The sequence below is a fragment of the Poecilia mexicana genome, unplaced genomic scaffold (assembly GCF_051168715.1).
Source record: "Poecilia mexicana isolate PSO_F unplaced genomic scaffold, ASM5116871v1 scaffold_15, whole genome shotgun sequence".
NCBI lineage: Eukaryota > Metazoa > Chordata > Actinopteri > Cyprinodontiformes > Poeciliidae > Poecilia > Poecilia mexicana.
The window spans coordinates 2606804-2895161 of NW_028263384.1; the positions used below are offsets into that span (position 1 = coordinate 2606804).

The 288358-nt window shown below is 37.9% G+C and overlaps 1 protein-coding gene and 2 long non-coding RNA genes across 4 annotated transcripts; 2 read left to right on the plus strand and 1 right to left on the minus strand.

Moving 5' to 3' along the window:
• Nucleotides 1–11063: 11063 nt before the first annotated feature.
• On the minus strand, nt 11064–12958 carry LOC148155242 (uncharacterized). Its single transcript, XR_015765475.1, has 2 exons — nt 12002–12958; nt 11064–11362 (listed from the first exon to the last, which is right to left on the minus strand). It is a non-coding gene; the product is annotated as an uncharacterized LOC148155242 (long non-coding RNA).
• Nucleotides 12959–49722: 36764 nt separating this feature from the next.
• On the plus strand, nt 49723–180918 carry LOC106913453 (uncharacterized). Of its 2 annotated transcripts, XR_015765445.1 has the most exons (3): nt 49723–49865; nt 50507–50661; nt 180901–180918. It is a non-coding gene; the product is annotated as an uncharacterized LOC106913453 (long non-coding RNA). The 2 variants fall into 2 exon arrangements; XR_015765444.1 differs by lacking the exon at nt 180901–180918 and having other exon boundaries at nt 50507–50670.
• Nucleotides 180919–271411: 90493 nt separating this feature from the next.
• Nucleotides 271412–275098, plus strand: LOC148155243 (uncharacterized). The gene is made up of 4 exons (XM_088013196.1): nt 271412–271822; nt 273087–273170; nt 273758–273850; nt 274715–275098. The coding sequence occupies exons 1-4, from the start codon at nt 271688–271690 to the stop codon at nt 274823–274825; spliced, it is 423 nt and encodes a 140-aa protein (XP_087869322.1). The 5' UTR covers nt 271412–271687; the 3' UTR covers nt 274826–275098.
• The last annotated feature ends 13260 nt before the right edge of the window (nt 275099–288358 follow it).

Consider the following 288358-nt stretch of genomic DNA (forward strand, 5'->3'; position numbering starts at 1 on the left):
TATCTCATAGAACGTTAATGCAAAATGCAAAGATAGAATGCTAATCGATCACGAAATCCCTGCAAGAGGAGGGGCGACACCATCAAAGTGTAATAGTAAGGCATTTAGAATCCACTACAGTCATCAGAAACAAGCTCTCACTATAAATACATTTCATTTTAAGTCAGCAGGGTGGAGAGCAGGTGAGCAACATGATGAGGACTCAAAGAAAAAAAAAATATCTGTGCAAGCCAAAATTTAAGATTTAAATTCAAAGATTATTTTATAAAAACTCAATAACTCTACATGTGAAACCCCCCAAAAACTAATTGCATTATTAAACCCCTTAAGTCCCAGCACTAGCTTGTAATTACAGGTTAGAAGTATAGATTTTAAGTTAGATATTTACATGCAATGTATAAAAACAAACTTTTTCCTCACTGACTGACATGAAATCAGACCAAAATCTTCCTGTTTTTTTTTCTTAGTAAATTAGGATCGCCAACATTTTAATTAAAGTTTTTTCTGCTTCACTGCCAGAGACACAAAATAAAGGAGCAGAATCTCGTTATAAAGTGAAGTAGTATTTTTGTTATGACATTCAAAATGAGATATTAAAATACATTCCTCTGACAGATTACAACTTCTCACTCCTTCTAGATTACAAACATCCAACAAAGTACTGCCGTTCTGTTACGGCTTTTCTTGTTTAAACAACAACCTTTTTTTGGTTAATCTGTTAAAACCAGAAAGTTTGTAATTATAACAACATACTGCTGATGTTCCCCTATTAATGCCATAAAACAGAGACAGATAATTTTTTATACTATCTTCAAAACCAGAAATTACAATCATACTTAGAACACTTTAAACAGTTGATGTTGACGATTTGCTTTGTGATCTTCTGATGATCTGAATTTTGCTGTGATGGCATAGTTACTTTGAAAAAGTAACTTTAATCAGATTACTGATTATTCCTTGAAAAAGTAATTTAGTTACTTTATTGATTACGTGATGTGGAAAGTAACTGAGTTAAATTACAAATCACTTTATTAGTTACTTTCCGAAACTGCTAACAACCCTCCACCACGTCAAGATAAAAATGACATTGAGTTTTGCCAATACTTACGCAACTGCAAGTTATTTTATAATCATAAGATCAGCCATGTATCTCCACTTATAAAGCTGAACATAATCTTATAATAAGGGGAGATAGTTCAATGGTTGCAACAGTCCAACCCCCCCCCAAAAAAAAACAAAAAACAAAACATTTATTCATATTTTTGTTCTTGTGTGTTCCACTACTGTCTGGAAAACTCTGAAAAGGATTTTAGAGTCTCGCTGTTTGCAGTTTTCTGGAACAGCAAATATATTAACTTGACAAAGTCACAGCAGGACGAATGTGGGAAATGATGGACAGGGAGAGTCTGACTGAAACTACCTGGATGTCAGTCAAACTCTGGGGCTGATTATGAGTCTCTGCTTATTTCCAATCCCAAATATGCAACTTGAAGTTCAAAACGAGCTCAAAAAACCACAACCTGCGACTCATTAAATTTGCAAGCAACTTTAGAAAAGTCACTTACAAAAATCAGACTTGGCAACTCAGACAGAAACTCAAAGTTCCCGTTTTTCCAGGAACAAAATGAACGTCTCCCCCCTCCCTCCATTGCGTTTGTTTCTGTGGCGATGTGCCATCAGCTGCTGATAACTGTCACATAGAAACGACGGTCACTCCCCAAGATGCACAGAGGAAATTAAATTATATTAAAGTGACAAAAGTTGTAATGCAGTGATTTGGATAAGTAACTTTAATATGAAATTACTCATTACAGAAAAAAGTGGCTCGATTAGAATAAGGTGTTAGAGTAACTTGTCGCTGACATCACTGATCGGAGGATCCTGAAGGAAACATCTGTCTCTGATATCTGGGTACCTGGAAAACACAGCAGAACACACCAGCAATTCCACTTCCCAGCTGCTTTGGAAAAGACGACTTTCAAGGGGCCTAGTCCAAGCCTGCACTTAAGCCAATTTAATGTGTTAGAGTCTATGAATGCTCAAAAGTGCTCCAATGATTAATGGGACAGAACTCCTTCACATTCAACACCCCTAGTTATCACCAATGGTGCTATCCCCAGTTATTAGGTTTACTGAGCAATTACTTTTTCACACTGGGCCAGGTTCATCTGAATGACTTTCATCTTTTATTTATTTATTTTTTGATCATTAAAATATTTAAGCTAGACTATAAAAAGTAATACCAGAATAAATCTGGTATAATCTGGTAAAATCTCGGCATAGTGTTTGCAAAGAGGACATAGATATTGGTCGGGTGGATTTGGTGGAGACACACACCTGCCCTGCACAGGGTGATGGTCTGAGCATTTAAAAGGTGGATATGGTTGTCATTTTGTTGTTCTTCACTAAACAACTGCTGTCATTCATTTTCATCTCACCGTTCCTAGCAGATGGAGACTCTACATTATAGATGTTAAGAGCAGGCTCCTGTTTTACATGTTTTCCGTTGAAACCAGGATGTCACTTCGTAGCAGTCAGGTAATACAGAGTGTTAGCTGACATTAGTTTCCTAAAGGCACCAGCCGACATTAAATTCACAATAGAACGAGTCAGATTTCAAGAAGAATGCTAAACACCCACTATGGTGACCCAGGGGGATGAACTGACTGCTTTCCTTACTGCATAAAAAGTTTTTCTTTGTCACATCCATCAGGCCACATCACCTGGCTGACAGATGATATCAACCATGCTGCTAAAAAAACCTGAAAAAAAATCTTACAATTTGTCAGAATGTCTGCATAGCCTCCCCCAAACCAAGGTAGTTGATTTCAGCTGTTAGAGGCTCAATATGTGCAGGAGCAGGAACTTCACATAAACACAAAGCTCTATTGCGTCATAGACATGACTAAATTAAATTTAGCCTTTGCTTGAAGTTCAGTAGATTTCTAGACAGTGAACTCCTGACTATTGAAAGTTCTACTTCACATGCTACTGGCCAATGTTTGGACAGCAGCCAGTCCAGGAGCGTCGTCCATTTGCCTCAGCACTCATTGGTTTTACACCCAGAGCGAAAGACAAACCAGACTGTAGATGTTAGCTTCTTCAGAAGAGCTTAGATGGTTTCTACAAGATCTGGACAATGAATTAATAACAATATACATTACAATAAACATGTCACCAATTTTATACATACTGTACAACACGTTGGTGCAGTTAATAGCTGTTTTTAAAGTGCTCTATTACTAAATTGACATCAATATCAATAGATAAAACATTTGATAAAATTTTCAAGAATTTCACCAGTCCAAGTTTCCACTGTCTGTATTAAATTATATGGACAGTGTCTGTATAATTTGGTGTTCAAACACCAAGGTATATTTGTGTTTAAACAGTTAAAGTAGGCTGTTACAATCGTGGGTCTTCATGGTCTCTAAACCTTTTTATTACACCAAGTCTACTGCAACTTTTTACATTAATATGTTTATTGACAAAGATTAGAAAAAATAATGAAGTGTTGGTGTGAAGGATTACATTTGCTAGCTCTGCACTTTTTAATGATCACTAGTATCTTTAACTTTGAACTGAACAAAAATACTAAGCATCCACGGGGAGATTACGCAAATCCAAACAAACTATCCTCAGTCTGGACTCAATCCCGGGACCCTCTGGTACTAATAACTGCACCATCATAATTCTAACTAGTAGGCAAGCATATTCTTCTTATTGTATGACCTTAAACACCAATAAAGTCCTAATTCTAGTATTATCATGACTGTTATTTTGTCCAACAAACTCTTCTTTCTGAAATTTCTTTTCACACATTTCACACACTTAGTATTCCTAATGGAAAGGCACAGAAGGGGGAAAAACTATTCTCAAAGTTAAGAGATGAAAAGCTGATAATAGGTGAGAGTCTGTTGAAGGGTATGAAAGAGTTGCACAGTCTCTAATTAGCAGCACAGTCATTAATTAAAGACGAACAGAATTAGAACGCCCAGGGAGGAACGTGTCTGAGCAAAAGGTTAAATGTGAATCTTCTTCAAACCTACCAAGCGGAAGCTAAATATAGCCCTAGTGTGTGCACACACATGCACACGCACACACACACACACACACACACACCCATACACATGCACACACCTGTTTGTCAGTGAGTGTATCTGATCATAATAATATCAATTTAAATTTGATTATGATTTTATTTATGTTTAAGCTTTTTCAGAAAGCCAAAAACTGTTAAATTTGTATTAAAATGAGGAACTAAATTCAAATGTTCATTTCCATCAACATATTTAATGCAATACTTCAAAATGCGCTTGCACCAACATAAAAAATGTAAGAATGCTTCTGATGTAACTTTTCAGCACATTGTCAGGCTAAAGGTTGGATATATTTTATGGCTTTTTACCAGATTATTTGGCAAAATTTCTTAAAGCAATGATTACACATGATGTATGCATCAGTAGGAAACCTGACAGCATGCATTCATTATTTCTATTTTCTAAAATTAGCTATGAGGAAATTTGTCTTGTTGGATTTATTCAAGTAATGACCATCACCATCAATTAAAAGGCCTCTAGTTGGAGGAAATATTAAGTCAGGCAATGGAAGTTAACAATTGTCGCTTTTTATGTACTTTTTATCTTGAATGTCATAACAGACCACAGGCATGCTCTACACACACATGCTGCATGGAGTTTTTCTAATATACATTTGGCCAATCCAGAAAGACAGAAAAATGTCAAATGAAGACAGATTTCTGAAATGTCCACCTCTGTAACCTGGTTTTTGCAGCACTCTGCCTGTGGTGGTACAATATAGAAGACATTCTTCTCAACAACACGATTCCACTCACAGACAGTAAACATGTGATCCAAACAAAACAATGAGCCAAGCAGCGTTGTCATACATCAAAAGTAGCAGTAGGGCTTCCTGTAACTGCCGGTTGGGCCACTTTAATACAGTCCAACTCCACAGCAGTTTGGCTCTCAACAGTCTATTAAAGGAATATATGCCACAGTGCAACGGTCAGACTCTGACAGGTTAGTTCAATGTTCTTCACACTTTGGGCCATTTTCTCAGCAGAGGCTTCGCTTCAGAACAAGTGACCAAAAAAAAAAGGAAAAGGAAAGGAAACGGTTGAATAGAAGCGTTTTCCTGTTGTGAGTGGAGCTGTAAGTCAATTTACTCAGTGAGAATTTGTGTGAACAAGATTCCAACAAAATTCAAAATTATTTTTGGCTTAAATATTTTAGATTTTTTTAAATTTAGTCCCTTTTTTTTAACATTTTGACTTCACAAGTTATTTCTTAATTCAACATTGCCTAGCCTAGTTCAACACTGCTAGTTCTGTACCTTCATATCTGGAAGAAAATAATAATAATAATAATAATAATAATAATAATAATAATAATAATATGTACTATTATCAATACAAGCCAATAACAAAGTGAAAGGAGATATAAGGCTCATGAGTTTAATATCGTTTACTATACATAGATTTATAGCTCATTAAAACCTAAATATATTCTCGTTTAAATGAGAAAAGTCGTAGCAGTAAGATGGAAACACCTCATCAGATGTTTGATGTCATGTAGAAGAAACAGAGAGGGGACATTTTTTACAAGTTTTGTATCTTGTTATATTGTTATAGAGAGTTGCAAACAAAAAAAGAAAAGTAGCTGTGAAGGCTCCAACACTATGTTCAGCTAGCCACAAAAACTCTATCCCGTTTTACTAATAAAAAGTTTGGTAAATCTCAAACTACTTTCTGAAGAATCTGTGGTCAATGTAGAACAATCTTGTTCCATCCTGGTAAATCTATTTATTTTAGATTTTGAAATAGAGGTGAACAAATGCCAACCAGGAAGCTGCAAAGAAGATGCTAATGTTAACATCACCAGCGGCTAATGATTCACAATATTCTGACAGTGTTTACAAATTAAATGTATCGTAAACGTCACTCTGTGAGGGTTTTCTTTCCATTAAGTTTAGGCTTTTTCAACATTTTTAAGTCAGAATGTTCTGGCTAGCTCATGAAGTTGTCTTTATTTGTTCATTATGCTAACACATAGCAAGCCAGGAATGACTTTGTTACTTTAAAGTCAGACTCAACAGATTGTCAAGCTTTGGTGTGTTCACCGTTTACATCATTATACAAAGTCAGAGGCAAAGCAACAGGAAATTCTTCACATTGTCCAAAAACTATTGTGGTGTTTCAATATGGTGAAGTAATGTGCCATTCCTTATTCTTGCTCTGGCACTAGGGGTGTTATTCTAATTAATGATAATCATTTCAAACCTGACAGGATGGATCAAAAACTAGAAAGATTTCTTCACTTGCCAAGATTTCTTTTCTTTTTTTTTTTTTTTTTTTGGTTCAGTCCTAGAAATATTTATACTCTTTTCTAAGTTTGACATGTAACAATAAAAAACATTTTCTATGAGCAATGTATGAAAGACAAAAGCAGACAAAGCAAATATTCTTTGAGAAGATTTAAAAGCAGCCAGAGCAATCGCATCGTTTGATGTATCCAATGCAATTCAATATGTCTGCTGGGCTTTAATAGCAACTTTCTGCTTGGTTTGTTTAATCAGACCTGCAGAAAGCCAAATACATTTGGCAGTCCACACTTCAGAGGCAGCCTGAGATGATTACTTTTCAACTTTAATGACATTAAGTATCACCAACCCATATGCATTTCCATTTATTCGTTCCTCTTTTGATGGAACATTTAAAAAAAAAAGAAATGAAAATCCAGCTTTGTGCGGTGTCAGGGGACGTTTCTTCTGTCATTTACCAGACGTTGTGATTGAAATGAATCTGGGTTGCCATGTTTTTGCCTGGTAGGTTATGGGAAACAGGCAGAGTGTGATGCTATGTTGTTCCTGTGTAAAAGTTTTAAACCACCAATTATTTCTAAACACTATTCTGTTAAGAAGTCACGCTTTCTTGTAATCTTTTGAAGTGGACTGGATCCATAATTCTTTAAGCTTCCTAAAAACCGCACTGCTAAAGGGAACCCAGTTTGTTTTGTAAATCTCTTTTTTTTTGTCAAATGTGACCTGATCTTATGCTAAGCTGATTTAACACAAGAGTTTGGTCTGACCCAGTATACAGTTTCCAACCCTAATCACTGGTTAAACTATGGACACCTAAGGCACATTTAGTGGGGTCATTTATACACGCTGGGCTTCTGTTACAAATGTAGATAAACCTCAGTCTATATGAATTCAACACGTTGGAATGAAACAGGACATAATATGAAGTGTGATGCTCTGAGACCTCTGGTGGAATCAGCTGCACACTCATCCTCCAACCACTTCCTGCCATCTTTTTCATGGTTTTTGCCAGTAGTAACATCTGGTTGTTGATTATGTGACTCGTGTGATGTGAAAAAAAAATTTCCATTGCAGTTTTGCAAAATTCATTGGCAGTATCTTTTTCAATACTGCTGAAAAAACACTTCTTCCTTGCAGAAATTTTTTTTTTATCAAAAAACATGAAGTTTTTTGAAACTGCTGTGTTTCCATTAAGCAGATTGATTTTCATCATTCAATTTGTGCAATTCTACAGGTAATGGAAATGCAGCTCTGGATAGCCGTCCAGAATCTGATTTGAACTGGGTGGGTGGCAGACAGAGGGGCTCTCCCAGGGGGCCATTCAGGCAAGAATCACCATCAATTTCATCTCATGGAAAAGGATCAATAAAGTGTGATCAGATCATAAGGTTTAAAAACCTTTGTTGAAGATTGAGAAGATTCCCTTTAGTTTTTTCTCTAACCAAAAATATTGGGTCACAATTCTACTTTGTTTCATTTCATAGTTCCCAGTTTGAAGCAAAAACAATGGGTGTTTGTTCAACAGGTTAAGAACTATCCATAAAGGATAAACTGTATCTAAGAGTCAAAATCTATACACTTGAAAATCAGCAACGACCTGAAACCTGAGAGGTGAATCATTCCTCTGCTTTATGCAAGCTTTTCAGACAGCATCTCTTTAGAAATTCCCTTGTTGTTGCTAAAATTGTATTTTCTCTAAAGTATTTTTTCTTTGGTATTTTTAAAAAAGAGTCATCAAAATAAATGATTAAAAAATACATCTTTGTGATAAGCTGCTGGTAACAAAGCGCCTAAAGATCCAGTTTGATTCTTTGCAAAGTTTTGCGGGTTTTTTTTATGACCTGAATAATTCATGGGTCAGAGTGAAATCAATCCTAAAGATAAGTTCCTCTGACAATGTTTCAGACCAGAGGACACAACTGAAAATGAGTGAAGAGACAAGAAACTTTCAAAGAAACATTGAAAAACCTGGAGAAGTCTTGATCAAGATCCGTTTGACAGAAAAGTACAAAGAACAAAGGGATGCCTAAAGACTTTTTGTCTTTAAGCCATGAAGACTACAAGAACGCCAACAGCTCATGTCAAATAAACAAAGATGTTTACAGAACCTGAGATCTTACAGCGCAGTCATAGCTAACCTACATGTTCTTGATAAATAAATGATTGGTTGACAGATTCCCTCCACATTTCCATGCAAGGTGTTAGTGCTTTTTTAAATGAGTGCTTTATTCAGATATTGACATTTAAGAAAAAAAAAAACGTCTTATTCTCACCAAATGAACTCTGAAGTACTATTAGACTCTTGAATGAAGAAATAAATAAATAATAATAATAATAATAATAATAATAATGATAATGTCAAGAAGAAGGCATTTCCTTAGCAGGTAATTTAAAAGATGGTGAAGTTGGATCTTCTGCTGCTGAAGTTTACCTGGCTTCTGTTACCTGGTGCTTTTGAACCAGTCAGTCATTACACTGAAACTAATGTTGAGAAGTTTTATTTAGCTAAGCAACTAGAAATGGGCAGATTTTTGTCTCCACTGTTCCTGACCAGTCAGGAAAATTTAAGAATGTTACATTTTTCTCCCACTGGGATTGTCCATATCGGGTTATGTTGACATCAACAATGTTTTAGTCAAAAATATTAAGTAAAGATTTGAAGTTTTTTGTTTTAAGTGTCAGTAGGGTGACAAGACAGTAAAGATGAGAGCTGCAAGCAGAACTTTAAAAGGTAAGTGTTTTTATGGAGACATGCAAAGTTGTTCTTCAATACTTTGCAGTTTTGGTCTGTTATCAACCATACTGCATTTGGAAATGTTGGCAATCTTTAAGAAACTTTAGTTAGATGAAAGTCTACAGTCTCCAGACCTACAAAGGTTGATGTTTACAGCTAGTGACACTAATGGTGCAAATTGCTAATATAAGTGCTAAAGAAAGTTTCAGAGGTCAACTTTAAATCATTTTGTCTTTGATTCAAATTAGTTTCACAACAACTGCTCTCTGACAAATCAGATAATATTAAAGACAAATTTAAAATTCACAACTGGGTAAAAAGCAAATGGATGGTAGATTATACACACACACACACACACGCACACACACACACACACATATATACATATATATATATATATATATATATATATATATATATATATATATATATATATATATATATATGTATAAATATACACATATATATACAGAGAGAGAGAGATATGGAGTTTTGAAGACTGCTGAGTCCTTTGTGACGACTGAGGATCTGCATCTTCACATCCCAGACGACCATCTTCTCTTTCCATGGGATGAGGACGCAGACCTGCAGGAGGGTGTTGGGCTCCCAGCATGTGAAAGGTCTGACCTCGAGGAGGGAGTGTCAAGAAAAGCCTAGATCCCCATGCTGGAGATTTTAGTTTAATAGTAAAACTAAAAACCTAGAGGTTGGAGTCCTTGTCAAACGGTGTTTTTGACTAAAGTCCCAGAGGGTTAGAGCCCCAGTTAAACAACGTTTAACTGAAGTCCTAAAAGGGGTGCGGGTTTTAATGTTTTTATCTTTTTTAATCTTTTTCAAAATGTCTCTCTTTCTCATTGTTTATTCAATGTCACATGCTGTTTTTATTTTAATTATGCAAAGCACTTTGAAATGCCTTGCTGCTGAAATGTGCTATACAAATCAAATTTGATTGATTGATTGAATAGTATCAATAAATAAAGTTAGCTTTAAAATGAATTACACAGGTGACATCAAGACCCAACAGTAGAGTCAGACTGTAATAAAATTAATCTTGTTGTGTGTCTTGTTATTGTGTCCTGCAAACTTTGTTTTAATTCTACTTTTTTCTATTTAATCATAAAAAATCATAATCAGGCAGAAAGAGAGTCATGGAACAGTAACAACCCAGATAGCACAGAATGATTGAAACAACATTGAATCAATGTCAGCCAGAAACATTGAATCAACGTTGAACACTGACATTGAAACAACATTGAAAGTGGTCGGTGACTTGTATGTTGAATCAACGTTAGGGTTTCAACCATAACTGACATTATATCAATGTTGATTCAACCATCATCTGTATGTCAACTTGTATGCATATTTGTGTTGATAGTACATTGAATCAGTTATGAATCAATGTTGATTCTACATTATATCAATGTTGAGTCAACCATCATCTGAACATGGATCTGCATCCGGATTTCGGTTGATTCTACATTGAATCAATGTGGTTTCAACACTCATTTGACTGTGGATCTGCATGCATATTTGTGTTGATTCTACATTGAATAAGTTAGGAATCAATGGTGATTCAACCATCATCTGAACGTGGATCTGCATGCAGATTTGTGTTGATTCTACATTGAATCAATGTTGATTCAACACTCATTTGACTGTGGATCTGCATGCATATTTGTGTTGATTCTACATTGAATAAGTTAGGAATCAATGGTGATTCAACCATCATCTGAACGTGGATCTGCATGCAGATTTGTGTTGATTCTACATTGAATCAATGTTGATTCAACACTCATTTGACTGTGGATGTACATGCAGATTTGGGTTGTTTTTATATTGAATGAAAGCTAAGGATTTATGTACATTTTACGTCTGATAGGTCTACATCATAACATGCCACTAAAAGTTTCTTCACTGGTGTTAAACACTGTATTATTGGCAGATGATGGGTAGACTGTGTACAAAAGGTTAAAAATGACAACATGGGTTTGATATAACATTTTATTTAAGAAAAGAGGGACAGATCTTTAAACATATTTGATTCCTTTTTCACTGTCAAAACAACAGTCTGTTGTCCACAGAAGAACAGAGTCCATGAAGTTAAGCTTTGTACTGTATGAAGTAGGGAAACAGTACAAGTTGTGGTAACCCCAGTTTGACTCTGGTTGGTGTCACTTTGATTCCTTGTGATGTTTTCCTCTCGTTCTGGTGCGTAATGAAGCCACTTCTGGACAATTTTGCTGCAGTCCTCAAGAGTCAGCTTTCGGTCAAACTGCAGAGCAACAGCTGAAAAAAATAAAAGTGAGGAAGGTGCCAGTTAGAAATATGATAAACATTTGAAAAGTTCTGAAACACAATGAAAGATTAAACAGTGTACTGGTTACAGGTCTGAGAACAAATACAAACCATATAGTTCCCCATGTGCACTCACTGTTAAATTAATATCTTAATCTTTCATTAATATTTATCTTAATGTTTACATATACAACTGCATTTACCCATCAAGCTGCAGTATAGTGTAGGATTTATGATATTGATATTAAATCAATATTTAAAATAAAGGGCTGTTTATCAGAAAACCTAACAATAAAACTCAGGGAGGATCAGGTTTATTTAACACACCAGAGACAAATAAATCGAACAAAAGGTGATTTATAGTGTAGTTGGAAAAATTATAATTTATACAGAATAAACTTCGATCAAATAGCTGGTTCAATCTTCCATCAACTACAAATATTTCCAAATAAGTTGATTAAATTCCTTAAAAAGTGTCTATATGCTATTAAAGATCCCACACAAGTAACAATAGTCCAGTTCAATTTAACCAGTTACCAATCCAAGAATCAACAGACTAAATTAATCATTAGCAGGTTTAGTTCAGTGTTTCACCTGCCTTACATGTTAAGTGTTTCCCTTCTGCCTCACCTGGATTGAATCTGTGGATGATTAACAACCTTCTGCACTTCTTGATGGCTGCAGACGGTCATGTAATCATCCAACTCAGCTGTTCTGGTACAGAGGCTCATTTAAGCACGACCCTAAGCATATCATAATAAAAAGTTAAAAACAAGTGATTACTATCACAACAATTTAAAGCCCACCTGGACCAGCCAGCCTTACACTTCCTTGTCCACCACATGTTCTCCCAGACCAAACAATAGGCCCCGCCCTATTTTAAAAACTCAAATCCCACAAAATCTCGCAGGATTTCATACTTAGGCCTGGAGTGGTGGGTAGGATGAAAATAATACAAAAGGAGACATGACCTCAATTATTAAAAATATCCGTTTTGCCCCAAAATAACCAGGATTACTATGGGCACAAAACAATGCCCTTATTTTTCAATAAACACATTTAAGATCAAAGTAATATTGAAAAACTTACCATAAAAGTCCTCAGCGGAGAATTCAATTCAGAAGCCGGTAGCAAACAAGCCAGCAGCAAAGTGGCTGTTTGGTTGGGACAAACCACAAGTGTAAAATTGGGGAGGTGGACTGTACAACTCCTAGTACAGACTTGTAGATGTTTTTGTGTCAACACATTATGCACAGTCAGTAATAATATTTACAGACAAGTAAGAAAATGTACAGAAAGGAATCACAACCCACTGTTCTCAACATGTAGTGCTTAATTTGAAACATGATTAACCCCCACCTAGAAATAAAATGTTCTGACCCAGAGCTCAAGGAGGGGGAGGGAAGAAGGAATGAGAGGGGGTAAAGAGGAGAAGGTTGGGAGGAGCGGCTGGGTGGGGGAGGTTTGGGAGGAAGTAGGGGGAGATTAGGAGGTGATGAGGGATCCAACAAACTGCTCAGATTGCACACAACGGTAAATCAACATTGAATTATAGTTACATTGGTTACTCCAGCCAAGTAACCAATGTTGAAACTGTGTCATTGAGTCAATGTTGTTTTGTGGTTGAAATCTAATGAATGAAATGCTAATGTCTGATCAACGACTGATCAATGTTGAATCAATGTTGAATCAATGTCAGCTCTTTTGCCACACCCCTTCCCCTCCACTCCTCCTCATCAGAGCTCTGGGTCAGAGCATTTTATTAGTGAGTGGGGGGTATTACATTCTAAATTAACCTCTGTAAAGGATAGTGGGTGAAGATTCATTTCTGTACATTTTCTTTCTTTTTCATAAAAAAGTCCTACTGACCATTTGTGTGTGATATATTGACACAAAAACATCTACAACTTACTACAAGGAGTGGAGCAGTCCACCCCCACCATTTACATGAGTGGGATGTCCCAAACACACAGCCACTTTGCTGTTGGCTTGTTGGCAAAAGATGTTAATTCAATGTTGAATTGCCATCATGTGCAATCTGGGCAGGCGCAGAACTATGGGGGGGGGGGGGGGGGGGCTTAAATATCTGATTATAGACTGAGAAAGTCTACCGCCTGTTGAGAAAGGTCTATTTAATGTTAAAGTTACTTTCCCTCAATGGAATATATACTAGTCAGTCCCAGTGACCGTTTCACTCACGGTTTAGCCGATGTGTTTCCTGGGTAAAGATCAACCAAAAAACGCAGACCAACCTCCCCGCCCCTCGCTCAACAGTTTCTGGTAGCGCAGGCGATAAACATCAGGGGCCTGGTGATTCGTTAGGGGTCCGGTAATTAGCCCCGCCCCCTGGCCCAACGCTGACTTGTTCCGCTAGTGAATCTGGGTACAGAACGGAATCACAACTCAGTGTTGTCAACACATAGTTAAAACGTGATTAACCCTCACCTAAAAGGGGTTGTGCTGTGGTGGCGCAGGGGTTAAGCACAAACCACAATCAACACAGCTGTCACAGGTTCAATTCCTGACCTTGGCAACCTTTGCTGCATTACCCCCCTTCTCTCATTACCCACCTTCCTGTCAATTAACTATCAAATAAAGGCCACTAGCCAAAACAATCTTTTAAAATGTGAAAAATGAAAAACCCTCACTTAAAATTAACGTTGTTTCACCCGATTGAGGGGTAGATGGGCCCAGGTGGGGGGAAAGAGGTGTGTGTGTGTTTTTGGCGGGTGGAGGGAAGGGGGTTGGGCGTTTGAATGGCAGGCGGTGGTGAGGGGTGCAAAAAACACCTGAACACTTTGATTACTAGTTTTTCCCCAAACCTTATCCTCAAGGCAAACTGACCTGCATGCTTTCAGTTCAGCAAAACCTTGTTAATCAAATGTTAATTAATATCATGTGTGCTGAATTAGGGAAATGGCTAAAACTTGCAGGGCAGTGTGCCTGGTGCCGGTGCTGAAAAACACTGGATTCGATGTGGCATTTCAATCAATGAATGTTAATTGGCTAGAATTGAATGGTTGTTTGATGGTTGATCCAGCTTCTGTCGTTGACCTGAAACCATACATGCAGCCTTTGTGATCATAATTCAACATTAAATTAACATCGTGTGCTATCTGGGTAGTTCTTCCCCAAACCTTGACGTCAATCAAACTGACCTGCGTTTTTTCAGTTCAGCAAAACCCCGTTAATCAGACTTCAATTAATATCATGTGTGTTGAATTAGGGAAATGCCTAAAACTTGTAGGGCCTGGAGGACCAGTGCTGAAACACACTGGATTCGACGTTGGCATTTCATTTATTTGATGTCGACCACAAAACAACATTGATTCAATGACACAGTTTCAACATTAGTTAATTGGCTAGAATTGAATGGTTGTTTTATAGTTGATCCACCATCAGTTGTCGACCTCAACCAAACATGCAACCTTTGTGATGATAATTCAACATTGAATTAACATATTTTCCAACAAGCCAACAGCAAAGCAGCTGTGTGTTTGGGACATCCCACTCATGTAAACGGTGGGGGTGGACCCCTCCACTCCTTGTAGTAAGTTGTAGATGTTTTTGTGTCAATATCACACACACACACAGTCAGTGAGAATTGTTATGAACAAGTAAGAAAATGTACAGAAAGGAATCACCACCGACTATCCTCTGCAGTGGTTAATTTAAATGTGATAACCCCCGCTCAGTAATAAAATGCTCTGACCCAGAGCGCTGATGAGGAGGAGAGGAGGGGAAGGGGTGCGGCAATACATCTGACATTGATTCAATATTGATCAGATGTTGATCAGACATCAACATTTCAGTCATTAGATTTCAACCACAAAACAACATTGATTCAATGACACAGTTTCAACATTGGTTACTTGGCTAGAGGTGGATGGTTGTTTGATGGTTGATCCACCGTCATTTGTCGTCTTCAACCAAAAATCAACCATTAATCAGACTTCGGCATTTCAGTGATCAGATTTCAACCACAAAACAACGTTGATTCAATGTCACAGTTTCAACGGTTTGATTGGATGGTTGTTTGATGGTTGATCCACCGTCATTTGTCGACTTCAACCAAAAATCAACGATTCTAACTATTTTTCAACGTTGATTTAACATCATGTGCTATCTGGGAACAGGCTGTCTGACAAAAGAAGTAGTAAGTTTCCAGACTGCATATGTGTAAACATAGTTCAGACTACTCCTTATTTCAGAGCATTAAAGGGTTAAAGAATAAAATCAAAACATTTTGAGTAATTGAATAAGACCTAAAGTAAAACACTTAAATTAATATTGGTTTAATTATAAGAATACTTACACTTACTCTTACACTTATGGAAATACTTGCAAGTAAAACAATAACTGTAATTTTGGTATCAAATAATTACAATAATGGATTATTCTTGGTTTCTTTTCAGAACACCGTCTGTAACAACTCACATTATGATTATAAGAGTAACTAATAAATTCTGGTTATCATAAATGAATGCTGAATCAAAAAGAAACTTAAAAGGTTGTAAATGTGATTTTGACATTGAACTTGAGATTATGTAAAATGTGTAACTGTAATTAAAGATCACTGATGTTGTGTTGGAGGTCGATGGTAGGTGAAAGGATAGGGGAAAAGAGGAACCAACAGGAGAGCACAAAGGAGCAACGACTTATTTTGTAACAAACTGAACAACTTACATTTTCTAAAGAAAAGGTTGGACAGGCAACAGACGTAGGAGGTCTGTTGAGCAACCATCAGTCATAAGAACAGACATCATGTCTCCAAGACGGTGATGATATGAGATCATCTGTCCAAGCAGTCAGCTAATAAAACAAGCACAGCAACAGTGCTAGCCAATGCAAACACACCAAAAGGGTGGATAAACCCTATAAAAGGTGAGTGTAAAAGAGGAACCTTTGGTTGGATCCTACAGGCAGCTTTGAGCCAAGATCAAGATGGACAAAGAACTCTGCAGCTGAAGAAGAGCTGAGGCCACAGAGTCGATGACTGTTCTGCACTCGAGGACCAACCCGTCAGCCGTCAATATGTGGCTTCAAATTGCACTTCTCTCATCAGCTGGGTTCAGACCGCAAAGACAAAGACCAAGGCAAAGATGAAGATAAAGACAAAGGCAAAGACAAAGAATAAAGTCAAAGAACACCTCTACACCTCAACGGACCAGAAAGATCATGAGACGAGGAGAAGGGAGCTACAGACCCACAAGATAAGAAGCTGAGGACCGCTACGCACAAGAGGAAGTCACCCTAAGACCCGAGACCTGCTGCTCTAAGTCAGTACTCTTCATGCCAGCACTCAAGTCTTGTGTGACCTCACCATCAAAGCAGAGACGAAAGCTCATCAGACCTGCAGAGATCCCTGCCTTCGTCGATCAACCTCCTCCTCCTGCTACAACACCTTCATCATCAGGCCAGTTCTGGGGTTCAAAATGCCAAACTCCATCCGTCTCTCTCAAAGGTTCCCTTTTTTAGTTCTCAGTGTCAGCATTAGGGAAAGATAGCCTAGATGATTGATTTTACTTATTTGATTATTTCTGCTACTGAATTAAGCTGTACTGACCCTTGCAAAATTGCCTTACTGATAAAATAATTAGCATTAAGAAAATCTAAAAGATGTTGTGGACATTCAATTAATGAGTCACCTTAGAGTTCTTTGATGGTCATAACATAGTTATGAAGTTTGATTCTGGGGAGGAAAAAGTGGAAATTGTTTTATAGGTTGCTTTTAGCCCAAAACTAAAACAACATCCTTGGGACTCGCCCGAGTCACTAAAACCAACCTGGTTCAGTAACAAGTGCACATTGTAATAAAAAGAGAAGGAGCGACCGTTAACAGGTGTGCCTTGTGAAGCTAGTTGACTGTAGGCTGCTCAGTCTGGCTAATTCACGGGGGAAAGACGGGTGGGACATCTGGATGGAGGTCATCAGAAACCAGGTGAGTCTTTCTTGACGCCAGCTTAATCAGAGTTTACTTCAGGTCTGGGCAGGGTAAATCCCAGCAGGTTTAGGAAACTCAATTCACCCGTTAGACGGAGAGCTGGTAGCACATCTCCCCATCTCAGAAGGGGAAGTAGAAAAAAAAGGGGAGGGGGGTTGTGTAACAACAACATATATATCTTAAAACAGATGTGTTAAAAGCAACACATGTTGTGTCCTTATTGACACAACTAATATGTCGTTTTAACACAACTATTGTGTAATTGAAATCAACAAATGTGTTAAAATGTGTCATTTTGACACAATAGAATGTTGTGTTCACACTAACACATTGTGTGTTAAAATGAACACAAATGTGCATTAAAGGTAATAACATTTTTTGTGTTATTTTTTTAACATCTGTTCTAAGAGAGTACCATGCCACATTTTTTTTCCAAAAAAATATTTTTTTGTTGTGAGAAAAAAATGTAGTTGCTTTTTATTTAGTCAATTTACCTGCAATGTGCAGCAACACATGCACTATGAAGATTTTACTGACTCCAACATTTTTTGCCATCTTTTGAAAAGGATGTTAAACCACAGGAATGTTAGTCTGTTTTGGAAAAGTAACTTTTTAAAACTGTTCTTTTTTTCTTTTTTTTTTATTGTAAAATGACTCTTTTCTAAGTCACAGTCAGGCCTCTTCCTTAAAGCAATTTGTGCCATAGCCAAATGTTAATTTTGGAATTCACCATTGCAGCTTTTGCTAAGCACTTTTTTTCCCCACTGAATATTCCCCCGGTATATCCAAGTCACATAAGACCATCTTCACCAAGGTGTATTTTATTATGCCATTCTATTAAAAGACATCATTCATGTCTGATATCCATCTTGATAGAAACTGGAAATACCTTTATACAGAGATAACGTCCTAATAAGAACTTTTATCTCTTTTTCATGTACCCATCTATTTTTCCATTCCTTTGATATTTCTCCCTTATAAATATTAACACCTGATTACTTGGGCCACTTATCTCTATGCAAAGTAATTCCCTCTAGGTCTCTTTGATAAGGTATCAGATGGTTTGCCTTTTCTCCTAACAGATTCAAGTAATATCTCGCTATTATATCTAACTTTCGTGGTTCTTAAATCACCCAAACCACTTGTTATCTCTGCTTGTGACAAGAGACAAGTCTTTTAGGAGACTACAATCCATGCAGCGCCATTTCTTAGAAAATCAAAATCGAACCTGTCAGACGTATCTTGTCTTTCCAAAGTTTTAAAGTGGAAGTATTTTTTCCACTTTCCACAGAACAAAAAGGAAGCATCTTGGGAATAAAATGAAATGCTGATTACAAGCACAAAGAACTGAAGAACATTTAATTGAAAAAAACAGAGGAGTGAACGCCATTTTCTTTGAGAAGAGGACTGAAAATTTCTCTACCAATAATGGGAGATTTTTGGTAGAGAAATGTTTTGGCAGCTGTAAATATTCTGCATTTGTGCCATGACAAAAGGAAACCACTTATTAAATCTGTATTTAAAATGCTAAATTAAAGAGTAATATATATTGTTTCATTACAAACAATATGATAGAGTACAATGTGTTTAGGTTTATTGTGTGTCTTAATATAATGATGAGCTGAAAATGTCCATTAACTACAATGGCATTCAAAGCTATACACCTTAAAGTTAATTTTAACTCAGCATTGTCTTTTCACACAGCTGATGCAGCAGCATGTGTCAATAGATTATTAACAAGTGATTTTACAAGATCTACCATCAACAGTCAAACCATTAACTTGATGTAATTATTATGCATCTCATTCTAAACAATGCAGATGCTCTATCTGCACCAAGAAAGGTTTTGCTCACATCAGCATGTCTGGTGCTCCAACAAAAAAACAGTTTTTGAATAAATTTATATTTTCACAGACATTTATAAGCTATAGCATTAAATTTTAATCTCCAAGTGGCCAGGTGAGGAGATGAGATAGTATTGATATACAAACATGCTCTTTCAAAATGTTCCCCATTTTTTCATTTTTAGAAAAAGCATTTCAAATATGTTTCCTGACACAGAGTACCTTGGTTAAGTAGCTATACTCTATATATTTTAGATATTTTTCTTACACTAAAATCACATTCTCTGATTTATTTAATGGGGACTTTATGTTCTTTACTGCCACAAAGTAGAGCTTAGTGGTAAAGTAGAAGGAAAAGAGAAGTTTTATTGATAAATAATCTGAAACATGTCCCATGGATGTTGTCCAAGACCACTTCTGAACCAAGACACATTTCATCTGTTAAAAACACTTCCACTGTCAGGATTGGGGGTTTTCTGTGTGTTTCTTTGGTTTTCTGTGTTCTGTTGTGTCTCTGTATTGTCCCGTCTGCCCCGATTGTTCCCAGGTTCTCGTTCCATGATTACCCTCTGTGTATTTAATGCCACCTGTGTCTCTGTGTCTTTGTCGGATCCTTGTCAAACCTTGTGTAGCAGTGTCTAACATTGTCTAACAGTGTCACATCTAGTCTGCGCCTTCAGATGTTCCTTTGTGTTTCCAGTTGCTACCAGTTCGTGAGCTTTAGCCTTCTGCTCGACTGTGCTACCTGGTTTTGGAACTTTGTTATGGATTATTATCATTAAAGTCATGATTTTTCGTCACTCTACCTGGGTCTACAGCATCTCCCTCACCACCTCTCACCATAGCTCATGACATGCACATGAGTTTAGATTAATTCCAGAAAGGATGTTGGTGCCTAGTCTGAATGGGTAAAAAAAAAGAAGTTTGTTTTAAATCCAATTATTTGTGCACTGATTATCATTTAATTACAAAAAAGAGGCTTTTCTAAAACAAATTGTGTTTCTCTGAAGATTTCATCCTTTCAGTTTCTAGAGTCACAGTAAGCAAAAACAACAACAAAAAAAGAAAAAACAAAAAGAAGTTACACCATTATTTCTGACCCAAAGCCCTCAAGCTCAAGTCTAACTGGATTCAAAATTTCATAACAAGGAATAAAACTGATTTCATGGAGCACTTTAAAACAACCCACATGCTGCAAAGCAATTATTTTGGAGGTACAGCAGCAGTTTAGAGGGAAAATCAAAAGCCAAACAAAAAGTGATAAAAATCAACAATGTTATTTTAGCTAATGATAGCTATTAGCCAAAAAAAGAAGCATTAAATTAGGAATTGAAATCAGAAAAAGAAATATTACCAGTACTGTTGGTTATTATTTTAAGCAAGAAAAACCCTGAAGAGTTCCTCCCCACACAAAGGACAGGCCAGTATACAACCACGTGTTTTCTACAGGCAGTGTGGAGAAATTTGAGTTTAATCAAAACATACCGGTGGCAGAAAAATATTATTTCACAGTTATTGCAGTTCGACATAAACTGCTTCCTGACAGAGGAAAATATGTCCAAATCTTCATAGAAACAATTATTATCTTTATCCTTAACTGTCATATCTGACATCTATTATTCCCAATAATGACTTTTGTTAACTGCAGGACGGAAATATGAGAATGTGTAATCTCCATGTCTGTATTTAAAATATTCTCTGACACTGGACTGCTGGTAGTCACTTTGGTTACATAAGTTAATGTACAGATACTTCCACAGAGCCATTTTTTTTTACAATGCCTTATTAAACAAAATGTTATATAAAATTACTACTTTTCATTGAAGCTGTAATTCTTGAAATACCAAAAAGTTATATAACCAATGCAAAGCAAATGTTCCAATTTTAAAGAATACAAAAAATATAAGGATGAATCCATCTCACAGAGGAAACGTTTCACAGATTATTACCTGGATTAAAGACTCAATTAAGTTCTACTGCAGTTTCTGTACAGCGCTTACAAACAGCTCGTCATTTCTTCTCTGACACAAATGCTGCTACAGGACAGATTTAGGGTCTGGACACCACTCTAAAAGTAGGAAGTGGACTATAGCACAGGGCATTCTGGGTAAATACAACCATAACAAACATGTGTTTAGCACTAGCAAGAGAAATGGCTTGTGGTCATTTCCCAAAGATAAAAGAGAAATATTAGAACCAATAAACTTTCACCGCACTCCGTTTCTGTTTACAATTTGTAATGAACAAAGTTGTGTTCAGTGTCTTCTTCAGAGGTTTCTGTGTTGTTTCCTTCAGTGGTCCTTGGTGTAGCGCCACTACAGGCGAGGATGGGAACCACACCAGATGAAAATGTAGCAAAATATTACAAATATTGCTACATTTGTAATATGTAGTAACATTTACAAATTTTGCCAATCAAACATTGATTAGCATCAAAATGGTCGACTCTGGCATTCAAATGGACAACAACTCAAGGGATACTATTTTTTTTTTCTTCAAATTCAAAATAATTGTGTCAAAAGTAGACAGGGTGTCAAGTTTAAAGAAACCACATTAACCAATATATGTGGTTCATAGTAATGACATTTTGTTAATATCCCAGCCACTGATGCTGTGCATTTAAAACACATTTGGAAAATATCAAACAGTACAGGCTCCCCCCCCCCAACCACGATGTCACATAAAAAGCACAAATAGAAGCTCTGCAGCAATATTAGGACATGTGATTTGTATTCACATGAAGCTTGAAGTGATAACTTTATTTTTTGTTCTCTGTTACCCTCTTTGTGAACTCATACAAAACAGGGTTGCTTTCATGGACATGGTCGTGCTTGATAAAAGTGTCAAGTATATCCTCAGAAGGAAGAGGAAAGTCAAAGGTATTAAACAAGACAATCAGATGAGTTCAGCTGCAGGGCTTCTCCCCAGAAAATGAAGCCTAATGGCCTCACTGTGCTGCCTACAACATTAGAGTATGGCTTTCATTTTAAGCCTATAGATTACTACTTAATCCATATGCTAAAGTAATACCGTTTTTGTCATGGGTAATTACACTGTAAATGTAGGAAAATACAAAATAAACACTAGTACAATTTCTATAAAAACATAAACTTCTAAAAATATATAGAAAAAGTGGTTTACATAATATTCAGTACATACATTAAAGCTGCTAAGAAGATTTCTGTTTTGATTAGATTTTCATCACAAACTTGTGAACTCATTCTCTGATCAGCTGAGTTGGACTTTACCGTCTGCAGCTAAAGAGTAACTGGGATCACTTGAAGAAAACTTTAGCTGCTCTTTGGGATTGACCACTCTTTAAAGATGTTGAAACTTTAGAACTGGGTTGTAAAAATTGTAATCTAATGGTATAAAACAAAAACTCATGTGGGATTGAATCCTTTGAAAATTTAATTGGAAAAACCTCAAGCAGCTGCTGCATAACTTACAGAAATACAGCTATAATCAATAAAGGAACCAGCGAAACGTGTATTTCATCCATCCATCCATCCATCCATCCATCCATCCATCCATCCATCCATCCATCCATCCATCCATCCATCCATCCATCCATCCATCCATCCATCCATCCATCCATCCATCCATCCATCCATCATCTTTACATGCTTGTCTCTAGTGGGGGCATGAGGGGTGGAGGTGCCGATGTTCAGTGTTCACGCTGGACTAAATCTGTTTGGTTGATTTGCTAAAAGATAACAGAAATGGTGAAAGAAAAAAAATGTTTTCTTTTTTTTAGAGAACCACTAAACCTCTATTATCATAGTGAACAAAGCAACAATGACTACAGTAGGAGAAGACAACCTAAAAGAAATATTTTCATCCAATAGCTTTCGTTCTCATTGAACATTACATTATTGTTCTCAGAATGTTGCTGAAAATAAAGCAACTAAGACGGAGAAAGTTGTAAAAACACCCGAACCAAAAGTTACAATACTGAAAACCTGTTGTCAACAGCCGTGCATGCTGGGGAAGCTTTAAGCAAGAGGAAATAGGAAATAGTTACGGTATCACAAGAGAAAAGGTTTATGCAAGACATCCGCCGCAGCGCCGCGGGCCTGAAAAGCGTTGCGCTTTGTGTGACCCAAAAAGACCTGAGAAAGACGCCCTGTGCAGACATTCAACAAGAGAATACAGATGAGAGCAAAGATACTTCCCCTTCCATCAAAGGTTCTTTTGTTCAGCTATTCCCCAAGAGTCAGTGAAGACTCTGGGTGGTATTTTTAAACAAACTTGAGGAATAAAAGGAGACTTAAGGTACGACACAAATGGAGACATCTGGAAGTATTCGACATGTGGTTGATATGATTCTATTCAGTCTGAAATGTATTCCTCAAAACTAACCAGACACATCTACTATGTTTCTAATAACACAAGAACATTATTACCTCTTCATTGTATGCTATAGAACTATTGTCCATGGACTAGGACTGACACTATTCCTCAATTCTGCAGTTAGCTGATTACCTTAAAACTAAATCTAAAAGTTGTGCAGAGACTCTTTGGTTTTATGACTTCTGTAAAATATGAGATATCAACATCTGGGCCAAATCCTGGCTGATGGCTAGAGTGAAGATAACCGTTGCCATGGTGCGGTATTAGTGCCAAAACTGAGACTATTGTGCACCCAGGAGTGGCTACTTCATTGCCACAGGACGTTTTTTTTTTCCAAAGGTAGCTAGTTATAATGTGTGTTGACCATTTTTCTTGATAAAGTATGTGTCAAAACCACAGGTTGTGCATCCAAGAAATGCTAGTTGCTAGCGTCTCTGATGTTAGCACCAGCCTATCTGTGTTGAGGACAGCAGAGGTGTGACCAACCTAGGGTTGTTAGTCACTAGCCTCTCCACTGCTAATGCAATGCAATATTCTACTTTTCATTTGGTGGCGCTAGCTGTTCAGTTACTGCTGCTGGTCAGTCATTCAGATCAGTAGCTGGCATCAGAATAAATTGTCTCCTGGTACAAGGAAGTAGCCACTGTTGGGTGGGCAATAGTCTTAATTGTGACACTAATACCAGACTACACTGTTGTTAACTCAAGAAGACAATGGCTTCAACTGAATCTCACTCTCTTCAGCTCCAACCAGTCTGTTAATCAGATAAAGTGAATTCAAAAAGCGTCTTTTACAGCTTCACTTGTGCGGAAGCTAGAACTGAGGTTGTAAAGTGAAATAGACCTTAACATGTATACATTTTTCTATTACTTGAAGCTATGGTTGGGCTGTTGCATAGTAAACATTTTTCAGGCTTTTGCTCCGTGTGAGATAGAAAAACTTACTGTAGAGACATGTTGATACACCGCATGGTTTCAGAATGTGAACAAGTTGAGAAAGAGGGAAGGTTTAGTGGAATGTGCCCCTCTATTGTAAGCTGTGAGACAGGAGCAAAGGACGCTGGCTCTAGTATTAATTAGTCAGGTGAAATGAGTAGACTGCATCATTACATTGGCAATTAGAGCAGAATCTATTTCTCTGGCACGCCGGTGGCAAGCAAGCAGGATGAGGGGTTAGAAAAGCGACTAAGAAGCTGACTGAGCCACAAAGAGAAAGATTGAGAAAAGCTGCTGGGAGAGAGATTTGAAGAGAGAAAGAATGTTGTGGGGTTGAGAGTCATGAAAAGGATTTATTGCTAATCCCGGCAGTGATAGTCAGCTTCCATGATCCCCACCACACTGCAAGTCAATCACAGCGCAAACATTGAGATATGTTGATAGAATGCAGCACATTTCCTGGATCTGTCTTCCCTTTCAGTGCGCTGATGTCATCTTACCCTGGGTGATGGATGACTTAAACTGTTGTTGAAATGAGCAGATGCCTTTGGATGCAAAAACACATTGTAGTGTGCTGCAGTTCATTTTTCCCTCTGGTGTTCACATAAAAGACCAGCACAAGATTTGGAGAAATCAATTTTTTTTTTCCTCCTGCTACTGGAAAAGAACAAATTGCATCAAGAATACCAAAAGTAGGTCAACGTTCAGTTTCAGTGAGTTGAATCTCTCATTAAAGACCCGATGTTTTTATATTTTGGTTGATTTTGCTAACGTCTCATTCTTTTGAAAATTGGACTCCTGTTTAAAATTTCAAATGCTGTACGCTGAAGAAAATTATTGTTTTAAAGTCGCTCTTCCTGGTGTGCAGTGGACAGGTTACCAGTCCACCCCGGAGCACACAGGGAGATTCTAACAACGCAGCAGGAATAATAGATAACTGTGCAACTTTTTTGCACATTGTGGCTGCCTTGACATCGACAAACAGCCTGACATGTCCAGGTGATGTAGGAAGCTTCTGGCTTTCAGGGGGAAGATGCCTGAGTGTTGGAAAAAAAAAAAACAAACAAAAAAAAAAAACTGGTGGCTCTAAAATTGCACTGAAATGTGTTGCTGGCTCTAATGCAGCTCTTCTCCCAGAGGGATTCTGGATTTACAGGGAAGAAGCTGTGGGCCGTTGCCAGTGCTGGTCAGGCAGCGCAGCGATGGAGCTGATGGAGGCCAACTATGATGACTTTGGTTCTGTCACACCAAGGTCTTCACTCTAAGTCCAGTATAATGAGACTGTCAGAACAGTGTGAGCCATCGGAGATTCCCCCCTCCATCCCCCAGAAACCCACTTTCACAGTCAAGGATGAGTAGCTCTGTGTGTGTGTGTGTGTGTGTGTGCGTGCGTGCGTGCGTGCGTGCGTGCGTGCGTGCGTGCGTGCGTGCGTGTGGGTGTATATTTGCGTGCACCCGACAGACTTGTTTATAGTCGTTCTGGTGTTCAGAGCCACCCCAACTCAACCTGCTAGCTATCCAGGCTTCTCTTCTGTCTTTCATCTGGATGAAGTCTCATCATCCAAACATCAGGATGTAAAGAAAGCAGACATGAAACCAGACACCGCCATCTTTACACCAAAAGGCTTTCTGACCAAGGGAAGACTTAGTCTTTAAACTTAGACTAAAAACGTACAAATCTAGACAACCGTCATACATTTTGTAAAATAGCTGTACTATTATACACATATGCAATATTTACAACAATCAATTGAAATGGCCACAATGTTGAACAAGTATGTAAACTATATGGTGAGATATGAGCATTCTTTGAAAGACAAATATCACTTTCTTCTGCATTTTAAAGAAGCAAGAAAACAATACATGGTTTTCATAAGGAAAACTGATAGGTATCTACATTGGTATCATTCAATATTAGTCATTTTTTTACATATCGGTATTGGTCCAATAGTTAAAACTGGGCTTATATTGACAGATGTTTAGTTTTATCTTGTTGCCGTTTGTGTGTGTGTTTCAGTGCCGTGTGTTATTTGTTCAGTCATGTGATAAACATAGTGATGCAGTGCAGCATCATGGGGGTGTTTAACTAAAGCAGGAAAGTGATGTAGGCAGTGTAGCTTTGCATGGTGTTTAAAGTGTAGGAAAATATATAGAATATTGGTAAATATTGGTTATCAGCCATAACAGCATAATTAATATTGGATATTGATATTGGCACAAGTTTTCATATTGCATCCATGCTTTTAACATTAGGAACTAATGAACATATGACAAATATTTAAACCATGTTTTAATCTCAGCAGAATCTCATTTTGCTGTGTTACATCTGCAACTCTCATGGGTATGTCACCACTTTTACACATCTAAAGATGACATTTTTTGCCAATTCAGCTCAAACTCAGGCTGAATAAAAAGGATATGTGAAAATCAATTTTCAAATTTTGCTACAGATTTAATTGGATTTAGATCCTGACTTTGAGTAGATCAGAGTAAGATCAATCAATCAAATCAAATTTTATTTCTATAGCACATTTCAGCAGCAAGGCATTTCAAAGTGCTTTACATAATTAAAATAAAAACAGCATGTGAGAAAGAGATAAAAAAAAAAACATAATTAAAACGTCAACAGTGAGAAAGAGAAATAAAAAGCTGTAGAACTTTAGTTGAGACGCCGTCAACTGGGACTCCAACCCATTGTACTTTAGTCAAAACGCCGTTTGACAAGGACTCTAACCTCTCGGGCATTTTTTTTTTTTTTAGATAAAAAAAAGAAAGAGAAATGAAAAGAAATTAATAAAAACATTAAAAACACTGAAGACATAAAAAGTAAAGATAAAAACATTAAAACATCAAAGACATCAAAACCCACACTCTAACCCTAATTTAGCCATAAGCAACTTAAAACAGGTGGGTTTTAAGTTGAGATTTAAAGGCACTCAGTGTTTCAGCTGTTTTACAGTTTTCTGGAAGTTTGTTCCAAATTTGTGGTGCATAGAAACTGAATGCTGCTTCTCCTCGTTTGGTTCTGGTTCTGGGGATGCAGAGCAGAACCAGAACCAGAAGATCTGAGGGGTCTAGACGGTTGGTACAGCGATGCGATTAACCTTTGATCTGGAACATTCCTTTGTGGCTCTGGCTTCAGGCTTGGAGTAGAAGGTTATTTACTTATTTTTTGCTATCTTACTTTTAGAACATTGTAAAAACTCCAAGTCAGTCTCACAGCGAACTTGTTAGTCATTCAGATTAAGGTGTGTGTTCCCTGTTTGCTTTAAAACCTCTCCATGTGTTTTCTTCCAGAGCCTCCCTGATCCAGTGTTAACTGCTGTCATAAACAAGGAGCTGCCAGATGTCAGCCTCTGTCCACTGAGGAGTCCTGGTCAAGCTGTCAGTGGAATCCATGACCAGAGGAGCTGAAGATAAAACAACGTTCCACACAGCTGACTTTTTGATTAAGCTCGAGCTTATTTTCACCAATAGGAACACAGCTTGAGTTGTGTTTTTTTTTTTAACTAATGTAATGTTAAATGTAGTGTTTTTAATTTTGAACACTATTATCTCAAATGCTTGGGAGAGTCATGAAAATTGAAAAAACCTCCATCAGTTATGCTGCTCTTCTGCTGCAGAGTATTTTCCATGGGGTTAATATTCATGCCTGGACTGCAGCGGCTAAACTTGTGTTGGCAGAGAGAGAGGGAAGCTCCCAGAGTGCTGGAGGTCAAACTTTGAATCACTCTCCATGCTGAAACTTTTGACTGCACAGCATTCATGTTGACTGTTTTCTTTCTATGCGAAAAGTGACTAATTATTAATTTAAAATAGTTAAAGATATGTTTTAAAACAACCACACACAACATGGAAATCTGTTCAAATTTAGGGAAATGAGCTAAAAGTTTATCCCACTTTTTAGCTCAATTAACCTAATAAATCATGTCTTTGCAGTTCGTCATTTCTTTATGGGGGTCAGCAGTACAAAAGTCACAGAAAATGCTGTTCAAAAAGCTATTCAAAAACAGAAACACAACTGCTGTGGTGGCCACCATTAAAAATGATCAGAATTATTTACTGCCTGCTATACACCAAAAACCTGCCTGATATTTATGATATTTTCACTTCCCTGCTCTTTCTATCCAACCTTTAAAATCATGTTTGATAAAATCATCCATCTGTTGCCTACACCTCGGACCAATCACAGGACGACTCATGCTACATTCACACAGCAGGCAAATGAGACCAAATTGGACTTTTTCACGGCGGTCTGAGCCGCCCGATCCCAAGCTTTTGACACCACAAAACATCAGAATTTGTGGGGTCCATATGTGGAACTAAGTTGGATAGTTTGAAAAGCATATACAATCTGACAGTCATGTCAATGACTTTTAGGTCAGTGACATAAGACATGTTTCATAATTCTGCACCAAAAAAAGCCGGACGCGGCAAATCTGGATGTAAAGACTGGTTGAAATTATAATTCTGAAAAAGTTTGTCTTCCAAACTTGCAGTGAATTTTCCACAAAACACCAACATTATTAGCCTTGCTTTGTATTTTTATTAGCTTCCCTGGTCTGTTATGATCTTCTGTTCTTGTCATCATAAAGTATTTTTGAACTGAATTGAATTTATTTGGGTGGCTGGGCAGATTGACTTCTTTGATATATATTAAGATTATTCTACAGAAACGGGCAGGGACAAAATCCATTCTCCTGGAGTTGATTAATTTAACCTTTTAGTGTTAGCAGATTGATAATGATATTATTAAAGGATTAAAATCCTGATGGGTGGTTGTAATAGTTTTTTTTCTTTTCTTTTCTTGCTCTCTTTAAAACAAAGGTAAAACTCCTAAAGAGGCAGAATTATGTATTTTCTAGGCACACAGACCCATTTTATTTTAAAGTCAAGTAACTATGTTGGCTTTAAGAACGTTGTATATATCAAATGTGACATAAAAGAAATTTGACTTTGCAACTTAGCGTATTGAAATTGGACCTCTGTCTTTTTAAGAAGCTCCTGCTGTTTCTCAAACTCCGCCTTCAAGATGCCATCACAACATGGCTCCTCTATTAACCCTTTAACAATGCATTTCACTGAGACGCAGCTCCTATAATGAGCTCAGCAGAGGTGCACTTCCACTAGGTGTTTACTAAATGCTGCTAGCTAGTCTGAAGGAGCCGAGTGGGATAAACCTGCTCTGTAAGGCAGAAGCACTGAGGAGGAGTGTTATGGAAAAGATGGGCGCCACGGAAGATTAGAGGATTTATTAAATATACATGAAAGCATCAAGGAAACATTCCAGGTATGTTTTTGATGAGAGGATGACACTAAAACATGACTTTGAGTCAAAACATAAAACAAAGCTAATAACTGCCTATTTTACTAACACTGCCCTTTTAAAATGCCTTGCATTTCATGGAGCCAGATGGAATATCAATAGGCTATCTTTGCCAAAATTAACACGGTATCCTCTGGTATTACAGTGAAGACTTTGTCTTCATTTCAAAACTGTAAGAAGACTTGCATCTGAAGAGTCTCCACTTTGCTCACGTTCCCTGCAGCAAATCTAACTACTCTCTAAACACCACGTGTCTGACTTACATTGTTCAGTAAAATGACAACTTGGGCCTCATGGAAATACTCTTCAGTTTCACAGTTCTGTCATGGTTTTGGGAAGCTGCTGGGGACGCGTGCTGTCACTGTTTGTATTAATGTGACAGTTATTTCAGTGACAGCTCTGAATAGTCAGGGTGTGTAAGCAAAGGCAAAGGGGAACGCTTCATCTGTCGCTTAATATTTGCCAGATGCGACCGCATGCGAGCACGACCGTAGACAATAGAACAGTCTGCAGCCACGCTAAAAACAGTCGCTTTATGTGCGATGACAAGTTAAATAGACGACACTGACGTGCAGTTTTGCCAAAGAAGCCATTTTGCCGACATGTCGGTTTGTTAATGTAGTCTCCTAAAACCACACTGTTCTTTGGTGACAAGCAGAACAGCAGCCGCCCTTTGTTGTTCAGCTGCTGCTGCTGGTTTATGAAACATTCACAGCTATTTATGACCCTTCTGAAAAGCAAGTCATGGCTAATTTAGGGCAGAACGCCCAGCTCTCATTGATTGTAAATGTGTTATTGTCACACGCATGAAGAGATAATCTAATATAACCGTCTGGTTGGTGGAAGAATGCGAGTTGCGTGGTTGCTGGGTAAAGAATTCCAGCAGAGAAAATGAGCTTTTTCTGTCACACAGCGTCCAGACAGGTTGAATTAAAAAAGGTTGAGGGTTTTGTGTTGCTGCTGCTGCTATTAAGGCATGTAACCACACACACACAGTGCTCTGAGGTGACTTGGTGCTCCTTGTCTAGCAAATGGAGGGAACATCCTTGATTCTTGACAGGTAGATGGATGGGTGTGCATTTATATGTGTGCGTGTGTGTATGCATATGTGTGTGAGGAGGACAGAGACGGATGGATGAGAAAAAGATTATTGTGTGGAAAAAAAAGAACATTAAACAAGACCAATATTCATCCGTCTGGTTTTTCTAGAGTGACTGGCACAGATCAGAAGACTCAATGCTGGAGCTAATGAACTGGTCATCATCAGCCTCTTTCCAGACTGCCATCTGCTTGGCCACAGGAGATGCCAAGGACATGGCAAAGTGGTAAAGTGATGTCAATCCCAGGTTTTCTGTTTCGCTGGAGTCTCACATTCAACTCAGATAAAACAGAGAAGAGGTGAAGCAGATCTGAGGAGGACCAGGTTTTGCATCATCTGTCCACTAGACTGGGTTTGATTGAAGACCAAAGTTGCAACATTTGTTACATTTTTTACTTGTTCACTTTCACATTGCCCTGCATCGAACAAACCAAGGCCTTTGAGCAACCTGTTAAAGGTCGAAGTGCCGAAATCGGCTTTTGTTGACATCGACACGAAACGAACATTGCATCATTTTAGATTCACAGAGACGCCTGCCGAACTCAGCACCAAGCCCAGTCATAATTGATTAGTTAATAATCAATCAAATCTACAAAATTCCTCTCTTCATCCATATAAACATTTCTCAAAACTAATCATTTCTCCTGGAGATAGTTGGAGCGAAATACAAACATTGCTGTTGGAGCACACTTCTGCATGTAATACAGCAACAAACCTCTGTTTTATATTCAGGAGTTTGTCCACAAAATATTCACAAAATGAACAAATATGGAGTTGTGTCAGAAATGTTGATCAAATTTCAAATGTTAAGATTACATTTGTGCACAAACATTCCTTATTGAGTGGTGGTGGTAAAGGACTGTACAGTTGAACCTTGACATAAAAGCAAATCAACATCAGTTTTTTTTAAATACAAGCCATCACTTGGTCCATATATTTAGTGAAATCTGAGTTCAGAATCATGCTTCAGGACGACACTGCTTGTTGGGGCAAAGCGCAGCTTCAGCTGAGACTACGTCTTCTTTGTCCACACAAAGAAACAGATGCCTATTGAATTGAAGCAGGAGATAACAGAAAAACATGAACATGAGTTAAAGTACAATGGTGGCAATGGTGTTAGGAGTTCGTCCCACTGTTGGTGGGTTGCCAGTTCGATCCCCATTCTGACCACTTCTGTGGATGTGTCGTTATGCATTCAAACAGCATCAGAGTTTATGTCAACCAAACCAAAACCTAGGTTTTTAGGCTGACCGGAGTTCAGTTCTTTGGTCCGCATCAGAGTGCGATTAAGTAGATGAAACTGACTTTGTAGCCAAACAAACCAGAGTAGGATTAAACCAGACTAAACAGGGCCTGTGTGAATGCACCTTTATTGACATCTAACTGAAGTACTAAAAGGGTGCGGGTTTTAATGTTTTTATCTTTTTTAATCTTTTTCAAAATCTCTTTCTCTTTCTCACTGTTTTTTCAATGTCACATGCTGTTTTTATTTTAATTATGTGAAGCACTTTGAAATACCTTGCTGCTGAAATGTGCTATACAAATAAAATTTGATTGATTGATTGATCTTTCTCTGGCCAAAGCACTGGAGTAAGTGTTTCTCTTCACGCCATCACGCTCGGAGAATTTTAACTCAACAACTTTTGACTGACTTTGTGGGGATTCAAAAACTCAGATTGTGGAGGATTTCAACTGAAGAGCTGAATATTCAAATCAAAATCAAATCAAATTTTATTCGTATAGCACATTTCAGCAACAAGGCATTTCAAAGTGATTTACATCATTAAACACAAAAACACAGAGTCATGCAACATTGAATAAACAATCAAAAACATTAAATTTTCTGCCGAGTTGAATTTCTCCCCTTCAAATCAGCAGAGAAAAAAAAAAAAAAAACAGCGGGTGGGGACTCCAACCCGCACCCCTTTGATAAATTCTCTCTCCAACAAAGAAAACTGGATGGCACTATTCTTTTCAAACTAAAATTTATAATATAATCTGAAAAAAGAATCATGTCCTCTCCATTCTTTACCAAGTTCACCATTTGTCTGTTCGGTTTTGAAACAGGTTAAAAATGCAATGATTAGCATTCAATGCAGTATGCCGAAGCTTTGCAGTGGTAAGCGGCACGTTGACTGCAATCAGAGGCTTCATTATAAATTTTCACACCAATCTGTCTCTGCTGCCAGCTTCTTGAAGGTTAGAGCAGCATGACAGATGCAGATAAGGATCAATCCAAACATGCCTCACAGCCTCCCAAACACAATTATATTATTTGTCTTTCATCATTTATGTTTTTGTCCCTCTTAGCCTCTTTCTTTTAGCTTGTTTCTAAATGATGTGTCAATAAAGTAATTATTAATGTCCAAACCCAACAAAGACTTGGTTCCAGTGTTCCAGTTTCTGAAATCTAATGTAAAATGTCATTCAGAATATTTTAAACTTCATTTAATAAAATATGGAAGAGTCAAACCAAGACTGGTTTATTGTACAAGGATAAATTTGTTCTCCTCAGTCCATTTTATAATATTTAATGAAAGCTGTTAGTTAGCTTTAGATAAGTATCTAACTAAACAACCAGCTAGCCATTTATCTCACTAGCTGGAGAGCTAGATAGATCTAGCCATCTATCTAGCTCTCCAGCTAGATAGAGAGCTGAAGAAAACGTAAAATGTTTATTAATGTCTGTACTTTTTCTCTAGAGGGTAGTAATTAAATTATTTTTTGAGATGGCATAGAAAATCATAAAGCAGGTTATCACATGACAGTATTTTTAAAATGATGTTTTTTTTGTTTTGTTTTTTTTGCTGTATGCCAAGTGGACCTGATAAAAAGCCCCAAAAGCGGGTAGCAGACTATGGGGAATTCTGGGTAAATACAACCAAAACACGTTCTTGTGACAAGTGCTAGTGGGAGAAATGGATTGTCGTCTTTTACCAAAGACAAAAGAGAAATCCTACAACTACTGAAATCTGATGCTACACCATTTTTGTTTACAATTTGTGAAGAAGGAAGATGCACTCATGTCTTCTTCAGAGGTTTTCATGTCGTTTCATGTAGTTCTGAGTGCAGCGCCACCACAAGTGAGGAGGGGAAAAAGGTTTTTAAAGGGTTTGGTTGGTTTAAAACAGAGCAATGCAAAATGGAACTGCAGCAGATGAAAATTTAACAAATTATGGAATTTTGGTTCCCAATCAAGCTGAGACCATGTGGCCATAGCCCCAATTTATGATGTAACACAGTGTTACATTATCAACTGATGTAAAGAAATAAAATAAAATCAGTTTTGTTTAAATTTATTTTAACTCCGACATAATTGAATTTGAAATGACTTTGGGTAGTCAAATTTGGCATGATGTAGTAATCATGCACAAACAGTTACTTCCCTTAAATCAGGACTTAAAACATTTTTATTTAATGCAGCTTATGATCAAATTATCTTGACAAAAAGCATTTGAAACATGTTTCATCTATGCCTTTATTTTCTATATTTTATGTTTCTTTTAATGTTTTTATGAATCCGTCTTTTCTTTTTATGTCATGTACTGTACTTTGAATAGCCTTGTGTATGAATAATGCTAGTATGATGAAAATTTCTTTGACATGCCTAACTCAGTTTTTGACTCTTCTCAGTTGAGTTACAAAAATCTTATTTTTACAGCAAAGATGTTCAGTTTTTAGAAAAACCGCCAGTAAACGTTTACTTTTATAAAGACCAATCTTTTACCTTTAGACTTTTGAAGCAAAAACAGATTATGTGCCATGATCATCTCCATGGAAACTAAAACGAGGCCTTGCCCTGTTCTACTCTATGAATACAAGCTACAGTAGGTGTAAATGGCTGCATATTAGGGTGTGTGCAACATATTATCATCTCTCTCTGCACTCAACATTTGATGGCCCAAAAGAATCGATACCATACAAGTCTATTAAAGTTTCTGCTGTCGCTCCAGCCTGAAGACCCCCAGCTCTGGAAATTCTCCTGATCTCATTATGTCCTCACTCTGCAACCAGACATATTGTTTGCTTGAACTGTTATTGCTAAGCAGAGGTTATTTCTGTCTTAGAAAGCTCTTCCCAATTTGCTCACGGTGGATAGCTCACCACTACAAGCCCTATGATACGTTCCCCATGGAGATTTGCCAGAGTCTTTAGCATAATGAGAAAAAACTGATCAACACAGCCAATGTGGATGCTTCTGCAATTAGTAATGGATGTCAACAGGATTTCAAAACTGGGATAGGTGATTCCTTGAAACAAGGAATCAGTCAATCAATAGATTCTTCCTTTTTTGTTATTTTTCTTATTTTGCATCTGTTGGTGCATTTCTCTGTTTTGGTTTCTGTTGCTCTCCATGGTTAATGATCTGCCATGACCCTGGCGACCTTTAATTGAATAATAAATGAGTGGATCTGATTCCAGACTCGTCTGCAGCAGACTGCAGGAACGAACGGCACAAATGCATGATGCGAATTACAAGGTCATGTTTGAAAAGCTTTACAGTCAGACACGGACTGTCAAAGAATACAATGGAAATAAAATGCAGTTCACCCCCTAGAACACATGACTGCTCTTTAAAATGAATAAAAACAGCCAAAAGTGGTTTCTTAAAAGAAAAGTTTCAAAAAAGTGTGGAAAAGTTCTTTCCTCTCAAAGAGCAGAGAGAGAAAGAGGAAGTTCAAACCATCTCCTCCATCGATCATAATGGCCAAAGATTATATCTCAGACTCCAACGTCTCTCTGTGCCTCGACAGACAGAAATTTAAAGAGACAGACCCCCACATTCAAGGCATCAAATTATAAAGTCAAATTTCATTTAAGTCACATTAGACAGCATTTCTATAACAACTGAAGGCAACATAGTTACTTGACTGTGCCATAAAATTATACTATGTGATTGAAAAACACATAATACAGCCTGTTTAAAATATGTGAGATGGGTAGCTCTGCTCGTTCACTGCAGGAATATCAGTGCTTGAAGCCTGAAGATATTTTCAGTCTAAGTGGACTAGAACCAAAAAACCTCTGAGGCCTTCTCCTCAGATGAAGTCTCTCTATCACCATCACCTTGTGGAAGAGAGGATTGCTACAGTTTTAGCAGGGCGGCTGCCCGTTTCAGATCCTCCGCCCTCCAACACAGACATGTCAAATGTGCTTTGTAGGGATGCAGGAAAAACTACAGCAATGAAGGCTTCTGACCCTTAAGAAACTCCTTAAAATTCTGTCCATGAAAATCAAAACACAAAGGCAAATACTGGTAAATCCAGCAACTTTGAATAAACTCAGAAATTTTGAGAAGTCAAAAATGTTATTAAAAAAATCTAGGAAATCCGAGTTTCAAAAGTCAAAAATCTTTGACATTTCACACTCTGAAATTTCCAATTTCTTTCCCAGAAAATTTCTGAGATTTATGTAAAAAATTCTCAACGTTTTCTCACAAATATACAACTTTCGGAGTTCAGAAATGTTCAGAAAGCTTTTGGTAGAACTTATCTTTTTTTTTTATCTACAATGGCCCTAAAATCTCATTGTAATTTTGTAATCTTCTATTAGTAATGTTAATCAAGTGAAGAATCCCAAACTAAACAAATTGGCAAGAAAACAATGTTACAGCCATATGCAAATATCTCTGAAGTAACTACAACGGACACAGTTTTGTCAACAAAACACAAAAAAACATCCAAAGATTACATCACAAAACAACAGGAATTACCTAATTCAATGACAGGATTTGTGTGTGAAACAAAAAGCTTGGAATCCACAGCGAGAAAAGCATTATGCTCTGGGAAGCCACATACAAAGAGCCATTTCAGTGTGTACAGTGGTCCTGAGTGGGACAGTTTATACCACAACGCCATTCCTTTATTTTCCAGTAAGATGAGAACATTGCAATTAATCTCATTGTCTGGGGAGCCAAAATATTTCCAGAAACAACAATCCAACTTAGAATAAAAGGCAGAAAAAAAGAAAACAATCCAGAGATGGATTTTAAATGTGCAGCGGGTGGCGAAAATAACTGCAGTAAGCCTCACAGTGGGATGCAGGTACTTGTGGGAAGAAGCTGTTTTATCAGAGCTGGTCGGAGCCCACATTACAGCACTATAACCATGTTTCCACTCCCTGATCAACTTAATGGGCAGACTGGGTCTCCGGGCGATCTGCCATCCTCACACACTTCCACACATACGTGGTCACACATGCATGCACAGATAGACACATAGTGTGTACACATATAACTGAATTAAACAACTGGGAGCCAGTGATATTGCAGCCGTCCAGCCAAATAGATGAGGCGTGGGGGGATTTGATAAAACGAGAGAGCAGAGAGAGAGATGTTGTAAAGGGAAAAAAGAAAGCAAGTTTTGAGTCTGTGCGTGTGTGTGCATGCGTCCGTGTGTGCTTGTATGTGTGTGGTTTGGGCATCTGATGAGCCGCCAGAAGCCGGGATGGTTTGGCATGGATATAAAAGAGCAGAGCTAGCCATGGGGCACAACAGCATCGACACTAAATCCTCATACAAACAAGTAAACACACACACGCACACATACCGACGCGGTCATTTATGTACAAACAGTTCACACAGAGAGACAAGCTCAACACATCAGCCTGTAACTGCCAAGCTCTAGCGATCATTACACTTTAAGTGCTAACCGGTCAGTTTGTGCAAAGTGTGTGTGAACCTGTGATGGAGAAGTTTTACCAGAAGCTTGGAAAGCTAATTTGCTGATTATTACCTCTTTATGTGCTACAGCAAAGAGATTTTCTTTGAACCAATCTGGAAACAAAACATTTCTAAGCTTTTGTCTAAAACTGGTCAAGTTATACACTGATTAATCCCTTTAAAGGAAAACCTAGAGCACGTTTAGAACAAATAGCAAGTTCATTGCAGGACTGACAAAAGCACACATTCAAACCTAGGAGGGCTTTATGGATGCCAGCTATCTTAACATGCCTGGCTTTGGACTGCGGTAATGACTTAGATACCTGAGAGGGCAAAGGCCTGCATGGTGGGTAGGCATTGGGCCATGTTGATCCATTGCACATGACGTCAAGCTCTTTAGAAAGCGGCCCACTCCTCCATGACAAACATCAAAACGACATATGCTCTACGTCAACTCATGTAATGTGTGCCAGAGAAACAGATATTTGGTAGTCTAATATTTAGTTGACTTCACTGTAATAATGTTCATAGAGTTGTTGGGGTGCTTGACTGCACAAACATACAAAGATGCAAATCAAACTCGTCATTTTATAGTAGAACTTTGGATGAGGAAAGAGGGATGGTTAGCAGCCATCAACCATAAGGACTGGCAGGCTTCAGTGTAGGCATGGATTTACAGTGAAAACCTAAGGTAAGACCATCAACTTTCACATATTTCATAATTAAGATTAGCAAGAAGCAATCAAGAGTTATGGAGAAGGTTCATGTCTAACCATGGAGAGAATGCACCACCATCATGTGGTCTACCACGTATGAAAAAAACTGGTTTGCATCTAGATTTTAGTAAGCTTTTTAAAATCTGCTCCGGTGCAATGAGAGTGGAATAGATAATATGATTTCAGGCAAACTTGACCATTTGATCAAATCAACAGGAGAGAGAAGGTATGGGTTAGTTTCTAAGTTTGCTATTTCGTACATTTGTAAAAACCTGTCTCCAAGCCACTGCTAGGTCTGCCACTTCCACAGAGAAAATAGCTCAACTTGAAAAGCAGAAGACATGGATATACTGCAAAAATAACTTGGGAAAACAATCACAGTCACTACATTCAGTACTGCCACGGCCCACTTCTGATGTCCATTATGTTGCTGCAACGTGATTGAATGGCGTAGTTGCAAAGGGTCAGTCAACAGATTTAAGATCGCATCACATCTTTCTCCCTCAAACAGCCCTTTGGAGGAAAGCAGAAGCTGTGATGTGATTGGGAGTCGGTCAATTCAACTTATGGAGTGTTTGGTTGAAAGTAATTCTAAAAAAAAAAGAAAAATATGTATGTCTTTAGATTGTCTAAGGAGGCTGGGGCACCCGGAGAGAACCCACACATGCTCTGGGAGAACATGCTGTTTGCAATAATTTTCCTCTTATTTGTTTTGCCTCTTGCTTTTGGATGAACTGCAACTAACAAAATTTGCATTATGGGTATTTCACGAGGCTATTGTGACACAATCATCAGCACTAATTTATTTTGATGCTTAAAATCCGAGCTAATTGCAAGAAGTTCAGCAAAGTCATAAAAACAACATGAACTCAGGGTTTCTTCACTGCCTTGTGAAGCTACATACATGTCATACGTTCCTTTGATTTTAATTCTAGTCAGATTTCCAAATTAGTCATATTGCTACACACCAAAAAAGAGAGAAAAACACTCTTCATCTACCCTTTAAACAGATGTCTTTGTCATCTTTCGGTTTACTTGTCAAGGCCTTCAAAGTCTCACTGTCAGTCCTTTGTTTCCTCGCCTCACACCCGACAAAAAAGAGACCTGACATACTGTGCATTCACATTGAACTGGATCTAACAAATCATCATCAAGGTTACAGTACATTCAATGGCAGCAAGTGGCAAACCTCCAAGGCAATTCCTCCATTTATCCTCCCCTCAGTGTTTTCAGCTATTATGGCTTTTCAATTCACCAGTTTTTACCATCAAGTGAAGGGCCTTGAAATGCCAACTTCCCTTCTCCACGTTTCTTTCTTCCTACACAGCAGATGTTTTTGATTTATTTGTGCTTTTATTTAATTAATTCCAAAGCTTTATAATCTTGCTTCTCCTCAACTTTTTACTTTGCTGTTGAGATTTAATGAATTATTGGAAAAGTGCGTTTGTTATTCTTTTTATTTTCTGTTTTTATTTTACAGAATAGGGAAAGTAAATCCTCCTTTTATTTCTAGGGGTTTAATGTATAAATTATACTTATATGTTTGTTTTTTTTACATTCCCAATTCCCTTTAATAGTTTATTTGGACTACTCTGCATCAGGTCATATCCACGTCCTTCTTATAACCGATGATCCTTTACGTGAACAACATTTGTAACTTCTGGGCTACATTAACACGTCTCTCCCAGACTCAGATTCAAATAGGTAGGAATAAAAACTCCTACTCTTGAAATAAGATAGCATAATCATAACTTCACCTACAAATTTAAAAACTGTGGGAGGATGACCCAAGAAAATGTTCTTTGATCATACTAGCATATTTAGCTGCTTCATCAATTCTCCTCCAAGAGATGAATGAAGCTAAGAATATAATTTTATTTCCTATTTATATGTGGGTAAACATATCAAAACAACAAAATAAGTAATTTAGCTAAGCTGCAAATCAGTAACTTAAAAAAAAGGCTTGCTTAATTAGCTTCCATGTGCCTTTAACCTGCGCAGGCTTACTGAAAGTTACTAACACAATCACTCTAACTTGACAATTTTTCTTCTTCCTTTTAAAATTACTGGGTAGTTTGTTATATTGCTTCACCATGGCAATAAAAAGAAACAATTTCAGAGAAAGTGAATTTGCCAACAGGGGATCCACTCACTCTCAGACCCCACGGCTTTCCACCAAGCCGTATGTTTCTTTTCTTTTTTTTTTATCTCCATTGATTAGCTGAATTGATCCATTAGTTAATTGCTGCTAGCACCCACTGAGGAGCGCCTCAGTGGGTGCTATGCTAATTTCTGCTCTTATGAAATCTGGCTTTGGGCTAGAAAATACCAAAAGGGGCTTAAAGCCCTTTGACTTACACATGAAAAAGTCAGTTATGAAGCAAACATGTCCCCGTTTTAAGCTGCCGTTGTGGCACTTTAAGTAAAGCTCCTAGACATTCTTGCATCCCCTTCTTCACAGATGTCAAGTTTTTATGCTCTTTTGTTGTGGCACTTGTTTTGCTACACTGGGCCGCAGGAAACAGATTTATTACAATAACTACGATTGAGGAGGAAATTCTGCTCTGGGTAATGAGGAACATGTATTTAAATTTTCATCACTCTGACAACACACACAGAATATCAAAGAGGAGATTTTCTTTTGTTCTATTTTAGCTGTATTAACACTGAATATAAAAGACAAAAAACATTTTTTGATTTAAGCCACATTTATCAACCGTTTCACTAAATGTAAATCTAAATGTACTGGATTCATCAGAGCCAAGAGAAGCAAGTTATATCTGCCAAATGCTATTGTGATTAGAATAAGTTATAATTATTGAATCTTTAAATTATTGCATTTAAAGTTACCGTTATCAAAGGTTTGCCTTGTTTATATGTATATGTATTTAATTTTCATGTTTTTTTTTCTTACAATTACATGTGGGTGGGTTGCTCTAAAATATGAATATCAATACCAAGCTGGTGTCAGTATTGAACTGATACTACCACAGAAAGATTGATACATTAATTTTATATTCCCTCTGAAAATATTATTTTATTTTTGTATTTTTGCAGACTTTGTGTCTGCCTCAAAATAGATTTTGTTTTGATTTGCTCTTAAAATGGCTTTTTTTTGCACATTGTCTATTAAGGAAAAAATGCATCATGTGAATACAATGTTAAAGTATTAATTTTCCAGACACCTATAAAGTTTATACAAATTCTGTCCTAGGTTTGAACAAAATAATTCAAAGAAAAAAAAAACATAACCACATGACCAAGCAAATACCACACAGGTAATCCCCACCAGCTCCTGAAATAAAAACAGCCAGGAGACGGAAATAAATATTGTTAGAATCGCTCCAGTTTTATTTATCGGACCAATACAGATATATTTTAAAAATTACAAATAATGGTTGATAATGATGTTGATATCAATTCAGTGTGCATCCCACTGAAAAAACCCAGACGATTATGTCCTTTCTCTTGCCGTGTCTAAATAAGGAAAGAAATTAAGAGCATAGAAGTGTGTGTGTGTGTGCGTGTGTGTGTGCTTCGTAATCTCTTGTTAATCTCCTGAATACATGCAGAACACACCAACTCATGAGGATTTGGCCTCATTCACACCACAGTCCTGTTTCTGTTCTCGTCATCTAATGGTCACCATTTGTAATCTGCTCCACATGATCTCCTGCTTTCCTTTCCTTCAGTTACAATGACTTAAAATTTGACTTCAGTTTATTATTGTGATTCTGTGCAGACATATTTTTAAAACTGCACAAGAAGTTTGTCTTAAGATATTTTTGCATCCTTATCCATCAAAATTGTTGGTTCTTTTTCCCATAATACTCCAACAGTCTATTATTTTATTTAATCATGCTAATGATTCATAATTGTGTGACATAAAGCAGGTTATTGTTTTAATGCAACATAAATATTAATAATGATAACAGAAGAGTAAAGATCTGCAGTACTGTGGAGAAGGTCATCTTTAATGCATCTACAGGGCGTATGGATTGCCATTTTATTAAGGATCAAATTGATGCTTATTGACTCAAGTAGCTGTCCTGTCAGCTTCTATAATCACAACACTGTGCCTTTCTCAACGTTGACAACCTGAAAACATAAACACTTCATGTTTACACTGCCACTGATTTTCTAAATTTTCCACTCCGTTTAATAAGCGTGCCGTGGTGCAAAGGGACGGAGAACTCTTATTAGAATCACAAAAACATGAGACGTAAAATGCTGCTGTTGGTTCGTTTACTGCAGTGTTTGAATTATATCATTATAATTTTTGAGAACAGCTTTCTGAATAATTTTATATATGCTGATCATACACAAAAATAAAAAGAATGCAATTAATTGGAGCATAAATGTAAACATGTATACTCATAATATATTTTCTAAGGCTGTGTAGATCAGCCTATCACAGTCCTCACTTAGAAATGTACAAAGAAAGTGAATTTTGTTTAGTCTACATGTCCTATTGGACATGTAGACTAGCAATTCTAACTTTGCTTTGGTTTCTTTTACATTGATGCCTTGTTACATATGTTGTGAATTTCACCTTTCTTTTTGAACGGAGGAAAAGTTACCTCGTTATTATTCTGTCAAACAAACTGTTTGGTGGTTTGGGGGAAAATAACTATTTCAAATCACAAATCAAATAACCTGGAGAGATGCATTGAGAAATCAGAATCGGCTGATATTCAACATGACTGATCTTGAAGACGACTACAAAATAACAGTAGCTCAGACTTGTGACCCGTCCCATCAGCTGTTGCCAGCAGGTCAATAAAATGGGTAGAATGACATCAACAGACATATGGTTTTAAATAGGGATACTCTGATCAGGTTTTCTGCTGCCGATTCCGATACCGATCAACAGAGGCTGATCTCTGCCAATCACCTGGATTGACTGTTAATTTTTTGCTTTAGGTATAAATGCTACTATGTGATCTGACAATTAAAAAATTATCTGGCCTAATTTAGGCATAAAACATGCAAAATACTTGAAGGCATAATACAGCGGCCATTCAGTCAAAAGAACAACTGAAAAACCTGCAATCAGTAAAATAATATTTAACAGTAAGGTTCTCAGTACCATAAATTATACAAGAGTCAAATAAATCTGCCTATATCAAATAATGTCAAGCAAAAAAGGAAATATTCATTCAAAGTCAAACGCAGCCTGCATCAAAATAAACAATCCTTCCTGACAGCTTGGCTAGCTGAGTAATGATGGTTCTGATTGGTTGTTTCTGACCGAGCTGAGTAATTCTGCAGAACACAGGAGGAGGCAGAGGAGATCGATTATTTTTTCAGAGATTATCTGTCTTGTATTAGGACAGCGAAAGTTTTAATCTATATCTAAAATCTTTTCTTGTTTTAAGATACATGCTGCAGCTTTAAGCAGAGGTTCGGTGTGAGAGTTCACTGCAGGTGGAGCAGAAACGGCGCTACGTCTGTTAAATATTACTACCAGCAGCGCCAGGGGTGAAAGTAGTTTTAAATTCTTGGGGGTACTAGCTCTTGAATTGATACAAAATAAACTTGTATTTCCCTCAACCCACTGGCTGCAATGTTGACACCACAAGAAGCCATAAGGCATAAATTCTGAACTTCATGGCATGGAGTGCATCCCAGTTTTCCATGTCTGGTATATAACCATTAATTTTAGTTTTTAAACTGGTTCTATTGATCCTGTGTCCAGACAGAGGGATAATCAGTAGCCCAGCATCATGACCTGTTTGTTCTGAAGATCCTCCAGCTTCCACTTCTCTTCCTAACATGGCTCCTCCTCAGCCTGACTCTCACACTGACAGGAGGAACCTCAGAGCTCTGTTAGGTTAAAGCTCATCTTCTGAAGTTGGGATATTTTTCCTCCAACAGGATCCAGAGGAATCACCTCAAACCAGATGTTGGACTGGATTTTGTTTCACTGTCATTTGTGAATGTTAGAGCCTCATTTTCAACACTGGAGCTATAAAGGTTGAAAAAGGTTATTATTTTGGAGAAAGTATCATCAATATTTCCACTAAATAAGCAAAAAAATAGTTTAATAGAGGAAAAGCCTCTCAGACTCTGAGCTCAAAACAAGATGCCAGAGTAATAAAACTATTTCTTTAATTAGAAAATGTATTTAATTTCACATAATTATCGTGGTAGAAGCTATTTGTTTGTTAAATACTTAATGAAACATATTTACTGTGTTTGATGTTTGTTGTGAATGACGTATACTCACAGACTAACGAGATAATTAGTCCAAGTTTGTCGTTTGTTGAACATTCAGAAATTACAGGCTGTGATGAGCCACAGCAAAGGTAAACAAAGGTAAAACAACCTGAACAGGTGATCAACTCTAAACCACTTTTTTTTATTCTCTCTCTTTGTCGTTTAAGCACACCCCTTGCCCCGGAAACCGCTTGCGCTCCTTGAACTGAGCACAGATTACGTTAAAAACTTTCAGTCTGTTACAATATCAGGTTTTCAGGCTTGATATTTATTTTGCAATTATTAATAAGCCTCTCATGAACACAGCGGTGGTTGATCAGTTAATTTTAAACTCCTGCTCTGCTCGTTATTTTGGTAATGGAACCGAAACGCACAGAATTGCGCAACAACTTGTTAAACAATAATCACAGATTATTATTTTTGTTGGGCCATTAATTTGAACACTTTTTTATTTTTTTGTTGTCGTTACTGTTTTTCTTTAATAAAGTTCCGGACATATTGATAAGGAGTGAGAGGAGGACGTGCTGGTCTCAGCGTTCTGGCTGCGTACAGTTTGTCACCTACCGCTGAGATCGACTCAAAACCTTCTGCGATTGACGTGTTGCAGCCCTGCTCTAGCAAAGCAAAAAGAGTTCTTTCCCATATGAAATGGGGAAAAAAGCTATTTATTAACTGATTAAGTCGTGTTTTAGACTGTTCCTTTAAAAACTATTCAGTCACGGCTGATTAGTGGGTGCACAGTGAACCCATTGATTTTTTACAGTAGACAGCAGCTCCTGTCTTGCAGGTACTAAGTACCTAAGGTTGCCACTTTTCAGAAATAAATATAAGGGACGCCCACTGCGGCGCGTCGCCCTACTTTCATGTGGTGGAATGTCCGCTGAAGTGATAGGCATTATTTTATGGCGGTGTTTTTAGTTTTTAAAAAGTGAACCCATATTGCAATCGTTCATACATAGAGGCAGTGGTGGGAAGTAACGAAGTACAAATACTTCGTTACTGTACTTAAGTACAATTTTCGTGTATCTGTACTTTACTTAAGTAGATTTAATAATGGGTACTTTCTACTTTTACTCCACTACATTTTACAGTAAGTATCTGTACTTTCTACTTCACTACATTTCTACAAAACTGTCGCGTTACTCGTTACATCCAAGTCGCGTTGCGCTTTTTGTCCATTAGTGAAGTTCAGGTTCTTAAGGTGGCGCCGTAAAATCCAAGCAATAACGTGACTTAGTGTCTGTTGTCACCCATCGCCTCCACCTTTACTCGCACGCGGAGCTCCAGACATGCGCAGTGGTTTCCTCTGAGCGAGAAGATGTCTGTCTAATCGTCAGTTATATAATAGCGCTGCATAAATCATAAGATATGGCGACATGTAAACTCAGCAGCGCTTCGCTTTCACAGACGGTGGGGACTTCGTCCAACTTTTAGCGTCACTTCGAAGGAAAGCTTAAAGAAAGGTAAGATCTGTGGATGTGATGCTAGCAAAGCTAGCTGTACAGACATGTTGCATCTGCGATGAAAAAAAAGTTGTCACTCATGCGCTGAATTATTGTGTGGAGGTGTTGAATGAGGCGTCGCAAATATGGGACAACGCTGTGACCAAAGTCTGCATTGATATGACATTCAGGAATGATCTGATTCTTCTGGACGGATCTTTACTGATTAAATTTATTTCAGCTCTAAGTATTTAATATCTAGGTGTTTTATGGGAATGTGGATCTTTCAGATCAATTTGTGAAGCAATTTTGAAGGTAAAACTTAATTTTTCTGTGTCACGTAGCGCCGGGTGCTGGTCTTGACTTGGTCTTGGGTAGGTGGTCTTACTACAACTCTGCTACGTGGCTCCTCGGTTGCATGTCCTCCCCCATCCACCTTCTTTCCATCCCCTTTCATTTGGATGTCTTTCTAAATAAATGTCACTAATGAAGTTCATGCTATGTTAGGACAGGAGACAAGATGTTTCCATCGCTGAAATTATGATGGATAGAATCACATGAAGAATCACTAAGTCTAAACTATGTTACAGAGTAAACACAATAAAAACATGCTTTATCTGTGGCATTGTTCATTAAAATGGCACAATTCTAATGTATTAAAATTAAATGCAATCGGTTCACTTAATGATATTGTATTAGGGATTAGGTAATGCATTCAGCAAGTACTTTTACTTTTAATACTTAAGTATTTTTAAAAGCCAGTACTTTTTTACTTTTACTTAAGTACAAATGTTAATGTGGTAGTTTGACTTTTACTTGAGTATATTTTTATCTGTGTATTTGTACTTTTACTTAAGTAAATTTTTAAGTATTTTCTCCACCACTGCATAGAGGTTGGTTAGAGCAGTGGTCCCCAACCCCCGGTTCGTGGACCAATTGGTACCGGGCCACGCAAGAAATAATTAAATATTTCCGTTTTATGTATTATTTGAGTCTGGAGGACCTTTTATTTTGAAAATCCTTTAACCGGATTCTCTGTTACTTGTGCGCCAACACTGAGCCCACAAGCAGCAAAATGAGTAAGAAACAGATCAGATGTCTTTGGAAAGTTTCTTTGCAAAGGGGAAAAGGCCCAGAGAAGAGACAGGAGGATGGATTTATCCCGGACCGGTAGGTGAGTCAAACATTACAAGCCGCTCTGTGTAACATGCGGCGACCGGCTGCTAATGAGGCAATGAAGCTTCAAACTGCTTCACCACGTAGAGACCAAGCAGGCTGTGGATATAAGCAACACTTCGGGTGTCATTGTCTCCCATCACTCCCAGATGGGACCGTCTCGTTGCAGAGAAACAAGCTCAGGGCTCCCGTTAGTCGTCATCGTGAGTTAAAATTTTCACGAAAGTAAAATGCTTGTTTTTGTGGCGCATCTGTATCTTATTTTGAAGGGATCTGTAAACGTCACCATAGCGACCAGAGTCAGAGCGTTTGGGGAGTGGCCGAGAGGAGATGAGTAGAGCTTGTGAGTCTTAAGTCTGGTTTAGACGGCAAGATTTAAGAATTGTCGGCCGATTCTCCAAACTTCTGTGACCACAGAGCTGATAAAAGTAAAACAGGTTCGATCGGTTTGTGTGTCCAGCCACAAGGCAGGAGCAACACACCACACGAACCGATTCCAGTCACCAACATTGCGATTCCAGAAGAAAATCCACAAAACCCCCAACATACGGGAATTTAGAATGACCAAACACGGATGATGATGTAGAAGCAATAGTGATAGTTTGTGGAGTCATTTTAAAAGATACAAGTAGTAACAAAGAGTGCAGCAAATAGAGCAGCCGCTCTATTTGCTGCACTATGATTTGGAGGCGACTATGTTTTTTCATAGTTAACATTTTTAACTGAATAAACATAGTAATATATAATAATGACCTTTACATATAATAATAAACATTTCATCTCCGATGTCCACCAGACTCTCAGTTGCGCGATATGTCAGCTGCTTGGGATTCCCCTCTGTTCTTACGTCACCGCGCTTTCTGATTGGCTACCTGTCACATTCAGCATGGTTGTGTTCTCCTTCCCAGTCAGGGTAAACCCCACAGGCCAAGACAACCCAAATTGGGTATATTCAGGATTTAGCGGGAACACCAACATGCAGAAGCCTTATCTGACGGTTCACAGGTTGCAGATCCCTGGCAGATGGAAAGTGTGATCCTATCTCTTTACAGCAGGTAAAAGTGCAGCACTAGAATATTAAATTCAATGTTACAGTTAAATTGTGAAGGTTAAAAAAATCCACCACTGAGCATTAACAAAAGACATTTATTTAGCATAATTTCTTAGGTACCCCGTTGGCCCCCATCAAGAACCGGCCCTGGCCTGCAGGTCTGTGTCTGGTGCATTAATAATACATTAAATGACCACTGAAGACTGAATTCATAAAATATATCATTATTTCAAAATAAAGCATACATAAATCATTAACAAACCTTTTGAAGTAGGAAATATTGATGTCTATTTGTATGATTTGTTCTTTAAATGACCATTAATATTATTTTTGGCTGATATTATTATACATTAAATAAGCAAATAAACCCCAATAAAACAAAAACTTAATCGATAATAAAATGTTCTACCATATCAGCTCAGGAGAAGATTGAGGGATGAAGAGATGCTGCTTTCTGGTTCTTTAGGCTCCGACGGGTCTGTAGTTCCTCTCCTGATCCATTCTGTCTGGTATCACACTGCGTCACGATGGACACATTTTTAAAAAAATTGTCTTTATTCATCCTCACAAACATTATTCCCATTCACGTATGTATCTTCACGAGAGGTTTTGCTTCTAAGGACGGTTGAGTATCTGGTCAAGGACCTCGCCACGGCTGCGTAGTGTCCGTCTCTAGGCAACCGTGACAACAGTGTCGGTCCGTAGCGTTCTGGGGTCCTTTAGCGCCCACCACCATAATTTTGTTGATTTTAATATTTCCTGTGTTTTATTTTGGTCATTATTGTTATAATATGTGTGTGATAGGCATGTCTATCAGACATTATAGAAATATGAAACAAATCACGTCCCGTATCGGTTCAATACGGAACGCAACATTTAACAGTCAAATACGGGACGACTCCGTATTTTACAGGGCAGGTGGCAACCCTATGCGTACCCCCGCTAAATCTTTTAGGGGTACGCAGTACCCGACCATACCCACTTACTTTGACCCCTGAGCAGTGGCAAAAAGTGGGTATGCAGTGATTGCAACGCATAGGGGCGCAGCACCAGAGGGGGTGCCAAAACCCTGTCTGGAGGGTGCCGATTATGTTTTCCCATACACTTCAGCGCGCTCCTTCGTTCCTTCCTTCGAGGAGGGGGGAGGGGGGGACGGCGATTTATGTTTTCGCATCCACCTGAATAATGTGCAGTTGCGCCATTGCCCCTGAGCAGCGCATCGGTTCAACAACGAGAACAGAACCAGCGTCTTATGCCCCTTTTCCACCGGCTCTACTCGGCCGGCTCGGCTCGCTTCAAATGCGTTTCCACCAGCCCTTTTCAACGGGGCTGGCCCTGCTTTTTAGGGTCCTGCTTCAGAGCAGGGCCAGTCTGGCCGGCCCTGGTTTGGTAGATGACGCAAGCTTCGCTGCTGTTCACTGATTGGCTGAGAGCGTGGACAAGACGGAGCAGCGGAGAGAGAAGAAAAATGAAGGCGCGACGTTTGAAACTCGCTGCAACACGGAAGTGATGGAAGATACAAACAAGCCGTTAACTAAAAAAAGATGCCGGCTTTTTTCTTTGTTTGGATTTCAGTATTCAGCGGCATCTCGATGGAGCCGTGAGGAATGAGTCGTTTTTGTCAGTAGTGGAGCGAATGTACAGCCTCGTTAGCCTCTTCGGAGCGACGGAGCCCCACGGTGAACACCGACGCAGACGCAGCTGACGCCGCTGCTGCTCTCCAGCCAGGTGAGCAGTTTGTAGATATATCTGTCTGGTTTTACTACATTTAAGGTTGCATACATACAATCATGGAAGACATTTAAAACACAAAGTCTGCTGTATTTTTATTGCTCAAACACAACATGCGCATTTTCTGAAGACACTCGGTTGCACATTACAGTTATAAATAACTCAATATTGTACAGCATTTTACCTTCGCTTGTTTCTTATCTTTGCGTGAATCTACGTGCTTCGATTGTCTCTCATTTTGCTGTTGCATCTGAGTTTCCCCTGTTGCGAGATAATAAAACATATTATGTGACATCCTATTGTAAAATGGCTAGATATCAGTTCTCTTATCAAATTATGAATTAGTAATTGTAGAATGAACAATAAACCTGAAGAAAACGATAGTGGTATTTTATCCATGGCTGTATGCATGCATAGGTCTAAAACTTACAAGTAATTACATTTTGTCTTTAATTTACACTATTCCAGTTATTTATAATTCTGTATGGTTGGATGAGGAAAAAAAGTGTTTGCATGTATATATAAAGTAACATGTCTGTTTTAAATAATTCCTTATGTGTATGTAACTTCCACATTAGTAACTGTTATTTATCTACATTTATGTGCTATAAGCTATAACATCTAATTACTTTTCCCAGGGAGCAGAAGAAGAGCAACATGGCTGACATGATGGAGAACGATGAGGAGAACCATCAGAACAGGATCTCCTTCAGGAGGAAGCAGCTACCAGCAGATATGGCAGAGCTCCATGGAGAATTGAGACAAACAGAAAAATAAAAGTTGTTGTGTCTCAGTGAACAAAGTCTCTATTTCTGCTCACTCCACACATTATTATATATACTGTAGTTTATATGGCATCAAACTCCTAATACAATCCTCCCAAAATGTGAGGAGCTTTAGCCAGAGTGAAAATAACATTATATTACATAAATATTTCATTGAACTTAACATTGTAGATTACCAATGAAGCCATCCGAAACGGAATACGTTATTCAGCAAACCAAACATTTTGACATTATTATCAGGGTTTCTATTAACAAGAACCCTAAATACAAATCATGTTAGTTTCTAGTTTATACATCATCATTCTATCCACTCACTGTTTATCTGTCTTCCTGCAGAATCTTCAATGTAAGAAAGGGAGAAAATGTGTCCAAAACCTGTAACCTTAATTAGTGATAAATAAGACTGAGTTTAAACTTTAAATTCTTAGTGTCCAAAATGTGAAAACATGGAACTAGAACCAGTCAGATTGGAAGGAATGTGGTTTTATTTGTTCTCAGTATACTTTGGACATCAGGTGAATCATAATTAAACGTATTGAGAAGTTAAAAACAACAGACACATTTTTTTATCAGAAATGTTTCATCAGCATATTGAGCTCATGTGATTCCTGCTCCAGAAAGGTGAAGGTCTCTGGACATCCTGAAGGTAAACACCGACCAGCAGTCAGGAAGACACTGATGAGATCCTACAACCCAAAGGCTGCAGAAGAACCACGGTGGTCTGCGGCGGCAGTTTACCAACATGAAAACACATTGAAATATATTATGAATTAATTCTGATATTTGTAAGTTATTTGCAACACCCTGACTGACATTAGCTCATGTATATTCGGCACTATTACAAGTTTTATCGTAGTTTAATACAAAAATCATCGTTAGCTCACCTGAACCGTCTGAGCCACCTGCTTTCCTGCCACTGCAAGGCGGAGATCAGCTCCTCCTCACCACATCGCAGCTTTCCTCCCACTGTCACATTTTCTTGAAGTCTCAGAAAAATCGCAATCAGGCTATAAAAAAATAGCTCAGCTCTCTCTTCTTCTTTTGTATCAGAAAAATATCAACTCGCGTTAGGTCGCATGTAACGAAGCACAGCACGTAGCTCCTGGAGGCGGGGCGCTACACCCCCCCGCCACCAGGAGGCGGTACCCTGCAACAGAGCCAAGTGGGCCGGTGGAAACGCGGTCACTCCGAAACAGAGCCGAGCCGAGCCGGGTTGTTGAAGTAGAGCCGGTGGGAAAGGGGCATTACACCACTAGCTCGAAGTCTTAAATTATTTTTCAGGTTATTTGTTTAGCTTTCTGACCGTGATACTAATCCGGGTGAGTGTTGGTAGTTGTGCGCTGCTATCTGGCCGCTACGGATGTCCTATTTCCTGCGTTGAGCCTCGATGTAGCCAAACTCCGTCAAGTGCTTACTCAATGGGGCAATGTTTTGTAGGAGAAATACTGTACAGTTCATATTAATCTGTATAATCAATGTAGATACCTAACATAACATAGTGACCAACAAACATCTATACGATGCACAACACTATAAAGGTCATAAATGTGGGTACATGTACACATTTCAAGGACACAAAGATGTCGAGTACATATTGTATACAGTATATCTTAATCTGTGACACTGTAAGTATTTTGTAGGGAGGAAGGAATTAGCAAATAGAGTCCATGGATCATTAATAAGGAGATTAATTGATGTTTTTGTTCATTAATGAGGCGGGGACAATGAACTAGGCTGGAAACATCAGAGTGCCGTGGCATGAAACTGGATTAGTCCTGTCTCAGACACCAGGATGCCATTATTCTATGCATTAAGTCCGTTTTAACACTGAGGAAAAACAGAAAGGCTTAACAGTGAACATTGTGTGTCTCTGGCATTGTGGCATTATGTGAGTGTGGCTAAGTCTGATGTCCATGTATGGGTTGGATGTTTCTCCATAAGGAGACAGCAGCCAGAATACACAATATGCAGCCATGTGTTAAAGGTAAGAGAGTTTTTCCTGACCAGCCCATTGTTACTATTAGTTGGTCACTTCAATTAGTCATTCAAGCTTCAGTTACCTCTATGTTGTTCCAATTTGTTAAATCAACAAATTATTGCTTCCTTATAGGATAAATCTCCATATAAATCTTGACCTCATGAAGATAATTCTGAGTCCTATGCATTTCTGTCACTATTTTGTTTTCGTTTTCCTTTGTGTGTCTTCACTTTTGGCAACTATTGGCAGGTTCCTTTGCTGTTTTATTTTTACGTTTTCTTTTGTTCCCTTTATTCTGAATTTTGGAAATGAAAACAAATGTAACAGTGTGTATTTTATTCACACAGTTAACTCACACCCATTTGAAAATATCTGTCCTCAATATAAACTCTTAACCTCTCATTTCTGTTTTGTGAATTCAGAAGGACAATATATACGCACTGATTATACCTTCCCTGTCAAACTTGGCACCAGAATGATGTTAAACTCTTAAATCACCAGACGGACATTGCCCTATGTGTCAGGTTCTGGGTTTTTCTTTAAAGCAAAGTGTCTCTCCCCTTTGGCTCCCCGTTGGGGAGTGGCCTGGAGTGGAGCTGCACGCCTGAAGCTCATTGGATCATCAGCAAAGAGAGGATTTAAGGAGCTACCAGACCTCTCCTCTCCGCTGGATGATTATTCCTTCACGGTAGTCTCTAGCTCGCTAAGCCTTCTCCTGAGAAACGCTAGTATAATTGTGTCCTTCTTGAGAAAACCTCTGCCTGTTGTCTGCCTTCCTCACTCGTTCCCTGTCTTTCATTTCCAGGTATTAGCCGACTCCTATTGGCGAATTCGCCTGCAGCTCAGAACCTCACCGGCTGCTCCAGTCCACTGTTTGTTCCCCCCCATGAGACACTCACCTTGGAACTCCTAATTGGTCCACCCTGTTCCTTTCCCCCCCATTGGACAGCCTTCCAAGAAGATGTAAGCTGATTACTCCCGTTAACCCATCAAACTTTTTGTCCACCTCTGGCAAAATCATTGACCTGTCTCTCTGCTTCCAGGCGAAACTCGGACCTATTCCTATGGATCACCTGCAAGACATTTGTGATAGTTTTTTCTACTAATAAACAGTTAGTAGAAAAAACTATCTGTTTTTTAGTTTTTAGCCCGGAGACTAATGGGCAGAATCAGGCCCATTAGTCTCTGGGCCTGATTCTGCATGTGGGTTAGACCAGTGTTTTTCAACCTTTTTTGAGCCAAGGTACACTGTTTTAATTGAAAAAATCTCGAGGCACACCACAACCAAAAATGTAAACAAAGATACTCTGTAGCCGCCTATATTATATATATAGTCATTCTTATCAAAGTGTCTTGAATAGGAATCAAATAAACACAAAAATGTATTTTTATCACATTTTATATTTCTTATTTCAAATTGCACGTAACATGTCCACTTCAAAAATACACCTGAACAGGGCCACAACACTGTGGTCTTAAATTTAAAGAAGTTGTAGAAAACTTCAGTGTTTTACAAACTAATCCACAAGCATTCTTATAGCCGGAATACAGAAAATAATTCTTATTCTGAAAGAAGCAATAATATTTGGGAAAGATTTCACTGTTACAATATGAAGATTTGCATGTACAAAATGTCAATATCTGCATATTTTACCCATCTAGTGTGAAACCTGTGCATATTTGGATGAAAACAGCTGATTTCCTGGCAGAAATTAAAGAAAGACAAAGCTCTTCCTCAACAGCTCTCAGTCTCTCTCTGTTTTTAGTTTTTATAGTAGCCAGGCTTGAGAAGGATTGTAGCCCACACCGGGCTACAATCCGCATGGTTCAAAATTTAGGAAAAAAGTAGCAGCTTATAGTCCGGAAAATACGGTACCATAGGTGAAATTGAATAATTTCCACGGCACACCTGACGATCACTCACGGCACACTAGTGTGCCGCGGAACAGTGGTTGAAAAACACTGGGTTAGAAGCCTACCATCAATTATTACATTATGAGCCTTTTTGTTTGTCAGAGTAAGCTGCATCAGGCAGACTGCGGGTTGAGGATAATTGTCATGCATGGGTCTCTGCTGGTCTCTGCACCTACAGAAGACCTGGTGGCACTTCCTGCTGTCCTCCAGTTGTCCAGCGTTTCAAAGTTCCAGTGAGAGGATGAAGGACGTGAACACCCGGGTCACACTTGTAGCGTTTCACTTCCTGACTTCCGTCTCTAACCTCCATCTGACATGTTTCTCATCCTCTTTTTTTCCTTCCTTTCAGACATTTTTAGCTAAATAATTCAAAGCAGGGAACAAACTCTGGTCAGACAAGAGAAAGAAAAATCTTTTTTTCCCTTAAAAGAAAATGAATATTTAAACAGAGGAAACAAGGTGCATTACATTAGGTTTTCTTGGGTTTTTTTTCCAACCAAACTTATTGTTGAGGAAGAAAACGTTCCCTGCACAAACATTTTTTACCAATATATTTTTTTTCTATCAAATTTTCTTTAGATTCCATGAGTAATATTGTGTAGTACCTGCAGCAAACTTTTAAAATATGTCAAAGAATTTAATGTTATAGTTTACTGGATTTGGGCATATCGCTATATTTAAATGTAAAAATATAATGTGCATTTTATAAAACATCATTGATAGATGGGTAAATACTTGATATTTTAAGTATTTTGTGACTTATGTAATAATGAGTATATTTTTTGTCTACTTTTATGTGTATCATTTCAATATCATAAAGAAATTTGATTTTGTAATTTAAAACCTTAAAATCGGGCCTCTGTCTCTTTAAGAAACTCCTGCTCTTTCTGAAATTCTGTCTTCAGGAAGTCATCACCACATGGCTCTTCTATTAACTCTTTATCAGAGTTGTTACCAGCTACTGACAGCTCCTATTCTGGGCTAGTCTGAAGGAGTTGTGGATGAGAGTGGTTCTGAGGCTGAAGCTTGGAACCTGCAGGTCTGAGGAGGAGCTTTGTCCTCGAAGGCGGGGCTAGGTCCACCTGGGCATTTTGCCCAGCTGAATGGTTGCCATGGAGATTAAAGTATTTATCAAACATTCAGGAAGTAATCAAGGCAACATTCCTGGTATGCTTTTGATGAGGGAATAACATTATAACATGATGTAAAGTTGATTTTACATGGCACTGCCCCTTTAAGGCGTAAATGTCTTCATGTACGCCTTGTGTAGTACCTGTCATGCTAATTGCCACTGCTGACCTCTTGATATGGATACATACTTTTTGTTGTCTAAGATTTTGTTGGGTGTATATATAAACATCATCCATACTAAATAATACATATTTATTTATTTTGCAATATGACAGCAATAATTGCAAAATACTTCTGCAAATCTCCAGATATTGGTTGGATGTCCCTGAACATCCAGCCACAGCCCTTCTGCAAGCAAAGCACTGTCATTTAATTTCCTTGCAGGCTGGTTATGATGCCAGAGCTCTTCGGAGGTCAAATGTGTCTAAGATGGCATTTCACACACATCATCTGCAGTCAGAGTCTCATCAGTTAACTCTTATGAATATTCAGAGGTAATTTGCATCTTCTTTACATAAATACATCTCAACTGAATCCCCTCCCAGAACAATTTTACAAATCTTTCCAAACCATTATCAAGCCTCTCCACCCTGAATGTTCTGCTTCCTGGCAGTGACATCATCAGCACCCCTCAGCCCAAGGCTGCATGTCAATCCCTCACCCCTCCCCTTTATGTTGAAATTTTGGCGAGGTAGAGCTCTGCGCTAAATCTGGGGGATGCAATTCAAAAAAGCAAGAAGACGGCACAATAGAGATGAGGTGGTCTAATGTGCTTCCTATTAGGAGTTATGATGCATGACCCATTGCAACATTCACTGTCACATAAACGGACAATTTCACTGAACTCTAAAGTTGATTGGAGGATCAATGTAACATAACAGAAAATATGGCCCAACAAATAGCCAAATTTGTAGCCAGTAAAACACATGAATCGTCAGACCAAGCTTAACACACTGCATATCTTATCTGTGCTGAGCAAGAAAATACAGAAAAAGGCTGAGAGAAATAAATTGAATGTGCGACACTTTTGAATGAGTGGGGCAATTACTTGAATCTAAAGTCCAAAGCTACATTTGGGTATATATTCCTTCAATTTCTTGCTTTTGACTCAATTTAGATTTCATATTTCAGTTTCTGTGACTGTTGTGATCTAGGAAAAAAAAACATATTTAGCTCAACAGAGGTAAAAAATAAATAAATAAAATGTTTAGTTCATTTTGTGGTGTGGAGATTTGGTGTGTCCAATCTACCTCCCCAACACACAGCCTATGCACAAACTGGCTTTCATTACTGGTTTTAAAGGTAATATTACCAATATGCACATACTTAAAAACTATGTTGCTTCAAAGTAAAAAAATAAATAAAAAACACATCAATGACAATCCAGACATTGCTCTCTTCTTTCTAATCGTTTTGTCTATGTAATATACATTTTTGTTGGCTCTTAAGAACAGTATATTGAAGTGGCTCATGAATATTACAACAAAGCTTTAATTACACATTTTTAATCATTTTTGAGTCAGTAAGTAATTTATTTCATTAAAATGAAGATGAGAGTTAGGATTAAATATTTGTTCATTTCTTCTTGCTCCTTTTCAAACAGAATAGTGGTGAACAAATTATTTTGTTCTTGTAATGTTTGCACATGTTTTCTCTGTCTTCTTATTTTTAAAAACATGTTTGAAATAAATAAATCAAATCAATATGCTGTCAGTTCTATGCTTTTAACATTTTTGTAAGTTTTAGAAAATAAAATCCAATTAATTTCAAAATCTTAAAAAAAATATTAATTTTCACCACAATAAATAAAACATAACAAAAGTATAATAGTGACAAAAGAAAGTGACAACACATCATGCGAGAGTTAATTACTTTTACAGATGTCAAATTTTTACTAAAGAGGAACCCCAGCTGTGTAGTATCTTTAAAAGTCTAAAGAGTCTATGGTCTGCTTTTCTGTCAAAATACAAGACTTATTTCACTCTGATGATACAAGCAGAAAAATTATGTGAACAAAATGCAGTTCATGTGAACACTGACCACAAACACTAAAAAGAGCTGCACATGAGGTGGTTTAGGTTACAAATGCTGTTCGGTGCTACAATCAGAAATGACAACAACCTACATTTTTAAATATTTTTTTTCCAAAGAAAATGACGAATGAAACAGGTTTAACTTAGTTCAATGTTTTTATGTTAAACCTGAGCATGAATCAATTCATTTTTGCTGAAGCAGAACTATTAGTTGTTAATAGTGAGTCGGCATAACACTGATGGGCTCAGATCAGGAACAGCCCTAATGAAAGTATGTGCTGGAAAGAGATTGTTTAGGCAACACTTTCACAAATTATAGAAAAAGCTCTAAATGTTAACATAGGGGACTTAAGAATGAGGAAACCTTCTCTTCCATGTATAGTTTAAGCTGAATTTAGAGCCATGTCTAGTCTTGAGCTCATGTTAAGCAGAGGATTTAGCTCCAGTTTCCAATAAGAGATGTGACCTTGATTTAAGAAGTGTCAAACACAGCTGTGCTATGGCTACTCAAGCTGATCTGAGATTGGCCTGAACCAATCTGCCATGAAAGTCAATAGTAATGGGATGAAACATCGTCTGGGACTGAGCTGAAGGATTTTGGCGCTAATTATATCCTGTTAATTGGCTTATTAGGCTAAGGTGGACCCCTCCGTCCCCCCTCCATCCCCCCTCTTGCTTCTCGATGCTCTCCCCAGGGCCAGGACATGTCCATGAACCCTGGCTCTGCTTTCATCTCAGCCAATGTCAGGTACATCAGCTGAAATTTGATTTATTGATCTCTCACAAGCTATCTGAAGTTCTGTGTGTGGGGCTCAAAGCGATGGGTTTGGCGATGCTGGCAGGCTGGGGAGGTGGGGCTGATCAGAGAGGTCAGTGCTTATGTTAGTGTCACACTGGACATCTATCACAGCCTGCATTACTGCTGGTGCTCTGCTTTCTACAAAGTCTGAAGTCTGTATTCTGCTTAGATTAAGCAGAACTATTGTAATCAGGGAATCCATGCATCCTTAAAATGTAATAAACTGGTTTTAAATAGAAAGTTTAAATGTGTTAATCACATGTCTTCAATTTTGTCTCGACAGGACTATTTCATCTTGTATTTTCTATTTTCTCACTGCTAACATAACCTTGTTAGCTAACTCACCAAGTTTTTTGCATCTATCATGAGTGAGTGCAAATTTATTCCCAGCTGGATGGGTGAACTTTGTACATTTCTGTGGTGATGAAGGTTATAAATTCCATTCACAAATGTCTTCAAAAGTTGGTGAAAATTACAGAAATGGTCATCAAGCCTTTCTAGACGTTTAAACAAATTGACCTTTTTATTTTATTTTTACTTATTTTATCTTGTTTCTGTCATTGCTAAGCAACCTTCCTTTCATGTCAACCATTACATCATATCTGATTTAAGATTAAATATGACATGAGCCGAGGTTAGATTGTATCTTTGGATAACCTTGTACTAACATTGTGTCCCAAAGACACATTTTGTTCATTTTCCTTTGTTTATAAAGGTACTAGAGGTAAAACCAAACCAGTGATCAGTGAACTCGTAGTTTTGATGATTGGCCAGATGGCTGTGAGAGCAGAAAGCTAAAATGACTTCTGAACAAAACAATAACAGATGATTTACTTCTGAAGAGCATCAAAGTATCTCATTTATTATTTTTCTAGGATGAACTGACCATCTGGGGATGAAACTCAATGTGGTCTGATTATAATGATCTATTATTGTTATTCATATTCTTATATTTAAATACACATGCAGTAGGTCGGGCAAATGCTTTCCAAGGATTTGGCAAATTCTCCTAACGCAAATAATGATGACAATGTTTTACTGAACTATTGGTGAAGATCTTTGGGTTTTAACTAAGACTTTGTACTTGCTGTTACCTAAAGAAACTCATGTCAAAATACATGAAAGACCGGATATGCAAAACAAATCAATCTTAATGATTATGTGTTGTAATTATAGCCGCTCTTAATGTGGAAAAATAAATAAATAAAACAATAAAAGTGATGGTTCTACAACCAGGAAGAGAACACAAACACAAAACATTTGACTTTCTTTCTGTGTCAATACACTGCATGCTGTCTGAGAGTGAGAATAATTAGATTTTAAATGATCCGAGATAAGTTTGTGCATAACAAGTGGAAGTGGAGAAGATCCGTGGCAGAATAACAAATAAAAATGATTTATCAAATTTGTTAGTGAAGCGGAAATAAACCTAATATAGCGAGTTTAGAGGGTTTGGTTGACTGAGAAAGATACTGTGACACCAAGGCGACACATGAAATACTGCACTGATAAGATGCAGATGATGTCTTGTTCCCAGGGTGCCAATAAAAGAAGATTTGAATTTAAAAGCAGGATGAAGGGAAACAGATTGAGTCAGTCTAACTTAATTACTTTTTTTCTTTTTTAACCGAGGAAATATCATCTAAAATATATTGATGTGAGGACAAAAAGGATAAACACCGGCACATAGACACTCACAGACACTCAGGACTCGGCCAAACATAAAGACAGCGACAGAGAGGGCATAACAGACAAAGATCAAGTGTTTCATGAGCAGGTTGATAAAGTGCATATTAAATTAGCCTGAACTCTATCGATCGCTGCGCTGCACCAGAAACGGATGCCTTGCATATCAGATTCAATTATGCTCATATAATCAGCTTCAGTTCCTTACAAAGTACAAGGCAGATAGATGGAACGGCTGGAAATATGGAGGGGAAAAAAAACAGCAATGATTTCCATAGACTGAATGGAATGTTGCTACTTTTAGAGTCAGTAAAGTAAATCTTCATTGTGAAAATAAAAACTCTCTTCAGTGTGCTTCAAGGGAAATTACAGTATAATAAAGGGAACTTGTTCTTAGTCTATTGTGTAATATTTTCCTTCCTCTTTTTGCTCCTCGTAGTTTCCTACTGTGATCTCTATTCACCGCTCTGTCTGTCTTCCTCCTAAGCCTATTTCAACTTATTATTTATTCAGAAGTCATATTTATTTAAGAAGTTCACTGTGAGGAGGGATCAATGTCTTATTTACACATTTAAAAAGTCAGTGGTCTGAGCTGATATTAAGTGGCCTATAAAAGCTGTAGCCTCATAAATCCACTGTCGCTGACATTTGGCTGTTTAAAATATGCACCTCTAACAAACTACAAAAAATATTATTCCAGAAAATGTGTTTTATAAGTTGCATGGCTGCAATAAAGGTAAACGTAATTTGTCTGTCTTTAGTGAATTTAGTCCAGTATTTTTTCTGAACTCTGACCAGCTTTCCTTTCCCATTTGAAGAAAATGCAGCTTTGTGTTATTTCCAACAGTCACCATGTAGGATGGCTGAAACTGAAGCTTATGTGTTAACTTGAGTCATTTGGGTTATTATCTGAGCAGTCAAAGGCACTCATTGAGCAATGAAAGTTTATTCACAAATAGTTTATTTTTCATAATAACAACAAAGAATGAGCTCAGCTGTCACAGAAAAGTAACATCCCACCTGACGATACAGCAGAACACTGTGAAGTCCATATTATTAATCTCAGTATAAACTAACATTTTAGAAGATGAACACATTAAATAACACTTTTAAAATCTATGACAGGACTTTGTGTTGAACATAATCTTCATTTCTCCAACTTTATAGTCATAACTTTTTTGTAAGCTAGCATACAAATTAAGATCTGAATTAGCAGCATCCTAAATTCCTGTAGAGGAAATCTGCTGAGCTAAAGCTGTCAAGTCTGAAAAAAAGTGGACATTTGATTTCAGCTGGGTTATGTTTCTTTTCTCTAAAACTGTTGTTTTGCTAAACTGTTTCTGTGGCTTTTATGAAGGTTTGGGGTCTCTTTAAAAGGTGATACCTGTCAGTCACCACAAGGGGAGCTGTATCTTGAACAACCCTCGACTTCCCATTCTTAAAGCAATGGACGACGACTCCAACCCGCACCCTTTTAAATTTAGCCTTCTGTAGCACTTTAAATGATTATTGCTTTTAACAAGGATGAAGCAAAATTGACTTTTTCCACACACAAAGGCCAAAAGGTTCAGTTTCAGTGCTTTAAGACGTATTTGCATGGCCTGCTCCATTCTTGCTATTAGCTAACAACTAATGACTGGTGATGTAACCTTATGTGTCATTTTGCCATCCTGTTTTGGCCACTTGACTCATAAAATGATCAAAAATAACTCTGTGACTTATTTACTGAACTCATAAATTATATTTCATAACAGTAGACTGAGTAGATTAGAAAACCTTGAAATAAAATGTAAAACTCATAATTGGGATGAAGTGCTTTGTGTAAGACAGCACCATTTCATATCCTTCATATTTCTGATTACTGTAGCAAATTATAAGGCTAACCATAAGGTATGGGCATGATACCTTAAGAGCATGATTAAACTCATATCTGAAATTGTGTGTAGGACTCAGTGGATTTATGTGATAATTTTCCAAGCACAATAACAAACACATGAAAGTTGTGGCCCCAAAAGGCCAGATATCTGGAATGAAGTTGAAAACTGTAGTTAGAAAATGAAGTGTTTTATGGGAATGTCTGAATCTTTCCTTTCTTTTAAATAAAACAAAACTAATTTGCTGAAAGGAGCAGGAAAATATAAATAGTATTACACAATTCACATATTATACAATCTTTATCTTAACCTCTATCTTTTTTAAAGACAGGATGTTTTAAGCTGTAAGCTTTGCCTGTGCAGTTCTCCATCTCCTGTGCTGCTGAGCCGATCATAAATTTTCTGAATTACAGTCACACGAGTTTGCTGCTGTTATAAATTTGACCATCCCATTACTGAGGACATTGTACAATTACCAAACATCTCAAAATAGGCCAATTATTTAATAGCAAAGAAACTCCATGAGAAATTACCACTTCACATTTTAATGACCCTTTTTGTTTTTTCAAAGTTTGCATATTATTAAATCTGGTTTCCACTGGTGGGTTAATCAGTTTGGATGGAGTTTTTTTTAAATGGTGGCACCCCTTATTATCCACAGCTGTGAACTAATGTGTAATACAAGAAATGACACTTTCTTAATAAAAGCACAACATCTTGGTGATCTTGTACACAAACAAAGCAACATGCTGACGGAAAACAGATGTTTCCCCCCTCCTTTTTAAAATGCAGTTCTGAAAGACATCCAGGATTACTTGCAATGCAAACCTTGCAGGGTATTTTCCTGAAATACAACCTCTATTTGCCCATTTGTTGGTTCTTGATCTTGTTTCTGTGACAAAACATGACTGATTTGTGTTGATACATCTTCACTCTGTGTCACTTCTATCATCGTTAAACGCGCCAAGCAAAACATATCAGCAAAAAACAAACGGCGCACACATCTGTCCGTCTGCATTTGCATGCAGCTGATGCAGCGCATCAAGAAGAAAATATAATTCTGTCACTCAGTAATGAGCGTTGATGAACAAAATGGCTGAGTAACGCTGCCAAGACGCGTTGGTTGAAGTCTGAGTTCTAAATAATGGGAGGACAACTGCTAGCTAATGCTGATATTATGTTCACGCTTCTTTTTCTCTCTCTTCTTGCCCTCCAATCCTCTCTCTTGGCTCTGCAACGGAATTCAATTACTCTCATACTCCCATATAATCACTTTTCATCCCTAAGGCCTGACAGTTTCCCTGGTTTGATGGAAAAAAGCCTAATTACTCTCTGACCTTGACTCTCGTTTTCTCGATCACGCTCCTAATTTACAGGCGGTCTCTCTCCCTCTCGCCTCCATTCGGTGACACCTGTTCAGACGTGTGAACCCACCGGACATGCTGACGGCGCCGCCGATGCATTCCAGGCACACAAACATGTTCACCTACTTTTAGAGCGCAGACAAGAGAAGCCACCTCTTCTAACTCATTTTCATCATATTTGATTGGTCTTGAAGTCTTCCTTTCCTTTGATTTCACCCCTCACACATTTGTCTTTCATGGTCTCAGTTATGTAAGAGACTCATCTTTCTTTTCTACAGAGACCCAACTCTTAACCTCGCAGTGGTTTATCGTTCCTTAGTCCTATTGTTAAAAGATGATGGGGGGGAATCGTGTGGGAAAGAAAAGTTCAGAAAGAGCTGTCAATGGAGGTTTGATCCTTGGCTCACTTAAATTTCCGTTTGATGACAAACTAAAGGGAGAAAAGAAAAAGTGAAAGAAAGTGATTCACCATAAGTCCAAAAGTAAACATGGACATATGGAGCAAAAAATCCAAAGACATTTGTGTTTGATTTTTTTTTTTTTTTCACAATCGTGGTTTGCAATCAGTTGTAAAAATTCACCTTCAGGCTCCCCAACAGCCTGAAGAAAACTAAAGACTTGGTTCTTGTCTCCATGCAGGTGGTTCAAAATCCTGAAACAGCTGCCACAAGACAAGTGACATTAGCTGCATTTACCTTGATGAGCAATTTGACATGGGAAAAAAATGCTTAATAGAAACATCAATTGAAAAAAAAAATAAAATAAATAAAAGTTTTTACGTTGGGAGAAGATGGGGTTTCTGGCTGTATTGAAATTGGTTATTTTGCAAAACCGCAATAGAAACAATTTTTTTTGCATCACATAAGTCACCTGATGAACAACCGGATGTTTAAAATGTGGCACTGGCCTTATCCCAGAGATGTTTGTGCCACCCATGTAACTTAAGTTTGTTTATACTATCTATTTCTAATTAATTTTTTATTTATTTCATGATGCACTCAATTAATGACTTGATTATGCATTTCTTTATTTAACTGTGTCACTTTTAACCCTCCACAGTTTTTCTGTTTGGAAGTCTGTTTAATAAATTATTTTCTAAATCTACATTCCAAAACTTTCCTCTCATCTACATAGTGAACATCTTCTAATGTACAGCAAAAATTACAACAAAATTAGTGAGACAAAGTGTAGTAAGTAAATAGATCAGTGATGACTGTAACAGGAAGTGCTTTTATTTTGATATTTGCAGCTGGAAATGTCCTAGTAATGTTGCCACTAGCTTAAAAAGAAAAATGCAGAAAGTGAGTTAATTTTCTGTTATTTCCTAAATTACCAAGTCTTTTAACACAGTTTTCATTTGGTCATTGTTATGAAGCTAAAGCTAACATGAACAGATCGGCTAATAATCAAATGCATCCTTTCACAATAAAACATGACTGATCATTTAACACCTGCTAACGGGCCTTTTATGTGCATAAACATGCTTCCAGCTACAGCTGGTGAAGCAATAAACCAATCCTCACCCTCTGCCTCTGACCAACGAGGTGTAAATACCACTGCACAGCTAAATGCTGCTTTTAGACCAGTATTCAACATTTCCCACTTTGTTCTGTGTCTGCAAACACAAGGAATGTCTCAAAGAAGAATGGCTAAAAAACTAAACACTTTGAAAGTTAGGGGAAGTTTTTGCCTTGAAATCAAGAGTTTAATTACTGGAGGCATGAAATAAATACTAGAATCTGACTGCAGTCCTGATGCTACAAAACGTCTTCCCAGAGGGGACTGAGAAGAGTCCACAGTGAGGATAAGTGGGAACACAGATGATGTTCATGATGAATAGCAGAGTGGGAACATTTTCACTCCACTAAGTACTTGGGAGCTCCTTTGTGGGCACAAGTGAATTAAGCTGTAAAATGTGCAATAAAATCCATCATGTTAACACTTACATTTACATTTTGGGGAAAACAAAACACATGTAGATATTCTTCATATCTTAGTGACTTGGGTTTTCATTTCAACTTAAAAGTCTTTCAAAGATTCCAAAGTAATCAGAAATGCTAAGTCTTTTTTCTAAACTGTTGAGCTAACTGCCTAATGAACTAGCAAAGTGGATAATGTTCTTGATTATCGACTGTTACACATTGACTGGTACACAAAAAGACGCGCACACACTCAGACCTAAGGATCATTTAGAAACCAGTCAACATAACATGAATGTTCTTGGACGGTAGGAACTAAGGACCTACACATTACCGTCATCTAATGGTTGAGACTGGAAGGGTAACAAAGCTATCAACACCTGCAACAGTGCAGCTCCTGCCATATTTCCAATTTCACAAACAGAATACAGGATTTATTGACTCAAAATTGTTTTTTAAAGACCGTCCTTTCAGTGTAGAATTGTCCAGACTCCTTTAATAAGAACAGGAAGCTCCAAAAGAGGCTAGCTTGTTGGTTGCTAACAGTTAGCCAGTCATGTTTTCTCATAATGTTTACAGCGTGTTTGTTTCTAGAGTGCAAAGTACCCTAGAAAATGTTGAAATTATTAGCTTAATTATGGCCTAAAACTTAAATTAAATTTAGATCCATCCTTCAATCAATATATTCTGATTAGTACAAGATTTCTTTTAAAACATAACACCATCAGTTAAATTAAAATAACTCAGTCTGTAGATTTCCAGAACCATAGTTCTGGTTTGTGTGCAAATTCATATCTACAGGGTCAAACTGTTGGCCTCAGCCCCTCTGTGACCCACACTCTCCCAAAAAGAGGGTAATAAATGTCTTCTTGATACAAGGTTTCTCTCCATGTATAGATAAAGATCCTTTCTCACAAGTAGTTAAAATGGCCTGTGTCAGGACATAGGATGGGTTCGGTTGTAAATCATCTTCCAGGCCGCTAGAGGCACTTCCCTGATTTACATTTGCTAAGGAGGAAGGGACGCTCCCGAGGAAGAAAAGCTAGCCGCCTGAGCTAAGATAGCAGAAGGCTATATGTTTTTCTCCGGGCACTCGCTGGCAAGCGGCCTGCTCTGTGATGTCTGTTTTTTGTTCTACATGTCAGGTAACTGTTTGTTAATCATTTTGTCTTTTATACGATGCGTTGTGTGATTGTATTTGAGCTGCGATGTCTTGTTTGGCTCGTCTTTTTGTTGTTGTAAATGGCCTCAACTTTGCAGACGTGGATCTGAACCTGGTCGGTCAAAATACAGAACAAGCAAGAAGGTAAAATAATATTTTATTTCTTAACAAAACCCACCCAGTGTAGTGAATCCCCGGTGTTCTTAGGGCTTAGAAACTGCAACCGCCCACAGACAGCTGGGGTGAGACTTCCTCTAAAAACACTCAGAACAGCCAATTTTAATAGTTCAAAACAACAAATGTTACTTAACATGGCGCTAACGCAGAAGCTAACACCCACTGCTGCAGCATCATGGAAAAATGAATAGCACTCTTGGATTGGTTGCTGAGCAAATGCTAGCCAATAGCATGACAGTTAGCATTGGTCGGTATTTCAGCTTCCAAACTGTAGTCTCCTTTGAGTGTTTTAGATATGCTCTACAGATTAGGTTTTATTGAGAGTTATATTCCACAGAAAAAATAAGTGAACCTGCCAGTAAGTATTAAACCATGAATAGGCAAGAATCAAAAACTACTTCTGTCCTAATAGTTTAATAATAACCTGCAATACATGATATTATGTGTGAAGATAGACTGTTGTCACCTGTTGCACCGTGCGGACAAGGTGATGTGTGTATATCATTAATGCCTGTTGACACATTTTCTACACATACCAAGGATCATGATGGGAACACATTACCGTCATCTAGTGGTTGGAGTTATGGGCAATTATGCTGCACTTTGCAAATTTCTTCCTTAAAAACCTGGATTTCTAACCATTTCGGAAAATAATTCAAATAAACAATGTCTTAGATTCAGCTTGGCAGCAAAGTCACTACTAATGGTGGAAGAACTGAATACTAATATCCCACACTAAAATGATCAAGAGAAACATTCTGTTTGTGAAGTGTAACATTTTGAGATCTCATCACACAAGATCTTGGTCTACTATCTATAGTGATGTTACTCTAGTAAATCAAAACACCAATCCTTTATTTTTCAAAGCAAATAGTGTTAACAGATAGAAGAAAACTGACAATAAGAGTTGATGATGCTGTATTTTCAAACTGTCCTATAATTTAATAGGACCAGCACAGTTTTCTGGGAAATCACAGTGCTTATTTCCCAGAAAACATTTTTTATTCACACCGCTTTGATATTTAACTTGTTTTCTTGTGTTCTGATGCTATAAGTGGACCTAGTTGATGCCGATGGCTCAGTCCAACACTGTTGGTTCAGTTGCTGGGTAATAACAGCTTGAGAATGAAAAAATTCTGATTACATCTGATGAAAATACACTGCCAGTGTGTGCTCCACTTCCAGCAGACTGTGAGAGGCCCCGCAAATATCCGCCTGTATCACAATCTCTGGGGAAACTGAATAAAGGCAAAAAATAGTTTTCTGACTCAATCAGAGGAGAGTTACTCCCTGACGGACCCGCATTAATATTTCCATGCTGCGTAGAAGAGTCAGTTGGGCCTCTGATGCTGCTTCAGACATATTTGCATCAACTTGTGTAAACCTGATATGTGCTGTGTTTTTGCATAATTTTGCAGTGGTGCTATTAGCGATCAAGCTAACAGGCCAACTTTCTCTAAATAATGTCAGTTTGATTCCGATTACTTTAGCAGTTGGAACAGTATCCACAGTCTGATGCTAAGTATTATCTAGAGCACATGACCCGCTGTTGCAATGAGTGAGGAGCTGATTGAACTTAATATTTAATCAGCTGTAGGAACGGCTCTCTGACCTCATGTCGACCTCCAGAGGTCTCCCACAGACAGACACAACTTTGCTCTGGCTGTCTGCTGTTCTGCTCTAATGGAACCAGAACCAACCAACCCGTTCCTTACTCCATGTTGTACATGCTAGATTCCCCAACTCCAGTCCATTAGCTGGAGGCTTGCATGTGTACAAGATTTTTTTTTTTTAATTATTAAAACAGAACTTTTGAATTGAGCACATGTAGACTTGGCATTAGGTCTATATTTAAAGTAACTGTTTTCTTTGTGGATTCGCAGTCGGGGGTGGGGGGAGATATTTGGTGCATCACAGGGTTTTTTTTTTTGTTTGCTTTGGTTTTTTGTTTTTCCAAGATTTCCACTTCCAAAGAAAGTATACCTCAGCTGTGAGAGGCAGAATCTAGCTGAGTATTTCACGTCGTCATGCCACGACTCGTCTTCAGTGTTCTTACTGAGGGGAATCTGTTGATACCTGGCCCATCCATCCCCATTTCACCTGCATCCAAGATGCCATCTATGGCAAAAAAGTGCGGTTTAGGGATGATTCCTCCTTGGTGACAGATTTGCCTCCAATCACCTCAAAGCCAATGTGGCATGTCTGTCACCAACACCTGTTGGTGCGTCTTCCACACATACGCAGGACCTTATTGGAAGCACATTACTGCCATCTAGTGGTCAGAGTTATGCTCAGTTATGCTTAATTTTGATAAGTTGCACACTAAATATCTGAGTTTGTATCTGATGGATGTGAGATATTAAAACAACAATTTCTACTTAAATTAGAATTTGTTCACATAGTTTGGATACATTTAAGTAGTAAGTATGCAAACAGAGAGAAAGAAGCTGATTGCAGTAAAAGGGATGTGGATGAATCTAAATACGGTAAAAATTCAAGAGGAAAACCTGTTAGCCTCTCCTTCCAGCAGGATAACACTAAGACAGAGCTCCAATCCAATGGGTGGCATCAGAGTATATTCATGAGGTAGAATGGCCCAGTCAAAGTACAGATCTATATCTGGTAGATGAATTGTGACAAGACTTTTTTTTTTTTTAATCTATGTGTAGATGCTCTCTATCCAATTTTGTAAAGGACAATAACACCATATATGTAGGATTTTCTTATAGTTTTACACCAAAAAGCATATTTAAACATTTTTAATAGCATAGTCACAATCTTTTCCGTTTTTGTGCTAAGTAATTAGAAAACGATGTTATGGAGCGAAGTGGAGCCATTTTCAGTAACTACCCCGGGTCCCTGGAAACAAGCCTGGAAAATGTGACAACATAAACAGACGTTAGATTACTCTGTCCTGGAGGCAATTCTTTCAAAAAAGGTCCAACTTTCTGAGATAATTAGGCCATTTTTTAGCTTCAACTGGACCACAGATGCCAGCTCCGTTGGAACTGAGACACTGACTTCCAGACTGATTTAATCAATCTTTTTTTGTTCACAAGTTGTAAATATGTATTTACACCCTTATAGATTTCCTGTTTTACTAAAGCTAATTTTATCAGAAAATACCCTAGTTTTGAGAGGTAACTTATTCATGTAGAGCAATATTAAGCAGCGTTATTCCCTTAAAGGGGCAGTATTATGCATTTTCCAGGCATACAGTGCCTTTTTTTAGCACAATCAAGTAACTTTGTTAACTTCAGTTGTTATAAAAATGCTACATTCACCAAATATGACTTCAGAGAAATTTCATTTCCTGATTTGACACTTTGAAATTGGGCCTCTGTCTCTTAAAAAACTCCTGCTCTTTCTGAAACTCTGCTTTCAGGAAGTCACCACAACATGGCTCCTCTATTAACCCTTTAATAATGTTTTTACCAACTATTGAGAAGTAGCTCCTGTAAGGAACTCAGCAAATGAAATCTGGTGTTTGCTAATTGCTGCTGCCGCTAGTCTAGAGGAGCAAGGCGGAAAAGGCTGGATACTTCCCCTTTAACAACTGAAGTCAATTTGAAAATTTAATCTTGTAGTTATTTTCATAACTTTTGTCTCATACTAACATTTGTGTGATAAGTCTGATAAAAAAATTGTAAGGGAGGGTTAAATACTTTTTTTACCGTCCTGTCAAAATGTGCTTGTCTAAACTTATTGTTGTGCTCCCATCATTTCTGATCTAGTATAATAAAAGCCAAAAGTGGAGGTGTCGTAGTGGTATTCTGTTACTTTGCTAATCATAACATTATATGTTCACACTAGGAGCCGTTATCAGCGCGGCGGCCCTGCTGAGCTCTCTACTTGACGTGATCTGAGTTATCACACATATCAAAGTTAATTCCTCAGCGCGGCTCCGTCTACGCTGCTCATCGATCTGCTCTTTGTATCTCCATAAGCCAGCATGTGTTACACTAATAGAGGAAGTGTAAAGTTACTTTGTGACCTTAATAAAGCCTTCACTTTGCACTTTAGTCTGCAGTTGCCTTCAAATCAGGCGGCTTAGCTGCCAGTTGACATAAAAAATAATATCTCAGAGTGAGGTGAACAGATTTAAATCTCTCCCACACCCAGATCCATTACCCCCTCCCTATCCTGCTGAAAGGAAAAGAGAATACTCCTCTTTATTCATGTTTTTTGTGAATAAACATGATGTACATTGGATGTAGAATGTCGGTGAGTACGTGTATCAGATTGCAATTCGAGAAATCAATTCACAGTTATATTTAATTCTGAGCTTGAATTCTAACATGAATATGTAAACAATTGCACTGTAGCTTTGATTGGAGCTACAGTGAAAAGAATACCAAGAGATTATTTTTTTTGTAAAAAAAAAAAAAAAAAAAAAAAGGTGAAAATTGTTTATTATTTTATATTCAACTTGTAACTACACATTGCTTTGTGTTTGTGTATCACATAATATCCCAGAATATTATCTCAGATGATATAAATGAGGATTGTGATTTTAGCAGTTGTAGAGTCTCTATTTTCTTTGGCTAAAGACCATTAGCCATTTCTTCCTCTAGCTACAGACTAGTGAGTTTGTTTTGTTGAGTTTACCCAGAATTCCCTGCTCTACAGTCTCTGGTCCACTTGGCGTTCACTAGAACTGCACCAGAGTTCACTTCAACTGAATCGGTTTGTAGGAGACCTGAGTTTGTCCCTTTGGTTTGATGACAAACTGGACTTTCTAGGAAAATGAACTAGAGTTTAATTAAAGCAGAGCTGCTGTGATTCTCACCTCTCACTCTGAGACGTCTCATTAAACTCTCATTGGTTCTTTTTAGTTAAGAACTTTAAGTCCCAGTCAGTTTCTAACTAAACATGCCCCAGTAGCTGCCTCTGGCAGAAGAAAAGAAACTTCAATGTTTCAACCCTTTGTGACAAAACATAGCAAACCTGCACAGGGAGTGAAGTGAATATAAAACTCTTTTTGAGAAGTTTGCTGTGAAACCTTTACTTCTCACCTTCTGTGTGCGCTGCATTGAGAGGTGTGACACGAGATGTCACATAAAAATGCCAAGCCTCTTCTGTCTCAAGAGAGGGTAATGAGGTGCAAAGTGGAGCAGAGATGTGTGTGCAAAAAAAAGGTTGGAGGATTCCTCTAGAACTTCAGAAACAAAAGTGTTTTTCAAATGAAGAGTTTGGGAAATAGAAATTTTTTTTTCTCCCAATTTACTAGAAGGACCTCTACCTGCATAGGAGGGACTGTGACATAGGTCACCATATTTGACTAAAACCTGCTGCAGGGAACGACGGCTCAGTTCAGATGGACGGACGTTTTCATCCGAACTGCAGCAAAGCTTTAGTATTTAGTTTATGGAACATTGCAATTAGCAAATGGCACCTCTGGGTCCTTCAACAATGCAAAGGTAAAAGTTGTTTCTCTGGCACTCTCCTCCCCTAAAGTGCAACAAGGCGTTGAGATTGTATTCACAATTACCATTTTAGTAGGTCTTTGTTTTTGCAACACAAACAGGGTAAAGCGGCTCCCTTTGAGAATGAAAATTTGATGAAACATGTTTCCTTTCAGCTGCAAACTATTTACTTCAGTCTCTGTTCAGAAAAATCAGTAATGCACAGATCAGCAGGGGCATATCAGAGCAGCTAACAGTCTGCAGCGCTGATCCCAGGGGTTCACACAAGAAGCACAATCTGTTAGGAAACTGACTGGGAAAACTTTCATAAAAAAATGAATTTAGAGAGTGAATTTAGTGAAATATCCATGGGTATTCAGTTTAAGGACATATGCTGCATAAAAAGAATGAGCTGCTGTTTGTAAGGACATGCAGTCAAAAACTGATAATATTTTGTGTTATTTAGGCTGTGGAAACAGAGGAAAAAATAGGGGTTCATTTTTCAAAGTTATTTTCATCATGTTATCCACTCATTTAGAAATGTCAGTTTATATAGTTGGCAAACTGAATATATAGTTAAACGTTTAGCTACAAATATTTAGTTGGTAAGCTAAATACAATTACAAAGCTAAATATTTTGTTAGCTAAACGTAAACTAAATTCTTAGCTTACTAACTCAATGTTTACTTTCTAAAGTCTATATTTTACTTTCTTATTAAACCAATTAATAAATTTTATTTGCATAGCATATAAACATAGTAAAAAATCATAAAAGCATCATAGAATCACCAAGTGAAAAATCAATAAACATTTGTTGAGTGCCATCATCAAAATCATCAATACACATCAAATATGTTGATCAGTGTTTCATTTATTATGGTTCAAAAGCAACTCTAACCAGGTGGGTCTTAGTCCAGATTTAAAGGAACTCAGTGTTTCAGCTGTTTTTCTGTTTTCTGGATGTTTGTTCCAGATTTGTGATGCATAGGAGCTGAATGCTTCATAAATATTTAGTTTGGAGCCGAGTATTTAGATGGCTAACTATCTAAAAATGAATATAAAGGACTCCAAATCACTGTACACCACATTCAGTTATTCACACATTGATATGCTGCTGGTGGTGAGCAACACTCCAGCCACATCTGCCCTGGGGCGGTCTGCAATTGGCAACACTGGACCCTCTGACCTCCACCACAAAAATGATTTTAGTCACACACATTTGTCTCAAGCTTGGCTGTTTGTCCCAAGGCAGCCCAGTGTGTTCTCCTTCGCCTGGTATTTGTAGCAGAACAATAAGGTATTATTATCCAGCCTGGATAAATATGACAGAAATCCAGTTGTGACCTTGTATGTTTAAGCAGGGGCAGGACTTTATGTCTGCTGGATGCTGAAGCAAACAGTGGCAAAGATTGTTTTCAGTATGAATCTATCTTTATTCAACTGATTTTCGGCATAGTTGTGTATTCTGTTGGTATAACTCAACTAGTTATCTAGTGCAGTGATACACATTAAATACTCTGCAGGGAGCAAAAACCCCACAGTCATTTTGGAAGCAAACACTTTCTGTGACGTCTCTGGATGATGTAGCACATGAGGTTTCATCAATTTTTAAAGTAATATCTTATCTGTATCCTTAATTTCCAGGGTCTTCTGGAAATGAAGCATGAATGTAGTTCCTTACTTGTAGGTCATTTTTCATACAAATATGTTTATGGAACAATACATGTCTCAAGAAATTGACAGTAGATATGAAGAATAACGACCAATATGCACTTGGCAAGAACAGACAAATTCATTCTTTAACTCCAGGAGGCAAGAACAAGAACAAAGTTCTTTTGAGCAAAGACATTTTATACTTCACAAGAACTTAGGTGAAGAAGTTTTGGGAAACCCCTACAAGTCAGCATTTGTAATAATAGTTGCAAGGCACCGCTCAAGAAAAAGGTTCTCTCAAGACAATGTGTCAACAACTCCCAAACTGGGACTCCAAATACACCATTAAGTCATTTTGTTCTTCCATCCTGGGAGAGACAAAGACAGAATTCATTTCTCTGTTCTTGTGGAGCATGTTTAGGTCTTGAGGGTAGCTAGCGTTGGTCCACTGCTAATGGTGGTGAAACATGGGATGATGAAACTGAATGGCAACAAAAGTTTCAGTGTGATCTTTGTTGTGTTTGAAATCATCACATTCTGTTTTCAGCTTTTTACACAGAGTTTCAATAATGTTATGCATTTGGTCATCTTTCATGATTCAGATATGAAAATGTGGGTTTTAAATCAGACTATGAATCTGTTATAGTTGATCAGAGGAATGAGTCGTTTTTTAAAGGGCAGTTGAACAAAGTATGTAGTAGGCCATTTTGGTGGTGTCTTAAAGATTAATAAAAGATTCTTAACAAATGAAAAGAAATTGTGAAATCCTTTTGTGTAACCTACAGCAATCCAAACCTTCAAAGTTTCCTTTTTAATTGTTAATTCTGCGACACTGTTAGGAATCCAAATTCTATTCTGTAAAATTGTAACAATAGAAGCAGAAGTGATGCAGAAGCATTTTATCAGCAGAAGTTGATGTGTTGGTGCTAAAATTTTACCAGAAGTCTTTCAGCTAGCAGAGTCCGTTTTGCCAACAGTAGCTCATAGGGTGTACATATTGGAAAAAGTCAGAAAAAAAAAAAACATTAAACGGACATTAAAATGGAACTTTAAATTGAACCAATGAACTATTCCCATTCCAGATGCCAAAGGTAGACAGGAATGCTGAACATTTCAACTACACAGTCAGTTTGTGTCTAAAACAACCAAAACTCTCAGTTCCTCTCTAGATCTTTTGGAAATAAAAACAAATATTTTATAGCAGTTTATGTTTCAAAAATGTCTTTCAAAGTATTTCCAGTGGGCGTATACATAGGTACAGATGAAGCATTGATATGTCAAAAAAAGCAAGAATACATCTACCTTTAGGAAATATGGCAGCAATGTTAGCAACTTCTTTTTGCATCTGTTATGCAAATAGCATCAAATATTATATAAATATTATCATGCTATCTGCTGCATCCACCCGAAGGTGTGTTCAGTTTCTTGGGAATCTTCCTATTCTGCAAGCTGAAATTCTCCAGGTTTAAGACAAAATGGTCAAAATGAGCCAAACACTGACAAATTGAGCAATTTATTAACTTGTAAACATAAATATACATCAACCCTTAGAGGGGGCGTATTTTGAAAAATTTATTTTTTTTAAGCTTTACATCACGTGTCAAACTCAAGGCCTGTGGGCCAGATCTGGCCCGCCATAGCTTTTTATGTGGCCCTCTATATACTAGACCAAATACTAAGTGTGCTTATATATTATGTTATCACTCAAATCAATGTAGTTTTTATCTGTTTACTGTCAAATTATATCAGTCAGTCCCTCCAGTTTCTTGAGAATTATTTTGGAAATTCACGTAAAATCAACAAACCCCCCACTTTTTAGCGATAATACATAATTGGGAGTTTGTTGCAGATTTTCTCAAAAATTGTCAAAAACTTTCTCATTTGTACTAAACAGCTGTTCTCAGACTTAATTGATATCAGATTATGGTCCATGATCTATACAGCGAGTAATAAACAGTAGCATTTTACCATCATAAATAAGTGCAAATATTTCCAAATTAGTCCAACAAACACTTTGATTTTATTGCAAAAAAAAAAATTTTTTTTTTTTAAAAATCACAAAATCCTGGCGGGACTGAAAAGATATTCAATGATATTATTAAATTTTAAGAATCCAATGATATTTTAACAGTTGGTGAGCAGGTTTTATCAATGCATTCTGGCACAACCAGCCCTTCAAGAGCGTTCATGGTCTTAATTTGGCCCAAAGCAAAAATGAGTTTGGCACCCTGCTTTACATCATGTAATTCCATCATCAAAACCACCGCGAGTGTTATATTGATTTTCATGCATATTTGAAGAATCCTTAAAACTCCATGGCAACCGTTCACTGGATCTCCAACAAGGCAAGGCTCCTCAGAACCATGTTAATGGCTTAATGGAGCAACACTGAGATGATGTGCTGAAAAGCGAAGTGTCAGAAAGAGTAGAAGCTTCTTAAAGAGACAGAGGCCCAATTTCAAGGTGCTAAATTGCAAAGTCAAATTTCATATTCATTTTCATAAAAACTGAGCTGAAAACATTTTTATAACAAGCTGCCTGAAAATACATGCTGCTGCTCCTTTAACAATGTGTATTTTCTCTTCTAATGAAAACCAATGCTAGACTTCTGGAAAGTATTTAAACCAAGGCTTTTCTAAGTTTGGAATTGTTTACAATCTGAAAGTAGGACTTGGACTGTAGAAGAAAGATGACACGGGTTCAGTGTGGGAGTCTGATCTTGTGTTTACTTTGAACTTTGTGTGTGTATCCTGGGTTCAGTTTTTCTGTGGAAGACATGTTTTGCAGTGCTGTATTTCGGCTGGTCTGACTTCCATCGTCTCTTTGTGACATGCTGAAGTTAACGTGGAAGTTTGTCAGCCCCTGCCAGGATCACCCTCATTACCTCACATGTTTGATCCTCTTCTGCCTCCTAACCGACTCTGGGGACGCTTCCATCCCCCGCTCACATCCCAGAGGTGTGCAGCACACACACATCCCTCCTTCCACCATCATTTTTTGTTTTTTTTCCCTCCGCAGTAACAAGCTGACGAGCCAACAAAAACTGAGTCGTCAGCATGACATCTCCTGACAAGCTGTGCATTCAACCTACACTACGGCCAGCATGAACACAGCTTCACCCAGAAGTAGGGCTGTTGTAAACGAATATTTTAGTAATCGAGTAATCTATCGATTATTCTTACGATTAATCGAGTAATCGGATAAAAAAATTATAAAATGAAATATTGGTAAATCTGGCATAATACCGGTGTTACTATCAGATATCAATATCAGTCCAATTTTTCATATTTGAGCATCCCTAACAGTTACTTTTTTGTAGTTTAGAAAACTAACCTGTAACAATAATAGCTCACTTTCTAAGTTAACCAGAAGAAAAGTTATAGAAAAATCTGAAATTATATTGAATTTAATAACAAAGAGGCAGGCTCACAAATATGCTTATAAAAAATGTCTACAATCCAGCTTTTAGTTTATGTATTCATCTTCAGTGAGTTTAATAGATTAATTAAACTCACCTTGCCCCATACCTGTCACGCTTTGGGTTTGAAAATACGGGAAATGCCGCCTGGAGTGGGAGGAGAGGGCGAATGAACGAACATGGGGTGGAGGGGAGGAAATAGACCAGTGGACTGACGAACCGTTAGACCGGGGGACGAACACGGGGGGAAGCAATACGGGATATTTACGACACCTTCACTGGTCACACTCAGAAACTCATCTACCAGCCATGTACGATGCGCTCCGCCACCCGTTTCTTCAGACCGGGATATGAAATTTATTGTGCGGTTCGTCGGTAAAGCTACATTTACACGGTAAGCATCAGCTACTCAGCCGCCCGCCCTGTTCAGGCTATCCGCTCACCTCAGCGCTCTTCCCGCCGTTCGCTTTCAACCAGCAGCCCCGGAGGAGAAATGCTGCCGTACTCCAGGCATTCCCCCAGTCATTTTAAGGATGCTTATTGGTTCCCCAAAAACGATAAAAAGTCGGGCATTATCATCAATCAATAAAATCCCCACGGGCCAATCTTAAAGATTGGACTTTATGCCGCTGAGACTTAGCTTTTGTCAACAACTCAGAGGCGGAAGTGAGAGCTCCGCGCAACGCAAATGAAGTCCCGGCCGGAACACGGTGCGCTAACTAATAAAACATAAATTAACGAAGCTTCGAGGCAGGTAAATTTTCCTCGAGGAATTTTAGTAATCGAGGTACTCGAATCATTCGAGGAATCGTTTCAGCCCTACCCAGAAGCAAAGCATTGTGGGGCTTCCACCCTCATGTACTATCTGGTCATTTGGCCTGGCAGAAAACGATATGGAAATCAGTATCTGGATGTTTTATACATAAACACAAGTACTTACAGACTCATTTTCACACAATAAAGCTTCTCCCAGTGTAGTCTGTCTAATAAGATGTAATGCAGATATAATAGTCATATCGTAATAATGAGAACGTTTCTTGTTTTGACAAGTTTAACATCTCGTTATACTGAGAAACTTTCTGTTAAGTTTCTTGTTATAACAAGAAATGTTGTTCCTGAATGCTCTGTCAGTCAAACACTTATGCAACCAGCAATTTTATGTTTTTCAATTTTCAGTTTTGTCACCATGCAGGTGGAAAACCTTTTCTAAAATGATTCATTATGACCACGTTTTTGTCATAAGAACATAGCATTCATCGCTAAGTGATGAATGCTTACCTGTGTAGGTACGTAAACTCTACACAAGTTTTAACTTTGCATTTTAACCCTGACCTCATCAAGGTTCACTACAGTACATGAACTCCCACTGCAGACAGAGCGAGGTCCATAAAGGACCTGCTGTCCTACATCCTAGTTCTACATTTGGGTTTCCTGTGAAAGGAGTGTGTCGGCTAAACGTGTGAGCATGTTTGTTAAGCTGAAGGCTGCTAGTCAGAGAGAGGAAGAGACAGAGGCGTCTGGGCTGAGAGTGCTGCTGCAGGGGGGCTGAGCTCCCAGCCAGCAGCATTAGCATTAGCATTAGCAGCAGGCAGGCAGAGCTCAGTCCTGCTCCATACTGCAGGTGCAGCTCGTCCTCAGCTGTTCTGTGGTCTCTGCTCTCCCTCTGTCACTCCGTGTTCCTCTCCCCGTCTTTCTCCTTTTGTCAGCGATTCTGTATCTAAATGTACATTTTACCGTTTTAACTTCTCATGCAAAGGTTCAGCTGATTGAGTAAGACTCCCACAGGTAATTGTAGTATCTTTTGAGGGCGTAGAGAAAGTTTCAATGGAAAAACATCCGTTATGTTCTGTATTAACAGTTCTTTTTTTTTTGACACTTTTTTTCTGTCCTGCAGTCCCAAAAACCAGCGGTTTGAAGGGAAGATGATGGTTCATTTGCATACATTTGCATTCTATTAACACATCAAACCTGCTGACTTGAAAGGGATGCTTAATTAGGAACACCACCAAAATGATTGTACGTCTTGGTCCTCACTCCTTCCCCGGTCGTTTCCTCTCGCTCATCTCAACTGCAGAGTCGTGTTGCTGTGCAGATAAAACAACTCGTGCATATCTGTGCATCATTAAAGTGGATAATGTCATCATATTCTTCAAGCTTTGATGTGCTTAACTCTTCCCATAACGCCTTCTCCATTTTTACCTCCTACCTCTCTGTGCATCTTGGTGTAGAATTTACTTTTTTGTGCTTTTGTGTGTGAAATTTTGGAGGTTACCTACGAATTGTAGAGAAATGTTCTGTGTCACATCAGCCTGCTAAAGATGAGCTGAGTGGAATATTAATGTGCTCACATTTAGCTGCCCACTGGTTTATATCATTGATTTATGTAATAAATTACACCTCAGCTGTCGCTCACATCAGCGGCACAGCAGGAGGCAGAAATGATCTGCACTGCCTTTGGAGACAAAGAGTTTCATTCTTTGAAAAATCTCCTGCATAACAGCAGCAGATGGACAAAGAAAAATCCTTACATTTTAAAGGAAATTCATTAGATTCTGTAATGTGATTTACTTCAAAAATATATCAATAAAAGTATGGATATGATTGAACCTGTATGTGCTATGAACTGTGTAGTCCACTGTGCCAACTTAAACTGTGAAGTTTTGTGAATCTAAACAAAAAACAATATGAATCCTCGAAGTATTTGGATTGTGGAAAACGTACAAGTGCTGTTGGCTGATTGAAATTTGAAGGAAAATGTGAGAAAATTCAAACATAAGTGCAACAATTAAAATGTTTTAAGGTGCTACAAACAGAAACAATCAGTTTATGAGGCGAATTGTTCTTTATCAAATGTAATTTGTTGACTTCGACCGCAACATGACAGTCATTTCCTCTTTTATTTCATCTTTTCAAATGTTCCTGTCAGCCATTTGTATCAGTCATGTTTTGTCATTTTCTCTCAAAATCCCATTAAATTATTGATATATTATTAAATCTATATTACAATGACAGACAGCTGCTCAGACTTCAGTCAAAGGAGCTTCAAAAATGTATTCAGTGTATCATATTTTACAAATTAGCATGTTTGTCATTAAGAAATCACACACAAACGTACGCGTGCTGCCATTGTATGTTTGCAGAGGAGTATTAATTAGATACTCCATGCTGTTTGCCAAACTGTGTAAGCTAATGCAATTGCACAATTAAGCTTGTTCAATTTTGCTAATTAAAACTAACAGAGACATGATTACAAATCAATCAGGACTCTGGGAGTTGTTGAGCCTCCTACGGAAAGCAATGAGAAGTCAGCTTGACAGAACATTCACCGAGGACGGACACAAGTTGGCAAAAAGTTCATCCTAAAAAAAAAGTGAAGTTTTTCATTTTGGTTCAGATATTTCTGGGACTAGATTTGAGATGCACCATATTAGATTCATGAGAATCATATTCATGTCTGTTTTCATAAACTGAATAAAAGTTACAGAAATCACTAATTGTTTCAAATGATCTGTCATCTGTTTTCAATTATGTTCAGATATGATCCAAAGTGTGACTTCCAACTATAAATAATTAAATGACATTCAGAGTAACTAAAGAACTATAGAATAAGCCTTTTGTTAGCCACCGATAGATAATCTATAACTTTTTTTACATATCCTATAAAATGCACAAAAGGCTAAAAGTGATGATTGTTTTAGTTCCTGATTGTGGATTCAGGTTAATGAGTAATCCTAAACCAACTCCATGTTTATGAGCCGTCAGTCAGAGTGTTCACACAACCTGTAAAACTCAAAATTTCATGTGTAAAATGAATGCCTTAAAGTGGCTTAATTAATAAAAATATGCTTTAAATAGGTTCACCAGATCTTTAATATAAGGACTATTTACTTGTATATGTAGTTTTTTTTTTCTCGCAGGACTTTTCCGTTTGATTCATGTGTAGACATTACATCTTTGTTGTGCCCATGACTTGAGGCGCTAACCATCTGCTGATATTCCCTTCAAGCTAAGTATCTAGCTTTTTTGTGTCTAAGTGCAAAGTTAGTGGCAGTCAGTTGGACGACGCTCATTTTTGCCTCGCAGATATCCTGTTCAATGGTTCTTGGTGCAGCGCCAACACATGTGAGAGGGTGAACAGGTTTTTCAGAGGGTTTGGTTGGTTTTACACAGTGAAGTGAAAGTGAACCATAGCACCTGAAAATGGAACAAATGTTGCAATTTAGATCTTCAACTGAACCGAGTCTACTGGACTGTCAGGCATGAAAACAGATGTGTCTCTGGGTCAGTTCAGATCAACTGCTAAAGTACAAAATGGCAAAGGGGAAAAGCCTTGAACAGCTGACATCTTCCTTTAATCCTTAATAGCCTTTTCTTCATTTTTAAACACAGCACTAATGCTCAAAATGTCTTCCATACGTCTGAGTTTCCGATTTTCCATTCAGGAAGTGGTCTTCACCTAACACCTTCACTGAGCTGCCAAGAGATCAACAAGGCTTCATTGTGAGCTGAATCAGTGCACAGTGACAGGCTAATGTTCGACCACCACCACTAACATTCATCTCCTCCCAGCCTCCTCATCTAAAATAGAAGAACACTTTCATTGCTTGTTTACCGTTCTAAATTTGTCATGTCCGTCATCTGCTCTCCCCCATATTCTGCTTGGCATTCCTGGGCACGTTGAGTGCCCCGCATCTTTGAGAATTTGCTTGCGAATTCTAGTCTCCATGTGCATCTCCTTATCTGTTTAATTTTCTCCCTCTCTGAACGCATGCCGCAGCATTCGCCTTGTTTATTACTGTCAGGAAGACAACTGCCCGACTCCCATCGGTGTGCCATTATTATTATACCACAGATGGTGATGGGGGTTTAGAGAATTCAGCAAGGCCACAGAAAACTGAAGGAGGACATGCTAAAGAGGAAAAAGGCAATTTGAAAGAGAGAGAATGGGTGATTAAAAGATGTTATGAAGAACAAGCTAATGTTAAGGGTAGAGCATTTTTTTATTTACACACTTGGTGTTCTGTTTTTTTGACACTCAAACCCTGGAGGCAATTCTATCGAAGGGCCTATATTCTGTCAAGGTAAATAAACAATCCTCCACACAACGCGGTGACCCTCTGTATGCCGGCTGGAATATCAGGATCTCCGGGGATGACACTCCATTTTGGCGAGTGGTTGCTTGCATTTTCAGGAATGCCCTGAGCAGGGACTTCAGAACATCGGGGAGGAACCCCAGACACTGTGATTAAAGTTTCATGAAATGGAAGTGTGGTCTGGAGCCAACAAGCGCTCAACTGGAATTTTGAATCCCAAAATATACAGTAAAAAGTAGGTCCAGCCTCAAAAAACTGGGATTTCAGCCAAGAACACACTCACTGGGACATGAAAAGTAGATAAAGTGAGAATGCTTAATATATTTGAATCTGTTGTTGATGTGCAGCTTGATTCAGAGAGGAAAGAGGAGCTCCTTACCAGACATAAAGTCTCCAGAAATAATGATGCAGTACATCCAAACATGCTTCAATAAAACATTCACATGGCGTTTGAAGATACTTGTTTGCTAAATGTGTCCAAAGCTGTACTCACACATCTTCCTACTTCTGAAACCAAAAGCAATCTGATAAAATAGCTCTATAGCACAAACAAAACCTCTGTGCTGATATTTAAATAAGGTATTATACATGTATTTATTTGTGAACTTTCCCAGATTTCTGTGAATTACATCCAAAGCATGACGTCACGTTCTGAATGCTGTTTGCATCATGCAGGTTTCCATACAAAAAATAATCAACTGAGAGGAAGTGGAAATGATGGCACAGGAGAGGAAAGAGGACAAAAGTAACCTGAACTACTGGCTTCACACAAACAAAATTATACTACACATCATTCATTCTGTCTTCCAGTGAGGTGTGTCTGATATTTTTCACCAAAGATCTACATTTTATTTCAAATCACATATTTTCTATTTTCTTTTGTGGAACATTATAACCAAACACCCTTTTTGATTTGAACTGGTCAAGTTAAAAAGTTGGAAACTTGAACAGGAGTTTATTTTTCCGTTGGATAATATTCCACATAAGTCCACAGATCTTAGAGAGCTTTTCTTGGAGGGACATCTCATAATTTTCCATCTGGTTACTTTTTTGAACTCAATAAATGCATTTAGAGTGTTTTCACAACAGACTCACTCCAGTCCGTTTGTCTAGAAAGTCCGGTTTGTTTGTGGAGGTGTGAATATTTAATCAAACTCTGATACAGACCATAAAACAAACTGTGGTCTGCCTGCAAACCTCTGTCTCATATGTGAACACCAAATGGACAAGAGGCCACTCCAAAAACAGGAAATTGACTATGCTGCAGGGAATTCTGGGTCAATACAATCAAAAAGAGTTTAATGGTAGAGAGTGAAATCTTTTATCTTTTACCAAAGATAAAAGTGAAATCCTACAACTGTTAAAATCTGATCTCACTCTATTGTTGTTTACAAGAAAGTTGTGCTTTCTTTCTAAGGAAACAACTTCCTTGGAAAGAAGGAAGTTGTGCTGAGTTTTTTTTTTTTGGTGTCATTTCCTTCAGTGTTTCTTGGTGCAGCACCCCCACAGGCGAGGAGGGGAAAAGGTTTTTCAAAGGGTTTGGTTGGTTTGACTCAGTGAACCGCAGCAGCTAAAATGAAACAAATGTTGCATCTTTGATCCACAGTTGAACTAAATCATCTGAACTATCAAGTGGGAAAACATTGTTTGTGCAAGTCAAAAACCTGACGAAATGGATCAGAAATATACGGAGCCCTCCAGGGGACATGGGGAATTTTTTTGCTTTTGCGTTCCCTTGCAAAACTTTTGCGTTCCCTCGCAATAATCTACTGATCAGTTCATGCGGCATACTTGATACTGTAAGCCTTTTTTACAGTGGCCGCCGTACTTTCTGCTTTAATACAAGCTTATAAGGTTTTTCCATGGACTATTGAATTATTATCGTGGGGTAATAAGTCATCTGATTGTGTCTCTATTGTGTTTGTGTCTGAATGGTTTAAAGGGCTGCTTTCTGTGCCGTTCCATCTTAGCCTTAACAGACATAAACATGCAGTAAATAAATCGATTTTCAATCAGTTTTTTGCACCAAGGAGTTAATAATAATAAACACGTTTTATTATTATAAAACACAGCAAACTAATGGTGGTAGTCGGCCGCACTGGATTAACTCGGGGAATCTCATTTGTCCGTGTATCAATCAACTCCTAACCTCTTCTTTGTTCTGTCACAATTATCGATTTATTTAATTTTTATTATCATGCTCCAAACTTTGTGAGGACTGACCACCCAGCTCACCCGCTTCCTCACACACACACAGCCAGCAGCGTCACCTTCCCATTCATACTTCATGACAGTCACTCCCACATCGACACGCCCACCACCAGGTGTCAAAGCCGCTGCTCCTGTCATATCAATAATTACTTATTTCATTCATATTGCTCTTATAGAGCCTCAGTGAAAACGTGTTTATTATTATTAACGCTTTGGTGCAAAAAACTGATTGAAAATCGATTTATTTACTGCATGTTTATGTCTGTTAAGGCTAAGATGGAACGGCACAGAAAGCAGCCCTTTAAACCATTCAGACTATGAACACAATAGAGACACAATCAGATGACTTATTACCCCGCGATAATAATTCAATAGTCCATGGAAAAACCTTATAAGCTTGTATTAAAGCAGAAAGTACGGCGGCCACTGTAAAAAAGGCTTACAGTATTTATTATGCCGCATGAACTGATCAGTAGATTATTGCGAGGGAACGCAAAAGAAAAAAAATTCCCCATGTCCCCTGGGGGGCTCCGTAGAAATAATATCTGAAACGTATAAAAAAAAAAAAAAAACATTTTTGTTCACCTGCACATTGTACAGTTGTTGGGGTTGTCTGCCATGTAATAATGTATGGAAAACAAAAATAGATTTTCTATCTTTAATCTCTATCTTTGTGTTGTGTTTGTGGTTGATGCAATGCTAATGTAGGTTCTAACTGCTCAAATTTACTGAATTTAATTTCTATTTCCATGTAGAGTCATAATCAATAAATTAGAATATATGTTCCCACACAGTCTGTCAGATTAAAAGTACCTTTTGAAAAATATCAACCTTTGAGCAGGCATTAATCATACTTATTATATATCTGTATTATTTTTTATTTAATCTGATGTCATGTAAGTGGAAAATCATCAATATTAAAGGCTTGGAAACGTCAGTCTGTGTGTAATTAATCTGTATAATGCGTTTCCCTTACTGAACCAAGTTACTGAGATAAATAAACTTTACTGTAATATACCAAATTATTGAAAGGATGTGTATTTAGTGAATTCAACTTTGAGAAAAAAGTGAATGAAAAACACACCTGGCATTCATATAACACACTGAAGAAATGGTTTTGATTCTTGTGTAGTTTGTAAATAAAAATAGAGGCAGTTAAAGTTAAAAGAAATAATGCATTTTCAAATTCTTTTGTTCAGGATTATTTTAATACATGCATTGTCATGGCTGGATAGAAATATTACATAAATACTTCCCGTTAAGTAGCATGCCAGTGCACATGCTGTATGTCACAGGTAATGAAATGTGTTCTGCTGTAGTGAGGTCCGATCCATCTGAAAACTCATGAATTAAGATGAGGCTGAATATTACTGGAGAAAAAAAGACTTTTTGTTTCAAATGCACATTTTCAGACAAACACTGTCATGTTGGATTTGTGAGTTATTAATCTCAGACTCGAAAGCTGGTTAAATTGTATTATTCCTGGTAATCTCTTTGTTTTCTCTGCTGAAATGGGCCTCCATCTTCTGCTGTCATGGCGATAAACATGTTGCATCTGTGAAATATTACGACTGACACTATAAGACAATAGATGGAAGCTAATAAATGAGAAAGACGAGATGAATAAAAAACTCTTCTAGAACCTAAATATCCCTTCCTCATACAGAATATCAATGCAAACCAGTATGCTAGCTAAATTAGCCTCATAGCTGTTTCCTTCTTTCCAAATTTTCATCCCATCTTGCAAGGGACTCCCAAATCAATTCAGAAAAATATTTTTGAAATCTGGGAAGATGTGAGAGACAGATCTGCAGACCTGCAGGAGAAATTCAATATTTCCTCTAGGAAAGACTTTCAACAGGGAAAAGGTCAGTCAGATGACCTGCAGCTCAGTTTGGGGAAAACAAACCTGCCTCCAAGCTGGGCTGCATTCCTTGGTAAGTTTTATATCCATTTCCTTCTTGCTGTGAGTATCTGTGAAGGACTCTCACCTTATCAGCGGGGACGTTACAAAGATTTGTTTCCACACCCTGCCCATTACCTCCATTTGCCAGGAAATACTGTCACATGATCTGTTTAGGCAGAGGAGGTTCAGCTACAGAGACCGCGACAAAACACTGCTGCGTCATTCAGGGGAGAGGGACTAAACATGATCTGGACTGAAATCACTTCTATTCCATTTGTAAGGACAGAATGAATAAACAATAAAACAAAAGCAAAAGTGGAGCCTAAACGTATATGAATGAGGCAGTCTCTTTGAACCAACAGGAAGTACCCAAAGGCTACAAAAAATATGATGGAAGGTAAAATTCCTGCTCAGCCTGTATGAAGATCTACTAACAAAAAAAAGTTAGCTGCACTAACCCTAAAGCACAATCATACACATTAGTTCTGCTAACGTTGTATCAACACGGTATTTAGCACAAACTAGTGCTAAAGCACTAACTTCAATTCAACTTATATCTGCTTTTGAAACACTACAATCCTCAAGCACTAATTTAATTCCGACATAATTTACATGTCAAACATGTGTTTAACAGAAAGTTTACAAAACATCCAAGTAACTTAGCACTTTTGATTTCATAGAAAAATTACATTATGGGAAGCAAAGTGTGCTAAATGTAAAATTAGCTCTGCTTCTAGCACATTAGCGAGAATGTGCCCACCGCTGTCACTGCCACAACAGAAGTTCTAACTAATTCCACACTTTCTAAACATGCACAACACTTCCTTTAAGTTCCACTTTAGTTCTATCGCTCTCTATATATGTCAGTTAGATTAAAAGGAATTAAAGCAAAACACATTTGGATATTTTGTTGGCAGAATTGCTTCCTCACTAACAATAACCAGGGCTGTGTTAGATGTTTAATGAATATGCAGTTAAATATGGATGATAAAAATAGAATATTGACTGAGAATTGGTGCCTGATGGACGTTGAATTAAATTCTGAATTAAATTCTGGTTGGACCGCTCTGTTCCTTGGCCCTTTGGTTCAAAATGGAGATGAAAACAATCAAGATGTTGTGGATTGTTGTTCAGAAAAATCCAGCTTATGAAATAAAAAAAAGGGAAAGTAGAATTGTACAGGTATATAATGTGTGGGAGATATTTAAGTTATAATTACATAAGGCAGTAATCACGCACTCACAAAAACAATTCTCTGTAGGAAAAATGTGCTGAGCAGGAAAGTAATTAATTTTAGCCTCATACTTTTTAACTGAATTTCTTGGCCTTTTGCCATCTTTAAAAAAAAAAAAAAAGTATTATCTTAGCACACTGACTAATTTCCTGGTTAGCTGAGCACTAATGATTGAACGCCTGACTGTGCTGCTTGAAGCGGTGTGTGGAGGACTTGTGTAAAAGCACAAGCCCTCCGTATGATTCACATACACACACGCACATGCACACATGCACCCACACACACCCCTCCCGCCCCCCACACATCTCCTCAAATACGTTTGCAACCACTCTGCCGGCTTTACAAACACAGCCGTCGCACACCGTCGGCGCTAAACGGCGCTCGGGGGGACGATCTGCGCTCATTTTACAACCGGCTGGGACCGCTGCCTGATGCTCGACTTATCGCACTTTAGAAAAGAATCATTGCGCAAAGGATCAAGTTTCATCTCTCAAATAAAAAGAAAAAAGATTAATTCTGTGACAAATAAGGACACAAACCAGCACAATTTATCCCCATTACACGTCCGAGCTGAGTGGCGCTTTACGGCCTGATTTGTCTCAATTTGTTTCAAACACAAAATGAATGAGATTATGTATTGATCCTGTGCCTGCAGTGAAATTTGTCATTAAATGGTTGATGGAGACAAATTACAATCTGACAGCATAACTTCAAATATATTTTCTTGTTTTCATTTTTTTTATAATGTAGTCATTTAAAACCCAAACTTCAGTTTAGGGGGAGCCAAACGTGCCACAAATTGACAAACACATTCAAAGTTATCTCATTAATGAAATGTGTCATAAACTGATTAAAATTGTGAAAAAAGAAAAAGACAAACAATTTTCAAATATACAAATAACTCATCCATCAATCCGCCAGCCATCTCTGGCAGTCATCAGATGGGGTGAACCCTAGTCAGGCCGCCGGTTCATCACAAAACACACACACACAGAAATGTCAGACAAGCCATGCACACACACAGTTTAGAGAAACCCAGTTTTTATTAGTATTATTTATTTTATTTTCCAGAACCACACATATTTATTTGATTCTTTATAATGTGTTGCAATATTTTCAGCTCCTGCAACACATCCTGAATTTTCTTTGTCAGTCTTATTCTGTAAAGTCAGGGGGCGGGACTAACACTGCTGCTGTCCTGATGATTGGTCTGAAATGGATGAATCAGAGGCAAACGTAGGTTTTTATCTTAAATCAATATTGAAATACATTTATAAACTCTTTAGTTTACAACTACTGAAGTAATTGTTTTTCTAAAGGGTTTATTAATTAAACTCCTTAGTTGGGTTTATAAATTAAACTAAGGAGTTTAACATAAACCCTTTAGAAGAACAATTACTTCAGATATTAATTTTAAGGGTTTGAACTAAAATTGAAGAAGAACTGTATATAAGTCTGCAAAGAGATGGAACTTGATCAATTCCTTGTGGTTGTTTATATAAAGAGTGAAGAGCGAGAGTCTTAAATTGGAGCGGTAATCAACTACTTTGATTCTCGGTCTTTATAAGAAAGCCGGTGAGATACAATGGGTTTTCCAGATTTGTGTCGAAAGCTTTTGAGAAATCAAGAAAATCTACCAGTGATGTCAAAGGGACATCATAAGCAGACTTAATGAGAACTTCATTATTCTAAAGGCAGAGGTTGATATTTTAACTTAGTAGTTCTGCAATAAAACTTGCAGTCAGTGCGAAAACGATGGGATCTAACTGATGATGATATGGAGTTTTGTTGTATGTAATGACTTTCAGATTTGGTGGATCCCCATTATATTATACTTATGACCTAAGCAAAGTACACAGTATAAAATCATCTATTTTTATTATTGTATGACACAAGCTCCTATCCAGATTCCCCAAAGGTAAAGCCCACATTTCTCCTACCTCACTTTCTGAGAACGCTCATTGACACGGGATTCAGTTGCAATCAGTCCTGCCGTATTTTTCTCTCCTTTCTAACTCGGCACACATTAACATTCACAGACTGTGTGATCAAGGCCATGGCCGTGTACGTCTAAAACCTCTGCTTTAACAGCAAGAGTTGTCCTCAGATTACGCTGTCATGGCAACAGATGTGAGCAGGAGAGAAGGGCAGCGATCTCCATCTGTCCACACACTGAACTTCTAGTTATGTTGTTCGGTACAGCTTCAGTATTTCTCACTTCTGCCTTTTTCCACTTCCCTCCAAACAACTTGATGATCCAAGTATTTGCTTCCCCTCAATACAACAGGCTAATATGAAATTGTTGGCTCTGCACTTTAACCTGCAATGTAGCAGAAGAAGTTTACTTCTGCTGCCTATAGAGATCCAGGACTGGGTTTAAAAGTATTATTTGTCCACATTCACCTTCAACACACCTTCCTAGAAACAAGCTTCAAGGGAAAACGAGAGGAAATGCCCTGGAAGCAGGAGGTTTAAAAATCCTTACCACACTTTTTACATCTATCTATTTGCAAAAGCCGTAAGACACAAATTTATCATTTGGTTACTGTATGCCCACGAGCGTAGAACATGTGCCAGCAATGATTTATGACTGTATGGTATCTAAGAGCCTAAAGTTGCCCAAACTTGCAATTTAAAAATAAAGCTGGGACTCATTTCTGAATACTTACTGGTCTGCAATAAACTACTGAACCTCGTTATAAAATCCATCCAACAAAGCATACATTATTTTCTTTAATAGTAATCAGTTTTATTGTGATTTCAGTTGAAACTAGATGTTTATATTCACAATATAAAAAGACTCACTGTGTGACATTAAGCCTTTTTCTGTTTTAGGTTGGTTAAGATTACCACATTTTTTAAATATTTGATAAAACCCAGAATAAATACTAATAATTGTCTCCATAATTGTATGACTTTGGTCACGGAATAGTTTGTTCAAGAGAACTGGCGCGGTTTGAATTCATACGTGAACCTGAAACAGTCTGGAGGCTGCTCCAAAAGCAGACCACACGCAGGGTATTCTGGGTAAACAACATCTGTATTTACCCATGTGCTACTCGTATTTAGCGCATGTCTAGCGCTAGCACAAGAAATGACTTATTGTCTTTTGTCAAAGATAAAAGAGGAATCCTACAACCCCTAAACTCTGACACCACTCCATTTCTAGTTACATTTCATGAAGAAGGAAGGAAGTTCTTCAGAGGTTTTTGTGTCGTTTCCTGCCCTGGTTCTTGGTGCAGCGCCACCACAGGCGAGGGAACAGGTTTTGCATAAGATTTGGTTTGTTTGACAGTGCAGTGTGAAAGTGAACCACACCAATTGAAAATGTAGTAAACTTTGTAATTTTGGTGCATGAAAACACCCTCAGACTCAACAGTTCAATAGTTGTTTTTCAGACCAGAGGATACGTATTTTCCCACAGATTCAAATCTTTGTCCTTAGGTGCATTTACTTTCTGAATTATTGCTTCTTATTCACAGAGCAGCCTTTCAGTCCATGTAGGTACATGACTAGGTTTACTGCAAATGAGACTTTAACCAACACATTTTGGACCAAAACGCATGCATTCTTGAAACACAGAACAATTACTGAGCCTGACTTGTGTAGGTACATAACTCTTTTCTGTGGTTTTTTATGAGATTTACTTCAGACTTTTCAGTAATGTCACTCCAAAAGTGTGTTTGAAATGTAGACTTAAAATACAGCCACAGTTGTGGTTAGCACCAATGTTGTGTGAATGAATATGAAAGAAGACAAAAGCGCCATGGAATCATCATTTATCAAAACTAAAATATTTTTGGGACTCCACCTGGCCTAAAAACAACAACAACAACAACAACAACAACAACAACAACAACAACAACAAAAAAGGTTCTGTGTTTTTACACAGCAAATGCAAACATCCTATTTCAAATGTATGTGAATGGATATACGATACTTCTTATATTCATACATCATCTTATTGGTGCACCTTCACAATGTTCAGTATTCAGCTATGTTTTAGTTCTACATGCATACAGCACTAAACTTCTTCAGAACAGCCCCAGATGTTAAGCCACAACCATAAGGAGGGAAAAACTTGTCTTTAAAAACAGGTCGCCTGGAAGTCCTGAGGTTAGATTTTGGGAAGATGATGTTCTGGGACTTAATTAGTAAAAGGTCCCACATTTGAACGGGCTGAGTGCCCATGAGCTCTCCTCTCAAATCTGGGGCAGCGAAGCACACACACACACACACACACACACACACACACACACACACACACACACACACACGCACCACACACACGCACACACACACACACACACACACACACACACACACACACGCACACACACACACACACACACACTTAAATACACACATGGAGCACAATGGTAACAGCTATGAATAAATAAACACACACAGACACAGATGGAAGATGATGTAGAAAATAACAGCAAAATCCCAGACCAGTACTAGAAATAGTCAACTTGAAGCTCTATAGAAGCTTCATATCCTCAGAAAGTTTGACTGATGATGACTATTGACTGCCTCTTTGTTGGAGGACTGTCATTAATGGCAGAAGAGTAGCTGCAAATATGTGTTTGACTTAATGGCTATAAATATGTGCTTTTTGCTTCAATGGACAATACAGAAAGCACTCCAAGAAAAAAGTGTCCACAATAATTTGTCAAATTGTGAGCATGGGCAAATCAACAAAGAACATTTAGAAACAATACTTGCATTACATTTATCTAGTCACAATGTTGTATGGAAGCAGCAAAAGAATTTTAAATAAGTGTAAAAGAGAAATTTCAACATTTTGACAGGTGAGAGGTCTATAGTTACAATTTAAAAAATATGATTCTGGATTATTTTATTTAATAAAGCATAAGAATCATTTCCATTGAGGTCTGTGGTTATTCACACAACAGCCTGTAGTAGGTTGTTGTCATCAATCAGTTATTTGTTCAGTGTTACTTTTGGATCAGGTTGATTTGAAGTTTAGGGCTAAACATTTTGATACCTCCGGTTTTTAAATAAAAATCAGTTTTTGTATTAAAATCAAACATGCAGCGATATCTGTGATATTCTGAGTCAGAAGGGTGTTACAACACTGATGCTGCTAACTATGAATTTGAAAGAAGTAGACACTTAGGATGAATAAATCTGTATCTAGGCTAAAGAACCTTCTTAAATTGCTTTTGTCATTAGCTTATTTAGCTAACTGTACTCTGGTGAGGTTTTATTACAGAAAACAAGGGATGTGAAAAATGGGACTTCATCTTGTTCATTTGTTTTAATAGTAAGTCTGTTAGGACAAACATTAAGCTAACTGCTAAACTGCTAAAGTTAAATAACATGGTGGTTTGTTGTAATGTTAAAGAAAATATGGACTCTTTAAAAACTGAGACCTGAAACTTGTTCAATCACAGTACGTACCTAATAGTAAGACACTTGTAAAGCACTAGTAAAACACCTTGTTGTTTAAATACTATAGTATTTAAATACTATAGTGATACTGGTATCACTCATTTGTTTGCCAACTCATTTATAAGTTTACTAGGTTTCCAGCTAGAAACCTAAAATGTTTCATGGAAGTGAAGATGCTAAGAGTTAACTAATGAATGAAATTGACTACTCAACAAAAAGACACTTATTTTGACATGTTTATACAAACTTCCTAATCAAAGTCTTATTTTTGTTGAGATAGAAAATTCAGAGGCACTTTGCTAAGCTCAGGAATGATAATGTAGAGTCAAAAATGATGAAGGTCTGACAAACAATACTTGTCATGCATTGTAAAAACTGATGAAAATATTCCTCCTGTGTTCATTAACCCTTTCATAATAAAAGTGGATAACCCAAGCAATATTTTTTCCCAAAGCTACCCAAGTAGGCGTGGGCCAGTTAATGCTTCCACGGTATGCTAGGTTTTTCACCATTTCTGGTCCAAATTCACAAAAGTGTTTGATAAACTAAAGGAATGTATTTAGTTAAATATAAATGTTGATACTCGTAAACAGTGCTGCCATCTTGCCGGGTCCCTCTTGAAAAGAGATTGTAGATCTCAACAAGGTTGTTTTTTATCTGCCTAATTAAACTTTATAATTATTATTATTAATGTTACCATAGGCTAGCCCTTTCCCCTTAGAAAGATCAATTCAGTAAGTCTTCATTATTTCCTGGGGCAAAAATAAAGTGTTGAAGTTGAAGCTGACGTGTCCTGGAAAGTCTATATTTTTTTAGGTAACTGTAAAAAAAAATCTCGCTGACATTTTTGATTTTTCTGTAAGAGTAAGAATATAATTGGTTTTAAGTAAAAAAAAAATGATTATGCTATGAATATTTGTTGTAATTTTAGGGTAAATTCCATGATTCTTAGATTGTGGTACTTTACTAAAGCTTTTGTGTTTAGATACAATACTGACCTTAGCAGAAGTAAGAGTAAGATTCACTGAAACTCCACAAGGAAGCAACTTTCAGGGAAACTAATGAAAAGGCAATAGCTCTCTAAATTACCATCCGCCTCCCCAAAATTGTGGCAAAGACAAACAGAAGTGTAGAGTAATCAGTATGTGAACCTTAAAAGAACAGAGGCTTTAAATTAGGCGGTCACTTACTTGCAGTGCTTGTGGGGGCCGCTGAGTGTCTCGATGACAAAGCATTCTCCACCATTGAGGCAGTAGGCCAAGTCCTTCTCATGGCAGGGTTTGAAATGCTCTGAGTGAAGCGGAGGCACAGTTGGGGATGCTGCAACGACACAGAGTCCATGGCATCAGTTACAACCAGACCTGAAACAGCGAGTGATGGATGGTGAAGGATCATAATCCACTGCAAAAATGAAAGCAAATCTGTTTTCTAGCTACACGCCACTTGAGACTACATAAGAGTAAGTCACACAACACACCAAACACTTCTGATAAGAGCTAGTAACGGGCCATTGTTTGTTTAGACCCTCTAACAATGCCATCAAAAGATGGATGGAGGACGATTAATAGTCTGTCCTTCTGTGATTAATACTCAGTGGTCACAGTAACGTTTTTGACTCGACTTTTTGCTGTGATTTATCACGATATGCACGGGTGAGCTTGGATAGCCCAGACTTCTGAAAGCATCGCCACACGTTAATGGATGGTTTTATCATTTAAATGAATAAATGAGGAACCAGTTGCTTGAGAAGGAATCAACAAAAACACCCAGAAATTCTGTTTGTTCAACACCACTGGCATTTTAGTGCTATTTGAGGATAACTGGGTTTACAAAAATAAATAAATAAAAATCAAGAAAAAAAAGTCCAGGCAGCCATCTATCAGCAGCGTTTCAAATCCTGAGATTCAGTTGGTCAAGACATAACGTGAGGAGAAATCTGATTTACACCCCAGATGATGTTGTCATTAATCCTAGACCAGACTGCTGAGTGTTTCCTTTGTGCTTGCAAATGAAAAATGAGTCAACTAAGGGCCCTCATTAGCTGAATCCCAGAGTATTTTTCTCTTTTTTCTGCCTTTCTTTTTCAAAGTAGCTTGATGGGCAGTTATGATCCAGAACATTAAGCTTCAGTGATTAAAATCAGGATGCAGTTACTTCCTCCAGTGTAGTGATTACAGTATGAGGTCGGTCTTTAATGGTGTGTGGAAGATACATCAGAATGAGCTGCAGCTTTTGCAATCAAGAAACGAATAGAATTATAAGCAAGTGTTCGGTGGCGGGGGAGAGGTAAAGGGAAGAAGCTGAGTTATTTCAGGATGGGATTCAAATCCCTTAATAAGCACCGTGAGGAATGCTTATGGTCCACTAGTGGCTGGTGCTTACTGGGAATGTTCCACTACGGTTCTGTAATTAGCTGGTGATGAACTGGATCTGAGGTGAAGGTTAGGCCGGGCAGAGAGACCGGCTAAGAGGGTAGCAAATGCTTTCATTAGCTGGAAGCATCAACAAGTTGCAGATAAAGAGAACATTATTTTAATCAAAGTAATAAAGCATAAAGTTACTGTTAATCACACTTCAGTGTGAAAAAAGTATTCACCCTTACAGATTTCGTTAGATCATTCAAGCACGTCTTAAAGGAGCGGCATTATGTCTCATTTCATAGAACAATCAAGTATCTATGTTACCTTCAGTTGTTATAACAAAGCTATCAAGTATGAATTAAAACAAATTTAACTTTGTGAATTACAGCCTTGATATTAGGCTTCTGTCTCTTTAAAAACTCCTGCTGTTTCTGAAATTCCACCTTCAGGAAGTCATCATAACATGGCTCCTCTATTAACCTTTTATTGTTTTTACCAGCGCTGCTCTGACATATATCTCCTATAATGAGCTCAGTGATTCCACCAGGTGTTTGCTAATTGCTGCTGGCTAGTCTGAAGGAGCTGGTTGTTGGAGGACTGCTCTGTGAGGCTGAAGCTCAGAAGCTTGGAAACTGCAGCTCTGAGGAGGAGCTGCACCTTGAAGGCGGGGCTAGGTTCACCCAGGCGTTTTGCACAGCTGACTGGTTGCCATGGAGATTATAGGATTTCTCAAACATGCATGAAAGAATCAAGACAAAACTCCAGGTATGTTTTTGCTGGGGGAATGACATAACATGTAAAGCTAAAAAAAGTAAAAAAATTTTAGCTGCCCCTTTAATATCAACAAAGATCACCAGAATTTCTGTTCCACATGATTCTTTTGTCTTCTGCTATTGATCAATACTGTTGATTCTAGTCTCAGTTTCCAGTTGTTGGCTGACAACTGGAAACCACACCTCCCTGGTGTGGTCTTCTGTTGCCTCAAACCTAAACATGTTGAGGTTTCAGAGATGTTATTGTGCATATCTAGTCTGTAATTAGCCGTTATCTGAACAACCAGCTTGTCCATTATCCTCACAATATCCAAACGAGTGTCCCTCTCACCGCCGGCGAGGTTCTTAACTCTTCCACTTTAATACCTTTTTCTACATTCAGATGCTCATTTTGAACATCTGCATGTCGTCTTCACCAATCACACCGAGTCGCTGCCATGTGGTCGGCTGAGTCGCTATCTTCTGTTAAGCAATTGAACAGGTGTATCTAATAAGGCACACAGTGAGTGTATTTTTCAATAGGATCTCATTACAGACACGCTTAGTCATTGTGGGTTTTCCTTCATTTTCATGCTTAGCAGGATCATAATTTCAGTCTAGTTTACTGCTTGTTGTAAGAAGAGGTTAGCATCAGTCACATCACAAAATCCTTCCAATATGTTTGAATGATTTTATGTATCTGTGTTTTAACAAACATTTCTTGGTCTTAAAAACAGAATTAAGTGAGATCTCTCAGCATGTAGTTCTCCTGCATACTCTGGTGTACTGTACTCTATGAGCCACATGGATCCTGTTCACAACAGTTGAGATTTCATAGCCAAGCTACCGATAGCCTACAATTATGACAATTTCCTTCATTTCCAGATGGATGCTAACATGCATTCTCTAAGCTAGTATAGATGGATGGATTTGCTGTCAATAATCAACATAGTTATGGAGTTACATTCTGGAACGGGCATATGAATATGAAATTGTTGTATAAAGACTAATTAATGCTTAATGCTCCCTTTCCCAAAAGTAAGTTGCTAAAGAAATTCCTGCATTTTAAACACCCCACAATATCTGAATAGACTATTATTTAATAACCTTTGTTGTTCATGTTGAGAGATGAAAAATGTCCTTAGTAGTAAACGGGACCAGGATTCATACCAAAGACCTGTTTGGTGTAAACCAGCAGTGCTACCCACTGCTACGCTGTGCAGCAGGGTTTAATCCATTGCAGTTTTTTTTCTGTCTGAGCAATGTTGTTGGTTTATCTCACTACGCGCCGTTTGGATACTGTCACTAGTGAACAAGTTTTCAGAATAATTCACGTTTCCAAAATGTGTATGTTAGCAGTCAGCAGATACTCTGCTGCCCTGTCGCTGTTCCTGCCTCATTACTGCCTCCTGCACAGAACTCTTTCACTATCATGAAGTAAATATTTTCACTTTTACACCTCCACTTGCCTTGATTCTCCACAAATCTTCCTATTCTCTGTGAAGCGCTGCTGTAAGAACTGCGTCTGATGCAGGGATGTTATATCTCCTCTCCACAACTGAACGCTGTCTAATTAGTGAGTGAACATCAGAATGAAGACCTGACACAGTAAGCTTAGCTTGAGGACATACAAGAGCTTCAGTTCAGCTTGGTTTTTCTTCTAGCTGATGCATAATTTGACTTTACTATAGTTTTTTAGACAGTAAAGTACATTTTAATGAGTTTCTAAGTACTCTTATTATTTTTTTTACATTGAGAGGCTGCTGTCAGACACACCATATGGAACTTCACAGCAGGAGGCATATAATCTCCCATTAAAAGGTTAGGTGTTTACTTCTTCATAACTAAGTGTTTTAATCTAACAAAAAAAAAAGGAAAAAAAAAACAAAAAACAGAAATGTGACAGAATTATTTCTGTTGGTGACCAAAATTCAGCCAAACCCAGACCAAGGTTTGTAGGTGGACCAGGGTTCATTATTCATCCACACCTCCTCAAGCGAACTGGACTTTTAGGCTCCTGGACTGGAGTTGGATTAAAGAGACTAAACAGGGTTGGTGTGAATGCTTTGGTTGTAATATGAAGTTGTGTGTTTGTATGCTGAACTGATGAGGACACTGGTTCTACCCTGTTTTTATTCATCATGTAAAAATAATGATATTTAAGGATGGTCACCAATGTATTTCATAAAGAAACTTTTGGTTTCTGTAGCTTGTGTTGTTTTTACAAGGAGCACACAGATTTTGTGAACAGTAGGAATTTGAATACATAACCCTGATGCATACATAACTTGGACAGCTTGTTAGAGTTGAGAATTGCAAAAGTATATATTTTATGTCAGAAAAGTAATATTTCAGAGCCTTGAAAGCAGTGGCAAGAGGAGTTATCCTTGAAGGAAGATTGACAGACAGGGAAAACTATGGCTAAAATTCTGTGTACCCTTGGTAGCTTTATATTTAAAACATGGGCGTAGGTTTGGGTAGGGACGGTAGGGACATGTCCCGACCAATATTCACGGGATATGAAAAAGTCCCGACCAATTTTTGCCATATTGGCTCAAAGAACGTGGATCTACGATCTTTGATTAGCAGCAACAGGCGGTGCGCGGAACGGAAGCTTCTTAGTTTGACATTTATTATGAGCCTCCGAGACCGTGTCGGAACGGTGCTGTCGGGGGGGGGGGAGTCAGTTGAATCGTCGGACGTTCTTTGATTAGCTGCAAAAGGCGGCGGCTAGCTGGGCACACGCGTCTCCTTCTGAGTCTCGAGACCATGTCGCCACCAAAAAAGAAAAGGACAGACATTAGAAGTTATTTCGCTACGTCGGCTGTAAGTACAGTGAGTGGACCCATAAGTTAGATATCTATCACGCAACGCATTTGTTGTAAAGTCCGGTGTTTAGTAAGGTCAGCACTGAATGTGAGGTAGAATAGGTCTGTTAATTATGTAATATTTTTTCTTTTTTATTTTATTATTGATTTCTTCTTATCTGCAATTGTGTTTGCTGTATCCAGAGGATATTTCTTTTGATCTTACTTGTAACGTTTGCTGAATTTTGTAAAGGAAAAAGTAAAGTGTTCTTGAACTGATCTGCTGAGTATGACTGTATCTGGTTGTATACACAAGATGTATGATATGGTTATGGTTGGGGGGAGGGGGTTATTAAGCCAATGTGGTTTCCCCCCCTTCTCAAAAATGTTCGGTGCTCTTGGGCTTTTCACTGTGCTGCGGGGGGGGGGGGGGGGGGGGGTCAAGGTCCCCACCAAAACTTAGACCGAACCTACGCCCTTGATTTAAAATGATTAGAAATGTTATTACACCCATCAAATCAATTTTATAATCACTTAATCGCTTTTTGCGTGTTTTTAATCACTAGTCACTTTATCACCATCTTTTTTGTAAAACATTAATCTTTAGCTTCCTCCACAAATTCTCTATCAGATTAAACCAAGAGTTCTGACGCAGACGCAGTCAATACTACGTAAGTCAGAAGAAGCATATTGTCAAAAATGAAAACATTAATTACAATTATTCAGACTTCAGGCAGACTTAGATTTGTTGAGGAGCAAACTATCAGTTGAGACAAAGAAACTGAACAGACGTGTTTATATTTCTGTAACAGATACATTAATTCACTCAAACTGCATCAATTCACACGTTAAGATCCAACCGCATAACATTTTCATAGCATTACTACAGCGCTCTATGAGCCTAATCCCCCACATGGCCTTGGCTAATTTTCTGATCAATAAATTGCTGACCTCTGGCAAAAGATATTTTTTTAATAAGACAAATTCCAACAAGGTGTCTATTAAGCTTTTAACAAAAATAAAAAAGAAAGATCAATATGATCTGTTTGATGAATGAAAACCTCACAGCAGCAGTGTTCATTTTCAATAATGATGTTTATTGAATCTATATTAAATTTTTTAAATGGAAGATGTCAGCTGTGAAAATGTTCATCAGCACTGAGTTCTCACCAAGTCATAATTTGATCTTCCTACTCCCAGTTTTAGCTCTTTAGGTATTTTAGTTGCTAATTCAGCATTTTGCTTCCACTTCTAACATTTCAATCCAAGTTTTTTGAAACTTGTTTTTATAATTTTTTTAAACCTTCATAAACATGTTGCAGTGTGATGTCATGAATGCGAGATCAAGTCTGGGTTCTTTAGGTTCAGAGTTGCTGGAGGTCTTCTAACCACCAGCAAAAAGGTCGTCAAGGTTTTCTTTTTTTTTTTACCAAATTCACTGTTCATAAAATACCAGAAGTGAATTCTATAGCTAACACCCAATGTTTTGTTCATAATGTGAATGCTTTCGCTTTTTAGTACAAAGAATTAAAAAGACAACTCAATAGATTCAGATTCTTCTTTTTTTAAATGACAAAGTTTATATGCTCAGTATTACAAAGTAGAATATAATTTTTCCAACCACATCATTTAACAGAAGCCTATTGAGCAAAACATGGAGTATATTTTAAATGAGTAATTTCTTCTTCATCTCCAACATGTTTGCTCATTTATAAAATCCCCACTTGACCCTTAACCCAGATCACAGTTCAGCTGTAAGCAGCAGGTCACGAAGTTACCAAGACAACATCTGCAAGACAACATGTAGGCCTGTCGTAATAAATCAATTAATCGCACAATAAATTAAAACAAGCAAGATTAATTGTTTTTCTCTTTTCTCTCTTTCTACCAAACACTGGATGATAAAAGTCTTCAGTCTGGTGCTTTGGTCTTTTTACAGAGACTTCATAATTCATTTGATTTGTCGTTTCTACTGTTTTACTTATTTTGGATATTTAAAATGTCTTCCAGTTCCAGTGTTAAATGTAGAATTGAAGGTTTATTGATCTTTGCAAATGTTTTATTGCATCATTATAACATTATAATTATTCCATCATTTGAAAATGATGTCAAAACAACAGTATTGTTTATTGCAATAACTTCTGGGACAATTTATTGTCCAGTAAGATCTGTTATTGTGACCGAGATAACATGCAACGCGTCGAACACATCGTTTAGTTCTGCTGCGTGCGCCATTTCTGGAAGTCCATGACTCATCAAAAAGAGAAAAACTTTAAACAAACCTTTTACGGCATCTGTCCTCAGTCTGTAGCACCAACAGAATATATTAAATCACAAAGGTTTTGTTCATGCTTCAGCTGGCTTGTGCCTTTTTTGCAGTCGTTGTGAAAGCTGACACAAGAACCATTTGTCATCTTCTCGCTCTCCCCTCCTGTTTTTTGACAGAGTTGTAGGTTGTTTAGCTTAACACTTGTCACTTGTCATCTCAGATGTACGCACTAAGAGACTTGTGTCATTTTAAGGAACGCAGCAGTCAACTGAAAAGAAAAGGGGGAAAAAAAAGATAATTTCAGTGGGTTGAAAATGTCACTGCAAGTTTGACAACAGTGCCGGCAGAAGGCAGGTGTCAATCACTGCAGGAGAAAACAGTCCAATTTTCTCCACTGAGTTTGGGACGGAGAATCAATAAACCACAGGATGGATGGTTCTCCACTTCAGACTCTTCTCTTTCCACCAAGTGAGAAAATGCAGAAGTAATTTAGCTTGTTTTAATCTCGGCATCATGCATTCCATGATGGTTTTAGAGAAAATAGCTGTAGATGTTTATGCGGGAGTTCGCAATTTATTGAGAGAAACAAAATAAATAAATAAATAAAAATAAATTTATCAATGTGGAATAAATGAGTTAAGGAGATTCCCGGAGAGCTGCTTGTGGCTCCAACCAGCTACGTCTTGCAGTATTATTGGCAGATTACACTTCTTTGGAAAATGTTAAAATATTTTTTTTTTCTGTTTTCCTGAAAAAGTCTGCGTCTATAGAGTTTCTGGAAATTCAATCAGACATGCAACACAAGACAGAGACGATGTCAGCAATGTTAACGATGACAGCAGAAAAAATGGTGCAAGGCTAAGGAAGTGAAAGGACAAAGACCGACAAGATTTTGTTAAATGCAGCTCTTGTCTGTTTACCAAAAAGTGTAGGTCACAAAGGTTCTTTAGCCTCCATTCCAGGTTAAATGGAGACAAAGTAAAGAAAATAAAATGGGCCATTAATCGCTGAATATTCACTCCATAGGCTGTAGAAAATTAGGAAGCGTTTAATTGCCAGAGGTGGGAAAGACAACTAGGAGCAATCTGGTTGTAATCCAAAAGTTTCCCGTTATAACAAGATGTTAAACTCGCTTGTTAAAACCAGAAAGTTTCTCATTTTAACAAGATACAAAACTTGTGAAAAGAGAATGTTTATCCATTATAACGAGATAAAGAACTCACTGAAACGAGGAGCATTTTGTTATTGTCAGGATTGATGTGGTTGTGGTGAGGAGAGGACGCTGAGACCCAGGTTGTGATTAAGATGAAGGATTTAATGGTGAAGAAGCTCAAACAGTCCAAAAACAGGCGGCACGGCACAGAAGTTAGCGCGCAGCTAAATACCGGTAGCACTGACAACAAAGACTGACACGATGAGCTAATGCCAGCACAGGACTTCACAGTTCAACTCTCCGGGCAGACTAACAAAGACGACATGGACGCACGTTACATAAACTTCGACAAGGACCGAAGAACACAGACAACAGGTGAGACTAAATGCACACGGGGTAATCAAGGGAATGAGACACACCTGGGAGACAATCAACGGGGAGGACAGACAAAGACTCAGAGGGAAACAGAATCACAGAAAAAGTCAAAACTAAACACAGAAACACGGATCATGACAATTATAATGAGATGCAGAACTTGCTAAGAGAAAGGTTCTTGTTATAACAAAATACAAAACTCATTTAAAACAATAAGTTTCCTATTAAGAGATGTAAAACTCATTCAATTGAGAAACCTGTTTTCAATTCATAAAACTTTATTGTTTAAATAAGATCATAATTGCTTTTAATTTACATAAATCACGCAACAGCAAAACACTTATCCTTAATTCCTTTCCTGGCTCTGGAAGTTAAACAATTTGTTTATAAAGATGCACCACAAACTGATTCACTATTTCAAATCACTTTGCTAAGTAAATCTAAATTTGACGTCAACCTTCTATATGCAAGTCCAGATCCCTTTAAGTGAAAACGCCTGTATGAATGAACAGCAGCTGACGTAGAAGTCTGTCATTTGATTTATTTTCATCAGTTGAAGCAGGAGTTTCTCCAGGAGACGTTGCCGTCTCTAGGATACGGCTGTATTTTATTTGCAGTTCAGATACCTTGTTTAGAAAAACCTGTAGAGGAGAAACTTCCACACCTTCTGCACCCAGTTTATTTCCCACATGTTAGCCTGAGGCCTTTGAGTGAAGATTAATGCTATGTTGAATAACTGCACCATACAAACTATACAAGACTTGTGGGAGAGGTTTTTTTTTATGTCACTTCATTATATTGAGCCATAGCACACTTTGTATAAAAAAAAGCGTCTCCTAAACTATGTTCCTCAGGAGTCCTCTCACAGAGTTTTAATAAATTATTGTTTAAATATGCTTAGTACAGTTGCCTCCTGAGCAGGTAGGGATTTTGTAGCCTAGACAAATTAGAAAAGGAAACTAAGCTTCTTTTTTGTTGCTTTTGCAGCAGTCTTTTCTGAATTAATTACCCTAACTAGGTCAGTTCAGAAATATGTGCTTAAGCACTTATCAACTCATGTTATTGGCTAACACCACTATTCTATCCCAGAACATGGCAACCATCCATAGAATGTGTTGTGTTTCTTTATTTGAGGCATCTGGATGGCATTTCCAGATTTGAACCAGGTTTTCCACATCTACCACATCCTCTCTCCTCCATTACTTTATATCTGCTTATTATGTACTTTCATCTTGTTTCCACTACCTCTCATTATTTTCATGCGCACCAACTCACAGATGTGTTGGGGAGTAGATGGCTGTAATAGCGTCCTTCACGGATGACAGTCTTCCAGAGCGGCAGACGGATGGCCTGCCAAGCCAGCAGACATGCTAATTCAGAGTGAAGGTTTCTAAAAAGTCTCCTTCCTGAGTGAAATTCATCCAAGACCCACAGATGTAGGATGTAAATCAATAGGAGCCATGATTGTTGTGACTTTTTTACACTTATATGTTGTTCAGTATATTTTGCATGATAAGTGACTGATATGTTAAGCATAATTTAAATGATGATTATTATTAATTGTATTGAACATGATTGTATATAATTACAAAGGTGAAGTGGATATATATATATTTAAGTGCAAGACATGATTTATTTGAATAGAGGAAGTCTTTTATTTTGAAGAATGTTTAACAGGATCTGGTTGTTTTGTCACTATCTTGCTTTTATTGATTTTTGGTTGCTAGGTTACGAACAGCTGTTGACTTATCAGCTGTTGCCGTTTCTCTCTTCAATAAAAACTGAACAGAAAGGTTCAGTAAAAGACACAGGAGCTCCGTCTTGTTTGAAGAAGCTTTACTCCGTAACAATGATGATTTCTTTGGTAAAGAATAAGTCTTTATACCAGCATTGTAGTCGTAATACCTGGTAGTGAGCAGTGGTGATGTGCTACATCCAGTTAAACCTGTAAACTCAAGATGAAAAAGAGAACATAGAATAAATTGTTGTTCCAAGGCATCACCTTTAACTGGTGGCATTTCTATCCAGCGTGGGGCTCTTCACCTAGAGGGATCTGTGCCATTCTACATGAACTCTATCAGGACGGGATAAAGTAGACCACTGTCTATGAAGCAGATGGTCTTACATGTTACCCACCATCCATCCATCCACATCCGTTGGACTATGACAGGAAGCCAGAGTGTCCAGAGTGAATTGTAACCATGAAAACTCCATGAAGACATACCCCAGGTTGGGATTCAGGCCACAGTTTATGGGCATAAATTCATTGTAAATAAACCATCTACATACGTCTGCTCTAACATTTAAACCAGACGCTTTCTGTGCCAATTAGTTTTTAATCAGTGTATTGAACTTGAAAATGTACAAAGTCATTTTAAAACTTCTGAATTGGCAAGTTATAATTTTAATATACATGAATTTTAGCTTCTTTCATTGTTTAAACAAAAAAATCCAGCTGTGGAAAGGTATTTAGACTTCAGCTTCAGTTGCGATATATAGTCTATATGGCCTTTAAAACTTTAAAAATCATTAAATGTTCAAGATTTACTGCATATAAAAGGTGACTAAATAATTAAATGCTCGATCTGGTGCTTTATTCATAGCTCACAGCGCAAACCATCCGACATGGAACAACGGGCCCATTTACAATCCAAAAGACGTCTAAAGAAACTTCCAAAAGTCAAATTCTTCTCAGAGAAGTTACTTCTAAGTTTTACATTGCAATAAATGATGAGCTACACACCGGATGCCTGCGAGAGAAAAAAAAAAAGCACTGCAGTCATGGAGGAAAGAAATTCTAGTTTGGAAATGGTTCAATAAATATTTCTCTCAGCCTGAAAAAACTTTGGCCTTGATTAATTCTGAAGGAAGCATAAAACCCTTTCCCTCTGAGCGCTCCCTCAGCACCAGTCTCTTCATGTTTGATATGCCTAAGGTGGGCCTAAGGTGTTCTGCGTTTTGTTGGACAAGATGAGACATAAAAATGAACAAGTGATTTAGGGCTGAAACGATTCCTCGAATGATTCGAGTACCTCGATTACTAAAATTCCTCGAGGAAAATTTACCTGCCTCGAAGCTTCGTTAATTTATGTTTTAATAGTTAGCGCACCGTGTTCCGGCCGGGACTTCATTTGCGTTGCGCGGAGCTCTCACTTCCGCCTCTGAGTTGTTGACAAAAGCTAAGTCTCAGCGGCATAAAGTCCAATCTTCAAGATTGGCCCGTGGGGATTTTATGGATTGATGATAATGCCCGACTTTTTATCGTTTTTGGGGAACCAATAAGCATCCTTAAAATGACTGGGGGGATGCCTGGAGTACGGCAGCATTTCTCCTCCGGGGCTGCTGGTTGAAAGCGAACGGCGGGAAGAGCGCTGAGGTGAGCGGGTAGACTGAACAGGGCGGGCGGCTGAGTAGCTGATGCTTACCGTGTACATGTAGCTTTACCGACGAACCGCACAATAAATTTCATATCCCGGTCTGAAGAAACGGGTGGCGGAGCGCATCGTACATGGCTGGTAGATGAGTTTCTGAGTGTGACCAGTGAAGGTGTCGTAAATATCCCGTATTGCTTCCCCCCGTGTTCGTCCCCCGGTCTAACGGTTCGTCAGTCCGCTGGTCTATTTCCTCCCCTCCACCCCATGTTCGTTCATTCGCCCTCTCCTCCCACTCCAGGCGGCATTTCCCATATTTTCAAACCCAAAGCGTGACAGGTTAGGTGGCAAGGTGAGTTTAATTAATCTATTAAACTCACTGAAGATGAATACATAAACTAAAAGCTGGATTGTAGACATTTTTTATAAGCATATTTGTGAGCCTGCCTCTTTGTTATTAAATTCAATATAATTTCAGATTTTTCTATAACTTTTCTTCTGGTTAACTTAGAAAGTGAGCTATTATTGTTACAGGTTAGTTTTCTAAACTACAAAAAAGCAACTGTTAGGGATGCTCAAATATGAAAAATTGGACTGATATTGATATCTGATAGTAACACCGGTATTATGCCAGATTTACCAATATTTCATTTTATAATTTTTTTTTATCCGATTACTCGATTAATCGTAAGAATAATCGATAGATTACTCGATTACTAAAATATTCGTTTACAACAGCCCTAAAGTGATTATTGTTGGAACATTACTAAGCAAACAGCATGGCCTTCTGGAACATGCTAGAAAATGTGGACAAACATTTAAATCTATAGCATCTTTAGTTCCTAAATCAGAATTTTCTCCATCTTTATATTTTCACAGAATTTTCTGAGCTTTGCTGGAAAATGAAAACAAACTTTTACACTTCTGTTTGGACAGCAATGGCAATCTATAAAGTCTATTAATGTCACAGATAATCTGATACAAATATCATAGATTAAAAGATTTATTACGCTATTGCTGCTTTTTGAAATTTTCCCTGTGCAAAATCATCACTCATAAAATGTAAAATAGCATAGAGGAGAGAAAGAGCTCAAAACTGTTGAAAACTTAGTCAATAGTTTCCAAAGCAAGCTGAAGTTACAGGCAATACACAAAATTCAAGAATCAATACAAATCCTATTTTTCTATGAAGAAAGTAGGAAAGTCTCTAACTGCAGGGCAAGTTATTTCAAAAATGTTTCTACTAAAATCCTGAAGCTTTCAGGTGGACTCAGTCATTTCTGCTCTTGTATCGTTACTCTGATGCACTCAGGCAGGACTCACTTTCTCTCCCAACAACTCAGCCATTAGCGAGGCACCGTTGGGTAAAACAAAAGTCGTCTCAGTACCGATCTATTTTACTCACAAGCATGTTTGCATGACAGTACAGCAGCAGGCAGTGTTATTCAGAGACACTGTCACACCACTCAATTTCTATAAGTTGGTGAACAAGTAGTATCTTGTTTCTTTGGAACAAATGGTGGTTAAATGAATGATATACAATCTATCATTCATCTAGCTCACACACTGATAAAAAAAAAAAAAGAGTATTTGTTGCACCAGAACATTATGGGTCAACATTCTGTCCACATATGTCAGATGACATTTTGGACATATAGAGGACAAAAAAACTAAAATTCATGGTAAAACAAAGGGTTTTCTTACATAAAGACGCCATCATGGTCTGTACTACAACTATTTGATTTATCAACTGTGTGGCGTTAAAGCCAACCTGTTTTACCCTGAAAACAAACCCCAAGGAAAAACAGGTTTCAGATATTTTTGATTGGTGAGGAGTGGTCTGTCATCTTTCACAGATCTCATTTTTAAGGAGAGGCAGAGCTCTCGCTCTATCCTTCTCTGTGTTTACCACAAATGTCCACTTAATAATTTGGCATTCCAGTTAGCCAGATCTGTTTGCCTAGAAAACAATCCGTTTCCCTTTGTATGTCCATGCAGCCCAGTGGCGCCGACTGCCCAGCAGCCTGGCTGCTATGGAAAGCTTCCCAGGCCAAATATATGTGTGTTGTATATGTCTATGTATACGTCTGTAAATGTTGTTTGCATATGCAAACAACACGTACAATATGTGAAGTTTAACCATCAAATTCATGTTTAATTAAAGCGTAAACTATGTGTCAACAATGTGTAAAATATGTCTTTTTGTTAAGACGCAAACAGAATCTGTTTGTGTTCCTTTCAGGCAGTTTTACTTACAAAAGGTTTGAGTCACGTCTAGGTCACATTTTGCAGGACAATAAATTGTTCCAGAAGTTATTGTGATAAACAATAATATTATTGGTTTGAGACTACTTTCAAGTGATATAACAGTAATGGCATAATTATGCAAGAACACATTCCCAAAGAGCAATAAACTTTACGTTCTAATTAACTTTTAACACTGGAACTGGGAGACATTTTAATTATTCAAAATAAATATGCAAAACATCAAATAAAATGGAAGCTAAGGTCTCTGTAAACAAAATTATCCTTAAAAAAAAGGACTAGTGAGACCATAGCACTGGACTAAACACTTTTTCATCAGTTTTTGGGTAGAAAGAGAGAGAAAAGAGAAAGACAACAAATCACGTAAATGAATCTGGCTCCCAGTTTAAACATTTTTTATGGAAGTACCTTCTGGATCTGAACAGACCTTGGTTGTGGCCAGAGAGCTTCAAGCGATGCTGCAGTGCATGTTGCCTTTTTTGTCTTGTTATAACAAAGTGGTTTAAAAACAGGGGGGAAAAAGCAGATTTACCATGCGAACCATCCACATGGACTGAATATACGGCGGTCGATTGTGCAGTTATATTTGATTTGTTGTCATGAAGGATGGTGCAGCGCCTCCTTTATGAACAGGGAAAGAATTTGAAACCCCAAAGGGCCTTTTCTTTTTTTGTACGCTGTTTATTGTATTATACAAGCTTTTATCACTGCTGCAAGTTAGATACTTCTGGGTCACTTCACTCAGTTTGGAGCCTCAATAATCAAAAACGACTTTTCAAACACACCCCAGGCATTTCCAGCAAACAATCCTCCAATAAATACAAGGTCAAGAAACACATATTTCTTCTCTGCTGGTCTTTCTCCTTTTCATCCCATCCAGCCCAATCTTTGTCCTCCCACTTAATACCCCGGCATCTTCTTTTATGTGCATCTGCCCATCTGAGGTCCACCATTTCAACAGCAGGGTCACCAGCAATTTCCTTCTTTGAAAACAAGGGTGTCTCTTTGCTTTTTTCTTAGCCGAAAAGGAATAATGATAAAAATAAAAACTATGTGTGTTTACAACCAGGCTCTTCTTAAAGGATAAGCATTTATGATATGGACCACCACAGAGAACACCTGATCAGTTTGGATTAAGTCCAAAGGGAGGACAGTTATGGCTGGAAAAACAACCTATGTTAGAAATACTCAAAACAATACATTGTACATCTCACAGTAAGACAGGGATGTTTGATTCATGCCTGAAAAACAAAAAAAAAAACTGATTTAAGTAAATCTGTGACCGTAAAGCTCTCTCTCTTGAAACGCTGACTAAACAGATGTAATTCAGTAACATAAATTCATAAAAACAATAATGCCAAATCTATAGTGGACTCTGAAATTTACCAGTCTTGGGAGCCTTGTCACACATTATTTACCAAATGTCTGACAATTTGGTAAATAAGTATCCAGTCTTTTTAATACATTTCCTCCCATATTTAACTAAGAGAACACAAAGTGGAACCATTTGCATTTGTCATTACACGCACATGCATGCTTCAGTATGATCTGCTCACAAAGTTCTGTTTTTAAATGACTAATTCAGATCAATGACAAAGCAAAGAATTATTGGTACCTCGGCCAGATTTACATCTTTTCTTTTTTCTTTTTAAATCCAACCAAAAACATTCGTCTATGGCTTCAAACTAATTCAAAATTCTTGTTTTTCAAATTTTATTTTGTGAAAAAAAAAATGTGGGTGGGCGACTCAAAAATGTTATTAGTACTTATAGACAGAAAAAAACATGTTTATATAATGAAGACATGTTTAAAAGTATTTATTTAGATTTTTTTTTAAAGACTCTGCCCGGTTCTCTCACACTCACATATATTACTTGTGATAGAATTCACAGAGAAACAATGATGTTGATTTTTATATATATATATATATATATATATATATATATATATATATATATATATATATATATACACACACACACATATTTATTATTATTTTTTTATTTTAAATTTGATTTCTTGTTCCCATGGTGTCGCTGTGGCGTGAGGATACTATTACGGCGCTGTGCGGCCTCAAAGATAACGACACACCTCTCATCACCGCCCTTCGCCTCCACTTCCATACGCCAGCTGTCTAATAAATATCAATCAAGTCGACCTCACTGATACCAAACACTCTACTGAGATAAGATCGCCTGCCTCATGATGCGATATGAAGTTTTTTTTTAATTGCTTTGAGGACCTCCACAGGAGATTCTCTCTGATTGAATTTAAAGGGTTTTGTGCAGTTAGCAAACACAAAGTGGAGCCACCTCAGAGTGACGGTATGCTAAAGGTTTTGATCATGATGTTTTTATTAAAGCTGTAGGGGTGGAAGGTACCACTGGTTGTTATGATGAGTGAGTGTTGGTCGTCTTCAGGAAATACTTCCATCTTTCCTACGGTATCCCTGCTCCAGAGGTGGTTGGCCTGAAAGCCTGCCGTAATGCAGGACAATCGTTTGTTATGCTAGGAGTGATCCAGACCAATGCACAAAGAAACTGGTACTTATGTCTTTGAACTGTTTATGTTGTTTTTAGGGCTGAAACGATTCCTCGAATGATTCGAGTACCTCGATTACTAAAATTCCTCGAGGAAAATTTACCTGCCTCGAAGCTTCGTTAATTTATGTTTTATTAGTTAGCGCACCGTGTTCCGGCCGGGACTTCATTTGCATTGCGCGGAGCTCTCACTTCCGCCTCTGAGTTGTTGACAAAAGCTAAGTCTCAGCGGCATAAAGTCCAATCTTCAAGATTGGCCCGTGGAGATTTTATGGATTGATGATAATGCCCGACTTTTTATCGTTTTTGGGGAACCAATAAGCATCCTTAAAATGACTGGGGGAATGCCTGGAGTACGGCAGCATTTCTCCTCCGGGGCTGCTGGTTGAAAGCGAACGGCGGGAAGAGCGCTGAGGTGAGCGGGTAGACTGAACAGGGCGGGCGGCTGAGTAGCTGATGCTTACCGTGTAAATGTAGCTTTACCGACGGAACCGCACAATAAATTTCATATCCCGGTCTGAAGAAACGGGTGGCGGAGCGCATCGTACATGGCTGGTAGATGAGTTTCTGAGTGTGACCAGTGAAGGTGTCGTAAATATCCCGTATTGCTTCCCCCCGTGTTCGTCCCCCGGTCTAACGGTTCGTCAGTCCGCTGGTCTATTTCCTCCCCTCCACCCCATGTTCGTTCATTCGCCCTCTCCTCCCACTCCAGGCGGCATTTCCCGTATTTTCAAACCCAAAGCGCGACAGGTTAGGTGGCAAGGTGAGTTTAATTAATCTATTAAACTCACTGAAGATGAATACATAAACTAAAAGCTGGATTGTAGACATTTTTTATAAGCATATTTGTGAGCCTGCCTCTTTGTTATTAAATTCAATATAATTTCAGATTTTTCTGTAACTTTTCTTCTGGTTAACTTAGAAAGTGAGCTATTATTGTTACAGGTTAGTTTTCTAAACTACAAAAAAGCAACTGTTAGGGATGCTCAAATATGGAAAATTGGACTGATATTGATATCTGATAGTAACACCGGTATTATGCCAGATTTACCAATATTTCATTTTATAATTTTTTTTATCCGATTACTCGATTAATCGTAAGAATAATCAATAGATTACTCGATTACTAAAATATTTGTTTACAACAGCCCTAGTTGTTTTACGACTACATATACATGTACGTACACCCACCCACACACACACACACACACACACACACACACACACACATAAATGCAAGCTTAACGCCAACAGTGTGAAAATAAACCCCAACGAAAGTTTTCACTTTTTTTTTTACATTATTCCATTATTAATTCAGAGTGTGACAGTAGATTTGGCTCACAAATACTGGTTCATGAGTCGAGAGATGATTTCAGATTTCAACAATATGTTAGCGGTTAGCCTCAGGAATGTAATGAATAAAATGTAATGTTTTCTGCTTGTTTATGATGACATCATGATGACTGTATGATGTTTTATGATGGAAAGTACATCATTTTCATTCTGTGCATTATTATATACTGGGAGATATTGGGTGTTTGAACTATTAAAATGGGCAATTATTCAGGTTTTTAAAGGGGGTCTCACATATTCAATGCCATAGGTCCACTGTATCATCACTGACTCTTTGTTCTGTCATAGATCCATGTTTGTCCAGCTTAAAGAACTGATCTTCATATATGGGGTTTTAAATATTAACTTATGCTGACAGGAACTATGTGTACTTTGCTAGAGTGATGTAATATCTCATCACCGACATACAGCTGAACATTTGAATCTGTTTAGATTCTCCGAAGTTGCAGAGAAACATCAGAGTGAAACAGCAACACTCATTGCATTGCAGATGTATAATCAGTCTGACAAGGCAAAGCCTCATAAACAGGCCCATGTACACTAATTAGCAGGCCCAGAAATAAAATGATCAAGATAGCTCTGTGGGTAAGACAGTCTAGTTTCAAATCTTTCTGCCATTTTCAAGAAACGCATAAACTCTCTGATCAGTGGTTTAAAGCACACCTGCATGGTGCAGATAGGCCGACTGCTGCTGCTAATCTGTCTGAGTCTGAGTCAGTCCAGTCTGGCTGCTGAAAGTCCCACACTCTGCTCACCGTTCAGATCGTGTTCACAGGACACCCCGAGGCTTGGCAAAATAAATAGCGCTAAGTATCGGGCCTCATCCCGTCCGCTGGCCATCTGGCTCTGCAGTGAAGAAATTCATTACTCTCCAGGTGATAGCTTCACCGCGCTCTCCCTGGATTGCCTTTGTATCCCTGCAGGCTCAGCTCTGACACTGGAGATTATAATCGCAAACTGGCAGCAAAAACGTGAATGCTGGGACAGAACTATCAACATAATTACTGCACATCTAGACTCACAGCCGTATGTGCTGTATCGTACTAAAAAGAAATTCAAAACTCTGCTAAGCATTATGCTTTCATAGCATTAATTAAAAGCCGAAGATGTAAACGTACCTAACAGTGACGAAAAAACCCCCACTGATTTACAAAAATACAGGATGTTCATGTCTCATATAGATGGAACAATGTCAAATTCAAAATTTAAAATACTTATCTTCAGTTTAGCTAAATTATTTGAACATCCTTTATATTAAAAAATAATTATCTAAAATGGGAAGGAAAATGTGTATATAAAGACAATGATTTGGAGGCATGAGTAGTATTCTGAGAATTTTTGGATTTTCCTGGATGTTTCAGGCAATACATCCAAAAAGATCCTGAAACTGCAAGTCATTTCTTACTTTTACTTTCACATTTTCAAATTTCATTCTTGGCTTATCAGACCAGGGTTATCATAGTTTTTTCTGATTTTCATTATAGTTTAATTTTATTTCTTTGTGACTTTTGTCTAATTCAGTTAGAATTAGACAAAAGTGCTTTTAGCACGTTTGCTAGTTAATTACTTGTTAGATAAATATTGTTTAGTTTTTATTACCTATTCTATAATATAATTAGTTATACTTTGGTTCATTTTTAGGTGTAGAATTTTAAAAAAAAAAAAAGGTCAGCATACTGTATTATAATTCTGTATATATTTATTGAGTAATGAATAGTTAACAGACAATGTATTCACTTATTGTTGAACAACCGACTGACTGGTGTTTTTTCCAACCTTTTGCTGTCACCATTTTGCAGATGAGTGTGAATGCTACCAGGATTATGGAGAGTCATAATTTGTTGACAGCTTGTGTGAGGAAAACTAAAACCAATTTTACATCAGCTTTTAAGGCTAATAAATAGATTCATTAGCACAAGAATTAAGGCCATTATATCTCCAATTTCAATATGTTTCAGACAATACAGTTCCAGTTAGGTACAGTTTCTCCCTATCAATTACCATTGTAATTTATTTCAGTTAAAAATGTTTTCTCAATTTCAGTTTTTGTCGTTTCATTAGCTTAAGTTAACTTTTTTTTTCTGTTCCAAGTTTTTATTGTGAAAGTTACAGGCTACTCTTTTGAAATCTTGCAGAGTTTTTTTTTGTTGTTTTTTTTTTGTTTGTTTGTTTTTATTATTATTATTTTACAGGGTATATTTCCAGAACTTGAAGCACTCAAAATACAGGAGCTTTAATATAAGCTCCAGCAAAGGAAGCAGCAAAAACTCAGAAAATAATGTGACCCGGCATTTAAACTCGCTGAACTTTCCCTGTACACTGTGGAGGAACCCTGCTGGTTCAACGAAGCAGTCCATCAAGTCTGGATATTATCTTGTAAATATTCTACCAGGTCTTAGAAAATCTGAGTTATTTTACAATTTTCCCCCCAAAAAATAAATAAATAAAATTACATTTATTATATTTTCCATGAAAATTCAAAAATCCCAGAGAAAAGAAGACATGAAAAACTAAATGGGCACTCTAACAGCAAGGAAACCCAGAGTGTGCTCAGTCTGCAGCTGCATGTGGGATGTTGGGGGACGCCATCAGTTCTCTGAAACAATAAGACCACAAGATGGATTGGTCTGAACACACTTGATTCAAGTCGTTCCTATGATTCTAATGGGATTTCCTGTCCTCCTCCTGATCAGTTCAAAGTAGAAGCTATATCTAGATATGTAACATACTCTGGAAAATAATCTGAAGACTTATAGTATTTTGTACATTAAAACTTCTGATGAAAGAGAACTTTAGTAATTTTATGCCCACCTTTTTTTCTAGTTTTAAATTTCAGGCAAAGAACATTTAATTAGAAATGCCCAAAATGGTTTAATCAGTGAAAGTTATAAACTCCCTTGCTCGATTATAATTGCACACCTTTTCATCTAAGTGTTTACTAAAGATTAGGAATCTAGTCAGTGTATGCAACTGCATTTAGGTCAAGAGCCTTTGAAAATTTGATTCTGCAGAAAAAGGGAGAATTAGGCAGCTTTACATGTTAGGTACACTCAGAATAAAAGCTGAGCTCTGAAGGTGAAGTCACTCCGTTTACTGCGCTTTGATCCAATTCTAGTTCATTTGCCCAGAAAGTCCAGTTCGTTTGGGGAGGTGTGAATGTGTAATTGAACTCTTAAAAACTAAACTCTTGGTGGGGTTGAAATGAACGCCAAGCAGACTGGAGAACGCTCCAAAAAGCGTCCGCTCATGCTTAGCGGTTTTTGTGTAATTTAATTCAGTGGTATTTGGTGCAGATTATTATAAATGTTTTGTAACTGGGCCATCTTTAGTTAGTGCAACGCTGCTGCCTCTCTATCCGGGTTCAGCCATTATCGTGACCAAAGCTACCAAGCCAGGGTCGACGTTTCCATGAGTCTGTTGAAAAGCAATCAACTAAACACAATAAGTCAGTGAATCATATAAACATGGAAAACGTCCACCTCACGGTGGAGAATTTCTAAATAATTGTGACTTACGGTCCAGTGAGATCTGTGTTTTTTCCTCTTCATGGCCCAATTTTTGACAGGTGCGACACACTCTGGAGCGACTTATAGTTCAAAAACACGGTAATGCAAATACCAACATGTAGAGAGTACACAGGAGTGGCTTGAGTGTGAGGATACAACATGCTAAATGTTGTGTCCTCATGTAGCCCATTTCAACGTGGCACAGACTACTGTGACGTATACTCCTCAAACATTGGGCCTATACATGATCTGACCACCAAACTGCTTACATAGCAACAATATGCATCGGCTATCAAACAGTGTTTTAGTGCTGCTAATTCTGCTAATGTATTTACAAGGCATCCTCTGTATCTGGTATCCTTCAGTCACTGCATGTGCTTCTAACATGACTTGCTTTCTGATGCCACCTCTCATGGCTTCTAATGCCCAATCTGTCAGCTTTTGTTGTAAATCCAATCACTCGCAAGCCCAGCCTTGTTTGCATATGGAACAAATTAAGTTCAAATCTGGATATTCCTTGCCTTCTGAGTGCCTACATTATTTTGGCAGTGAGAGTACATCAGTGCACACATTCTCATTGTCATCTCTCCTCTCTTGCTGTTATACAGGCAGTTGTTTCACCATCAGAGCCAACACGGCCTCTTGGCCTACAGACTACTCAGAGGGTTGGAGTGTTTTGAAAAAGCTCTTTGACCTTCTGTATCACTCTGAGACAGCTTGCTAATTTGGACTGTCCAACTTTCACAAAATAATTATTTTGAATTCACCTCTTCTAGTGTATAATTATCCCGGATGATTATCAATCTCTCGTGTGGCCAACTCGAGATCATTGCACATCAGAACTGTCTACAAATGTTTCAGTCTGCCTGTTCTGATAATATGTAAAGCTGTAGCAGCAGTCCTCTCTCAGGTGAAATGCTGGTTAATCAGAGAAATACAGCAATCAAAAGGGATTCAGTCAGATCAGCACTGCTTACTTGAGGTATGAGTGGTTGTGTAATACATAAGGTTCATGAGACAAACAATACAGAACTTAGGCTAAATAAACAAGACTGGATTTTACCTAAATTTTGAAAAAAGATGTTTTTGATTTCACAAATTATGTCAAAGTTTCATTCATCATAAAATCTTACTTTTTGTTTCATTGAAGTTTTCTTGATCTCAAACATCAATAAAAGAGGGTGTCCAGGCTAAATTAATAACATTTGTGTTTTGCGTCCATAATGTTTGATAGATTGAACTTTATCAGATGAAATCACAATCTGATGGCAGCTGGATGCTAACAAGAGACAGATGACAGAGGGAACCACAAGCACCCGCTGAAATCCATCAATGCTTCCTCTAAAACACTTACAGCTGTCTGCTTCAATATTTCAAACACCAAATATACCTTAAAATGAAGTAAAACGTACAGATAAAAACGCTCAGCACTACAGCAGAAGCTAGCATCAACAGTCTGCTTTATCTCACATATTCCTGGTGCAGCTAATCAGTGGTAAGGAAAATAAATGAGGCATCCTGATTGGCTGCTTTACAAATGCCAACAAAGTGTGTTGTGGTTCAGTTGCATTTTTTTTTAGCCAAAAGTGTTTTTTTGTTTGTTTTTTGTTGTTGTTTTTTTGCTAAAAATCATATTTTGTCAGTAAAGTAATTATTTTTTTTATTTTTTTATTTTTTGGCTCTAGTGGCCTTTATTTGAAAGTGCTAGTCCAGTAAAGAAGGTAAATAAAAAGAGGGAAGACATGCAGCACAGGTCACCAGGCCGAGACTCAAATCCAGACGGTTGCGCCGTGTGGGTTGCGCTCAACCCCTGCACCAAAACAACTCGCCATATTTTGTCAATAAAAAGAGAAGAGAAATTTTTGGTTAGAATCACTTTAGGGTTTATTTTAAGAAGGTGGCATTAGATTCCACAGAAAAATCCAGAAATAATTGAACCCACAAACATGAATAGACAGAAAGATTGGAATTGCTAGGTCAGGTTTTTTTAACAATTGGTGATCGGCCAGAAAACTGCAATCAGTGCACCAGGCTAAACAATTCTGTAATCTAGCCCCTTAATGACGTCTGAGTCACGTCACTGAATTTCCATTGTTATAAGGATTTTATATTTGGAATAACTGAATCCAGATTTACAAAGAAATAGCAAAGCAAGTTTGTTTAATAGAGGGTTAAGTGAGTTTGATTAATTGTACGTCTTATTCTAGTCACATTCTTAAATATACAGCATGAAATAAATACCAATACATTGTTTAATCATTATTTTTCAGCTTAGATCAACTGAAACTATAATTATCAACCATTTATTACACATAAGACATGTTCTTATCTTTACAAATGATGAATAACTTAGAATATTTTCACCTTTATTGGCTATGAACCCCTAGAGAGCCTTTAACTGCCTCTTTTTAGTACTCTATGATTTTCACTATAGTGTCACCTTAATTAAAGGTGGTGTCAGTCTTTATAAGAAAATGGAAAAAACAGCACAGCTGATCTAGAGTCAGTTTCTATTCTTAAACGTTTAAACTAGGTTGACAAAATGAATAAGTCATGACTCCTCTCAGCTTCCCAGTGCAGATTTACAGACATTCCAATTACTGATCTCTAGATGATGCTGGCATTTATGAAGCTCCCTTATTTGCTTTGGGAATAAGAGTTTATAGTTTATGGAAGTTGATATGCATATGAAGTATGCAGACAGACAGAGAGGTGTGCATTTGTCATTTGAAAAGGCCCACCAGATTAACACTGCCCTTCCACAACTGACTTGTTATGCACTTAACCAAGCTTCCTAAACAATTTTTAAGAAATTCTAAATCTTTAAAGATAATCAGTTTTGGTTCGTGTTTTTCAATTTCATAATGTAATGTTACAGTTTGCAGTTCACAGAGAAACAGATCTGTGAGCGTTGTGCTAAATGCAGGAGCTAACCAGGCATACGGCCAGTATGATCTGCTTCCACCTGCACCAGTCCACATAAGATCCACAGTGAGCAGCCTAATTAAGTTCAGAAGAAGCTTTTACTTTTGAGACAGGCTCATTTGTCCTCTTTTGTGCCACCGCCAGCTGAAAGTGTCTAATCACATTCGATGAGACAACCGAGAAAGCCAACAGTCAGCCCTTCTCTGAGACCTACAGTGGTGAACATGTCAGATATCACTGATGCCCGTCTACATCCTTTCTCAATATGTTTTGCAATCTGTAATTATTTTCTCTCATTGGTTCAACCAAATTTAAAGCAACTTGAAAAGTGTTCATACCTGTACAATTGCAGTGGCAATTATTGGATGACCATATTTGCCAGCAGTGGCCATTCAGGTACCAGTGATGGCCTTTCATTAATGAGGTCAGTAGCTGACTTCAGAATGGACATAACTTCCTGAAACAAGGAAGTAACCACAGCTGGGTGAGCAATAGTCTTAATTTTGCCACCAATGCTGCACCATACTCTACAAATCTGGCCAAATATAATCTGTTTTATGTCTTTATAGAGGAGTACAATGACCTTTAACCTACAGTCAGAGCTACAATAGTTGGTTTGGATCACGTTCAAGGAATGTAGTTTTTCAAAGTTGTGTTTTAGTTAAACACTCACACCTAAGGACAATTTAGAGAGACCAATTAGAGAGACCCGCGTTACAATCCTTCATTACTCGTACTTGAGAAATAACCAGAAGCAGTGAATAAAACCCTGACATTAAGCTTTCTTTGTCTTAAACTGTGAGAAAGCTTGCAATAAATTCAAATGTCACAAAACGCTGATAAGAAAAAAAGACATGCTGAATAGCAATATATTGGTCCGTTATGATCGCTGACACAAGCTCGTTTTGTGCGGATAGTTTTATTTTTGTGCCACATTTTAGCAAGAGGGAAATATAAATACTCTGATTACATACACTGCAGCTGCCTGGGAGTACAATGTAAGTACATTAGTGTACTTCAGCTGATTAGTGCGTTGTATTTAAACTTCTAATCACATTTTTGAGACTCAAGTGTGACTATTTAAAATTAAAATCACAAAAGGGTTTAGAACCACCTCACAGTTTATTTTCCAGAAACATTTAATCTAGATGACAAACATGAAGACTCCGATAGGATTAAGAGGATATTTAGTTTTAAGGCTGATTGGAGACTGTGGTCACAGAGAGATCACAAAGGGTTAACAGTTAGCGTTCCGTTAGTCTGCATCTGCCAGTGATAACAGAACAATGAGCACTTTCAAGCCTATTTATCTCTCATCAAGTGGCACATCTGTATGGATATTAAGTTCATTGGCATACGGCTGTGAGTAAACAAACAATATTTAGAACATCTGTTAGCCATGACAGTTGTTTGCTCCCAGGTTGGCCTCAGCAGCATGCAAGACAAGCGTAAAAACCAACATGACAGCAAGTTAATCTGTTCTCTGCGGAGTCCAAGTTCCTTTCCAAAACCACCAAACGTATTCTGTTCAGCCTGATGGACGGATAAGAAGCAGAAACTCACTGCATAAGTAACCATTAACCTGCTGTTTAATTTTTTTTAAATACAAAATGTTGGCAAGTGAAATAACTAATGTTCTGTTGTTTTTTCTTCCTGTCCTTCTTTATCGTTTCTCTGACTTTCTTCTCTTTCTCAAAGGCTATCCCTCGTCTTCAGGCTCTTTTTTTACCCCCAAATACAAGGATTAAACATCAAAATGAAACAGTATTCAACTCCTATTATATGTGCTGACAATCAATACCAACAACTTTACAGCTGAAAGAAAAAAAAAAAGAGTCTGTAGCACAAACCACCAACTCTTACATGAACAAAAGGTGCACTTCATTAGCCTTAGCTCAACTTGCAATTATGGAAGATCCTTTGACCAAAGATGTTCAGAAGCATCTGTTTGTTCAAGCAAAATCTATTTGCTTGAACAAATAGATTTTGTTCAGTAAAAAGATTTTCATTGGGAAAAAGGCAAAAATGTCTGTTTGGGTTTTCTAAACATAGACTCAGATGATCTCAAAAGAAAAGTCTAATTGAGACCCACTGAAATGAGGTTAACGTTGAAGCTGAAGTAACCTCCACTATTGTTGAGCTAACCGGCAGAGTCATTTTATAGAAAAGATACCACAGTGAGCTGTGCTGGGTTTCCACCCTACTACTAATCTAGTCCAGTGTTTTTCAACCTTTTTTGAGCCAAGGTACATTGTTTTAATTGGAAAAATCAGGAGGCACACCACCAACCAAAAATGTAAACAAAGATACTCTGTAGCCGCTGTTCTGTCAGATCAGCATACGTTGTCAGATAGTCATACGCTTAGCTCAGACATGTATACGCTGTTATTACCATGTGATTTTATTTAATCAGCAACATAGAATCATGACGTAGATCATCATACACTTTGTTATTAACAGCTGTATGGCATCCTGACTTAGCGGTTAAGTAGGTTAATGAGTTTTACACAGGTGTGTGTTGTAGTTGACTGCAGCTGCAGCCAGACCTGCTTTAAATACACTTTGAAACCACGACAACTCATGTATATCTATCTAGTTATCATATTATAAACAATTTAATGACTTATTTTCATCATAACTTGTTGCGTATGCTGAACTGACAACTCCACTGACGGTCGGACTTCTTAATGCGCATGTGTGGGCATGGTACTCACTCCATGTATGCTATCCTGACAGCGTATGGCTGTCTGATAGAACACCGCCTATATTACAGTCATTCTTATCAAAGTGTCTTGAATAGGAATTAAATAAACACACAAAAATATTTTTTATCATATTTTACATTTCTTATTTCAAATTGCACTTAACATGTCCACTTCAAAAATACACCTGAACACCTGAACAGTGCCACAACACTGTCGTGTGTCGCTACATTCATGCATCTAATTCTAAAAATGTAATTCTCTTGTTTTAATGTAAAATCCTCTGTACCTACTGCCATCTAGTGATAATAAAATTACATGATTACACCGCTAATCACTACTACAGCAAAGACACTCAAAGATTACATTATTTGCAGATAATTAATTCGTTTTCAAAAAATATTTCAAGACCAATTACTGTATTTTCCAGACTATGTACTATAAACCGTACCTTAAAATATTTTTAACCCCCCATAGAAACTATATCAGCCGCACCGGGCTACAGGCCGCTGGTATCTCTGCCGTTCTCGGTTTCCCATAAGGACCCAGCAGAGGGCAGAAGAGGGCTGTGTCCTAATAACTGCTGGACATATTAAGGACGCAGTTCTCCGTCTCCAAATCTGGTTTTGTTCACGCCGAGTTTCCGTGCAGCGGATTTATTTCCCTCCTGTACTGCCAGATCGATACTCCTCAACTTAGAAGCTGCATCATATGAGTTTGAAAACATTTCTCTGTCGTGCCTGCTGCTAGCATGTGCTTGTTCTAAATTAAAATTGGCACTTTCTTCTTTGATTTCCAATTTTGACTTCCAATGATTCACTTCCTGCTAAAGAGCCCCCTGGTGGTTGAAGAAAAATCCACAGAAAAGCCGCATGTTCAAATGTTCAAAGTGTAGGAAAAAAGTAGCAGGTTATAGTCCGGAAAATACGACAGGTGAAATTGGATCATTTCCACGGCACACCTGACGATCACTCACGGTACACTAGTGTGCCGCGGCACAGTGATTGAAAAACACTGGTCTGTCTACTTGCATGTTTTAATTCATATTTGCTCTGCGAATGTCATTGCTGGTCCTGCAATGGCTTATAGTGTGGATTGCAAACAAAAGTAGTCTAATGTTTTTATTTGGACCAGGCATATCTAGTCAAATAAGACAGAAAATATTTAATTTAACATTCATCTTCCTGTATGACATTTTTGTTCTCTGATTTGGTTGAGGAAATGTGAAATTATTCAATGATGGGATCATAATCATCTGCCTTTCTAAAACAAGTTCCAGCATTCTGTTTGAGTCCAATTTAAAGAGGGAACATTTCTGTAAATGCTTTCTTAAACAGTTAAATTACATATTTTTATTCGTCATTCTGTTTTTTCTGAGGTGAAACTTAATCCGCAACTGTAAGTTGTCATATAGAAAATTGAATAAAAAACAAAAAAACAACAGGTGGATCGTCATCAAACCAAGCCCTAGTCTAATCAAGCTTCCAGGTATTATCCTCCATATTCTAAATGCACTGGCAACTTTCTCCACCCACTGAGTGAGGGACAAAAGCATCATCTTAGTACAGCCTATAAAATTCAATAAGGCAATAATAACCCAACAACAGTCGCCAACCACGGTGGAGGAACAGGTAGATGTGATGCCAAGCATTCTGCACAGGAAGTGGGTCATACCGTGACACAGTGAGGTGTTGTTTTATACGACTTTTTCAAACAGTCTGTAATGAGGTGTGTGAGTTTAAAGGCCTGCAGAGTCGTGTTATTGTCTAAGCTTTTACAAATTGAACTACTGGGCACACAGGCCAGCTCAGGTCTGACAGGGCGAGTCTTTTTTTATGATGTGCATTGTGCATTCATACTCAGCCACCTTTAAAATTATTCCCCTAAATGGCTTAATAAATATAAGGCAGGTCTGTCCAACCTAAGGACACATCATATCTGTGTTTAATTACCAGAGCTTGAAAATAAATTGAAGAGCAATATCTTGTTAGAACGGGAACCTTTTCACATTCCAACGAGATCAAAAATGTGAAAGTTTTTTGTTCTAATGAGATATAAAACCTGTCTAGTTATAACAAGAAACTTTAATAAAACAAGAAAGTTTCTCATCATAATGAGACAAATTTTGAATCTTGTTTGAATGAGAAACTTGTGACAACGTAAAACTATTCTTTTGAGTTTTATTTCTCGTTATAACAAGAATCTTTCATGGTATAGTTAGACATAAAACTCTTAAGTTTCGTATTATAAAGAGATATAAAATGAGAAAGGTTCTTGTTATAGTGAGATATAAAACTCATCTTGTTATAACAAGAAACTTTCACATTTTATTGAGAGTTGAACGATGATGTCAAGTTGTGCCGTTTGTAAATTATAGTGTGTCCATATTTTTAGTAATGGCAGCAGAGGAAGTGAATGAAGCCATTGGTCATGTTGGTCATGATTCCAAATGTCAATTAATTAAAGTCTAAATCTATTTTATTGTCAATTCATCACATGTGCTTCACATACAAGGAATCAATATCAGGTTTCTCGCCATCCTCCCGTAAAGCTAAAAACTTGAAGACATCACATAACAATAAATAAGAACAAATAGTAACAAATAACATTTTCCATATTCTGTAAAAAACACAGTCATATTGAAAGAAAAATCACATAAACCAGAAACCATCTAGTAATGTGTAGTCGAAGCAACAGGGATGTATAAAACATTTTATTGCTGACAAACGTCAGGGCCCTACTCCCCAGAGTGTTGCTTACACCGCAACCTAATTTCCGGTGAGCTTCATAGTGTATTTGGTGTATTACATACGTCACAGCCAAATGTGGCATATAGATAAAATTTAAGACTTTAACAGCATCCACGCCTCCAGGAAGCAATCAGTTCTCAACAACTGAAAGCCCAGACCTTCTGAAGGAAGTGAAGCATAGAACAAGGGGCTGGTTTTTACCAGGCTAGCACAGAGAACACAAAAAGCAGTGAAAGTCTTTGCCTAACTACGTCGACTCAGTTCATAGGACAGTTCAATTCAGAACTGTTCCAAACAGCAAACACCAAACAGGAGAATTTAAACGCCTCAGTTTGGGATCAAAGTTGGTAACTTATTCCGCTGTTTTATCACCTTCCCTTTATTTACCCTGTCAGGCCCTTTTAAAGTTATACTTTTTTAAATCCCAAAATATTTGACACCTAAGCACAAACACTCTCCACAGGTGGAGGAGACCCATCGGGGTGACAGAGGCGTGACGTTGCTTCGACAGTCGTCTTTGAAAACAACCTTGTCAACCAGTCAGGCAAACACCAAGAAATATGTTTTGTTATCTCCAATCCAAAGCATGAGATCATCTTATATGATATTCAGCTACGTCAAACGACAAAAGGTGGATAATCAGATCAGAGGGAAACTATTCCTCCCGTTAATCCAGCATGATAATTTATTCTGTTCCTCCCTCAACCAAATTAGATTTTTTGAGATGAGATTACCTGTAAATAATTCACCCTGCCCCAGCTCTGAAAAGGTTAATGAGCCAATTCTGCATGCACGCTCCCATGAGCGCAGTTCAAACCGCCTCCCCGTGACCCAGGGCGACGGACGTCCGACAGATTCGTCATTCCCACAGGTGGTGTGAGCGATATCTGCTCTTCAGGACGGATTAGATCTGTGCCGCGTTTGATTGTGCCACAGAACGTTTGGAGCCATCCACCAGGCTTTGGGGCGATCCGTGTCGGTGGCGGCAGTGACTGATGCACCATCAGTCATTCTCCCATCAGAATATACATAGACTAAAATGCACACAATTAAAATTATGAAAGGCTCCACTGAAAAAAACCTGACATGGAGATTAAATTAATCTTTTCCACACGGAGAGAGTCCAAAGGTGAAGGAGAGAGCCAGACTGTGATGCTGAGAGGAGGGACAGATGGAGAGAAGAAAACCAATGAGGAAGATATTTTAGAAACTGAAGCTTTTATAGAACATTGCTATATTTTTTTCCATAAAAAATAATCAGTGACCATTAAACAGATTTTTTTTTCACCTGTACAGTGAATATGTTGGCAGTCTACAAAGCCCAATTAATAAAAACAGGATTTTACGACACCAAAAAACATCACGTTGAATTATTTGAAAAATTTTCCACCTTTAATGTGACACATTCTCTGTAATTTCACTGAAAAACTACAAAGTGCTAGTGGGAGAATCTGAAAAAGCCACAACTACCTACCTATATATGAGTGTGCACCATTAAATGCATTTAAACCCTTTAAAAAATTTACATTTCAGCATTCAGTCTTCTTCGTTAGGATGTTGGTCAGTCTCCCACTGTTTGACTTGGTAATATTTTCCCATCTAAATTGCTCCTTTCTACATCAATTTATTTTTATATAAAATATGCTTTTTGGAACCTGTTTGTCGCGAGAGGACCCAAATTTGGGTCCTCTGCGCTTGCCGCAACAAGATCGATTGAAAAAACATGCTATACATTTATCAATATAGGCATATTGCATATCCACAGATCGGGAAAAAGCTCTTCTAAATGATACAAACAATATTTTCTACATCAACAACACCCAGCCTGAACACGAAGTAGCTTGGTAAAACGAAACGTAATTAGATGCTAACGAGGCATACGCGGTAAAAAATGCAACAGTGAAAGAGCGACTATTCCCAAAGCCCACAAACTATCAATCAGAGTAAAGCCGAAGCTCTGCCGTTTCCAACAATACCAGAATCACCACGCTACGTGCAAAACTCACTGAACCAGCAGCTGAAGAAGAAAAAAAGAAATCGCTAATTTCACGAAGCGAAAAACATAAATTCAGTCCTACCTTTGCTGTTTCGTGGTCATAATCCTTATTAGACTAAATATTTCCACTTGGTTCGATAATCCATTTTCCCTAAGTCCATCTCATACTGTTTTCGGCTCTGCCCAGAGCCTCTTCCGCCTCCTGGGCTTCCATATAAACATGTAGAGGCGAACTCCGTCAATGCACGTCACATGCGTTCCCCGTCCTCTAATTGGTGAATGGCTTTAGTTTCCGTATTAATGTCAACGCCCTCGGATTCTATTGGCTCTGACGGTTCGAAAGACGTGTCAATCATCAAAATTGGCCAATGGGATCCCGAGAAACCGCCCCGCGTAAGTTTGAATATCTGTGTTGAGAACTGCATGGTTTTACGCGCAGAGCGCAGACTAGAGACTCCAGGAGGAATTTTTTTTTCAAAGGAACCCCCAAAAACAATTGTTATTAGATGTAATTACTTATCTATGACAAGTAATCATTTATTCTATGATAAGAATAAATAATTGAAACAGAACCTACAGAAAAAAAACTGAGAAAGTTCAAATGGCACAAGTTGTGCCAAATTGGCTAATTTGGAAGGTCCGCCTAGATTTTTATCAAGTAGTACCTCTCTAAAACTCATGTGATGCACTTTCTTTCCATGAAACTTGGCACAGTAAAAGGTCAGATTGTGTACTGTTGTTTACTACATCCAAAACATGTAGTAAACATGCTTTGAAAGGAATCTTCATATATTGAACTGTTTTTTTTAGGCGGAAATAGATATTTTGCTTAATTTCTGCTGTGTATCATATTAATTCACTTTCCTCAGTAACAGGCAGGGTGGGTTTTAGAGCTGTAACATATTCTCTAGAGTCTTGCCTTTATTTTGATACCAAAACAATTAAAATAAACTCTGTAGTTCTTGAGATACATTCAATTCATTTTGGGCATGTATTTTCAACCATATTTCTCAAAAAGAGGCCTAGATGCTAAACTTAATGAGATTGTTCACCTCAATATAGCACATCAAATAGATATAATGTGGTTATTGTGTATATGAATTTGCTAAATTATTAATTACTTAGCCGAACTCTGACTCCTAGATGACTCCAGCAAAGTGCCTCCACTTTCCTTTTTGAGATAAAGACACGTTGCATGCAATTGTTTACACCTGGAAGTTTCACAAATGTGCATAATGCTGGAGGGCAAAAAGACAATTATTTTACATGCCATCCGTAACTGAGCTGCTGCAGTGGAACAAATCCATTAACAAAATGAAACTTGCAGATGTAGCTATTATTGATTTAGTGCAGTGCAGCACAGAAAATAATGCAGAAAAAACGGTGAACAGCTCAAAACCACTTGCATTCTTTGCTTTTCTCGCGCTTGGTGTCAGCTATGTTACACAGATCCGTTGCCATAGCAACTGACTGACAATAGCTCGTATATCAGGAGGGGACCCTCGTGATCTTATCCTCGACTGCAGAAGCTGGCTCTTGGGACGTGGAACGTCACCTCTCTGGTGGGGAAGGAACCGGAGCTAGTGTGTGAGGCTGAGAGGTTCCGGCTAGAAATAGTCAGCCTCGCCTCGACGCATGGCTCTGGTTCTGGAACCAGTCTCCTTGAGAGGGGCTGGACATACTTCCACTCTGGAGTTGCCCACTGTGAGAGGCGCCGGGCAGGAGTGGGCATACTAGTTGCCCCCTATCTCGGTGCCTGTACGTTGGGGTTTACCCCGGTGAATGAGAGGGTAACCTCCCTCTGCCCACAGGTGGGGGGATGGGTCCTGACTGTTGTTTGTGCTTACTGGCCTAACAACAGTTCAGATTACCCACCCTTCTTGGAGTCCTTAGAGGGGGTACTGGAGAGTGCCCCTCCTGGGGACTCCCGTCTATTGAGGGACTTCAACGCTCATGTGGGCAATGAAAGTGAGACCTGGAGGGGCGTGGTTGGGAGGAACGGCCCCCACTGATCTGACCTTGAGTGGTGTTCTATTGTTGGACTTCTGTGCTCATCACGGATTGTCAATAACGAACACATTGTTCAGGCATAAGGGTGTCCATACGTGTAGTGAGGGTCTGCTGGGAACGTCTGGCGGAGTCCCCTGTGAGACGGAGCTTTAATTCCCATCTCCGGCAGAACTTTGAACACGTTCCAGGGGAGGTGGGGGAAAATGAGTCTGAGTGGACCATTGCTGAAGCAGCTTATCAGAGCTGCGGCCGCAAGGTTGTCTGTGCCTGTCGCAGCAGCAACCCCCGAACCCGTTGGTGGACACCTTCTGTGAGGGATGCCATCAGGCTGAAGAAGGAGTCCTATCGGGCCTTTTTGGCCTGTGAGACTCAAGAAGCAGCTGATGGGTACCGGCAGGCGAAGCGGCATGTGGCTTGGGTGGTTACTAGGGCAAAATCTTGGGTGTGGGAGGAGTTTGGAGAGGCGATGGAGAAAGACTTCTGTATGGCTTCAAGGCAATTCTGGTCCACCATCCGGCATTTCAGGAGGGGGAAGCAGTACAGCAGCAACACCATTTATAGTGGGGATGGTGTGCTGCTGACCTCGACTCGGGACATTGTGGGCCAGTGGATGGAATACTTCGAAGACCTCTTCTTCCTTTTTCTTTTGGGCGGAATAGTCTTCGAAGTATTCCTCCCAGCTCATTGAGGCATTGAGGAAGACTCAGCTTCCTCAATGCCTTCTATTGAGGAAGCTGAGCCCGGGGTCTCTGGGTCAGGCTCTCCAATCTCTGGGGACAAGGTCGCCGAGGTGGTTAAAAAAGCTCCTCGGTGGCAGGGCCCCGGGGGTGGATGAGTTCCTTAAGGCTCTGGATGTTGCAGGGTTGTGTTGGCTGACGCGACTCTTCAATATCGCATGGACATCGGGGGCAGTTCCTCCGGACTGGCAGACTGGGGTGGTGGTCCCCCTGTTCAAAAAGGAGTCCGGAGGGTGTGCTCCAATTACAGAGGGGTCACACTCTTAAGCCTCCCTGGCAAGGTCTATTCAGGGGTCCTGGAGAGGAGAGTCCATCGGATAGTCGAACCTCAGATTCAGGAAGAGCAGTGTGGTTTCCGTCCTGGCCGTGGAACAATGGACCAGCTCTACAACCTCAGCAGGGTCCTGGAGGGTGCATGGGAGTTCACCTAACTGGTCTACATGTGTTTTGTGGACTTGGAGAAGGTGTTCGACTGTGTCCGTCAGGGAGCCCTGTGGGGGGTTTTCCGGGAGCATGGGTTACCAGGCCCTTTGATACAGGCTGTCAGGTCCCTGTATGCTCGGTGTCAGAGTCTGGTCTGCATTGGAGAGGCCAAACTCCTGCATGTTTGGCCTGAGTCATGCAAACATGCTCCGGACTCTGAGTCCGGGAGGGACTCAGAGTAGTGGGCTTGTTTCCGGTGAGAGTTGGCCAGGGCTGTCCTTTGTCACTAATTCTGTTAATTACTTTCATGGACAGAATTTCTAGGCGCAGCCGGGGTGTTGAGGGGATCCATTTTGGTGGCTTTAGGATCGCATCTCTGTTTTTTTGCAGATGATGTGGTCCTATTGGCTTCATCAAGTCGTGATCTGCAGCTCTCGCTGAAGCGGTTCGCAGCCGAGTGTGAAGCGGCTGGAATGAGGATCAGTGCCTCCAACCCTGAGGCCATGGTCTTGACCCAGAAAAGGGTCAAGACCAAGACCGGACAACCCCCCTGCCTTCTCCGGGTCAGGGGGGTTGTCCTGCCCCAACTGGAGGAGTTTAAGTATCTGGGGATCTTGTTCACGAATGAGGAAAGAAGGGAGCGGGAGATCGACAGGCGGATTGTTGCAGCGTCTGCCGTGAAGCGGGCGCTGCACCGGTCCGTTGTGGTGAAGAAAGAGCTGAGTCAAACAGCGAAGTTCTCGATTTACCGGTCGATCTACGTTCCCACCCTCATCTATGGTCATGAGCTTTGGGTCATGACCGAAAGAACGAGGTCCCGGATACAAGCAGTCGAAATGGGTTTCCTGCGCAGGGTGGCTGGGCTCTCCCTTAGAGATAGGGTGAGAAGCTCGGTCATCCGGGAGGGACTCAAGAGAAGAGCCGCTGCTCCTCCATCTCGAGAGGAGCCACTTGAGGTGGCTGGGGCATCTGGTCAGGATGCCTCCTGGACGCCTCCCTGGTGAGGTGTTCCAGGCACGTCCCACCGGGAGGAGGCCCTGGGGAAGACTCAGGACACGCTGGAGGGACTATGTTTCTCGGCTGGTCAGGGAATTCTTTGGCATTCCCCCAGAGAAGCTGGAAGAAGTGGCTAGGGATAGGGAAGTCTGAGCCTCCCTTCTTAAGTTGCTGCCCCCGTAACCCGACCCTAGATAAGCGGAAGAAGATGGATGGATGGGTGGACAGTACAGGTAATCTTATGCACAATACATGTACTGTATGACTGCATTCCATGTCAGTGGAAAAAATGTCAAAAATATGTTGTTTTTTTTCTTCTAAAATGGGATCAAGGCCCATTTCCTGGCCAATGAAATTCAATTACTTCCCAAAATGGCTTTGCTTCACCCAAAGGGATTATATCATATAGATAAGGTTGATAAATATGTCAAATAAAACAATGCGCTTCAATTCTCTATTTAGGCTACATGTCAAAAGCATTACAGTCTCAACAAAGGTTACGTTTTCAGATTCTGAATACCTGATTGTTGGCTGTAAGTAGTTTGCAGGTAGTTATTTTAAGTATCTTGTAAACATGTCCTAAAGCATAAGGGATACTGGACCTCGGTTGGTCTTGTGGGACGTTTCGAGCAGGCAGTGGGAAATTTCCCTTATTTTTAAATCCAAACCTTGACCGGTATGCATATGCTAACTGACTAGCCACTGTTAGTGTGTGCTATTAGCTTAGGAGTGTGGTTACAGCATAAGGCATCTAAGGTTTGGTTACAAAATTATTGTTTGACATAAAAAAAAAAAAACGAAGATTAGTTTTCGCTCCAAATTTTTCTTAAAATGCTTATTGTCTCAAACTAAATCAAAATCAAATGAAAAAAATACTAAAAATACTTCAGAAGCTGAATATTTCCATGTAATGTTGCAGTAACAAACTCTGCTTATTTATGATTGACAGTAGGATGTAGGACAGCTTTGACCTGAGGAGCTAACTAGATCGGGTCTAATAGTTGAAAAATCCATTCGTTATATATATTTTATTGAAGTTATTATTAAGACCATTAAGAGTGGTACCAGTGTGTTTTCTAAAAAGCAGTTAGTGTAATTTGTTTTTCAAATGAATATTGTTCAGTATGCAATTGCAGAGAATTTTAACCCATTTTCACTAGTATACATACGGGGTCACTATATACAGAATTATTGATTCCTTTTCATACTATTTTTTGCTTGTTTTTTTATTTAAAATTATATTTTAAAAATATGAAAAGCAGTTTCTTAATAGTTTAATATAGGTAATAACAGGGAAAGATGTTGCTGGATTAAAAATAAATGTCTTCTGGTAGTAGTAATTATGTCATTGTAATGTCTTATTTCTTTGTTTTGTTGCTACAATAAAATGCAGTAAAACAAAACCAACCAGTCATGACTTTTATACATGGATGAACTGTATTTTCCACTGGAGTGTGAACAGTGTTCAGCCACTGGGTGGGGGTAGTAGCTGTGTGGTTGAGCAGTGAAGCGCCACACATGCTGGTGTGAACCTCTCTCACTCCCTGATGTAACCAGAAGAATCTTCATGCTCACATGCTGCGGCCATATGTGACTCCAGGGTTATGGAATGATATTACATAACACCACTGAAAAGAACTTCAGCCACAGATTAAATCATATTATTGCGCTTTGTTACAATACTTTCTGTTCAGACTAACAAACCACTGTCAAACTCACTGAAAGACATGTACACATATATATATATATATACACCATCTTCACAAGGGCTTTATTTTGACTTTCATTCAGTTTTCATTCATTGAACAGCCTGCCTCTTACCACAAAACAGCAACCTTTTTTAAAGAGCAGCATTATGTAAAGTCTTTATATTTTTTTTTAGCTTTTTTTTAGCCTGCCTTTGAGACGCAGCTCCTCCTCAGAGCTGCAGTTTCAATGTTCCTTCAGACTAGTCAGGAGCAATTAGCAAACACCTTGTGGCGCTGAGCTCATTAGGTTTTAGTGCAATCCTGGTAAAAGGATTAATAGAGGGTTAATACCAATGCGGGTGTTAAAGGTTTAATATAAGAGCCATTTTGTGATGATTCCTGAAGGTGAAGTTTCAGAAAGAGCAGGAGTTTCTTAAAGAGACAGTCAACATAGTCATCTACCAGGAAATGTCACTTCATGCTTCCCTCTGCTCACAAGTTGTAAGGAGACACTGATTTCATTTTGTTTTCTCACACTGCCAAAAGTATCAAAAGCTGATTCAGTGACCATGGTGTTCCTGTTCTTGATTGGCCAGGAAACTCCGCTGACCTTTAACCCTCTAAAACAGGGGTGTCAAACGTACGGCCCGCGGGCCGGATCCGGCCCACCTCCTCATTTGGTCCGGCCCCCTGAACAATACTAGAGAGTATTCAGTGTTTTTTTTCATATATATGGATTTTTCTTCAACCACCAGGGGGGCTCTTGAACAGATATGAAACTTAGTTTCCCTCAATGGAATATATACTAGTCAGTACCAGTCACCGTTTCGCTCATGGTTTTTTCCATTTGCATTCTGGGTAAAAATCTATCTACAAACGCGAATATGTCGTCGGCAGTAATCCAATCCCCCCCCCCGGTCCACAGGTTCACTCGAAAAACTAAGACCGGCCCCCGACCAGAAAACGGAACAGTCATGTGGCCCTCGCAGGAAAAAGTTTGGGGACCGCTGCTTTACCAGCTTTTTATTTTGGCCCTGGCAACCTCATACTTCTTGTGCATGCTAACATACATACATGTTATGTATGTAAGTTTTTCTATATGTATGCATTTTATGCATCAACAAATGTACTTAATCAAATGTCTGTTTAAAACAGCTGACACTTAAGATTTCAAATGTGTGAAGCCAGATAATTTGTTCAAATTGCTTCCCAGATGTTGAAAATTGATTTTAAATCTTTTCTTAATTTTTGTCTGTTGTATTTTGTGATGCAGGACAGTGTTTTTAAGTTCCAAAAACTGTGAATAAATGTTTTGCAACATTGTACAATCACTGAGATCAGTTCTTATGCATAATGCACTTAAATAAATGCTTAACTGAGTAAAAGTATTGTTGAAATTGCAGGTACCTTTCTTAAAAACTGAGATTATTCATAATATATTTTGTAAAAGTGAAATTCGTTTAATATAAAAATCAACAACAAGTCCACTTTTATTGGTTCTATTTAATCTTGCAATGAGTTTACTTGTGTGGCCCCCTGCAGATCAGATTAAGCTGTATGCGGCCCCTAAACCAAAATGAGTTTGACACCCCTGCTCTAGAAAATACAAAGTATTGTAAAGAGGAATATGAGACACAGTTCTGTAAGCCTTAATCATCAATATTACAAGTATTGAAATATATCACTCAATGTGTAAATACATATATGTATCATTCATTTCAATTTGTGAAATGAGTGAGAAGAATCACTTAGCTTTTCCATGGTGCATATAAATATATATATTCAACAAGTTACAGCCACCAAGAGCAGACATTAAAAAGCTTGTTTTGTTTCTGCAGAGATCTGAAAGGCAGATTGTGCCGAGATTTTATTAGATGGGGTAAATAGCCACCTTTGCCAAGTGTTTGTGGACCAAACCCAACGCAAATAACGAATGACTTCACCGTGTGGTCACATATGGACATCCACTCACAGAATGCACAAACAAGGAAATGAAACTGATAAGATCTGATTGAAAATCCTCCATGTTGCTATTTTGTTTAGGAACCCAAAGAGCTCTATCTCCACGTTCTTTATCTGTTTCATAAGTGTAAAGCTTACGCTCCACTGATATAGAGCTTTCACCATTTTCTTTTTTATACTGACAAAGTAAAATCTTGACTTGCAATGTTACATATTTGTTTGCATTCTTATGATAGACTGACACATTTCAAAGCTAAAATAAATTTCCAAAGATTTTAAACATTATTTAAATTGTTATAATATTATAGATTTTCTCAAGTAAATAGTCGGCTCCAGCTTTCTTTCTGATACATATATACATTTTTAGTATATTCTTACCCACATCACACCACTTTGAACAGTATATGTAACGTTGGCAAGAACTGCTAATCTACCTCATTTGCTTTTGCTGTTCCTCTTTAATTCTGTCTGGCCGTATGGTCTGAAAGCCAGCTTCCATTACAAATGAGCACAAAACTGTCAGTATTGAAGCAATGTCGGAAAAAACCCCCGCAATTTCGCAATTGTGATATTTCCATTAAATAAGAAACACCAATACTGTTTTTTTTACAAAATTGCCATGCTTCCATTAAGTGAATTTTCAAAGTGTGAAACTGCACTGCAATGTGTAGCTAATGAAGCCCCCTTTCAACTCCTCTGGGAATTGGAGGGCATAGGTCAGGTCTTATTTGAGCTTTTGAGATGCTAATCAGATTTCCTCTGTAAAACCAGAGGACGCTTGATTAGCAGACTTCCTCTTACATGTTTGATTGATCCAACAAACAAACATGTAAATCCTTTTTTTTAACCTCCTAAGCCCGTTGGTTCCGCCGGTGTGATCACTTTTCACTTGACTTCAGCTATCTCCGTAAACAACCACTATATGTGACTTTTTTTTTAACTTGTCTGCTAAAAGAGGCTTTCATCATTCAAAAACTATCCCGCATATAAGTTTTGCCCAAAATGTTATAGTTTTACAGCCATTTAAAAACTGCTGACGAGATTTAAAGGGCCTTGGGAGATGTTATAGTTTAAAAAAAAAACTCTCTTTGAAAACAACCCATTTAGATGAGCAGAGTGGACACGTCTGGTATCACGTGACAGGGAAGAGACTAACCTTTGAAGATATCCAATGATCGGCTACATAAATTTACTACCGGGTCTTAATTTTTCCTGTGTAACAGGACCCCCTCTCGTGCGCTCAACACATGATCTCCACGTGCAGACTTGTTTCATGAATACGGATCGCTAACACTGGAGTTACGTCAGTCTTCAGCATTACGTCAGTTCAGTGTTGATTTATTTATGGAAAATTTATCATTTGTGATGGCACAGCAGAAGAAACTGAGTAATTTAGAAGCATTAGAATGTACACACGGAGCTTTTCTGACAGAAGCGCACGAAGCTGCAAGGCACTACCGGAGGGCTGCGTTTTTGCTTTGGGCTGACTCAAGTTTGGCAAGTTATTTAATTTTTCAGTACATTTAGATAACATTTCTGATATCTTAGTTATTTTTGTCTTATATTTCGTAGCATCAGCTGTTGAGATACGAGAGTAAAAAAAGGCAATTAAGAACAAAACAGGTGTTTCTCTTCAAAAGCTGTTACGCTCTGTCAGTTTTTTTTTTCTTATTCTTTGTTAGCTATACTTCAAAAAGATTTTTTACTGCTGTACTGTGTTTCAATAAAAGTTTTCCAGTTGGAATCAAAGCATTCAGTTCATTATATATATATATATATATATATATATATATATATATATATATATATATATATATATATATATATATATATATATATATATATATAATACTGGGCACAATGGTATATTTTGCATATGAATGGGGTAAATGTCATGACCAATGGTTATATTATATGTACTGTCATTCAATGGTAATTTGCCATTTAATTTGAACAGATTCCCGGTATTGATGTGAAAAACACATTTGGCACAGTTTGGAGACATTTTTGGATAAATGTGCCAAAATGACCTCTCCGCCTGGGAAATTTCTCTGTAAAGAATTTCTAAAAAATATAAATTTCAACTGATTGAGTCCAAATTTGGTGGACTTTTACACAACATGCAGATTTAAAAGTCTAAACTACTTTTTTGTGTTACAAATAATATGTTAGTGATGTTTTGCAATATTCATTTATAAAAAAGTTTTTGGTGAGGTTCTAAACATGGAAAATTTATTGTATTTTATCACTAATAATTCAGGCAGAGTAAAAGCTACAATAGTGCTGACACCAGGAAGCCATTCTTTGATATCTTCCCTTTACAGAGGTACCAAAAGTTTGCATTTTAATCTGATAACTGTGAGGCTATTTTTGATTTATTTTTGTGTGTTTTTGTCGGGGGGAAATTCATTTTACCCCCCTCTTGCGTGCAAGAGTTATACAACCTTGATAAACTGATACTGGTAATAGACACACACTCCTGTTTGATATAATCAATTTCCAATCAAAGCTGCTTACCCAACATTTATCCTATGTTTGCAAACACACAATTTGACTTGGGAACAAAACCTCTATCATTCATCCAAATCTTTATCTGAAAAACCATTTAAAAGTGTGCCACATTCAGACAAGTTCCTATGTTGTATTTAAAGTAGAAGCCCTTGTCTCCTGTGTTTATTTGGTTTAATTTATCAAAATTAAAGATTATCAGCGTACCGAGTAGTGAACAGTCGAGGCCGTTTCCTAAAAGACTGATTGATTTCCTCTCTCTATCCCAGTCTTTTTGTGACAAAAATTAATTTGTCTCTAAAGGTGTACAAGCTGAGCAGAAAGCAACAAACAACATTGTAGAGAGTTTGAAGAAGTGTTGACGTATGGTTGGAAAGGTGACAGGAAAAGTAGTGTTTGAAAAGCGTTGACAGCTCTGTACGTGTCCGATATTATTCCATGTGGAAGAAAAAGATCAAGGAAGGAAAAACTGAGGGCTGGGATTGAATCTTGCTGTGCTTTTTCTCAAAAGTCAAAGGCCTCTGAGCAGGCAGGAATAGACGGTCCATGGTCAGAGGCAGCATGAGGAAATGGATCTGAAATTAATTGTCTGTCTGAAGCTTTCACCAAATATCTAACCCCGACTCCGGAAGACTGTACGTGCGCGGGTGTTACTTATCTCAATCAATGATCAGGACCCTGGACAATGTTTCCAGTCGGCTTTTCCATTACTCTTGTCAGTCATCAAAACTTGAGTTTCATACGCTTAAATAGGAGCTCTAACAAAAGGCGGGGGTTGTATTATGTATCACACATTTGGTGTAATTGGTGCAGGGGGAGGATGTTTCAAGAGAAGCACTCTGAATAGAAGAGAGTTGACAAGTGTAAGATTTTTAGCTTGCAAGAATCCACTCTGATTTCCATCTCAGCCAATAATGGCATTCGTTTCTTTCAAGTGAGCGAAGGCAAATGGGTTTCCATTCATTTTGATGAAGAGAGAAGAGGACAAACAAAGCCTGAGACACAGGGTATGAACAGGAAATTAAACATTTATTGGAAAGACTGTTATTCTTTCTGAAGATGATACGACTAACATGGATTCTTACATTTGTCTCAAACTTTTGAACTCGAGATATTTGTTTGCTTCAAGATAAACAGAATCTAAGGTCATCCACATTGCCTCAGTCCATTTAGATTATATAGTTTATGTAACTGTTAAACAGGATTGTAATGTCAAACATTTGATCTAAACATTAAGAATCTACACAAGCTTTAATTGTGAGTTAGCAAGTAAAATGAGTAATATTTGGTTAAAATGAGAAACTTTCATGAAACTCACATTAAAACAAGATGAGTTTTATATAATGTTAAAACAAGAATGTTTCTCATTTTTAACAAGACAAGTTTTATGTCTCATAACAATAGGAGGTATAAAGGCAACAAAGTATAAAATTACTTTTCTCTTACTGAATACGACTTCTTAAAAAGACAATTTTATCTTGGCGCATTCCAGAGGTGTTGCTGTTTTAATGCTACAAAATGTCTTTATTTAAACAGGAATACATTTTTATTTTAATGGGATATTATTCTCATTATAACAATTTTTATATTTTGGAAAAAGAAAAAAATGTTCTTGTTTTAACGCATTTTGCATCTTGCTGACAAAGCTTCTTGTCATAGCAAGAAACTTCTTATTTTATTCTCGAGCTCTGGCTGTGAAAGGCTTCGTAACAGTGAGATGTTGATTTTGATAATTAATTTTAGAGGCAACATTTAATCAGTTTGTCTCAAAAATGTCTTTTCCAGAAAACTATTGAAGGAAGTGAGTTCAAATTGTTGAATTGATAGTTCTCTTTTTCCTCAAGGTTTTCCAAGCTGCCAATGCAGCAGTTCATAATAGCTGAAGACCTAGTGAAAATTTGAGTAGGTAAATTAGTAGTATATGCTGTAAACTCAGAGTCTTGAAAGTGAGAGAGAAATTTCTGTCAATGAATTAGATTGATAAATTTTCCATAGAAAAGATATGTATTTTTTTTAACCAGTTTGATTTTCTCCAACATTTGTTTCATCCAATTTTTTTTTCCAATTTGGCCACTTTTTACCTTAAAATCCAATTTATTTCTTCTTCAATGTGAAATTGCACTACTTTCTCCTTATTTTCAATATTTTAAGAGAAAACCTTTTTATCCCCGAGTGCTTAAAATAAGTATGAGAGTCTGAACATGTCATGTGCTTTGAAAGTAATTTAGAAGTGAAATATTGGTAGGTGCTCACCAGAGAGCATTTTTCTTCACTCTGAAGGAGTGGAATTTAAATAAATATGTCTCACTGCATGTTGAAAACAATAGTTTGGTAGATTCAGGAGCCGACTATTCAGGCGTCTGCTTGCCGATAAAACAAGATTTCTGAAGCTCAAAAAAGGCAGGATATACTAAGGAATTTATAAATTATTCATATGCGCTGTTCTCACAACAGAGCACTAAACCACAAAGCATGTTGGGACATCTGTGTTTGATGATCTGATTTATATTCTAATGTTTTTACTGTTTATGTACAGAGTCCAGGCTGAAATGACTGTGGATCATTTCTGGAGATTATTTCAGACACTGTGAAATTTCCCAAACACTGGTTAGATGAACATAAAGACAGTGCAATTAGTATTCTGATTGCTTCAAACATCTGAAGATCTTCCAACTTGAAATGGCAAAATATATATTTTTGACACTAGTTGCCTTAATATATTAGTAGCTCAGCAGGAAGAAAAGTAGAGAGCAGAGGACATGTAGCCGGGAATTGAACCTTTGACTGTAGCCTCCTATATGGTGCACTTGCTCTGCTGCTGAGCCTCCTGGTGTCCCAAAATGTCTTGTTAAAGTGAAGTTGGTTTCACAAAGAGTCACATGTCAAAACAAAATGTTATATTTTGTTAGTTAGACATAGTATGAGTCAAACTTTTCAACAAATTTAAATTTAGGATGCATTCACACCAATTAAGTCCGGTTAGTTTGGGGAGGTCTGAATTCATAATCCAAACTCTGGTCTGCCAACTAATCTACATCTCTGTTGAGTTTAAGTGAACTTTGGTGCAGTCTGAATACATTTTTGAATGTCAAGTGGAAAGAAAATCGCTCCAAAAGTAAGAAGTGAACTACAGCGTAGCGCATTCTGGGTAAATACAACCAAAACAAACACGAGTCTAGAGTTGGCTACATGGTTTGTGATCTTTTACTAAAGATGAAGGGGAAATCCTAAAACCACTTAACTCTCACGCCACTCCATTTCTGTTCACATTCTGTGAAGAAGAAAGTTGAATTCAGTGTCTTTTTCAGAGGTTTTTCTGTTTGCTTCAGTGGTTATGTTACCCTCCTTGCCAACCACAGGCAAGGAGGGTAACAAGTTTTTCAAAGTGTTTGGTTTATTGGTTAATGTGAAAATGAACCACACCAGCTGAAAATGGAACAAATGTTGCAATTTGTGTCCCCAATCGAACCAAATCTACTGGAAACACGAATAGGCTGTTATCAAGATCGGCCTATGGTGCAGTAAAAGACTTGCCGTGATTAACGTCATAAAATCAAGTCTGATCATTGCATCAAAATAGGCAGGTGACACAAATGGAGTAGGAACATCAAATGACATTGAACCATTTCACTTGTTTCAGTTTCATTATCACCTTTTTAAGGATTTTAATGTAATTCCTGCTTATGCGCTTCAGTATGAAATCTTCTTTGCGGCTCAGAAAACATAAATTTACGTCATGAATGTTTCTATTTCAAAAGGAAAGCATTCATCCAGCATTCATGAGGATTTCAGTTAGTACACAGTACTCCAAAGCAAGAAAAAGTGAACAGGGAAAAAGATCCACATCCCATCAGGAGCCACAATTTGATCCAATACAAATGACGTAGATGTGCTTTAAGCACAGCTTCAAGAAACAACTTTACCCACTGGGAAAGATGCTAGCTGTGATGTTGAGCTTAAACATATTTTTGTTTCCTTGAAACGCCCAAACTCTTCTCATTAATGAAATAACCAAAACCTTAATCCATATCATAGCCATTATATTTACATCTAGACAAGAACATTGGGGAATAGGCTTACTTCCCTGACTATAAGATTAATAATACATTACAAAAGAAGCAAAAGAGCTAAAAACAATACAGATATTGTTTCTCTGTTTTGTTTTTGGGATTAGCTATGTGATCTTCCAAGAGACTGGCACCATGTTAGACACTATAGGCTGAATGTGAACATACAGTTCAGTAAAAACTAAAGTTTGCAGTACTCTGTAGCTTTAAGCCTTGAATGGAAATGGATGTTATACTGATGTCTGAAAGATGCTTTCAGGCCAGATCTGTTCTCAGGGTGGAATGATCATAAACATCAGGATATCTAGCAATCTAGCAATATTCAAGAAACTTTGTTCATGGTAAGATCATTTCTCAATAATGTTGAGTCCCTCCAAATGAGACAAACGTATACATGGTGAGCAGTAAGAGCACTGGAATAGGGTTTTTCTAAAATGTAGGTTTTTAATTAAAAAAAATAAAAAAATAAAAAAATAAAATTTAAAAAATCTGATTTAGCATTCAAAAGGACAAATAAAGTGCAATCATTTCTTTCTATTTTGGTCACAATTAGAGGGAAAATGAAGATGTAGTTGCATCCATCAAGGTAGGTGATAAACTTCACCGAGTCACCAGATGAATGATATAAATAGGCAACAGCTCAGTCCAACTGGACATTGAGCTTCACAACAATCAATTTTAAAAAGAACTGTCTGCATGCATGATATATAGCATGTATTTAAAATATATCCTCATTTTAAAAATCTATGGTTATGTCATCACTTTCATACCAATATGCCTCTTATTATTGTTAAACCATAATCCTCTGCTTGGATATTTTGACCCAACACTGATTGCACAGAAACTGTAATTGGTATGGTGACGTGAGTGATGGCAGGTTATTAGCTCCATGTTTATATAGAGTGTGTTGTAATTACTGCAAACAAGCTGTGTGTGAAGTTAGTAAATGAAGTTAGTGAATTAATGCCTTCTAATTATCAACAGCTTGATTTGTTTGTGACTGTCCAAATTTGCACTGCTTTTTGTGTTGCTTTAATCATTCCTGAAACTGATTGGATGCATACCACTGCTTGTTGGGTTCACTCTAGAGTTTGTAACTCGGGTGAAAAAGAGATTCAGACTTGACCTTTGTAGTGAGTGTGTTTGGACATGGTTGTTTGGCTCAGTGTGAGCCAAGTGATGAAGTGGCAAACTGACATACAGCCTCTCAAAGATTGGGTTTAGAAAAGTTAGAAAACCCAAATCATGAACACCTGTTGACTTAATTAATAAAAACACATCTGAATCCACAACACATAAGTGTTCAGAAATTCAAACATCACATGGATTTTACCTAGGGTTGCCACCTTTCAGAAATCAAAATAAGGGACGCCCACCACGGTGTGTCACCCGACTCTCATGGGTTTGGATGTCCGCTGCAGTGATAGACAATATTTTATGGCAGTGTTTTTTGTTTTTTAAAAAGTGATCCATAGATCAACCGTTCATACATAGAGGTTGGTTAGACTACCCCAAAACTGTACTCCAATCAGAGTAGTATACTTTAAATATGTTTAATTAAACAAGTGTAAAAAGTATTTGGTAAACCACTGAGTAACTAATCATAACACCTGATTTAATATTCAACGTGTCCTCAGATAACTAAAAGTATAAAAGTTTTGTGAACATTCTGATATTTTACAGAATATTATGAATATTACCAAAATATTTATATAAATAAGGAGTTAGGTTGGGAGGCTGGTTCTAGACCAGATTTACCACAGGGGCCAGGGTAGTCAGTGTTTTTCCATGGCAACACTTGAAAAAGAATGAAACAAACAAACAAACAAAAACAGCTATATTTCATCATTTGATAAAATAAGTGAGCCAAAGAGCCACTTGTATCTCCAAAGATTCAGTTTGCAGATCCCTGGCAGATGGAAAGTGTGATCCTATCTCTATAGAGCAGCTAAAAGTGCAGCACTATAATTTTTATTTCATTGTTAAAGTAAAATTGTGAAGGTTAAAAAAAATCCACCACTGAGTATTAACATAAGACATCTGCTCCTGGGCTGCAAGTCTATGTCTGGTATATTAATGACCACTGAACACTGAATTCATAAAATATATAAACATTTCAAAATAAAACATGTAGAAAGCACTAACAAACCTTTTAAAGTAGGAAGTATTTATGTATTTACTGTTAATCATATGATTTGTTCTTTAAATGATCATTTGTATTATTTTGGCTGATATTATTATACATTAAATAAGCAAATAATCAAACCAATATAGTCTACTAAAAGCACAATAAGAAACTTAATCACAGCAAAATGTTACCATATCAGGGTCTGCTGTGTTCCTCTCCTGATCTATTCTGTCTGGACTCACACTGCGCTGCAATGGACACATTTTTTTTTTTAAATTGCCTGTGTTCATCCTCACTAACATTATTCAGCCTGGAATATTGGAATATTGGAATTCAGTCATTGTTACACTTAGTAACAATGTGTGTGATAGGCGTGTCTATCGGACATTTATAGAAATACGGAACAAATCGCGTATCGTATCGGTTCAATACGGGACGCCACATTTAACAGCCAAATACGGGACGACTCCGTATTTTAAGGGACGGGTGGCAACCCTAATTTTACCAGCAAACGCATTTTTTTTGTACAAACACATAAATAAATGCACCTTTTTCAAACACTTTCACGGACAAACATAACTAGAGGCTAATTAGACACTAAGGACTCACACCTGGTAAACACGTAGCAACAACACCACTACACGGTCCTACTCACACAAACTACCAATCACATTAAAACCCAAGCTCTGCTGTTTCCAACAATACCAGAATCAACATGCTATGTGCAAAACTCACTGAACCAGCAGCCAAAGAAGACACACAAAAAAACCTGCTAATTTCACGAAGCTAAAAACATAAATTTAGTCCTATCTTTACTGTGTTGTCGTCATAATCCATGTTAGAGTAAATATTTCCACTCATGTCTTGTAATCCATTGTCCTTGTGTCACACTGATGTGATTCCTCACCATTTTCAGCGTTTCTGTCTCCACAGATACCGCCTATAAACTCAAAGGACTTCCTTCACTTGAGCGCCAGCTGGAGCGTTCTGGTCATTTACGCAAATGTATTTTTGCTCATTGAGATTGGTGAATGATGTTGCTATGAGGTTTTGTAATCCCCTCTGATTCTATTGGCTATTGGATGTCAATCACCCAAATCAAGCGATGGGCTGCAGATAATCTGCTCTGTAGGTTTGGTTTTTCGACTCAGTGTTTAATGCTTTTATAACCAGAGCGCCCAGGACAGTACTTTTTAGTAGCACTTCACTCTTATATTGCTTCAAAAACCATTGTTATTAATTGCAAATAATATTTATAAGAAGATATAAGTTGGCCGGAAAAAAATAAAATAAAAAAGGGAGAGAAATTTGTAATTGCACACATGGTGCCAAAATGTCCAGAAATGGCACATTTATAATGTTCGCCTGGAATTTTATTAATTAATACCTGTCCAAAATGTAAACGCTTCATTTTTTTGGAATTAAATTTGGTACAGTAAGTGGTCAGAACCTGTACAGTGGATTGCTACAGGTTCTGGGTTTCAACTGCATTCTTTTAAGGAAAAGCCACATTCCATAATGTATTCCATTAGAATTTATTATTTTTATTTTTTCACAAAGTGCCATATGTATTTGTACATACATATGACACTGTATTACATTTGTATTCAGTAATACAAATGTTGATTTTTAGGCCTCTAGAGTATTCACTGAAATAGTACCTTTATTCTGATACCCGAACCAGTCGAATACACCAAGCAGTTCCTGAGATATATGGAATTCATTTTGGGGGAGTCATTTTTGAGAACTCTCCAAAGAAATCTCCAAAACAGAGGCTCTGTTTTCGAGATCATGCTAACATTAGCTGTATTAAACAATACGTCAACATGCTAACTTTAGTTTTATTAAAACAAAAAGTGACCATGCTAACCTTAGCTTACAAATTCAGCAAATTGCTCTTGGTTAAAACTGTAACCATGTTAAGTCAGATATTCTGTTAAAGCTATCTGTGTTTTAGATAACATTGTCAGGACATTATAGGTTTCTCAAATGAAACATAAAGATGTGACTGGATATTAGCACATGCCTATTTTTAAATGACTTGGACTGGTCCAGCAGACAAAATAATATTGGTCCAATATCCTAGTACAATCCTAGTGAAATTTCATTCTATCATTTTTCTTTCATCAGACTATAACATTTTTCACGTCGTCTCCAACTCATCTTGAAAATAAACTTTTATCTATTGTTAAGAAAATACATTTAAAATATGCTATTTTTAAAATTTAACATGTCTTGATTAAAATAGCCTAATTATAGTTTTCAGATTAATAACTTATTCTGCCCTATCAACCTTTATTTTACCTGTAGTTACAACAGATTGTTTGCTAAGATCTTTTGAACTGCCCTTTGTCTGTGTGGAAAACAATCAGGAGAAGTTCCAGTTTTTACACTGATCTGTGAAAAGCCATAAAACAGCAGGAGTCCAGGCCAGAGGAGAGTCTCTGCTTCCACTTTGTTTTTAGACAAAGGGGACAAATGGCTTTTGATCTTGGAAGCAAATTGCAGGGAGTTTCTAACTTTAGAGAGAGTCAGAGACAGCTTCTGGTTGGATGAGCAAAGATACGCCTTATTTGAATAAATTCAAAGACAAAAATACGCCTTTACTATAAAACTTTCTACACAGGAGAAACAAATTAGATTTTCTCTTGCAATTCTCCAAAGACGTCTTTGCACGCCTTTCCTTTTCTTTCTTTCTTCTTCTTTTCCATTTGTCTCAGGTAAATGAATGTATGTATCTGTCGTTCTGCAGTTTCTGTTGTAATTTCATACGTTGTCTTCTATTGGATTAAACTCTGTAATTCTGTGAATTCAACACTCGTTGAAACAACACTGTGTGGTTTCACTTCGGCCCGCCGGGAGAACCTGGGATCCGTGAGAAGAAGATAGAGCCAGAGATTTTCCAAAATTTATTATAACCTACAATCTTCTTCAACACTATCCACCATGTTCTCTCTATCTTTGTCACCACTATTTCTTGTACAGTAGTGCTTATTTAGTCTTTCCAACTTAAAATAGACATTGTTTCATTAAGCGAAACTTAATGAAGCAAAAACCCATCTATCTTCTACACTTTTTCTCCCTGTTTGGTCAGAGTGTTCAGCCATTTCCTTCCTCATTCTCTACATTTTAATTTCATAGACTTTCCAAAGTAACATATTTCACTAATCATCTTTCTGGTCTTGTCTGAGTCAAATATAGCTAATACTGTTAACCTCATTGAAACCTCACTGAAAGGAAAGTTCTTCCATTACTGACAGTAAATGTTGTCTCTGTATAAGATGTTGTGCTGTTTGCTTTTATTTCTTGTAGGAAGGTAAGCAGGTATTAGATATCTCTCATGGCTTTTCAAAGTGGTAGTTACCCCTGCTTACTCTTGCTCAAAGTGTAGTTCCACATGATAAAAAGCAAAGCCTCTTTTTCAGCGTTGGCTGCATCTCGTCATGCATGTGCTTTCAGTCTCACTCAGGTCTCTTTGCAGCAACACCCCATCTAATGGAGGTGAGTAGAATTTGGTTTTCCAGTGCCGGCTGAATGGACGGCTGGATAAATGGATTTGTGAATTGCATTTGTTGCATACGTGTCTCTGAGTGAACTGCAACACTTCAACTTTTGCTGCCACTGCTCTCTCACACATGAAGAAATTATTCGTTCACCGCAGCATTTCGCATGTGAACGCCAGGCTTAGGTTGGGAGCGCCGTAAATCAAATTCCATTTGAACGCCTTGCTGTGGCTGTCATCCAAAATAATTTAAATTTCAAAAAGAGGGGTAATTTATGTTTTAAAAACGCTAACATCAGCATCATTCCATAGAATTCTCTGAGCCAATAAGTTTTTTTACTCCAGCTGCAGACTTGCCGCCTGTATGGGCTCTTTACATGGTGAGCAGCATGACTGCACCAACACACAAAGCACTTCTTGCTCCAATCAATTCTGAATGGAACTCGTGTCAGGGAAGGCTTTCCTGTTGATCCAAATCTGTTCTGCTCTTTCATGATTGATGTTTTGCACATTGAACTGATTGTTGTAGCTGTTTTGAATAAGAAAAAGAAAACTTCAGGAATTTTCAAAAATGTTAACACCTCTGCACATTTATTGAGAATAAAAGCAGCAGCAAGGTATAAATGAAGAATGTCGGTGCACTAAAACTACTATCAGTAGTTTTGGAGTACTAATCATCAAAACCTATGTCACCTGCAAATAGATACACTTATTTGGCAAGATATTTACCTACATCTTAAACTTTGAAAAGATAAAATACAAAAATTCTGCCTCTCTAGAATATAATTTATTTCTTTTACTGATTTTCTCAAACAATCAGTAATTTTTAATACTTTATAATTTTGGTAATAAAGTAATTATAAAGATTTTAATGTGCTAAAATTTGAATGCCATATATAATTTTTTTTATATACAGCATTTCCAGCCAGAACCTTTGTATTGTGTTTCTGGTACACCAGTGAATCTGATTCACAACCAACATCTGCATAGAGTTGCCACCTTTCAGAAATCAAAATAAGGGACACCCACCTCGGTGCGTCGTCCTACTCATGGGGTGGGACGTCCGCTGCTGTGATAGACATTATTTTATGGCAGTGTTTTTTGTCTTTAAAAGTGATCCACAGAGCAATCATTCATTGGTCAGAGTACCCCAAAAATGTACTCCAATCAGAGTAGTACACTTTACGTTTAACTAAGTGTAAAAAGAATTTGGTAAACTACTGAAGTACTGAGTAACTGATCGTAACACCTGATTTAATATTCAAAATGTATCCTCAGACAGCCAAAAGTATAAAAGTTATGTGAACCTTCTGGTATTTTACAGAGTATTACCAAAATATGAAGGGTTTGTAGTTCCTCTTCTTATCTATTCTGACTATCTGGTATTATACAGCAGCACACTGCGCCACGATGGACACATTTTTATTTTTTAATTGCCTGTATTCATCCTCACTAACATGTTCAGCCTGGGATTTGCATCCTCCCTCTCATGTCTGTACCTGTTACGGCCCCTGGCCTCTTGAGGCTGTGCAGGCTCCCTTTTGTTATGCAGGTTCAGCTGTGAGAGCCCACCTTCCTGATTGGCTGCCTGGAGGCTGTAGGAAAGCAGCTACACCATTGGACCAGCAGAGGATTGTCAAGCCAATCAGACGTTGATGAGGCCCACCTGCACCCTATAAAAGGCTCCTGAATCCATTCCTCTAGTGGGGCAGCTATTTAGAAGAGGTTTTGTGAAGCTGCCTCCTCTTGTTTTTGGTAGTTGCAACTGCTTTAGGCAGGTGTTAAGCCAGCTTGGTCTTTGCCTGTTCCTGTTTGTCCAGTTTAGATACTTTGACTTTGCTCTAGTTAAGTATGAGTTAGAAGCCTGTGTTTGGGAGGCTGTGTGCTTCCCGCAGCCTCCCCTTTGTATGTGTGTTTTTCTTTGCGTTGTTTTCCTTTTGTGGTTTATTTTGAATGACTTGTTTGGACTTTTGTAACTTTAATTTGCACCTGACATTCTTGAGTTTGTTAATCCCTTTTGTTTTGCATTAATTGGGTTAAATTGTATTGTTTTGTGAAACTTTATTTTGTAATAAATCATTTTTACTTTACACTGTCGCTCTGGACACATTTTATGTTACTGCCCCTGGACCCCTAGACCTTGGGGGTATAACAGTACCTTTACAAGAGATTTTACTTCTAAGGATGGAGAATCGGGTTGAGGATGTTTTAAAAAGAGGCGGGTTGATACCAGCTCACGGCGGCTGCGTAGTGTCCATCTCTAGGCAACCGTGACAGCCATAAGCAGTGTCGGTCCATAGCGTTCTGGGGTCCTGTTTAGCTCCCACAACGAGAACTTAGCTGACCTTAATATTTTGGTCATTATTGTGCTAAAAGGAGTTAGCCAATCAGTGAAGCTATTCAAGCTTCACTGTTGCTAAACATCCGCTATGCCAGGGGTGCCCAAGTCCAGTCCTCCAGAGCTACCATCCTGCAACTTTCAGATGCATCCCTGCTTCAACACACCTGAATCAAATGAATGGCTCGTTATCAGGCCTCTGTAGAGCTAATCCCGGTCTGTTGGAGTAAGGGAAGGATACTTCTAAAACTTGCAGGATGGTAGCTCTCGAGGACTGGACTTGGGCACCCCTGCGCTATGCTAACATCAGCATCTACAGTCCACATTTCTGAATAATCAGGAGTTCCTGAGACACTTGAAAGCTGAATGTGTAGAATAGCATAGTACCTGTCTGATGGTTGAATAAATAAATAACAGATTAAAAACGAATATCTTTGTCTATTTGTTCAGTAATGGAGCAGCAAATATAGGTTTTTGAATTGACAATGTTTATTTAGTTAATATATGGTTTTAAATTAGAATGTGATTAATGCAAGTTAATTAATTACATGCTCTGCAATAAACTGTACAACTCCAAACATGTGACAGAACTCTTTGTCTCTTTCTACATTTTCTGAATTGTAATCAGCTGTTCCCAATTGTAAAAACTACAACCTTGTTACCACGGTTTTGCATTCCAACAAGTATCCAAAAGTAAAAAAGAGCAAAAATCCCTCCAGCTGCAAAGCATCCAAAACAAAACCATAGTTCAAATATGCAACACCTCTTCCCCCAAAAATAAGAACAAATAGAAAAAGAAGAAATCAGAACCAATGACCATTGGTTTGTTTGGATTTTTTAAAAATACAATCAAACTGATTATGACTAATAACTAATAACATTTCTCTCACCAGAGATAGTGTAGCTTTTCAAAGCTTAACGTATACAGAATATCTCCCAAATCAAGTCACAAAATGCATTATGGTAAAAAATATCAAAGATTAAAAAAACAAACCAAAACAATCATTACAACAATACAAACAGGTAAAAAAAAACATGCCATGTGTTTGATTGCATTAATGCCTACATCTGCATCAGTTGCTTTGTGCTTTTTCGTTTTATTTTTTGCACCTTTCTCAAAGTTGAGAAATTGCATCTTCTCAACTTTGAAAATGCAATTTGATATAACTATAATCCGCTGCAGCTCTGGAAGAAAGTGAAAAAGTTTTTAAAAATGACCCCTTTTCAGAAAACAAACTTTGTACGACCTGCTTTATTTCTTCAATGAATCATTATATGAATCATTAAAACTAAACATCAAACATGAATGCATAGCTACAGATCTATATTCATGCATATAGACGTGTATTTACGGAAAGACTTTCAAGATGAAATTCACAACAGAAGCAAAAATAATAAGCAGTGTTATTAGGCCCTTCCTCTGTCTCGTACTTCTGTCGCTATGGCAACAGTGTTACATTTGCAGTAATTTACGTAAACTGTGGCAGGTTGTAACGTAGTCCTGTCACCAAGGCTAATAACCTGAACAATGGAGATGATGATGATAATTACCACTCTGTTCTTCTTCTTTAATTTAGCTGTGTAGAAATAACAAGCTAAGTATGGTAAACAGACCTGAAATCACATACAAACAGCTTAGATCAATAAAGCATAAAGCATTCATAACTATTGGGGAAGAGCAGCTCAGCTGATAATCTGAACATCACTCCCTCCACAGTTAGCTTGTTGATAGACACAGAAACTCCCAGATGCTTACAGCTCCTTCTGTAGGGTCACACTGACAGGTTTCCTACAGGATGAAATCTAAAAGTTTCTCAGTCAGTGAGAAGGTTTAAAAAATATATCCAATACTATCACATGAAATGATAAAAACAGTCTGTATAATGTGATCATGTGGATGTGATCTCAATAAAACTAGTCACATTTATTGACTGTTGCAGTTCATGGCTAGTCGTTTATGTCTTCTGACATTTTGACTGACTGGGCCAAAAAAAAAAAAAAAATCCTCTCAATCTTTTTCTATATGTTTATTTTTAAAATAACTGAAATATATAGTAATGATATTTAATTTTTAGTAAGTTTAACTAATATTTGACTCTACGTGGATTGAGACACTGAAGGTTTTACAGTTGATTTGAAAGCTGAAGTTGGAGGCTAATTTGTGCTATGCTAACACACTGGAGATTGGAATTACAAGCACCATTTCAGCCAAAGTTTTGAAATCAGGGAACATTTGAAACAGTTGAAAATGTTTATGGGTCTCCACTGAGTAGGCAGGAGTGTGACTTATATCTGTCAAAATGACAGATGGCCTTCGGATTTTACCATCTCCGTTTTAAAAAACAGTCAAAGATGGAAAAAATTTGGTTAACTTCACCCGTGATTTTGAAAAAATATGATCTCCAAAATCTGTCATCGACTGGAGTGTATTAGTACAAGCCTCTTTGTGGATTTCTGAAGATGAGTTTACCTTTTCAGAAAACCATGCCTCCCTCATTGATATCCAGCATCTTTCCACCTCTAACAGGGATCTCATTTGTTACGGTTTGTCAAGCCTGATAACCCAAAAAATACCCTGGACACTTTGAACCTGCTCTGGAGTCCAGGCCCAGGGATATTTGTTTTCTAACCACCACTCATTATTTCGTTCTGGTCCTCCTCCAGACATTTCTTCCCCTCATCTTTTTCTCCACACTTTGAAGGGAAAAACAGCTTGATCTCATTAAAAAAACAGAAAGATTCCATTTACTCTGCTGATATTTATTCACTGCACACTGTTTACCTTCCTTCTGCTTGCATCTCTTTGCCATAAACAGCCATGAATCTTTTCTTGTTTTCCACACTATATTTTATTCGCTTTTGTTCAGATATTAATACCAGTCTGTCTACAGAGGCCTATGGAGTAGGATCCAGCAGCAGCAGAATACAGATGAGCCAAAGCAGGGATTAGAGGTCAGAAAACAGACAGTGCCTACCAATACTTTCTATTTCATTCTTCATGCTGCTTCCCACCAGCGGGGGAGCATGTCTCCTCTGGTCATTTTTTATTTTATTTTATTTTTTACCTATTTTCTGAACTGGAAGAAATTTAGCCTTTGAACCCGGTTGCTAAAAACATATTCATCTCCCCTTGTCTTGTGGTGGCCCCATTCAACTGTTCCTAAATTTTCATACATGGCATCCTAGTTTCAGATGAATTATTCAGACACATTTCTCTTAAGCCATCACGACACTTTCAGATCACACAGATGTGGGAAAGGAGAAAGAAAAAAAAATCTAAAATGAAAAGTAGCAAAGGGGTGGAACCTGAAAGAGGAAAGCTGATTGGTATTGTTCAGATTTCACGTTCACTGGCTGAAAAGCAACAAGACTGAGCGCCCAGAAAGAATGCCACAATTTAGGTGTAATTTTGAAACCATGCTGGCCTGCAATAGGTGCATAAATGAATCCATTTTCAACAAGAATGGATGTCTAACACAACATGTTAGCGTGTGATCAGGAGTGGAACGATAGTGTTGTCAGGCAGTCAGTAAAAATAGAGATCGGATGGTTTATACAAAGATTTAACAGCATTTGATGAACTTTAGTAGAAATCATGGTCTGTTATGTTTGTACTGTTCCAAAGTCTTGCATGTGTCAAAGAATACACAAAAACATATGAGGTATCCTCAGTCCTTAAGTATGTCTCTTTTTTTATGAATGTGCAATCCGCATTGAAAACAGACTTATGGAATCAGACCAACGCAACTTTTCCACCATTTACACTCTAAGTGTCTCTGTTGGGTTCCTGGGTGTTTTTTCTTTTTTTGGGTTGCTGTTTTCCTTCCATCCTTTAGGGGGCGCCTGGAGGTTATTCCTGGAGGGCATGGACCGGCAGATCTGAATCACCTGCACCGCATTATCTCATCTAGAGGAGCATAAGAGGAGGAGGCAGCCTACACATCGGTGCCAGAGTGTTTGCCAGTTTTGGTACTTCAGGCCACCTGTTCTACTCTAGTGATTGCTCTCGTCGTGAATTCCTTGTGACATTGTTTTTGTGCCTCCTTCTCAGAAACTCTCCTTGAGATGCCGGTGGATTCTACCCACCGGATGCCCAAGAACCCGTTACCTTCTTATTGTGACCAGATCTCCCCGGATCTCCAAGTAGGCTGTTTTCCTCGCTCCTGCCATAGAGAAAACCTGGTCTGACCTTGTCCCCCCACCGTTCGGCAGCAACCCCCCGGCTTCAAGACATTCACCCTAGAACCATCATATTGCCCCCTGGTCCTGATCATCTCCACCAAGAGTAAGTCCGTTTCTATTTTTCCTGCAATTCATCATTTCCCTCAGCTGATGAACTCCCCATTATTCTCTCATCCTCTAGTCACAATCCAGAAGCGCTGATCCAACCCTGGACCTGATTGCCTTTTTGATTATTGCCTTCTTTATATCATTTTACTGATTTCCCTTGTACCGTGGGTATTCTTGCATGTGGGTCAGAAGATTAAAACCCAACATGACAGTCTCATTCTTGCTGTTCTCCATTCTTTGATGGACTGTAGAGAGCAGTGTTGGGCACCTATGGCAAACATACAACACTACACAACGTGTCTGGAATTAATAAATACAGTTATTAGAAACATGGCAAATCTAAGGACAATGATGACTTTATGGGCAGAATCATGAAGAAGCCTGTGTGTGATCCTCCACTAAGAGGAGTTGTTGCTCATCTGCCATGTTTCTCTGTAGTCACTGAATGTTGAAATGTACAAATATTTGGACATGGCTGTGAAAATACGTAATTTTTCACGTGGTGAATGACAAAGTTAAGAGAGAGAAGGAAAAATAAAAGAATTTTGGGAATCTGCCTCTACACTTGCAGAAAGAGAAAAGACCAAACAAAACGGAGAACAAGGGAAACCATAGCAACAAAACAACATATGTTTATGTATTCAGTGACAAGCACAGCCCAAGTCAGTATGTTTGAACACCTTGTCCATACTTGAGTGAACACCTGTGTTGTACTCATAGTTATGGTTCATGGTTTGTAATTCCAAGCATCAGACTAACTTTATTGTTTCAATTACAAAAAGGTTCCAGTCATAAGAGGGAAAAAGACGTAATTTTGCACGTTTACTAGCTTTCCATGTCATGTAGTAGACGTAGACAGCAGAGTGGTGGCTGCTTCCTGCATCTGGCCCTGAGTCAGGTGTGTGGAAAGGCCAACAGGAAGGAGAGGTGTAATGTTATTCTGACACAGTGACTGGGGTCAGTCAAAGGCCGCATTAGATGAGATGCATCTGCTCAGCTCTCATGGTCAGTCAGTGCTGAAGGGTGAAGGGCTTGGGCTGTTCAAGACGAGGACGAGTTCAGGATTAATACTGAACAGCTACCAATCACAAACCTCAGTACAAAGCTGCACTTTTCCTTGCAAAGGTAATCAGACACTTTAAACTTTTCCATGTTTTGATAAGTTACAACTAGAACTTGTTTTATTGGGATTTTATGTGATAGAGTGACACAAAGTAGTTGCAGAACAGTAAAGAGGAATTTCTCCTGCCGTTATGTCTTCATCAGTTCTGAACTTTTTGCAACTCCAAAACACTAATCATAAACATTAGTTTCACTATCACTAAAGCACTACACCAACACAGTATTTAGTGGAAGCAAATGCTAAATTTCATTCAAATTATTTCTGCTCTTGAAAGACTACAACCCCTGAGCATGTTCTATAATGTTTATAGATAGTGTACTTATGTGTTCTCTACGGTCTGTGTTTTTGTTCTCGTATGTTTCTTGGCTGAAATAAAGGAATAAAAGAAAACAGGAAGAGGAAACAGTTCTGTATAAACAGTCTTCAACCACAAAATAAGAGCATTAATATAAATATCCAACAAGTTAACTAAGCAGTCAATAACCAAAACTTTATCAATCAAATTTTGTTTGTATAGCATATTTCAGCAGCAAGGCATTTCGTCAATTAGACGTTCATATATATATATATATATATATACACACACACTATTCCTTCTATGTGTGCTTTGGATTTTCTGTGCTGATGAATTTTTTTGCAAAGCAATAAAAGCTGGGTAGCTCTTGCAAAATGGAGCTGCATTTCAACATGTGGTGTCAACATTGCACCATTCTTGTGGTGCAATGTTGACACCACAAGAAGCCATGAGACCTAAATTCTGAACATCATGGCATGGAGTGCATCCCAGTTTTCCATGTCTGGCGCCTCCTCACCCTGACTCTCATACTGACAGGAGGAACCTCAGAGCTCTGTTAGGTTAAAGCTCATCTTCTGAAGTTGGGATATTTTTCCTCCAACAGATTCCAGAGGAATCACCTCAAACTAGATGTTGGACTGGATTTTATTTCACTGTCATTTGTGAATGTTAGAGCCTCATTTTCAACAGTGGAGCTATAAAGGCTGAAAAAGTCTCAACATCAATATTTCAACTAAATAAGAGGCAAAAAAGTAAAGAATAATTTATGAGAGGAAAAGCCTCTCAGACTCTGAGCTCAAAGCAAGATGCCAGAGAGCACCAAACTATTTTTATTTAATATCAGACAATGAATTTAATGTCGCATAAATCGAAGCCATTTGTTTAAATACTTAATTAAACATATAACCTGAACCTGATCAACTCAAAACCACTCGCACCTTTTTATTTTCTGTCTCTGTCATTTAAACACACCCGTTGCCATGGCAACCGCAGTTACTTTAAAAATATAACATTCAGTCCATTACGATATCTTTTTCAGGCTTGATATTTATTTGGCGATTATTAATAAGCGTTTTCATGAACACAGCGGTGGTTGATCAGTTAATTTTAAACTTCTGCTCTGCTCGTTATTTTGGTAATGGAACCGAAACGCACAGAATTTTGCGCAACACCTTGTTAAACAATAATCACTGAGATTATTATTGTTGTTGGGTCATTAATTTGAACACGTTTTGTTGATTTTTTTTTTCTTTTATGTTATTTAATAAAGTTATGAACATTTTTGATAAGCCAATCAGAGGAGGACGTGCTGGTCTCAGCCTCCTTCAGTTTGTCACCTAATGCCGAGATCCACTCAAAACCTTCAGCTATCGACGTGTTGCACCTCTGCTCTCTAGTAAAGCACGAACAGTTCAGAAACAATATGAAATGGGGGGGAAAAAGCTATTTATTAACTGATTAAGTTGTGTTTTAGATTGTTCTTGGAAAAACTAATCAGTCACGGCTGCACAGTGAACCCAATGATTCTTTACAGCAGACAGCCGCTCCCCTCTCTTGCAGGTACTGCGTACCCCCGCTAAATCTTTAAGAGGTACGCAGTACCCGACCGTATACGGGTATACATAAAGTAGGTATACCTGCCTACTTTCACCCCTGCCCGCATCCCTTTACACTTCTAAGAGAGGGGGACGGTACCCGCAGCTCTCCGGGGGGATGACACCTGCAGCCCTTTAACACAATTGTCCAACTTTATTTAACAAAAATGTTACTAAAAAGGGGGCTGCACAGTGGCGCAGTTGGTAGAGCTGTCGCCTTGCAGCAAGAAGGTTCTGGGTTCGATTCCCGGCCCCGGTCCTTCTGCATGGAGTTTGCATGTTCTCCCTGTGCATGTGTGGGTTTTCTCCAGGTTCTCCGGCTTCCTCCCACAGTCCAAAAACATGACTGTCAGGTTAATTGGCCTTTCCAAATTGCCCCTAGGTGTGAGTGTGTGTGTGCATGGTTGTTTGTCCTGTGTGTCTCTGTGTTGCCCTGCGACAGACTGGCGACCTGTCCAGGGTGTACCCCGCCTCTCGCCCGGAACGTGAGCTGGAGATAGGCACCAGCACCCCTCCCGACCCCACTGAGGGACAAGGGTGACGGAAAATGGATGGATGGATGGGTTACTAAAAAGGCAAGTAAGTTAGCATTTATGACAAGCTAAGTGCGCTAAACGATTTCAAAGTTAGCAGAAGCACAGAAGCCCTAAACAAAGAACATGGGAGAAAAACTTCAGGAGATGCTAAAGCCACCAGTGACACCTAGCAATGCCTAGTTACAGTACTTTGAAGGATTGCCATTTTGGCAAACATTTACTTTCATTTAACACTCATGAGGTTTACATAATATAATGCTTAATTATAGTGCTTCCTTTTTTATATTTTAATTAATAGTTTAAATGCTATTCAACAGCAGTTTACCTTCTTTTTAAAAATGTCTCAAGATTTTATTTGTCTTTCCATTTTTGATCAGATGTCTGAAATATGTCTTAATGTTTTTCCTCATTTAACTAAAAACAAATCCTAACACAGACCCAGGATAGGATAATCAGTCTGGTCTGTGGGGAAGAAGAATGGGGAATTTTGTCCGGCCGGTTGACATTACTCTTGTGATGTGCTAAGGGATTAAAAACTTACAAATGAGTTTAAAAGGAAAGATTAAAATGTCCATTGAAGGTTTAGGAGGTATGCAGGCATCCTAACTAAAATGGTTGTCTGATCTTTCAACTTAACCAAAATACAAGTATTCCTTTAGTGGCTCCTGGAGGGGAGGGACTGTCTATAAAAATTAGTATAAAATAGCAACTCATTTCTGATCTAAAAATACAGTGAAACACAAATCCCACTTCATAATGCACTGCTTCATTTAATGACAAAAGGCTCGAAACGCTTTTTGCTTTGCTTTACAAGCACCTCGGTGTAATTTCATGACCCATGTGTTTCCCCGACTACTACTTTTGTTTCTTCTTTGTAATTAAGGCCCATGTTTTATAGATGTCTCGTTGTTTTGTAATTAGTCTCTGCATTATAGATGTCTGCAGAACTACATGGGAAGGACGACATGTGACGCAAGTCTTGCACTTTTGTTTTTTCACCTCTAAAATGGAGAGTGCGCCCACAGAGCGGCGCGGGCCGAGGTCTGCACCGCTCCATCCTGGAGCTATGCATTATTGAGTGTTGTCCTCGGCAGGGGGTTGCAACACACATCCTTACAGCACCATCCGAGAAGATGGGAGTAAGGCCTTGCCAGGCAGCGGTGCGCGTCTCATCTGATGTACTGCTACAGCCTTATAAATTAGTCTGACATCAATGGGAGAGAAGGGAGAGAACTACCGCATAGAGACAAAAATGGCCTCACTTAGCAACACGCACCCATCCGTCCGTCCATCCATCTGTCCGTCTGTCTATACCCAGATGAAATTGTGCCTAGTAGGAAAACTGAACTTTTATTACTAATTTGTCTGATTTTACAATACCTGATGGCAGTTATGCAACAAGAAGGAATAAATGATGACACTGAATCAAAGGGTGAACCCACAGCAGCTCTGTTACTAATCTCTGGTTCATTTGCCTAGAACAGGGGTGGGCAATCCTGGTCCTCGAGGGACGGTGTCCTGTAACTCTTAGTTGTCTCTCTGGTCCAACACACTTGAAACCAACAGCTGAATCACCTCCTAAGTGCAGTCAAGTTCTCCAGAGTCCTGCTAATTACCTCATTATTTGACTCAGGTGTGTTGAAGTTGAGACACATCTAAAAGTTGCAGGAGACCGGCCCTCCAGGCCTGGAGTTGCCCACCCCTGGCCTAGAAGGTCCAGTTTGTTTGTGGAAATGCAAATGTGCAATTGAACTTTGATTTGGACTAAAAAAGTGAACTCCACGTCTGTGTCCGCCTACAAACCTCAGCCTTGGTTTGGTTGAAGTGAACTCCAGAGTGGTTTGAATGGTTTTTATGAATGTCAGGCGGACTAGAGACCTCTCCAAGAGCAGGAAGCGAACTATAGCGCAGGGCATTCTGGGTAAATAAATCCAAAGCAACCACGTGAAACTAGCGCTAGCCGTTTAAATAGCTTGTGTTGTTTTACCAAAGATGAACAAAATCCTACAACAGAATCAGAAAATATGACACTCCATTTTTTCCCATTTCACGAAAAAGGAAGTTGCGCTCAGTGTCTTGTTCAGAGGTTTTTCATTTGTTAGCGCCACCACAGGCAATGGGGTGAACAGGTTGCTCAAAGGCTTTGGTTCTTTGGTTCCGTCTGGTTCTCTGGCATAGTCCACACAGCCAGATATCTGGGAAAACTGATAAATGTTTTTATTTTGGCCTTCCATACACATGAAAACTCATATCATTCAAGAACTATTTATAAAAACTCTGACCAAAGTGTAGATTTGAGAAAACTCTGTATTTGTGTTTGAGAGTGCACATGGAGCAGAGATATGGGGTTCCGCATAGCATGATCTGCAACAAATCCACACATTGGTTTTGTGGATATATTCTCAATTCCCAGTTGATATCATCTTGAGTTTAATCTTTACACAAATTAACCTCCTGGTGCCATGCCTCATTTTTAACTAGAAGTCATGGTTGTTTAGAAGCAATCTGATTGGCTGACGGGTTTTAGCTGTGTGCTACACAGCTAGCACACAGCCTCTGTTCATATACGCTCAGAGGCGTATATGAACAACATGGCAGAGATCTTCGTTTTTATAAAGACCAAGCTACTGATATTTTTACTTCAGTTACAAACCATTATGTAATGAACTCACACACTTGCACACAACCACAATGGCTTCTTTGCATGTTGTTAATCCTAATCATCTTGACCCAAATAGAAGCAAGCATGGATTAAATGCACCTGCTAAACAGATGAAAGCGAAACAGATATGACTCGGCGCTTAGGAAAGATGAGACAGTGGCCAAACGGCCCTCATTACATGTGCCTGCTGACATTATGGCCAGTATGGAGTGGCTCTTTTGCTTCAGTAATGCTGATCAATATCGCTCTCTTCTAAATGCAACAATTACACCTGAGTTTAAAAAAAAAAAAGCAGAGGTAGCTTTTCTACAGCAAGGAGGGGAAAAACATAAATCAATGCCTGAAGCTGAGGATTTGGGGGTTGAGGGGGTAAGGGAGGGTCCAGTTTGCCATGGAGTCTGGTTTCATGTATTGACGGTCGAATGGATCGGCGTTTCCCTTCAGCCCTTTGTTTTGCATAGAGCTGAACGGAGGGGCCTTCCTTCATTCAATGAAGCTGCTTTGTATTTCAGCTTTTTGTCTGTTGCACCACTGGCCTAATTTCAAGCCCATTGATTTGTGTTTAACATGTTAATAAGATGCTAGGCTCTTTAGGCTAGAAAACCAGTAAATACTTTTACTTGTGTGGCCGTTCGATAAATACTGTTGGGGGGGGAAAAAAAGCTCTAAGCACTGACTGATGGGATATTGGAAAGGAACATAAAACACAGAAGAGAAATTTCACTAACAAACCTCAATCAATTTGATAAGCAAATTGATTGAGTGACAGGCAGGTTTATGACAGGGTGGCCCACGAAAAAGTAGCCCACGTTACTATAGTATTACTGGCGGCCTTCCGTAAAGAAAGAACTTGAAATGCCAAAGTCTTTACTCACTCTTTACAGAAAGTGCTGGAAATGATCCCCTTGTGCGTCAATGCAGTTTTGGGCACGCCTTAACATATTGTCATCTATGCGACACAACTCTGGGGCACCAATACTCTGAATTGCATTACGAATATTGTATTTCAACTGCTGTAAAGTTCTGGAGTTATTAGCTTTTCCCTTCAAATTGCTCTACAGATAAAAGTCGCAAGTTGTTAAGTCCGGTGATTTTGGTGGCCACTCTGGCAGGAAGGCAGGATACTTTTTCATGGGCCACCCACGAAAAAGTATCCTTTTCCTTGCATTTGTAAAAGCAAGGAATTCTCGCATTTCTTAAGAAATACATTTCTTGTATTTGTCAAAAAAGTGTATGTATTCTTGTCTTTCCTTCTACATACGTTTTCATTTAAAAATGTGTATAATTTCATTTACCTTTTCTTTATACATGCTTTTATTTTTACTTATGACAGTTTTGATTCTAAAAAACGAACATAAAAACGAAGGATATTATTTCTATAATTTCAGTATGTTTTAGTTAATCTGATAAACTGGTGATGTAGTCCAGTTAGTTATAGTTTTCCCTCATTATTACGGTTTTTTATTGATTTCAGTTAACAAAAATGTTTTCCTAATTTCCATTTTGGGCATTTTGTTGTTTTTAGTTAACTGCAACAGTCTAGACAACAAGGATAAAAAAGAAAACCCAGATGTACTGGCATCTCTCCAGAAGCCTTAACAAACAGAGAGGGTAGAAAGTAAGCGAGGACAATGCGGCGAAGCGGCAGAGGGAGAAGCCGGGCTCAGAGTCTATTTCACATCACACTGCTGTCAGAACAAAAGCCTAATGGAACATCCCCACTCTGGACTGGAAGGGTCTGAGCAGATCTGACAGCCTGGGAGAGCTGCACCTTGTCTGCAAACTCAAACACACTCCCTAGCTTGTCTCCCATTTCACTGCATATACAGGTAAAAACGGAAACCCAGCTGGACCGCGAGCATCAGGTAAGTCTAACAAACTCTGGACTTAGTGTTTTATTTTTATCTGAGATTTCCATTTTGTTTACACTTTTTTCTTTTTTATTCTTGTGAATTACCAATAGTGCTTAACGTTTTCCTGCTGACACATTGAAGTCGTAATCCGTGTAATGACTGGCGAAGGTTTGGGCCGGGTTAATAGAGCTGAGATGCAACCAGATGGCAGAAAGAAATGAGATGTAAAATCATCACAGCAGCTTTGAAAGTCAGCTCTGCTACCAAATAAACCACTGGTATGGATGATAAAGCAACAAAGCCCTTGCAGTGGTTCCAGCTCTCTTCGTTCCCCCTCATATATTTTTTCACGTTTTGTCACGTAAAAACTGGAAACTTTGATATTTTCTGTTCTCCCTTGAGTTTCTGCTAAAACTACAGCTGCAACTCTTTAGGGATTGTTCTTACCAGCTGTGCATGTTTTGCATTTTGTCACTTGCTTACAAAATGTCCTCACAGTATGATGCCACCACAGGGATCACCTGCAGTGTTAGTTTTCTTCTAACATAAAGGCATATCAGCAGATATTTACCTTATTTTTAGTAAACAAGGTTTTGAATTCAGATGCAAGCCACACTTTTCAGATTTTCTTGTCCCCCATCACAGTTACTGACATTTAGTGTTGTAGCTCAACAATATCCCCAATTGTTCATCGTTGATTGTTCATCATCAGTAATGCTGATGCAGTGATAACCTTTGTGAAAACTGGGAGGGATGTAGATGTTGGTTTATGTTACCATTAATTGCTCCCACTGGGAATTCCAGGTTGGCTCTGTTATGAAACTCCCTAATAACAGATCTGTGTTCTACAGTGACGGTCCGGAGTTTTTAAACCTGACGCCAACATCCAAACCCATCTCTTCGTTGTCTCCCAAACCTGCATTTTTCTGTTCACCCAACACTCGGAGCTCCCTTTCCACCGTGACCCTCTTCGCTGGCACTTTGTCTCTGCTTTTTCCATTCACACCCAAAGTGCACTTAAGCACCGCTCCAAGTGGCTTGATCCAGACATTTTTATATTTTTTTTAAGCTCAGTAATTCAATGAAATAAAAGCAAGGTGGGACACTAAAATGAAGCGGCATTGAAAGCTGAAGCAAACCTCCGAAACACTGCAACTGGAAGCGAAACAGTTCCAGCTTTCAGGGCAGGTTGGTGGATAATTAGACATAAAATAGGCCTGTGGAAAAGTGCTAAAGCTACAGATGTAGGTTTCTTTTGTTAATGTTTTTTTTTTTTTTTTGAATAAGAGCAGTGAGCCATGTAACAGAAGAAAAAAAAGCTTTTAATTTGCATGAATTTATCTGTTAAATCAGCATGGGAACATAATTTATAAAAACTCTGTGTGCTAATAGAAAAGAAGCACACCTGCGCCTATTAGCTAGCTGGAGGCATACTTGTTGACATACATGCCCTGTGGTCTGCACAGAGGCAGCTGAATGCTAAAATGCAAAACCACATTGATATTCATGCGCTAATGTTACCTCTGGCCACTGCTTCCAACAAGTCCCAGTTTCACTTCACTCTATCATTTTTCCAAATGCTTCAGCATTTACTGACAATCTCTTTACACAATAAAGGTTGAGACACAACCCTAATAAATAAAAGAAGCAGTTAAATGAAGTTTATCTGAGGGTCTTTAATTAATTGCAATTATTTGCATTTTAATCTATAGCAATATACATTTTACAAAATAAGCAGCATTCTGTATTCAAAGCCCTTTATACTGCTGGGTTACTGAATAAACAGACATGAGAGCTTCCTCTGTGTGTAGTGTGAACTCTTCAGCTGAGGCTCAAAGCTCAGTCAGACCAACAGCAACACGGCTGAAACACACTATAACACACTGCTTTAATGCTTGATGGTAAAAAGTAGAACATTTAAACAATAGCTTTGTATTTTATGAAGCAGGACATCACCTCTTTATGTAAATTTTGTTGGCACACAGAAGTCATGCAAATTTTGCAAACTGAATGATATGATCAGTTAAACAGAGAGGAGTCAAGCTAGCATTGCCTTAGCATCTCAGGATATTCCAGTTATTTTTCTGAATGACGATCCTAACCATAATGAATTGTAGCTGTGGTCTTATTTATGTTGCCCAAAGTATCCTGCCAAGACACTGTCAGGGTTATTAGATATAACAGATAAGATGTGATAAATGTTTTGATATGTCCGAAAAGAGAAAATGTTTTTTTTATGGTTCTACAATAATTAAACCTACAGTGTAGAATAATCATGCCTTCTTAAATACTGTTTGTATAGAAAATTTAATGTTTGCAGGTGCACTGTGGGAAATAGTAACAACCTATTTTTACATTTTACACTTGTTATGTGGCTCCCAGTAGGACACAGAGGAAACAGATGTTCATTCTCATTAAAAATGTCTCAGCCCTCTTGGGTAGAACAGATTTAGTCACAAGTCCCTCATTCGGAACAGCAGCTTATCATTACAGTCCGACTTGTTAACATGAAGTTGTCTTTGTTCCCGTGGAGCTGGCATTTATTTACTGCAAAGTTTGATTCAGTAAATGTTCACAATGTCCTTAGATTCATGTGTTGTTTCTGACTTGTTTATTGGACTTTGTGGAACTACATGAAGTAAAGATGACAAGACACCCGTGTGGTTGGTAGATTTTACTTGGTGTCAGATTAAAACAATGTTAAAGAAATTTGTGTCACCAGTATATATTTGTTCAAAAACAATCTTTGCTATCCACTTACTAACATGCACAACACTAGGGAACTTTATGTTTATGTCTGATTTTCTTTTTTTAAAGACAGTCTTATGTTTTATTCACGGCAATAAATGAATAAAAACAATTTATTGATAAAAGCATCCCTTTTCAGTAAATGAGACCATGCTAATAGTCTTGATAAAACATTGCTATTGGTTAGTTAACATGCGATGAAAAAGAGCTGGCAAAATTACAGAGTTCCAGAATCTATGTGAGGAATGTGACGGTAGTGTTTATCAGAGCCAGTCAAAGATTCTTTGGAGCCCCGGGCAGAATTTGATTGGAGGCCCCATTTCTAATTCAGCTCATTACAAAAACTAGCTCAAATTCTTTAGTTACTAATTTTATAACATTTCATAGTTTGTGTACAGTATAATCAAGTTATTCCATAGATAAGATATAAGCAAAAGTTGGAACTAAATGAAAATATGGCAAATGCACAAAGTTTAAAGGTAATTTAGTGAGCTCACCTGAAATTTCTGATCAATTTCATAATATTCTCTATATATTTACATTACATTGTGGCCCTTCTCTTCTTTTCTGCTCCCCTTTATGGGTTTGGATAAATGGCTTGAAAAATGTTGACCTGATCCAAAATTATTTTAATTTACTTTCAATGTACAGAACTTTGAAGAAATCACCAGGCATCTTGTTTTTATCCTTTGAAACTGTCATAGAATTATTTACTAAATTATTAAGCAAAACACACATCAGTCGATTTAATTTATCATTTATTCACTAGGTTGTTTGCTGGCTGGTTCAATACAAAACAACTGGAAGGGTCTGACCTAACCAGCAGGTCTAACCGCAAGCCAAAATTGACTTTCAAATTGTTCAACCCATGATATTTAATAAATAATTAACAGTTATTTACTGGTAAAGTTGAGGCTTTTCCTCTTATTTACTCAGTTGGTGTTGAAAACATGACCAGAGTACACCACTTCAATCTGTACTACAGGAAGCTGTGCCTGTTAAAGAGGTTACAGAGACTGTGCGCACAATGTGACCCATTTAAAAAAATATCAATTATTCATTATTTTGAGGCAAAGTTTAAAACGGGCTTCTTTCTATGAACTATAAATGTGAAATGTTTACATCTGGATTCTCTTCTACAGCCAAAACCAAATATTTACATACACCTTTTTAAAAGACATATTTTTGTCAGCGTCTTGCATTAAATCTGACTATATAGTATTTCTTTTTTTTTTTTAGATTCCTATTTCCTTTCTTCAAATTGGTCCATTCTTCCCAGCAAAATGAGTGTAAGTGAGTCAGGTTTGTCACACACACTTTTTCAGTTTTGTAAGTTACACTTACCAAAGACACACTCAGAAAAGCTAGCTAGCTTGTACGGCTTCATTAGCAGCTAGTTAGCGATAGCCTCAAGCACCTCGAGTCAGAATGGAATGAAGTTGTCTGCATGCTACTCAGATTTTTGCCGGACAGAAAAGTCCCATGAGAAAAATAAACTACACAGAATATACCAGATTAAATAGTCCTGCCACGACAAAATGTAAGACCTGTGATTAACATATGTAAAGACTTACATATTTTCCAAAGTCTTTAAGATAAATTAAGGCCTTCATTTTAGATGCATAAATTTAAGACTGGGATGTGCGGGCACCCTGACTTAACAAAAAATGACACTTATAACCAGGGGTGAAAGTAGTTTTAAATTCTTGGGGATACTATGACAAAAAATAATAATTATATATACATATTGCTTCATTGTGTGCTTTGGAGTTTCTGTGATGATGAATATATTTGTGAAGCGATAAAAGTTGGGTAGCTCTTGAATTGCTACAAAATGGAGCCATATCTCCTTCAGCCCACTGGCTGCAATGTTGACACCTTGAGATGCCATGAGGCCTAAACTCTGAACATCATGGCATGGAGTGCATCCCAGTTTTCCATGTCTGGTATATAACCATTCATTTTAGTTTTTAAACTGGTTCTATTGATCCTGTGTCCAGACAGAGGGATAATCAGTAGCCCAGCATCATGACCTGTTTGTTCTGAAGATCCTGCAGCTTCCACTTCTCTTCCTAACATGGCTCCTCCTCACCCTGACTCTCACACTGACAGGAGGAACCTCAGAGCTCTGTTAGGTTAAAGCTCATCTTCTGAAGTTGGGATATTTTTCCTCCAACAGGATCCAGAGGAATCACCTCAAACCAGATGTTGGACTGGATTTTATTTCACTGTCATTTGTGAATGTTAGAGCCTCATTTTCAACACTGGAGCTATAAAGGTTGAACAAGGTTATTATTTTGGAGAAAGTATCAACATCAATATTTCCACTAAATAAGAGGCAAAAAAAAAAAGTTTGTTAAAGGAAAAGCCTCTCAGACTCTGAGCCTGACAGTACCAAACTATTTTTTTATATTAGAAAATTAATTTAATTTCACATAATTATTGCGATAGAAGCCATTTTTTGTTAAATACTTAATGAAACATATTTACCGTGTTTGGTGTAAATGACGTATACTCACAAAGAACGAGGTAATTAGTCCAGGTAATTAGAAGGAGGTAATTTTTTTTTTTTTAATTATGTTGTTTTTTAATGTACAGCACTTTGTATCAGCTGCGGTTGTTTTAAAGTGCTTTATAAATAAAGTTGGTAAGTTTGTAGTTTATTGAATGTTCAGAAATTACAGCGGCTGTGATGAGCCAAGACAAAGGTAAAACAACCTGAACAGGTGATCAACTCTAAACCACTCGCACCTTTTTACTCTCTCTCTCTCTCTGTAATTTAAGCACACCCGTTGCTACGGCAACCTCCTGCGCTCCGCAAGCCGACAAGAGATTACGTTAAAAACATAACATTCAGTCGTTACGATATTAGGTTTGCAGGCTTGATATTTATTTTGCGATCATTAACAAGCCTCCATGAACACAGCGGTGGTTGATTAGTTCATTTTAAACTCCTGCTCTGCTCGTTATTTTGGTAATGGAACTGAAATGCACAGAATTGCGCAACACCTTGTTGAAACAATAATCACTGAGATTATTGTTGTTGTTGGGTCATTAATTTGAACACATTTTGTTTATTTATTTATTTTTTGTTCTTTAATAAAGTTACAAACGTTTTAAGCCAATCAGATGAGGACGTGCTGGTCTCAGCCTCCTGGCGGCGTTCAGTTTACCTAAAGCCGAGATCGACTCAAAACCTTCCGCGATCGACATGTTGCACCGCTGCTCTAGCAAAGCACGAACAGTTCAGAAACAACATGAAATGGGAAGAAAATTATTTATTAAATGATTGTCGTGTTTTAGATTGTTCTTGGAAAAACTAATCAGTCACGACTGATTAGTGGGTGAACTCACGCTGCACAGTGAACCCACTGATTCTTTACAGCAGACAGCCGCTCCCCTCTCTTGCAGGTACTGCGAACCCCCGATAAATCTTTTAGAGGTACGCAGTACCCGACCGTACCCCTCTACTTTCACCCCTGCTTATAACTCCCCAACATTATCAAATTCTAAAACTGTTTAGACATTTTAGTGTGTTAACCTCTGAATTCAAATAGGGAGAAAAAATTCTCCCTCCATAATTTGAGTTTAGAAAATGAAAATTATTTTACTAACTGTAGCTAACTTCCATCCATCCATTTTCCTTCACCCTTGTCCCTCAGTGGGGTCGGGAGGGGTCCAGAAACTGTCCAAAAACAGGAAAACTAGTCCGGGTGCTGCCCACGGCACAGGAGGCGGAGCTTGGGCTGCGGTGGGCGGCGCCTGCGGCGCAGGAAGCAGAGACGTGGAGGCGGGTTCGGCGGTCTCCTCCGCCGGCGCAGGAGCAGGAGGCCCTCGGGCCCGTGGGGCCGGCTGGAGGCCCTAGACGGCCGGCAGAGGGGCCGGCCGGCAGGAGGCTCGGACGGAGTACGCTCTGGAAGCTCGGGGGGCTGCGCTCCGGCAGCGGGCTCGGGAAGCTCGGGAACGGGCTGCTCGTCAGCAGCGAGCTCGGGAAGCTCTGGAACGGGCTGCTCGTCAGCAGCGGGCTCGGGAAGCTCTGGAACGGGCTGCTCGTCAGCAGCGGGCTCGGGAAGCTCTGGAACGGGCTGCTCGTCAGCAGCCGACTCGGGAAGCTCTGGAACGGGCTGCTCGTCAGCAGCCGACTCGGGAAGCTCTGGAACGGGCTGCTCGTCAGCAGCCGACTCGGGAAGCTCTGGAACGGGCTGCTCGTCAGCAGCCGACTCGGGAAGCTCTGGAACGGGCTGCTCGTCAGCAGCCGACTCGGGAAGCTCGGGGAGCTCGGGGGCGGGCCACGCCACTAGCCGTGCTGCCTGACGTCCCGGAGACAACCTGGCTCCTTCAAACCCCAGCACCACGGGGACTGTAGCGACTGGAGCCGGGCGGGCGGAGGTGGCTGGAGACGGGCAGACGGAGGTGGCTGGAGACGGGCAGACGGCTGGAGGCAACGGAGGGATGGTGCGGAGGGACGGAACGGGAACAGGTATGGTGAATACTTTCTTGGCGAGAAACTCTTCGTGGAGCTCGTGAACCAAATCCAGCATAAACGGGTCATTGTGAAACAGATTGAACAGATAACAGAAATCCTCCTCGAACTCGATGTTGTGAATGTCCTTTGATTTGAGGAATGGGAAGAGCGGTGGAGTTGTAGTGGTTACTGGGTCCATGATGATAAACTGCGAGCCTCACCGGTTGTGGTCGGATCCTTCTGTCATGAAGTGTGGTTGGTGGTGGTGAGGAGAGACGCAGAGAACCCAGGTATGGTGAAGATAATGAATTTAATGATGAAGCTCACAGTCCAAAAACAGGCAGCACGGCAGAAAGACAGGCACACAGCCAAATACCGGTAGCAACTGATACACAGGACTGAAACGAGAGCTAACGCTATCCAGGACTTCACAGTTCTACTGGAGCGAAAACAAGACGTGACTTAGACACTGACTACGACAAAACACACGACGAACTTAGACAAGGATCCGACGAGGAACACAGACAACAAGTGGGTTTAAATACACACGGGGTAATCAAGGGAACGAGACACACCTGGGGAGCAATCAACGGGGAGGACAGGACAGGAAAACAGGACTGAACACAGAAAACTCAAAAACAAACATACAGAAACACGGAACATAACAGCATCTCAATTATATGAGATGTTCAACACAAGAACATCTTCTGCTCAACGTAAGGTATTGAACATAAGATGTTCTTATGTTGAACATCTTCAATTTAAGCTGAAGAACATCCTATCCTTCCCATCCCATGTTGAACTTAAGATGAAGAACATCCCCATCAGATGGAGATGTTCTTCATCTTATAAAGATGCTTTCATGATGAACATCTTCAACATAAGACGAAGATCATCCTATCCTTCCTACCCCACATTGAGCATAAGATGAAGAAAATCCCAAAATGTTCAACACAAGATGTTTAAGAAAATCTTCATCCATGAAGGTGTTGTTCACCATATGAAGACTCTCCTAGGTTGAACATCTTCAGTACAAGAATTTGTTCAACATAAGCAGTTCAACTTCTTATACTGAAGATCCCATGTAGGTCTGTAAGTGCAAACATACAAGGTAGCATAGGGTATTTTTTCTACAGGTAAACAAGGTAATGAGTCACTTTTGACCCACAAGACAACACAAGGGTTAAAACAGATCCACATCTTTCTTTTTCAAAAAAATAAACTCACTCTTTGCCTACAATGACAAAATATAAGTTGCAGCCTGCCAGCGGTAAGAGGAAAGCACTCCTTGCTCTGAGAGTAGTCACTAAGCCTTGGTTACAGTTACAATCAGTCTAATCCTGCAGGCAATTTGTCTGTTCATGTGAACACTTTGGAGAAATACAGCAATGATTAATTTCAACCTTCAGCCAGGACTCCGTTTTAGTGCCATTAAGGATGACTCATCGCACTTTGATGATATTCTTTGAGAGCACAACGCTGGATCTAGCTAATATATGTAGTCCAACAGCCAGAGCAGCTAAAACACTAAATGTACTCTGCACTTCTTTTGACTCTTTCCAGGGTGTTTTATTTTTATTTTCTGTATTTTTGACCGCTATAATCAGATTTTTCTTCAAAAGTGATAGTTTAATATATGATTCAGTCGCCTGTTGAGTGTATTTTACTCATCTGGTGTTGCAGTACAAGCCACCTTTGATTGATATTTAGAGAAAAAAATAATACTAGGAGAAAAATAAATAAGGACATAGTGGCACTAGAAAATAAACTGTTTTTCTGCTTCAAACAGGTTTAGTAATATTCCGTGGCTCACGCGCCGCTGACTGTTCGACCAAACAATTATTGGCATAAAGCTGCCATTAGATGTGAACCAGAAAACGCAGTCTCATCTCCATAAAATTCATTCATTCTGGATGCAGTCACAGTTCCTCCATCAGTTCTCCCTGAGTGCGCAGCTAAATTTGCTCCTGCAGGTTCACGCCGTGGTCTGCACGTCGGCGCCGGCTTCTAAACAACCGTCTCCTTCCAGATGGTCCGCTCACATAAACCCTGCTCTTCGGTTTACAGGCTGCAGCTGCAGGATGAGCCGTCTACAGAACCCTCTGCTGTCATTATCACTGTGTTTTTTGTTTTTCTGAGCAAACCTTTCAAACTTTGTCTTGCCCTGAGGACAAATACATGAAGCAACTGAAAAAAATAGACTTAACTTGATACAACCAGAAAAAAAAACAAAAAAACCCCAGAAGAAATCAATGTTATAAATGTTTTGCTACTGAACCCAAACAACTTTCTTCCAGTTTAGGAATCCAAAATTACAGGAAAGTTACAAACTTTTCATGGGAATAAATCTAGAATTTAAAATCTTTAAAGGATTTAAGTGCTATATGCTTTCCAGGCATATAGTGACATTTTATTGCACAATCAAGAAATTATGTTCTCTTCAGTTATTATAAAATGCTAAATATATAAAACATAATTTCAAAGAAATTTGACTTCCTTATTTGATGTCTTAACATTGGGACAGCACCTGTGCTTTATAAGCCGCCTTCAGGAAGTCATCACAACATGGCTCCTCTATTAACCCTTTAACAGAGTTTTCACCAGCATTGCTCTGAGAAGTAGTTCCTATAATGAGCTCAACAGTTCCACCAGGTGTTTGCTAATTACCGCTGGCTAGTCTGAAGGAGCTGAGTGGGAAGTTGCGAGTGAAGAAAGCTCTGTGAGGTGAAGTTCAGAAACTGCAACTCTGAGGAGGAGCTTTGACCTTGAAGGGGGAGCTAGGTCCACTCAAGCATTATTCACAGCTGAGTGGTTGCCATGGAGATTTAAAGGTAAGTTAAAGTAATTTTATTTATATAGCACATTTTCAGCAACAAGGCAATTCAAAGGATTTCTCAAACACACATTAAAGAATCAAAGCAACACTCCAGGTTTGCTTGTGATTAGAAAATAATATTATAAATATGATATAAAGGGAATGATGTGATGATGTGACTGACATCAGGAGGTTTTATTAATTGAGTGTTTTCTATTAAACTGAGGATTATATTTTGGTTACAGATTTCTTTTTTCAGTGTTATGATTGTTTTATTCTGTGTACTTACTTTGATATAACTTTACTTTAGTCAGAAGTAATTGTTTAGAGCTTTTGTGTGTGTTTTGGGCCTGTTGTGGGCGGAGTCTGTGCCTCTGCACCGCAGGGAGTCGTTCTGAGTTTAAGTTCCCAACAGGTCACACTGCAGGACTTTGAGCTGATGTGAAGGTACCTCTGGGTTTAGTGGGTTTGTTAACCTGCCTGGATGTCCGCTGTAAATATGCTGCACAGCTACTCCGCCTTTTTTTCACCTGAAGAAAAGCACAATAAACTCCATCTACAGTGAACTATGGCTTTGGCCTTTCATTTTAGTCCAAGTCCTAATAGAACCCAGCCACAGTGAAGTTTAGTCATTGCATCGACAACAAAAGGCCTGTGATAGCCTCCTGACTACCAGTAGTTCATTGTCCTCTGTAGAGGACATTTCTAAACTTGAATATCTCCCGCCCCCTGCATTCTACTGAATTAATTCCTTTTGGTATCTGGAGAGGACATTTAGGGCTTTTCAATGATACCACATGTGAAGGGGTGGGACTTTTGTACGTATGTTTTTCTAATTCATAAAAATGTGTTCATCAGTAATAACACATTTTATGGGAAGAGACAAAGTAAGTGCGTAAAACCTTTTATTACCTTACAAAGACTGTAGGATTTAAAAAAAATGGTGATTGGACAATATATTTTTTCCTGGTAGTCAGGAGGATAGTCACAAAACTATGGAGAAAATAAAACTTTTTTTTTTGCATGGGTGAACCCATTTCAAGAAAACTTCAGTGCCATTTTAGGGTCACCTAGATTCTTTTGGGACAAACAGAACCACTAATGTGGGTATGAACGTTTCCTTATAACACGAATAACGGAAACAACTTGTGTGGTTAGGGGACCAAAACTAACTTCATCCCAGGTCCCACATTCCCATAAACATGACCCTGTACATGGCACTTCAGGGGTATTAAAGCAAAATTTACTTTTTTGAACTTTACATCACATTATGTTATTCGATTCCTTCATGGATGTTTGAGAAATCCTGGCAATGGTTGCCACAGGAGATTTCTGCCTATTTAACATTTGTTATGTTACAAAGCTCAGAGTCAGCATAAAGACGGATGACTTTAACCAAAACCACTCCATTTAAGGAAAACACCTGGTGGCCAACCTGTAATCCACTAAAGAGAAAAGTTATTAAATGAATAAACAAATAAATAATTAAATAAAAAACCCAGAAACTCTTGGAGTTTTAACAGCAATAATTAGCTTTATGAATTAGCTGCCAATGTCTGTTACTAATAAAACGAGTGAATTTAATGTCTCATAATTATTAATTATTAGAAATGTCAGCTTGCTTTTGTGTAATGAAAACAAAAACATTTCTGGGGAGAATTTCATAGAAGAGTCACTCAGCTAATGAGTATTAAGTACTTTCAACAGTTTCATCCATTAATTAAATGAGTGGCAGAGGGGAGAACATGGAAACGGGGAAAAAAACATTTTTGCTGTCCGCTCATGATTCTCTCTGTTTTTCCATAACACCGTTAAACACCAGAATGAGCCAGGCTGCTTTCATGTCCTTTTTTTTTTTACAAGCGAATGATAAGAGCATTGTTGTGGATTATTTTAATGACACAGCATGTAATCAGGGGCTTTCTTTCTGGAAACGAACATCATGCTTCTCTGAGTGGTTTAAGGGGCGGCTAAGGGCATGATTAATAACAGCTTGTTATGTTCTTCATTTTTGATGGATTGTTCGCTGCTATGATGCCTCAGAATGTATTTGGACATGCTACATAGCTTATGCTATATGTTTATGTTTCAGCTAACAAACACTGTCTTGCAAAAGTATTCACATTCCGTCAACTTTCCCTTAATTTTGTTGCAAAACGACCAGAAAGCTAAACGGATTTTAAGTTATGTCCTCACATCAAGTGGAACAATGTAGAGACTGAAAAGTGGAAGAAAAACTAAAACCTAATGTTTATGATTAGCGTTTTGACGTTTTGCCAGCTTTGAAAACATTTAGTGCACTTAGCTTTTCCTAAATTGATTTTAAGTGGAAGCTTGTGCTTTAGCATTAACTTCTGCTAAATACCTTGTTGCTATAGCTTTTACTGGAACTAATGTTTATGATTAGCGCTGTAGGGTTAGCACAGCTAGTGCTTTAGGTTAGCGGTTCCCACCACTGCCTTCCTCCTTATGTTCACCAGACTTTCTGTTGGTCAATCACATAAAATCCAAAAAGTCCAACAAGGGTGAATACTTTAGCAAGGCACTGTAAAGACTGCAAAAATATTCAGCGTTTACTTCCTTCTGGTAGAATCAATAAGTAATTTCCTTTGCTTTCCTGATGAGGAAAAGTAATAAATAAACCAACTCCAACAAAACACTTAACTTTGTCATTCATGATGCTGGTTTTTGGTCCCAAATCAATCAAAAACAAGGAAACAAGCTCAATCCATTACATCAACGTGAAACACTAATTAAGATGGATGTGGCAGTCATTGTGAGCAGCTTAATGGCTGCTGTTATTTATGAGTAGTGCAATCATATGACCAGGAGAGTATATTACAGAGATGTATCAGCCTTCTTTTACCCGTCAGTAGTTTGATATTTGAGTCACTGCTCGTACAAATACTAATTGCAAAATAGACAATTGAATTCCTTCAGAATGTATTACATTTCAGACGCAGCACTTCTCTGATCAGAGCTCGCTTTTCCAGATGAACAATGGCTTCACTGATACAGTCTGCACACACCTAAAAACAAACAGTTGGTAGAAACAGCAGCTAAACAAGGAGCATCCTCCGCCTGCCTAATGGAAGAGCATCAATACGAACTCAGCAGGAGGGAACCATTTTATGAGACGATCGATCCACGAGCCTTTACATGAAGTGAAACGCCGAACACTCGAGAAAAGAAATGAAAATCTGCTTACTTCCCAGACAAAGAGAGCTACATCGTGAATTGGACGGCAGAGTAAAAACATCAAATGAATCAAGAACAATCAGAAAAAAGTTTCATAGCAAAGTCTCATTTTCTCAAGTTTCTCTAAAGTGCAATACCAAATATTTCTGTTTTGAAATTATTTTGACAAACAGACTTTTGAGTTCAAATATGGTTTAGGAAGCAGCTTTTCCTACAGTAGTTGCTACTCTGCTGATGTTTAGAAAGACCCAACATTATCCTTTTTCTTGCAGCAGCATACAGAGAAAACTTTTACCATAACTATATTTATTAATATTAACATCACAAGTTAGGAATAAATGTTTTTGAACAAAATCCCAAGTGGCACCCTTGGCGATCACTTTAAATTAGATTTACTATTTTTTATATATGGACACGGCCCACCACTGTGCTAATTGCATTAATATGTATTTTAACACTAAAGAACTAATCACAAGCATTAGCTCTGCTAAGACTAAGATGCTATCCATCATAGTATTTAGCAGAAACTAATGCTAAGGCACTATACCAACATTGTATTTAATGGAAGTTAATCCTAAAGTCCTATATTAACATGGTATTTAGCAGAAACTGCTAAAATGCTATACAAATATGATATATCACTGAGTGCCTTTAGATCTAGACTAAAAGCTCTTTACAGTTGCCTCTGAAACAAAATCGATTAAGAATTAATGATGGCACTTCATTAAATGTAATGTTTCGATTATTGATTCTATGTTCCATGATTGTGTTTTTGTGATGTAAAGCACTTTGAAATACCTTGTTACTGAAATAAAATTTGATTGATTGATTGATATTTAGCGTAAGCTAATGCTGAAGTGCTATACCAACATGGTATTTAGTGGATGCTAATGCTAAAGTGCTATAACCACACCAGTAAGAGAAACCTGACCCCTACCACTTGGGGAAAATCAGTTCTGATGTGTTTTACCATAAACATTAGTATATTAGAAAACATTGTGATGTGCACACAATCCATCTATCCATCCATCCATCCATCCATCCATCCATAGAGCTGACACTAAATAATGGGGAAAATGGCCAGAGAAACAGAAACTTTGAAACTAAAAGCAAAGAAGTGAGACTAATATGTTCATGGCCTCATCCTATGATGACAGCTCTGCAGCTCTGGGAACACATGTGCATGTGCAAGTGTGTGCCTGGATTTTTCATTCTTCATTTCATCAGAAATCCAACCAAAGCTGCCAATCCCAAAAGATACATCAGCGTTTCCCTCATGAACACAGCTTTCAGGGTCTCTCAGCATCATCGCACCGTCTGAGTGCAAACTCCACACCAGGACTAGACTGAAGTGCATGGATGCACATGTAGTGTGTGTGCAGCCTTACATGTGTATGTAGTCCCGACAGGACATCTGCAGACACAAAGACTTCACAAATTTATTGTGATTTAGAAACATTTCATGTCTTTTTAAAATCCTTTAAAGCATTTCTGTTTTTGAGTTTTTCTGCATAAATGGCAACAATCAACAACAACCTGATGTGGTCCTGATTCTAAATTAACTGAAAATACGCTGCACTTAAAAAATAAAGGAGTCATCAATCTCAAACTGTCTAAAAGGGGCGGTGTTACGTGTTTTCATGGACATAGTACCATTTCATAGCACAGTCAAGAACTATGTCACCTTCAGTTTTTACAAAAATGCAGAAATTATTAAAAAGGACTGAAAATTATTTTACTTTGTAAATTACCACCTTGAAATGTTTCTTTAAAAACTCCTGGTCTTTGTGAAACTCTGACCTCAGGAAGTCATCACAACAAAAAAAGAAAAGAAAAAAAAGAGCTTGTTTTAATTTATGTTATTGATTCATAACTTATCTCAACAGGCCTAGCCGCAACTGATGATGGTAAATATATTGAGCACCATAAAGCACCCATAAACCTGACTCCCTGAGCAGTGAGCCATACTACTCGTATGTAAAATACTGCTAATATGTTAATATATTGTAAAAGTAATTGTACTGCTTATTTTATCTTTTTATTCATATTGTCATGTTATAACTATAAACTCTAGCAATTTGTCTTGGTATTTTGAAGTTGCTCTGTGTTGATGGGACTGAATAAAAGAGAATCCAAGAGGAAAACCTGCAAAACATTTGAACCTGAGCTGAAAGTTCATTATCCAGCAGGTAATATCAATACATGCCACACTTTGTAATTTCCGATAGAATTCTTAGCATGGCATTTTTTATGCACTGTAAACCAAGCATTGGTTTGAAAAAATGACAAAGTGTCCCTTTACAATCATTGTTATTCCTGCTTTCACAAGCGGTGCCACCTCCCTTAGAAGACGCCAAAGAACCTTCCTGAATAAAAATCAGTCGAGTGTCGCTTTAATATTCAGCCCATTCTGCACTGTCAAGAGGCAATAATTTATTCATAGTCGATTCTAATTTTCATTTTGGGTAAAACTGTCCTCCGCAGAAAGAGATAGGGGGCGAAAGATGAAAGGAGGAAGAGGTAGTGCTGGCAGGGACTTTGATCAGGGTTGAAGAGTGAAGATTAATCTTGTTGTCAGGGATGGGTGGCAATGTGAGGCACGCTGTGTTTCCATCTATCTCTGCTCCAGCTGCTGGGTTTGGCCCTGATCTCCTGCCCGCAGAGGGAGGAGAAGAGGGGAAACTGAAATGGAAAACTCACAGGTAGAGCCCCCGTCAGAAAGCTCCACCTGAAAAGTTTTCATGTGGGAAGGACGGCAGTGATGGGAGGCTTTAGAAACGGAAGATGAAAGAAAAATGACTTTTTATTTCCGAATTGAATGTGTTTTTTATTTTGATATATTGTGTCTTTTTAAGACTGTTCCTAACTTCCTTGAGAATGAAAGCTCAGGTCTTTGTGGTATGTACTGATGGCAGTTTTCAACATTTTACACACAAATGAAACCTTATAGAACTGTTTTAAGTAAGTTCTATTTGTTTTATTGTCTGGACAGAATCTAAACCGCTTCAATAGAAAAATTGATTCCTGGATTAAGAATCGTTTCAGAATCAAAACTTGCTTTAGAATTGAATCATGACTCCGAAAATCAAAATCAAATTGCTTAACACTGTTTGTCCTGTCATTAATAGACTTTCTCTTAAAGTCTATTAATGACAGGACAAACAACCATGCACACACACACACCTAGGGAGAATTTGGAGAGGTCAATTAACCTGACAGTCATGTTTTTGGACTGTGGGAGGAAGCCAGAGTACCTGGAGAGAACATGCAAACTCCATGCAGAAAGACCCCAGACTGGGAATTGAACCCAGGACCTTCTTGCTGCAAGGCAACAGTGCTACCTACTGCACCACTGTGCAGCCAACATTTGCAGTTAATAATGATTATTACAAACTGCAAATGTGCAGATGTGACCTGGTGGGTGGCTCTGACAGTCTAATGTCTCTCACAGAAGAAAAGAGGACAGTGGTTGATCTTTAGTACTTCGCCGAAGCAGATAAGATTGATGGAAGAGATCAGCCGGTCACGGATCTCCCAAAATTAAGGAAATTGGTGCCAATTTATTAGTGCACTCCTATTAAGTACTGCGGCTATGTTCGAAGAAAAAAGGGCATTCAGAGACACTCTAAATCAGTGTTTCTGAACCAGGGCATTCTGGGTAAATACAACCAAAACAAAGTGTTTAGTGCTAGTGGAAGAAAAGGCTTGTGGTCTTTTATCAACGACAAAAGAGAAATCTTACAATCACTAGAATATGTCACTACTATATTTTTGTTTACATTTTGCAAAGGAAGAAATTATGCTCAGATTTTTCTTTAGAGGTTTTCATGTTATTTCCTGAAGTGGTTCTTGGCGCAGCGCCACCACAGGCGAGGAGGAGAACAGCTGTTTCAGTGGGTTTTGGTTTGGTGTGGAAGAGAACCGCATCAGAGCCGCATCAGCTGAAAATGTAACAATGGACTAAGCAATTAAGTTTTCAGCTAAGGGCCTTTATTTATTTATTTTCATTGTTTGCAGTAGTAGGTCTCATTTACGCTATAAAATAAAATATCACAAAAATGTATTTTGTCTCGGTTTGGAAAAGGAACCCTACCAGAACCACAAACTTTAATATTGTTTTTTATGATTGATTCTACTTGGCCTGTTTTTTATCTACTGCTGTTGTTTCAGTATTTGTCCTCCTTAATTTCTAAGAAAATCAGGGTTTGCTCCTTGGGTCTGTGCTTTGTATGTTTTGTTTGCTCATTGACTTTCATAGAATTGTTTCTTTTCTAAGGTTTTCTTGGGGTGGATTATTGATTTGAACCTGCTAAGAGGTTGAGTCAGCCACTCCAGATTTCTTGTGTGCTAGGTTTCATTTGATCAGATTTCATTTCTTCAGGAAGCCTGTCTGAGTGCTGCCACATGGATGATCTTACATATGGCAGATGTGGAAAAGCATAATAAAAATAAAAAACAATGCCGTCATTAGCCACCGTGAATTGTACAGTGCAGCGTCAGGTTGTATACTTTCCACATTTTCTCACCAGCCAAACTGAAGTTGGTGTCAGTCTGATGTATGGTTTTCTTCAATTATTCAAAAATGGTTTCTTTCTTGTTTTCCAGCGTTCAGAAATGTTGAGTTACAAGAAACAACGTGAAGAAGATAAAAAAAATAAACATGAAGCAATTTGCTGCGAGTCAGTCTGTGATCCGAGAGTTTTGTTTACTAGATACATATTCTATGTGCAATCTGTTTATGTTTGGTTCCAAATTCAGATAGAGTCATCTTCTGAAGGGCTTCACATTTTTAGTTCAGAAACAACTTTTATCTCATCTGTAAAATCCAAACCTTTGAACCAGCTAGGGCCTTGATACCCTGCAACTTTTTGCATTCAGTCATGTATTTAATGTATTTTATTTAAACTTTATGTAACAAATCCACGAAACATTTCAAATTATTTTTGAATTAGAAAATGGTCACAAAGAGATGCAGCAAAGCTGTGGAAGAAGGTTTACTATGAGACCAAAATGTAACTTTTCAGTTTTTCTGTGGCAGAAAAACTAATACTGTACATCACACTGAACACGTCTTCCCCCACGGACGAGGAAGTTTGGTTAAGAGCTTGTTGCAGGCTGATGTACTGTTATGTGGGATGATTGTTATTGGTGAAGCTTGGTTGCTACAGTTTCTACACTTAATACAAAGTTGACATCTTCCAGTGTGAAAGTCTAACAGGAGATTACTGACCAAATGTCAGTGCATGTCACGTTTGGCGAGACAGCATGTCAGTCAAAAAGGTGTTTCCTTTTTATGACATTTGTGTTGAGAGACGAGAACTTCAAAGACTTTAGGGCCAAAACATGGAGCTGAGCCTTTAAGTGCCTCAAATATCCAAGGAGATTAAAGTCTGTGGTCAAGTATTTCATAATACAGGGAGAAAAAAAAGGTAAAAGACTGTCTGTGTCAGAAAATATTAGAAGCATCTCACAAATCTCCTAAATTAATTTATTTTTATAAGAAATATTAGAAATACTTTGAAGACAAAATGGTGAATAGTTGCGTTTTTTTTTTCTTCTGAAATTTGATTTTATATATAAAACAAAAATATTGGCAGAAACATTTGTGAGAAAAAGTGGAAATTCTGTGTTGTGGTTAAGGTCAAAATATTGTATAAAGTGGAAATAATAAAGACTAGGAGTGTGTCTCAAACTTGTTTACATAATTAAAACTAAAATGTGTTCTAGATTCCATGTGTTAATATGACAATGCAGATTGAACTACCTATTTCGTTCTAAAAGTTTGTCTCTTGCTGAGTTGTACCTCGTTCACATCAGCTTGATGCACACAGTGACAAACGACAGCAGACAGCAACAGTTGGACATTTACAACTTTCTTGTGTTGAGTCTATAACCTGCATGAACACATCTATGTGTACCAGCTTAAAATTTCACAACTATGAATTACACCAGCCGTCTGGCTGGATGAGGATGAGGAGTGACAGTCGCCTCATCACACAAGTTCCACAAGTAATGAAAGAGTCTTTAAAACAAAATGGCTTCCTTTAAATCTTCCTGAATATAAAAACATAGAAAACTGAGAATCCTCAGAAATATTTGGTTTGAGACAGTAAAACATTTTTTTGAAAATGTGAATACAGTAGTAGTTTTTGATAATGGTAGTTTCCCAGGGCAGCATCAGAAAGTGGAGGGGCATCCAAGAAGTATAAAAATGAAATAAATCTTATCCGTTAGTTGTCCCATGAATAAGTTTGCCATTATTTGTATTCATTGTTAATGTTGTAAGTTTCCCTTAGGTACTATTGAGTGAACAGTACATTACATAAAAAAAATAATTAAAAATTAAATCAGAATCCGTACATTTATTAGTTGGCAGAAGGAAAAGCTAGCTTCTTCTAAAAACCACAACTCTTTCCATATTTACATTTCAAGCTTACAAATTTAGGGATAGTGATTAATTGTAATTAATTTGATTAATTGTAGTTAATCACAGCAATAGATTGAATGCTACAATGCTCAAAATTTTTTAACTAAGACATTTTTGACAACTAGCAAATGTAAAAATTTCATCAACCTGTTGATTTACATTTCTGTCACCACAGGGCAGGTTTGGACTCATCTGCACATGACACATGGTCACAGGACATGAGCATCTTAAGGATGTGCACACATACTCTCAGAAATTCAGCACAGGCAGACCCTCCGGTACATAAAATCTCACACATGCACAGAAGTCATTTTAGGTTAAATATGGAGAGGGAAGTTAGTGATTGGAACTCAAGAGGCCTTGAGGGATTTAAACTTTTTAGGTGAAAAAAAAAAAAAAATCAAAGAAACCTGAGTTTCTCTCTGGAATATATAATCTCATAGTGGCAGTATGAGAGGGTTTTGGATTAAGTGTTCAACTGTTTTATCTTCACCTACTTTACCACAAACACTTACAGGCTTTCAATGCATTGTGTGTATTGGGGTTTTGCCTCCCGGTGGGCGACGGTGTCCTGCTCGAATCTAATAGCGGTTGTTTCAGCAGGAGCTGCAGCGCGGACAGAAACGCAGCAGAACACAGAATTATCAAAGCAGGTTGCAAATTCCACTCCAGCAAACCTCAACAGTGGCATGGCACAGCAAACACAAACCTTTGATGCGTTTCTTCCAAGTTAACACATAGGACTAGTAATACTCAACCAGTCTGACTCGACTTACAGAAAAATGTATAAAGCGGACTAAAAAAAAATAGAAAAGATTTGTTATGCTTCAGAAAAATGTGCAAATTTTATCCAGTGCTTCTCAATGTTCCACACCAGCAGTTCCTGAACTTTTTCATGCCACGGCCTGCCAAAAAGCATATAAAGTAACATCAACTTTTTGAATGGTTTTTATTTACAATTCAATAAATTATTTATTACATTAGCATAAATGCTGCTTCATACCATCTGATTTTAGATGGCTAAGAGTTCTGTTAATATGATCAGATAGTATACTGACTTATTTACCAAATAACACAATTGTACATCACCCACATGGGTAATATTTCATGTTAATCATATCAAAATTTATTTTATTGTCACAGTTATAATTTTCTGCAGCCGTGTCCTCCACTTCACTGCTGGACGTTTCCTTTGGCCTTTTTGTCGTGCATCAGAAATAACATTTCAATCAATTGTTTTATTTTATATATTAATTAATATAATAAAACACAATGTAATATAACACAAACATATTATGTACGTAAATCAATTATTTTAATTTATATTTTATGATTAAAGAAAATTATTGAATAACAGAAAAAAATGATTAAAAAAAAATTTACTATTAAAAAAATGTATTGGACTGAGGTTTCTTTTATTATTGCATTCTTTTTTTTCTTCATCCTCCCTCCAACTCTCTGAGGACCCCAGAGCGCTCTCTGGCAGCCCCCCCTTTGAAAAACACTGTTCTACACCAAACTTTATTACCTCATCAGAGTGATGTCATATGTGAAGACAGAATGAATGCCTCACTGTAAAAATACAGACAATGACATTGAAATTTGTGGCTGTTGGAAGATAAAACCTAGAAAATAAACAAACTGTTACTTTGCAGGCTTTCTGGTGTGTTGAGTCGCATTTTCACAACAGACTGAAAAACTATCTGCTGACGTTTTAGAGCAAGAAAATATTTTGGTAAAAAAAATGAACTGGACTGTTGACTAGTTTTGACATTAATATTAGAAATTTGAAGGGGAAGATTTCTAAAGTCAGAGATGTGTGTGAATCACTGTGAATTTGGCCATTAGAATACAATATATGAGAATAAATAAAATACGTAAGAAGCAAAGAGATGTAAATCAGCTGGCTGAGACCAGATTGCAAATGTTTGATATGCTAATAGTTTATTGATGTTATGTCATCAGAGCTGGCTTATAAAAAAAAAGATAAATGAACTTGAACTAGTTGATGTAGGGGCTGTGAACTCTGCTCAGAATTTAAAAGAGGTGAAAAATGAGAATGAATTTGTCAACTTTTATCTGTAGAGGCTCAGCTTTCATATAGTTCATGTGAAGTGTGAACTTGGACACGGATTAGTTGTATTTGAGGAAAAAGAAACATGTTCACCCTCAGTGACCTAGAGTCTTTATAGTTGTTCCTCAAATTCCCAGTTGGATTTAGATATTTACTTTGATTGGTGTTTACCCAGAAGATTCTGGGTAAAAAACAAAACAAACAAGTCTCGCTAGCGGGAGAAATGGCTGGTGGCCTTTTTTATCAAAGACAAAATAAATTTGCTAAAATCTGACGCCACTTTGTGAAAAAGTTGTGCTCAGTGTCTTCTTCAGAGGTTTTTCTTGTTTCCTTCAGTGATTCTTGGTGCAGCGCCCCCACTGGTAAGGAGGGGAACAGGTTTTTCAAAGGGTTTGGCTGGTTTGACACAGTGCAGTGTGAAACCACACCAACTGAAAATGTAACATGTTGCAATTTTGGTCCTCAATCGAACCAACTCTGCTGGACTATCAGGTGTAAAATCACCCTGAAAATCCAATTTGTTGCTAGTCACAGCAAAAAATAAAAAGGTGCATTTCAGCAATAAACCATTTTAGTATATCTCATCTTATTCCCTACATTAAATGTAAAGTATTGTTCCAACAATGTTTGATGTCTCCTCCCCCTACACACTATCATGTCTAGTGTTACTCATCCTGACTCCCAAAAAGTCGAGCTGCACTTTATCTCAGTTCAGATCATCATCCAATGTTCACTGTCCCACATTTGTTCGTCAGTCACTGTCTTTAATAATAAACAGAAACGCCACCTTTGATCCCGAACCAGAACTCTGTTTACATCCGTCTCTTGAAACATTTAATGCTTTGCCTTTGTCACCGACGTGTTTCAGAAACCTTGTTTTGATGTGTTTCTCATACTTTAGAATTCCACTTTGCTTCGTCATTTGATCTCTTCCTGGTTGCAGATGACATTGAATTTCCAGCAAGTCAGTGAGTTCTTCATGCTAACCACCCTAGTAAAAAAAGTATACTTTAGTATATTTCAAACATACTTACATTGTGAAAGTACATTTTAAATATACTAAGTATTAAGTACTACCTATAAATATATATATGAAGTATACTAAAAGTATGCTTGTACTAATTTTGAAATTATAACTTTAAACACACTTAAATCTAATTGTACCAAAATACACTTTTAAGAAATATATTAAATAAAAGTATACTATAAGTGAACAAAATATGTATTTGCCCAAGTGTAAATATACACTTGCTCAGGTGTATATTTAAAAGATATTTAAAATATATGTCAAAGATATTTTGTGTATATTTTAAAATATATTCTCAAAATAGAATTTTTTAAAATTCACTTAATGCTTACTTTAATTAATGTCAGTATGTTTTAAATTACATCTCAGTGTATACTTTAGGCTAATAAAGTATGCCTTTTTAGGTGCCTTAACAATATTTTACTGCTTTTGTTAAAATGGCAAAGAATAAAAAAATGATAATCTTGATGTAATGTAACTAATGTGTTGCCTCAAAATATCAAACATTGACACTTTGGTGACAGAGGTGCTACAACAAAAACAATACTTGTCTTTAACAATAAATGTAGCAGGTATCTACAGTTTTACATATCTCCGAATATGATCTGTTGTTTTCTGTTTTTTAAACAAAAACACGAAAGCTGTCTTTACCCAATCCATTTTCAGATGTATGATGTAAGCTCTATAAGTCCTTTCATTTTTTTTTTTAAAACGCCATAAAAAGAAGAAAAGCCTTGACGCCATGATAACAGACACTGTTCAAATTCGCCATTTTTACTCGCATAATATTGCTTTACAAGTAGAGAGGGCCTTGATAATAGTAATTTTGGTAAATTCAAGCTGGTGACGTCCTAGTCAGAGTTAGACGACAACACAACTGGACAACAACCGATGGAAATGAAATGTGGGTCACAAAAGGAGCCCGAAGGGACGAAGGATGCTAACGTGTTGCTAGTTGGTGGCAAGTTTGCTTATTCGTTATCTTCATTCAATTATATAAAGTCCAGTAAAGATATAAACAAACTTGCATTGGTTTTAAAAATAATAATCTTATTTTTTTACATTTTTGTTCATTGTTATCTCTAACAATATTAATTTCTATTTTAAATTATTAAACTGTTGTATTGTTTTTGCTTTTTTGTCAATAATGCAGGCTAATGTTGGTGACCAGGCTTTGCAATCACCATCCAGTCAGAGAATGGTAGGTTTATTTGTTGGCATTGAATTGCATTACTAACACATGCACCAATGGGCAGCAATTAAGCTTAAAAAATTTACTCTAATATAATGTCACTCAAATAATTTATATATATATTGTTGAAATATAAAATGTAACATGTTCTTTTTTTGGTTCATTGCCAGATAATCTAACATAGTCAGCATTGATGAAAATGTTTTTGTTCTGTTCTGCAGATGCTGCTCTACTGGAATATCCAAATTCTACAGTTTCGGAGGTGCGTGTAGCTATCCATCGCAAATGTAACAATGAACACTTCATTGAAAAAAAAATAGAAATGAGATGTTCACCTTAAAATGTTCTTTTATTTTAATTCTGTTTTTGAATTTTAAAAGTTTTTTATTTTTGTTCATTAATGTAATAAATTTGTTTTTTAGTCGCACTTAAATTTTCATGTTCATTGTGTTCACTTCTGACTTGTCAACTGATAATTTATGTAAAGTTCATAAAGTTGTGAGTAAAATTGGATAATTTTACTCTCACTGGTTTCTCACTGGTTCTACATCAACACACTAAAAACATCCATGTTTTTAGTGTATTTATATGGTAAAATCTGTATTAATAAAACAAAATATTTTTATTACCTTGAACATCTTGTGTAATAAATCTTTCCATGTAATTGTAGCCTAAAACAATGTAAGTACTGTAGTGTAGTTATGCATGTAATGTACAAAATAGTAAAGTAGGAATAAAGACTTTTATAATTAAGTGTACTTTATTAGCAATAGCATTAAATCAAAAATAAAAATTAAGTGTAATTTAAATACATTACTAATATATTAGTAGTATATTTACAATATATTTAAAGTATATTAAAAGTATATTTTTAATATAATTATATGACAGAATTAGTTCACTCAAAATATACTAATCAAGCTCTTGAATACTACATTAAAAAAGTATATTAGGTACTACTTGAAGTTGTTCCAAAAAAGTACATTGAAGTATACCAAGTATACTAAAAATTGTAAATTAATACTATTTAAATACTATTAAAATATACTAAGCACAAAAAAGTTGTTCCAAAATAGTACAGTCTAAGTACATTAATCGAAGTATGTTAAAATTTAATATACTAAAGTATACTTTTTTTTTTTACTAGGGCAAACACAGTGGTAACGGTTTGATTAGCTCTCTGTCTCCTTCTTGGCTGTTGTTTAAGGACAGTAATTCTACACTGAAGTTATTATTCTGGTTTGTGAGGCTCGCCTTATTTGCTGCACATGGCCGATGTTTGGTTTCAGTTCACCACTGCTTGAAGCAATAATCCCAAAAAGCTAATGAGTCCTATATGAACTAAATCACCACTAAGTTTGGCTTTCATACACATCACATGAGCTACAAGGATTAACCAGCTTAACCCACTGGGAGATTAGCTGCATACAATGTGAGAAGTCATTTATCACGGAAGAAAAAAACAAGAGTCACAGTGTTGACCTCTGATGAGTGACGGCCATGTTGGAATAAATGTTAGGAGTTACAGAAAACTGTATTTGAATAGATCAAACATCAAATATGCTTTAATATGTATTAACACACAGTGGAAACAGTTGTGGCATTACCACAGTCTTATCCCTGCTTCTGACTGTAAAGCCAATCGGGGCCAAGTAAAACGAATGGCGCTGTGGGATTAGCTGCTTTGTAGACGGCAGTCAATATCATGTCAGGTAGCATTTTGGCTAAATACTTCATTTTCGATATCCTCTACAAAAAACATCAGACTAGGCAAATTCTCCGCAAATAATTACATTCCATGAAAAAAATTGTAATCCATTTGTTATGGACATTTTCAAGTACTGAGTTTCACAAAAAAATTTTTACACTCGCTTGAGACGGTTTTCCTTTTCGCTTTATCACATAAGAGTCAGTGTGCTAAAGGGGAGATTGAAACATTTGCAGAGAACGTTCTGACGTAGCAGCTGTTTCTGCTGATAGAATGATTCAAATTGAATTTCTTTCTCTACGTCTCCAGACAGCGTTACAACACCGACACTGAAAACTCTCCATGTTTTTCAGATGTGTGGTCCATGCAAGTTAGCAACATCTACTTCCTGTTTTTGACAGCTATCCGTAATATCAACATTTGATGAAATGTTTGATTTGCTCCAGATCAGCAGATGGAAACGGGCCTGATTCACATTTTTGAGTCTTTGTTGTGACATTTTAAAAGTTCCCTTAAAATTTGTGTGACAAGTGAATGGAAACATAGCTACTAAGTAAATCAGCAAATAGGTGGAGCTTCACTGTAATATAGACGTGAACATTTAACTAGAATGTTTTTCATTACATTTAATTTAACTTAAAAAGCACCAATTGCTGTAAAGTATACAAAACATTGTTACATAATAACATTTACTCAACAGAAATCAAGATATGCATTTAATTTTCAAGAAAAATAATATTAATGGACTAACATCGGTTGATGTTGAGATTTCTGAATGAATAAAATAGGAAAAGTTTTTGTTTCTAGAAACAATGTCTCTTGTTTATAACATCACAAACTTAAAAGCAGGAGAATAAAATGATGTTGTTACCAAAAGCATGTAATTAAATTATATTTGAACAAAACCATCAGACTATTATAACCAATTAATAAACATTGTAATAGTTAAATTCACTCCTCTCATCCAGCCATGTGTTAATTAAATCTCAGTTTCTTTCTGCGTAGATTATTGAGGTTTTCTTAATGCATGCTCAAAGGTGATTAGATGAGGTGATGCTTCGAATATCAGACAGAAATGGCAGCAGCAAAATAAAACGATTTCAGTGAAAGGCTAGTTCATATTGGAAATGATTAACCTTTCCTATTTTAAATAATAAATCCCATCTTTAAATGTTTTGAAAATTAGTTAATTTGGGACAAATGTCTCCTATAACTCTTCTCCATTCAGTTTTCAGCTGGTATTTGATCTGAATGAATGTCATACTTTCATGTTTAAACACCCTTCGGAGGAGAAAACTGAACAATAATCTGCAGTCTATGATCCATCGCCACTGATTCATCTTCTACAAACTGGTGAAGTTGGGGGGAGTTTCGAACAGTTTCTACAATTTTGCAGAAAGTTTGTTTTCAGGAATATTAAAGTGTAACTGTTTTTTAATTTTTCATTTAGAATGCATGTAAAAATTTAAATCTCTGAGCAGCATGGCTTCAAATTGACACATTAACTTCTGTGGGGTTTTGTGTAATAGTGCAGGCGGGCAGAGTCATAAAACTTTCCAATTATGCATATAAAATTGTAATAATATTAAGTGAATTCTTTCTGAGACTGCTCTGGTGTCATGAAATCCCTTTTCAGCTAAAACTATAATAAAAAGTGAAAATGAATCCTTCTCTGTTTACTTTAGGTGTTTTCCATAAAGGCAAAACTCTGTAAAAGAAATAAAAATAGTTGATGCAGTTCCTCCTCAGTGAACCTCTCACAGTCAAATTAGCTGCATTCCCACTGACCATAAAATTGCAACTGGAATTGTGAAAATAAATGTGCTTAATAGGGGACGACAGGATTGGTCTGTTAATGCATTAAAAAACATTAATCTAAGTATTTGATGTATGGGAGCTGTGTGGGAGACAGAAACTACATTTTCCCCGAGGGAAAATCTCAAAGGGATCAATAAAGAATGGAAAATCAACAATTTTGGAAAAAACTCACTTTTTTCGATAGAAAGTATTTGCTCTGGGATAAGGTGGTTTTTGGTCGTATTGAAATTACTGTGTTTTGCAAAACTCTAACTTAGGTGTGATTTTAATTGTGTTTATTATTTAATGGAAACAGAGCACTGGCTGTGTTTCCATTAAATAATGGATTAAATAATGAGTTGCTAAATTCTTGACTTTAGCGGAATATCAGAATTTACAAACACTTGCAACGGAAATGCAGCTGCTGACAATCCATAGATTTACTTTTTCATAAAGTGTGAAGACTAAATGTGAGCAGACTGATTTTTGTTTTAAAGGAACAAAATTTCACTTTTTGTATATTTTTGTATTTCCATTTGTGTGTACTGCTGCTAGAAACAGTCCAAGCACAAAAACCCCCAGAAAACCAAAACCTCTGTTTCCTGGCAATAAGTTAATGTTCTTTGGTGTTTGGAAAACAAGCCCTTTCAAAAACCTCCCAATTATTAAGTCACAATAGGTAGGCACTGCCCCGTTATCTAGCAACCCAGGCAAATCTGGTGAGTTGGTTTTACTATGTCTGCAAATGTGTCAGTGATAATGATTTTGTCAAATAAACTTCCCAGAACAAAGATAGCACTCAGTCTGTAACATTGTGTTTTATACAGCTGAGACACTCAGGTTTTCCTGCACCAGTTCTGGCTGAGGTGCAAAAAAAAGAAAAGCTTCTATGAAAGCAGTATTTTTCTGCTGGACATCAGAGACCAGTTTGCTTAGTGGGATGTACAACAGATCCAACACTCCATCTCTCTACCACACAACAACAGGCTGCAGGAAGGACACGCCGCTAAAATAACAACACGCAATGGGAGTCCATTTCATGACTGTAAATATGCTATGTTCAAACAAACTTACCTGATGGGCAGCCAGGAGAAATACAGCGTTTGGAGAGAGTGACGGCATCCAGTGGAGCAGAAACAGGAGGAGAGAGAAAAAAAAAGGAAAAGTCAGGCAGAGCTAAAACCTTTAGAAATAAATAATTGACAAGCTTCACTTTTATGTTCAGCCTCAACAAAGATGGCTCTTAAAATGCCATTTGGGCTGGAATATGGAATTGAAAGAAACACCTCTCATTATAAATTATTAATAGGGTGTGTGATTGTCTTGGTTGGAGCAGAGGCAACAGATGAGCAGGGGGGACAGTGGGGGTTAGGGGGGTTTTCCTTCATCTGATGAAAATTGCCAATCAGGGACCAGTGACCATGGAATTAGAAGAGAGCAGAGGTGGGTTGGAATTCAGATGCCTCATTGCCCAACACTTGGAAAATCTGTCAGAAATATTGCTTTATTATGACCCCGGCAAAAGACCCACGGAGGATCGGGTGCATGCAAAGCAGCTTTCATAGCAGCGGGGATGCTAAGCTGCCATCTATCATGTAGCCGGGTTCCCAGAGAGCTGGAATACTTTCATATGCAAGACTACTGAGAGAACGAGGCAGGGAGTGGGACAGTGGCATAAAAATGGTCATTAGGTTTGATTATTTTTTAATTAGCTTACCTTAAACATTTTTTCCTACTATGCAAATTTATAATCCATATGGTGGGGCTTTCCCCAAGACTCCAGGAAATTAATTTCTTAACTGGTTCTATTAAAAAGAATAAAAAAACAACATTGGAGAACCAGCTTAGGTTTCCACAGCCATCGTCACGTTGATGCCACCTCACTGCATCACTTAAAACTTTGTTACTGCACCTGTAAGGCGACGGATCAGGAAGGGATTCTTTGGAACAAACCTTTTAATTATGTTTTCAGTGTTATAGTTGCTGAGCATGTAAGAGCGGAAATACTATCTAAGGAGTTGTTTGGCGGAAAAAAGACATTGGCGCCTCGGCGAAGACTTTGGCTTCGCACTAGGTCAACCTGACCGAATTCTTTCCTTCCATTTGCGTGCAAAGCGCAAGTGGAGCCAGAATTTACTGGAAAGGATGTCTGTTTGTGCAAGATAAAATCAACAATTTGAGATAAATTGTCCTATTCAGCAATTCTGAAATGGAGCAGGTGTTGAGTTCGTGAGGTCCAAAATATTTTAAAGGTTGTCCAATACACACTCAGTATAAAGCGTGCCAGAATCTTTCTGCAAAACAACAGTTGCACGCCATTGGTTGAAACTTTCCAACACACACTGATGAAGATGGAAAAGTATAAAACAGGTCGAGATTAAGACTTCGGGGAGATTTTTTGTGACAAGACGATGACGATGAAGATTTTGTATTGAACTGAAGAAACTGTAACGAGGTATCCGTGGTAGTGTAATAAATCTCCGGCTCGTCTATGGCCTAGCAGCAAGAACTACGTCTCTGTGCGTTATTTCTTTTACTTAGATATTTAAGAGTATAGCCACCTTTCAAATCCTCAATAAGCATTGCTAACTCTGCGTAAACAATCTTCACACTTTCAAGCAAGAGCATGAATATAAACGTCTACTAGAAGAATTCTTAACAATCACCAAAACTTTAACACAGATGTTAAACTTTAAGTGAAAGTTTACAAAACAGCCAAGTAAAATACAGCTTTGTCTGGAAAACTAATTTAGAAGTTATGTGTGCTAACCGTTTTCAAAGTAAGCAAAAGAACATAATGAAATATTAGCTCTGCTGTAAGGTAAGGTAAATTATATAGCACATTTTCAGCAACAAGACAATTCAAAGTGTTTTACATAGTGTGCTCACCACTGTTTTCTCCATTTGTTGTTTTCCGAATTTTGTTAGAGGTGAGTTAACTACGCAAACCAAACAAGTCTTTTTATTTCTTAAAAATAAAAAATATATATCTTTATATTATTAGTCCAATATCGAAATTCTGTTAAATGTCTGTTTACTCATGCTCTTCACATTACTGCTCAAAATGTCCAACCTCTGGTCTGTATTACTTTGAAAATCATGTTTGATAGGAGACTTATTTATAAATATCAACTGAGAAGCTCTGATAGTGTTTATGAAATCAGTGCTTATTGGTTCAGCTCAATGTGTTATTTACATAAAAAAGACAGACACTAAATATAAGATTAGTGATTGAAAAGTTAAGAAACTAGAAAAGATTCTACACCTTTAAAAATAGATCAGTTTTAAAAGTGTAAATAAATGAGTGTAAACTTGTCATTTCTAAACCTAATCTTGTAGCTGTACAGTATAAACAGAATGGTCTTGACTCAAGACTCGAGTTTTGTCTCTTTCATTTTTCTTCCACACGTCCTCTTCACTTGTAAACCTTAACACTTCCAACCACTATGTCCAACTTACCAATTGTTCAACTTAAATTCAAAATTTAAGTTCAGTTAAGGTCAAAAAGTCTCTACTACGTGCTTCACTCCCCCAAAGTGGCATATCAAACAGTCAGAGCACAAACCAAAGCGCACAAAACTGTCTGTGACAAAACAGCTTACACCAGGGACAAACTCACCGTCTCTGATGTTTTTTCTGAGTAAGCACCTCTTTTTATTCAGAGATGCTCTGGGCTCTCTGATCGATGAATGAATGTTCCTGGAGACTTTTAGAGAGAACGTGTTGCAGAAAAATGTTCCTTGCTTTTACAGCACCCTGGAAGTACAAAGCATGGCAAAAGAATTGGAGCGGACAGCGCAAACAACTAACTTTTCCTACAGGGTTAGGTGTCTGGATCACTGAGCAAAGAGAAGGTCTTTGGAAGGACTGGAATTTATTTCATAGATTACCATTTTAGATTACCTCCGACATACTTGTGTCAAGGATTGAAGTATTGTAAAGTTGATGTAAAACTTAAGATGGTTGCTCAAAAGACAATGTTTTTCTTCAGGATTCTTATCAGAGCCAGGTTCAGAATAGCAAATGTAATATGTTAACATCTTGTTTACTGTAGGTTAACGCCTTGGTGTTCAAGCGTTTTGTCTTTGCCCCAGCAGGTCATTAATGCTTTAAAAGTTACTATTATTATCTACTTTAATGTTCTCACTGCAAAGTGAGAATGAGCCACTTTCACTAATACAAGGTCCTGACTTTTAGGTTGTCAGGTATTGAGCCGTTCAATCAAGAAACCGGACGGCGAATGAGACATTGTCTCCCTACGAGTCGGGCAGTAAAGCCAGCCAGCCGATTCATTAGTTCTGATGTTTCTGCCAGTCAGCTGGGAATTCAGTAGTCGTCTTCTCAACCTGTGTTGTTTATCCGATCTTGGTGAGATATGAAGGCTTCAAGCTGTGTCCCTAATGCCTCTCATAAAGCAGAAGATTGATGGAAGAAAATCAATGAAGGATGGAAAAACTTCATGTGAATCAGCTCTGGAGGTGTAATGAGATCTATCGCCACAACATCTCATAATGGTAAAGTGATGCGCTGTTGCTCGTCAATGCAGTTAATAAATCAGTCAAAGATGCATTATGAACCTAGAAATGAAAGTAAGTTGCTTTTATGCTTCTTACAATGTATATTTTCTGATAGTCTTATTTTGAAGTAATACAGGAAGTAGTAGCATTGACACAAGCAACGTGAACTGCTTGTGTTGGAGCACTTATGTTAGTTTTGCACTTACGGAAAACTAGAAACATTAGTACTGGTCCACAAGATGGCAACAGCAAAAGTTGAGACAAAACAATCCGTTGGTTGTTTAGCAATAAATTAATACATTTTTATGATTATGGTATCTTCTGGTAAGTATTCATTACCCAATCAATGTATACATAATCAGAATACTTTACTTTGACATTGTTGAATAAATGCACCTAAAAATTAAGCAAAGTATGAAAAAAACTTTGGTTAATGTAATATTACTAATAAAAAACTATACAATATTTAACTAATAATATTAAAAACTATCAAACAAACTCCAAGGACTAGTTGTAAATAACTGAATTAGACAGCAAAAAGTCAAAACAAGAAAAAACTACAATGAAAACCCCAAAACTACAACCCTGCTTCACAGTCACAGTTAGTTCAAAATCTAAAATACTTTGACTAGTTAAACTGGAACTATATAATTTACAGTTCAAGAATTATGAAATCTTTATTCTGTTTGTGAAAACCAAAATTTGGATTTCAGTTTTTATTTTCATCCATAGTTCGAGACAAGCATGAAAATCACAGCTGATGGATGTAACTAATAAAGTGACTCAATGTAACTTAGTTACTTTTGAGATCAAGTAATCAGTGACTTTTTAAATAATCAGTAATCTGTTATTGGATTATTTATTCAAGGTGACTGTGGTAACACAGGTTTCATATTTAGGCCTTTGCTCTTTCATTGTATGAATTACAGAGCAGAGTTAGCCTTTTGCCACTAGCCACAATGCATACAGGTTATATCAAGGTTCCCCTTGATAGGAAGGGGACAGTGGACATTTCCTCCACTGTTCATCCACGTTCAAGTAAACAAAACCAGACTCACCTCTCCTCTTTCTGCTAAGCAGAAGTTAGCAGAGACAGAAGACATTGTTATGAATATGGCAATTCCATCTTTAAATTGAGCTTTTCTCAATGGAATCATATCCTGTAGGTATGATGGTGGATGTCTAGACCAGAGACTAAATGAACCACAGAAGACAAAGTGTGTATTTTCTTTCTGTTTCAAATGTACTGTTGATATAAATGTCAGTGATATGGAATCAATTTAGTTTCAAAACAATAAAATACAAACTGGAACTTGAAAAGCCCAGAACTTTTCCAAGTTCAATTTTTTTTTCATTTGCACAAATGAAAAGGAAGTGCATCAAATACAAGCTAATATATTTTGTTTTCTCAATTGTAATAAAAAAATATTTCAACTTTGTCACTATTTTGGATTAGTCTCCAAAATTAAAATGATTTTAAATGAGATATTTACCACATGACTAAAGAGTAGCAGGTAACTTTTTCATCTTCCTCACAAACACATCTTGCAATATTTATGCTCCGAGAAATCTTACTGAGCCAAAACTAGAACTCATAAATAAGATATGGGACTAAAACACATACGCTTTGACACAAAGTTTAGCTGAAGAAACAATGAATATGAACATCCAGAGACTCACTCTGACATTTCAGATTTTGCACATTACAACCTCTAACTATAGGTTTCCCCTGCTGGTACTTAAAGATAACAGGGAGACGTGGACCTGCAATATCACAGCTAAAACAGTAATAAATACATTTACTCCTTTACTGCTTTCATTACAATTACAGTTACTGGTGTTTTTTGTTTAAATGGAGCAGTCTGTACACTGGAAAATAGCATGGATGTGAAAAAGAAAAATTAAGAGTTATTGAGAATAACACAACTATATGGTGGCAAAGTGCTTCCAATACAATGCTTGATATTAAATATGCATCAACAGGTGGTGTTAACTACTTAAGCAAGTTAAGAACAATAGCCTGCTAAGTTAGTTGTCTGCTGGTAACTGAGCAGCAAATGAGCAGAATACTAACTTCTGTTAGCATTGGAGAGGCTAGCAACTAGCATGCTAAGGCAAGTTGCCCTCAGGGTTTGTAAAATATTTTATATGCATCATTTATTGTCTACTTCACAATCACGCAACACGCTGTGGTTGTGTCAGTTAATCTAATTAAAAGACATTTAAGTTTGTGGTTGTAATGGTATAAAATGTAAAATGATTTCACAAATCACTGATTCTGAATGTGGTGTTTTCCTGTACTTCAGCTCCTCTTATCTGGTCAACGATGCTGTTCCCCTTTACTTCCTCCCTCCTCATCCTCATTCATCTTGTCGCTGCGCCGTAATGGCCCATAAAACTTTAATTTTATTATTTCAGCAATACGGCTAGTGAGATGATGTTGAGCGGGGAGGAATGGTGGTTTGCAAATGAAATGGGCCAACAAGAGCTGAATGACGAGCACTTCTGATTAAACCAAAACAGCACCACCCAACAGCTCACCCATCAGGCTAGCTCCCATGTATCGTAACATATACTACAAAACATTTAAGCAAAATAAAATATATTTGATTCTAAGCCAAACTGCTTATTTTGCATATGACAGGTTCTTCGACTTTATTGCTTTGATTTGAAACTAAACTTCTAAGCATGGTGTTTATTCTGGTGTTGGACACGAAGCTGATGCCTCTGAGAATAAAAGGAAGGAAAGGTTTCTCACATGTAGGTCGCACAGAGCGAGTACTAATTAGAGCTAAATTTCCAACATAAGAAAACTTTCTGTTCAAGCAAATCTTAGTAGAATGAAAATAGAACGGAAAGGAGCTTTTTCAGGACATAATGTTAATGTCACATATGTACATGTTACCAAGAGCTTTCCATTTCTGAATAAATTTGGCACAAAAAAAGTCACATTTAAAAGACAGCATAGTGTGATGTCTATGTTATTAAATGTCTGTGAGCTACTAACTTCACCTGACATCTGGTTCATCACATTCATTTGTTTTTACACCATGTTCAATTATTCATTTTAAATATGCATTATCTAGCAGACACATTGCTTTCTCAAACTTTCTTGAAATGCAAGATGAACAAAATGATTTTTATTTGTTTAATCTGACTTATCTGGTTTCTCTAACCTATCAGAAGTCTGGTAGGAAACCCAAAATGCTTGACCCAAGTCATGCATTTTAAGACAGTTATTCCTGTTTTTTGGCATTTAGCAAATAGACAATTTTGTTAATTCTAAGCTAAAACAAGAAAAGTTTGGTCTGATTTAAGTTCAGACAGTGAGATAAACACTGTACATGGCAAAAGTTAGAAATACTTGTGTCATCAGTATGAACATATCTGATAAATTCACATGTAGTTAGAACACATTTCATTGCTATTTTAAGAGAAATATTAACTCCAAAACAGGAAAAAGAGAAAAAACTGCCAAGTTTAAAAGAATACTTGATACTTGATTTGACTTTTTCTTTCTTATTTTTAGATATCCTCAACCTTCTACATGTTTAACTGGTACAGTTGTAAATTTGAACAGAGGAAAAACTGACACGGATGCACACTTCAGCTAATCTGCTAAGGAAGTTATAGTGTAGCTAATTTTTCATTTAGCACTCTAGTATTTTTCATAACATTGAAAATGCTTAGAACACTTCCCCTAAATAAAGTGTTCTAGATGAATTTGAAAGCGTTAATTTACTAGAACCTGTAAACTTTTAGTTGAATAAAGTTTGGTTTCCTCCCTTCACTTTGTTTTACTGAACAAATGGCAAGCTTGCGACAAACCAATAAGGTGTACAGAAGAATTCAACACTTACATGAACCAACGGGGCTTGCAAATTGAACAAAAACAAATTCACATATGAACAACATGAGACCCTCCTCATGTTGTCCACACATGGTGGGTATCAACACGGTTGAAATTAGCGCTTAACCTCTGGTTAAAGACCATGTTTGTATAGCGCTTTAGCATTAGTTGAACTATTGCTAATTATTGGTGCTTGAGAGTTAGCGCAGCTACATTTTTACTTCGCGGTGGCCACCTCTGCACCATATCATAGGAAACAAGGTAAATCTGAACTCTCAGATTCTGATTTAAACTGAAGGTAAATCCGAAGCACCGCCTTGCTTCTAAACAGACGAGGCAAATGAAGAAATGGAGGAGATCAGAGCGTGTTACAGTTAAATGAGCTGAGTGGAGCTGTCAGTTCGGGGTTACCTCAGGTCATTCTGATGTTCTGCAGCTGTTCTCACTGGAACAAAGCTGCTTCACTAATGACGGCTCAGCAAAAAACTCCTTCACTGATGGTACTTGTGAATATTTCTCTCTTTCACCTGTGCATAGCTACTAACACACTCTAAAGCTGGGCACTACACTGCTCAGTCGCAGCTGCCCTTTCGCTCGTTCCTCAGCCCCATATATCACAACAATGCAGCCAGACCCAAGCGACAAGCCAGAGCCCCGCATTTGAAAACACATTACTTTTTAAGACCCCTTGAGAAATTGTGAGAGGAAGAAGAGTAATAGAGCTTTCCCACTCCCTCTTGTAAAGAACTCACTGTGACCGCATGAGGCTGCGTGTTCACAGTGCGTCTAAATGCATTTGTGTGGTAGCCTGAGTTTCCGCGTTGAAGGATATTTGGATCCGTGCAATAACAAGTAGGCCTGTCGCGATAAACGATAAATCAATTAATCGCACGATAAATTAAACCCATCGACCTCATTTTAATTATCGGCTTTATCGTCTCTTCCTGCCTTTTTTCTTTCTGTTGATGACACTGAATGAAAAAAGACTCAACTCCAGTGCTCTCCACTGACCCTCCCTTCCTCATTTCCTTAGTGTAATGTCCAGCGCACACTACACCAGTTGTCGGCCCATTTTCTAAACCTGAGACACATTAGCCGACAGAAATCCTAGGATAACGGTTCGATCGGGTTTGTCGTGCCGTGTGGTGTCCAGCCACACAACCATTATTTTGTACTTGTAGCCCAAAATAATGGCTACAAGTCCAGTTAACTAATTTTAAAACCAGGCATTAATCAATGCTTTGCTAGAATCTACCTGTAATGTATGTGGCTAGAGTCAGCGTAAAGTCCTGACTGAATGAAAATCATTATAACCTATTTATGTCACGTTAACAAAGAACAGCTGAAAACTTACTGGGTTGGACTTCGGGTTGCACTGTGTCAGCTGTTTGGGATTCCCCTCCGTAATTTCTCCTCAGAAAGCAAGGAGGAGAATCCGCGCTTTCTGATTGGCCACCTGTCACATTCAGCGTTTAACGCTCTCAGTCAGGGAAAACCCCTGATTTAGATCTGAGCGGCCACGACAATCTAAATCACACTACAGGATGATCGGTTACAACATCAGCAGTGATAATCTTAGATCGGCCAACGATCTAAGATTGTCGTAAGGGGAAAATAGGGGCAAAACATCGTGTAGTGTGAACTACTGCATTAGGTAGTCGGATGTGCCCATCTTCTCTATTTAAATCTAGTGATTACTGAAGGGCAATATAATATACAGACTTCATAATCTGCACTCTTTTGGTTGAATGCAATATTTATTTCCACTTTGGCTTTATGTTGTTTAGTTTTATTCAAGTACGTTTTTTGTTAATGGAGACTGAGAATCCATTTTATTTTTGTTTTTGGTTGTCTTGTTTATTTAGTTTATGAATTCCAGTGTGATGTGTTCTTTTGAAAATAAAGTGCATCTATCCATGCAGTTCGGGGTTACCTCAGGTCATTCTGATGTTCTGCAACTGTTCTCACTGGAACAAAGCTGCCTCACTAATGATGGCTCAGCAAAAAACTCCTTCACTGATGGTACTTGTGCATATTTTTCTCTTTCACCTGTGCATAGCTATTAGCACACTCTAAAGCTGGGCACTACACTGCTCAGTCGCAGCTGCCCTTTCGCTCGTTCCTTGTGCATATTTCTCTTTTCCATTAAATCAGTGTCAAAAGGTCTTGAAACAATATTATCATTTATCGCAATAATTGTTTAGACAATCGCCCAGCAAAATGTGTTATCGTGACAGGCCTAATAACAAGAAGCCTTGAAGTCATATCGGCTCACAATGCTTTGTCATTTTTTGTTGACATACAAAGAATATAATGCAGCATAATGTAATTTCTGACAGTTTCTCTTCTTAGTGTTGTCCAAATTTTTAAAAAGGCATCTTTAATGAGGGTTTAACTAGTTTGTCTTTTTAATATTGCGTAATGCTGTTCTGATTTGGGTTTTGTAATAAGAATTATTAAAAAGATTCAGCAAGTATTGATGGTCTTTGATCTCTGTAGGAACTACCAGACATTTCTGTTCATATAGCAGCAGTCTGTTTTAAAAAACGAGTAAAGCTCAAAATCCTTAAAATACCAAATACATTGGGAATACTGTGGATTGGATTCTAAATCAAATGAGAAAAACAGAAGAAAGTGGGAACACAAACGTTAAGAAAAAAATAAATAAATCCTTGACAAATGTACTGTACACACAGAAAAAAGTTTTTGTTTTCCCAGAAACGTGATATTTAGCTGTAGGACAAAGAAAAAAAGGCATCATATCGGTATTCTATGCATTCAACAAATTTCAGCCAGTGAACAGAGGCTGCATCCCAATTCCTTCGTAATTCTTGGTTTTGAAAAAGGGCATGCTTTCTTTGACAAATTAAAACTACTATGCACCCAGTGGAGACTACAGCCTTGTCACAGGAAGCTGCATATATTCCGCATCTACTGATCTGAATAATGACAGGCGAGCAATGGGAACATAGGGGTAATAAATGAGGACAATACTCACTTCTGTTAGCATGCTAAAGGCTAACATCTACCCAATGGTTGCCCATTGGTAACTGACCTAGTTGCAAATGAGAAAAACACAATTCAGCTGTGTTAACATTGGAGAGGCTAACTCCTAACCCTAACCCATCAAGCATGTATTAAACATAAAACCAATCTACACAATATTAGCTTTACAATAATATTGTGTGGATAGATTTTATGCTTCAGATCAGATATGCTGTAATGTGGTGAGGAAGTAGCCACTGCTGGCCGTGCAACAATCTTAACATTGGCCTTAATACCACAATGTACTTCCCAGCTTTACATAGCTGTCTGATTATAACAGAACACACAGGTAACTGTTAACCTTTGACCACCCTGGATCTAATCATTAGCTCAATCTTTGCCATTTGAGTTGTAATTTGACCCATTAGAATGGTAATTTTCAGTTTGCTTTCATATCTTTCTGATTTTGATTTCCATTTTATAGCATCTGAAATGATTTAGCTGAACAGGAAACCATTTTCTGCCCTTTCATTTTATGTTTTCTTGTCTCTTGTCAATTTCCAGTACGAGGTTCTTCTTGTCTGAACAACTCATTTTACCCTGAGAGGAAACACTACAACCAACATGGACATCTGGTGCCTTCATCCATAAGTAAGAACTACTTGTTTCATAGAACAGGTGATCTTATTTATTGAACTGTACACTGCTACATTTTGAATGTATCCCTTTCTAATAAAGATTCAATGGCACACCATCAAAAGCTTCCATATCTTGACTGTAAATGTCTATAGATTACTTACAAGGAAATTATTTGTCATGTAATTTCTACCAAGACAGAGAATTACTCAGTAATATTGGAGTGTCATTGTTATGGAAACAACTTAATTTAACAACATTTAATTTAGGCTCATCCAACTTCTGAAATAAATGATAAAGCCTAAAGTAACAAAACTTTCACAGAAGAAAGTCATCTTGTTGGGAAAAGTGGGTTTTGATATTTCATATTACTGCAGCAAAACCAGTGAAAACTATTGGATTTTCACAGATGTTTGGTGTATGAAATTTTACAGAGTCAAATTCAAACCTTCAAATAAAGGTTAAATAAACAAAAGTTTCAATAAACCTCTGAGAGGTTTATTGAAAAGGTATTTCCCGACTTCAGTAAAATACATCACAACAACGCTCAAATACAGAATTCACTGTCACCAAAATAAAGTTGAAATTGTTGAAAGCAGTGTCAAAACACCAGAGGGAAACAATCACAAGATAAGGTTTGGAAAACAGGCTAGAGAATTGGAGCTTGAGAGGCAAAGGAACTGACAAAGGTAGACACTGCGGTTGACAGAGCAGCAGGAGACGGGAACAACCGAGGCAATTGCAACAGAGGAAACGGGACAAACAGAACGGCAGCAACAAACAAGGAAATTAACGTTCCAGAACCAAACAGGAAGTGAACCTGCAAATGAAAAATTGAAGGCAGTGATGGGCTGTTTTGTGAACCACAGGTCAGGATTAGAGACCATAGCAGGTTTTACAATCAGACCCAAATGTTCTTGAAAAGACTTAAGGAATTACATTTCTTATGGATTCAAGTTTTTTTGTATTCCTCTCCCATGCCCTCACCCCTAAAATTATTAAATGTTACACATATTAACCAAGAGATTCCTACCATAATTCAGCTTCTGAGTTTTATTTTTCACTTTTGCATTATTCAATCGATTTTTTTAACTTCAACAAAGTTTCTTAAGCAGGCAATCGACTTTTTCTTTTAAGTTTTCTCCATGTCCAATTATCTGCAACAGCAGAGATAAACGTTAAGAGTCAAATTAATGGGTCATTAAAACCAAGGCAACTAATGTTATTTCTCAGTTGCAACAAAGGGCCAGGGATGGAAAGATCATTCTTAAGAGTAATAAGAGTTTATTAAAGATAGCTGTATGTGCCATATCAGAAATATTTTCAGAAACCAATGAAATACCAACAGAATTACTATGCCTCGGAGCAATGCTGGTAAAAACTTGGTTAGGTTAATGAAGGAGCCCTGTTGTTTTGACTTTCTGAAGGTGGAGTTTCAGAAAGAGCAGAAGCTTCTTAAAGAGACAGCAGCCCAATTTCAAGGAACTAAATTACATAGTCAAATTTATTTTAAGTTATATAGAGCATTTTTATAACAACTGATGCTTGGTTGTAGGGGCCAACGAAATGGACTTACAAATGCATCACCATATTTTGTAGTACTATTGTGATAAAAGTGATGATAAAAAACTATGTCTTAATTCTTTTTTATGAAACAGAATAAACAGCGTCACAAATTAAGTGGTCTTGAAAAACATTTCTATATATAAAAAAAAAGCTTCTTCAGGACACCACATACTTTAAGCATGATTTATATCACTAGACTGCATTTAGAGACTTCATTTAATCACATTTTACTGATATTTATTGATGCTCTAGTGGGAAAAACGTGGAGAAAGACGTAAACTATTTCTCTTTTTTTAATATTAACTAGAATTTATTGTGACAATAAATCAAAAATCTTACAACAGGAAATTTATCACAATAAATGATAATATGATAAATTCCCTCGTACTGCATGATAAATACGATAAGTGCTATAAAATGACTGTGTCTGGAAGACAAGAGTCTGCAGTCTGAACAGTCACGTCACATTTTGTCCCACCTTTATGTCATTCACGTGAGACGTGTGTCATAATTCTGCACCAGAAGAAGCCAGACGTAGTAAACCCGGATAAAAATAAGTATAAACTTCTAAAAGAGATTATGCTGCCAACTTTTAAGCCTTTTTCCACATCTTTACCAGGGTGCTAGTACATTTGTCAGAAGATAACATTTTTATTGCCCTTAGTAAATGTAATCAATGGGCTCATATTCTACAAATGAATTGACTTTGTGACTTCATGCCAACGGTGGATTTTAACATTTTTAAATCCTCTAATCATTGCAGAGAATTTAACCAACAGATAAAGGTGATTATTAATATTATCCGAGTTTCACACTCTGAGGCACCTCAGCTGCGATGGCACTTCATCTTCGCCACCAGATCTAAGGAACTCAGAGATCCCCACAGGGCTTCCCCCCCGCGCCTTGTCTTTATGCTCCGCTTGTCACTCCCTTCCTTTTTTTATTTCTACGAGGGACAGAAGATAAAACTCATCACGGCGGCGAGAGGCAATGCAGGGGATACAAAGAGACAGACTAAGGGAAGAGAGAGGGGAATGTCTGAAGGGACGGCTTGATGAATGGAGAGCTGGGGAGGCGGGACGGACTAACCAGACGCATCACTTTCCGGCGATCATGCAGTGTTTCTGCCGCCATGCTTCGGTTCTTTCAGGCGAAGGGGAAATCTAGCTTGTCTGATTGTGTTCACGCTAAGAATCTTTGCTAACAAGGAAAAAAAACATTAAATATTTCAGACTGTCATTTCAAGATCTCCAGATCCATCCATCCATTGTGTTCACTCTTCCTGGAAAACCTCTAAGGGGAGGCAGATCAACTTTAAATTCAACTCAAATGAGTCCCTCGTCCAGACACTGCAGCTGAAGCCTGTGTTGCCATGTTGGGCAGTTAAAATAGTTACAATCTGAATTGCTTTTTGTAACACAGTAGAGAAGGGTATTATATATATATTTTAGATGAATGGGCCAATAGGTTTGGCTATAGGAGCACAGTGGAGTGTTTAAATGACACACAAAGACAGTTGGATGAATTTAAAGAACAACTGGCTTTAGTGACATAAACCATAAAATTGACAAACAGTTGTACAAGACACACAATTATGAAAATAAAATTACACACAATAAAATACAAGAAATAATAATAATACTTGGCCCCTGAATTCTAAATGGTAATAAACAACAGATTAATCAATTCCACTTCCAATTCAGGTTCAACTCAACACCGTTCACATGAGGAGAATTTCCTACACAGCAGTTTGTTATAAAGTCCCAAATAAAAACTGGTCCAAAAGGTAATGTACAAAATTCCAGGATGAAACAATAAGCAAAAAATGTCAGTCAGTGGTCTCACGCATAACCAACTGTGTGTGAAGATGCGAGTGATACAGGCCTACCACACCGCGGGGTGCAGCAGGACTCCAAATGGAAAAGAAGGAATCCAGTTCTTTCTAAGTCCAAGTGGGAAGGCTCGCCAACAAAGTCACAGGAGGAATCCACCTCAGGAACAATCCAGCATAAAAAAACGTGACCTGTCATTAGACAGGACCAGCAGAAATATAGAATTTTATTAAGCTGTTCTAGCTTTAATCCTTAAATTATGTTTCTATAGACATATTTAACATCAACTTGTTAAGTTGCTCAAATTTGTACACTCTAAAATGCAATACCTATTCTTACTTAAATTAGGTTTGTATGCTTTACTTAAATCTCACTAAATTGTTAATTCAACTCAAATAATGTGAGTAATGTACATGTTTGGCCTGAGAAAGGTACAAAACTAAGTTATTTTGAGTAAACTGGATTTGAATATTTTTTGTTACTGGAGCAAATGCTTCAGCTCAGCAGTGTGCATGCGCAGTAAAGTACAGGAAGCTTCCAGAATGTTTGTGGACTTGCACATTAGAAGAAACGGAGCTTCTTTAAAGGTGAGTTATTGGGGCATGTCATTAGCATTACATAGGGAAGGTGCCTGCCATGTAATGCATGGCAGGCACCTATTGTTCTACACCCAATAGAATGTCTCTTTATTTATTAATCTTCCATCACTGTTAATGCGGCTCGTACCGCTGAGTGCCCACCCACAAACGTGGTATTAAAACGTGCGGCTTTAGGGTTAAGGGAGCTGTTATTTTTATTGGGGATCGGAGTTACGACGGCGACGTAAAAAGCAAAAAACGAGCGAAATTTCCAACTGCCGAAATGCAGAGTGTAACTGACACCAACTGCCGCTTTTTTAGAGTGAGAAACGGAGTGGACTTTTGACCCCAAAATAATTTTTAAATCGCTCTCATGCCTACAAAAATTGCTCTATTGGTATGAAAGTCGGCTATGACATTGATACGCATGCCTGCTCCCGCAAAATGTTTTCAAAATTTCTTTAGGGCTGATGACTTTCTGTCAAGGTGCTTCATGGTGAAATCAAATGACAGGGTAACCTCAGGCACTCAATCATTCATTTTCAGACTTTTATGAAAAATTTCAGAGCTCAGCGCACACCATTTTTCTCTCATCGCTGCTATTTCTGTGAGTGACCTACAGATATGAATTGCGGGACTATTGGAGACGACAAATAGCCCTCTCATATGCTTCAAACGGTTTTTGGATCGGACTTACGGATACTGAATGGGAAGCAGTTGTTCGGACTGCTTTTTTCCATCAAAACTGACTGGGTGTCTCATAAAGATAGAAGTCCTTCTCCACCTTTCTGTCTCACACACACACACACACACACACACACACACACACACACACACACACACACACACACACACACGGCAGTTGGCTGAGGATTAATCACTATAGCAACAGAATACAGAGAAAGGCAGAGCTGCTGGTTTGGACTACAAAGACTCTGTAGTTCTAAACATGGTGGAACACTTTAATACAGAGGGCAGAGCAGAAGGTCAGAACTACAACATGGTGGAACACTCATTTACTACAGAGCAGGGCTGAGCTGAGCTACTTGCTGTTTTGAGCATTATATAGCTGGATTAACCAAAACACTGTTTGGTTAATCCACTGGTTAAACCACATTGGATTAGTGTGGCCATTTAAAATGAAGCTTACTGAAACTTTCAAAATAAAAGCCTGCATATTCCTCTCACGTCAGTGCACCGCCATAGGCGGTGCAATAATGTTAAGCTTTTTTTTGTTGTTTTTTTCCTCAGGATAGCACCAACATTAGGACTTCACTTCCCCCACTAGTGCACTACCTTGCGCAGGAAGGCAGTGCATTAGCATTAGCCTTTTCCCTAAAGTTAGCTATTAGCTAATTTTCTTAATTAGTAGAGATGTGCCGATCAGGTTTTTTTCCTGCCGATACCGATACCGATCACCCATGAGGGCCGATCACCGATACCGATCACATATTTATTTATTTATTTTTTTAATCATAAACAGTACCGGTTACATTATGTGGAAAAAGGAACCATGAATTCACCTTAATTTAGACAAAAACTTGTTTTTAATAACTTTTTCAAAGAAGAAAACTAAACAAAACAGGCATTGTGCAAATTGTACTGCTATTGATAATACTATCTTTAACAGACTGATAACATATGAAGGCTCTGAAGAGGCTAAATAACGCAAAGAGCCAAAATAAAACATTTCACTATTGCCAAAAAAATTTAAGTATAAAACATTCAAAGGAAAATACAGGTTCCATTACAATAAACAATCCTGAGTTACTGAATGAAAACTTCCTGATAGCATGGCGGCTAGCTGATTACTGCTAGCTCTGATTGGCTGTTTCTGACTGAGCGGAGTAATTATGCAGAACTGGAAGGAGATTGATTATTTTTTCAGAGATTATCTGTCTCATGTTAGGACAACTAAAGTTTTAATATGTATGTAAAATTTATTTTTTTTAGGTTAGATGCTGCATCTTTAAACAGGGGTTCAGTGTGAGAGTCACTACCAGGTGGAGCAGAAGCGGCGCTCCGTCTGTGAAATATTACTACCTGTAGTGTAGCAGCGGTTCAACAGCGAGAGTAGAACCAGCGTCTTACACCGCAGCTTGAAGGCTTAAATAATTTCGCGGGTTATTTGTTCAGCTTTCTGACCGTCATGCTAATCCGGGTGAGTGTTTGTAGCTGTGCGCTGCTTTACCTGCTATCTGATCCTCCATATGTCTTTTTTACTGCAGTGAGCCTCGATGTAGCTAAGCTCCGTCAAGTATGGCATTGTTTTTATGCCATAATAGATTCGTCGTGTTGATGCATTTTGACCTGCTTCAATTTTCCGCCACAACATGCAAACTTCCCCATTCACTCAGTGTGTTATAGTTCCACATCGCTTAGGATTTGTTGCTACGCGTTTGCGCAGTGAAGGAAAGAGAAGACCAGCTGCACAGGCAGGCTGGGAAATGAGATGCAGGTGATCGGTTTGTGTGATTGGCAACAAGAGACCGTGATCGGCGATCACTGATCATACACTTTTTCACGGAAATCAGCCGATTATGATCGGTGGCCGATCGATCGGCACACCTCTACTTATTAGCGATGTTTAGTATACTGATTGAGCAAGTCAACGACAGACAACATGCAAGTGATGCTCCACATGCTACTGATAGTCTTCACGTTAATATTAGCGTTTTGGCTAATTTTAGCTTATGCATTCATTTTAACATACTTAATGGTGCAGGTACAGCTTAGTGGACATGCTGCTTTAGTGAACATGTTACTGACTACATTGCAGCTTTCTTTAGCATTAATGCTAATTTTTTTGCATCAGAACGCTTGATTAAAAACCGACGGGCACACTTTGGCATGCCCCGGTTAAATTTCTTCAGGAACTTTCTAGTTCTTCGTTAGTATGCTTTCATGTGTCATGTATGCCTTAACTACTTGTAAATATGGGCAGGTTTATTTTTCTTGTAAAATATGATGCATAAAACTCCTTGCAGGCTAATATGCTAATGTTAGCATGGGCTCATGGGTCCAACATTAGCTAAAACTGCCATGCCTTTTACTTGAGAGCCTTTAATGTTTTTGTCCATGTTAAGTGATCTGATTAATAATTGCCTATCTTTCAACTGCAGCCCTTTAGCTTGTTTGTAAGTATAAACCCAGCCAGCTAAAGTTCATGTAGCATTAATTTCACTCGGCCATGGAGTGTATGTGGCGTTCAAGAACAATCCGATAATTTTTTTAAAGGCTCTATGCCATGAATGGGAGGACTCAAGTCTCAGTTGGTGAGAGCCGTTCTTTGTTTTTTTTATGACTGCTTCCTTATAATGCTCTGCATATGTAGTTGGGCGGAGAATCAAATTTTTTGTTGAGCATTAGAACTTATTGTTACAGGACACGGCGGCATGCCCGCCCACAGAGTTAGCTGTGCCTGTCCTGGCTTTGAAACCGTTTGTTTTATTTCTTAATTTATTTTTTACCTCCGAGTAATGAACTCGGAAGTAAAATTTTCTATATTCATATATTGATTTGATACAGAAAGGGCTCCCGCACTTCCCATTTATGTGCCTTCTGTCCACCGCACTTTTTCAGCCGTTACAACAGTTTAATTTGTTGCAGACAAGTAGTAATGTAAATTAATCTGAGTCGCCTTTAAATGCAACATTAGCTTTAGGTTGCTTGCACCAGAGACGTGACGGAGACGTGTTGCTGTGCAGAGGTGCACACCGGTGTAGTAGAGACATTGCACAAAACCATTAAAAGGCAAAAATCTTTGCACTGTTTTTTTTTTCTTCTTCTAAACAAACCAAGTAAGTAGAGTAATGCTGTTGGGCAGACAATGTTAGATACTATCGACAATATATCATGGTAAGCTAGATAAGAATAGACTACTCATTTTGTTATTTTTCTTCAGAGCTGGGTAGTAGTGGCTACATTTACTTGTTTGGTGGTGTGTTAAAGGGACATTGAATCATATTTTTTGGGGGGGGATTTGTATTGATGATATCTGGATGATTGAGACTGGAAAAAGAACATCTGTGGCATTAATATAATAATCAGCTGATAGCAGCTTGGAAAATGCACAACAATCAAAATTCTAATCAGACTTAGACTTAGAAATAAGGGTGAAGAATTGTTTTATGCCACTTATTGTAAAAATAAAAGTGATTCAGTTTCTTCAAAATATGCTTATGCTTACTTTTATTGTTTTTCCTACTTGTAGACCATCAATGTTTTTGCCATGAGGCCTGCTATCCTGCAATGTTTCTCAGTTTTCCTCAAGGACGATGACAAAGTTCTACAATATCTCTGGTATGTATTGCTATTCCATTTGTCACAAGTTGTGTTGTGAAAAAAAATCTAAACTTTCATCTCATTCTTTTTTTTAATTTGTACTTTTCTTATGATTCACAGGATTTCGGTGCCATGGCAGACTTCATCCTGGTTCCTGTGGGGTCATTTATGTTATGCTAAGTATATCATTTTGTTAAAATAAAATGTTGAATCTTGTGAACTTAAAATATTTTGTTGTGGTTACTTAATTTATTTAGGGCAATCGGTTTCCTAGATTCTGCTAAGTAAACTGTACTGTTCATGTAAGTTGGACTAACTTGATGTAGTTGAGTTAATAAGAGGATCATTTACTTGCTATTTCTAAGTTGAAACAACTTCATTAAACTAAGTTAAATTAACTTGACAGCATTAAGTTCATACAACAAGGTCTTAAGTACACTGAACAAGTATATGTTAAGTAAACAAAACGCAGGAATAAGTAAGTTAACCTTACTTACATTTTTCAAGGCAATGGGTTTCGAAGATTTTTTTAAGTAAAGTCAACTTGTCAAAGTTTAGAGTGTAATAAAACAATTATCTTACCTCAATGCAGTATTTCACTGCATTATCAATTTTTTTGTAAACTGCAAAAGCATTTTTTCCAAACAATATTAAACATGACATTTTACCCAAAATCAGTCAAAGTTTACATTTGAATAATTAAATAGTTCAGATAAACACTATTATTCAACAAAAAATGTAATAAACAGAACAAAAACCCGAAAGAAAGGCACATAATATGCTGACCGATCTCAATGCGACACTTTTGGGACAACAATATTGTGGCTTTCAGTCCTTACACGTGAGGCACTAGATAATAGGGCTGTGTAATAATATTGATATTGCGATATATATCGATATTTTCTTTCCTAGAAAAAGATCGATATTCATCCGCCGCAAGTATCGTAACATCCAACTGTCACCTTGCTCACTCACTGCTTGCTTCACCAGGAGAGTGATTAGGTCATCAGGCTTAGAGTGATTCCTTCAGATGTTAAGTGTCAAGGTTAAAAAGGTATCAGACTATTCAGAGCAGGGTACTTGGTGCACTTTATTTACTTTACAAATGCATGTAAGCTACAGTTTGTACTGTTTCAATTAAAAGAAACATGTTTTCTCACCACTTCTTTGATTCATTTTGTCCAGATGTCAACTTTAAGTGCATGTCCATGTCCAACCAGAGCCAGGTATTGTGTAGTTGGTGCTTTTAATCAGTTTTCAGTTAAATTAATTCAATCCAACTCTATAACAGTCACAAAATGTCACCAAAATCACTCTGTCCCTTTATCTTCAGAAAATCGCAAAAGTGTATTGAATTGTATCGTTTGCTGAATATCGCAATATATATCATATCGTGGGCAGAATATCATGTATCGTATTGTGAGATTATTGTATCACTACAGCCCTACTAGATAATGTAACAAGGAATATTTTTCATGCTTTAACCTCAATAATATGAACTTTCATCGTGAATAAAGTAAGAATATACTATATTTTAGTCTTTACCTTCAGCTGAACGGAGAACGAGATGAACTTCCAGGAAACCAATAGCCAATAAGAGCTAACGAGGCTAACAAGGTAGCTCTAACAGTGCTCGGCAGAAAAACTGAAGTTCAGTCTTTTTACTCACTTCACAACTTCCAGCTTAGAAGTCGGATGATAAAGAGTAATTGCATCTACAAAAGGGTTTGTTTCGAGTTTGTATCTATTACTTTTTCCGTCTTAACTAACACAGACTCTCATGCTGCACAGCTTAACAATCTCCTCCTCTTGGCGGATCTGGGCGGATCTCTCCCGCACACACAAACAATGCTGCAGACACGGGGAAGAAGGGCGGGACTTACAATGGCAGTCTGCATTCTGATTGGTTGGTATGCACGGGGAAACTAAACTTCCTATAGACCCTTTTCACATGACGTCACACAACCTCCGTTTTGGCTCGAAGCTGTGTATCCTTAGTTCCGGTGTACATAGTAAGTAACGATAAAGTTGTCTATTTCATATATATATATGTAAAATGGACACATATATATCTATGTATATCTATATAGAGACATATATATAGAAAGAGAGATTTAGATATTTATATATATGTATATATCTGACAGCATATGTTGATCAGACAGAACACCGGAGCATGGAGTTTACACAGTCTCTAAAACATTTGCCTAAAATAAGATTTGAAGATAGATCACGATTTGCAAACCAATTTTCTCTGACAATAAAATCTAAATTAGACAAAGGCTAGAAATTCTTCACCGAACAAAACCTGTTTGACTATGAAGGTAGGTATTTTTGTTTTGCGTAACCGTTAGCTTAGCATTAGTGAATTTTGTTAGCTAGCTAACTACGTGACATAACTGTTCCTTAACTAGAACGTTTTACTGTTTTTGAACTATAACGTTTTAGGCTCTAATCTTGATCAGATTCTTAAATTATAGACTGGAGTTGCCACTCATCCCATAAAATAGGGGTTTGTTTGTTATAAGCAGAGATGTCCGGTGCCGCCGCTGCTTTGTAATGCCTTCCTCTAATCAGACCACTTTTTCCGGTAACGAATAATCTAACGAGCTCGTATTTCAAATCCAGTAATCAGATTAAAGTTATTTTTATGTCCTTTATTTTCCATTAATACAGAAAATGAACCTCTACACGTTACATCACTGACAGGCGGCGGTGTATATGTTTCCTAACTGTGGCTAAAGCTGCTGCTAGCTGGTTTACTCATGATCAGAGGCTGGTTGGAGAATGGTAAATTGACAATGACTAATAACGGTTATCTAACACGTAAACACTGTTTTATAAAATACAGAAAGTGAACCTCTAAACGTTACAGCGCTGACAGAGAGTATATTTTTTCCTAAATGTGGCTAAAGCTGCTGCTAGGTGGTTTACTCTCCGATCGGAGGCTGTTTATTTTATACACAGTTAGAGAATGGTGATTTTACAATGATTAATAACAGCTATCTAACACTTAAATGCTGTTATTATTAAACTTACCTTTTATTATATCCTTAAGATTATGAGAATGTGGGAATTTTTCAGCTTGGTTCCCAAGGCAAAATCACACCGGAAGTAAAGATACCCAGGTTTGAGTTATGGCGGCCATTGTCTGACGTCACTGTGAAAAGGGTCTATTGGCTACGTAGACTAGTTACCTTCCTTAATCTCTGTTTCTTAAAGAGACGTCCCCATTTTATGTGGGTTACATTTTCACAACATTTGGCAGGTTTTTAGGAAGGATTCAGAGGAAAATTACTTCAACACAGTGTAGCAGGAAGCACAAAACATTCAATGAAACGCAGTGTAATTGCAATTACTTCATTTAATTTGAAATGTTTAGAATCTATCAAACATTACATCATCAGTGATTAGTCATTTGTTAATCAAGTGTTTTAAAAGGACAGGAGCCACACAATCACATTTAGATCCATGATCTGTTTCAGAGCCACTTCAGAAACTGCATTTCCACCATTAACTACAGAATTACGTAAATTGAAACTACGAAAATGAATTCGCTTTACAGAAATGCGCCAATTTTTTTTTGGTAAAGCTTTTGGTTTTTCAGCCATATCAAAATAGATGTATTTCACAAAACTGCAATGAAAACACTTTTTTGCATCCCACAGGTCACATGATCAACAACCATTGTTGATCATGTCAGAAGTTTACTGGTGTAAACCATGAAGACGACGACAGGAAGTGGTCGGAGGAAGTAGTTGGTTTTGTTGTTTGTTCTCACAGCATCCCACAGTTCATAAAACATTGTGCGTCATTCCAACGTGTTGAATCCATAACTGTAATGTAAAATCACAGACTACTCTTTCCCACAACACCGCTTATGTAGAAGCCACTCACACTCTTAGGGTTGTCACTCCAACGACTGAATGAGATGCAGCATCTCATCTGATTGGCTGATAGATGAAGAATGCCATAAATGAATTATTAATATATCTCATGTAGCTGTTTGCTTCCATCACTGCCATAATTTTTAATGATTTATTGTGTGAACAAACATAGTCACATTTGATTTTAATTTCATTTCTTATTTAATGGAAACACCACAATTGCGAAACTGTTTTTTTTTGTTGTTGTTTTTTACATTAGCACAATATAGAAACAAATTTGCACACATTTGTAAAGTAAGCACAGTTAATGAACAGTCTGAACTGCCATTAACAGAATAACAAAACTGTCAAAATCTTTAAATAGATAATGTACAATTTCAGTTGAGTCAGAGGCCTTTTCTGATTTGTTGCAAGACTAACTGCTACCAAGTATTTTTCCTGCCAACAGCATCAAAATAAAAAGTGAATCTTTGGAAATACTTGGATGATAAGAGTTATGATAATGTTTAATTTCTCTTTCAGGATAAATTAACTATTTTTAACTGAATTCAACTAAATTGAACTGAATTGACCTGTATAGAGTCCTGTTAAATTTCACTGACTTGTTTAGGTTAAAGATCTTTATTACAGGCCAGAGAAGATTGATGATGTGCCATTTGAAAACAAACTTCTGAAACTCTGTTTTAAGCCACAATTGCTCACAGAATCACATATTGTTACTAAGTTATGTTAGCAAAATACAGTATGAATATGTTCTTCCTGCCTGACATGTTTCAGTCAGTCCAGCACCAAGACTTGAATCCTGACTGTAACTCCATACTTATTGAAAGAGTGACAGAGCAGGAAGTGCTCAAACTTTCCAGGCAGAACATATTCAGTTTCTGGTGATTGCTGAGCATTAACCAGGCTGGGAAGACAGAGAGAGTCTAGAGGAAATGTCATTAGCCCCCACGGCGATGTGCGCATGGCGTCGGCCCAAAGCCAGTACATGCGCAGACATGCACAATCCAGCTCTGCAGCCGTGATTGGGACCTGAAAGGTTAATTAGTCACTGTGGGGGGGGGGGGGGACTCAACAGGATGTGAGCTCAGCCTCTCTCCATCGCAACCCCATGCTGTCTGCAGGCCACGGCTCCCTCCTGCGTTTTCATTCCAGGCAGAAGGAAAAGACCACTTGAAAGATAAATCAAGAAGCCCAGGGAAAAATAAGGGCTCAGCTCATTACTGAGAAACACAACACTGATGGAAGGAAGGCACAAGTATATTAATGGAGGCTGTATTCACAATAAAATCTATCCAGCTAATTTATAACATCCTCGCAGCATGTATGATATACATATAAAGCCAATTACAGATACTGCTCTTTCCATACAGTATCAAAAAATACTGACGTTATGTCAGTATTTTTTACACATATTTGAGTTTCCAATATAAATACGTGTAAATCTATATTCCATTGATGTTGAAAAAACATATTTCTGCAATTGCAGTGTTTTTTCATTAAATAAGAAACAAAACTAAAACCAGATGTGAATAAGCTTGTTCACACAGAAGTCATTAAAAATCATGAAAAAACAAACAAAAGACATCATCCTCCCACTATTTCCTTCTCATCTTTGAGAAGTAATATTTGTTTGTTGATCATGTGACTCTGGTGATGGATCTCACAGAAGTTTTGTGAGATACTGCTATACTGATGAGGCTGTATCAGTATATAAACCACCTCATCCTACTGCAAAACCTGTTTATCAAAAAACAGTCTTTTTTTTTTTTTAATTGTCGTTTTTCCATTAAGCAAATTTATGTTCGTAATTTCAATTTGCACAATTTTATGGTCAATGGAAACACAACTTACAATAATTCCAAGTACTGGACAAGGGTCTGCAACCTGCAGCTCTGGAGACTGTTTGTGGTTTACTCATTTGCGAACTTAACTATGTTATTTACATAAAATTAGCATTTCCACAGAATTTTTTTCATGCAGTATTCAAACATCATACAGCCTGGGAAGCAGAAATAATACTTGATATGTTATTTCCTGGCATTCACACAGCAACCAATCCAGGAAGGCCATTAATTTTCTTTGGCACTGATTGGCTGTGGAAATGAATGCATATTAAGACATATTAAGTGTTTGAACTATAAAGAGACAATAATAGGCGTTTTTAGAGGGGTTCTCATGTATTTTGGATTTTAGCTAATCACTGATTTTATCGCTAATACTGGAGATCCACTGTAAGGATTTTAAATAGAAAAATCATTTTAAATAGAGTTAAACAGCTTTTTAGGATTTTCATAAAATTATCTTATTGAAGTTCCACAATAGAATGAGAAAAAAGTACTAGTAGCAAATTTTTTATCTGTATTTTTTTTGTCAATTTGTAAAATGTGCTTTACAAAAAAATATCCTATAGAAGAAACTGTGTGTCTTTCATTTGAAAAAGTTTTGTATTTCTTTTATTGTGAATCTGTCTCAATTTATTTGGCTGTTTTTACCAAGAAGAATGCCCAACATGCCAGTCGACAGACAAACCTCACAAGTTTTACTTGTCATACATATTTCTTCCAATTTCAGAACTATGCTCTGCTATTCGTATGTCTGTTGCAATAAATCCATTAAAATACTAAAATGATTGTGGCTAAAATGTGACAAGCAGTGAACAAACATTTCACCACTTGTCTGTATAATAGTAGTTTGTCCTTTGCTGCGACTGATAAATTTGCTGGCTAGTGATTTTTTTCTGCATGGTTAGCTAAAAACAATGTTGGTGGCGCTTGTTTGAATCCAATTAAGGCTCCGAAGCCTGTAGCTCTGAATATGGTTGTTTATGGTTGTCGTCACTAGCAGCAGGAGATAAATACATTGTAATGGCTGATAACTTTAATGTGAGCTTCGAAAGCAGTCCTTAATTAAATGTCAAATTCACGCAGAGTCACTGCTGTTGTAATACATATGTAGTGAAAAGAATAGCTGATAAGAGCAAAGTGGCTCACAGTTATCCACATTGTAGATCTTACCAACCTATTCAGTGCTTAAACACTGAAACGCCGATGCTGTCCCTCCAGAACCAATCTAAATGCAATCGTGTTTTGAATTTGACAGTGAAATGGTAATCTGGCTAAGTGATTAAAGGGTGGGCAGAATGGCATCTTCATGATATGTGGGTCCGGCTGACGCTTTTCCACAGTTGGCTGAGGTGGACATAAAATGACTCACTCATTAGATTTGATTGAAGCACAGAAAAGGCCACCAACTGTCCCACTGAGCCAGTTCAGTGACTACAAGAAGTGTTAGACGACCTTTTGAAAGTTTTGTTGGAAGTGAAATGTAGCTTTTTTTTTATGTTTATGAACTGCAGAGTAATCTAAATAAAAATGAAACTTTTTGGGAAAAATATTCTACACATATCCAAATAGTAGCTTAAACTAGAGATGAACAGATCTGACATTAATATCCTGATTATTGTTGTTACTGAAAAAAGATTCCAGATGAGGTATTGGCGACAATGTGCCCGATCCATAAGGCCAGATCTATTCAGTCTATTTCTATGCTTCATGCTCTGAGTGACATCTTACTTCATTATTTATTTTGCATTATATTTAGATTTCTAATTGTACGTCCTGAGCCATTTGAAAGAAGGCTTGCTGAAGTTCATTTTTACATGTTTGACTAAGGTAGTCGACCTGTTGTTTTTGTTGGTTTAAGTTAAGCCTCAACCCTCCCGACCCCACTATGGATAAGGGTGTACAGAAAATGGATGGATGGATGGATGGATGGATGGAAGTTAAGCCTCTCACAATAAGCAATAAATCAATTATTAACATAAAAAATTAAAATGAGCATTATAATTTCCATTTGGTATCACTATCACTGAAAAGCTGCCATTTTAAAAAATGCCACAACTATTAACACCCAGTACAAAGTAGTTAGTTTGCACTACCTCCCACTTTTGCCTGTTTTCCCTGTCTACGCTGAATGGTTATTATTTTGAAATACTATTTTAACTACAAAAACTTTCTAATATATTTTGTTTATTATTGTTTGCTTTATTTCGGATATTAAAGGTCCATTATTATGTTTGGATAGATTCAAGTTATAGGGTAGGTCTGTGGCCTATACAAAACATATTCACTACATTTAATACACAAACTCATTCTTACATTGAGATTTCACCCATTAAGTTCTGTCTGCTTTGAGCTCATTAAGGAATGAGTGTTTTAGTTTGACATGATTATCCAAATGAGCTGCTGCTGGCCACGCCCTCCTAACTCTGCGTTTACATTATTAGCACCTTACACACGCGAAAATGGCTACAAACAGACACACAATGGCACAACTGTATATGTTTGGTCTTGAAGTAGAAACAGTGAAGCCTCCTGAACAACCATCAAACCACAAACACTGAAGGATTAAATGCTGCAGTTCCAACACACATTTATATTGTTAATTCAAACTGAGGATTCTGCTTCATTAGGGCTGTGTTATTATGTGAAGTCTAGCAGCTGACATCGGCACAATAATTCAGCACAAGCTGTTGTTTTCTGAAATTGCAACCTTTTCTTAAAATGTAAATTTGCGAGGTTAGAGGAGAAGCACTTCTCTGAACATGCAAAAAATAAAATCCAACGTTGTCAGTAATATCAGAGAGTTTGATCTGTTTTCACAAACATTGCATCTTCTCAATTTATACGGTCACTTCCAGTTTACTTTACATTTAGTGGAAGTAAACACACAGATATTGTGAGTAAGGTAGACACAGGACTAGCAGAGCTATCGTTCAGTTTTGTTTCTTTAAATTGGCTGATACTGATACTCTTAATCACTCTGACTGAACAAATGAAAGCTGGTTGTTTTTACATGTTGGACCAAGCTTGTGAAGCTATTGGTGTATTTCAGTGTTTTGTACTGGTGCAGTTATCAAATAAAATTGTAATTCAGTACATCGTTTAAAAAAATATTCTCAGGCAATTCAGCACTGATTTTCTGTATCGTATTGGCCGATACTAAACCTCTGATATTGGTATCGGTATCAAGAGTGTAAAAAAGTGGATTAATGTATCCCTAGTTTAAACCTAAGTAGCAAAATTATGTTTCAAATTTTGGGCTTTGTGAGCTGGTGAGTCTATGTTTCAATTATATTAGAGCAGCCTGTAAAAAAAGAGCAAGATTAAGAAATTTAACCATTCAAACCAAGCAATTTTGATTATTCATACACAAATTGAAACCATCAAACCACAGTTTGAGACATTTCAAGAAAGTTCCTGGCAACTTTTTTCTTTTTGATTTATTTCAAAAATAGATAGATGGGGGTATTAGGACCTTGAAATGTAGCATGGTAGTATTTCAGAAACTCACAGTCTTCAGGTATTTTCACACACAACTATCTATTGTGTAAACCCCTAGGGTTTACACCAAATTGTCTGAAAAGGATTCAGACTATTCGTAGAGGTGCGGTTCACACGTCCAATCACATGATTGGAAAATGGAAACGCAGCTCCTGTTTCTCATCAGTGAGGTTACCAAAGGGCAATACTGCTTTGGTAACATGTAGAAAGCTGTACAAGCTCAGAGTAGAAAAAACATTTTTATGATGAAATTTTTAAACTTTCACGTTTTATGCTGTGTACCAACATAACTTTCATACATATTTTCCCCAACAGCAACAGGTAGTGTATTCCTTTTGTTTCATGTGACTTTTATTTCAATACATTGTCCCTATGGCAGAGGTTCCCAAACTGTGGAGCGCGCCCCTTAGGGGGGCGTGGGAAGCTATCTGGATGAAAAAAAAAACAAACAAACAAAAAAAAACATAAAAGCTGTGTGCGCTGGGTTTTTACCTTAGAATGGCCAACTCTCTGTTATTCCTATGTCAATTTGATACAGTAGGGGGTTCCACACTTCCCATATCTGTGTCCCCTGTCACTTTTATCAGCAGTTAAAACTGTTTAATCCGTTGTTAACATGTCGTAACTTGTTTTTCCGAGCCGCCTTTAAATGCAACATGAGCGCTACGACGCTCCCCCTGGGTTTACACCTGTGTGGCAGTGAAGGAGACCTGCTGCTGGTGTGCAGAGCTACGCAGGTCTGTTAGAATCATGGCAGCAAACCAGCAAAACGCAAAGAACTTTTCACAGTTTTTCCCCCAAACTAACAGACTGTTGAGTAAAGCTGCTGGATGCAGGTACAGTTAGCTAAAGGATAACTAGCTAGCTAATATCAATACCAAACCTTAAGCTTGTAGCTGCTGGTGTTGTTGTCTATGTTTAGCTATGGTTTATTTTGCCCCCAAAAAAGTTGATTCCCCAATTGTTTGTCTGGAGCCAGGGCTGAGTATAACGGGGAGTCTCTAAGAATCCAGGCCCCACCCCCTTCGCTCACACACATCGTTCAACCAGACAGCTATTTTGTAAGCCATAGGGGGGGCCAGAAATAGTTTGGAAACCACTGCCCTACGGACAGCACAGCCATGTTGGAGTCCTTCTAGCTTTATTTAGCACATTTCACAAGTTTAAACTCTTGATTTTTATTAAATAAAACACTGCAAAATAATTTTTAATAATTCCATCCCTAACTCAATTTCATTATGCATAAAAGCATCAGCAAGAGTTTTTTCTTCCTTCAGATGGCAACCAGAGCTAAAAGTGATGCTCATGACTTTGTAGTCCTGAAAAAAAAAAAAAGATTTGCAGCACTGCACTATATTTGTCTTAGTCTCTTTCTAAATCTCTCGCCCAGACTCACAGTGCTGTCACTCTGAGGATCATTTGCAGATCAGTCCGGCAAATAGAAAAGATTAAAACATTCCCAGGCTGCCAAACTTAATATTTGTAACAAATCAGAACAGTTTTCCTTATATATATATATATATATATATATATATATATATATATATATATATATATATATATATATATATATATATATATATATATATATATATATAGCAACTCAGTGCAGCTACCAAGCCATTAATATGTGACTGGGTCTGAGATATGTAGGAGTCTCCGGCGGAGCCCCGCAGGGAGTTATCAGCTCGCTTAAACCTGCAACAGAGACCCACTGCTGGGCCCAGATCGCTTCATGAGAAACATGCCAGCCAATGACCACCTGGGGCAATGACTGTGGCTTACTGATGTGATGAGAAATTCAACTGGTGGAACGCACAGGCTGTGAATACACAGAGGTTATTTAACATCACGGTATTCAAACATAGCCGGGCACGTTAAATAAGAAAAATAGAAAGCTAAGTTGGATCATTTTAACAACTTGCCACCTTGAATAATATTTAAATGTACTGGAAGGTACATTGCTACATTACATTACACTACACCTAAAACCCTCATAATACTACATCTAAAAGGGTTTTATGCTCCTAGCCTCAAACGGGTGGACAGCAGAAGTCACTCAGTGGCAAAAACTAACTTAATCCAGCAAAATTACCATAAATTTACACTTACTCTAGCTAGCTTACTAGTAAAGCTAGTAAGCTTAACATACTAGGTAGTAAGTTAGGCTTACTAGATAGCTTTACTTACTACCCTACCCTGTCTAGTATACTAGGAAGGGTAGCTAGCTACTTACTAGCTGGGTAGTAAGCAGTACCTTAGCTTCAGCTTACTAGCTAGGATACCCTTAATGCCATAGCTAGTAAGGCTACATTAGCAACTAGTCACCATAGCCTCAACCACTATGCAATGAAGATGTTTCCACATGACTCAAACTTTGCTCGACAGAAACGTCTAGTGAGGGATGAAAAAAGATTATAATAATAATTAAAAAAACATTGAAGTTTTGTCTCAATAAACTTTACGATATGTGATTAAGAAATTAAAAACAAACTTACATTTTATTAATTTAAGAAATTTTAAGGCTTTAATTTTAGACAAGTAATTTAAGACGTTTTTTAGGGAAGTGTGGACCCCCCAACTGCTTTAGGTATTAAACATTTACTACTCACAATCCAAGATAAAACAGATTTTTTTTTCTTCACATAGTGCAAATGCTCTGGAGATAATATTTTCAAAGTACATCTTACAAATGTTGGCTTAATTAGCTTGCTGCTCAATTCTTAGTACTTGTTATTTTTAACCAACATTTCTAGCCATACTGACTGGACATAAATGGGTGTTTAACTTGCATCCATCCATCCATCCATCCATCCATCCATCCATCCATCCATCCATCCATCCATCCATCCATCCATCCATCCATCCATCTTCTGCCGCTTATCCGGGGTCGGGCCGCGGGGGCAGCAGCTTCAGAAGGGAGGCCCAGACTTCCCTCTCCCCAGCCACTTCTTCCAGCTCCACGGGGTGAACCCCAAGGCGTTCCCAGGCCAGCCGAGAGACATAGTCCCTCCAGCATGTCCTGGGTCTTCTCCAAGTCCTCCTCCTGGTGGGACGTGCCCGGAATACCTCACCAGGGAGGCGTCCAGGAGGCATCCTTACCAGATGCCCGAGCCACCTCAACTGGCTCCTCTCGACATGGAGGAGCAGCGGCTCTACTCTGAGTCCGAGCTTCTCACCCTATCTCTAAGGGAGAGCCCAGCCACCCTGCGGAGGAAACCCATTTTGGCCGCTTGTATCCATGATCTCGTTCTTTCGGTCATGACCCAAAGCTCATGACCATATATGAGGGTGGAAACGTAGATCGACCGGTAATTCGAGAGCTTAGCTTTTTGACTCAGCTGTCTCTTCACCATGACGGACCAGAACAGCGCCTGCTTCACGGCAGATGCTGCCCCAATCCGCCTGTCGATCTCCCGCTCCCTTCTTCTCTCATTTGTGAACAAGATCCCCAGATACTTAAACTCCTCCACTTGAGGCAAGATGACCCCCCTGACCCGGAGAAGGCATTCTACCCTTTTCCGGCTCAAGACCATGGCCTCGGATTTGGAAGCACTGAGCCTCATCCCGGCCACTTCACACTCGGCCGCGAACCGCTCTAGCAAGAGCTGCAGATCACAATCTGATGAAGCCAACAGGACCACATCATCCGCAAAAAGCAGAGATGTGATCCTAAGGCCACCAAAACAGATCCCCTCAACACCTCGGCTGCGCCTAGAAATTCTGTCCATGAAAGTGATGAACAGAATCGGTGACAAAGGGCAGCCTTGGTGGAGTCCAACTCTCACTGGAAATGAGCCCGACTTAGTGCCGGCAATGCAGACCAGACTCTGACACCAGTCATACAGGGACCTGACAGCCCGTATCAAAGGGCCCGGTAACCCATACTCCCGGAGAACCCTCCACAAGGCCCCCCTAGGGACATGGTCGAACGCCTTCTCCAAGTCCACAAAACACATGTAGACTGGTTGGATGAACTCCCATGCACCCTCCAGGACCCTGCTGAGGGTGTAGAGCTGGTCCATTGTTCCACGACCAGGACGAAAACCACACTGCTCTTCCTGAATCCGAGGTTCGACTATCCGACGGACCCTCCTCTCGAGGACCCCTGAATAGACCTTACCAGGGAGGCTTAAGAGTGTGACCCCCCTGTAATTGGAGCACACCCTCCGGTCCCCCTTTGTGAACAGGGGGACCAATCCAGGGGAACTGCCCCCGATGTCCATGCGATTTTGCAGAGTCGCGTGAGCCAACACAACCCTACAACATCCAGAGCCTTAAGGAACTCCGGGCGGATCTCATCCACCCCTGGGGCCCTGCCACCGAGGAGCTTTTTGACCACCTTGGCGACCTCGTCCCCAGAGATTGGAGAGCCCAACCCAGAGTCCTCAGGCTCAGCTTCCTCAACAGAAGGCATGTTGATGGGATTGAGGAGGTCTTCGAAGTATTCCGCCCACCGGCCCACAACGTCCCGAGTTGAGGTCAGCAGCACACCATCCCCACTATAAACAGTGTTGATGCTGCACTGCTTCCCCCTCCTGAGACGCCGGATGGTGGACCAGAATCGCCTCGAAGTCATACGGAAGTCTTTCTCCATGGCCTCTCCAAACTCCTCCCATGCCCGAGTTTTTGCCTCAGCGACCACCCAAGCCACATGCCGCTTTGCCCGCCGGTATCCATCAGCTGCTTCTGGAGTCCCACAGGCCAAAAAGGCCCAATAGGACTCCTTCTTCAGCCTGATAGCATCCCTCACCGAAGGTATCCACCAACGGGTTTGAGGGTTGCCGCCGCGACAGGCACCAATAACCTTGCGTCCGCAGCTCCGATAAGCCGCCTTGGCAATGGAGGTACGGAACATGGTCCACTCAGACTCAATGACCCCCACCTCCCCAGGAAAGTGTTTGAAGTTCTGCTGAAGATGGGAGTTAAAGCTCTGTCTCACAGGGGACTCCACCAGACGTTCCCAGCAGACCCTCATTACACGTTTGGGCCTGCCAGGTCTGACCAGTATCCTCCCCCACCACCAGAGCCAACTCACCACCAGGTAGTGGTCAGTGGACAGCTCCGCACCTCTCTTCACCCGAGTGTCGAAGACATACGACCGTAGATCCGATGAAACGATGACAAAATCGATCATCGAACTGTGGCCTAGGGTGTCCTGGTGCCAAGTGCACATATGGACACCCTTATGCTTGAACATGGTGTTCGTGATGGATAATCTGTGACAAGCACAGAAGTCCAACAACAGAACACCACTCGAGTTCAGATCAGTGGGGGCCGTTCCTCCCAACCACGCCCCTCCAGGTCTCACCGTCATTGCCCACATGAGCGTTGAAGTCCCCCAGTAGAAAAAGGGAGTCCCCAGGAGGGGCAGTCTCCAGTACTCCCTCTAAGGACTCCAAGAAGGGTGGGTAATCTAAACTGCTGTTTGGCCTGTAAGCACAGACAACAGTCAGAACCCGTCCCCCCACCCGTAGGCGGAGGGAGGCTACCCTGTCATTCACCGGGGTAAACCCCAACGTACAGGCACCAAGATGGGGGGCAACAAGTATGCCCACTCCTGCCTGGCGCCTCTCACCGTGGGCAACTCCAGAGTGGAAGTATGTCCAGCCCCTCTCAAGGAGACTGGTTCCAGAACCAGAGCCATGCGTCGAGGCGAGGCCGACTATTTCTAGCCGGAACCTCTCAGCCTCGCACACTAGCTCCAGTTCCTTCCCCACCAGAGAGGTGACGTTCCACGTCCCAAGAGCCAGCTTCTTCAGCCGAGGATCGGACCGTCAGGGTCCCCTCCCTCAGCTGCCGCCCGTAACACAATGCACCCGACCCCTTTGGCTCCTCCGACAGGTGGTGAGCCCATTGGAAGGGGGACCCACGTCTCCTATTCAGGCTGAGCCCGGCCGGGCTCCGTGGGTAAAACACCAGCCACCAGGCGCTCGCCATCATGCCCCACCTCCAGGCCTGGCTCTAGAGTGGGGCACCGGTGACCCGCGTCTGGGCGAGGGAACGCCAGATCCAAAGATATTTTCCATCGTAAGGGATCTTCAGGCTGCGCTTTGTCTGGTTCCTCACCTAGGACCTGTCGGCCTTGGGTGACTCTACTAGGGGCATAAAGCCCCAGACAGCATAGCTCCCAGGATCATTGGGACACTCAAACCCCTCCACCACGATAAAGTGGCAGTCCAAGGAGGAGGGTGTTTAACTTAATGTCTTTAATATAATGCTGATCCAATGGGAGCCCTATGCAAAAATAACATGAAGTAGCCGATTTTAGCACACTTATTTTATGTAACTTTAACATGGACTACATATCTAGTTAGCAGGTGAGCTGTGAAAGAAATCAGAGTGAACTAACATGTTGCAAATCTACCGTGAGCGTGGTTTGCAACACCAGCACACAGTCAAAGCAATAGCATTCTGTAGAGCAGTAAGTGTTTCAAGATTACATGGACGTTGTAAATACCACACATTTACATTCTTTACTAACCTGTAAAGAATAGAAACAGTGACAAGTGGTACGCTGCCTGTTTTCTCTGAAGCCAACCAAAAATAAGAAAATCCACACAACAAAATGTGATAAAACATTTAAAGGTGCCACACAAGACACACGTGGAAGGAAATGCTTTGATCATACTATGAATGAAGTGTGTGTGGCAGAAAGGTAATACTGCCACACACACTCCTCACCCTGAAATATGGTGGTGGCAATATAACAATATGGCAATGGCCACAAACAACTTGAGAGTGGGGTGGAGGCTCACCTTCAAGCAGGATGACAAATATTCAACAACAGTTGTACTGGAATAGATTAGAAATCAATATGTAAATATGCTACCTGGTATGGATGGAGCAAGAGATTTTTTTCAAACATTGGGAGAAATGTATAGTCTTTAGATGTCAACAGCAGGTGGACAAAAGCCAACTTGATCTGTGTTAGCAATGAAAGGATGTATTGAATATGTACTTTAGAGATTTTAATTTCTAAACACTTTAGAAAACATTTTCCTTCCACTTTATGATCATATACATTAAATTCTGTTGGTTTAATATGAAAATAAAGACAAAATACATTAAAGTTTGTGGTTGCAACATGACAAAATAGAAAAGCGGAAAAAGTTTGAGAAATGTTGCATTATGCTTTATCTTTACAGAAATAACTACCTGTTTTTATCTTTTTTATATAGTATTTTTTTAACCACATCTGGCAATTGCCACATTTTCTCTCGTGCCAGAAAAAGCATATTGAAGACAAAGCATGTGTCAGATTTTATAAGCAACCCATGGCTCAGACCTTGAACCTGATGAACAGGGATTTATTTATTTTACTCTAAGTTAGACTAAAATTAATTAGGTTGTCTTCAGCTGGGGGAAAGAAAAAGAAACATCTCCACTGCTATTTCAGTGTATAAAACATTTAAAATGGTGCTTAATACAGAGGCATAGGCATTTTTACAGCGTCTCAACAGGATGCAGTGAGGTATATCAAGTGCACACCCAAACAGGAAGTGATCGCACATTATCTATGGGTTTGTATTTGTACAGAAACAAAGGATATCTGCATATTTGTACAAAATAAGGGACATTTTGAATTTAGAGTGGAAACAATGCCATTGCAGAACTGAAGGCAACGCAGGGCAAGGAACAACCGGCATGGCAGGTGGGCACCAAGGGAAACGATAACGAGAAACATCAATCACAGTGATGACCAAACACTACTTGAATCTACTAAAATAGAAAATAATTCAAAGATGACAAAACATAAACTAAAGTCTTTCATAATAAGATACCATGGTGTGAAAGTGTTTTTTGAAGGAGACTGAAGTTTGACAGAAATTCATCAATCAGGATCACAGTAATAAAAAGCAACGTTAGCTCTTATTAAAGTGAAATCTCCCTGAGGCGGTAGCTATTGTTATTATTAGGCCCAGATATGAAGGTGTGTGCCTAAAACCTGCTTGTGTCCATATTAGAGACTCGTAATGTGGATAAAGATATATTAACAGTCTGTATCCAGTAAGAAAGGATGCAGTGCTGTGTTGTCAGCGTTAGCATCTGCTTTGTAGCTTGTAAATAATTTCACAGATTTTTAATGAAAATGAAAAACATGATATGGTTTATAACTACTTAAAGAAAAAAGGGGGAGTAAATAAAGCTAACTAACTGTTAGCAACACTGAAGTTAGCACCTACTTCCTAAGTTTCTAAGCTAGCTATTTAAGGCAACTAGATAACATTCAATAAGCTTTAGTTTAAAGCTGAAATATTTATGGGTAATTAAACCTGTACTGGATACTTTTTAAACAAACAACAAAACAACTGAAACTGTTGTTCTGTTTACAAAAACAAATATGTCATGTGTTCAGGACTTCCTGTTTCTTGGTAGTTTTGTTCACCATTTTTTTCTCAGCACTGGGTTCTATTTGAGTTGTAGATCCTATTTTCTTCTGGTAGTCTGTTCTCTTAGATGCTCTGTAAAACAGCCACTTCCTAGTTTGTTCTTTCTGTCCACCTTTTCCTTAGCTACTTTATGATTTTTTTGTTGTGATTTCTCTTGTGTTAACACTGTTTAGCTAAAGTATCCATTTACACATTTTCCAACCATCTCCTCATTCTTTCTTGGTTGTTTCGGCCTTTTATGTTTTAATTGTTTTTGCTTTTTGAACAGTCCCTGTTTGTAGTTTCAGTAATCACCCTCCCATAATAAAAGCCTCCAAGTCTTCTCAGTCCTCTGTCAGATCCTTCTGTCATCTAGCCATGTTTTCTACTGTTATTTTAGTTTTTAATACCAGCTTTCTGTGTGATTTTTTTCTCCAATTCTTTGTTGTAGTTTGGATTTCTCCTCTTTGTGAATTCCTTTTATTTTATTATTAGTTTTGCTTTTGTTCTTTCCTAATAAATTTACCATTAAGGTTCCTGCATCCTGTCTGCCTGCCTACAGAAAAAATAAACAGCTCTTAAAATTTTACAGGGCACCACGTTATAAAAAAATTCTGAGATGTGAAGTGTCAGTGTAAGAAATTCCCTGTCCCTCCATAGAAACACCGCACTTTATTTTTTCTTTTCCCTCTGAGATGTGTTATGTGGAGAGAGAAGCAGCAAATATATAGTAGAGTTGTTGAACCTGCAACTTGAGCCAGCTGAAATAAAATTGTGATACTACAGGGCTACAAGGTGATATTTAGGTGTGAAGAATTGGAGCGAAGAAACTTGTTTGTTCTAGCATATTGGATGTTTCAAACAAACTTGGCTGGAATAATTCCCTGGTAGAGGTCTAAAGGGCTGAATTGCATTTATATAAAGTGGATGGATTCAGTCCTCTATTATTTTTTTTCTCCTACCATGACTGTCGGCTAGCTTCGCTCCACAGTTCCTGTCTGTGTTTCATGTCGTCTGCTTTTATCTGGGCCTTCATGCTCCTGGAGACTCAGCCATTCTGCTTTGAACACAACAGTTTTAGCTCTGTGGTTTTCCACTGACTAACGACGGCTCCCACTCTTATCACCTCTGCTCTCTTCCTTCTCTTGCTGTGTGAATGATAAGCTGGAGTTTATTTCTGTGTTTATCGCCCTTTGTGTTGTAGCCTGCTTTCCATCCTACAGGATCAGGTTTTGTGCTTGAGGTCGTAACAGCATTTGGCAGAAAGTACATACCGTTTGATGTCTTTATTATTGATCGGGATTATTTGAGATGACCTTTTGTTTCAGCAGTTTAACTGAACACTTAACATATATTTTATTATTTACATCCATAGGTCCTACAGAATAATCAGTTTTTCATAAAATCCAAAAGTATTTGCTCATCTGCTTTCGCACAATAGTGAACTCAAGTGTACACCATTCTCAATCCACAGGGTTTAGCTGGCCCAAGCTTTGCAGCAATAAAAGCTTACAATATTCTGAAGAAGAGTGTATTCACGGGAATATTTGACTATTCTGTGCTTACCTGTAGTGGGCACACTTCTGCTAATTCACTGATGTGCTTAAAACAGAGCTGACTTTTTTTAGTGCTTTTAAAAACTTTAAAAATGTTTAGCGCACTTAGCTTGCCCTAAATTTTCCCAGATAAATTCTTAAAGCACACATTAAGAATTTATCACATTTCGTTGGCTTTTTTTGTGAAGTTCCACTTGAATAAAGATTGGCATCTGTGTTGAAGTTTTGATGATCAACTTAAGAATCCTTCAAGTAGTTAGGCTTTTATATTCATGCCCTTATTTTGAAGTGGGTGAAGATAGTTTACTCAGCAGTTCCATTTCCTCTCCCCACATTCTCTGTTTTTTCTAAATAACTTTATTTAAGACAAGAAACATACAACAACAAAATACAGCACAGACAGTAGAGAACAAGTTTTAAAATAATGCAATGCATAAGAGCTTTATAGAACAAGTTAAATATAATGTCAAAATGAAATTGGTGCACAATTCAGTCTTTCAATTGAATATATCATTTTAAATGAAGTTTGAGCTTTAGCGTTTGCTTATGCTAAATAGTATTTATGAAGCAGTTTAGTGTTAGCAAACGTAATGTTTATGATTAGTTCTTTGAGGGTTAGCACAACTAACTTTTTAGTTAGAGGTCCTCACCACTGGACTTTGCTAAATTTAGCTTTTTGTGGGAACAATTTTTTTTCATATTACTGTAAATTAATTCAACTTCAGTCAAGGTGAGGTATGCATTTTACTGATCCAGACTGTGTTGTTGTTTTGACCAGCACTATAGCAATGCTTCTTAAGCCTTAACAGCTAGCATGCACATGAATGCTCATCTTAAAACTCAACATCTCTGAACTATGAGAGAACTACTGCCAGTGCAGCTGCTAGAGCTATCAATGAAACTGAATGAGATACAAGCTAGCGGAGAGGCAATGCTAACCAAGGAATTATAAAAAAAGCAGAGAAGAAGGCATGGTGTTGCTCTGTCCTTCTAAATAGGTATTGTGTTGGAAATCTTTCGCCCCTATTTTTGACAGAGGTAATGTTGTTATCCTCACGTTCCTGACAGGCACTGGTGAAGAACAGCCAGACACTGAAACGTTCCTTTTTTCTTCTCCTCCACACTGAATCAATGGTGTGTTTTCTCCTGACAAGTAAAACTAATCTTAGGAGAGAATTTCTGCCAGCATCATTTGGCAGTTTGGGATATCTAAGATGTGAAAGATGTGTCATCTGAGGGAACAGTTTATAATTATATTTCCACAAGGCTTCCTGGAGAAAAACATTCTGACAGAGGAGGAAGAGAATATGATAATTAGACGAACAGAAATATGTGATAGATTCAACACTGCTTATTTTACTCTTAGCCAGCAACACACACAAACACACACTGCTCTGAGTCTGTGCTCATTGCACAAATGTTTATAAATCAGATGCATTATAGATGCGTGCAAAATTTATTTGGGATTTAGACATTTTTAATGTGCACCAACAAATATCCATCCTGCTACTCTATAGATTTTATGCAACCTAATTAAGAGTTTTTGCTCTCCCTGCCCAGCTTTCACATCAACAATCTTCCTCTGTACCTCAGTCAAAGCAGACTTCGCTTTTCACTAAGAGAGCCGCAGATTCAGAGTCAATTTCAAGGACACATCAGAAAGATGACTGCTGCATGTTTAAACTGTTAAAAATGCATTATATTTCCATGGAAGCCAGGGTGTCTCATTTCTTCCTCCTTGTCCTTGTGAGGCAAGACTGAAAGCCAGACTGTCCTTGTAACATAATCCATCCCTTCCCTCGGAAATTGCCTAACAAAGAAAACACCCGCTGAGAGGGAAAGATGGAAAAACAGTGAAATCTAATAGGATCCGATCTGAACTGTGAACTGTGACTGCTGTGACTGATGCAGCGGTCACAGTTTGGTGATAGCTGTCGCCTCCTGACCGTGATCGATAGTTTTTTTTTGTCTGTAATTACTAAACTCAAAAGGAGGTGCAAATCTTCCAATTGATTTCTTTTAAACTGAAGGATTCTTTTTTTGACAAATATTAACAAAAAGGACAACTCAACATAGTGTTGAGTGCAGAGTTTAGTTCTCGTATTTAGACGATCCTGAAATTTGTCTCATGCTGCCACTGTCGCTGCTGCTGAGTTTTAAACCGCTGCATGTGTTGACAGGCACATATCTGTAGACTTCACAAAGAAACATTAAAAAATCATGTTTAAAATAGAATCGAATTTATTTTAGCCTCTTACTTGACTTTACCTCACAGGAGGTAAGAATGAATGACTCCACTCGAACAACAAAGAGACAGCAAATGCAGGGCTGGAATGAAGTTTGACGAAGCTGTACCAAACTATATATATATATGTATATATATATATATATATATATATATATATATATATATATATATATATATATAATCTGCCAATACTCTTTTCAAATTACAAGAAGTACTTGGAGGATGATGTGAGCAAACTTATTCACATGTTATTTTATTTTCATTTCTTATTTAATTATTTAATGTAAATTGTAGTTTTTCAACACTGGCAGATTATTGTCAAAGTTTTATGCACATCTGTAATGGAAACACAGCTACCGACATGAACATTATGCTGTAGGGGGAAGGGTAGCATTTTCCAAGAGGGGGCCATGGCCCCCCTCACCCCCTCTTGGTGGCACCACTGCAATGAAATTCTGACTAAATGACCTTTAACTGCTATATTTACTATGCAGTTAGAAGAAGCAGAAGCCTTACAATTTGGTCATAATGAACACAAATGTTTTACGCTATTAATCCATGACATCATTTATCTGTCATAGTACAGCATCTGCAATACAAGAGGTGAATACAGCCTTATTTAATCAACAAAAGTTGCAACAAAACGTATCCAAACTGGATCCTGAAAGTCCTATAAGTTGAAATTGTTCTGCAGCTACACAGGAGAAATCCTGTGTAGCTGCAGAAGAATTTCATTTAACTGGGTTTTCACTCAGTTAAATGCAAACTGAAAACCTGGTCGGTATGTTTGTTGTGTAGAATCCATAGAGGTATTTTTAATTATTATTTGACAGGCTGGCTGGTATGTTGCTCAACTCAAACCTCACAGCCTCGGTCTTGTTCTCTCTGTACATCTGGGTTGAGCTGGAACAAAAGGGTTAGTTGCTAACCCACCAGGCAGCTTGGGCATTAGCACACTGATTACCATCCCACACACGGCCACACACGCCCACATGCGTGGACATGCGCACAAAGAACAGCGTTCAAATCACGCCTGAGAGGCAGAGAGATGGAGGGAGTGAAGAGAGGAGATGAGAGATGGGAAAGAAAAGAGAACATCAGCTGGAGCTTCCCACTGACCTCCTGTTGTCTGACGCCTTTGTCTTTTATTTTATTGCATCATTTTTACCCTCCACTGACTTATTAAAGCTAGGTTTTCATTTATGTACAACACTGACTATAAATGAGAAAAATCTAACTGGACCCTGTGGAAACCGATGGCATTTAAACACAACAAGGCAAAACAACATTAGAAGCTAAAATGTGCTTATGATACAACATGGTATGCATCCCTAACTCCTATTGTTCCAATGTGATAACTAACTTATTTTGTATGACTCTCTGGTAGGTATGCTGAAGTAAAGACTTTTAGAGTTTTGTAAAGCAACTGGTTGTAAGTTGTGGTGACACTTTATTTGAAGGGGGGTGAATAAGACTGACATGACACTGTCATAAACATGACATAACACCTGTCATGAGCATGAATAAGCCTTCATGAATATTTATGACTGTTGTCATAAAGCGTCATTCGGTAAATTATGACACTTTTAATACAAAGTTGACATTATTCAAAATGTTGTTGTTATGACAACTTGACATTAACCAAGAAATCATTACTGTTTAAACTTTACCTTTAATAACATAAAGTTACCTCATTTTTAAAGTGCAATCAGTAATACTTTTATAACAAATTTATATCAGTAATGATTTCTTGGTTAATGTCAAGTTGTCATAACAAAGACATTTTGAATAATGTCAACTTTGTATTAAAAGTGTCATAATTTACCGAATGACGCTTTATGACAACAGTCATAAATATTCATGAAGGCTTATTCATGTTCATGACAGGTGTTATGTCATGTTTATGACAGTGTCATGTCAGTCTTATTCAACCCCCTTCAAATAAAGTGTTACCTAAGTTGTTTTTTGTGCTGGCCATATTAAGCTGTTTTCACACCTGACAGCCCAGTAGGCTCGCTTCCATTGGGGATCAAAATTGAAACATTTGTTACATTTTTAGTTGCTGCTGCACTGTGTCTAATGACAAACTTCTTCCCCTTCTCACCTATGGAGGCGCTGTACCAAATACTACAGAAGGAAGCAACAGGAAAACCTCTGAAAGACAGTGAGCACAACTTCCTTCTTCACAAAATGGAAAGAAAATAAAGTGGCGTCGGGTGTTAGTGGTTGAAGGATTTTTTTCTTTGGTTGTTGGGGAAAAACCATGAGCCATTTCTCCTTTTAGCGCTAAACATGCTCATTTTGTTTTGGTTATATTTACCCAGAAACCCCTGCACAGCTTCCTGCTTTTGGAGCAGTCTCTAGTTTGCTTGGCATTCACATCTGCATTTGAACTGCATCAGAGTTCACTTCAACCAAATCAAAACCTACTTTGGCAGATGCACCAGAGTTCACTTTTTTTTGGTCTGGATCAAAATTAGATTCCACATTCACATTTCCCCAGATCAAACAGAGTCTAGGCAACTAAACAGCAGACTAAACAGGGATGATGTTGATGCAGTCTAAAAGACTTTAGAGTATTTACAAGCAAATAGAACTCATAAACTAGTTTGGAAACAGAGATTGTGAATTCTAGCTTCCAATTTAGTAGTATTAAACATCGTACATACTTTGCTTTAATTGTTTTTTGTATGTTTTTGATCGATTTCTATGTCCTAGTTTAGCGGAAAATTTGTTTAATGAAAAAATTTATAGATACGTCAAATTACTGCATGTCTACAGAAGCGTTTAACTCCCAGAGCTACAAAATCAAATCAAAACTATAAATGAGTTTTGCATCTTATGAGATATTTCTTTTGAATATATTTCTGCTTTTGAATTTATTTCTTAATTCAGACCTCAGAATGCCTCTTTAGATTTTTGCTTCACATACAGAATCTGAAGAGCACGGTAAATCAACATCATTGTCCACAAATTCTCCTTCAGCTCCTTCAGACTAGCCAGCAGGAGTTAGCATACACCTGGTGGAACTGCTCATCTGCTGAGCTCATTATAGGAGCTACTTCTCAGTGAAACACTGGTAAAAACATTGTTAAAAGGTTAACAGAGGAGCCATGTTGTGATGACTTCCTGAAGGCGGAGTTTCATAAAGAGCAGGAGTTTCTCAAAGAGACAGAGGCCAAATTTCAAGGCAATAAATATCAAAATTAAAATCTATTTTAAGTGATATTTGACATTTTTATGACAACTGAACATAGTTCATAGTTACTTGATTGTGCTATAAAAACGCACCTTGTGCCTGAAAAACATAATATTGCCCCTTTAAATTTCGGAACTGACTCTTTGTGCTCAATTTGAGAAATTCGTAAATGAGTGTCTTTATGTAATTCTACTAAAATTGACAGACTAAGGCTTTAGCTTGTATCTGACTTACTGTACGTCTTTTGAACAAATATGTCTGCCCTTACTATTGTCTCATATGTAACATTTTTTCTTTATATTTGAAATCCTGGCTTGCATAAAGTGCATGTCACATTGGTATATATGTTCTGTAATGTAAATGTGTGTGCTCTAACACAGACAGCTGCGAAAGCCGCCTGCAGATGATATGATTGGATTTTCTTGGACGTTGGGGAGTTATTTTTGCATCAAACATTCCAACATGCTCTTGGGCCGGGATTAGCCCCAGCCAGCCAGCCAGCCAGCCAGCCAGCCAGCACTCTTTAGATGTGCTGGCAAAATTTTTGTAAACATCATTCGCACATGACCTTCTTTTGCCGTGGTATTATCTAGTTTAAATTTCTCTAAGATGCTTGCAAACTCAAGCCACACTCAGAAGCATCAACAGCTCTTTTTTTCTGTTGGCCTTAAAAAACTCTTAGATCTTGGCATCATGTACTTAAGTAGAAGAGAGAATACCGAGTGGGAAATCTGAGAGAATAAGAGTTTAATCAACTCATCTTCATTTAGAAGGTAGGATGCTGAGTACTCATTCATTTTGCAATCATTTTCTTAAATTTTTAGCTGTGCAATCATTAGCTATATCTTTTGAAGTACTATTTTTAAATATTTTTGAAACCACATACTTACATAGAGAGAATATTTTTCTAACTCTGACACTAACTCAGACTAAAATGTTCTGTTTTAGCTCTGTTACTATTACAAATTAAATTATATTTTTGCCTAATTCCAGAATAATGACCAAGAAAATGTTTTGATGAATGTTCTTATTATATTTAAATACATTATTAGCACACTGTCAAATTCAGTAAATTAGAATATATGTACCAATGAATGTTTGTGAGATTAAAGGTAACTTTTCAAAATAACATTTAAGCAGATGTTAATCATACTTAATCATACATATGTTTCTGACTTTAAAATGATTTTACTGATCTGACATAATATTCTAATTTTAAATATGTTTTCATTAGGTTTAGGTGGAAAATCATCATAAGTGACAGAAACAAGATGGTTCCATTACTTGGAAAGATTTTGGTATTAAAGCATTTTAATTTACCTTGAGGCACTTACATATGCTAATTCATTATGTGATGTCATAAGGCAAATAAAGAAAAGAAAAATAAATGTAATCTCCCCAAAAGACAAAGGAGAAGATTTGGTACTTCTAAAAGTTGAGTTCATCCTTGGGTACTTTTTCAAGTAATATTTATTTAAATATTTGTCCAAAGGGATACACTCTATACATCATGATGTTAAGAAAGAAGATTTTTTTGGGAAAGTGTTAATGTAGACTTCAAGGAAAAACAATTCAGAGATCTTAAGATGCTGAATGATGCTGATAAGACAGTGCCATTATTGAAATAAACCCTGCTGAAAGGTCACTCAGTGAAGAAGATGCATTACACCAAAAGCATAAAGATCAGTTTACAGCAAAAAAAAAAAAAAAAAAAGCACTTTGAAGAAATTATGTTAGCTTTTGTGGACATGTCCTGTGATTTGATTAAACAAATCACAGGATTGCAGATGATGATCTGCAGTCCATTCCATTTAACCTGGTAAATGGAATGAATGTTTGTGTGAGGCTTCATCAAGTCAGAGGACTCCAAATTGCTTTACACTACATTCCGTCATTCACACAAACACCCAAACATGGTGATGGTGGTAAGCTACCATCACCGTGTAGGGCTACACAGTGTAGCCCTACAGCTGTGACAGAGTGGCAGTTGTCGTCTTGCAGTCTGAAGGTTGTAGATTCAATTCCAGCTTCTTGGTGGCAAGGCACTTAGCCCCAAGCTGTCTACTGATCTGTACATTCGTGTATAAATGTCAGTGCAAATGGGTGAATGTGGCTCTAAATAACATGCTTTGAGCAGTCAAACTGAATGCTCAGTCCATTTAGTGCCTTGCCCAATGAGACAATACCTGAGGCAGACCGCAGGGATTTGAGCCGACAACCCACCGGTTAGAGGACTAACTCCTGCCCAGGTCACCATTAAGCAAACAAAGAATGTTCTAAATGTTTGATGCAAGTTGTATGATGTGAAATGAATGTACTCAGAAAATGTATGTTAAGTTCTAGATTTGAAAAAACAAAAAAACAAACAGTCATTTAGTCAATAATGTTGATAAAACAGAAAACTCTGTTGGATTTAATGCAGTGTATGTAAACGTATGGTTCATATCTTCCATTTATCATATGTTCAGACATGTAATGATGTAAAGAAAACCAAATAGTCATACTTCTGTCAAACTCTGATCTAAATTTAGCTCCCTCTGCAATGCAGGTGACAACCCATAGCCAGCAGCTTTCTCTCTGTCTTCTTACACACACACACACACACACACACACACACACACACACACACACACACACACACACCCCGACACACACACACACACACACACACACACACACACACACACCTACACACACACACGCACACACACACACACACACACACACACACACACACACACACACACACCAAGGGTCTAGCCACCAGCAGAGAGAAAAGAAAGCATCTGTTGCAAAATGAAAAGCCACTTTAATCTGCCAGTCACCCCCAACCTGCCGGCCATTTCACCTCTTTCCCCTCACTACTGCTCTGAGAAAGGTCAAAGGTTGTAGGGGATGTGAGATCAGCCATGTTGCTCTATTTCCTTCAGATTTTAATCTATTTGCTGCATTGTATTCTCCAGCTGTAAACTTATATGACAAACTGATGTTCTGAAGTGATCTGTTTGAAATAAAATAAAATTCCTCTAATGCCCCTCTCGTCATCTCTTTGCTTCTGTCACTGTACCCGATTAGCGACTTGAAACGTACAATTGTCAGTGTGCCCAGAAAAAAACGGCAAGGTAAGAGGATCTGATTAATGCACACTACTGCTTCATATATATCCACGACTATTTCCTGGGGTCTATTAGAAAAGACATGACTTATTCAAGTGGAGCTTTTGATTGAAGTTCACTGCGTCTCGGCAGCTGGCTTGCTGTCTTTCTCTCTCTCTAGTGTTGCCTATAGTGGCTCTGATCTCTGTCCTCCCCATTTCCTTCAGTGTGTTCTTTAACCTGTTCTTCTTTCGTTCTGGAGGGCCTGAATTGATTGGAAGTGACAGATTATATCCGTTCAGCTCCACTTAGCTCAGGCTGGTTGGATGAGAGTGAGGGCTTTGACCCTCAGTGAACTGGTGGTGAGAGTTGGTCAGGTGGTCAGGTGCAGCTGCATCATATGAATCTGAGGGGAAATGTTACTGAGATGGTTTTCAGTCCAGAAGCTCCTGCCTGTCTTCCTGTGTGGACATACAGTTTATTCCAGGCAATCTAGTTGCTTTGCTATACTAATAACAGAAACTGTTATATTCCTAAACATTAGCATGTTTTCTAGAGTTTCTAAAAGCAGAATGGAAGGCAGACCTTTTACATCCTCTTCTTTAGTGAACCAGCTTCCATTTTGCCTGTGAATCAGATGTCCTGTCTGTTTTACATTAAGAATTTATCATTTTGATAAAGCTCATAGTGGCTTATGCAGAATTCAAGACTACTTTTTGATGGTCTTGAACTTAACACCATGTTTGTATTCTGTCTTGTCTTGGTCTCAGACACTGAGGACTCTGGATTTTATCTCAAGACCACAACTGCGGAAACACCACTAACTTATCAGAATATTGTTCAATTTGTTAACATCTTTACTTCACATTAGATGTACAACATATTGATTTAAATCAAAGCCATGACATGCCTCATTGCTAAATATGTAGTTGTTGTGACCGCCGAACCTCATCTTCAACCCGTTTCACTGTTACCATCTTAGTGATTTTGTCACTATATTTAGCGACTAGCATCTTTTTTATGTGATATTTGAGACTATGGCAACAACATGAAGAAACATTACAACAATTGTGAATTGTATGCTATTTCTGTTTTATTATTTTTTTATGTTTTGTTTTATTTTATTTTATATATGTTTGATTAGTATGTACAGCATTCTGGAAAACTTGCTCTTGAATGTGCTTTGTAAATGAATTGGGTTTGGGCCGTTACAGTGAACCTGTGTACAGTACATCCTACATGTTTTAGGGCACTAGTTTCCGTTTTGTGACAGCTGTTTGCCACCTAGCTTAGTGCACAAGTTGGGAAAAACTAATTGCTGCTTCATTACAGAAAACTTCCTGAACACAATATTTAAGTTGTTCTTAACTTTAACTAATTTGATATATACCCTCATAATACTCCCATATAAATATATTGGACTAATCCCACCTCACATGGCACATAGGAGTCACCCAAAACTGAAACTTCCTCAGGTAAATCCTAGTTAAAAGGTTTTGATTTGATTTGTTTCCAAAAATATTGATAGAATTTAACCACAATTTAAAAATCCAGTATAGAACTAATATGCTTGAATGAAATTTAAATCGCTAAAAATCCACTAAAAATTCCCTTTTTTAGCGGAGGTATGAAAAATAAACAGCTAAACAAATGTGGATTTATGACACACTTTACAAATACTTGTTTAAATTCAGACTTTCTTAGCAGTAATAAGTTCTGATAAGTATTTCACATTTTTATACAGATAAAAATTTCTTCTAAACAAAATGAGAGAAAACTAATCAACTTAGACAAATCAAGTTCAGGTCTAGGTAAAGCTTGTCCTTTTACTCCATTAATAGTTACAGTTAATACTGCTTGCTTGTGTCATTGTGCTTCTATTCTCTATTGACTGATTCAAGTTTTTCCATTGCTGACCTCAGACATTAACAAAAAGACAGGTAAACAAAGGTCACTACTTCATCCACTCAAAAAATGTTGAAAATCTTGAAAAAGTTTTCTCCTCTTGCTGTTAGAGCATCAACTTGAACCCCACGGACTTGTCCAACATTTAACCAGCCTGGTATTATTAAATGAACTTTTCACCCACTTGATCATTCCTACATGACAGTGCCTTGGAATTGTCTGAATTATTTTCTGTGTCAAAGTTGTCATCATTTAAGAGAATATAACCTTAAAGAGGCAACAGATCTGAGCTCAATCCCTCCACTGTGCCAGCAGGAATTACTTCACTTTAAACTGCAAAGAACTTGACCCTTTCTGCCAACGCTTTTCAGAAAATCTCTGCCCAATTATAATTCATTGCCAGGATAGCTTGTTAACAACGCTGATACTCTTCCTTCCCTGCATAAACCTGGAGTGAAATCTTTTTTTTTTTTTTTTTTTGCGCTAAACTCTCATCCGATTAAGATGAGATATACTTAATATCTTTGCAGCAGGGAGTCTGGGGATTTTTGCAAAGAGTGTCTGTGTAAAGCCAGGATATGCTAAAGAACTGGATCTCACTGTAAACCCTTTCTATGGTGTCTGACAGCCATTGCAATCTTAAAGAGATCAAGGGCAAGAGCAAGCTGTTAGTGGGCCACAATCAGCCCAAGCTTGTGTTGTGAAGTATATATTTGCATCTAAGTACTTGAAAAGGTTTTCATACTCCACCAACCAATTTGCATTTGTAAGGTTGCAACCACAAAAGTTGATGTATTGAAAACACATGGATGTGCTTTCATCCAAATCAGTGTTTTCCAACCTTTATTGAGCCAAGGTACATTGTTTTAATTGAAAAAATCTCGAGGCACACCACCAACCAAAAATGTAAACAAAGATACTCTGTAGTCGGCTATATTATATATATAGTCATTCTTATCAAAGTGTGTTGAATAGGAATCAAATAAACACAAAAATTTATTTTTTATCATATTTTACATTTCTTATTTCAAATTGCACTTAACATGTCCACTTCAAAAAGACACCTGAACACCTGAACAGTGCCACAACACTGTCACGTTGTCTTGTTTTAATGTAAAATCCTCTGTACCTACTGCCATCTAGTGATAATAAAATTACATGATTACACCGCTAGTCACTACTACAGCAAAGACACTCAAAGATGACATTATTTGCAGATAATTAATTCATTTTCAAAAAATCTTTTAAGTCCAATTACCATATTTTACAGACTATGAACGCACCGTACTATAAACCGTACCTTAAAATTTTTTGAACCAACCCACCCTGGAAACTATATCAGCCGCACCGGGCTACAGGCCGCTGGTATCTCTGCCGTTCTCGGTTTCCCATAAGGACCCAGCAGAGGGCAGAAGAGGGCTGTGTCCTAATAACTGCTGGACATATTAAGGACGCAGTTCTCCTTCTCCAAATCTGGTTTTGTTCACGCCGAGTTTCCGTGCAGCGGATTTATTTCCCTCCTGTACTGCCAGATCGATACTCCTCAACTTAGAAGCTGCATCATATGAGTTTGAAAACATTTCTCTGTCGTGCCTGCTGCTAGCATGTGCTTGTTCTAAATTAAAATTGGCACTTTCTTCTTTGATTTCCAATTTTGACTTCCAATGATTCACTTCCTGCTAAAGAGCCCCCTGGTGGTTGAAGAAAAATCCACAGAAAAGCCGCATGTTCAAATGTTCAAAGTGTAGGAAAAAAGTAGCAGGTTATAGTCCGGAAAATACGGCAGGTGAAATTGGATCATTTCCACGGCACACCTGACGATCACTCACGGTACACTAGTGTGCCGCGGCACAGTGGTTGAAAAACACTGGTCTAAATCATTTTATGACTTCATGCTTAAGGTCAGTGACCTCTACTGCAGCCTAAGGTCTTTTGCTCCCTCTAACAGATTTTCAGTTTTTCACGTCGTCCAGCTTTTCTGTCCCCTGATGAAGAAAAATATTCCCACAGCATGATGCTGCCATCACCTAGTTTCATTGAGGGCATGGTGAGTCCAGGGTGCTCTGTGGTGTTAGTTTTAGGTAAGCTTGTAGGCGTAGAGAAGATTGTTCCACATGTTTGAGTTGTTCCCTACATGACTAGAATGCAAATGGCCTTTCTTACAGTGTTCCAGCAGATGTGCCATACTTGTCTGTTTTTGAATGATAGATCTGTGCGATGCTTAAAGCTCATGATCATGTTTTAAAATCTGTGATGATTATTCTTTGTCACAACTTAAAGTCTACCAAGAGATACTAAGTTTGGAATGGTTAACTCAAGCTCGGGTTGAACATCAACAGCACAATTCATGCAGGTTGTTGTAATTTTAGCTGTCTTATGTGCTAATCTTACACATATTGAAGAATTTGTGTAAAAATTCTTCAATATGTGTAAAAACCAGCCCCTTGTTCCATGTTACAGAGGGTCTGAATCCTGGACTATTGAGAAATGTTTGCATGCTGGAGACGTGGACTCTGTTGAAGTTTGAAACGATTGGATTTGATTTTGCCCAATTGCTGTTTGGCCGTGACGTAGATAATGAACAAGCTACACTATGAAGCTTATTAGGAACTCCAGGCGCTGTAAAAAAAAACCATCCATTACTGCAAATAGAAAAGTGTGGAGCTGAATGAAATCTTCAATAAAGTGTCAAACATTCCTCTTGGTCCAACTTTAATTGGCCATATTTGGAAGAATGAATGAAGCCATTCAGTCTGTGGTGGGAGGCCAACTCGACTGAACGGCTTCATTTCATTCTAAAACTATGTAGAAAATTAAAGGCATCATTCACAACTCCTCTGTCTGTTCGCTGATTGGACCGCTGGTTGAAATTCAATCAGAGAAATCCAGCTCAATCTGACATCTGTTTTTCACATTACACACATTAGTGAAAAACAGACGTCCAATCTATTTACAAAAAAAATGGTGAAGGTAATCATTGTATTAAAAAATAAAATAGGGAAACCGTGTATTATCTTTATATTTACTAGTTAAGTTTTATTTAGTGTTAGTCTGTCATAAATTATTCATAAACCGTATGGTTGGTTGTGACAGCAAGTGATAACAAATGAAGCTGTACATATACCGGTACTTTTTGCAGGGCAGTGTATGAAAGTGTTTCACATGCTATTTCAAGATTGAATTATCACTGCATGATAAAACATGGTCATATAAATGAATAACCTGAACACAAGCCTCTCTTCTCCCAACTTGTTCTGTAGAAACAAAGTTGGCACCGTCTTCCCCATGCTGCCAGAGCCGTTGGAAGCCCTTAGGGACATTAGACAGTCTGTGGGCAGCTCAGAGAAGCAGATGGCCCTCCATCCTATTACACAGCTCCTTACACAATCTTTATATTGCACACTCTCTTACTTGCACAACGGACATGTCAACTTCTATTTTCAGTATGTGTCATTTTTACCACGCCTGTGTGTTCATGTGCTTGGTTTGTGTTTTCACTTTTGTCTGTTTTGGAAAGAGATTCACAAATCCAGTTTGTGATTGTAGACTTTCTTGGGGTGGGCGGGTTGTTTTCCGTTTCTGTTGAGTATTTTTATATAAAGAAGAAGCGAGTCATCAAGTAAAGTTTGTTTGTTAATCTTGATTGAGCAGAATGTGCTGGACATTCACCGCCCAACATTTCGGCTCCGCAGGACAAAGCTTTCCCATCAATTTAAGGGGAGACGATGTGTTTACACAGCTGTGCCCGTACGATAGCCCTCTACTGTCACTGAGCCTGCAAGCTATAGCGCTTACACACCCCCTCACTGTGCATTTATTATTCCCAGGCAAGTAAACAAGAAGAAATGTGTTCAACTCTACCCAAATAAAATTATTTTTAAAAAGTCACTTTAGGTAGAACTTGGGGAATTAGGTTTATGGACAGCATTTCTACATAATTCTATAACTACTCTAACAATTACAATTATTTTTTACTCAATTGATGGTATTCCATCTTTTAATACTTTGTGCAACTCTTGTTTTTATCAACATGACATTTCTGGCAATGCACAGTGGTAGCACTGTTGCCTTGAAGCAGGAAGGTCCTTGGTTCAAATAGTTGAGTGGGACGTCCAGTGATCCAAAACATAACTGTTCGGTTAATTCGTCTGTCTAAATTCCCCTTAGGTGTGAGTGTGTGCAGAATTTTGAGCAAATGTTTGAAATGTCACAACAAAGAAAATAGAAGATAGGTGCATTTCCATCTACTAGTTTGGATCTAAGTAACCAGGATATGCAAATCGTAAATTCATCCGATGCTGACACTACATACAACTGTAGTACACCAGAAGTAGAGGCTGCAAACTAGCATGGACCACACATCTCAGAAAACATGGAGAGAGTCTTTCCCTCCATGTTTCGTACTGGAAGCTTAGTGTTAGAAATTGTCCAAGATTTGATGTTTTACGCCTCCATTAGTGGATGGGAGTATCAGCTTCGTCAGGACTTATCCGGCATCTTCCATCTCTCCTTTAGCCCATTAACTCTTTTACAAAAAAGCTGAAAACCACCTCAAACGAGTGTCAACACTTTTTGCAAAATTGAGGAAGTTATTTAGAATTTTGTCCATTTCCATCAACCTTTTCTTCTTTATTTTTTAAAGGCTTTATTGGCCTTTATTTGAGAGTAGTTAGGTCTCGTGACCTACAGGAAGGTAGGCCATGACAGAGAGGGGAAGACATGCAGCAAAGTTCATCAGGCTGGGAATCGAACCTGTGATGTCCGTGTCAAGGACTAAGGCCTCCATACGTGGGTTGTGCTTTACCGCTGCGGCACCACAGCACCCCCCATCCACCTTTTCGAATGCTGTACTTCAAAAGCATGCATAATAAAACGCTGATAGAAACATGGCTAATGTTCAGTGGACGTTTGCAAAACTTCACATACTTACGTTTGTGATGGTGGGACAGAAAAATTTTATTTTCTGTCTGAACAAATGGACTCTTTGTTACATCATGGTAAAACCGCAGAATAAATAAAAAGAGGATAAAAATAATAGCTTCAGTTTCATATATTTTAAAGGGATTGCTAAGAATCCTAATTAAATTATATTCAGTTAGATCCAGTAAAGTTCAATATAATTTTTAATTGACATAGGTTTTCTTTTCCATGCATTAAAAGTATTTTAAGCTTTTTACACATTTTTGGTGTGACACCAAATTAATCTTTGTTTATATATGGCACATTTCAGCCACATTCACACACACTTACACACCAATTTATAGGTCAGGCCGTAACGTCCAAAATGAATGAATCTGGAAGAGACTAAATTAGCTGTGGCTTTATGCAACCTGTACGTCAACACATCTCCCTCTGCAGTCTACTGTCAGCTGTTTACTATGGACAAAATAAAAGAGAGCGAATAAGCTTTATATGTGTAGAGGTTAGATTTACAGGGTGTGTGCCAGTCACCTGTAAAACGATGAGCAAAAACAGAAGACATTTGATCAGCGCTGGGTTTACGTTTTCTAGAATCCTTTTAATGTTTCCTCTGAGCTTCCTGAAAGACGGCTGTAAAGGTTCATCTGTTCCAACATAAAGTTGCTAAACTGATTCTAATGTGAGAAATTTCACACCTTTATTTGAAAGTGAATCAGTTGTTGGTCAAATCAAGCTGTTACCCAGCTCCTTAAAGTCCTTAAGTATGATGTAGTGGGTCAGTACATTTTATTAGCTGTTGCTTTTTAAGATAATAAACACTTATTCTTTGACATAAATGGGAATAAAATGATGTGTTAATATGCTGCAAGGTTTTGCAAACAAACAGGTTTGGGTTATTTTTGCTAACCAGTCAGTCAAATATAGATGAATCTAGGGTTAGGTTAAGGTGAGGTTGTGTGTCTGATGGTGGTTTGGTGAAGTTTACAACTAATGTCTACCATTAAGATTAAAGGTTGAAAAGAATCAGTGGGTAAGAGGCAGATACAATTTAGAGTTGTGATGTGAAAAAGGTACGAAAAAATTTGGCTCATATAACCATGGCGAAGAAAACGACTAATAAAAATAAATATTAATAAAGAATGTTCTTTAATTTTGTTGTTCAAATGGTTATATTTTAAATGTCCCACTGCACTTAAATGCACCGCTCAGTGCTCCCAACGTACAGCCAATCAGGAACCACTTTCAGGTAGTGCAGTGTGAAGTTGAGGCACATTTGTCAATTGCACATTTGTTCTTTTCTGATTTGAGATGTGAAGGAGAAGGAAACAGTTATTCAGCAACTGGAGATGAGTCGACTCATCTCCAGAGGTTCAAAAGTCATCTTGACTTGAACCTCTGTTGCTGAATGTCTTCCCCGTCTCTCTCAACCCACTTTCCTGCCTGATAACTGTTAAGTAAAGGCCATAGAGGCCACAAAACCTTTTCAAAAAAGCGTTTCACACCTTATTGACAATAGACTCTGTTCAATTGGGGCATTATGTCAAACCAACCAAATCCTTTGAGAAACCTCTTCCCCACCTTGCCTGTGGTAGTGCTGCGGCAAGAAACACTGAAGGAAACACAAAAACATCCAAAGACGACACTGAGCGCAACTTTCTTCATGAAATACAAACATAAATAAATTTTAGCAGCTTTGGTATTTTGTTTTCATCTTTGGCAAAAAACCACAAGCCATTTCACCCACTAGCGCAAGACGTGTGTTTGTTTTGGTTGTATTTACCTAGAATGCCCTGCGGTATAGTTAGACTCAAGTCCACTTGGTCTTCACATGTACATTCAAAACGCACCAGAGTTCACCTCAACCAAACCAAAACCTAGGTTTTTAGGTGGACAAGTGTCTGATTGCAAATTCACCCCTCGCCAAACGAACCAGACTTTCTAGGCAAACAAACTAAAGTTTGTAAACAGGCTCATGCAAATACAACTTTAATGTCCTCTGAATCTGGGAAACAAGATTTACACATAATTTTTAAAAAAATGTTTATGTTTAAGTTCTTTGGTGTGAATCTTGAACATAGTACCACTACCTTATGCTAACTACTTAGCAGCTAAAAGAAAACGACTATCTTAAATTATTAACCTCAAGTATCAAGTCATTAATTCATTAGCATTAGTATGACTGTACATTATTTTACTATCTGACCTGTTCTTATTTAACATCATGGAAGAGGTTAAGTGAAATCTGATTAGATTGTTTTATAGTGGTAATGGTGATCTGTAAAAAAAATAATAAAAAAATAAAAAAGACTGAGGCTCATCCTTTTCTCTTAAACTGCCAGATTACTGCTTCAGGTAATTAGTTATTGTTAGCAAAACAAATATTATACCTTCCAGTAAAATGAGATCATATTTACACAAGAAATAATCCTTGGATGTCCAATAGTCCAAAAAGCCCAATGTAAACTCGCCTATCAATATGAAAAGCATCATACTGTATAAACTATTTTTAAAATCGATGTAATCTTTGTGAGTCCACTGTAGGTCAGATACTATGGAAGATCAGAACTGCTGGTGACATAGACAAAGGAACATAAAGGAAATACTTTTTATTTTAAAATAATGACCAAATTGCCCAAAGGCAGAAAAAAAGCATGACTGCAAATATTAATGCTGTTTTTTTAAGCATTAATATCAGCTCTTTTCCAACCAGTCCAGTATCTCTTCGCCGCGGCATTGTTGTACATTAGCTTTACTGCTGGAAATGAAACCCTTTATGTCCTGGGCCAGACATATAATCTGCAGACGCCCGTAAGGAAAGTCAGATGCATCACAACCCCTCCAGGAGATCCAGTCTGAGAATATAACAGGGATATGAACATCTGAGGATAAAAATGTAACACATAAAACCTGCAGCCAGCCCTCTTTTTTATGTAAGTAGTCAGAATGAAAATATAGGTATGTAGTAAAAATAAAAATGTTTTCATCCAAAGCTGCATCATACCAACACAAATATTGGTTTATTTATTTATTTATTTTAAATAAAATTCAGTGTTCCTGCAGATATACAAGACGACTATCTGGCAACAGAGGCTGTGGTGTTTATCCAGCTCCAGTGTTGATGTAATTTAAACTATTTTCATCTCCTGGAGCATGGAGTTGCGTCAGTGAACCAACAATGGTACAATTCTGATCTTGTAATTGAGGCAAAAAACATGCTCTCTTGTCTGTAAATAAATGATTTAGTAATTGAATGTATCCATTTAAAGCAACTATACTTCTGAGAGTTCCATTATTAACTGACATTAATTTATTTTTTTAAACTCCTGTTCTTAAACTATTTTCTTGTAACTCCTTCAGATCAATTTCATGCAGTCTCTAAATTTTGTGTAGTGTATTTGTTTTGGACAGTGGGAGGAACATGGTACAGTATGCAAGCTCCACACAGAGAGGCTCCAGCTGAGATTTGAACCAGAAACCTTCTAGCTGTGAGACAGAAGCAACTGCAGGGAAATGGTCATTTTGTAGTCCTGTAATTATAGCAATACTACAAAAGCAGATTAGGGCCATTGTACATAGAAAAAAAAAATAATTTCTGTCCCCCACCCCAAAAATCTGAAATATTTAGACTCATCTCAAAGAAAAACCTCTAATGTCAAAAATTTTGGAGATTAATCTAAAAATTTCTGATTTTTTTTATAACAATCTTATTTTTACTTTTTCAGCCCTGAAAAGTCCTATTTTTTCTAGAAAAAATGTCTGAGCAATTTTAGTCTTAAAATGTCCTTATTGTTTGGAGGAAATTCACTTCATTTTTTAAATCTACAATTGCCCTCATATGATGTTGTATAACACAGATAAATTAACAAAGCAAAATTGATCAACAACAAAATTGAATTGATCATTTTTTGTTGATCAAATCAGCAAAATCACATCAACAATTTGATTTTGTTGAGTTCTTTCCAAATCAATCCTTATGTTAGATGATTAAAGCCACTGAAACCCTCCCCAAAGAATTCTGACTTTAATCTCAAAATTCTTTCTTCATTCTCAAATTTCTGAGATTAAAGTCCTAATCCTGTCTTTTTCAGGAAAAAAAACCCCACATACAATAATAATAATAAAAAAATCTAAATTCTGACTTGTTACTCATATTCTTAAGTTTGAAATCAGAAATTCAGAAGTTGGAGATTAATTGTTTTTCCAGCAGTGCAAACCCTCTTCCAAATAGCAAAGTTTATTTCAGTTATTTAAATTTTATCTTATTTTCTTGTCATGATTGATGCTGCCTCTGCTCCACACAGTTTTCTTTTTATATTTGTCTTTTCTAACTTGACACTTTCTTGTCTAGATCTGGTACTTTTGACATTATAAGACAACCAGATCCACCACACTTTGCAGAAGGTGCAAGAACAAATAAAAAGCAAAACCAGTTAAGCCACACGATAAGCAACATCTCATTGACTTGTAACGTTGTTCCCTCATACTTCTGAAACAGAACTCTTCTGAAAAGCAAATGACAGTCTATCCTCATTTTCCAAAGTGCTCAATCACCTGGCAGATAACCTAACAATTCAACGTTAGCCTAAATAGCTAGACCTGTTATTGATTTTTTTAACCACGTAAACAGCCCTCAAATTGCTTGAATTGCATGAACATGTTTCCGGCCCGAGTCCACAAGGTGAGAACCTGACACCTATACCTGGTAGAAAAATATCAGTAAATGAGAGCGAATGGAAAAGAAAAGCCATTTTCCTTTCCTTGTTGGACCTCATGTTAGCCTGTAGCCATTGATTGGCTGCCTGTGCTTTGGGTTAGACCCTGTGGACAGCCTTACCACTATCGACCGTTGCTCTGCTTTAACTACTTCTTGAGGGGTTTGAGCTCACTCAAGCACCAGGGTAGATCAAACTGTAATGATTCAGCATTTCCAAGGTTTCACCTAAATCACATCTCAACTCTGTTAACTGCTGGAGGCGTGAAGCTCCTCCGAGGTGTGGTATGACCCCATGTCAGATCAGCTCAAGTATTTAAAGTTTTATATTAAATATAGCAAAACTGTTCTAATGGTTAATGCGTACCTGGCAGCTTGTCTTGCATATAAAGGTTCTCATGCCCTCTTACTCTTTTGTTGAACTTTACTGGGATTTTATGTAATAGGTCAACATAAAATAGCACATATTCTGTGAAATTCTATTGAATATTAGTGAACAAACAAGTTGGTTAAGCTGGACAGAGGTTTAAAGCACGATTAGGTTATGAAACCAATTAATCTAATAATCAAATAAATCTTATATAAATATAGCTTAAAATCTTTGACAGTGAATTAGGGGCACTGTGGATAGAAAAAAGGAGGAGCAAATTTCTGCCAAAAAAAAACTCAGACATATTGAGATTACTCTCAGAAATTTTCCTGAAAAATTCTGAAATTTTTTGAGTTTGTAAAATCCAACAATTTAGACTTTTGGAGTTTTTTTCATGCAAAGTTTTGACTTTTAGAGCTTATTTGGTGGAAATGTACTCCTTTTTTCCCTTTATCTATGGTGGCCCTAAGACACCATGGTAAAAATCAGTTGCAACACCTGAAAATGAGCTGTGTGTAGAAGCTTTCCACCCATTCTGACTGAGCTTTGAGCTACTCTACAAAGAAGGTGGAAAATTAATTAGAGAATCCATTTCTCTAATTTAAAGCCAATAGAAACATACCACCCAATTGAAATCACAGGGAAGGATGGTTCTATAAAATATTTTCACATGCCATCTGGAGATAAATGCAAATCACACCTGTAAGGATCATATTTGATAACAACAAAAAAAGTCTAGAAAGTATGTAAAATTTTAAATCTTAACACAGAAATTTGGGCCAAAAAATTGAGTCACATAATCATGATTATTAGTGATTATGATTCAGAACCTAATCTTTTAAAGCTCGTCTTAAAACCCATCTATTTTATTTGGCTTTCAACTCCAACAGGCTCTAGTTTTAAATTGTATGTTTGTTTGTTTTTAAACTGTAAGAGTTTTTATTTTATTTTATTTATTTTTTGTTATGTTGTGTTTTAATGTACAGCACTTTGTATCAGCTGTGGTTGTTTTAAAGTGCTTTATAAATAAAGTTGGTGTGGTAATCTAATATGTCCCAAAATCATTTAGAAAAATAAATAAAACAAATTCGTTGTCTATCACCCTCCATTTTGCAATCATGTGGAACGTCCTCCTGATGTAACCACATAGTCACTATGTTGACACTTTCACTATGTCATAGTGGAACATACACATGGTGGAAAGCACCAGAATAAAGGGGAACTATAAAAATGAAAAAGACAGGGAGCCAAGCTATGGCTGAGCTAAGGTACACCGTACAGTCACGTGTGGAGCCCTGTGCGATGTGTTGTGTCTTGATTGGTCAGACATTAGTTGCCGTGTTTTATGCAGAAATGGTTTAACTAGTCTGCTTTCATGGTTTTTTGTCTCCACAAAAGACACAAATACAGAAAGTTTATTCAATGCGTTTGCGTCACGTAATTATATCCAATTTTTAAAATGTTTCACTAAACAGCTACAAAGACTGTCAAATGGCCAAAAACATATGGATGGAAATAGTAAATAGTACACAGAGGAGGCTGTGTACAGAAAAGCGTGTCACTCTTTTCTGTCCATGACGGTTCATTAAAGCAAAACTGAGGATGCAACGATGGAGTAATTTCATCTGAGCCTGGATTAACATTTAAAACTTAATGTGAAAAAGACACTTTAATGTCTCCTTTTGTCATTCTGCGTGCAAAGCAGACTGGAGTAGATTAAAAGAGAAATTATGAATTATTTTTCTTTAATCAAAAACTGATTTTGAATCAAAACGTGGCCCTCAAATAAAATCATGGCTGCCACTGCTTTGTGTTGTTTTATCACATAAATCGCTACAAAAAAACAAACAAAAGTAATACAACTTTAATACTTTGCTTGCCAGAGTTTTCACAAAAATGATAAAATAGTAGTATCAATAACAACATTAGGGAAACAGGACCTGAGCACATCTGCACTGAGTGCACAAACAGACCAAAATGTGTTTGTTTGGCTAAACAGATCTTTGAGTGGGGCAAGGTTTCCATGGTTACTGTCTGTCACCTCAGTGGGACACCATGCTTGTTCCTAGCAGTTTGTTGTTGGCTTCTCCATATCTTAGCATGCCCCTTCTTTTTCCCCACATCTCCAACACAGATTCACTCGCAAAACCAAAAATGTATGAGAAGTAAGGAGATGAATTAAGATTGGAAGTAGCAAATTGGGACTTTTTTTTGTTAAATATGCCTCATTCTGGTCTTAATAAATATGATTACTCATTTTACTTTGCACTAATACAGATTTCCCAGAGTGCTCCGATCTTTTAACCACACACAAACACAACAGTACCCACTTCTCTGAAAACAATATATAATCTCAAAGGCTTAGGATAAATCCAAAGGATTCAGCTACATTAAAAAATAAAAACACTGGTCCGCATTACACTCACGCAAAACTAAAACGGGCCACGTTCACTTCTCTCATTCCCTTTTCCTTTATGTCTCCTCCTTCGGTCTGCCGTGTTGTAGGTGTTTGGGAACAATGGTTGATGAAAAAGAGGAGCCATGGTGGCTGCATGAATCCAACAGCTTAGGATTTATGAGGGGCAACCCACTCTCTCCGTCACCAGGTACTCCATGGCAGTGAAAAAAAAAACATTTAGCCAGAGGGATATTACTCTGCCTTTAAGCACGCACACTCAATATTTTTAATGTGGAGTGGGATTAAATGCTAAAAGGAATGATTACTGTTGAAGATGACTTTATCCTACTTTTTGAAAAAAGATGAACTTTTGACCATATGTATAGAGGGTTTTCCCTATTCAGGTTCTAATATGCATCAATGAAAAAAAGAAAACACTGTAATAGTAACCTTATATAAGTGAGACCACTGGAACATTTGATTTATTTTTACATTATGTATAAATGTGTTACCAAATGACTTGGTATCGATATCGATTAGGGCTGTTGTAAACGAATATTTTAGTAATCGAGTAATCTATCGATTATTCTTACGATTAATCGAGTAATCGGATAAAAAAAAAATCTAAAATGAAATATTGGTAAATCTGGCATAATACCGGTGTTACTATCAGATATCAATATCAGTCCAATTTTTCATATTTGAGCATCCCTAACAGTTGCTTTTTTGTAGTTTAGAAAACTAACCTGTAACAATAATAGCTCACTTTCTAAGTTAACCAGAAGAAAAGTTATAGAAAAATCTGAAATTATATTGAATTTAATAACAAAGAGGCAGGCTCACAAATATGCTTATAAAAAATGTCTACAATCCAGCTTTTAGTTTATGTATTCATCTTCAGTGAGTTTAATAGATTAATTAAACTCACCTTGCCACCTAACCTGTCACGCTTTGGGTTTGAAAATACGGGAAATGCCGCCTGGAGTGGGAGGAGAGGGCGAATGAACGAACGTAAGATGGGGTGGAGGGGAGGAAATAGACCAGCGGACTGACGAACCGTTAGACCGGGGGACGAACACGGGGGGAAGCAATACGGGATATTTACGACACCTTCACTGGTCACACTCAGAAACTCATCTACCAGCCATGTACGATGCGCTCCGCCACCCGTTTCTTCAGACCGGGATATGAAATTTATTGTGCGGTTCGTCGGTAAAGCTACATGTACACGGTAAGCATCAGCTACTCAGCCGCCCGCCCTGTTCAGTCTATCCGCTCACCTCAGCGCTCTTCCCGCCGTTCGCTTTCAACCAGCAGCCCCGGAGGAGAAATGCTGCCGTACTCCAGGCATCCCCCCAGTCATTTTAAGGATGCTTATTGGTTCCCCAAAAACGATAAAAAGTCGGGCATTATCATCAATCCATAAAATCCCCACGCCAATCTTGAAGATTGGACTTTATGCCACTGAGACTTAGCTTTTGTCAACAACTCAGAGACGGAAGTGAGAGCTCCGCGCAATGCAAATGAAGTCCCGGCCGGAACACGGTGCGCTAACTAATAAAACATAAATTAACGAAGCTTCGAGGCAGGTAAATTTTCCTCGAGGAATTTTAGTAATCGAGGTACTCGAATCATTCGAGGAATCGTTTCAGCCCTAATATCGATTGAGGAAAAGATAATCTGGTTACATTGAAGGTTTTCATTCCCAACTGAAAGAGGGATGGATTAACAGACAAGTGTGCACACACACACGCACACGCACACACACGCACGCACACACACACACACACACGCACACACACACACACACGCACACACACACACACACGCACACACACACACGCACGCACACCCACACACGCACGCACACACACACACACACACACACACGCACACACACACCTACACTCACACTCGCACTCACACACACACACACACACCTACACTCACACTCACACTCACACTCACACTCACACACACACGCATGTACACGCATGCACAAACACCAAACCCATGTGCTACCATGAATGGAATGGTAGCCTCAGGAGAATCAGTTTCCAAGTTAAAAGAGTGACTGAGTGTTTCAACTGGGTTTAGAAGGTCCATTACGGCTGGACAGGAGGAAACAGGACAACTACTTCACTAAAACCACCAATAAAAGTCCTTTTATACAGCCATTTTAGACATGTCCACACACAATACTGTCCTGTACACCTAAACATGGACGACCTGCGTAGAGCTGTGGGATGAGTGGTTACTGCTTGGTTACTGTCTGGTAATCAAACAGTAACCAAGCAACTGCTTGAAATTTCAAGGGAAACTCCAAGTATTCTCCAATAATGAGAAACATTTTTAGATTATTTTTGCAAAGTTGGGAAAATAGAAACTGCTATAAAAATTTGATTTACAAAAATCTATTTATTCCGCTTATGGAGAAAACACAGAGTTCATATATGGTCAATCGTGATATAAAACCAGATGTGAGATATAGGACATATGGACTTGGTTTACACATGGTGTCCACTGGGTGGAGGGAGGTGGAGTAACCTTCCTATAGTATTAGCTCAATTAAAATCTCACTTCACAGATACTCTGGGCTTTCTCCTGTTTACAAGGATTTCCAGAATTTCAACCACAGAACAGAAGAAGTTGTGAACAGTGACTTTGATTTTCTGCTCTGTTTTAGTGATGGCAGCGTGTTGGCCACATTTCCAAATATTAACTTAACATTAACAGTCTCCTCATTCAGTTTGGCACTTCTGTCTTTACAGTGGAGGATGTCTGTTTACAGTGGAGGGAATTTCCAGTAAATTTCATTACAAAATACTTCATGTCCAAACATTAGCTACTGGGTAAAAACTTCAATAGAGTCCACGACTCCAAGAAGCAATCGGTTTGTAATTTACAGTGGAACATGTGAACTTCATGTGTTTTTTCCATAAGTGATGTCTTTCTGCATAATACATTAAAAGACAGGAAAGGTAATTAAATAGGGCTTTGAATAAAGTGATTTTGTTCTCTTCTTTCTCTTTTGGAGACAAAAAGCTGTGCACCACAAGCTCACCCTTGCTGAAATTCTGTAAAATACAAAATCTCTTAAACATGAACATACAGAGAGATGCCAGCTTTCTGCATTAGATGCTACATACCCACGCAGTGCCGATTATGTAAAGTTTGTGAAATTCTGAAATGCAAAAATGAAATACAGAAATGAGGCGGTAAGTAACCCTACTCTGCACAAATTCTATTGTTTAAATTACTGTATCATATATCAAAATGAAGTGAAAAATGAAAAATCTTTCATTATGTGGGCTCCAACTTTTCCAGACAACAAAATTCCTGTTGATGACGAGACTTGGACTATAACTAACAATAATTTTATAATTTAGTTCCAAATATAAAACTACAGAGTAAATAGATTCAAAATATACCTTCAGCCCAACAACATAAGAGGGTCTGAGAAGATTACTGCTTTTATATGGCAAGATATTCCACTGTATTGTAGTAAATGTTTTCTATGGTGGTAATAGTGGAATTATTATTGAAGCATTTAACTACCAGAGCTAAGAAATACATTCACAGGCAATATCTTGCTAAAATGAAAAACGTTCTCATTACAACATGCAAAACTCGTTATAATGAAAAGGTTTCACATTTTAGCGAAGTGAGTTTTATGTCACCATAACAAGAAGATTTTATGTTTAATGATATAAAACTCTTTACAGTGAGAAACTTTCTCTGGAACAATGTTTCAAAAGTCAAACATTTTCAACATTTAGATATTTTCTGAGTTTTAAAAGTTGAAAATTATACACTTGAAACTCAGAACTTTCCAGGTTTTTTCTGGCACAATTAATGTGAAAATATGAGGGGTTTTTGGCAGAAATGCACTCATCTATTTGTATCTACAATACCTTCAATATGGCATAATAGTTTTTCAGTCAATGCTACAAAATATAAGTTAAAATCATTTCTTGAAATGTTAATTACCATGCCCATCTTTCTGATTGGCTGCCAGACAATCAAACTTAAGAAGCTACTTTGCTCCTCAAGCCAGCTTTGCAAGCGCACAATAGAAACGTTTCTGATGAGAAACAGAACTCATGGCCAATTAAAATCAGAAGGAATGAGGCAACATTAATCCTAAATTAATGCAAAAAATATCAATGAATAAAAGTAAATAAAAGCAAACCCAACCATGTATTGGTAAAAACATGCAAACTCCATATGAAAGGTGTTCTGTTGCACCATGCAGCCTTTTTAAACCAAGTCTTACTCTAACCAATCTTATTGAATTCAGGCTTTGACTTTAAATTCCTCCTCCTCAAGCTCTACAAAGCACATACATTGTGGTTTAATCTTAACTGAAGCACCAGCTTGTCTGTTGGCGATAACAAGGTTTTAAATTATCTAATTTCGGTATCGACTCAGAAACCGTTCAAGTGTTGAAATCCTCAAAAATATAATAATGAAATGCCTATGCAGTTGGTGTGGCAGAGATTTTCTGCACCGTGATCACAGCAGCGCCGCGCCCGCACTTCATTAAAAACGTATTGTGGACGGCGTTTTTCGAGTAATTCCCTGTCTATTCTCCAATCCGGTCCCAAATAAGTGGAGAGAGCTAAATTCTCCCAGAGGAGCCGGAGCCCCCGAGACGGAGCATGGCGGCACTCCAGAGACGCAATCCATTTTTATCAGCATGCCCAGACCAGGGTCCATGAAAAGAAAACAGAATAAATAGGGCCGTTAAAACCTTATGGCTTTTCTCTTAAACTACAACAAACAGAGCTATAAAAAAGGAGAACTATAAAGAAATGGTGAAACTACTCCAAAGGTTTGAGGCTACTTATTTATTTTTTTAACCATGACAGCTTTTCAGGGCTGAAGGACATTCAGCTAATTGATAAAACACCATCTTGTTTTCTGCCTGTCAACAAGCCACTTCATATCACTTACAAGTCTTTGTGTTTGGGCACTCGAGCCTCTGTTTGCCTTTAGCCTCAATTTCTCATGTCAAGTCCCCCCCCTCTTCACTCGGTGCTAAATCTGTCTAGGCACATGTGGGTATACGAGCAGAGGCTAAACTCCTATTGTGATTTGCGCAAGATCAATAATACAATTTCTCTGCTGACCTCTTTTGCTGATAGCCTCTCCTGTGAGCTTTCAGCTCTTCCTCATCTCGCCCTCATGAGATACAAGCCACCAGTAGCTGTTAAAAGTGTGCTGTGACAACGCGGCAGGCTGCTGTTTGACAAGCACAGTGTGCAAGAGGGAGCATTTTGAACTATCCTCCTGCTTAGAAAGATAATCATCTTTTTGTGACCTAGCCAGACGATGATTAATTTTTGTAATATGGAAACTCCCTAAATTTGCTTTGGAGACAGAAACCCTTTCTCAATACCAGTGAAAAGGCTTGAATGCATTCAGCATGCATGAATGTCATTTTAACTTTAGGTCTTTTAGGGTGCATTCACTCTTGCCCTGTTTATTTCGCTTTAATCAAACTCTAGTTTGTCTGCCTAAGACTTCTGAATACATAATCTAACTCAGATGCGGACCAAAAACTAAACTCTGGTTCGCCTATAAACCTTGATCTCAGTTCGGTTGAAGTGACCCAACCGTTCAGACTACATTTATAGTTCATATGTCAAGTGGATCAAAGCGGACTATAGCAAAGGGCATTCTGAAGTACAAAACATGATGCGCTAATCTAGAGCTAGCGGGAGAAATGACTCGTCTTTTACCAATGGCAAAAGAGAAAATCTACAATCTCTACATTCTGATGCTGCTAAATTTTTCTTCATCTTTTGTGAAGAAAGAAGTTGCGCTCAGAGTCTTCTTTTAATATGTTTGTGTCATTTCCTTTAGTAGTTCTTGGTGCAGTGCTGCCATATGCAAGGAACAGACCAGGTTTATGAATTGGTTTGATACAGTGCAGTGTGAAAGTGAACCGCACCACCTGAAAATGGAACATCGGTCCACAATCGAACCAAGTCTACTGAACTATCAGGTGTGAAAATACCAAAAGGATACTTTTAAACTGTTCTTTTTCTAGCACAAAATGATGAAACAAAATCTGATTTGAATTTGAACTTGGTGTCCAGCAGAGCCTGCAGAGAACTAAAGAAATAGACAGTCTTCCTGTAACGTCAGGTTCCTTCGCCACTAGTACATCTACAACACAGCTGGAATGATGATATGTACTGAACGGGTGTGAGCAGTACATACATGAGCATGTTTGACATTTCTAAGACCCTCCTCTTGGTTCTGATTTGTTGCTTCTGACCCGCAGCGGTATATTTCTGCAAATAGCAGCAAGACCTCTGGGAGGACTTGGAAGAACTCCTCCAAGGTTATCTGTCTCATATTCTACTGTCAGGACGTAGTGACACTTACTTAAATATTTACAAAATATATTTTTATAGAAGTCACCTACTGCAGCTTTAAGCACAATTCACAAATTTGAAGTTATGTTAAGGTCAGAGCAAGTATAAATGAGGACACTGCGCCAAACAGCAAAATGAGGATGATTTTCAGACATGGAACGGGGAAAACTGGGGCTAGTTTAGAAGTAGGCAGGAAGAAGTGATGGAGTATAAGAGCGTCTGTCTTGCTTTGATGCATGACAGCCTTATAACAACTGTAATGTGCTGTGTGAGTGCGTCTGCAGCTCTGTGCCTTTGTTAAGGAGCTCAAGAAGGTGATCCTGCATGATCAAAACAACGACTGATCTGAGTTTGCCAGCTGACGTTTTAATTGTCAAGTCCTTTATTTGTGTAGAGGAACTCATCTGCTAGCTATTGTGTTTAAATAGATGAATTAGACAGAACCTGTGAGCTTTCCACCAAAGTGTTTTGTGAAGCTTTATTACCATTATTATGTAGTCATTGTGCTGGTTAAGAGGATGTTTCCCTCTCTCTCTATGTGTGTGGATTTGTGGTGTGAACGACATGACGAGAAGCAAACAGTAACAGTTTAAATACTTGTAGAAGGTTAAACAACAAATGATGCAACCATGGCAGGCATGCCAAAGAAAACTTGACAGAAATTATAAAAAAGAGACAATTGGACCTTAGTAGAATAAAGTTTTAGAAAAAAGTTGAAACACAAATTTCCTGATGAGTTAAAGAGAAGATGAGCAATAGAAGAAAATGTAAAACAGCTCTTCCCTCAACAATATTAAGGTTAAGTGAGAAGTTTTTAAAATAAGCTAGTCGAGCTTGAAGCGCCGATGAGGTGCCAAGTTTCACTGAGACTTGAAAACTTGAACATACCCTGGACTTCTGAGTCCCTCTATCTGTCTGTCCTAGCTTTGTGGTAAAATCCCTTCGTTGATCATTTGACTCATGTGATGCGAAAAAAAGGTTTTTTCATTGCAGTTTTGCAAAATAAACTGATTTCAATATAGACGGAAAAAAAAGATTCTTGAAAAATGAAACGAAAATGAGTTCCCATTAAGCAAATTTTTGTAAATATGCAATTATACTGGTATACGGTTAATGCTAGGGAAGTCTTCCTCAAAAGCAAACTCTAGGTTACTAAATACCTGACTGACTGACACTAACATATCCAGGGTGTACTCCACCCCTCACTCAAAGACCCCTGGAGATAAAATAGCCACAACCACAAAACATTTGCTCAAGATATTTAGTTCAGAGGACATCGAACACGAGTCTGTTTCTGTTTCATGCAATTAAGGAGAGAGAAACCAGAGAATACGTAAAGACGAAAGAAAAAACCACCCTGGTGTGTACAAAACCAAAAACAATGATGCTGAGCAGCCCAGTGTTAGGGAAATGCTTTAGTTTGAGGCTTTACTATGTTAGCGTGTGGGAAAACTCAGCAAAGCAAAGCAGAACATTATGGAAAAGCAGCACAAATACACAATCTTAAGATTAAAAACCACAAGTTGTTTTTGGGGGAGGAAAATGGATGAGAGGAAATTAGAAAAGAATTAACAAGCATTTTTTTTTCCTAACAATGAATTATCATCCTGTTCATGAGTTTTGTTGACATAAAGTGAAATAAATGTTTTCTTTATTTGGTATGCATATCCACTCTCAGGTTTCCCCCAGAAAACGTGCTAAGCCCGGTGGTACTTGCGCTAGGACAGTCCACCAGTGACCCATCATATTTTTGTGCTAAAAGTTGTTAAAATGTTAAAAGTTACAAAACTTTGGAGGTGTTTGAGCAGTCATCATAATTTGTAAATAATAACCTGTGAGCCCAACAGGCAGCTGAAGGGAGAGCACTATTGGTGCGCACCCCATCATTATAAACTAACTTAATCCGTTTTTACTGTCACGATTACAGGTTTAAAACCCCTGTTGAAAATAAGCAGCCTGGTGGCCCACCAGGCTGATAATACAGAGGAAAACTCTATGCTCTGGTTTCCCCCGAGTGCCGTTTTCTGAACCAGCACCCAGTCTACAGATGTGTTATTTTCCTTCTCTTAACCTTTCGGTTGAGTGAAAAATATTTCCCCACATTTGTTCCAAAAGTGACCATAACATCACAATTTGTGGGAGTGTTTGGCAAGTAAATCCCTTTGATATTACATGGCTGATTTTTGCAGCAGGGGGTCTGGCGAGGAGGAACCCCCTTAAGATCACTGGAGAAAGAACAATGTTGCAGTTTCTTAAAATAATTTGCAGTGGTTTTAGCAGAAATAGAGGTTGTGTTTGCATGTGCTGCAGGATCATTTTAACTTTTACATAAAGACGACTTTAATTTCGCTCTTCATGACCAGATATGCTGCCATTAATGTGCAGCGGCTCACTCTAACACTACTAAATGTTTGACCTAATCCTACTTCAAAAATACGTAAACACACATGATAAATTATCTTACTATATCCTATAATAACGTACAGTATGGCAACAGTGGCAGTAAAAGGATTGGCTGAAATGCTCTTGGGCGTGGACTTTTCATCTCATGTTGACTGTAAAACTCCACACATGGTGAAAGCTTCTTATCTCTCTTCAGCCTCTCTGAATCAGATCCATTCTGATTCCAGGAATTTGCATTTAATAGTTCAGTGGAAGAGGCTGATGGGTATGAGATATGGATTAGTTGTCCTTTTATGTCTCTTTTCACTAATACACACCTACAGAAGCACAGGTTGAAATGACTTCAGAGTATTTATTTATAAGTCAAGCTTTAGCCCTTGCTACTGCACATTTGGTTTAACCTAAGTGTCAGGTGATATCTTTAGTCAGATCCAATTAAAAACTAACAGTTTGACTAAACTGCAGTAGAATTGAGAAGTTGTATTTCCTCTAAGCTGTAAACCTTTTCAGCACAACGCAGCATTGAGCTTATACACATTTTAAACCTACTTTGACCAAATCTACATCAGATACTTCTTTTTTAATCTCTATTTTGGATTAAATTTTGCTAAAACTATTTTTCTCATTTGCAAAATATGTTCACTTATGGATAGGAGGACTCAGATGATAAAATTTCATTTAGAAAAAAAAAAAAGATAAAATTACAAACGGGACTTAAAAGAATTTCAAAAAGTTGTGGTTCAGATTTAAATAGAGATCTTTAGTCTATGAATTCAATATATTTTGTTTCCATCCAACAACTGTATATGAATATTGAGCAAATTTTAACAATGTTGCAAAAAGAGAAAATGGAAATTAGCCATGTTTCCGTCTACTGGTTTGGAACAAATCAACCAGGCTCAGCTATTGTTCGCTACATCAGAACTTATTCAGCAAATGTGTTTCCATCTCCCATTCAGCACAACAACTTATTTTCGGAAAAGCCAAAAGCCACCTGAAGTGAGCAGAAAAAACTTTTTCTGTAGAACTGAGGAAATTATTTAGAATTTTGCAATTTACAATACTTTGAGATGTGCATAGTAAACTGATAATGAAAACAGCTAGTAATGGTCAATACATTCAAAAATAGCCCAGATCTGACCAAATCAGGCTGAAGATACAGAGGAGCAAGACTGTCAAAAAACAAAAAGAAATGTGATCACATCACAGGAGCTTTAAAGTTCCTCCACTGGTTCCCATAGAGCAGTCATAGAATTTGCATAGATTGCTAAATTAATTTTTACTTAGTAAATATGTTTTTAGATACTTAAAAAAATATTATCTGCTTTAGCAAAGCCAACCCACCTAACCCCCAAGAAACAGCAAGGATATTTTTAGTTGTTGGAATGGATTTATTTAGGAAAAATGATTATCTTTAACATTTGAACTGTAATGCTATAAAATCCCTTAAATCAAACAATATATTGCCAATATTAGAGCATGGGAATGTGTCAGAGTAAGCCCATAGTTGAAATGTTTTGCAGCCGGTGCTCCATAGAGATTGGAGGAAAATGTCTTTCAACATAGAAAAAAATCATCTTTAAAAATCCTTATGCATACTAATATCCCCCTAAGCTAAAATATTCAATGGCCGCCACAGCCCTCATTGCTTCTGTAAGAGACTGAACATTAACCTGGGAAGTACGAACATTTGTCTTGTTGAAAACAGATTTTTTTTTCAGGCAACCACAGCACCTGCTTTTCTTCAGCCCACTAAAAACACTGGCCTTTTAAACTTTAGCAACATTTGAAGATACATAGATAGAATAAATGGTATTTTTTGTATTTTTTAGTACATAATTAACCAAAACAATATCCAGTGTAACGTTATGTTTGTTAAAAGCAAATATCTAACATGTACTTCTAGTGCAACATGGACCATTTTATTTCTCTAGCCTTCCCTGCTCTAGCTTCAGACTAAATCAATACTTTTTGCATTAGCGTTAGCATTAGGTCACACCAGAATAGCAAAGCAATGCAGATTCTCACTGTTGCCTCTTACTGCTTTAGGGATTCAATTGGATCAATGCAGCATTATGCAAGTTTTTAAGCCAGAGTCTGTGAAATGTAATTATTAGAAGTTAATAATATAGTAATTTGTAAAAGTATTCATGCCACCAGTGACATTTTTTTCACATTTTCTCACATTACAAACATAAACTCCAATGTACTTTAGTGGGAATTTCTGTGACAGACCAATACAAAGTGTTGGATCATTGCAAAGTGGAAGAAATGTTTTTTTATGGTTTTTGACATTTGTTTAAAATAATATTTTAACAGTGGATTTGTTTTAGCCACCTTTTGCTTTGGTACACCTAAATAAAACCTAAATAAAATTATGAAAAGCTTATAATTTTCTTTCATTTCACTACTATTCCCTTCTTTCTGTTGAACTGCCACATAAAATCCTTATAAACACATTTTGGGCTGAAATAGGACAAAATCAGAAAACGTTGCACAAGTCTCTGTATGGGAGGATTTCAGAAAATCCTTGAAAACTTTTCACAGACTGTAAAGAGGTTGAAACACCTGGAGGCAATCTTATAAATAAGACTAATGTTCACACAAACATTAGAACTGACAGGATTAAAAAACAGAGTAGTTTGTTTCCTGTGACACAAGACAAACAAAAGGCCAAACATGATATGGAGGCAAATCCAAAATTGTATCCTTGTGTTTCTCCTTCTCTAGCGGAAGGTTGCACTGTACATTAGAACATCCTATGCTGCAAACATGATTAGACATATTTCAGCAAAGCTAGCCTCAGGCTTTGCATTCTTCAATACTCCTGAAAGAAGAAACAAATTTATATATTTTCTGCATAACTGACAACACCGCTGTTAATGCCATTTGTTATATAACATGTGAAAGTAACGTTGTGTCTTCTAAGTGCCAATAAGCTGCAAACACACATTTTAGGAACATGCCCCAGAGCAGCATCAGAAAAAAAAAATCTAAACTGAATGATCTGCACATTCCTCTGCAGCTGTTTTGTTTTTCATGAACAAAGCAAGAACAAAATACTCAAAGTGCAGCTGTGGGATGTGAAGTGAAAACAGAGAGATGAGTGCTTCAACCAGCCGCGGCTCGTTAGCCTCTCCACGATCCAAAAGAAAATAAAAGTAACAAAAAGAGATGGATATGGGCATACAAATACAGTAATCTCTCATTCACTCCCATAATTCCCCTTCTCCCTCGATCTGGCCTCCCGCCTCCCCTGTGTGCCTGAAGGGCTCATAAATAAAGCAAGATAAGATTGCAGTGCCTGCAGCGATAAGGGATGCTGGCTGGGAAAGAACAGGACCTGGGCTGCCACACAGAGAGGGGCAGAAAATACGGGCCAGGGACCAGGTGCTCTCCAATCGGGCCAAGTGTTCGATTCAACATTATTTATTTAGAGGAGTTGATCTATGGAGAAAATCTGAAACTATTTCTGCGTGGAAGTAAGCAATAAATCTAAGACTCTTGTTTTCTGTTTCCTTTTGGGTTATTTGGACGCGAGTGAAGCTTCGTACTATTTTTGAACTGCCGGAATAAATTTTGCGCCACAGGATGCTACGCTGTATTCAATCAGGACAGAAATAGGTAGAGAGCTTGTGGCAGGTTATGTTATGTTTGAGACAACTTTATGAAATATTATAATATTACGATTTAGGGATTTCTAAAAAAAAAAAAAAACATTTTCAAAATGTGTAGAGTTTATGTGCTGGATGTGTGAAAGAGTCAAGTAGGAAGCATTAGTCAGCATCTGCAGCAAACTGATAACCTGCTGACCTTATCATTCGTTATTGGACTAGATGCGTTTTCATATCCAGTCCAGTAGACTCAGTTTGACTGGAGACCAAAATTGGAACACTTGTTACATTTTCATTTGGTATGGTTCTGTTTCTCATTCAAACCAAACCCCTTAAAAAAAACTTGTTCCCCTTCTTGCCAGTGGGGGCGCTGCGCCAAGAGCCATTGAAGGAACAACACAAAAACCTCTGAAGAACATACTAAGCATAATTAGTATTTCTTTTAAGGCTTCTTAAAAGAAATGTAAACTAAAATGAAGTGGCATCTGATTTTAGTGGTTGTAGGATTTCTCATTTGTTGTTGATAAAACCACAAATCATTTCTCCTGTTGGCGCTAGACTTGCACGTTTCCTTTGGTTATATTTACCCAGAATGCCATGCTATAGTCTGCTTCCTGCTTTTGAAAAGTTTCCTCTGTGTTTGGCATTAACATGTGCACTTCAACCAACCCAAGATCAGGGTTTTTATTTAGGGGAACCAGAGTTCACTTTTCTAGTCAGCGTCAGAGTTTGACTAAACCAAGGGTCACCAACCTTTTTGAGACTGGGAGCTACTTCATGGGTACAGAGTAACACGAAGGGCTACTTGTTTGATACAGACATACATTTTCTTAGCTCACTCTTAATAACAATAATGCATATGTACACATGATTACATGCGGTATGATCATATTAATGTTAGGGATTACTCACTATAGTTGTCAGTAATGATTTACCATGGCAGATATAGTTAATTGCTATTATGTGATCAGAAGTTCAGAGTTTTAAATTTTAGTCCCTTTTGGAGGTTTTCTGTGTGATTCTAAATTTCCTCCAAGTGACCGACAGTATGGATTATTGCAGCTGTATACACTTTGAGTTTCTTGAGATTTTCCTTTTAAATAAAAAAGAAAAGAATAGTTATTGGATATTTTATCTAATCCTCTTTACTCTTAACAAAATTGTGGAGAAAAAAACATTTTGTGTCAAAGCATCTTGTACGTAGCGCACATCAGTGTGAGTCTGTGGGGGTGGGCAGCAAAAGGCTAAATCATATTGGTCAGTTTACTTTTGTTAGTTTGGCGCTTTTTCTGTGAGCTAAAAATGAATGAGCTCCTCCAGTTGTCCTGAGATCCGCCTGAGCTTTTTACCCTGCGAGGTTCTGATGGGAAGGTTGTGGTTTCGCGAACTGAAAAGCTGATGGGTCAACCGTCAAAAGAAAAAAAAGTTAGACAGGTTGGAGAGTAGCACAAAACTATCACTGTCTGCACCTAACCAGTACAAACCTAAACCGTAAAAGCAGCGAACTTTTTTTTTTTTTTTTTTTTTTTTTTTTTTTACAAACGATGCTAAATAATAGACATGAAAGCGAAGTCTACCCGTATGATCCACGGAAAGACGGGATGTTGATTCCCAGGTTCAGGTGGTGTCAGACATCCAGAGGAGGAGAAAGTGATGCAACATTGTTTGCTTAATTTTTACTCTTTTGGGGACTAGATTAAATTGTTTAACCCGCAGTCTGAGACGCTCAGTAGGGGTGGCAGATGTGACCCGCCAGAACTGCACATGGCAGTGTTGTGTTCAAGACCACCTAACCCGAGACCAAGACAAGACCAAGACCAGAGTGTATCGAGACCGAGACAAGACCAAGACTTTTGGGGTCCAAGACCAAGTCAAGACCAAGACCGAGGGAAGTCGAGACCGAGTCAAGACCAAGACCAGCGGCCCGCGCTACATGACACAATAAAATGTAAAATATGATAGAAATTGCTTCTCAAAATAATCTGAAAGATCCATATTCCCATAAAAACACCTAGATATTAAATACTTAATACATTTTACCAATATTAAATATTCCATTTATGTGCTAAAAAGTGTGATGGTCTCGTGCCATCCCTAAAAACATAACGCCCTGGGCATTTGCTCATATTGCTCATGTAAGAAGCCACCACTGTTGCACCATTAAACATAGCAATTGAGGCAATGCCCTGACGGTAAATAACGCTCAACCATGAACACTGACCAAGGAGCAACAAGCAAGAAGTAACCAAACAGAAGGCGCTCATTGTGACTGTTTTCACTCTCTATCCCACTTCATGAAGCCAGGTAGTCTGACACCATGGCAGACATTACAGCTGCCACTTTGAACAAAAACAATCAAAGAGCAATGTGCATGCTCTGCGTGCTCTTTCATTCTTGTGTTTTAGTTATTTGTAAAATTAAATATCAACGTACATAATAAAATAAAATAATGATGCAGTGCACACAGAGCATTTCAAGAACAAAGAACGGGTGTTCTGTCAGGTCAGATCGTCATACGCTTAGCACGAACTCACGGTGTTCTGTCAGATCAGCATACGTTGTCAGATAGTCATACCTTAGCTCAGACATGCATACGCTGTCATTACCATATGATTTTATTTAATCAGCAACATAGAATCATGATGTAGATCATCATACACTTGGTTATTAACAGTTGTATGGCATCCAGCTGCAGCCAGACCTGCTTTAAACACACTTTGAAACCATGACAATGCATGTATATCTATATAGTTATCATATTATGTCATATTATAAACAATTTAATTACTTATTTTCATCATAACTTGATGTGTATGCTGACAACTCCACTGACGGTCGGACTTAATGCGCATGCGTTGGCATGGTACTCACTGCATGTATGCTATTTTGACAGCGTATGGCTATGTGATAGAACAACGGCTATATCTGTCAGACATGTCATTACCATAAGATTTCATTTAATCAACAACATAGAATCATGATGTAGATCGTCATACACTTTGTTATTAACAGTTGTATGGCATCCTGACTTAGCGGTTAAGTGAGTTTTACACTTAACCGCTGACTCCAGCTGCAGCCAGACCCTGCTTTAAATACACTTTGAAACCATGACAACACATGTATATCTATATAGTAATCATTGAAAACAATTTAATGACTTATGTTCATCACAACTTGCTGCGTATGGTGAACTGACAACTCCTCTGACGGTCGGATTTCTTAATGCTTACATGTATGCTATCCTGACAGCGTATGGCTATCTGATAGAACAACGGCTCTCCGTGAGCGACACTCCAGTCCTATGTAATAAGTAAAGAGCCGTGGAGAAGAATCGACTGTTTCTGAATGTCATCTCACTATATTGCAGACTTTTGGACATAGCGTTGTCCCATATATGCGACAAGTCAGTCAACATCTCCGCACAATAATTCAGCACAGTGAGTGATAACATTTTTCATCACAATGCTTATGTGTCTCTGTACAGCTAGCTTTGATAACATCACGTTAACGGATCTTACCTTCTTTGAGCTACTTTTCTAAGTGACGAAAAAAGTTAGATGTTGTCCCCACCGTCTGTGAAAGCGAAGCGCTGCTGAGTTAGCTGTGGCCATCGGATTTCTTATGATTTATGCAGCGCTATTATATTACTGACGATTAGACAAACATTTTCTGCCGCTGAGAGGAAACCACTGCGCATGTCCTGGAGCGCCCGCGCGAGTGAAAGGTGGGAAGGGGGAGGGGGAGTAACAGAAACACGTAGGTGCTTGGATTTTAATCGGTGCGTTTTGCATCCAGTGAAAACAAAGATGTTAACAAATAAACTGGACAGTATGCTGTACGTTTAGTGGTATTTTCACAGTTGCGGTCTTGACTGGTCTTGAAATAAAATGCCGAGTCCTCAGCGCCCGAGACCGAGACAAGACCGAGACCAAATGCGGTCGAGTCCGAGACGAGACCGAGACCATCAAAAAATGGTCTTAAGACCAAGACCAACTTCGAGTACCACAACACTGGCACATGGTATAAAGCTCAGCTGGGATCCAAATGACCGTTAGAACTACGAGTGGGATCAAACTCCGCTCATTCATTTTTAGCTTACAGAAAAAGCCCCAAGCCGCCAAATAAACATAAACTGACCATTTAGCTTCGACGTGCCCACCGCCAAAGACTCGCTACTACAAGACGTTTTGAAAAAAAGAGGGTTTTTTTCTGCACAATTGTGCTAATAATAAAGAGAGTTAGATAATAAAAAATCCATATTATTCTTTTCTTTTTTTAAAGTGGGTACAAAACATTTAATTGAATATTTTTTTGGCAGTGCTCCCTAATAACAATGGCTATTTTTAGAACTTGCTCGCGGGCGACTGACAAGGTCCCCTCGGGCGACCCGGGGCCCATGGGGTGTTATTGACCCCTGGACTAAACATTCAAACATCCCCAACCTGACTATCTAGGCAAACAAACTGAAGTTCAGTTAGAGCATACTAAGCAGGGCTGATATTAATAAACCATAGTGAAGTGAATTTGCAGAAGCAATGGCCCTAACATACCATTGAATTTTTTTAACACATAACTAGAATTTAGTAGGATGTTTGCTTTTTCATAGCACTGCTTTAGATATAGAGAAATTTTGACTAAGATAGTAAAAGAAAAAAAGTAAAATGAAACCATCTCTTTAGTGACCTAGTTGCAGAGATTAAACTTTCCCCCAAGCTGGTTAACCCCTACAGACTGCATCTGCTCGACAGAACAACCAAAACACTTTGTCCCCAAAAAGGACAGGTCACTTTCAAGCTTGTCACTATCTGTGGAAATAGTCTCCCATATCTATTTCTCTCTCTCCTCCTTCTCTCTGCCTTGATTAACCTTCAGTAGGGGGCCCTCTGGGTCAGGATCTCTAGAAATTTGTCCTCATAGCTATTTTGAAACCATATCAGCCCAGCTGGCTTGGCCACTGATTCATTTCCCAGTAAAACTCCCTCATTATGTGACACAAATCAATTATAGATGAAAAAAGAAAAAGAAGAGGAAAAAAACTGAGATGCACAGTCTCTTTCATGTATCAAACCCCACAGACTGGAAGAAAAGGCAAAGAGAAGACAGAAGTCAGAGAGGGAAGAAGAGCAGATATAGATGGTAAGAGGCAGAGTTTAAACACATTTTACAATTAAAGTATTTTTGCACCCCCAAGATTATGGTCTGCCTGTCTCCTGTAGGAATACTGTAATTCAACTTTCAACACTAATTTGCATTCTAAAGTCAGCTAATGTCATTGGCTAGTTAAAGTCAATTCTGTAGCTTAATGTTGCAGAGAAAATAGTAAGCCATGATACACCTGATTTCTACACCATGGTAACAATAGTTAGCAGTAGTTAGCATGATGTACTGTTGAACAGAAACCCAGTTTGTGCCAAGTGATAGTCAACTAACTGGGTTGGGACTCCTGCCCAGTTGTGGTTCAGTATTCGGGCGATTCTCTGAATTCGGTGCCTTTTGTGTCCCACAGGTTTATCTGAAAGATTTTCATATAATGCAAACAAATTTTTTTGAGAAAATCAAGAAATGTAAATATCCATGTGTCTTGGTAATGTAACATGCAAATATATTTTAAAAATCATGTTTTGAAAAATGTTATGGGTGTAGAAGTCAGCCAAATGAGCATGTCCCCACTGACCAATGTTCATTTTCAATGAATATAAAACAAATAAAAATAGACAGTAATTACAAGTTATTTGTACCATTATAAACATTTTAGGTCTACTTTAACCCAAATAAAATAAATATGAGAATAATACATAAATTATATATAAAATAGCACTTTTTAATCCTGTCCCTCAAGTTTTGTTCAACCCCGTAACAGCAAACTAATTCCTCCTTTTTATAAATAATGGTTCAGTCCAATTTCCTCTGCACCCTGGAAGTGACATCACTTAAGTCTCTTCATGCTCACACTGTAAAGAGATTCGAGTTTTAGCAAAGTTTCTTACCTATATTTGGTTATTTTTTACCCAAATATCGCCATCGTCAAGCTCAACCTTTCAACCCGGTTATGCATGTAAATGATATTTATTGTTGTTTGGGAAAAAGTAAAAAATGGTCTTTGAAACACATATTCATTTCTTGTTTTCATCATATTATATGTTGCTCCATACCCTAGCTGATGTAGACTTATGGCAACTTTTAGTGAAAATCTTCCACCCTGTTACAAAAACAGTGGTTTTGTTACGGGGTTGAACGTTGGACTGTTGGACTGAGTGTTCAACCCCGTTACAGTCTGGTCAACTTTTACAATGGGTCCAACCCCATAACACGATACATTGTTGTAATTTGTTTTATAATAACAGATAATATTAGACTAATATTTGTTGGACTGTATGCAAAGTTTAAATAATTATTCCAAAACATTAAAAAGCCTGATTTAATTTTTATTTTTAAGTGTATTTTCATGATTTATGAGAAGCGCTTTTACATCAAGTTGCCCAAAAGAGAGGGGATAAGGAAAACTGCAGATGTTAACTTCTGCTGAATCATCACGACAGTTTCCACTTTGTGTAACTGTAATCATTTTTAGAGGAAATCTCAAGTGGATTTTAGCTATTTACATTCAGCTGTGATCCCTAACCAATACGAACATCACCATGTCGGATGGGCACACTGAAGTAGTGGGGAGTGATGCTATCAAACATTGTTTATTTCTCTTAGCTAACTAATGTTGTTAGCTAGCTAATGCCAATTCTGTATTACAACAGAGAAAGTAGATTCTACAGAATCTACTAGAAGTTAGTAGATTCCTGTAGATATTATCTAGAATGCACCAACAGCCATGTAAAACATCTCTATCTGGAATGCATAGCTTTTGATGAGAAACAAAGGAAGATTTCCTTTGCAGCAACATGAGCACTAACATCTACCCCAACAGGTTAGACAGCATTTGAAGGTAGCAGATTTCATTAGAATTAGCTTTAGCTTTTAGACAAATCCTTTAAGCTACCCATCTCTTAAAAACACAAAATAGCTAAAATACATGGGTAGCTAAAAAAGACTTTTAATGACAATATAGGGAATAAACGCGTTGCCATTAAATCCTGTTGTCTGACAAAAGTGGGAAAGATTTATCAAAATGAAAAGCGTATACTTTTCCTTACCACCACCAAAAAAAAAAAAACTGTGTTATCTGTTTGAAACACGTGCTTCCACAAGATTCTCAAACTGATCTTATGTAAAGTCTTGGCTTTAATACTAAGAACAACATGAGTCTGACAGATAAATCATATCCCACAGTTCAGGCACTGGATAGTACAGAAGTCTCAAATGGGAGATCAACAGCCAAACCCATCCAGACGGCAGCGCTTGTTACGGGTGAGGAAGAAAAAGTCTCTGATAAGCAAATGTGCTGTTTACAATGGCTTATATATATTGTCTTATATCAAATTTGACTTTGTAGTTTAAAACCTTGAAATTGGGCCCCTCTCTCTTTAAGAAGCTCCTGCTCTTTCTAAAAGTCCACCTTCAGGAAGTCATCACAACATGGTTCTATTAACTCTTTAGCAACATTTCTACCAGTGTTTCACTGAGGAGTAGCTCATAAAATGAGCTCTGCACTCAAAAAAATGAACTTAGGGGGTTATTAGATTAATAAAAGAATATCATGTACTTTTAACACAATAATTTCATGTTTTAAACAAAAACGTGATAAAATCATGTTGAACAAACAAGAAATTCATCAACTTAACGTTTATGAAATTGAATCATGTTGAGATAACACGATTCATTATAGTCAGACTGATCTTGTGCTGGAGGCGACGAGCGAGATCACGGCAGATCCCGCGAGATCATGGGAAATCACACGAGGCCCTGCGAGATGATTGTTTTTCGTGCCAGGAAAACGCCAGCTGCAGTTTAGAGAATACTAAATTTTCCTGGCAGGATTGTGCACATATCAGTGTTGCTATGTACACTGAAAGAAATAACTCTTTGGATTAACATAAAAAAATCATGGAAAGATTTTCCACCTGATTACTTTGCTTTATTTCAGCACTATGTAATTCTGTTACTTCAATTCAAAGAAAATGTGTTGGCTCAACTTAATTTATTAAGGTTATTCCAATTTAAAGCAAATGTGTTGGCTCAACTTAACTTTTGTGGTTGATTCAACTTATTTACTTTAGTTGGACCCAATGTAATTTAATAGAACCAGACCAACTAATTTGCAATGTTTTGGACCAAATAATTGACTTTACTTGATTAAGATGAATGCAAATTTAGTTGAAACCAACTTATTTAACAGTGATACCTTCACACTATGTAATTGATGTACTCATGTCAGTGGCTAACATGTGTTAACATCACATGAAGTGATGGTTAGCTGGTAATTAATCAGCGTTTTTCTAACATTTGCACCATTTCCTGCTTGCTCCATGCTTGTGTCAAAGCACAACTGAATTGATGTGGTCATTGCATTTATAAAAAATAACATGTTTAACAGAATTATTTTATGTTTCAAAGGCAAATATGACAAAATCACGTCAAATAAACATAAAATTCAACAACCTAGCGTTAATAAAATGTATTCAAGTTGAGACAACGTGATTCAATGTAGTCAGACTAATCTCCCGCCGAAGAGGGTCTAGCGAGACCCGGAGATCACGCGAGACACTGGCGAGATTACGGAAGATCACGCGAGATGCTAGCGAAATTATGGAAGATCACGCGAGATGCTAGCGAAATTACGGAAGATCACGCGAGATGCTAGCGAGATCACGCGAGATCTTGTGTCTGGGAAAACTTCAAACTGTTCTTTCAAGAGAAGCGGGAAGATTCCTGATTTGGATCTGCTTAATTTGAAAAAGGTAAGATTCAGTCTATTTTCATCCGTCTAAATCAAAATAAAAATCGAAATAAAAAGATGCAAATTAATATCATCAGACTTTTAAAAAAAAACATTTTTTTCTATGTTCGGTCACGTTTCTATGTAATTGATGTACTCAAATCATGCTAACATCACATGAAGCAGTGTAAGGGACACAAAGCTGCTATCAAGACAAAAAACGGACCCCATAAATGTCACAGTTTTGCTCCTCCTCAGGTTGTTAAAACTCCCTGGAAAAAAGTTGGACTGATGTAAATTCAGCATCTGGTGCCATACAAACTCTGAAGTCTGAGGTTTAGTGGATTTTAAACACTGGGGCCAAACATAAGTCTATTTAAATGTTTTTTTATTATTATTATTATTTAATTTCAGTACTGTTATTATGTAGGTAAATGCAGAGTGGACATTGGATGCACACACACTTTTGTGGCTTTCTATCGTAATACAGATTCTTAATTTATTAATAATAAAAAGTATTAAATTTGAGTCAGAGGAACCTGTGGAAACCTTTGCTGTTAGAGCTTTAAATGTGCTTGCAATGTCCACATAAATGTCCACCTGCTAACTATGGATTTCTAGTATTTTTTTCTGGCTGAAACACTCAGAGGATTGTCCATTATTCCTATTAGTCCATGAACAGACTTGAGCTTTCTTATTTTTTAAATACATATATTCCTCTGCTCTAAAGATGTATTTTGTTATTGTACTTGTTTTTCCCCAAATAATTGTAGTTCAAAAACAATTTTTAAGTTTATCGGTTTAATTTTGAAATGTTGAGGTTTTTGTTTTGATTTTTATGTTTTATATTTTTATTGCTTTCTACCATGTTCAAGTCACCACTGTTCTGCACATATGCTTGCATGTGCCCAGTGATTATATTCAGTTTCAGAACAGCTGAAACACTGGGTGCCTTTAAATCTCAACTTAAAACCCACCTGTTTAGAGTTGCTTATAGCTAAATTAGGCTTAGTGCGGTTTTAATGTCTTCAATGTTTTTAATGTTTTTGGCTTTACTTTTTATCTGTTTCACTGTTTATTAAATGTTGCGTGACTCTGTGTTTCTGTTTTTAATTATGTAAAGCCCTTTGAAATGCCTTTCTGCTGAAATGTGCTGTACAAATAAAATTTGATTGATTGATTCATGATCCATTCAAGAGACTTGTACTAAAAGTTTGAATGTTCAGATACAACTCTGCTCAGGGTGAATTACATATTTTAATGTTTGAAAATCTGATCTCTTTCAGAACATCACCTGTCTGTTATCCACCTACATAAGCACTGGTGAAGGGGGTCATCGGCCATCAAGTTTTAGATTGCAGTGGCTAATGGTAAGTTTTGCCAGATCTCAAAATGACTGAATCTAGTGTTAGAGCGATTATAAGGGTTCAGCTGAACTTGTATTTGGTAAGTCAGTTTTATTTGTCTTTATTTGCGTGGGGATGTGGAACTGTAAGGAGTGTTGTCTCTCTCTGTCTAGTAGATATGAGCTGCTATCAGCCCTATGCTAGCTACAGAATAGTACAGAGCAAGGGGGAAGAAGGATGAGCAGCAACATGAGATTGGGATTGACCGCACTAAAACTCTCCTGCCACTGACTGGTTGTTTCTAGCACTGGGAGAAGGCAGAGGAACTAGACTTTTCACAGTATATCCCTCTATACTGTACCCTTGTTTCAGACATAAATATTTCTTAGGTGACAGCTTCAGTTAGAAGTTTAAATAAAATGTTAAACTTAATTTTAGTCATGGCATAATGAAAGGAGAATAACAATTTTAAAGATCTTTCAAATAGGCTGCAAGCCACTGATCACTTTTGTTGTGACTTCATTTGAATTTAAGTTTTCAATTGTGTGACCCTATAGTATACTGCTGGATTTTTGCGGTTGTTCTCATTGTTTTCTGATCTGCATATTTAGGAAAACACTGCTGAAGTCAGACGAGAGTGGATCCTAAAAGGTCTGTGTGCATACCTGGATGAAGATCCAGAGAAGCTGGAGAAAGAGTACATGGTATGTTAATTTATCTTTGTGTCCACAAAAGAGGTGATTATAGTTGGAGTTAATTGGACTTCCTGTGAATTACCAATAAATTTAAAGTAAGAGAAGATCATTAAAACTCTTCTTTTTTTTCACTTGGGTACATTCAATTTTAATTTGACTTTTGAGATGCTTTTAGATTTCTCCCACAGAAAAGGATAATAATTAGTTAGATTGATATAATTACCGTTATTGTTAAGTGGGTTTAAAATGAGGATTTTTAGGTGAGTTAAACTCCACAAAAAGATCTTTGGCCTGTTTTATTTAGCCTTTTTTTCTAACATTGTTTCATATGCAGACAAAAATATTAAGTAACTTTACCTAAGATGTTAGTACTGATCTATTTGGAAATAACTACCACACATAGTCATGGCATTTCCTCCATCCAGAAAACAAGACAGGTTCTTCATGTATAAGATGTTTGGTTTGTGTACAGAGTCAGGGCTTTGTTTGCACATAAGTAGGACTGGTTTAGAATGACAGTCTGTGTGGTGGATCCTCAGACTGTCATTTCAATTGAGGAGAACAGGCCATGGAATATGGGGCCTATTTGGGATTCATCCCTTCTCTTCATGTTTTTCCATATGAGACAATATACCGTATTTTCCGCACCACAAGGTGCACCGGATTATAAGACGATTTTTGTGAAAATGTAGAAAATATGGTTCCTTTTCTAAATGGAAAATCTTACCACTGGACTCACAATTAACACAGACAGGTCTTTGATGGACCTTAGCTGTTGTTGAGTCAGCCAAATAAGTGTAAAGTTATTTTTTTATTTAATGAGATGTGAAATCTCTCCCACCCCAATACCCCACCCATGTTCCCATCATCAAGGTGCACAAATGGCCGAGACCGTCTGTGGAATCTTCGTTATTCGACCGGAGAGTGCAGAGCCTGGCGATGCCATTGAGGATGTTGGGATTGTCCTGGACGGGGTGGAAGTGATGAACAACTTGAGCAATGCATCTTTACATGTTTTTCTAAAGACCTCAATGGAAAACTAAATTTTAACTGTTACATTTCGCAAAGTTGAGCGAATTTACTGACACTTTTTATGTTGTTAAGAATTTGATCTATGCTAAACACAGCCCAGTTTTTTTCTGGAATAACAAAACTGACCTTTTGTTGTTTATTTCAACTTTCAACTCAGCTGTTTTTTGTGCTGTGTAAAAAGAAAATGGATAACAATTTTGAAAATACAGTTCATGTTGTACTTTTTCTCATTGTTGAGTGTTCTTTCTTCTTTCAGTGTGGTCTTAAAACACTTCATTTAATAGCACTTAAGAAAATGTCTTTGATTTAACATAATTCAATCATGGAAAGATTTTCCACACGATTAAATAGCTTTCTTTCAGCATGAAGCATGTTTGTTCAGCTAACTTAATTTTCATGAGTTGGATCAACATAATTAAGTAGTGTGAAGGTATCAGTGTAAAATTAGTTGGTCTGGTTCTATTAAATTACATTGGGTCCAACTAAAGTAAATAAGTTGAATCAACCACAAAAATTAAGTTGAGCCAACACATTTGCTTTAAATTGGAATAACCTTAATAAATTAAGTTGAACCAACACATTTCCTTTAAATCGGAGTAACAAAATTACATAGTGCTGAAATAAAGCAAAGTCATCAGGTGGAAAATCTTTCCATGATTTTTTTATGTTAATCCAAAGAGTTATTTTTTTCAGTGTATTTAGTGGGAACTGTGGCCATAGTTTCCCAAAGTTTTATTGTAATTTCCCTGTGGCATTTTATTTTACTTTTTCATTTATCTTTTAATTAACTACCAGGAGTTAAAATTGGAATGAAATGTAAAAGTTCATTTTTACTATGGTGAAAGTGGCTGGGAGCATTCAGGAAAGGCAATGTTTCTAAAAAGCAAAATCTAAGAGTACCTGCACAAACTGAAGGCCACACATCTTCGGGTAATGACCCCGTTTCTAATTTTGGGTTACATCATCTTAGTCCATATCTTTATTGGCGTATTTTATCAGGAACCAATACAAGACTGATTCTGTTTGTCCCTCTGACAATTTGTACAGCAAACTGAATGAGAATGCAGGACACAGAATGAGAACCTAAGAGCAAAGAAAGTAATTTGAACAAAATCAAGGAATTCTATTATGTTAGCTGCACAAGCTCCATATATATGCTTGAAATGAATTAACAATGCCTGAAAATTAGGCAAGAAAATGTTTGTAGTGAAGAAAAATCGACCAGTTGCTACAGATTAAGAAATCTCTTGTGCCTGTAAGACATTCTCAGATACTGTTCATTTTAAAAACTCGTCTCTGCAAAGATGAACTAAAATAGCATCATAATTAGCGACTTTGAATGCCATTAGCACCAAAGCTAGGTGTTTATTGCCTCTAGTCTTTATGCAGAGCTACGATGAACTGACTTGACATCGTCATTTTGCCTCAGCTTTCATAAGTAAGGTTTGCATAAGCATTTGCAAACCATAACCCAGACGTTTTCACTCCTCCTCTGTGCTTAATGGCTATGAATTTTCTTCAGACCCACCATTTAATCCAAAATTTGTTCCATCCTTTAGTCTTTCCATCGGTATCTCTCACATGGAACTATTTCTATTCCTGCTTCACACTAGCATCTTTTTATACAGCCCTGTCTGTTCGCTGTCTCCACCCTTTCTTTCCATGTTCACGCATCTGTCTTTCTCCATCTCCTCCAGGCTCCTCAGCCTTTACACTCACTCTCTTCTAAAGTCACAGAGGTCACGTTAAATTGCGAAAGGAAAGCTCTCCTTGATGTTGTCCAACTCTCACTGCATGCTGTTATATCTGCTGATCTCCTGCTCTACAGGGTGCTGACATTTTTTGCAGAATACAATGTTTGCATTTCTGCAAAAATAATTAATTCCCAAAGCCGTCCCCCTCCAGAGAAAAAGGAAATCTGTCCTCACTTATTGTTCCTGTGTTGTTTTTGCTCCCTCACATTCCTCTTGCTTCAGAACTTGTGTTTTGGGAGTAAAGTGGTTCAAGGACAAGGCAAGGTCTACCCTCTGAGGCAGCGGCTACTGGCCATTTAGGCAGCTTGAGCTTTAAGCACACAGGCCTTGGCATATCACTGCGTCCCTGCACGCTAGAGTAGCAGCACCATCCATGCATTATTACACTGCCTGAACACAGAGCTATGCACAGATGTATGCTCAGCCACGGGGGCAACGTGTGGCTACAGGCAGAGAACATGTAAAAATCTACTGGACGGACGGAAAGAGGGAGGATGGACAGATGGAATGAAGGAGGGATGGAAAAAGGGATGGATAGATGGGCAGAATAAATATTTTATTGCTTACCTGTTTTGTAGAGCACAGGAGTCAAACCGGACATGGAAGAGGAAAAGAGAGGGAAAAGGCAATTTAAATTAGTATTATTTACATTAGAGAACACTGAAATACAATCATTTGCAAAAGCATTCACAATCTGAACTTCTATTCATATTGTGAATGCATCTGAATAGAGGTACTTCCTCAGCTCACTCACGCTGAGGATGTAAGATGCTTATGTTTGATTCAGCTTTAATCTTTTCAAGCACATAGTTTATAGCTTAATCAAGTAACTATGTTACTTCAGTTGTTATAAAAATGCTGTATATATCAAAAATGGCTTAAAAGAAATTTGATTTAGATGTTCATCACTTTGAATTTGAGCCCCTGTTTCTTTAAAATCTCCTGCTCATTCTGAAACTCTGCGTTCAGGAAGTCATCACAACATGGCTCCTCTATTAACCCTTTATCAACGTTTTTACCAGTGTTTCACTGAGAAATAGCTCCTATAATGAGCTCAGCGATTCTACCAGGCGTTTGCTAATTGCTACTGGCTAGTCTGAAGGAGCTGAGTGTGGGAGTTGCAGTGGACGGCTGCTCTGTGTGGCGGAAACTTGGAAACTGCATTTTAGGAGAAGGCGTGGGGCTTGGTCGATCAGTGTTTGTCATAGTTGAATGGTTGCCATGGAGATTCAAGGATTTTTCAAACATGTTTGAAAGAATCAAGGCAACAGTCCAGGTGTGTTTTTGATGAGGGAATAACGTTATAATAGATTGGCTGTTTAAATGATGTGACATCACAGAAGCAACATAAAGTTGTACATACTGTAACTGTTCAACTGAAGTAAAATATTCAAGTAGTTTCACTCAAAATACAAAAAAAAACTTTAGACTTGACTTAAATTGTGCTCTAAAAGTTTGAGAGTTGACTTAAACTGAGACTCAGTTCTCATCAACAAACATTATCTGACGTAATCAGAAATAAAAGCAAGTTGCTATGCAACAGACCGCAGATCAGACCATTGATTTCAGGTCAGATTAGTTTGTTCCAATTTTTTGTTCTGTTGCTGTTAAGGCTTCAGTAGGTAATTTTTTATAAAAATGTTATCTTTTACATATTTGTTAAAACTGTGTCCATATCCAGTGATAGAATATGAGACAGATAATAGTGAAAAAAATAAAAATAAAAAATCAAGCTGCCCTGGCTCCTCCCATTAGCAGGAATACATTGTTCCTGGTCAGAAGCAACCAGTATCTCTCCATTATGGGTGATGGTTGTTTACATCACACACAGCTTCTGGTAAGCTTCATAGCGCAGCTTCCTTTACAATGGAGCTAGTGTCACAGCCAAACGTTACCGATTGGGTAAGATTTCAGACCTCAGCAGAGCTCAGGCTTCCAGGAACCATTAGTTTCAGACTCACTCTTAGTGAGTTGCTTTGTACTGAAGGGTCCAGACCTTCAGTACGAAGCAAAGCATAGAATGTGGGGCTGGTTTTATCAGGCTGCACTGTCATTGAATATGAAAAAGTGAAACTTCTGTGGAAATGTTTGAATGACTTCATATAGCAAGAGAAAAATTACTGAGATTCAACAAATTTACAAGGTAGCTTACAAACATAGCTATATGTAGCTATGTTGAGGCATGGCTACACTGAACGTTTCAGGAACTTAGACTGGTTTCTTTAAACTAGAAACCTCACTGGGTTAGCTTCACTAAATCTGGTGAAAGTGTTGTATATTGGAGAAGAAAATCCAAGTTGAATGTCTGTGTTGCAAACAGTGACAAGAAAAAGCTCAATTTTAAAACCAAAAATAACATATGTAAATTGGTGAGGTCTAACCTTCAATGGCCAACAGATTGTTGGTGAATATTTCCTTTTGTTCACGTAATTGAGCTTGTGGTGCAAGCTGCAAACCGTAAGGAAAACATCCAAGATTAGGATGCTGGTGGGATTATACGAGGATTGTGGATTTTCAGTGTGTGGCTGTGTCTATTTGTGTGTGTGTGTTTTTGTGTGAATGAATGTAAATTTGTATCTCAAGAATTCATTTGCACAACTTTCATCTGTACCGATTTAAAGCACACTTGTAGGCGTGAGTACGGTAAACATGTACTCAGCACACCCAGAAGAGTCTGGTTACACACAGACCCAGATGCAGGGCAAAGAAAATGGAGGAGGTGGGGGAAGAGAAGGAGTTGAAAAGAATCAAGCAGAGAAAACTTTAGAAAGTGTGTATTTGCATAATCTCTTTTTTGCAGAGTCTAGGGGAAGAATAATAAGCTAGAGAAAGCTGTCATCTGCCAACGCAGTGGAGCCAAAGCCACGGTGGATGTAAACGCGGCTCCAGAAGCAGCACAGAGCGTGTCAGTCTTACTTTACTCCGCTACAAGCTCAGTCTCATTCACCTCACCTCCAATGTCCTGCACTTGATTCACTCACTGCGGAAAATTAAAGCAGTTTCCCTCCCATGCCACTGATGCTCATCGTTTACCTTCATTCATTTTTGCTTTCTTGCTCTCAAAGTGAATCAATGGGGAAAGCTGCTGGAGGTAATTGACAGCAGGCACTTGGTTTTTTTCTGCTAAGCACTTTTTTATTTTTTACTATAGAAAATTAAAAAAATTGGACACTTAGAGAAAATGCATCTCAGGAGACATTAAAGTTTAAACTTTCCTTTGCAAAAATGACATTGAAAATTGAAATGAAATGAAATTGAAATGAAATTGAAATGAAATTTTATTCGAACATGATACAAATATAAAAATAAAATAGTGCACAGTAACAAGAAGTGCATAAGAAAGAAGAGAAAATACAGATTTTTTGTTTCAGTTAACATATCATGCTCAAAATGGGGTAGGAAGAAGTGAGAACTTATAAACTCCTACCCCTTAAACACTTGAAACTTTAGAGTCCTACTGTCATTAAAAAAATCAAAATCAAAGTGGCAGTCAGAAGTAACAGTTACTAATATTTACCTATACATTTTCCCATTTTATGCTGGTTTGTCTTTCTAAACCCTTACACCAAGTTATCTGCAATACACACCTTATTGCTTTCTGTCACCCATATGTGTATCTATTGAAAATTACCTCTTTGTACTTTCTTTTGAATTGTGTTAAACTATTGCTTTGTTTTAAATCTTCATGTAACTTGTTCCATAACTTTACACCTTTAATTGAAATACAGAAGCTTTTTCTTGTTGTTCTAAGATTGCGGATCTTGAAGTTTGAGTGACCCCTTAAGTTATACCCCCCTTCTCTTTCAGAAAACGTGCTCTGTATGTGCTCAGGTAACAACTTTTTAGATACTTTGAACATAAACTGAGCCATTTTAAATTCTACAAGCTCGTCAAATTTGAGAATTCTGGATTTTATGAAGAGCGGGTTTGTGTGCTCATAATAACCGACATTGTGGATGATTCTAATGGCTCGTTTCTGTAGGACGGTTACCGGATGTAAAGAGCTCTTGTAATTAACTCCCCACACTTCACAGCAATATGATAGATATGGTAAAATCAGAGAGTTATATAGAATATGAAGTGATTTAGCATTCAATACATGTCTAGCTCTAGCCAATATGGATATACTTCTACTGAGTTTACTCTGTAAATGTTTAATATGAGGTTTCCAACTGATTTTGTCATCTATTATTAGACCGAGGAACTTATTAGCAAAAACCCTTTGTAGAGTTACGTCCTCTATTTGAACTTGGATTTCAGTATTTTTATAACAGTTCCCAAAGACCATGATTTTCGTCTTGTCCAAATTTAGGGATAATTTGTTATGGTCAAACCATATCTTTAACTTACTAATCTCTGAAGTGACTGTTGAGAGAAGATGCTCTAAATTGTCGCCAGAGGCTAGAATATTTGTGTCATCAGCGAATAAGATAAATTTTAATACATTGGACACTTTACTGATATCATTTATATAAAGATTAAATAAAATTGGTCCCAATACTGATCCTTGTGGTACTCCACAGACAGTCTCCTGCCAATCAGATTCCACATCTCCCAATTTCACAAATTGTTTCCGGCTCTTTAAATAACTCCTCATCCAGTCAGAAACTACTCCCCTAATTCCATAGCGTTCTAATTTTTTAAGTAAGATTTCATGATTTATTGTATCAAAAGCTTTCTTTAGATCTATAAATATCCCTACTGCCAGTTTCTTACTATCTGTTGCGTTGGTTATTTCTTCTATTAAGTCAGTTACAGCCAGCGATGTTGACCGGTTTGCTCTGAATCCATATTGACTGCTAATAAGTAGCGAATGTTTTTCTATGAATTGTTCCAGTCTTTTCTTAAAGAGTTTTTCCAGGATTTTAGAAAATTGTGGGAGAAGAGAGACAGGCCTGTAGTTAGTGAAGAGGTGTTTGTTGCCAGTTTTATACATTGGTTTGACCTTAGCTATTTTCATTTTGTTGGGAAATGATCCTGTTTGAAATGATAAATTGCAAATATAAGTTAGTGGTTTAGAGATTCCTTTAATTACTATTTTAATAGTTTTCATGTCCAGATCATCACAGTCAGTGGAAGTCTTATCAATTCTAACGAGCTCTGACCACTGTACCACAGCAACCACAGAACCCTCAGCAGACCTACAGAATGTCAGTAAATCAAACTGTAACAAAGGGACCAGAATAGCAAAATACTGACACAGAAATTTGTTTCTTTTCAATCTCAAATGACTTATGAATGATTTACATAAACTATTGTGGAGATAAGCCTGAAAAACTACAGGAAATTTTACCATTGTATTTCACCTCCTTATGTTTCTTTCAGTTTCATGGCAGACAGTAAGAAAGAATCAATTCAAAGCGCAATAACTTTACCAACATTTTAAAAGGTATAGGGTTGTTAGTTCTATGTTGAGACAACTTTTATAGAAGAGTTTCTTAAAGGTGCAGCAATATGTAAAATTGACTTTTTTTTAGCTTTATATCATGTTATAATGTCATTCCCTCATCAAAAATATACCTGCAGGGTTGCTTTGATTCTTTCATGCATGTTTAAGAAATCCTTTAATCTCAATGGCAACATTCAGCTGTGCAAACGCCTGGGTAAACTAAGCTCTGCCTTCGAGGACGAAAGTCCTCCTCTGAGCTGCAGTTTCAAATTTTCTGCCTCACAGAGCAGTCCTTCAACACAGCTCCCCCAATCAGCTCCTTCAGACTAGCCAGCAGCAATTAGCAAACACCTGGTGAAACTGCTGAGCTCATTATAGGAGCTACATGTCAGAGCAACGATGCTGAGAACACTGAAGGGTTAATAGAGGAACCATGTTGTGATGACTTCTGAAGGCAGAGTTTCAGAAAGGGCAGGAGCTTCTTAAAGATACGGAGACCCTATTTCAAGACATTGAATTATAAAGTTAAATTTCTTTTAAGTCATATTTGGTATATACAACCTTTTCATAACAAATTTAGTTAACATAGTTAGTAGATTGTTCTATGAAAGCAGGGTTATGTGCCATGCTTCCTATGAGAGCAGAACTTCTCATAACTTATTTCATTTAATTCCATTCTTTCTTTGACCAAACTACATTAAAAATACATACATATATTGACAGAGAGAGAAAAAAATGTTGCTTAGTTACTAAATTATAAACCTAAAACTTTTTCTATGTTTATAATAGGAGTTCACTGATTATTTCAATCTGTTGTAGAACTGTGGCATGTCTCAGCAGCTCCATGCTAAAAAGCTGACTGTGTCCAAAAGACTAAATTTTCCTAAATCAAATGCACTGAAATAAATAAAACAGCTAATCAGAAAAGGGTTATATAAATTGGTCAAATGTGAGAACATAATGCAGTCGACAATACAGATATACAGCCAAAAAACATCACAGTCAAATCATCACTTATTAGTCATTTTAATTAGATGTTGACTGGTATATTTTAGCATTTTCAAAAGCCTGCTGTTGGTACAAATATACAAACCTTCACCTGGACTACTATGAGGGGAGGAGAGCAACATTTCTATGGATTTTGTTGCAGAGTGCTGCTGCCCATCTGGACTCCCACCAGCCAGTCACAAAGTCAAAACCAGAAAAAAATATATTAAAAAAAGGACAGAACATGACAGACTATTAAGGCGTGCATGCTGCGTCACTAATTTCCCTCTGAGTGGGGGGGCTTATTAATTGAGATTGACTTTCAAACAGAGGCGAAATGGGTGAAATCCAAAATGGACTTCAGCTGTTCCGGCATTCAACAGAGAGCCTGTGATGAGGCCTTGGCCTTGTTTCCACAGCTCAGTTCTCTGACTGCTTTAAAACGAGGAAATCTTTTTTTTTTTTTTTTTCTCTCACCCTCAGGGTTATGTAGTCGAGAGGATGCTGCAATCCTTTGAAATCAACCGGAAGAAAGGAAGGGAGTGATATCATGGGGTTGTTGGTGTGCAGGCCGTGTATCATCATTTCCATTTACGAATGCTCAACATGCTTATCTGAAGACGATCGCACAAAAAAAGCCCAGTCTGAACTCACTCTGCAACCGTAACCTTAACACCCATCAAGTGACAATTGCTCAAAAGACACAAAACAAAAGTAGAAAATTGTCCTTGTTTAGCTTTTGTTACTCTATAATCACCATCACACACACCTCTGGCTAATAATTAGAAATTTTATTTGTCTTGTTGTAATGCCACTTCAGCACACCTCACCACTGTCTCCCTGTCCTTCCACGTGTCAAGCCTCCATACCACAGAAACCTGAGGAACGCCCGTGTGACAGCTGCAGTGACAGCCAGACATCACACTGCTACCAACAGATCATGGTACATTTCACCACACTTATATTTTTGTTTCTTTAAATATTTTTAATTTACTAACAATTGGTTTTTGTTTAGAACTTGACAATCTTATGAATTGAAATTCCTTTTGTTGGTCTTAGGTTTTTGCGTGTTCTCCCCTTTATGTGTGTTTGTGTGCAGATCAGTCAGTATTTAAGTTTTCCCTTTTGTTTGTTTGAGTTGGTGTTCCTGTTATCAGGTAAGTAGAGTTAATTTACTTTGACATCTTTTATGGGCCCAATACTATTATTTCCTGTAATTTACCCAACTTTGTTTTTTGAGTTAAACAAACTTCACTGTCATTTTTCGGCTAAGTCCATCAGAACCAAACTTCCTCACACAGCACATCCATTTATTTTCATAAATGGAAGCATGCTTCCTCTAATGCCCTAATAGCAGTGCTAGTATTTTGTCTGGCATTTACAAGTACATTTTCCCAAAAATGTATTTTTCTGGATAAATTCTAAAGCGCTAATTTACTTGGTTGTTTTGTAAACTCTCAGATGAATAAAGTTTGAGTGTGTGTTGAAGTTTTTGTTATTGATTGTTAAGCATTTTTCAAGTAGCTTGATGTTTATATTCATGCTCTTATTTTGAAGTAATGAAAACCGTTTACACAGCAGGTCCGTTTCCTCTCCTCAGGTTCTCCGCCTGCAATGCGTCCCAGCAAACGGCGTTCATTCTGTACCCAGAATTCCACAGTAAACCATTTAAAATCTACATGTGCTTCCTAACCAAAGCCCTACCGTGGTCTACAGCCAAAATTAGCAACAGAGTAAAACTGAAAGAAATTGTACAAATGGGTGTATAATAACAAACTTGACCCAATAAGGGGCGATATACTACTGTATTTCAGTATATGTTGTCATTGACACTATGGTGTTTTCAACATGGTTGATTTTAGCACTTTTAGCTTTAGTTTGTTCTGAGTAAGTGCTGGTAAGTTACAGTAGCATCAGCAGAATTATTCTTTATGATTATTGCCTTAGGATTAGCACAACACATTTTTAAACTGCAAAAGGCGTCAGTAGAAAGAATTGTCACTGAATTTCCACTTTCTTCATTTTCATTAGAAAGGCTCGTCAATCTCTGGGACAAAACTAGTGATCCTAATATTTTTTTATTTTTGCAGACTGCTGATAGCTCAGTATGGTGCCATTTTGCAGTATGGTATAGTCGGTGTGAACAACATGATGCATACTTCCAAATAGATCAGTAAGTAAAAAAGCAACACACTCCCAACTCTCTAATTTGTCATGCAGAGGCCAGTTGAACGAAACGCTTCCATAGAGGTCATTTAAACAGTTGACCCGACTCACATGACTGCAAAGGTAAGTGAAGTGAGAGAAAGCCTCTTTAAACCTTATTCATGTTTCCTTTTCTCCCCTTGAGGCTCCGTTTTCCTCCCCCATCAAGAGAAGATCAACAGCGTTGGGAGAAGTCAGAAAGCAGACGCAAGCAGGTTTTGTTCCTCACATAGTAAACAAACAGACGTTCACACACACTTCTACACACACGCCAACATCTAAATCCCAAACTGCCACCAGGTCAGTGCACACAGGAGAGTAAGTAATGTCCCCGTTTTATCCTTTTAGTCCTGCAGAGGTCTGTGTGTCCGGATTTCTTAAAGGCCGGTGTTAATAGCTCGGCAGATTTTCCTTTGTAAGTCGATAAAATAAAGGGAGACGGGTGAAATATTTGTGTCTAACTTAAAAGACCAGCAGACTTCACAACATAACAGAGCACATATCTTCAATTTTTTTCTTTTTTGGCTTCTGGTTTAGTTGGAGTCATAACTCTGATGTCTCAGTAACATCTCCAATTCAGATAGCATAACAACAAGATCTGCACACTTCAATACAAACAGCAGAGGGGCAACGATTCATGCCACAGTAAACGTCACTGTGTGATAAATCTGCTTTTATAGCAGCGTCACAAAGCACATGAAATGTCCATGTTTAATCACGAGGAAAAAATCTTTAACTGATTCACCCGGCAGTGGAGCTGTCCGGGGACCAAACTCTGGCAAAGGCAGAAGGTGCTGGGACCATTTGAAGAATAGATAAATATCCCTGTCAAACGATCAAACAAGTATTATTATATTTAATTTAAAAACAGCCCCTACCACATCACTTGATCAGAACAGACATTTTCACCCAAAAAAACACACACTGATTGGCAGTGAACTTGAGTTTACATGCCTTGCTCAGCTGCACATCAACATGTGGCAGCAAGTAGCTGGAATGGGACCTACAAGCTTTTGTTCAAAAACATATTTTCTTATAGGTTTCAACACTCATCTCAGTATTTGGACTTTGTAGCAGGATGGGAAGATAAGTCATGTTTAACATTAAATGTAATGTAAATGGTAGGTATTTGTATAGATCTAAGCATCAAATGGCCCATTTCAAAAGAAGTCTTAAAGGAATACATCATCTGGGATCCTTAGAAATGTGAGAAATTTATAAAGACTGTTAAGAAGACTTGAGAAAGCAAGTTTGTTTTCCCTCAGATTAAATAGTGTCTGTCAATTTAATGTTGTAAACTGATTCAGATTGATTTAATTGCTCTTAAAATTACTATTAGAACCTACAATAATCAAGGTGTTCTATTGAGTTTATTTGATCAAAATTGGAAACTTTATGTCATGAACTGAAATGTTTTTCTCAGCCACAAAAGCCACAAACAGATTTTAATAAACTACACAACCAACCTGGGGAGTTATGGTTTTGATTTATTTACTTTTAGTTGTGTGGCTTTTGCATTTTAAACCTGAAATCATATTTAGTTTTTATAAAATCATAAGCTCAACTACGGAGAAACATCACAAATTAGCTAAGGCTATAAAAGTTGAGCTGTTTGAAGTTTGTTGAGACTTTCTCTCCAAAAACAAACTAATAAAAACAATAAAACAGAGCTAAACTCTGTTTAAAATTATCTACATTTTATTAGCCTTTAAAATCAGGAAAATGTAAATAACATTCTCAATTTTCAACAAATAAAGCAAGACTGATGCTACTTGATTTAATTATGCTATAGTGAGCAAAATGTTAATTATTGACAACGGAAACGGTGCCCTGCCAAAATATAACATTTTAAAACAAGTTGTTAATGACTTGTTTGTTTATTGTGATTCCTGCGGATCACAATAAATTATCATCACTTGAATAACAAAGTGTTTGTAAAGCATCATTGCTTCAGCTTCAGTTGTAAAACATAACCTCAAACAAGAGAGCATAGATAAACACCAAGAGCTCCTCTTCTCAGTTGGCATGTTAAATGTTTAAATTCATGACAGCGTGACCTGGAAGACAGTGAACAAGTTTGACTTGCTTAGAGGAAGAAGCCTGTAAACAGCTTCAGGTTCCAGCAGTAAATCTGAACAAACCAAAGCAGTGGAACAACGTCCCCTCAAACACGAGAACAAAAAGAAATTACGTTAAATCACAATAAACTGCAGAACTTGCAAAGTATCTGGTAACACTTTATTTGAAGGGGGTTGAATAAGAATGTCATGACACTTTCATAAACATGACATAACACCTGTCATGAACATGAATAAGCCTTCATGAATATTTATGACTGTTGTCATGAAGCGTCATTCGGTAAATTATGACACTTTTAATACAAAGTTGACATTATTCAAAATGTCTTTGTTATGACAACTTGACATCAACCAGGAAATCATTACTGATATAAATTTGTTATAAAAGTATTACTGATTGCACTTTAAAAATTAGGTAACTTTATGTTACTAAAGGTAAAGTTTAAACAGTAATGATTTCTTGGTTAATGTCAAGTTGTCATAACAAAGACATTTTGAATAATGTCAACTTTGTATTAAAAGTGTCATAATTTACCGAATGACGCTTCATGACAACAGTCATAAATATTCATGAAGGCTTATTCATGTTCATGACAGGTGTTATGTCATGTTTATGACAGTGTCATGTCAGTCTTATTCAACCCCCTTCAAATACAGTGTTACCAAATATCTCCATTTTTTCTTGTAAGTAGTTATGAAAAAAAAAAAATCACAATAGTACCTAATTTTAGGATTGGGCTGAAACATTACTTTCAACTGTTGACTAGAGAACAAGACAAATGAACTGAAGTAAATAAAATATTTGAGAAAATTAAAAATTCCTTTACTGTGTTTATAGTTTTCAGAAACTGTGTAAATTTTCCAAAAACCCCAAACTGGATTTTTTAAAAAAATTAATAAGCATTGCAGAATAATTCAGTCCACATTTCACTTATGCTTATATAATTTAACTACTCTGAACTCTATTGTGCAATGGGATCAAATACAGATTAGTTACAAAGCTGTGAAATATAAAGCTGTACTTTATTCTCAAGGTTCTTTTAGAACCTAAAAGAACCTTGAGAAATCTAAA

Coding starts and splice junctions, on each gene's coding strand:
- LOC148155243 (XM_088013196.1), top strand. CDS start 271,688: ATGCTAGCGAAATTACGGAAGATCACGCGAGATGCTAGCGAGATCACG. Junction 271,823..273,086: donor ATCTGCTTAATTTGAAAAAG/GTAAGATTCAGT, acceptor GATCTCTTTCAG/AACATCACCTGTCTGTTATC. Junction 273,171..273,757: donor TTAGATTGCAGTGGCTAATG/GTAAGTTTTGCC, acceptor CTGCATATTTAG/GAAAACACTGCTGAAGTCAG.